Source organism: Polyodon spathula, chromosome 3 (assembly GCF_017654505.1).
Source record: "Polyodon spathula isolate WHYD16114869_AA chromosome 3, ASM1765450v1, whole genome shotgun sequence".
Taxonomy (NCBI): domain Eukaryota; kingdom Metazoa; phylum Chordata; class Actinopteri; order Acipenseriformes; family Polyodontidae; genus Polyodon; species Polyodon spathula.
In genome coordinates this window covers 40,510,584-40,798,941 of record NC_054536.1, presented here as the reverse complement: position 1 = coordinate 40,798,941, position 288,358 = coordinate 40,510,584, and the positions used below count along the sequence as shown (strand labels likewise).

At 37.8% G+C, this 288,358-nt stretch overlaps 3 protein-coding genes across 7 annotated transcripts; all 3 read left to right on the top strand.

Moving 5' to 3' along the window:
- Positions 1-71,316: 71,316 nt before the first annotated feature.
- Positions 71,317-165,284, top strand: LOC121313090 (collagen alpha-1(XV) chain-like). 4 transcript variants are annotated; one of them, XM_041245247.1, is made up of 43 exons: positions 71,317-71,623; positions 71,710-71,786; positions 117,773-118,320; positions 121,017-121,091; positions 122,366-122,464; positions 123,933-124,077; positions 125,914-125,993; positions 126,259-126,420; positions 127,433-127,459; positions 128,285-128,347; positions 129,088-129,156; positions 129,261-129,323; positions 129,719-129,877; positions 135,347-135,409; positions 139,476-139,502; positions 139,797-139,931; positions 140,046-140,105; positions 140,451-140,486; positions 141,052-141,096; positions 141,377-141,439; positions 144,623-144,658; positions 144,745-144,828; positions 145,093-145,149; positions 145,956-145,991; positions 147,038-147,091; positions 147,606-147,695; positions 147,791-147,826; positions 148,219-148,272; positions 149,428-149,484; positions 152,290-152,349; positions 152,481-152,522; positions 153,839-153,884; positions 156,508-156,588; positions 157,390-157,415; positions 157,531-157,629; positions 158,859-158,994; positions 159,152-159,216; positions 159,625-159,753; positions 159,997-160,056; positions 160,365-160,427; positions 160,512-160,709; positions 160,923-161,038; positions 163,900-165,284. In XM_041245247.1, exons 1-43 carry the CDS (start codon positions 71,613-71,615, stop codon positions 164,114-164,116), a joined length of 3,849 nt encoding a protein of 1,282 aa, XP_041101181.1. In that variant the 5' UTR covers positions 71,317-71,612; the 3' UTR covers positions 164,117-165,284. The 4 variants fall into 4 exon arrangements, with proteins under 4 accessions (XP_041101181.1, XP_041101178.1, XP_041101179.1 ...); XM_041245244.1 differs by lacking the exons at positions 71,317-71,623; positions 71,710-71,786 and adding an exon at positions 112,821-113,360; XM_041245245.1 differs by lacking the exons at positions 71,317-71,623; positions 71,710-71,786; positions 145,956-145,991 and adding an exon at positions 112,821-113,360.
- Positions 165,285-176,329: 11,045 nt separating this feature from the next.
- Positions 176,330-238,408, top strand: reck (reversion-inducing-cysteine-rich protein with kazal motifs). Of its 2 annotated transcripts, none has more exons than XM_041245243.1 (21): positions 176,330-176,524; positions 194,367-194,425; positions 196,220-196,294; positions 196,833-196,869; positions 202,762-202,847; positions 202,971-203,018; positions 203,152-203,185; positions 203,942-204,139; positions 204,301-204,553; positions 205,594-205,773; positions 208,199-208,411; positions 212,204-212,340; positions 212,858-212,998; positions 216,241-216,429; positions 219,828-219,950; positions 220,585-220,756; positions 221,101-221,296; positions 227,247-227,457; positions 228,253-228,326; positions 229,465-229,620; positions 237,130-238,408. In XM_041245243.1, exons 1-21 carry the CDS (start codon positions 176,455-176,457, stop codon positions 237,325-237,327), a joined length of 2,850 nt encoding a protein of 949 aa, XP_041101177.1. In that variant the 5' UTR covers positions 176,330-176,454; the 3' UTR covers positions 237,328-238,408. The 2 variants fall into 2 exon arrangements, with proteins under 2 accessions (XP_041101177.1, XP_041101176.1); XM_041245242.1 differs by having other exon boundaries at positions 219,813-219,950.
- An 11,181-nt stretch (positions 238,409-249,589) lies between these two features.
- Positions 249,590-277,485, top strand: LOC121313088 (TGF-beta receptor type-1-like). The gene is made up of 9 exons (XM_041245241.1): positions 249,590-249,713; positions 256,522-256,773; positions 262,022-262,264; positions 263,440-263,670; positions 264,532-264,699; positions 265,315-265,471; positions 267,528-267,652; positions 268,404-268,534; positions 274,989-277,485. Exons 1-9 carry the CDS (start codon positions 249,644-249,646, stop codon positions 275,112-275,114), a joined length of 1,503 nt encoding a protein of 500 aa, XP_041101175.1. The 5' UTR covers positions 249,590-249,643; the 3' UTR covers positions 275,115-277,485.
- Positions 277,486-288,358: the final 10,873 nt, after the last annotated feature.

The following is a 288,358-nucleotide window of genomic DNA, read 5'->3' as shown; positions in this document are numbered from 1 at the left end:
CTACCACAAAGTCTGACTCCACCAGCGTCTCTGGGCCTGAAGATGATGATCCTTATTCAATGTACTCACAGTGGGCGAGCCATAAACATTCCAATTCCTGGCTCAGAAAGACTCTTTTGCTTTCGTAAAAAAAAAAAAAAATGTTAAAAGGTCAGGTTCTGTTTCTTTAATCCTGTCCTGTTGGCAGGAGTGCTGAAGGGAGGGGGTTGGGGGATAATGTAAGGTAATGTGAATGCTTGTTGCAGTTTCAATGTTATATTCCGTCTGCTGGCTAACCAATAAAAAGGCTGCTCTGCCGGACCTGACAAACAGGTTAGAACAAATGATTGTTGTGTTAGTTAGTTGGTTGCTTGCCTGCTCATGGTACAGACGTCCAGCTGATGTTCTGTGCTGGAGCTAAAGCATCACGTTGTGAGTTCTGCAAATGAGAAAACATTCAGTTAATAATAAAAACAGCCTCTGCCTACCTTTCAGTGTGTTCCGACATTGTGTACCTTGCATTGATAGGCATGAAATGTTTTGAAATTGTTATAAACTCTTGTCATCTAGACCATTTAACTCACACTGCATAAAAGAACACGCACCACAATATTGTGTGACATAGATATTATATTTTGAGAAATTATTATACTATTAATATAACGTGTTTCTTTAACCTAACGATTTGTTAGGTTGATATCATATGTTATATATAAAACATTGCTTGGAAAAATAACCACCTATGATTGGTTAAACAGCATCACATGACCGTGCGTCTATATAGTGTATACCATGGCTTGAATACTAATGAGCCGCTTCACACTAAATAAACGCACCACTACATTCTAAATTCCATGACAAACTGCCATTTTATTTGTTATTAGTTACAAACCACTGCCAAAAATGAGTGGAATTTAACTTATTTCCTATATATTTGGGGATGAAAATCCACATAACTGGTACAACATCAACTTTGAGTGAAGACAGAAGTCCATCTGAAAAATAAATAAATAAATAAAATAAGTGACCCAGCAAGAACAGACACAACAGTTGATGAGGAACATATAAATGAAATTGAAGAAAACAAAGCTTAAAGAAAAATAATAAAATACAGCATGGGCTGGTTAATGTACTTAAAGAAAAAAAAATATGGACATTCATTTTATGGAAATAAATCCAAATAAATTTCAACAACATTAGGGAATTTTATGCCAGTGCAAGAAGTTAAACTAAGGACCAGTATTCAATCTCCAGTGTTATAATGTTGAGCTGGATTAAAAACATATTTTAACAGTAAAAGTTTTAACATCTCTGCTGACAGCGAGTTTAAAACTAGCAGTTATGTATTCCTGTCAGTCAGGAAAACTCTTAGAAAAGCAGGTAGCGACAAGGCCAGACATGACCTGCCGAATTAATGGCCTTGATTTTAAACATCTGAGGAAACTGTGGTACTGTCCCCTGACACCGCGATCGGATTGGTGCGTAAAGTCTGGTTCGATCGTCATCTGGCACGACTTGGACGCAAGGGTGTCTGACAAATAACAAAAACATATTTTGAGGTCTGAAAGAATGAAAATGTACTAGATTATGTGTAAACTTTATATTAAATGCTTGCATATAACGAGTTAACAAACTCACTTCAAGATCCGGCTTCAGTCTCTCTCTATCAGCTGCTTAACCCCCAGATCATCACTGATCCTCCACCACATTTCACAGTGGGTGGGAGACACTGTGGCTTGTAGGCCTCTCCAGGTCACCGTCTAACCATTAGATGACCAGGTGTTGGGCAAACCTGAAAATTGGACTCATCTGGGGGTGCTTCAGCAAGGCTGGAATCGGGCAGAATTGTCTTTGTGAAGGGCGCATGAATCAAGTCAAGTACAAGGTTGTCCTGGAAGAAAACTTGCTTCCTTCTGCTCTGACAATGTTCCCCAATTGGTTTTTCTAGCAGGACAATGCTCCATGCCACACAGCCAGGTCAATCAAGGTGTGGATGGAGGACCACCAGATCAACACCCTTTCATGGCCAGCCCAATCTCCAGCCCTGAACCCCACTGAAAACCTATGGAATGTGATCAAGAGGAATATTAATGGTCACAAGCCATCAAACAAAGCCAAGTTGCTTGAATTTTTGCACCAGGAGTGGCATAAAGTCACCCAACATCAATGTGAAAGACTGGTGGAGAGCATGCCAAGACGCATGAAAGCTGTGCTTGAAAATTTTAATTTAATTTTATTCCACCAAATATTGATCTCTTCCTAAGTTAAAACGTTAGTATTTTGTTGTTTAAAAATGAATCTGAACTTATTTTCTTTGCATTATTCAAGGTCTGACAACACTGCATCTTTTTTGTTATTTTGACCAGTTGTCATGCTCTAAATGGCAATATTTTTATTTGGAATTTGGGAGAAATGTTGTCAGTAGTTTAAGAATAAAACAAAAATGTTAATTTTACCCAAACACATACCTATAAATAGTAAAACCAGAGAAACTGATAATTTTGCAGTGGTCTCTTAATTTTTTTCCAGAGCTGTATATATATATATATATATATATATATAATATATATATATATATATATATTATATATATATATATATATATATATATATATATATATATATATATATATATATATGTTTTGAGGTTGATGATTACTGGGATAATCTTAAATCGATTTCAAAACTGCTCAACTGACAATACACACATGCTGTCCTTCTCATAGGGGATGAACCCGATCACATTCTGTTCTCCCATCCTTATCAGGTGCTTTTAAGATTGCGTAACATTGAACTGGTCGACTGAAACTATTCAGGAAATCTAAAAAGCATAGATTCTTATTTCAAGAAAATGTCCACCAATGAGGCAATTGTATTTTAAACATGTCTCTAATATTTGATGTTTTATGAAGTCTTTACCATTAGCTGGAAGTTGAACACTCCACTAACCTTGCGTATACTGTAGCTTTAGAATAATATGCAATGATATGTTTCAAAATAATCAACCTGTCGTTGATCTGTTTGTTCTTGAGTGACTTCCAGTACAGTGTGTCGTTCTGCCAGCCTCTGGTATTTACCCTGTATACTACTATACCATATTATCAAAATACCTAAAATAAATGTATAAGACAGCACACTATCTTTTGAGAATTAGGAAAGTTAAAACAACAAAGCACTTAGGAAAACATCACTGCTAAGCAACAATCTCCGTTTTTATTTGTGGTGTTCATAGGATTGTCGCATGATCATGTTTATTCAAATTGTTATGGGGGGCTTCATTATTTATTTTACAATCATTAGTAGGGCAGTGGGCAAAACACAGATTTACATTACCATGACCTGGATCAGATGAACTAGAGGAGTTCAGTGGTTTTCAAAAAGGAAATTCCAGATGGTGTGCGCAATCGTTTTAGACTAAACCATGTCTAAACAAAGCAAACACAAAATATTTGTGACCTGTATTTGTGAAAAATGTTGACCTTATTCTAGAAATACACATTTTGCTGGCATCCTATCTTACAGTTATTTTATACTGAGGATACTTGAAAACAAACAAAACCATTTTTACACGATTTAAGCAATAGTGCCCGTCGATGAAGGCTCTACCATGTGGCAGTAGACCGCAACTGGAGTTATGCATCCCAAGCCGAAAGTGAGGATGCTAACAAAAGTCAAAGTCAATAACAACACCGTACAGCCTGCATCGAGAGTGCACTGTCACTATTAGAAAAACATTTCCTTGAATTTGTAATGATTTGTCGGGTACTCTTACGTTGAGAAATGTTTATGGAAAATAGTCCTGAAAATGTTAAAGAAGGATCACATCATAATTAGAGAAAAAAACAAAACAAAAAACTTTATTAAACCAATTACTTTTTACTTGTCAGAGTTGCTTATAGTTTGTCTGGACAGTGCCAGATATCTGAATGGAGCAATATTACTGAACTGTCCATGTTTCGGGTTTGTTGCTATTGAAAGATGCTGAGCTCCAGTTGAGCTGACAGGCTGTGATTGGCTGATTCAGCAGTTGCTGGTACAGGACTGGTTTCTTTTGTCAGTGCAAAGTATTGATTGGCTGGTTTTTGGTGGATAATAAAACTAATTTGGACCAATTATGTCTTTCATTTGCTTTCATTTGATGTGAACTGGGCTTTCATTACGACAATTCAAAACTTAAAAGAACGGATTGATTTTAATTTTGATTTACAGTTGATATGGTGACGTTCCCGCGGGCAAGCTACTGTCTTGTAGAAGCTCGTGAGAGTTGGGAGATGATTGGTTGAATGTACTGAATCATTTTCTAAATAAGGTATATGTAAGCAATAATACACAGTACAGTATTAGGACAGCCTTTGTTGCGCTTTTAAAATGTCTCATTTTGTATATGGGTGTGGCAGGCTGGCGAGTGGAAAGAGGCCCAGAGACAGACTGCAGTTCAAAAAAAATAACTATTTTATTATAAATAAACGCAAAAATGAAAGGGCACAAGGGCCAAAACAAAGCAATTTCAACACAAAGAAAGACAAAAAGCAAAACTTACAAAAATAACAATTTCCAGGCTGGGCAATGCCTTCACTGGATTCAAACTTTCCAAGCAACCAAAAAAAACCCCAACCTGCTTCCTCAGCTCCCTCTCCCCAAATGAGAAGCAGAGGTCTCCTTTTATATCAGGTGGCTGGGCGCTGATTGATCGTTAATTAACCTAATCAACCCCAGCCACCTGAACATAGTAAACCCAGGCAGGTAGGGGAAGTTAACCCCATACCTGCCAATTTAAAGGGCAGAGCTTTGCTCTGCCACAATGGGAATGAAATGAGATCCAAACCATTGGTTGTACTCTTTTAATTGTATGGGATTGGTATTTCAGCCCATCATGAAGCCATTTATTTTTTCTTTTCACTTGCATTGGAAGAAAAGGTGACAAAAACTAAATGTTACAAGAGAAGCATGTATCAGACAGATGGAGATGACATCACATTAAAATGAGATATGCTATTTAATTATTCTTATTTAACTGTATTATAAAATAAATATAGTCTAGGCTGCTGTATAAGATGCAAGCTGGTTTTCACACACGCAATGTCAGAGTAGCAAGTACTTCCACTCTTGGCATAGCCACTCTTGAGCGGCTGCCCTGGTCTCTCATGGAGGCACTGAAATTAGAACGGTTGTGAGCCATTTAGCATTTTCGTAACACATCGGTGAAGATTCTTTAATTATGTAAAGTTTTTTTTTTTTTTGCAACCATAACAAAGTTTCTCTGTTGTTGTTTCTTTGCTGTCCTGTATTGTGTCTCTTGTTTCTGTGTTGTTGTTTCTTCTCTTAATTTTTCTCTTCTTTTTCAGTTTGAAGCTGTTGTTCTGATGTTCTTCTATATCTATTTTAATTATAAAATAGATATATTTTGTTTTTGTTTGCCACCCTCCTAAATGCAAAAGCACCAGTAGCATCTCCAACACCCCTTCATCGTTTTATCCTTCGTCTGTTTCTTCTTGTAAAATCTTGTAACCCATCCAAACCCCTTTCCCCTTTCACCGGCCGGCTGTTAGAACATAAGATCTTAAGAACATAAGAAAGTTTACAAACAAGAGGATGCCATTGAGCCTATCTTGTTTGTTTGTTTGTTAGTAGCTTATTGATCCCGGAATCTCATCAATAAGCTTCTTGAAGGATCCCAGGGTGTCAGTTTCAATAACATTACCGGGGAGTTGGCTCCAGACCCTCACAATTCTGTGTAAAAAAGTGCCTCCTGTTTTCTGTTTTGAGTGCCCCGTTGTCTATAATCCATTTGTGACCCCTGGTCTTTGTTTCTTTTTTCAGTTCGAAAAAGTCCCTTGGATCAACATTGTCAGTACCTTTTAGAGTATTGAAAGCTTGAATCAGGTTGCTGCGTAGTCTTCTTTGTTCAAGACTTAATAGATTAAATTATTTTAGCCTGTCTGCATATGACATGCCTTTTAAACCTGGAATAATTCTGGTTGCTCTTCTTTGCACTCTTTCTAGAGAAGCAATAGCCTTTTTGTAGCGAGGTGACCAGAACTGAAAACAATATTCAAGATGAGGTCTTACTGATGTATTGTACAGTGTTAACATTACTTCCCTTGATTTAAATTCAACACTTTTCACAATATATACAAGCATCTTGTTGGCCTTTTCTATAGCTTCCCCACATTGTTTAGATGAAGACATCAACAAAAACTCCTAGGTCTTTTTCATAGATTCATTCTTCAATTTCAGTATCTCCCATATGATATTTATAATGCACATTTTTATTTCCTGCGTTTAGTACCGTACACTTTTCTCTATTGAATGTCATTTGCCATGTGTCTGCACAGTTCTGAATCTTGTCTAGATCATTTTGAATGACCTTTGCTGCTGCAACAGTGTTTGCCATTTCTCCTATTTTTGTGTCGTCTGCAAAATTAACAAGTTTGCTTACTATACCAGAATATAAATCATTAATGTATATTAGGAATAGCAGAGGACCAAATACTGATCCCTGTGGTACACCACTGGTTACCACACTCCATTCTGAGGTTTTTCCTCTAATCAGTACTTTCTGTTTTCTACATGTTAACCACTCCCTAATCCATGTACATGTGTGTGGCAGGCTGGCAAGTGGATAGAGGCCCAGAGACAGTCTGTAGTTCAAAAAAATAATTATTTTATTATAAATACACAAAAATAAAAGGGCACAAGGGCCAAAACAAAGCGATTTAAACAAAAAGAAAGACAAAAAGCAAAACTAACAAAAATAACAATTTCCAGGCTGAGCAATGCCTTCACTGGATTCAAAAACCACCAACCTGCTTCCTCAGCTCCCTCCTCCCAGATGAGAAGCAGAGGCCTCCTTTTATGTCAGGTGGCTGGGCGCTGATTGATCGTTAATGGTTGATCTGGCTCTGGGAGCGGCGGCAGCTCCTCCTCCCTCTCTGGCTCTGGGAGCGGCGGCAGCTCCTCCTCCCTCTCTGGCTCTGGGAGCGGCGGCAGCTCCTCCTCCCTCTCTGGCTCTGGGAGCGACGGCAGCTCCTCCTCCCTCTCTGGCTCTGGGAGCGACGGCAGCTCCTCACCCCTCTCTGGCTCTGGGAGCGGCGGCAGCTCCTCACCCCTCTCTGGCTCTGGGAGCGGCGGCAGCTCCTCACCCCTCTCTGGCTCTGGGAGCAGCGGCAGCTCCTCACCCCTCTCTGGCTCTGGGAGCGACGGCAGCTCCTCACCCCTCTCTGGCTCTGGGAGCGACGGCAGCTCCTCACCCCTCTCTGGCTCTGGGAGCGACGGCAGCGCCTCCTCCCTCTCTAGCTCTGGGCACGGCAGCTCCTCCTCCCTCTCTGGCTCTGGGGACGGCAGCTCCTCCTCCCTCTCTGGCTCTCGGGAAGGCGGCTCACCCCTCTCTGGCTCTCGGCAAGGCGGCTCACCCCTCTTTATTGGAGTGACCGGGGCATCTCCCATGTCTACCGCCAGGTAATTAACCACCATGAGGGCAACCTCTGGGAAGGACGCTGGGTGGTGTTGTTCCTCCCACTGTTCCCACCTCTCCCGATCTCAATGCCACAGCATGTTTAACTATGGAGAGATCGTGGACGAGGTCTGCCTCAGGGTGCATCAACCAGTCCCAGATCTCCTGGGACGGTGGTGAAGGTGGTGGTGCTGGAGGTAGTGGGGTGGCCCCTGATGCCCGGGGTGAATACTGCACCTCTTCCTGGCCCTGGTTGTAATGGCATCCTGCCCAGTTGTGGCCGTCCTCCTCACACCGGCCACACCAGTTTGCCAGTGGCACATCTGGGCAGGACTGCCCAAAAAATAAAAAATATCCCAAAAATTCCAAAAAAAAAAATATATACTGCTCTAAGCCTCTAGGTGGCGCTATCCCGCTTCTGACACCAAATGTGGCAGGCTGGCAAGTGGATAAAGGCCCAGAGACAGTCTGTAGTTCAAAAAAAAAATTATTTTATTATAAATACACAAAAATAAAAGGGCACAAGGGCTAAAACAAAGCAATTTAAACACAAAAAGAAAGACAAAAAGCAAAACTAACAAAAATAACAATTTCCAGGCTGGGCAATGCCTTCACTGGATTTATCAAAATTCAAAAATCACACACCAAAAACCACCAACCTGCTTCCTCAGCTCCCTCCTCCCAAATGAGAAGCAGAGGCCTCCTTTTATGTCAGGTGGCTGGGCGCTGATTGATCGTTAATTAACCTAATCAACTAATCAATCCCTGCCACCTGAACATAATAATCCCAGGCAGGTAGGGGAAATGAACCCCATCCTTGCCAATTTAAAAAGGGCAGAGCTTTGCTCTGCCACAATGTGTTTCCTTGAATCGCTACTGTGTTCAGTTTGAGAATTAATCTTTTATATGGTACTTTGTTAAAAGCTTTCTGGAAATTTAAATAAACCATGTTGTATGCTTTGCAATTATCCATCATCAATGTTGCATCCCCAAAAAAATCGAGTAGGTTAGTTAGACACGATCTCCCTTTCCTAAAACCATGTTGACTGTCTCCCGGGATACTGTTACCTTATAGGCAATTTTCCATTCTGGATCTTATTATAGCTTCCATAAGTTTGCATATAATAGAAGTCAGGCTTGCTGGTCTGTAGTTACCTGGTTAGGTTTTGTTTCCCTTTTTGTGGATCGGTATTACATTTGCAATTTTCCAGTCTGTTGGTACAACCCTTGTATCAAGAGACTGTTGCATGATCTTGGTTAGCGGTTTGTAAATAACGTCTTTCATTTTTTTGAGTATTATTGGGAGGATCTCATCCAGCCCAGGGGATTTGTTTATTTTTAGAGTTCCTAGTCCCTTTAACACTTCTGCCTCAGTTATAATAAAGTTATTTAAAACTGGATAGGAACAGGTTGACATGTGGGGCATTTTGTCTGTACCCTCCTTTGTAAAAACTTGTAAAAAGTAATCATTTAATATATTTGCTTTTTTTCTTCATCTATGATTTTGCCATTTGTATCTCTTAGACATTTAACCTCCTCTTTGAATGTTCTCTTGCTGTTGTAATATTGGAAAAACATTGTGGAATTGGTTTTAGCCCCCTTAGCAATGTTCATTTCTATCTCTCTCTTGGCCTTTCTAACTTCCCTTTGGACTTTCATTTGAGTCCTGTTTCTGTGTATATTGTTTTTGGTCCCTTTTTCAATTATTTTATTTTTTTTAATTGATCTATTAAACCATTTTGGCAATTTAGTTTTACATTTTGATTTGTCTGCTTTTGGGATGTAATTGTTTTGCACCTCTAGAACTACATCTTTTAAAAACAGGCATCCTTTTTCTGTGGGTGTTTTCTCTATTTTACTCCAATCTACTGTTCTGTTTCATACCTTCATGGTTTGCCTTTCTAAAATTGTAACCCTTAGCCTTAGTCATTACTTTTTGGATTTTAAAAAGCACTTCAAATGAGATCATGTTGTGGTCTGAGTTTGCCAGTGAATTTCTGACCACTGTTTTAGTTATTCTGTCTTTGTTATTGGAAAAGATTAAATCAAGGCATGCCTCCCCTCTAGTCGGTGCCAAAAAGCCACTAGGGAACATAAGAACAATATGGGTCAGAATAACGGTCAAAAATTCAAAGGGCATAATAATAGGAGCATTCTATAGACCGCCAGATTCAGACGACGAGCAAAATAATCTGTTATACAATGACATTAGAAATGTGTGTAGCAAAGGGGAAGCGATACTAATGGGGGATTTCAACTTCCCCCATATAAAATGGGAAAACCTGGTGGGTTGCACAACAGACAAAATTGAAATCGTGGAAATGAAAAATGACTGCTTCCTAATGCAATTTGTCAATTTGTCAGGGGTGAGAACCAGGAAGGAATGAACACAAAGACAGGACAGTGAAGTGAAATGATGATGGCACCTGCTTGCGCCAGTTTATTGCAAAATAAAAGGGTTGAACAAACAGAAACAGGACACGGCACTCTACACCAAAATAAATATATGCACAAAACGGACTATACAGACAGACACGGTGCACGGACAGACACACTAACAAACACGGTAAGCAGATAAATAAACAAGTATTGTGCTGGTCCCACCAGCACGCAATAGCAATTGATATTTAATTCTAATTCTCCTCCTCTCTCTCCCATTCTCCACTCACCGAAGACCCAACCCCGAGTGGGTGAAAACATGCTGCTTTTATGCAGTTGTAACAAGACTTGATTGCTCATCAATCATTCAATTGGCGTCTCGGTACAATTGCACACGAATTAATAAAGTGCAATTCCCCGTGCTGACATATTACTTTTTACTTGGACGTAAAGTGCTGTGCAATCCTCGTGCCTAAATACAAATATACATTTTAAACACTCGTGTTACACAGACCCGTTTATATCCCGTGAACCAATGACTATACATCAACATTTAACACATCACACGCAACATATAACAGAAAATACACACAGGGGCGGACACTTCGTCACACTATCCCCCACCCCCCCCCCCCCCCCCCCCCCCCGTGCAAAGCACACATGGCCTCAATGGCCACCTCCCCCCTTAAAAGCCCAAAAGTCCCACACAAAGTCCTGGGCCAGGACCGGAGGCTTCAAGGGGCCCATAGGTCTTAAGACAATCAGCAGCAATGCTGCCAGTGGGGTGGCATATTCCTGCCAGGATAGTCCTGGCAGCGGAAAGGCTGCTTGGGGGGTGGTCTCCTGACCTCCCCCCTTCTTTGGAGCCAGCAGCTCCCCTTGGTGGGGCTCTGACCACAGTACTTCCGGCAGCAAAGAAACTGCAGTGGGAGCAGGTCTCCTGACCTCCCCCACGATCTCCGGCAGCGAAACTGCTGCTGGGGTTGGTGGTCTCCAGACCTACTCCCCCTTCTTCGTGGCTGGCAGCTCCCCTTGGTGGGGTTCCGGCCACAGTACTTCCTGCTGCGATGAGGAGCAACAGGCAACCCAGGCGATGCGGAGCGGCGGGCAACCCCAGGCGAAGCAGTTCCGGCGACCCCAGGCGATGTGGAGCGGCGGGCAACCCCAGGCGATGCTGAGCGGCAGGCAATCCCAGGCGATGCTGAGCGGTGGGCAACCCCAGGCGATGCTGAGCGGCGGGCAACCCCAGACGATGCTGAGCAGCTGGCAACCCTAGGTGATGCTGAGCAGCTGGCAACCCCAGGCGATGCGGAGCGGCTGGCAACCCCAGGCGATACTGAGCGACTGGCAACCCCAGGCGATGCGCAGGCATCCTTGGGCGAAGCGTGGCAGGCATCCTTGGACGAAGCGAGGTAGGGAGTCAGGACAAGCTTGGCCCTCGTCTCGGCCACTGGGGCCGGGCGGTCCTTCCCAGTGCTTCCCTCAGCAGCCTATACAAGGGCTGCTGAGGACCGCCAGCATCTAGTCCTGGTCCTTCTGGTGCAGGGAGAGGCAGCTCCTGCTCCTCTCCCCCTGATGGAGGCAGAGGCAGCTCCAGCTCCTTTCCTCGTGATGGTGGAGGAAGTGATACCAGCAGGCATTCATCCTCTGCTGGTGGGGAAAGTGATATCAGCAGGCATTCATCCTCTGCTGGTGGGGGAAGGGATACCAGCAGGTATTCACCCTCTGCTGGTGGAAAGGGACCCAGCAGGCATTCACCCTCTGCTGGTGGACAGGGACCCAGCAGGCATTCACCCTCTGCTGGTGGAGGAGGCAGAGGTAGCTCCTGCTGCTCTGCTCCTGCCGATGGAGGTGGCGAAGGCAGAGGCAGCTCCTGCTGCTCTGTTCCTGCCGATGGAGATGGCGGAGGCATGTAGTCTCCTGCCGGCGGAGGTGGGAGCAGCGGAGGTGGGAGCGGCGTGTAGTCTCTTGGCGGCGGAGGTGGGAACGACGTGTAGTCTACCCTTATTACAGGGGACTGGTGCGGCTCTGCCTCTCTAGCAGGGGTCTGGTGCAGCTCTGCCTCTCTAGCAGGGGTCTGGTGCAGCTCTGCCTCTCTTGTAGGGGACTGGTGTGGCTCTGCCTTTCTTGTAAGGGACTGGTGTGGCTCTGGAGACAACGGTGGGACCTCTCCCTCTGGTGCTGGAGACGGCTCCTCTCCCTCTGGAGGCAACACCAGCAGGCATTCTTCCCCTGCTGGTGGAGACTGGGGCGATGGACACTCTGCCTTCCTCTTCCCCTTTCCCCTTCTCTGCCTCCTCCTCACCTTCCTCTCCTGGGCCTCTAGGCGCTCTGGCTCTGGCTGCTGGCGTGGAGACTGCCCCCCTTCTGTATCTGGGAGAGGGCAGTCAGCCACTCCATGCCCGTAGCGCTTGCACAGGAGGCACCACCCCCCCTGGCTCTCCCAAGCCTCCACAAACGCGTCCAGGTCCTTGTCCCGCATTTCCCTGGACGCAGTCATCTCAAACCAGAGCACCTGCTCTGGCTGCTGGGGAGGTTGCTGCTTTCTCTGGCCACTTTTCCCCATGTTTGTATTTTTTTTTTTCCCCCACAAAACACCTCTCCTGGTCTGACGCTTGGAGGCGCTGTTATCCCACCTCAAACACCACGTGTCACAAAGACGGTCGAGTAGGCGACGTCAGAACCAGGAAGGAATGAACACAAAGACAGGACAGTGAAGTGAAATGATGATTGTGCCTGCTTGCGCCAGTTTATTGCAAAATAAAAGGGTTGAACAAACAGAAACAGGACAGAACACTCTACGTCAAAATAAATAGATACACAAAACGGACTATACAAACAAACACAGTGCACGGACAGACACACTAACAAACACGGTGAGCAGATAAATAAACAATGATCGTTCTGGTCCCACCAGTACGCAATAGCAATTGATATCACTGTGTAACAAATTTTTTTTGGGGGGGTTCCTGGGTAGTAAGTGATATTTCCTAATTGCTTATGCCTCAAAAGTATAGAAAATGGCTATTATTCCCCACAAACTTTGCTTTTGTGACCAGAACAGTGATATTTTGAAATTTACCTATTTTCCAGAACATTCCAGATAGATTCAGTGCTGAGTAAACTTGAAGTAACTTCTAGAACTTTCCAGTAATATAAATAGTAGTATAAATACAGGGGCCTTAAGCCCACCAGTTCAGTTAAGTTCCAGCTGCCTAAGTGGATACATATCTGCATTTTTCTGAGATGGCATCAAGATGCTGCAAGCATCCGGCAGACTCATTTTGCTATGTCTGCTGCCAATGTATCAAGACAAGAGTGAAAAAGTGCTCCATGGAAGCATCTGCTAAGATGTGTGAGGCCTACAAGGCATATTTCGGCATGCCTGTCGGGGATCAAGACAAACCCTGGGCACCTCATTTAACCTGCGAGCACTGCAAAAAAACTCTGGAAGGTAAGATGGACAATTGTTGCTCAGAATTTTATGTTATAAAATTTGTTAAAATTTTTTAAATTGTAAAAGTTTTTAATTTTAAAATGTTTTACAATTTTCAATGTTATTGAAAAAATATATTATATATGAAAAATGTTGCGAGAATCTCTTACACTTTAGTCATGGGTGAAATAAATGTATTTTTGTAGGATGGTACTGAGGGGAAAAGAAAGCCATGAAGTTCGCTATCCCAAGAACTTGGCGGGAACCCACTGACCACTCAAGCAACTGCTACTTCTGCATGGTGGACCCTTCCAAACGTCGGACTGGCAAGAATGCACCTGCTATCACGTATCCGGACCTTCCTTCATCCATCGCCCCGGTGCCACACTGCCATGAGCTCCCCGTACCCACTCCTCCGGAGAGAGAGCAGCCGTCTTTAGAAGAGAGCAGCAAGTCAGAGAGCGAGGAAGACGTTGTAGATCCAGATGACAATTTCAGAGGTGGAGCTGAGGAGAGAAACCCATACTACCCCAACCAAAAAGACCTCAACGACTTGATTAGAGATCTTGGTCTCACCAAGTCCAATGCCGAGCTTTTGACGTCTAGGCTCAAGCAGTGGAACTTGTTGGATGAAAGTGTGCAAGTCGCAGATCAGAGGAAGCGTCACCAACCTTTTTCCAGCTTCTTCACCCGTCAAGATGGGCTCTGCTTCTGCCACAATGTGACCAGTCTGTTCGAGGCAATCGGAATCGCCTGTAACCAGAATGAGTGGCGCCTCTTCATTGACAGCTCATCCAGGAGCCTCAAAGCCGTGCTGCTCCATAATGGTAACAAGTACCCGTCTCTTCCCCTGGCTCACTCGGTGCACCTCAAAGAGGATTACAACAGCATCAAACCTTGCTGGACACCTTGAAGTATGATGAGTACAGCTGGGAGGTCATAGGAGACTTCAAAATGGTATCATTCCTGATGAGTCTCCAAGGCGGTTTTACCAAGTTTCCCTGCTATCTTTGCCTTTGGGACAGCAGGGACACCAAGGCGCACTACCACAGGCGGGACTGGCCACAGCGGACCGAGTTCTCTGTGGGGAGGAACAACATCAAGTGGGAGCCACTGGTGGACCCCCAGAAGGTGCTGATGCCACCACTGCACATCAAATTGGGCCTTATGAAACAATTTGTCAGAGCTCTAGATAAGGAGTCGGCAGCCTTCAAGTACCTTCAAGACTTCTTCCTTAAGCTGTCTGAGGCAAAGGTCAAAGCCAGTGTCTTCGTCGGACCACAGATAAAGTAGGTTCTGGAGTGCAATGAATTCCCCAAGAATCTCACTAGTAAGGAGAAAGTGGCTTGGAACAGCTTTGTCGCAGTGGTTCGGGGCTTCCTGGGCAATCACAAGGCCGAAAACTATGTGGAGCTGGTTGAGACTCTGGTGAAGAACTACGGCACAATGGGCTGTAGGATGTCCCTCAAAGTCCATATCCTTGATGCTCATCTTGATAAATTCAAGGAGAACATGGGAGCGTACTCGGAGGAGCAAGGTGAGCGCTTCCACCAGGATATACTGGACTTTGAACGCCGCTACCAAGGATAGTATAACAAGAACATGATGGGAGACTACATTTGGGGGCTGATTCGTGAAAGTGATTTACAGTATAATTGTAAATCTCGAAAAACTACTCACTTCTAAATTTTTTGTAGTCATTTTTGTATTACTTTAGTATAAATACATGTTAATTTGGATTCATATGTTGTTTTTTTCTGACTTTATGTGAACGAAAAAGACACACATTCGCCCGTTTTCTCATTGGAAATAGGTGAATTTCAAAATATCACTGTCCTGGTCACAAAAGCAAAGTTTGTGGGGGATAATAGCCATTTTCTATACTTTTGAGGCATAAGCAATTAGGAAATAACACTTACTACCCAGGAACAAAAATTGTGTTACATAGTGTATTTAATTTTAATTCTCCTCCTCTCTCTCCCGTTCTCCACTCACCAAACACCCAACCTCGAGTGGGTGAAAACATGTTGCTTTTATGCAGCTATACCAAGACTCGATTGCTAATCAATCATTCAATTGGAGTCTCGGTACAACTGCACGTGAGTTAATAAAGTGCAATTCCCCCTGCTCACATATTACTTTTTATTTGCATGTGAAGTGCTGTGCAATCCTCGTGCCTAAATACAAATATACATTTTAAACACTCGTGTTACACAGACCCATTTATATCCCATGTACCAATGACTATACACCAACATTTAACACATCACATGCAACATATAACAGAAATTACACACAGGGGCGGGCACTTCGTCAGAGCAGTATTAAAAATCTGTATTTTCGAATTAATGTCCCTTTTGTGTTTAAATATTTAAATGCAAAGCAGGTAGAAATAGACTCGCTCTCTGCAACGCTGGAATAAAAACAAAATCCAGAAAGCCATTAATTCAAAAACATGAAAGTTACTTTTACATCGAATGTTCAGGACAAGTTAAAATGCAGTTAAAAGTGCAAAGTGCAAATAAGCATATGACAATAGTCAAGTAGACAATAATTTTATTTTGAGTATTGTATTTCTGATGTGTCTTAACCTTGTGTTAATGTTATTGTTTTACAGTTATATAAATTTAATGCATGTAATTATGCCTTCCTCTCCCAGTCATATTTAAGAATAAATATACTTCCTTTTTTCAGATTTACGACTGCAAAGACATAGCTAAGTGTAGTAAACTGTAGTTAAAACATTATATGCAAATATAACAAAAGCATGGCTTAGTACACTAGAGGAAAATATACAATATAGCATGGTATATGTGAAAACATTACAGCTGTAAAGCATTTAAACCCTGTGTATTACAGGACCCTTCATTACACTTTAAGAGGACATATTTTACAAGCCATGCTAAAAAGAGAAAAAAATCTTAAATGTGGAACAGTTCAATGTAGAATGTCCAATTTTATTCTCCTAGCTGTCAGTTGACTTTTTTATTTTTATTTCCTAGAGGTGGTATCCAGTACAAATTAACAATTTCACAGACCCATTGTTCTTTTATTATTTTTTGCTTTATCTTGTTCACATAACCAATATATACTTTATGTTTCCAAACTATTCAGTCTGATATGATGTAGCCCCTTGATCAGTGGACTTCAACCTGTGATATGTGTACTAGTACTGGTACGTGACAGGCTTGCAACTGGTACGCACTGGCAGTTCTTTATGAAGATATGATTCCTCAACCACAATACTCCCTCAGTCTCACTATCCTAATGTATCAATCTTTTTGTACTACTGAATCACAGATAAATGAGAAATGATGATGCAGGGCTCCAGATGGTTGCAAATACGACAACAAGTTTTGACTTTTTGGGGGGGGGGGTTTAAACACAAAAATGCTGCCTCTCCCTTTAAAAGCATGCGTCGATATTTATGAATGCGACATGAAGTCGGTGAATATATTAAAACATGCGTTATGATTTTTTTTTTTTAAATATAATCATCAGTGCAAGAAGGACAGTAACAAATTGATCGAATATAAATGCTTGTAAACACAGAGCAGTACTGTATTAACATCAGCAGTTTTTTTTTCTCAACAGCTCAACAGTACGCGACCTAATTACAGTGTTTCTGTGCGTTCTGCTTTCATGTACTCATAAGAGCTGTCTGTGTTACATGCTGTCAGATCAGGACTTCGCTAACACTGAACGTGGGAGCTGCAACATGCAGTTTCCACATTGCAGTTAGACACAATTAAAGTTGTGGTCACCAATTCCATACACAACACTTGCAAACTATTTAAAATATAAACATGCTGAGTTCATTGCAGTCATCATCTAATATTAACCACTCAGCAGAATGAGTCAACAGACAAGTGAGTACAGAAACAATAAATCTGGTTGTAATGGAATAGGTCTGTTTTACAACAGCTGTTTAAAATTGCAAATAGTTACTGGGACACCTGGTGATCCCTGCTGGAAACACTGGTACTTGAGTTGAAAAGGTGGAAAACCACTGCCTTAGATTATCCAGCGGGGATGGTTCACAAAAACTCCCATTTACATTGTCACACTCATAAATTGCTGTTGTTTGGTTTCAACATTTTCTCATACTTTAGCAGCTCAGTGTTTTTTTATCTATTCAAATCATATATTTAAAATCTACAGGTATCATTATAGTGTCATAGTCAGTACACAGTAAAAGGTTTAGCTGGATGTTAACAGAAGATCATTTATTTTCTTTACCATAGTCGCCATGTTGATGACTTAGCATTTACAGGATGTACAACAGAACATCTGTTCTGTAATAAAGGCTTTCTGCTGAAATCATGCAACCAATTACAAAAGCCATCAAGAAACAAAAAAAGATTTTCAGTGGATGTATATGCCAAACCATAGGCCCTCTGTGCTGACCATTATTAAGAAAATGAAATCTCCATGTTTCAGTTATAGAAGGGTTTATTAGATCTTTGGGTTGACAGGGCCCTTTTCATAATTTTAAATAGCCATGGTTTATTAGTGCATCACAAGTACATCACATCAGAGAAGCTCTCAGTTAAAGGCTACCCTTTCAACTTCATTACAGGAAAAGGGCCATTAATAAATGTCAGAACTATTTAACAAAGACAGAAACATAAATTGCCTAGCCATTTGTCTCAAACAGGTCACAAGGTGGAAGCATGGAACTGAGTTATTGGGGTTTACTGCCTTCTGTCTGCAAAATTCAAGATGTTTCCAGCCTTTCAAAGTACACCTCAGGGAATACACTTCACCATTTCATTCTGCAAATGGGGTACATAGGGTTTAAGTGTATGAAATGAAGGCCTTGTCTTACAACTGTGAATAAACGGAACATAAAAGGCAGTGTTGTGTGCACTAATAAGGCATGATTTTGTGAGCAGAAATTCAATCTGATTTGCTCTCACAATTCAAAGCAAACAGCCCATTTGATGTTAGTACAGGAATTCAGACCATAACTAATGTGAATACACGGATGCTTTCATAGATCCCTTTGACTATCTAATTTTTTACTGCACCTCAGGTAAGGTACTCCAGGATTAATGCTAGTCAGGTTCTGTGAAACCAGGCAATAGTGTAACATAATTATTAAACTGTCTTAATACTGTGCCTATGAGGCTTCATTGTTATATATGGAACTTTGATGTTATTCAGAGGTTTCCTGCATAAGTAGGTTCAAGCTGGGGGCGTGACTGCGTTCCATAAGCCATTAATTCATATTTAAACACTGCATTTTTATGTTGTATAACAACAGCAATGCAATAGAATAGTACTTTTTTCCATGAAGTGGTTGGACATGTTTTACAATTTTAGGCATCTGAAGACAAACTAGTTGGAGGAACTTTATAGCAGTCTTTGGAGGTTTATGGTAACTATGCAAAAGTTTTGTAGTAATTATTATTTTTTTATATACAATGGCTATGGCGTTTACAGTTTTTTAACAATAGCTTGCTTTATGTTTTAGGAATAACACTACAGCTTTCGGACAGAAAACCTTAGTTGTTTATGATAAATCTAAACTTGCTCTGGTAGGCTTGTGGGCTTTTTAAGAACTGTCAAATAACATTCTACAGAGGTGCAGTATTCACAAATCCATCCAACACAGCAATGCTTAGAACAATACACCTGTTGTAAAATGACCTGATGGTGTGGTTTTGATTTATAAGTAGCTACGTTTGTATTTAAAACACAGCTGCCACAGCCATTGGAATGAGGTCATTGAGAGGAAAGATTTCACTAAGCTTCTGAGAAGTGTACCTGTCACGTTATTCCAAAGCCATTCTAATGGAGCCATCTGATCTCAGCCTGTAACTGTGGCAGATAATGCACATGGGGCATCCTGTTATATTACCATCTTTCTGTTGGTGTTTCTCTTCCTGTGCTTTTGTCTGTACCGTTATAGGTGTAACAAACAGTTGTTTCCCTGCACATCTTCATAGTTGCCAAAACAGAAACTTTGAATCTCATTGCTGTGGCAGAAAAAAATCTTTGGCCAAGAACTTCTACCCATGCTCACACCTGTTTGTAACTAATACAGTATATACAGACCGTAACTGTGTTTCATTAAGGATTTCATTTGGCCTATATAGAGACAGGAGGCTGTGTATATATTTCCTGTAACTAAATTGCAAATATGCCTTGAGTAGGTTTTCTGGACTCGTCATCCTCAGGTGATGTGTTATATTTTCCATTTATTAATCATGAAAAGGTACTTAAACATGTTTATTTTTGTTTTCATTCCAGACATGAAAAGAAAAAGGAAAAGTGGTTATTTTGTTTGTAGCTTTGTCGTGAAATTTTGAATATAATGCAGTCAGGTCAACTAAGGACACAGTTTTTCTTGAATGAATTAACCTGTTCCCATTTTAGACAATGTATTCAAGTAACTATTGCATTTTATTATACCGAATTAAATAAAACCAAAAATGCACACCATACAAATGTCTCAGTCATTGTCTTGAAGTCCATTGGAAAACTATACAATGTATCAGTAAAAATGATTTGTAAAATAGTTCAAATATATATTTTGATTGATCCTTCAATTAATTCCCATAGATGCCTTCTGTGGTTTCAAGAGCAACTTGGTATGGGTATGAAATCACAGTTTTATAAACTAAGATATTCTTCTTGTTTAGATTCACTGTGTATCATTTTTTGTTTCAATCCTGGTAACCCCGTTGCTTGAAAATACAGCTCTGACATCTCTAATCTCCAACAGCTGGAACACCAGAGTGTAACCATTAACCAGCCCGTTTTTGTTGTAGTGAGACACTGATAGTGCACTGTCTTTTTAGAACTTGACCAGAGAGTTTCTTAAGGACAGGTATGTTCTTGATAGGTCATGGTCACAAAAACAAAAAATGGTATACATTATCACTTCTGTTTCTCTCTGTAGTTGGTTATGCTTCAGACACCACAACCTCAAAATTGACTGATGCAAGCTATTTATCTCAATGTTTTTCCTTCTTTATGCAAGTCAAGGTTGTTATAATAGTAGAAAACACTAGTGGAGGCTTTGTGTAAATTGTTGATGCTCATAAGTGGAGTATTTACGTAGAGTAACAATTTACATGTCTAAGATTCTTTGTGACTTGTCAGTCACAAAATATATATATATATATTATATATATATATATATATATATATATATATCACCGTCACATGCGTAAAAGTGGCAGTGTACGCCGCCCCTGTGTGTATTTAGTGTTATATGTTGCATGTGGTGTGTTAATGTAGGTGTTTAGACGTTGGTGCATGGTACATAAAGTGGTCTGTGTAGCACGAGTGATTTAAAATATATAATTGTATTTAAACAGGAGAATGGCACAATCACTTCACGAGCAGATTAAAAGTGGTATTTGTATGTGATCACGGGGAAGTGCATAAATTAAGAAAAATAAAGTAAAATAATAATTAACAATCGCTATTTTGTGCTGGAAGGAGCAGCACAATGTTTTGACTATCAGTGTTGTTTGTCCGTTGGTCCACTGTTTGTTTAAGTGTTAGCCCGTTTTGTTTGTTTGTTTTGGCCTCAAGTGCCGTGTGCATGTTTTATTTGGTTCGTGCAATAAAACACTTAAGCACAGCCATTGCGTCTCAGTTTCAACCCCAGTACTGCCTGCCAAATAAAATAAACTACAAAATGATATTGCAAAAGTCTACCGGAAAACATAACAGTAGTACAGGATTTCATGCTACATTTTGAAATGTCACTTTTTCGTTACATATTTGGAAAACTACAAAGTGGTATATAATTCAATATGTTAACATAACATTATTCAGAAGGTTTCATTTGACTTTATGAAGCAAAATTATTTAATTCTTCTATAGGGTGATGCTAAATTTCAAGCTATTACCGTGACAATATAATATCATTATTCATTGTTATATTTATCCAAAAAAAAAATTCTTACTAATTACAAAACTGTTAATATATTAATATGCTGATATTATAAACAATATTAGCTCATGCTTCTGTTGACAATTTTCACATGGCACATTATGCAGTTGTATTTTTACCCTCCCCACCTTTTTTGCATGTTAATTATACCAGTCTTTCTAATTCAGAATATTTGAGCAACGCTTCTAATAAAGTGATTGCACTGGCAAAATATTGAGGGTGGTGTACATTTAAACACGATGATCTAGTGTTAAGAAGGCATCTATCAGGACAAAATTACAATGTTTATAGAAGCGAATACATTTTGTTTTCTAATTTGATGTTTCATACGAGATGGAGACAGAAAGCCAAGGGTGTTCAAGAAAAAAATATGTTTATTCATTGGAGCACAGTATTTATCAGCCTTATCTATGTATAGATATGCATATTTTTGTAACCTTGCCTTTCTGTCTCCACCTTACAAACAAAATAGAATTCAAATTTTAAAAAAAGAAATGCAAAATATAAACTTGGATACAAAAATGCAGCATCTGTGCCATTTTACAGTATGAAGAGGAGTCAAAAAGTTATTCTTGTGACAGGGAACTGGCTTCCCGTAATACATAAATAGTGGTTGTAGACTAGAAGCCTATAACTGAAAGCTTTACTTGAGCAGTATGATTTACACTGAGCACTATACACTTTTCCCATGCTTTACAGTCTCTCATGATACAGATGTTCCGTCCTAAATGGTTCAATGAATTGAGACATCCGTGTGGATTTATTTTCTAATATCAATGTGCAAAGGGGGTGCTCCTGACCCACATTACACAGTTAACACTTCTTAAACAGTTATACACCACTTAGGACTACCCCAGCTCACATGACTGTTCATCAATGTCAAATGTCAGAACCAAATAGTATTAGTTTGGCACGCTTTGTCACTTTGATTGTTATTCCTTCAGTGGGCAAGTGTTCATTTTGGTGTTAAACACAGAGCAAACAGGAAAGCAGTTGAAACTGTCTTTGACTACAAGAGTTTGTCATATTCACAGCCTTTTAAGCTAATGTATGGGGTTGGTTTGCAGTAGTTTGTTTGTGGTGTAATGTTATAAGTATAATGATACCCTTTTATTTTAAATATTTATATTATGAACAGAAAAATGCAGGCTGTTCTGAAAGGCAGAATTAGCATAATGCCTGTCGTATTCAGGTTTCCAGTGTCAGGGAGGGTCCTTTACAGTTGTGGAGTGCAGGTATTCCAATAAGATACTATTGTATTTTTCTCAGACTTTCCTCTTGGTATTTGTAAAGCTGCAGGCTCTCACCCAGTTACCATTTTGTGTTTGGATTGGATTTGTTTCCAGGAAGCTTATTAATTCCTGATCTTATCTTGTTTACATATTTGTGGTTAAATAAATACAAAATAAAAAGTTGTAATAGACCCCTTGGAAACAACAGTAAAACCTAAAGAAATAAAAATAACAACTGAACTAAATAATTAAGAGCCATCCAGACATGTGTTTTATATAAATGTAATTAACACTATGTAACACAATTTTTGTTCCTGGGTAGTAAGTGTTATTTCCTAATTGCTTATGCCTCAAAAGTATAGAAAATGGCTATTATTCCCCACAAACTTTGCTTTTGTGACCAGGACTGTGATATTTCAAAATATCACTATTTCCAATGGGAAAATGGGCAAATGTGTGTTTTTTCGTTCACATAGTCAGAAAAAAACAACATATGTAAATTTATAGTATAATCATAAATCTCGAAAAACTACTCACTTCTAAATCTTTTGTAGTCATTTTTGTATTACTTTAGTATAAATACATGTTAATTTGGATTCATATGTTGTTTTTTTCTGACTTTATGTGAACGAAAAGACACACATTTGCCCGTTTTCCCATTGGAAATAGTGATATTTTGAAATCTCACTGTCCTGGTCACAAAAGCAAAGTTTGTGGGGAGTAATAGCCATTTTCTATACTTTTGAGGCATAAGCAATTAGGAAATAACACTTACTACCCAGGAACAAAAAAAATTAAAAATAAATTGTTACACAGTGTAATAAAAAAAAAAAAAAAAACACAGCCTTGTGTTGTATTTATAAAAAGAATGAGGTTGCTCACCACTCCCTAAAATGTTACAGTAGAGCTATAATGAGTGTTAAGAATCCAGTCAGTGTCTAAGGATTATATTCTTATCAGCCGGTTCTGTAATTTAAGAATTGCAGTGTGTCAGGAGTGGGTTTCAGGGGAAAAATTGTTGGCATGAAGTGTAAATGAGGTATTGCTCATAAGGCAACATTTGAGCTGTACAACTACTCGTCTTTACTTGATTGGCTTTTATGTAGTATTACGTACTTGCAAGAATTACGCACTGAGGTCATACCCCAGTCTCGTCTTGTCCATTGAATTGCCTTGGCTATAGATCTCAGGCCTGTGTTTGGACAACTTTAGTGCAGTATATTTTCTCATTGTTCTGACTCAGTGTCTATGAGAAAATCAGATACTAGCCTCTCTCTGTGGTTGTGATGGGGTGGGGGTATATGCAGGGCCGTGTTAAGCCAATGGGCTACATGGGCTGAAGCCCAGGGCCCTGCCTCCTAGGGGGTCCCTGCCGTCACTGTAAAGTCAAACTGATAAGGGTTGGCTAATAAAAAAGCATGGACTAAACTAAACAATTTGTGTCCTATTGGCATGCCGTAGTTATTTGACGCAATAAAAAAATCTTATGCTAGCTATACCCACTGGCGTTCAACTAAAATAAGCTAAGACGGGACGTTGAAAAGAATTGTGGGATATGTGGGATCGAGTCAAAGGTATATTTCAAGGTTTTAAAATGACATTTCCCATAATTCTTTTCAACATCCACAATTTCAAACTGTACAGATACACACGGAACATGCAGCTTATTTGTTTTTAAGCTACTGACTGTCTCTGTTGAACCGAGTACTGTTTTGTTTTCAGATGTATTTTTATTTTCATCGGCAGACGCCCTCTGGATGCAAGTACAGTGCTGACATGTCATTTCCTAAAATTATATTAAGCAAAGTTTTGGGTAAATATAGAAAGAAAAAAGGCAGTGTACATTTTAGCACTACTAGAAGACCATGTACTGACTTAAAACGAATGGACAAAATAATAGTAATTGTTTTGTTAATAAGATTATCCATAAACTAATGTTCACAGAAAGTTAATACAAAAAGAGAATTTCGACAAAAGCTGCTGCGAAGCTCTGTCGCTGCTGATTGGTTGTTTCTACACACTTTGCAAAGGGAGTCTCATCCACGGTTGCCAGATTTCTGCAGAGTTTATAACCCAAACTCACTTAAAAATAGCCCAAAAATAGCCCAATTATTTGTTTTAACTGAAAGCAAGCTTATTAACACGCAGCCCTTTTGTCTAATGTCATATGCCACCCTGTCTGATAACATAGTCCCACCGACTACTAGCATTGCTTTAATTCGAAACGATGCAGTCAGTAATGAGAATGTCTGGTAGTGCCAACTACTGTGCTATTAAAAAACTACACAAAGAGGGGCTGACAGTGGTTCAAATCCAGACCGCAGATAAAATATATATATATATATATTCTTCCAGGACAACCTTGTACTTGGCTTGATTCATGCCAAATCTGCCCGATTCCAGCCTTGCTGAAGCACCCCCAGATCATCACCGATCCTCCACCACATTTCACAGTGGGTGCGAGACACTGTGGCTTGCAAGCCTCTCTAGGTCTCTGTCTAACCATTAGATGACCAGGTGTTGGGCAAAGCTGAAAATTGGACTCATCTGGGGGTGCTTCAGCAAGGCTGGAATCGGGCAGCTTTGGCATGAATCAAGCCAAGTACAAGGTTGTCCTGGAAGAAAACTTGCTTCCTTCTGCTCTGACAATGTTTCCCAACTCTGAGGATTGGTTTTTCCAGCAGGACAATGCTCCATGCCACACAGACAGGTCAATCAAGGTGTGGATGCAGGACTACCAGATCAAGACCCTGTCATGGCCAGCCCAGTCTCCAGACCTGAACCCCATTGAAAACCTCTGGAATGTGATCAGAAGGAAGATGGATGGTCACAGGCCATCAAACAAAGCCGAGCTGCTTGAATTTTTGCGCCAGGAGTGGCATAAAGTCACCCAACATCAATGTGAAAGACTGGTGGAAAGCACGTCAAGATGCATGAAAGCTGTGCTTGAAAATCAGGGTTATTCCACCAAATATTGATTTCTGAACTCTTCCTAAGTTAAAACATTAGTATTGTGTTGTTTAAAAATGAATCTGAACTTATTATCTTTGCATTATTCGAGGTCTGACAACACTGCATCTTTTTTGTTATTTTGACCAGTTGTCATTTACATAAATCTCGTCGGCCATGTTTATTGCGATAAATTCCAAAATGTCTGCCCTTTTTGTTTTTAATTTCTAGTGTATGGATATCTGTCAGTGATTTGCCCATTTTTGAAAAAAAGTGCCGACCCATGGTGATATACTATAATATCAACACCCTCATGTGACCTATTTTGACCAATCAGGATAAAGTATTTAAAATACCCATTTTATAAGTCCAATTAGCATGCACTTTACTGTGCTTTACCAAAGTGTAATGACACTTAAGTCGCACGCTTTTTTTGCCGTCCACTTTTGGAACGAGCATAATCATGCATCATTTGTGCGTGGCACGTCATGAATGCACTATAGTAGCGCGATTAAAACTTGCATGTAAACCACGCCACTGATTCTGACTTTCATCCAGACACCAGTGCTACCCAGGACAATCTTCTGGTTGTTTTGAACTACAGTGCGTGGGTAAACCTCTGCGCAGTGTCTAAGCCTCTTTGTGATTCCCTGTGTTGTTCTTACATATGAATGGAAAATGTGATGAGGGTGCCAGTTTCTCCTTTGACCAGCCACCACTTGTCATCTCCCACCACATCAAAGGCCCTGGGGGAAATTCTGAAAAACACATGCAGAACAGACGGTTGCCTTCTGCTTCTTCAATCAGATGTTAAAGACTTGTTTACACCTCTGTCCATTTAGAATTGCATCTGCGTGATCCTGTTCAGCCTTGGCTCATACATTTTTAAGTTTGATGTTAACAAAGATTATACTAACGTTTGAGGTAAGGCTTGAGGGCTTCCAGTTTCCGCAAGTGTACATGTTTAGTGGAGTTTGTTTGTAAATTATGTTACTATATTTTGCACCAGTTGAATGTTACTGTACCTTGTACAATATGTTGATATTATTCAAGATCTATGTGTGGTAGATATGGCAAATTTTATCCCGCAATAGCTTTAATCTTAAAACAAAACTAATTTTTCATGTTGTGTAAGGCCATATTTTCAATTAAGTGAGAAGAATTGTAAACAATTTAATAGAAATGTTAGAATAACATGATTCAGAAAGCAATGAAATGTTTCTGGTTGGGTGCAAACTGTGGGTGTTGTGATCCATCAAGTTATTTTCATGGCATGATGTGAAATAAAAAATACATTGTTTAAAACTGATTTTTAAAAGAATAACATTTATAAAAACACTGTGGTTATGCTGAAAAGGATATTGTAGGAATATGTTAAAACAAAGCAGACAGCAATGGTAATTAAACGTTAGGTTATAAACATACAATCTGTTCAGCAGCATTTTAAGAGACACATATAACTTTATGGAGAATAGTGAATTACATGCAATGCATTCATGTAATTTAATTGCATTTTCCAGTAACTTGTAAGCTGTAATGGTTCTTTTTTCAGACAAATAATAAGATATGAAAATGTATTACATTGTTTGTGAAACAATAAGATAGTTACTTTTAGTTACATTTAAAAAAAAAATGATTCCCTTTCAATTCGAAAACGACCACCACCACTACATTAGGTATGGGATATTCCTGCCCTTCAGGTAGGTATTGCTGAGCTCTCTATACCAGAGCTGCCGACAGGCCCCTTCCTGGGATGACGCACTCGGTCACGCCCACTGAGGGAATAAAACCATCACCCAAAGGAAGTTCTTCCTCTTTTTCTCTCTCAAGACAGTCAGGCACCTCTGTGGTGAGCTGAGCGTATTGATAGAAAAGAGCTTCTCGAGTCGAATAGAGTCAGTTGTATTTCTCTTGCATTCGTGCTGAAAGATGGCTTACCGCCTTCCCGGAATCAACGACTTGAAAAAGACCAAGCCTTTTTTGCCTTTCTGTCTTTCAGTGGCCTCTCCGCTTGCGTGGCAGGCCGCTCTTTATATCTGTCTGTCGTATGTGAGAGATTGCCTGTGCAGTCATCCTCGAGTGATTGTCTATTCTTCCTGAGAGTACACAGTTCTTCCACGGGGTTAGGCTTTGCCATACCCCTGCTGTCGAGTGATTCTTCCAGCCACGCTCTCCTCCACGGGGCTAGGCCAGGCCACATTCCCACTGTCGAGTAGACCCTGCCAGCTGCGTAGGCCCACCCACCTCCCTTACGATGGATCCCCTTACGATGCAAGCCTACCTGTCAGATGAAAGAGTAGCTGCCACTCACAACTGTCTGGCCCTGTTCAACGGGTTCACAGTACAATTGGTGTTGTGTTAAAAACTATTGGGTCTGATGACCGCGGCTTCATCACCCACCCAACTAGGATTACTCCATATGCGCCCAATCCAAGTGTGGCTCAGTGCCTTCGGCTGCAACCCAAGGGCAACAGACACCATCGGCTGACCATGTCTCGCCTATGCTGGGAAGCTCTACGCTGGTGGAAGCAAGCCTCTCACCCGAGTGAAGGCGCAAGGATAGAAGTGATACACAACCATCAATTGGTGATGACAGACACACCCAACTCAGGTTGGGGGTGGGGCAGTCTGGGCAGGTATAGGAGTTTGCGGACCCTGATCGGATCGCTGGACATCTCTGCACATAAATGCGCTGGAGCTGAGAGCAGCCCACGAGTGGCCCAAAGCGTTTTTGTATGCTGTCCCGCCTGTACTGTTGCTCCTGGCTTTTCTTGAAAAAGTCTGGTTAGAGAAAGCATCAGTTCTCCTAGTGGCCCAGGAGAGTATGGTTTTCGACCTTGTGCCAGCTGTTTCACGGCCAGCCCTGGGAGATTCCACTTCGCTTGGATCTCCTCAATCAGACAAAAGGCTCTTTTTGGCACACGGAACCGGGCAGGTTCCGACTATGGGTCTGGCCCCTGAAAGGGACTGCTGGCTAGCCCTAGGGCTATCGAATGCGGTTCTGGGTATGCTGCAGAGCGCTAGGGCAGACTCCACTAGGTCTTTATTTATCTGTAAGTGCAGAGTTCCAGTCATTTCGCAGTTTCTCGGCGATTACGCCCTCCTAGGAGGACTTTTCTCTCTGAATGGAGCCTTAATAATGTACTGAAGGCTATCACGAAGGCCCCGTTTGAGCCCATACACTCCATAGAGCTGAAGCTTTTGTCTATGAAGACAGCTTTCCTCTTGGCTATCACCTGCTAAGGGAGTCAGTGAGCTGCAGGCACTGTATGTGCACAGCTCCTGCATGTGTATTTGGGAGATTGGCAGCAGGGTGTGCACCAACCCTGTTTTCCTCCCCAAGGTGATTGCAGCCTTCTACATTAATCAGTCTGTAGAATCGGAGTCCTTCCATCGACCTCCGTTTGCTTCAACAGAGGATGAGAGATTGAATTTCCTCTGTCCACTGTGAGCATTGAGATGCTACATGCATAGGACAAGAGCTCTGCGTCAATCTGACCAGCTCTTCGTCTGTCACGGGACACGGACCCTAGGACAACCCCTATCTAAGCAATGTCTGTCACATTGGATTGTGGGCACAATCTCGACTGCGTATAATGGTGCTGGCTTACCCCCACCTGGTAGGGTAGCCACACAGTCCACTAGAGGGTTGGCTACGTCTTGGGCCCTTTTCAAAGGTGCCTCGATGTCTGGTATTTGTATTGCTACGCCGCATACTTTCTCCAGGTTCTACCATCTTAATGTGGTAGACCCTGCCTGACCTTCTATAGGCACAAGGGTCCTTGAGGGTGTAAGTTCACATTGCTAACTGAAGGGCAGGAATATCCCATACCTAATGTCGTGGTGGTCGTCTTCTCTTGGGGGGAACCAGGGTTACGGTAAGTAACCTAATGTTATGCTTAATGCATAACAATGAAATCATTAAGCACACTCAAACCTTAAACAGCACATGAATACGCTTTTCATATCGTCTTGCTAGAAAATGGCATCAGCGAAGGGAATGAGAGCGCTTGATAGCCATCATGCCATGTGTCAATATTGTAGGCTAGTAGTGGTGGTGTGATGGTGTGGGGTGTGTTTTCATGGCACACGTTGGGCCCCTTGATAAAAGTGGAGTAACGTTTGAATGCCACAAGATATCTGAACATCATTGCCAATCGGGTGCATCCCTTCATGGCAGCAGTGTATCCATCTGCTAATGGATTTTTTCAGCAGGATAATGCCCCATGCCACAAGGCTAGGATTGTCCAGGAATGGTTCCACGAACATGACAGTGAATTTAGCTTACTGCAGTGACCTGCCCAGTCACCAGATCTCAATCCAATTGAGTATCTGTGGGATGAGATGGAACAAGCTATTCGGAGTAGAGATCTACTACCAGCCAACTTGACACAATTATGGGAAGAATTGCAGTCAACATGGGCCAGCATCCCTGCGGAATGCTTTCAACACCTTGTAGAGTCAATGCCCGGATGAATTGAGGCAGAAAGGGGAGTGCAAGTCAATATTAGGAAGGTGTTCCTAATGTCTTGTGCACTCAGTGTATAACAGTAATAGAATACTTTTTAAAAACTTCCCCAACAGTGCTTATTTGCCTGGTTCTGTAAAACTATCATATTAGTAGGAGCTACATGCTTTCAAAATATGCTGTTATGTTTCAATTATCTTAAAAAGATTAAGGAATTTCATTCTAATTAATCTGTCTGTAACAGACGTTGCAACGACATTCCACACTGTTATGCAATAAAAAATGTACATAAGTTGTTAGTTTCTAGGTCTTGTGACATACACAACTCAATTAGGACCCTTACTAAATGACACACTTTTACATTACTGTGTGCTCCCTTCTGGTCCATTTGCATCTCAAGTCTTGAGATGCTTAAAGTCCCCAAGATGCATTATAATTATCTGCCAATATAATTGCAAGATTGAAATCAAATCCCACCTGATATATCACTAATCATGGCTCTGTTGTTTTTTAAATGGTAAAAGATACGTTTTTTATTTTTTTTATTTTTAATTGAAGTTACTTGTACTCCTACAAGAACATTAATTAAGGTGGATATACTTTATTTTTTGTATTTTTTTTTATAAACCATCATTACTGCATTAGAGCAGCCTAACACCACATTCTCCAACAAGAAAGATAGGAAGGTATGCATTATTTTGTGTAACATTGTTTTTTTATGGTTTAAACAATGACAGTGGTCTGTTTTTGAATGAGACCTGTCCCATTAATATCTGCTGGTCTGTCTGGTAGTCATGGGAGAAGTGACTTTACATTTTAGGGTGGGATGACTTTTCAAAAGAAAATATTCTTTAGAAAAACTAATTGCCCAAGAATATAATGTTTATTTGAATAAAATGATTATTTTTTAAAACAATCAAATGCGCTATCAAAGCAAAAACAAGGCATTTGATCTTTTTTTGCACTGTATATAATATAAACACCAGTACAGCTGAACACCATGCTCAATGGTAAACAATGCATGGTTGCTGTTATTGTTTAACTGAGTGAAAAAGACTTCTAGTCGACACATTTGTCATTAAATGTATTAAGCTTATTTTAGTATTTTTTAATTCCTCAATATTGTGAGTTTAATTTGCATGGTGTTTGTTATCATAAAATCATTTGAAAACATTAACAACTACGGGTAGATTAATGTGAAATTATTCTGGATGTGTTTTCTTGTTCTTTTTGTTTCTTGTGCTTCACGCAGGGTGGTCATGTTTGATGTGGTTAACTGTACTGTATACCATGTGATAATTACTCTGCAACCACACGCTTAGCTGCTGAGCTGTTCTGGCAGCCTCTTTAGCTGCCCTGTGACTTCGTCAACTTAACTCCAAAAACATTCTGTTCTGGAAGAATACACCATGTGCGGAAAAAAAATGTCTACAGGTTAGTCATCTGATCTATAAAACAAACCTTGGTTAACACTAATCTTAGATTTAAGCTACCTTATGTAGGGCAAGCATACTGTTGTGTAATGAAAACAGGAACCATGGCATTGTATAGGACATGTACAGTATTCTTTCATTGGGAGGCATCATATTTATATCAATTTCAGATTTTATAACAACTGCTGTAAGGTTTCAAATTTTAGCAAAATTGAATATAATTGTATAAATGAACTTGTTGTGCCTTTCCATTTGTTCTGTTCCACATACATTTGTATGTATTTTAGGTTCTTCCCAATTACCCCTCTAAGTAAAACTGTCTTGGAACTAATAAACTATATAAATCATTCCTATTATGGCTTATTGAGCAAGTGATCTCTAAATGTGAACACATAAGCATGTCTTGGTATATGAACAAAGTTCTGCAGTTTAGGGATTGCAACTCATATAATTCAGCCATTATTTGGTCATACAGCTTTGATTTAGAGAGTTGTTGTTTTGCCATGTTTTAGTTAGATTTGAAATAATGTATTAAAGATGTTTGGTTTGTGTTAGAGTGATGCTATAGGAAGCATCAAATAACTTAGTTTAGTTCAGTGGTATGTAAAAAAAATCCTTTAATTATTTACTGTAATTAGCCACTAAGATTATCTTTGGCCTTACAGACAGAAAAGTAGAGAGGGGGGGTCTTGGGGCAAACTCAGAACTGGGCACAAAAATGTAAGGGATCTATTCATATAGCAGCCATGTTAGAGCTTAACAATGGCAGTGTTTTTAAATGTATTCAAAATTATAAAATGCATTTTTAGATTGAAAATGATACTTAACATATTCATGTGTGCTGTAAGATTCATACAACCCCCCTTGGAGGGTTACAGATTTGGTTACATGTTTTATTTTGCCATTCACAGAATGGCAAACATGAATCAAGGACAGTGATTTCTTCTATGTAACGAAGCAAACATGTAAATATATTGAGCCAGGCTAGTCTTTAGTTATCATTTGCAAGCAGACATGCATCGTGGCTCTTCAATTCTCAGTTTACAATTGAAATGAACCTACGACAAAGATTGGACTTTGCAATAATATGATAATATGAACAAGGGTTTGAATATGACTGGTTGAGTTTTATTTTGAATTAATTATTATGTCATTGGAAATATGTGGCAATTGCAGGAATTGTTATGTTATTTTTATACTTATAGTTCATACCACAGACATCAAATAACAATAACAATATGATACAAATTATATATCTGGGGATTAAAATGTAGCTTTTTTAGTTTAATACAAAGTGCTATGCAATGGGAAAACTGAAGGATCTGAGCTTAAAGTAAATAAAACTCAGATTCAGTAAGTTGCTTTAAAAACACAGGGAAAAATTGAAAAAAAAATAATGAAAAATAAAAGTAGAAAATAAAGTACAGTAGATCATTTTCTGAACTATAATGACAATATTGTTACTACTGTATCAGATTAGAGATCAAAAGATCCCCAACCATCATGAATATGTTTCTACACGCTTTCCATTGGGACTTTCATAAAACAAGTTGCTAGTGAATTTAAAACACATGTATCAGGATAAAACAGCCACCATGTTTCTCCTGCTCATCGTGGTCCCCATTAGCGCACACAATACAGCAAAATTAGAAAAATGATTTTTGTCCTCTTGCATAGTAGCAAACGCGTTGCATTTATGCAGCCTTCAGAACCTTTGGTATAGACAAGAGCAGTAAAAATGGTCCCCTGACTTGCTTGTCACTATAGTATTTCAATCACAAGCCCTAAAATCAAACAATACCGGGAGGTCCTAGGGGGTGGCGCACATTTGGACGAGCGCCGCCCGGGGGGAGGGAGGGCTATGTCGGCCAGGATGTCCTCGGCTCACCACGCACCAGCAACTCCTGTGGTCTGGCTGGGTGCCTGTGGGCTTGCCTGTAAGCTGCCCAGAGCTGCGTTGTCCTCCGACGCTGTAGCATGGTTGCATGGTGAGTCTGCAGTGTGTAGAGATGTGGCCAGCTAATGGGACACACTTTGAAGGACAGCGTGTGTTCGTCTTTGCCCCTCCCGAGTCAGGGGTGGTAGCCGTGAGCTGAGCCATAAAAATAATTGAACACGACTAAGTTGGGCAGAAAATAATACTAATAAATGGCGACAACTAATTTAAAAAGCACATCACAGGTAGGAGCAATGGGCCTCTGAAGTGCAACCCATATTCTCAGCTGGGTTTTAGGGATGTGTACAATAAACACACATACAATGAGGTCATAATGAGGGGGAAATGTAAGTTTAAAGTTGATAGATCAATGCATAAGCCATGCCTTAGAGTTTGAATCACTTCTTAGTTCAGCATTGGGTTACATGTCCAAGCAGATAGTGAATACTTAGTGACTTTTTTAAGGTGAGTTTAACAGCATGTAAGATAAATCCAAACTTTATAAATCCACCTGGTCTATGGTTTTCATTTTGGCATCACTTCATTTCACTTTGACTACACCAAAATTGTATTCCAGAGATCAACATATTTATTTCTGAAGAGTGAAGGCATCTTGGTTTTGTTTGCAAAGGACATAATATGACAGTATCACAACTGAATTCAAGACTAACTGTAATAATGAATTAATGTTGTTGACACTCTGTGAGGCCCGAGGAGGATGAAAACATTTCTCCGTATGTGAAGGCCTCGCTCTTGGCAGACTTTACTCCTGACTGCGTTTGGAAGCTGCAGGCTGGAACAGTTACAGAGCGCCGATGTGGCATCAGTGAGACAGTATAATTCTTCAACTTCCTTTAGAAACTACTTACCCTTAATTAGACCCAGAAAAAGAAATATATATAATATATATATATATATATATATATATATATATATATATATATATATATATATATATACACACACACACACACACACACACACACACACAAATAAACCAATTTTACTCCTCCCATTCTTTTCCTTATTGTAGGAATATGATTGCATCTGCAGTTGCTTAATCACAGTGTATATGACACCTTTATTTATTTATTTTTTTTAATGTGGTTCTTCTCAAGTGTAACTGCACTGTCCATCTAACAAGTATTGTTTGTCATTAGCTTTACAATGATTGCATGAGGCTATTGTATGTTATTCTCATTGCAGTGGTCCGTGATAACACCCAGGGCATCACCAAGCCCGCTGTCCACCATCTGTCGTCTTGTGGAGGGATGCCATCACCTACACTGAGCATGCCAAGAGAAAGCCCTTCACCACTATGGATGTAGTGTATGCTCTGAAGTGCCAGGGTCGCACTCTGTATGGATGTGGAGGTTAAAAATTTGGACACAAGAGCACTCTATGTTATTCTAGCATCAAAGGAATGGAACTCTGCTAATGTTATAATAATGGCAACTTGACATCTTAGGTTGTTGAGGGATGTTTTCATTATTATATGGGAACATGTGTTGAGCACATTGTGTGCTATTAAAAAAAAGTGTTGTTAAATTTATCAATGGCAAGTTAAACGCTCTGAGACCAATGCTTTTAAAATAAAGTTTATTATTATTATTATTATTATTATTATTAAGTCCTGTGTCTAAAATACTACATTACTGCAGCATATCTTTGCTGCTGTTTTACAAACCTAGTAAAAAGCTATTTAGGGGTACATTCAATTAAATTAACATTTTGAGTGTATTTTATTATTCAATTTTCACCACAGAAAATTTTAATTTATGTGTCCCCATGTCTCTGAATAAACAGTAGTTTTACCGGTCAGTCCATTTGTATGGGAGAACCTGCATATGTTTGCAAAAGGCCTTTGACAGTCAGTCGCTACTTTGTAAAGCATGTACGCGATACCCCCTGTCAAATTTGGGTCAACTCTTATTTTATAAGGAATCCCACAGGGTTCCTTTTTTCCTTATTTTCAGCACAGACTTGGTACCATTGCCAAGTTATATGATCAGCCTGATGCTTAAAATCAGATGAATGCAAGTCCACAGAAACTCGATCAGACCTGATGTATAAAGGAAGGATACTGCTATGCTTAGCTCAGATAAATCACCACCTGGCTGAGGCCCAGTGAAAAGCCTCATCGTTATTTATTATTATTTAAAGAAAATGGGGTGTCCTCCAAAAAATACCAAATGAAAATCTGAAAATGCTTGAACTAATGTGGGAAATCTAAATTAGTATCAGGATGATGTGTTCTTATTACTTACTGTAAATACCTATATTGCAAGGTGATTAAATGACTTAACCTCAGTAGTTGTAAATTTATGTATTACTATTATTCCTGAGAAAAAAAAAACATTGCCAAACAATGTGGGTTTACAGGGATGGAGAGCCAAATGTTAAAAAAAAAAACCACAAATATTTTACCAGCTGTTTTTTACCGGATTTAATTTAAATCACATACTCTCTCCTACACTTATGCATCATCTTCCCTCACCTCACTTGCGACATGCTCTTGAATAAACTGTCGAATTGTATCTATAACTGTATTAACTGTTGTTTTAGAGAGCAAAGTTATTAACAATCCTCTGCTCTTTCCTCCAGAGGAATGCAATGTCTTGTTTTTTTCTATGCAATCATTTATGTAGTAAGAAGTAGAACAAACTCCAAAAAAATGTCATGATCTACAGAACTGTCCTCTAAAGCAGTTCCCAACCTTTCTATTACTGCAGACAGCAAACAGACTTAAAGAACTTTCGCGGACCGGGTATTATTCAATATATATTTATTTTAAAATATCCCCATTCTGACTACCGCTTATTAACAGCATCATTGTTCAATGGTCAATATGCATACATAAGCTATTATTTACAGCTATTTTACTATACAGTAAAATATTTAGGAAGAACAATAATAACACTATGTAACACAATTTTTGGAATCTTTGCAGTTCTTCTCTTAACTCATATACTCTGGTTGGAACTTTACCTCTCGATAACCAGAAAACTTCTATATGCAGGAGAAGCTGCCTGTGATTGGCACCAATTTCATCACACAGCGATTCAAACAGACGAGAATTCAGTGCATTGACTTTTATGTGATTGACAAAAAGCACCACAACACTCAAAGTATCGTTAAGCTCAGGTGATAATTTTCTACCTGCTAGCATTTTACGGTGGATAATACAGTGGGTAGATTTGCATTCTGGTGCTACTGCTTCAATTCTCGTTGTGAGGCCAGATAGTCTTCCAGTCATGACAGCCGCTCTATCGATACAGACTCCCACACAAACCTTCCAGTTGAGCTTGCTTGAAACATACTAGTCCAAAACTCTGAATATTTCAGCTCCCGTAGTGTTTTTAGGCAGTGACAGCACACACAATACATCTTCATGCAGGTCCTCATCATACACATAACGTACTTAGACTAAAACCATTGCCAACATCTGTTGATTCATCAACCTGAAGAGCAAACCAAGGAGATCCTTTTATTCTTTCTAATAGCTGGTCTTCGATGTCTTCAGCAATGTCATCAATCCTCCTGGCAACTGTGTTTTCAGAGAGGGGAACTAGGCCGACCTTACTAGCTGCTGCTTCTCCCAACATCTCACTGCAGATATCCTTAGAGGCAGGGAGAATAAGCTCTTCATCAATCGTATAAGGTTTTTTAGCCTTTGAAATTCGGTAAGACACGTTTTGGCATGTGCTGGTGCAAAGTAAATGTCTTTGGCCTTCAAACTCACTTCTTTTTCTTTCAAAAAAATTGTCAGATTTTCCTTTTAGAGCTGGATTTTTTTTCTCTAGGTGCCTAAGAAGTTTTGAAGGTTTCATTGCCTCATTGCTAAGAATTTTTGCACATACAACGCATGGGGGCTTTGGCGCGTCTGAATCACCAGACGGGATGGATCCATATTTAATATACGACGAATCATACTTGCGATTGAAGCTGGATTTTATTTTTTCTTTCCACTTTGCATTTCTTCAGTTTCACGATTATCTTAGTTTTCCTCTTCTTTGTCATCTGGAATTTCATGGTCCCGTTTTCCAGAAGCATTTTTTACAAAAAAACAATCCATAGAAACTTGTTTAGACATGTGTCAGTGTCACTGTACATTAACAATACAGGAACAATATTTTTTTTTAGTTTCCGTTTCTGACTCAGTGATGTGACAAAACACGTGCCCACAACAGCACATTCTAAGAGGTAATTTGTATTATTTCCCCATGAACACATACACTTATGATTAGCTTTACAGTATTGTACACCATGGCTTTATATTACTTGACAACTTTCTCTTAACATTCTATCAAGGCTTGTCTGTAATAGTGAAGCCTGAGCCACGGACCGGCAGCAGCTCCTCTGGGGACCGGCAGTGGCCCGCGGCTGGGAACCACTGCTCTAAAGTGTACGCAGTCTCTGATTTGTTTCCCCTATAGCTGAGTCCGTGCTTGCCTATCACTTTCACAATGTCTATTACCCGCTCCAGTACTTACTGTCTCTTTCGCATTTGTTTTCGGTGGACAGACATTTGGTTATGAAGCAGTAAACTGTTGATATCTGTGCTGCTGGCCTTCAAAAAGTACATTTCTGCACATTCTCTGTGCATTACACTTTTTCATGCTCTTCTATTCTCTGATGGACATGTCTCCAGTCTGTCATTCCTTCATTGAACGGATTTGATACAGAACTCTTAGAAAATGCCAGGCAAACAGCAAAATATACATTTTGTTCCTCGCAGTATGTCAGCCACTTGCGGTTTGTTCCATCCTTACGATTGACAGCTTTCTTTATTACAAGATCACTGATGTTTTGATTTGGGTTGTAATTAAAAAACAAAGTGAGTTGACTTGCATTAGGATGAGCAAAGTAGTTGAATGTAGTAATAGAAACTACACAAGACAGAGAGCTGGTTTCATTTAAATCCTGTGTTATTTTACCCCCCTGTTCTGGCAAGCTTCCCTCAACAATAATGCTCACATCTTGCCTAGGCTCTGGATCACCTGTTAACTCTGCCGATTTTCGCTCAGGTAACTCTTTCGCTTACGTGACCAATTTATATTTCAGTGTCATTTTCTTGAGCTGATGTTTTCTCTTCACTAGGGCCCAGGAATATTCCAATTAGGTGGACCATGAGGACAACAGAACAAATCAATTTTTTTACATTTTTCGGCATTGGCTTCTAGAATCTTTTGTTTTTTGTTTCTCAGCTCCCCCTTTTCGTTTTTTGTGGAGTTTATTCTCCATATTTGTGACAGTGTTCAAAGTTACAGGTGAGTTGTGTTTATTAGCCTACAAGGCACATTTGTTTATAATGGAAATCGACAGATGAAGGCTCGTTTGAAAGATGTCACAGGCTGACAAATCAGAAAGAGAACACAACGCAGGCAGTAGAGTGGCAACTGAGTGAGTAAATAACATACAAAACAGAGCGAATACAAATAATAATAAAAAAAAAACTAAAACAAGAAGCGGAGAGTGTGTGTGTTATTTTGACATTGATTACATTTGCTTTTATTTATTCATTATATATAGATTTTTTTTTTTTCTCACGAGGACAGGCCCACCGGCCCTTGAGTGCATCGGCCCCTGTGGCATCTGAGTGTTTCTGACCAGTCTGGGCCTGGTCAGAAACACTCTTGACACACTGATGTAGAGTTTGCTGTCAATCCTTCAGTGGCAGTGAGGATGGGAGTGTAATTAATATTTACAGTTCTATTTTTAGTGAAATCAGATCACAACATCACAGTGCAAATGATCACAACAACAAGCAAAGTGCAAACAATGGCTGGTCCTTTTGTGAAGTGTTCTATGCAGACGTGCTGGTCGTGCTTTAGCGCTGATAAAAGTATTCTATTAGCCCAGAATCTTTTGCAGCACCGACCTTGTATCTCCCCTCAGAAAGGTTACGAAATGATAAAGCAAAACACAACATTATTACAGCACAAACAAACAACCGAACCACACCACCCTCCACCCTTCTCCTTCTCCTTCTCCTTCTTCTCCTTCTCCTTCTCCATCCCAACCTGTGTAAGACAGAGTTCTTCCCTATTTATGTCTAGATCGCCGCCCCTGTAATCACTGAACACCAATGGCAAAATGCCCCATGTTGAAAGTTCTCCATACACAAATCACTGTCTGTCACTACCTAAGATGGCCGACTTCCAGTACTACTGAATCAATCCCTCTTCATCCATCCCAAATAGTGTCACAGTCAGAGCCCTCTAGCATCAGGAGGTCGCCCAGACCCTTCTCTGTCCATCACAGGGAATCTAACAATTAGTGAAAACATACAGCACTGTGCAAAAGTTTTAAGCAGGTGCGAAAAAATGCTGTAAAGTAAGAATGCTTTAAAAAATAAACATGTTAATAGTTTATATTTATCAATTAACAAAATGCAAAGTGAGTTAACAGAAGAAAAATCTACATCAAATCAATATTTGGTGTGACCATCCTTTGCCTTCAAAACAGCATCAATTCTTCTAGGTACACTTGCACACAGTTTTTTAAGGAACTCAGCAGGTAGGTTGGCCCAAACATCTTGGAGAACTAACCACAGTTCTTCTGTGTTTTTATGCAGCCTCAGTTGCTTCTCTCTCTTCATGTAATCCCATACAGATTCGATGATGTTGAGATCAGGGCTCTGTGGGGGCCATACCATCACTTCCAGGACTCCTTGTTCTTCTTTATGCTGAAGATAGTTCTTAATGACTTTTGCTGTATGTTTGGGGTCGTTGTCATGCTGCAGAATAAATTTGGGGCCAATCAGATGCCTCCCTGATGGAATTGCATGATGAATGAGTATCTGTCTGTACTTCTCAGCATTGAAGAGACCATTAATTCTGACCAAATCCCCAACTCCATTTGCAGAAATGCAGCCCTAAACTTGCAAGGAACCTCCACCATGTTTCACTGTTGCCTGCAGACATTCATTCGTATACCGCTCTCCAGTCCTTCGGCGAACAAACTGCCTTCTGCTACAGCCAAATATTTCAAATTTTGACTCATCAGTCCAGAGCACCTGCTGCCATTCTTCTGTACCCCATTTCCTGTGTTTTCGTGCATAGTTGAGTCGCTTGGCCTTGTTTCCATGTCGGAGGTATGGCTTTTTGGCCGCAAGTCTTCCATGAAGGCCACTTCTGACCAGATTTCACCGGACAGTAGATGGGTGTACCAGGGCCCCACTGTTTTCTGCCAATTCTGAGCTGATGACATTGCTAGATATCTTCCGATTGTGAAGGGAAGTAAGCATGATGTGTTTTTCATCTGCTGCAGTAAGTTTCCTTGGCCGACCACTGCGTCTACGGTCCTCAACATTGCCCGTTTCTTTGTGCTTTTTCAAAAGAGCTTGGACAGCACATCTGGAAACCGCTGTCTGCCTTGAAATTTCTGCCTGGGAGAGACCTTGCTGATGCAGTATAACTACCTTGTGTCTTGTTGCTGTGCGCAGTCTTGCCATGGTGTATGACTTTTGACAGTAAACTGTCTTCAGCAACCTCACCTTGTTAGCTGAGTTTGGCTGTTCCTCACCCAGTTTTATTCCTCCTACACAGCTGTTTCTGTTTCAATTAATGATTGTGTTTCAACCTACATATTGAATTGATGATCATTAGCACCTGTTTGGTATAATTGTTTAATAATACACCTGACTATATGCCTACAAAATCCCTGAATTTGTGCAAGTGTACCTAGAAGAATTGATGCTGTTTTGAAGGCAAAGGGTGGTCACACCAAATATGGATTTGATGTAGATTTTTCTTCTGTTCACTCACTTTGCATTTAGTTAATTGATAAATATAATCTATTAACATGTCTATTTTTGAAAGCATTCTTACTTTACAGCATTTTTTCACACCTGCCTAAAACTTTTGCACAGTATTGTACATGGAACTTAAATCTTTATTTTATCTAACATTCAGCTAACAGATAAATCTGAAATACATGATCTTTTAACAATTTTAAGTATGTAAAGTCTTTGTCGTTAGCAACGAAATCAGAAAAAATAAATCTGGGAAAACAAATCTGTTTGCAAGCTAAATCTGAAGCTAGCATGCAAATGCTGCCAATTGGTCGGCTTTTCATTCTGTTTTGCTGTAGAGTATGATGGCAGGCACGTCGTCTGATTTTGAACGGTTTTAGCAAAACGCTTTCTTTTTTAAAATATTATTTTACATAAAGAAACAGTGTTTTCTCAAACAATAAAGGATATCTGCCACAGCAACACATCGAATCAGAGTCAGAGTAAGATGTACACAGACACAGACAACCTCCCCTGCTTAAATGGGCGGGGCCTCATTTGCATGTTAGCTTCAGATTTAGTTTCCAAAATAAATATTTATTTTGCAAAAAACATTTATTTTTCCAGATCTGTTTTTCCAGATTTAATTGCTGAGGACACAGATTTAATTTACTTTAAAATGCAGAAAGCTCCTGTAGTGTAAAATAAATGTTGGGTGCCATGTACAAAATAAAGACTTAAGTTCTGTATTTTTTCTTAACTTAATTTTTTCACTGATTTATTTGTTAAGTCCGCCACACACAGCCTGACTCAAGCCATCCCAACTCATCTCATCTCAACTGGCCGTACACAATCTGGATGAATCATAGCAGTGTGCGTGCCCTTAAAACCAAGATTATTCAGATTTCAGTCGGGGTGTCTTCAGATCTGAAGATTGAACATGTTTTGTGTGCGGCGGTTGCTGACCAAGACTGAGTGAGACCGATTAGTCATAAGGGTGTCAATTAATGGTGAAGCAGGTTTAAGTGACGTGGCTTGTCATGTGACTTGTCATATAAGATGGCGTCATATAAGATGAGCTCATCCAAATGTGGACCAACAGTCTTTGTTTGTACGATTGCAGTGCTAAAGTGTACTCCGATCGTAATTCCAGAACCTATGTGACAACAGAAACTCCAAAAGCATGTGGAACTACAAGTGAGTTTAGGTGGTATTTAGTAATATCACCTAAGTAGTAGCCAATATTTTCACTGCCCCACAGTGTCTAAAACAATAAGTCAGTACAATCACTAAGCTCCAAGATTTATTCTTGTTTTATTACGTTGTTTCTCTTAATATTTGGACCTGACAGCTTTAGTTCCACAAGTAAAAATACATTAGTAACCTGATCTGAATGTCCCGAATTCAAAAATACCAAATATGTGCACATTTGAATAGTTTTTTAAGCATTTACTAATGAAAGGAAAATTATTAATTTACCTTTTTGTTATCAATCTACTGGCAGCCTATGTTTTCTTGCTGCACTAAAACAGAGGTAACCGGTGTGTCGATCTTTAATAGGTCATAGATCCCAAGCTCTGAGATCCACATGCTGAGAAAAAAAAAAACACCAGTGTCAGATAAAAATCAAAAGTGTAGTAGACAAACGTTTGCATGGTGTAAATGGTCAATAGCTAAATTAACAGGCTAAGCGTTTCTTTTTGATTGCCTCACGGTGTCTCTGCCGTCTAATCAGCATACGATGCCATGCAGATTGTGAGGGCTGTTATGTTGGGCTAAGTTAATACAAAAATGTGTACAGGGCAGTATTAATTAAATTTGCATACATAGTAAATCACCAGGCGCTAGTCTAATTCAGTTTTAGCATTATGCGACACCCAGTCAGGAAAACACAATTGTGACGTCAAGTTTTAAAAAAAAGATTTAAAGCATATTTTTCCAAATGTAATTCTCATATTGACTTTAAGCAAATATGCGCGCAACCTCTTCCACTCAGACAAAAGTGACAGCATAAGTTAACCGTGTGGTACCGCACGAAATCGAGATTTAGAAGTCGGATCTGGTGGGTTAACTCACAATAGCGTATCATGTGCCAATCAAAGTACAGTGTGGGGAGAATAAGGTTACAACCAATAAGGATTCAACATTCCCTTTAAGCCTTTAAGAGCACCTGTGCATCTGTGATAGCGAACCGAGGGCATTGTTAAATCAAACAAAAAAGAAGGAAACAGAAGTGCAAAGAAATTAAAAATATCCAACAGCCCAAATGAAATTTAAAAAGTAATGTATAAGGCTTTGTCTGGCCTGCCTGGCACTTGCAGCATCTGCAACCTCCACCACTGGGGCTTCAAGTTCAGCATCTGCTTCCCTCAAACCCTGTAATCTTTCCTCTGCAAGTTCAACATCACATCCATTACAGAGAGCTATGTTAGTAAAACACATCAAGCCAGTATGATATTGCTAACCTTCTGAGGAGTGTACTGTAGTGTTCCCCCAGAGACATCCAAATATCAGTCAATTACAGTATGAGCACATTTAACAGTACGGTTATACCTCTGCTCGGCAGGGTTCTTGGGGTTGAGCAGCAGTATCAGTAGCCATCGCTTCAGTGGATACCCGTTGTCTCTTATCAACCAGCCTCTCCGACTCATCCCGCTGAAATACAGCTGCCAAGGGCAAGAATAAAAGAGTCACGAGCAGAGCCAGGATGGTTTGCATACACATTTCTGAGCTATTGGCCTCACACACTTCTTGCACGTTGACAGAATAGGTCCCCTTACAATTTATGTAAAGGTGCCTATTCTGTGTTGTTCATGTAGCTGCACACGTGTGCAATCGATGGTTCTCAGGACACCAGGAAACTCATACCTCCCAAGAAAACCCTGCTTTGTATTTTGCTGCAGCTCGTGAGAGACAGGGAAATGGATTAATTCTCCTGCCCGCTTTACTAAAGCTGCAGGTACATCTAGCACGGCACATGATACAGCCGACTGGCTCATACCTGCAGTATACTGTAAAGCCATAAATATTTGCAAGCCTTTTATTATGCTTTTTTTGCACATGACAACAAAAAAAATGCAAACATTTTTGGTATGAAATCAAATTCCACTAACAATACATACTTCGTATATTGCAACAGGTAGCCAACATTTCTTGAGCAAAATAGGTTTTATGGGTGTGATTCGCCAAATATTTTTGTCGTAAGTATTTATGGCTTTACAGTAACCCACAGTATGTTGGAACGAGCCAGTGACATAAAATGTTAGTGCAGCGGGTACCCTTAGTGCTATAGACAAACACTGTGCTCTCTACATGTCTCCTTCCAGGTCAGCCTGAAGCAGTTGATTGTTTGTCTGTTGAGGCAAAATTGCTGCGTACACTGTGTGTCAGACAGGCTCAGAAAAGACAGATGACTTCTAAATATTTAGAGACGTCTCCTTCTCCTCTCTTTGTCTGGCCATGTAAAAATCCAGTGCCACGCTATATTTCTTTTATTTCTCTTTTCTTTACCTGCTTCCCTGGTAGTTTCAGCAGTATTTAGAGTCGGCCATGTGACTTGCGCACTGTTTAGACCTGGTTTTCATATGTCAATTGAAATTGTTAAATAGGGCCCTAAATGTTGAATTTGTGATACGCATTTTCAATATTTATAAATTATATCTGAAAGTAGTTCAAAACTTTTAAGCAGTTTTTGTTAACATTTATGTATTAAGCAAAATCTGGAAAAACATTATTTTTCTTTTGGTTAAATCTCAGAACAATTACATGATGTAAGTTAAATCCGGAAAACCACCTGGTAAAATATTTGTATTTTTTTTACACTTACAACAAACGTCTAAGTGATGTGCCAGTGGGTGATGTAGAAGTGTAGGACTAGTGCTTGTTTATATGTATATAAGATGCCACCCCCCCCACCTCACACATTGACATATGGACATCTTTTTCTAAATAGTTTGGGAACCGGACCAATGACAGATACCTCATGAAATGCACATCATTAGGAAATATATTCCACTATAAACTACAGACCACGTTTGCAGTAAAATAGAAATAGCTCTGATACCACTTGCTAGCAGACTAATGCCTGGCTACCCAACTCGAACCCAACGGGACCCTACTATATGTGTCTGGTTTGCGTCGGGTCGGGCTTTTCCCACGTGAGGGTGCAGTGATAGGCGTCTCGGCGTTCTCGTAAAAAAAAAAAAAAAAAAAAAAAAAAAAAAAAAAGATACAGCCAAAAAGTGATTCTACATTATAAAGTATGGAGGCTGTTGATATAAAAAGAAAGCTGTCTACTGGTGAATGCTTAGATTTATCATAAGCTGCACGAGAAACTGGAACATCGTAGAGAAAACTACAGGCTGGAAAACATCGCCCCAGATGTGTTGCAGTTTTTGGTTGATTTCCTTTGACCATTTTACGAAGCTCAGAGAGAACTTGAGGGATACCAGTATCCTGCATTGAACCTGGAAATTCCATGGTTTGAGAAACTTAAACAACATTCTAGGCCACTTTCTTCAGATACTCCAATGCAATCAATTGTCAGGCAACGACACAATGAGTGGCTTCTGAAAAAAGTGGAAGTGATCTGCACAAGGCAGCAACGTTTCTCTGACCTAAATTTAATCAGCTCCGACTCTTGTCCAACCATGATAGGGAAGAAGTTTATTCTGAAGTTTATTTGATTGCAATGGAAAACGAGCAGGATCTGTTGGGCTGGTGGAAGGAACATAGTGGTGTGTACTGTAAATTGGCAAGGCTGGCTAGAAGTATACTTTGCATTCCGGCTAGCAGTAGCAGCGGAGAGAGGAACTTCAGCGTAGCTCGGAGGACTATTGACCAGCGGAGGACTGTCCTTAAGCCTTCCACAGTTGACTCTATGCTTTTATTACAACAATTTATAAGACTTTTTTTTTTTGAGGGATTTTATAATATACCTGCTAATATCCTGGAACACTTAAAAAGAAGCATGACCACCGATTTAGGCTGAAGCTATTGTTAAAATATTTAAAACACATAGTTCTGGTATGCTATTTGATGTTGAACATTAACTTTGCTGTTTAGCTAGGTTTATCCTAATATGATGCTACATGTCTGTATCTGAGACTATCAAGTAAAATGTTCTTCTAACTGAGAGTATTTGTTTTCTTTTTAATTTGTGTTTTGACTCAAAATATGCTTTCTGTATTTCAATAACACGTTTGATATTATTTATGGCGATATTCGGGTCGGGTCGTGCCGGGTATGAAAAAATGAAAAGGTCTCGGGTTCAGGTCAGGTTCGGATTGCCCGTGGTTGGGTCGAGTTCGGGTCGGGTTTATTTTTATACCAGAGCATGCCTATACAGCAGACTAATAAACTGTGAATGCTCATATTTACTGTTTATAAAGGGTATCTGTTTGTATTTCTTTTTCAGAATAAGACACATATTTAAATAGCTAATTCTAATGCTGTTTTTTTGTAATTTCTGATGCTCATAATTGTATCCAATGCTGGCCCATTTCCATCATATCTGATTTATTTAGTGATAGGTTTGGGACAGGTATCACTAAATCACTGCTGGAGAACAGGATTCATATAAAGTTGAACGGCAGAGAATATCCATCACTGTTGATAACATTAATAACGTTGATAACATTGGTGATGTGATGTGATTTAACATTTTACTAAACTTGGACTTGATGCTACTTGGAGGTTTCTTCAGATATTTAGGACTCCGAGCCCCAGAACAATACAACCTTTAACTAGCTTTAGAATACCCTCTGAGCTCTATGGACAGAACATCTGTAAAGCTACTTGGAGAATAAATGTACAATATTTGGCTGCTGGTGCTTTCCAGCTGTGACTCACATTCCATTTCCTCAGAAATCCCAGGAAGAAAAAGTCTTTGGCATCATTTATTTTTTCCAGGATAACTCATTTTAATAAATAAATAAATCTACCAGCTGAAACAAATAGCAACTGAATGGTCTGGTTCCCCAGCTCCTATAAAATGTAGTTTATGTCTATTTAGTCGTTTCTCTTTACAGATTGCTTTCCACAAGGCTTTCAACAAACATAACACAGTAAACACATTAGATAACAATTACAACAGAGTCACTTGCAATACCCAATAATTATAAAGTACTAAATACTTCAACCATTACAAAAGATTTAGAACATACCATTGGGATACCATTATAATCCCAGTCAATTACTACCTCAGCCCATTGAATTCAATGAAAACACAGCGGCTGGATGCAAACCGCAAACCATATGGTTTGTAGACAAATGTCATACCATTCAGTAAAGAGCCAGCTCTGTAGTCAAGGGGTAAATACGTGTCTTATGCTGAAGTCAGTATTATTAACTTATCAGCCACAAGGAGGATATCCATTAAAATGGGCTGCTGTATTGTTTATAAATTATGTTATCTAACTGAAAAATACAGTGTGACAGAGCAGTGAGTGATGCGATAATTCAGCTGTACGTGTAGCTACGCACTTCCACCAAGAGGGCCGACTTCCAGTTTCTGCCTTCTGTCGAGTTGACCTGTCTATGGGGAAGCATACCGCCAACCTTACACAGCGCCCTTTCTGGTCTGGAGGGAGACTTACAGCTTAAATTCTTTCTCTTTCACATATGCCGAAGGAACACTCGGCCAATTGTAAGTCCCCTAATTGACCACCCTTCCTAGAAAGAAAATCTGCATTTTGATGCTCCTTACCCGCACAATGTTTCACTATATAGTGGAAGGGCTGCCATGCCAGCTACCATCGAGTTATAAGTGTTATTGTCCTTCATCGTGTGTAACCACCTTAAAGGAGCATGATCAGTGATAAGAGAGAAAGAAAGCCCCAACAAGTAATAGCGAAGAGCGTGAGTAGCCCATTTGATGCCTAACACTCCTTCTCAAGGACGGAGTAGTTAATCTCCCTAGGAGCCATAATTTTGCTCATGTAAATGATAGGGTGTTCTATTCTGTCCACTTGTTGGGACAGAACCGCCCCAGACAGGTCTGGGAGACATCGGTCTGGAGGATGAACTCCTTGCTGAAGTCTGGTGAAATAAGAGTGGAGGCCTGGCAGAGTCTTTTCTTGAGCATATCAAATGCCCCCTGATACTGCTCTGTTCATTTAACTAGTTTTAGTGGCACACAGGGATAAAACGGTGATAATACCCAGTTGTGATCTCACCTGAGACTTGGTTTTCGGGATCGCTCTCTCCACTAAAGCCTGGACGTTTGAGGCGATTGGCTTTACCCGTCAGCCCCCCCTCTCTTAGAGATTATAGGATTGCAGAAAGTCTAATAATATGCTCTTTCCAGGTAGAGCTAAAAATCACTGTGGCAGCATACTGACGATGGAGAGCCAGGACCTGGTCATTCAGTCTTTGAAACGTTCTTACATCAAATGTGAAAAAAAAAAAACATAAATACCTCTTATACACAATGAGCTAGAAGTCGACAAACTAAGCTAAAATTCTTCTTCTTCATCCTCCCGTTTACTTTTTTAAGAGTGTGTCGTGACTTTTCAAATAGAAAAGCTAAATAACTGGACATCTACCAATCATGAGATTCTACATGTTGGTCAACGTCAAACTAAACCAGGGATCGCAAGCAGTTTGACATCCACATTTATATTAAACAGTTTATTTATATTTAAAAACAGCACGTATCGCAGAAAAAAAAGACCGTTGTTTGAACTTGCAATAAGACGTCCTTGAAGAACACATGGCCTTAGCCCAATGCACCACTGTGCAGTTGTTGAAATGCATAAATTTTTTACATCCATGCCTGACCAGCTTTTGCCGAAAACCTGGAGGTTCTGCTTGATTCTAGAAATGCTCTATTTTCTGTTTGAAAATAGCTAGTTCCCTGTTAGTAGATACCATAGAATGGAATTGTACACAAGAGTGGCATGTAGTTTCTTTGTCTAAATCTCTGATCTCTGATAAATTGTAGTTCCGCATTTAAGTAAAAATAAAAAAAGGAATAATTTATTAGGTAGAAATAAATACATGATTTAAAAAATGCTTAGAGGAATAAATATAAATGTATAAATAAATTAATAAATAGCAAACCAGAAAAATGTCATATTAATTGATTGCTTTTATCCAGAGCAACTGACATCTGTGTACCTATATACAAAAAGTTATTTTCATGTAAAAAAAAAAAAAAAAAAAAAGTTATACAACAAGTCATTAGTGCTTCTTTATTTGTAGCATATGTGGAGTAATGGTTAGAGCACTGTGCTATTGACTAGATAGTCTCAAGTTCTATCCAAGATAGGGGACACACTGCTGCTTTACCTAGATTGGACCATTTTCAGGCCTGGTTTGTACTTGGATGGGAGACTGCTTGGCAATAACAGGTAATTTAAACTTTTTTTTTTTTAATGTGCATTGTCAATTTTTTTTTGTTGCAGGTATGACTTTTGAGCTGATAAGAGAATAGTCACAATCCCCTTGAAGTTGTACAAAGAGCATTTCCATGTAAAGTGGATAGATCAAAAAAATAAACCATGTTAGAAGCAACAATTGTGTGAATGTTGGGCCCCAGCACCTTTCCAATTGTGCCTATTTGCTTGATGTTTGACAAGGTTGCCCCAGTTGCTTCTCCTAACTTGGGCTTTTGTGTTTTGATATCATCACTTTAAATGGCTGTTGTGTTTTTCTATGTTTTTTACGTTGACAATGTTATATATACTCTATACAGTAAATGCCCAGCAATAATGGGATATGTAAGAGGCCGAATGCCTTCTACCTCCTTCCTTCAATGGACCGATGCTACCCCCAGATGTGGGCTAGTGTGGGGCCATTTTTATGTTCCCAGGTTGACATCTCTGTCCCAGAATTTCGGGATATTGGGTGGGTCTATTGTAGTTTCAGCACTAGGGGGCTCAGTAACCTTCCCCCGCAGGTCACACTGAGTCCCAATCCCCTTTCCTTTGCATTTGTTAGACCTTCGCTCTCTTTTTTTTCTTTGGGCGGAACCAGGAGAGAAACAAATCAGTGTGCAGCCGGCAAATCTTTTCAAAGGCTTCTCCTACAATGGTCTTACCGGAGGCTGGTTTTAACAATTTTTGTAATAGATGTGTCAAAATGAGGCCAGTATTGAACCTAAAAAAACAGGATACAGCAACCTTTTTGCTAAAGCCACAATTATGCAGTCTGTCTGACGCCCAACTGTCACATCTATTTTGGTGACAGGATATGACCTGCTATCCACATGCATAAAGGAGATGACAATAGAGCCCCATGACAATCAGGGTACCCCCACCAAGAGAGCTTCCTCAATTAAGGTCTGTCCACATCCTTAGTTCACTAATGCGTGGGTGCTCACATTACCAACTCGTGCATCAACAATACAAGGTCCCTCCCAATCATTACCGCTGGACTTAACTGGTGCCGGTGGAAAGTAATGTGAGGCTGAACCACACTCTATGGTTGCTGGGCAATTCCGAGCAAGATGGCCGACCTCATGGCAGTGGTAACATGTCAGGGGAAAGGGCACCCATGGAGCCTGTATGTCAGGGACGGGGGCCCTGATCTTGCCAATCGGACCACTGCATCCAGCATGGTGGGACGATGTCTGCTGACCCAGTTTTGGGTGTCTTGCCCCAGCATTTGCGCCAACTGCTCAATGGTGATTAGTTTGGTTACTTCTTCAGCCGTGCGGGTGCCAAGACAGAGCCACCAGGTCATCTGATCCACCAGGGTCTGATTCCTCTCTGGCGCTGATACTCCCGGAACCAACAACGGTGCGTATCCAGCCTGCTTCACGCGGTTGTGTGTTAAGGCATGGTAGGCCGCTTGGGTCTCTCAGATCAGATTGGGGCCCAACTTGGTGGCCCACCAATCCTGAGGCCATTTTGTTGCAGTTGCCTGCCTCTCAATTGCCACTAAATAAGCCTTGGGTTCATCCTCCAGCAACATCTTCACCACCTTTGGTTTGGGCAGACACACTGTATCCTTTCCAAAAACATCTGTATTTAATAAAATAATGCACAAAACGATCCAAACACGGCAGGTTGCAGTCCCAAACAAAACAACTCTCCTTTAACCTCGATCCTCTGTGCACAAAACTGTGCTCTGGGATTCTGATGAAAGCAGGGCGAGTGTCAATGCTGTGCTGTGCAGGGGTGACGTCAGAACCAGGAACAGAAACCAAAACTCGCTTGCTGGCGGTGAAAACTGATCCGTGGCGCTCAATTTATTTATTAAATAATAATGCAAACAAAAGATGTGAGCAAACAAAAGACACACAAAACAAAGGGTGCGTTAGCCAAACAAACAGACAGACAAAACGGACGTGGACGAACCCAACAAACAAGTATTGTGCTGGCACTTCCAGCCCGCTGTAGCAATTGTTATTTTTATCTCTCCTTCTCTCTCCTGTTCTCCACTCACGAACACGTAACCCTTAGTGAGTGAAAACATGCTGTTTTTATGCAGCTATACCGAGTCTCGATTGCTAATCAATCATTCAGTTGGAGTTTCGGTACAACTGCACGTGAATTTACTTAGTGCAATTCCCCATGCTCACATATTACATTTTACCTGCATGTGAAGTGTTGTGCAATCCTCTTGCAGAAATACAAATATACATTTTAAACACTTGTGGTCGTAACCCATATTTATATCCCGTGTATTTTACACATAAACACCAACATTAACACACTACATCCAACATAAAACACTAATAAACATAAAGGGGCGGGACACTCCGCCACAGGCTGTTATCCGTGTAGTGAACTGGCTCCGTGGCTGCAGCTCACAATCTCCTCTTTACTCCTCTGCAATATACAAACACAGACAAAGACAAAACAAAGACAGTCCAGCTGGTCAAACGTCTCGGCGCAGGCCCACGTATGTAGCTGCAACTCCTCCCTGCAATCAGCCCGGCTCCCTGGTTTCTCCAATCGCTACCTGCCCTGTAGCTGATCACAAGCTTCTGTCAAAATGGCTGACTTCAGGTTTGTGCCTACCGTCTAGTCGACCTCTCTATGGAGAAGCATACCGCCAGTCATAGTTAAAAATGTAATCCATGCTGCAGGGCAAGTATGGTGCATAGCTGATAGCAAGTTACAGCAATACCTTTTTGACTCTTGTCACAGATTTCGTACCATTCCCTGCAATCCTTAATGCTTTGCTACATAAACTACATAAACTATAATAGCAGAATAATCAAAAATATCATCCTCAGTTTTCCAATATATTAAACACAGTTCTGCCATATACAATATGCTGCTAGAAGACCATTCAGTAAGAGCTTCAACTCGCTTACAACTATTGCTTGTTACAGGCATGGTGTCCTCAGATATTATGATTGTCATGGGGTTCCAGCCAGCAACCAGGCAATCCTTTAACAATTTGAAGCAAACATAGTAAATGCCCAGAATTCAAAATAAGATTTACTAATTACAAGTGTTAGCTTTTAGTCCTAAATGTTTCTTGTGTGTTGTTGTTTGTAAGTGATTTTACTTATGCACATTTGGATTGAGAATAACTGGTATGTCATGGCAAGCCACAGATTGTTTGCTTTACATTAATTTATTTTGAATATAAGGCAATTTAAAAATATATATATATATATATATATATATATATATATATATATATATATATATATACCTATATAATATATATAGTCAAATGTCAAAATAAAAATAATATATTAGGATCCTCAGAATTGTCAAGGAAGATTCTGCTTTTAAGAACTCTAACAATTTGGATATAGACTTTGTTCATGGAAGGAACAGCCAAACGTAACAGTTGTTGACTGTTGTGTTTGTACTTAGTTAAAGGAGTGTTGACATAGTGATTCTTTGTGATTAGACACAAATATGCATTGAAAATGCCTCTGATGTGTTTCTTTGGCTTGAGTAAGACAAAGCTCTATTCTAAGCCCCCCCCCCCCCGGTTCTTTCTCACTGTCTCTCACCACAGAGCAATGTTTACTCTTCAGGAGCTGCTGGTATTTGTGACTACATGGTGTGATAATTACATGGCTAACCTTTAAAATACAATTATATGGGCCTTGGATAGGAAACTGGGATCAAAGGTTAGATGCCATTTCCCTCTTTGATGCATTTTTTATTTAGTTTTTTAAACCAGAACTCATTCATTATTGCATTAACTTAAGCTGGTGTCCAGTACATAGTAAAAGATTACCTCTCTGTCCATAGTAAAAACATATTTTTTTTTGGAAGTAGTGATTTAAGAAAATTTAAAAGAAAGCAAGTGTATGCTTTGATAGCACATTATTATTTACTGTAAGTGAGTTCTGAAGATAAAAAAAGGCTAACAAAATGCTAAATAAATAATTTTTGGCAGTGTTTTTCCTCACAGAGGCCGTAAACAGCGTTTAGAGCAGGGGTGTAAAACTCTAGTCCTCGAGGGGTGCAGGGTCTTTCATTCTAACATGCTCTAAATTAACTTCATTGATCACAGTATTTGTTCAATTGGACGTATTTAATATTTTTTTCAAGGTCTTTTTTGGTTGATTTTAATAATGCACTTGTTTCAAGGTGCACTACTTAAAACATTTTGAGGCCCGGAGAGAAATGTTAAATGTGTTCAAATAATCACATAATTAGACCATTTAAGTAACGGAGAGCTCAGGTGGAATGAAAGCCAGAAGACACTGCGGCCCTCCAGGAACTGAGTTTGACACCCCTGGTTAGCACAATCATAGCATAGTTAAATCATAGTTAAACATAGCACAATCTGCATTTTCATTGCAACACTAAAACTGGAAATATTGTCGTATGTACCAAAAGAAAATATGTTAATGAAGACTGCAGCAATATACTAGTCTTCTTAGAGAGATCTCTAGCATTATACATTGTACGTTATACAAGTTGAGTTGTGGTGTACTGCAGCAGAGGGTGCCCGAAGGATAACATCTATGCATGCAAGGGTGCAAAAATCTAAATAACACTCTTTTTATTAAATGTAAACGTCATCTGTGCAATGCATTCTGTTCTGTCTTCATTTGACCTATTTTAATACTGTTATATATACCGGTACTGTATATATAAAAATAAAAGGCAGTTTAATCCCATCCAAATCTAAGTGGGGCCCCCACCTTCACCCCCAAATAAAAAAATGTGTTTCTATCAAAAAGCTTTTCATAAGCATACAGTAGCCCCTTGCTAAACTAGATGTTTGTTGGATATTAGGAGGTGTCAGGTTTAATATAAGATAAGGTATCAGGTTTAATTCATACATTTATAGTGCTCAATGTATTTTAAATGTACAAATCATCGCGCTAAAAAAACACTAATGTGTTTTGGGTAGGCAACACATTACATTATGAAAAAAATACAGTATACATTGCAGTAGTAAAATCAAATGAACGCCTAGCACACTTTCTTTTTACTTTAGCCTGTAAACTACCTATATAGTAACACAAAATAAATCATGCTGCTGCATTGCACACATTGGTGTACAATGCAAATGAAAAATTATTTTAAATTGAAACTAAATTATTAAAGCATGTATTATTATTATTATTATTATTATTATTATTATTATTATTATTATTATTATTATTATTATTATTAACTTGGCAGCCTATGCAATTAACACAAAATAAATCATGTTGCTGCATTGACAAGTGCTACACAAAGGACTCTATGTAATTTACTAAATGCATTTAGATCGCCTGCCGTTTATAGCAACTGAATTTACACCATTGTCTTTACATGCCAGGTTACTATGGTAATAATTTGTGTATCTTTATGACTGGATGTAAATATCATATTTTAAAGAAACTGGAAAGCAGCTGTATTTAGTTAAAATAATAAACATTTCCATGGCATGGTATAATAAATAACTTTTTTATTGTACTTGACTGACCATTATTTAGATATGCATTTGCTTACGTTTTTTTATGATAAAAAAAAAAAAAAAATACAGTATGACGATGATTTACTCAAGACAAGACAGCTTCCATCATGATGACTGTCTGAGTCTGACAGACTCTGATCTAGTGCAAATTATTGATGTTATTGATATACAATATTCATTGGCAGTATTCATTGAGGAATGGGCATGTTTTACAGGAGGGGATCCAGTGCATGGGAGTGGGGAGTTGGGGGCAGTTAACAGACTAATCAGGCACAGTTTAAACTAGGGACTTGGGGGCAGGGAGTCTAGCCCCAAAGGGAGTTACACTACAAACTGCACAACAGCACATAAACTAATAAAAAAAAACAGGACTGGAAACGATGTAGATGGGAACAGGAATAAAACAAACAAGTGCAAACAAATTGTTGCTGATGTTCTCAAATTTAAATGCCTATATTTAAATGCAAGAAGCATTAGAAATACATTTGTAGAATTAGAAGCCATAGTTAATGTGGATAACTGTGACATTAGAAGAATAACAGTATCCTGGTTCACTCCAAACAATGGAGACAAGTTTAACATGGAAGGATAATATTATATATATATATATATATATATAATATATAGAATGATATATAATATATATTATATCGCACAATATAGGTTACAGATATATTATACTATAAATATATGTTTTACTAATTACAAAATGAATGCAATAATCCAACAATATTCCATACATTCATACATTTACAAAACCACAAATTATACATTCTATTAACAGTTTTCCTCCATTAACTCACCCCATGTATATTTACAAACAGTCTCTCCATAAATCCCCTCTCCCATCTTAATCAGATTTGTTTCCCAATTCCTATCGACCCATACATTTCGACAAACTATTTAAGACAAATTATACATATTTATACCAAAGAGAATTATGTCAGCATTCTCATGGAAGGATATAGGTTAGTTAGGAAGGATAGACCTGATAAAAGAGGGGTAGAGGTCTCAATATACATAAAAAATGACATAGAATGTGAAAGACTGCAAAGTAATGACAACAACAATGAATCACTATGGATTAAATTAACTAAAAACATATCTAAAGGTTTAACAGTGGGAGTCTGTTCTAGGCCCCCAAGTTTTGATGAACCATTAAATGAAAACTTATATGCAAGCATCAAGAAAATAAGTCAGGAAGGGACACCTTAATTATGGGAGACTTCAACTTCCCAGATATAAACTGGAACGACATAAACTTAGACAACAGCTCAGACGTGAAAATGAGTTAGTGCAAGGTTGTTTCTTACCACAACCAGAGAATGCCCCGACTAGGTACAATTCAGATTTGTCTAGATTTGGTATTAACAAACAAAGCAAGGATACACAATTTACAGGTAATCAAGCCTTTAGGAATAAATAACTATAATATGATAGAGTTTGTGGCAAATAAATCAAGGGCAGTACATAAGTAAAAGACAATGGTTTACAGTTTCAGGGGAGCAGATTATAAAGGAATGCAACTTCTATACATAGACTGGGATAGAATAATGAAGTTGAAAACAATTAGATTAGATTTAGGGATATGATGTTAGAAATGCAGGATACATTTATCTCAAAAATGAGAAAAGGTAAACTTAAGAAAAAAAACACAATGGTAAATCGATCTATTAACCCGGGTATTAAAAATAAAATAAAATGATATCTTTCTATTAAATCAAAGGGAACAGCGTCACACATAAAGTACAGAGAGGCCTGTAAAGACCTAAAAAAAAAACAGACTAGATAGCGAAAGGGGAATTAGAGAGACAAGTAGAGACTAAAAGAGAAAGTCAGTAGTCTATGTGACAGCAGTGGTAATTCAATATTTCATACTACAGTATCTACAGTACAAGTAAGATTTGTACAATATACCAAAGTTAACAGAGTGTACACAAACATTACTAAAGTTTGTTATAAAAGATAATTAAGTGTTACGGGAGATAGGGCCTGATAGAATATTTCCAGGAGTCCTCAGGTAAACTAGACAACAGATTTTTAAACCAATATGTAATATATTCAACAAATTTATAAATAAAGGAGCTATCCCAAAATTGGCAATGTTGGTCCTATAAAAAGGGAGATAAATTTGAACTTGGGAACTATAAGTAGTGCATCAATCATATGTAAAATCATGGAAACCATAATAAGGAGGAATGTGGAGGAATATTTATATAGTAACAACATTATAGGAAGTTTTAGAAAGGGTAGATCTTGTTTAACTAAGTTATTCGATTTTTTTTCAGGACTACCAGAGTCATCAAGAATAGTGCGTATGATATAATCTACTTAGATTTTAAAAAGTATTTGACAAAGTACAACACGGAAGACTATACCTGATTAAATTGGTAGGAATAAATAGTAAAATAGCAGCCTGGATGTACAACAGCTTACAAGATAGAAAGCAGAGAGTTATAATTAGAGGCCATGCAGAAAACTGCTGTAACGTAGCAAGTGGTGTACCACAGGCATCAGTATTAAGACCATTGTTATTCCTAATCTATATAAATGACCTCCCTGCTGAAATACATGTGGGAATGTGGCTGGGTCCTTAATTGAATGATTGATAGTTAATTAGGCTCCAGTCATATGGGATATAAAGGAGAGAAAGTACTTTATTGGGTACTGTGGAAGGAGATTGGCCAGTGAAGGCACAGCTCAGCCTGGTCTGTGTAAGTTTGTGTTCTATATGTATATTCCTGTTGTGTTTTGTTAAATTCTTTATTTTGGCCACTGTGTCCTGTTTGTTTGTTCCTGTTTAATTGTTGTTATTCTGGTTCTATTTTGAGGATAATAAATGTGTGCTACAGCTCTTAAATAGCCATCTTCCTGCCTGTAACAGCTTGGAATGTGATGCTACGCTGTCACAGTAACATAATATCATTTCTTTGAAAAGTCTGCATAAAAGAAAACTAAAATAATATCAAGAAAAATGTTTAATAACTTAAAACGAATGGCCTAATGCAAGATATAATTTGTATAGATCTATTAATAAGCAGTGAGTTTCATGTTTTGGGAACATTCTTTCATACAACAAACTGTAACTGAATCCAGGTCCCTAGTGAACTCTAGGTGAAAACTGAAAACAAACAAATTGAGGTTTTCAGTCATTTTTCAATAGTCCATTCATGCAGTATGCCCAAAGAAGAGCTTACCTTATCTTAAATGAGCAGACAGCAAGATCGATCTAAATACGGCTGCTGTTTAGTTAATTAAAATAGGACTCTGCCTGGTATTTTAGTGGTACATTATTTTACTGGCAAAAAAATATACCATGGAATCTTAAATTTACCTTGGTTACCTACACTCTGACTCATTTGTTAGTGTAAAATAATATTATAAACCAAATTAGGTTCCAAGTACAGTGGTCATAATCCTACGGTAGATGCCATCTAAAAGTTATTGGCAATTTAATATCCTGATACTTGATTTAAAGAGCAACATCAATTTCAAGCAACTTAAACCTGCCCTTATGAACTAAACAACATTTGACGGTTTCTAATAGCATTAAAATTCTCTTCAGCGGTCTGTGGCAGGGTGAAGTTTGCGCAGGGGAGTGAAGACTGGCCTCCAGACCATAAGGATATCTTCATTGCAGCGGCACAGGTGCTCCTCCAAGAGTGAGGATAGTGGCACAGGAGCTTCTCCAAGTGTGCGGATAGCGGCACAGGTGTTCCAGGTTTCACCTCATTAAGAACCACCGCTTAGCAGTAGTCCAATCAATTAAATGATTGGCTACTGCAGGATTGATGGGGCGGATCCTGGAGCATATAAGGAACTGTGTTCAATCAGGGAGGTTGAGCTACTAGGGGAAAAACACAGGAGGGATCAGGACAGACCTTTTACCTAAACTTGCATATTACCAAGGAGGAGATCTGTAAGGACGGGACAGTGGACAAAGACGATTCCAGCTCATACCAGTCTGGCCTGTGGCCCTTACCTGTGACCGAGGAAGCTGTTTTCCCCATTGTGCCTCCCATTTTTTGTTTTGTTTTCCCCCTGCAAATATCAAAGGGTAAGTTATGGAGCTGTGGTTGTGTGATATATACAGCTGGATTCACAGACACTGATTAGCACTAAATTTGAACTACTGTACCTAAAGAAATATTAGGTAGTGTAACAGAAATACAATGAGTTCTGGGTATAAATCTCCCTCTCGACCTGTGAGGGTGCTAAATAGCGAAAAGTATCTGGACAGGCTGGCCTGACAGCTTGTTTCCAAGGTCGGGAAGTTGGTCATCCTGGATGGAAGCGAGACTCTGTTGCAGGAACGTATTGACCCGGAAGGTAAACGAGGGTAGCATAAAAGGTTTAACAAACTGCCGTGACGCCATCACTGAATAGAGAAATATTTATCTGTTTGTTTTTTTTGACAACACTGTTTGTAACTGTCTGTGTTTATTACAGACACAGAATACTGTGGTCCTATGACTCGGAACTCTCCAAGGGTGTTCCGGTCACCTCAAAGTGGTGTTTCAAGCCTTCCGCTTCGGTCGAAGCTCAGTCGCGGGCCCCTCCAAGACTGTTGCCTTGCCAAAGGTCACGATCCGGTGACTTGCCCGATTGAGACAATATTAGCCTTTTTACAAGACCTGTTTGATGCAGGGAAATCAGCATCCACTTTGAAGGTATACCTGGCAGCAATATCAGTGTGTCATGACAAAATTGACTCGGTGTCCCCTGGGGCACATTTCCTGGCAGTGCAATTTCTTAAAAGGGCTCACAGGCTTCATCCTCCCATGAAAAGTATGGTCCCCAAGTGGGATCTAGAACTGGTACTGCGGGCCCTTATGGGTCCCCCATTTGAGTCCATGGCGTCAGCAGAACTGCACCCTGCTTCATTGAAAGTGGCATTTTTAATAGCCATTATGTCTGCCAGACAAGTAAGTGAGCTTCATGCGTTGTCCATCGATGACACATGTATGGCTTTCACTGGAAGTGACTCGCGGGTAAAATTAACAACAAATCCATCCTTTTTGCCAAAGGTGGTATCCTCATTCCATATTAACCATTCAGTGGTTTTGGAAACTTTCAGACCTCTCCCGCACGAGTCAGAGGAGGACCATAGACAACACACACTATGCCCAGTTCAGGCTCTGCGCTGTTATTTGGATTGGATGGCATCCTGGAGTCAGTCCAACCAGCTGTTTGTCTGCTATGGGTCCAGCTCTGGCTGTCAGGCCCTATCGAAGCAATATCTAGCTCACTGGGTGACAGATGCGATACGCTTGGTGTATGAACAGACGGACTCCCCGTTACCGGGGGACATTACGGCCCATTCTATCAGGGGCCAGACAACTTCGTGGGCTTTCCTTCATAGCGCCTCCTTGGATGAGTTATGCAATGCTGCTACATGGACAGGTAGTGAAACATTTGTGCGTTTTTACCACCTTGATGTGACAAACCAAACGAGACCCTCTCTGGGCTCTAGAGCTTTGCATGCGGCATGCCCTTAGGCATCATGTGGGCTCTGTTGCTATCACCATGGGGCTGTACTGTCGGTAATCCCCAACACTTCGGTACAGCTTTCTTATTTGGTAATGGTTGTCATTCAAATTGAAAGGGAACGTTAGGTTATTACCATAACCCTGGTTCCCTGAAAAGAGAATGACAAACATTACCCTTTGAGGTCGTGTCCCCAATAAAAAATGGCAATGTGCTACTGTGAGGACGTCCCTCTTCAGAAGGAATTAGGCGGGAATTTCCCCGTCACAGCAGGGCCGTGATAGGGCAGCTTTTGTATATTTGCTGAGAGTTTGATGGTCATAGAGGCTCTTCGCATTCGGTAATGGTTGTCATTCTCTTTTCAGGGAACCAGGGTTTACCATTTGTATTGAACCAAAAAAAAAAAAAAAACTTTTTTTGTAAAATTATGGGTTATATATTATATATATATATATATATATATATATATAGTATATATATATATATATATATATATATATATATATATATTGAATTTAATTTTACATTATATATATATATATGCATAATTTTAATATATACCATTCTTTAGTTCAGCAAGACTAAAAAGGAACAGAAGCTGGTTGAGTTGAAAGTGTTAGCGTACATATTTTGTTTGGATTCAGGCTGCCTGAGCCATGGTAGAAAATTATCTGCAATACGCTTCTAAAAAAAAAAAAAAAATGTTCTGATAAGATATCAGTCAATTAATATTCGCCTGCCACTGGTTATTTAAGTTTGCTTTTAATAATGAACAGCTGTATAACTCACATTAAAGAAAATGCTGCTCTTATGTGGTTTAACACAAAGGATTATAATAGTTATTTGAAGTTCAATGTTCAGTCTTATGTTAAGCCCACTTTAATGGTTCTAGATGACGGTTGGTCCCAAAAGCAACAACCCACATATCTCCTATCAAAGCAGCTTTGATTTCCTTTAGTTTTCAAACTATGCTGGCATCCCTCCGAACTCCAAGAGAGTCCAACAACTCAGTAGACATAACATCCTGACACAGGGCATCTATTCATTTACACCACTAAACTTTGGTAGAACTATCTGGAGAAAGAAAAAATACTTTTTATTGTAAATACCGCATATGCTGGGCAATTTAAAAGTAGCCCACATTTGTTGGTGCAGTTCAGTTGCACATGGGAGACACAGTTTTAAAATAAAACCAGTTTGAGAGCCATCAAATTTGGACCAGAGGGGGAGTGGTCCAGAGTGGTCCAGAGGTCCAGTGTCCTGCCCGCTGGCTATAACTGTCTTCTTTCCAGCTCAAATTTAACAATACTGCCTGTACCAGAATTGTTAAATATTAGAATGCCATATTACAAAAAATTAATTCTGTAGTCGTTACTAAAATAACGGTGGCAGATGAGCCCTCATTGTATATGGGACTTTTTCTTTTGTGCGCCTCAGAGTATCGTTCCATCTTTTCTTAATCTCCTCCATCATTGCCACTGTAGGGAGACCTTTGTAGGTGCTTTTAAGAACCTTTTTTACAAGGATTCTGTATTCTGTATTTGCAGACTTTCAGACTATTTGCAGACATGTATTCAAAATTGGAGTTTGCAAAACAATACGGCACCGGTATTATAAACTATAATTTACAAACTGACTTGATCAGAAGGGTTAAAAAAGAGCTCTTTGCAAAATGTTATTAAATATTTCTTTGTCTTTAAAAACAATGTCTCCTTCTTGCTGCAGACAAGTCTCCCACATCACCTTACCTTTTATATAGCCTACTATCTGACTGTGGCAAATTAACGGCTGCTTTTCAGAGTTCTTAATATAATCAAGCAAATACAAGGCCTTCAATTACCGGCATCTTTAATAAATTAGACGGAATATTTAATAGACTATTAAATTAGATGGAATATTTAATAGAAACACACCAGAATTACATATGCATATAGAGAATTACATATGCATCAAGGGCTAAAACGCACAGAGACATTGCCCTTGCAAATCATGTGTTAATTGCGTGTTTATGGCATTGCATGTGTTTTATAAATCCCATCCAACAATTCAGAACCTTAAGCACCTGTTTTACGGTCGTAAAACATGTGCAATCCTTTTATAAATCTGTCTTAGTTGTGGCTTAGTCTATCCTTGTCTTTGTCTTCAGTTATTCTTCAAGCTTCCAAAAATTACAGTAGAATTCCATCTGGTGATGTCCATGGGAAATAAATTATTTGTTTGTCTCTCTTTTCTCAAGGGGTTGTCCAATTCATTCTAAGACAGAAGGTACTGTTCTGTACATTTCAATAATTTGTTTTAAATCAATCTGTGTCTGATCATGTCAAATTAAGCCTTTTAAAAATGTCAAAATGAATAAATCCAAAGCTTTTTACTGATGATCCAAAGATTTGCGTTTCCATAATATCTAATTTTAAGCCTTTAACTTGCTAAGAATTCTAGTGGTAATTTCTAAATGCATCACAGAGGTTTTGCAATATCTCAATGCTTAACGTGATTGTTTTGGTGAGGCAAATTGATTTAAAATAGGTGGCCAAGTCTTCTCAAGTACATTGTGCTTTTTGATAATCTAATCGTTTGGCCAGTACTGAGTTTTAAATTTATGTTAATGAGTTCTACAATTGTAAATGAGCTTTAATTGCAACACATTTTTTGTTTTTTCTTTGAACGTGTAGAGGGGGATAAACTGGAGTTCAGTAGAAGTGCTTAGAGCTGTGTTAAGGGAAGCCAATAAGCTGACCCTGGTTGTTTTCATTTGGCTGGTGGGCCCAAGTTTTCTTATATTTCTAAAAGTGTTTTTAATTTTTTTGATTTTCAGCCAATCCAGACTTAAACAAAAAATGTGTAAAAGAGATTAAAACACATCTATTTTGGTACAGTGTGGTCTCTGTCTGCACCTATGACTGAGCCCTGTTTCACAAGTGCCAGCAAACTAGATGTAGACATTAATGATAGGGGGTTCCCAGAAGTGTGGCATACATTGAATGTAATTACTGCTTCAGTACTAACTATATGTTATTCTTGATCAAGTAAGACATTTAGCTTTTTTTATAGCATATTAAGCAGGTGGGGCCAACCGAGTTCAAAGGTGATTTCACATGATTTTTCTGGTACCAGGAAACATGAATGGCATTCACAATTTAGGTGACTGTGTATACCCTCAAATTATTGTTTAGCAGATGCGTTTAGTCAAAGCGACTGACAGAGACCAGGGGTAAGTTATGCATCACAGCTGCTGCTGCAGAGTCATTTACAATAGGACCTCAGTTTTACATCCCATCCGAAAGATTGAGCGCAAGGAAGTTAAGTGACCTTGCTCAACGTCACACACCTCCTGATAACAAGCCCCTTTCTTTAACCACTGGATCATGAGTTGTTGTAAGTTTTTCTTTCCATACTGCATTGGTGCTGCACCTTTCATGATGCCCATCTACTGCTTGTGGTCTAAGTTTTATAACAGCCAACTCCTAGATTTTGTTAAGCTACCCCTCAATATTTTCCTCAGTCAAAACAAGCAGTGCTGTTTCCTCGGCAACTTTTTCTGTTGATTTGAATGCATCTGACCTGGTTTAAAAAAAAAAAAAATCCTGAATCCCTACCTAACATTTAGTTTTCTTCCTACATGATCACAGGCCCAGACTTCCAGATATTTGTATGACATGATTCTAGCAGGCAACAAAAAGTTGTACTGGCATAGCTACCCCATGTGCTGTCTCAAAGACAATGGTGCTTTTATTTATTTCACAGACATACATAATTATATGTAAAAAAAAATTGAAACTGCTGGGTTGTCTTCAAAGTCAGAATAAATGAGAGCTCAAATGGGAAATATAAGAGACTCCCCAGTTAAAAGCTGTGTACGGAGACAACAGTGGATCTTTATTACTACAATTATCCCATTCTATAAATAGTGACTTTCTTGACGAGGCAAAAGCATTGGAAGTTCTATGGTGATATTTACTAATTCAGGACTGTGGTACAGTAGTTAAGCTCATACAAATACCAAAGCATTGCAAATAAAACACTTGCAAGTGTTCTAGATTACTCATGTATTATATGTGTTTATTGTGATACAATTCCTGGTCTAAAATTAGGCATCTGTGTTCAATTGTCTATAAACTATCATACCAATTATAAACTGTTTGGTGAGAAAGTTATATTATTGGATACCGCTAAATTGGGGGCTATTGAGCAATTAAATATCAACCAGGATCTATTAACATAACTACAGATATTCTCTCTAGGTTACCCAAAGAAAGGACGGGCCAGCCTGCGTTGGTGGATCCTCTCCCAGCACCAGTGAGACTCACCATGGAGGAGTATGGGGAGAGACAAGAAGGAGAGGCTCATTGCCTGGAGTGGCAAATCTATTCTATGAGAGGTCAAGGCTTGCCTGGAGGAAGGAACTATTCCTCATTGGGATTTCCAATGAGGGACCCCAAGACCAGTTAAGTGCCTGTTCCAGGAATGGAATCATTTGATCCTACGAGAAGGCCTTGTCTTTCAATGATATCAAGACATCCAGTCAGGTGAGATATACTCACAGATTCTTGTCCCTTGGAAAAGATATCATCAAGCAGTAGGCCATCTGAGCTGGGAGAAGGTGAGCTTGGTAATGGGGAGGTGTTTCTTTTTGCCCCAGATGAGAATGGATTCTCGGACCTGGACAGCAGTGTCCCTGCTCCATCTTGAGTAAAGCCAGGCCGGATGTGAGTCCCTTTTATGTCAATTCACAGTTCCGCTCTTATTTTTTGCTAGGTCGTCCTGCAGATACTCATCAGAATATCTTGGTTATGGTCAATGTTCTCTCGGTGCACATGAGCTGTCCCCAAAGATTAATCGGCACAGAGGACTGCTAAAGCACTGTGATGCACTCTGATCCAGCCGTTTGGGTGCCCTGAATGGATTCATTTTAATAGGGGTACTGGGTTTGAGTCTGCCACGATACAGCAACTCTGTACTAAGTCGGACCACTCCGGATCACCCCCAAGGGAATGGGGCATGTGAGAGATGTAACCAGACATTGTTGTCATTATTGAGTACACTAGGGGAACAGGGAAACTGTTGGTGGGAAGAACATATTCTCTATATGCTGCATGCTTATAACAACATGGTACATAGTAGGACTGGGTTTACCCCGTTCTTAATAAAGTTTGGTCGACACCCTCGGCTTCCTGTAGATCTGGTGATGGGGGCACTCCATCAGACTAGAGAGTATGATATGGACCATTGGATCCGCCACCACCACCAGATACTTGTCAACACTTATTAGAAAGTGGGGAGGCAAACTAGAATCCACAAAGAAATTGATAAACAGCATTATGATAAGTGAGCTAAAGCAGCTGACCTGTTACCAGGGGAATGAGTATTGGTGGACATTGTATTTGATTAAATACTGCTGCTCTCTTGAACAGCACAGTACCTGTGGAGGCCCGCCAGAGGATTGGAAGAGAATGAGGGAGAGAATGTATTGCCAAGGAAATAAGGCTAACCCTCTCTGGTCTGAGTTAAACACTGTTATTCCTGTGGGAGCTTAACAATTTGTTATACCACTTTACCAGAGTTGGGGTGAAGGGGGTGGAGGTGTTGCAAGGATGTAGCCTTGCAGTTGGTTGGTGGCTAAGCGGCTGTGTTTTCTCTCTCGTTCTCTCTCCCTCTAGCAGCTGGAAGCGTGCCAGCGTGGCAACCAAGGCGGAGCCAGCCCAGAGGGCACTGTGAGTCAAGGGAGACGTGCATACACCCTGTGGGATTTCTGTTCACTTTCTGAACCAACGGGATTGTGATACTGAATACAGGAAGCTACAACTGAGCAAGACTTTGGTTAACAGTAGAACTACCAGACATACATATATACCTAGAACTACTGAAGCTGCCTTTTTAACCGTTATATTATAATACATATAAACATGCTAGAAAACTGTTCTGTGTTATTGTTTGTTTCCCTATTATGTTTGTGACATTGTTTTTGCAGCCTGCTTGGTACACATGAGGGACACTTGTTACAGCACAAGACTTGGGGGTGGTGTTGAAAGGGGAGTTATGACTGTTGCATTTTTATACACATGCTGGGCTATAAAATGGGGTGGTCAGAGCCGACTTTGGGATGCAGCGGGAGTTTACAACACTCTGTGGAGCTGTAGAGAATTACAGTGCCGGAGATTTATTTGTTTGACTGTTTTATTTTATACAAGTGTTTTCTGTTTATCCATTTATTTTGTGCCTTCAGTTCAACTCTGTTGGCTATCCAACAGTAATTTCCATCTCCAATCTTGTAATAGCTGGTTTCCTATACTATTCCATAACTTTATTTTTGTTTTTAAATATACACATGCACAATATGACTACATTAAAAAAGTGGTTTTAGTTTAAATACAAAAATAAGTGGTTTATTAGCATGTTCAAAAGCTGAAAGGATGGAACTTACTCTTCAAAGGATGAAACTTGCAACTAGGCAAAACATGGATTGTTCAACTGATCAAAAGATGGAATGCATAACTTAAAAATCTGGATTATTCAAATATTTAAAAGATGGAATGTACAACTGTTCAAAATGTGGAATTTAAAAATAATATAAAAAACTTGTGTAGCCTAGTTTGTGCAATCAACACAGACTTGCCACTTCTATACATATGCAGTGCACTTGCCACAACTGTGGTTGTGTTTATCTCTGTCCCAAAATTTCTGCAACTTTGCTATCACTTTGACTGTCACTATCCCAAACCTCATTGTGATCACAGTAAGTTTCATCATTGTCTTGATCTGGCGCATTTTCGTGTACTGATTGTTCTTCCAATAACTCCTGAAAGTACTGCAAGACTTGTTGTGACGTCCTACGTTGTGTTTGTCTACTCATTTTCAATAGACAATAAGTATTTTTACAGTTGTTGATAAATAAACCATGTCTGAAAAAATCTCTTTTTCTAGCTATTCAAAATAAACCCAAAGTGATTGATCTCACGTGCACTAAGTCAAACCCACTGTTTTTACAATAATAGTAGTTCTATAATGTACTACATCTCCATAAATTTCTGCAATCCTGGGTCAACTGATGATTTCAGATGTTTAATACATATATTTAGGGCATCTGTTTTTTGGTGTTTATTCATTTTATTTTTTCTGTGCTTATTTTGAGCTATTTTTGAGTTTTCTATAAATCGTTTCTTTTTTCAGGGCTTTTGTTTTTGATGTACTGTATGAAATTAATGTTTTCAGTTACTTTCCAAAATGCTTGAGTGTTAAAATATGTATAGTACATAGTATATGTAAACTAGACTACTTGCACACTTAAGTTGTACCTTCTTTCTTTTGCTCTCTTCCACAATGAAATCCTTATGGTCACGGGTACAATCTTCTGGGGTTTTTGTGTGTAGGCATTTTTTTACATTTCACCAAAATTTGCGATTCTGTTTTAAATCATCTGTATCTTAACTGTAATGCAGCTTTAAGTCCTGCTATTCCTAATTGCAATCTCATTTTAAATCTCACAAGCAGTCTGAAATAGAAATGTAGGACTGTGATGTCACTCAGTAGTTGGGGCGGGTTTAAAGTATTTAGAACAAATCAATGATAGATACAGGGCAGGAAAGTGTGGCATTGCCCAGCTGCATTGGAAATGTGTTTTTTTATTTGTAGTAGGTTTTATTTTTTAATGGGAAAGGGGTGAAGTCAACATGAATTGATTAACTATTTCCACTATTTTATTTTTTAAAAATAGCATAATAGAGGAAGATGTGTTAAAGGAACTCTTAAACAAATCCCCTGTGCTGGATAAGATCCTCCTAATAGTACTCAAAGAAATGAAAGAAGTTATTTACAAACCGCTATGCAGTAGTCTCTTGACCACAACGGTTGTACCAACAGACTGGAGAATTGCAAACGTAATACCGATCCACAAAAATTGAGACAAATCCAAACCATGTAACTACAGACCAATAAGTCTGACTTCTATTATATGTAAACTTATGGAAACTATAATAAGATCCAAAATGGAAAATGACCTTTCTGGTAACAGTATCCTGGGAGACAGCCAGCGTGGTTTTAGGAAAGGGAGATCATGTCTAACTAACCTGCTTAATTTTTTTCAAGGATGTAACATCGACAATAGATAATTGCAAAGCATATGACATGGTTTATTTAGATTTCCAGAAAGCTTTTGACAAAGTCTCGCATAAAAGATTAATTCTCAAACTGAACGCAGTAGGGATTCAAGGAAATGCATGCATATGGATTAGGGACTGGTTAACATGTAAAAAGGAGAAAGTACTGATTAGAGGAGAAACCTCAAAATTGAATGAGGTAACCAGTGGAGTACCACAGGGATCAGTATTAGGTCCTCTGCTCTTCCTAATTTACATTAATGATTTAGATTCTGGTATAGTAAGCAAACTTGTTAAATTTGCAGACAACACAAAAATAGGAGGATTGGCAAACACTGTTGCAGCTGCAAAGGTCATTCAATATGATCTAGACAGCATTCAGAACTGGGCAGACACATGGCAAATCACACTTAACACAGAAAAGTGTAAGGTACTGCACGCAGGCAATAAAAATGTGCATTATAAATACCATATGGGAGATAATGAAATTGAAGAAGGATTCTATGAAAAAGACCTAGGAGTTCTTCATGTAGACAATATGAGGGGAAGCTATAAAAAAGGCCAAGAAAATGCTCAGATATATAATAAAAAGTGCTGAATTTAAATCAAGGGAAGTCGTGTCAAAACTTTACAATGCATTAGTAAGACCTCATCTAGAATACTGAGTTCTGGTCACCTCGTTACAAAAAGGATATTGCTGCTCTAGAAAGAGTGCAAAGAAGAGCGACCAGAATTATTTCGGGTTTAAAAGGCATGTTGAATGCAGACAGGCTAAAATAATTGAATCTATTCAATCTTGAACAAAGAAGACTATGCTGTGATCTGATTCAAGTATTCAAAATTCTAAAAGGTATTGACAATGTCGACCCAAGGGACTTTTTCGGCCTGAAAAAAGAAACAGGGACCAGGGGTCATAGATGGAGATTAGATAAAGGGGCATTTAGAACAGAGAATAGGAGGGACTTTTTTACACAGAGAATTGTGGGAGTCTGGAACCAACTCCCCAGTAATGTTGTTGAAACTGACACCCTGGGATCCTTCAAGAAGCTGCTTGATGAGATTCTGGGATCAACAAGCCATAACAAACAAAAGAGCAAGATGGGCCAAATAGAAGGTCAGGTTAACATGAGGTGTGAGTAAGGGGTGTAAAAGAGTGATCCATGAGAAAGATTATTGTGAAAGAGTGCAATCCATTGCCGTGCAGAGGGGGAAATAAAAACAGCAGTCCTGTTTGAACTGTAACGTGTTGTCCGTCCCTCCCTTCACCACTGGAGCCCACACATAGCCGACCACTTCAATGTTTTAGGCCATTCCAGGTCTGCTATTCATGTCAGTTCTTGTCTGTAAATGTTTAAGTACACATCTAGCAATACCATAATAGTTTTGATTACATAGCATCTGCAAAGTCATATGTGTGGTTTAAAAGACCTAGTCAAGCCTGTGTCACTAAAATATACAGGTCCCCTTTTAGTAACATGTATATAGATCACTAAGACTATATTTAAATATTTTTAGGCCAGACAAAAATGTAATCTATAACACACAAACAGGCTGACAAAGATCACATTTACAGTGGCACATTGTTTGTTGGACTGGAATTCAAATTTAAAATTATGTTGGATCACATTTCTAGTTCTGACTGCACTCAAATCATCCAGTCGAAACATATCAGGTACATTTAAACAGTTAATACTTATAATTCTAATACAACGTGACAGGTTATGTTAATGTACTTTATTGAAATAATGGGGTCATTCCACTGATCTGAGCAGTGTTACACCAGTCCCATTTAAATTACTTAAACAAAGGCAGCTTAGATCCACAAATTTTCATATCCATAGATCCTGATGTGTTAGGGATTAGAAAAAAAAAAATAATAAATTCAACAATACTACATGGGTCTGTATTTTTTTAAAACAGAGAAAATATTTCTTAATTTTGAGAATCTCAAACCAAACAATTTTAATTAAATTGATCCTGAACACTGAGAATAAATCAAGAATGCTGGAATTAAAGTTTGCATGTCTACGTATGGTAAATATGTTAAACTTTTGGATTACTTTTTGCATTTTCTTCCTGTTGACATTTGACAAAGAAACCTCAAAAAACGTAACAGTTAGAATGCAGAAGGTAGAAGAGATTCTGGAACTAAATGTATACTCCCCCATCGAAAAAAACAACAACAACAACAAAAAAAACAAAAAAAAAAAAAAACGTTTTGTCTGGAATTCTTATTTTAAGATCCAGTGACACTACGTGTTGAGTCAGTTCTGCAGTTCACTCTGGTTTATTCTATACCGCACCCCGTTGTGGTGAAGGGGAGTTACATGGTTAGTGCTATAGATATGTAAATTGTATTGTACTCGACTGTAAATACATGCCACATTCACTTTTTCAGAAAGCCAAAGCATCATAACACAGCTGTCGCACCACCAGAAAACAAATAGACTCACTATAAAAACCGCTTTTTATGTGACACTCAAGGTTAATGCTGGTATTTTTTAAGCCTTAACAATATCCTGCAATAAAAAGTACTGTATACAGTAAAATAATATAATGCAATGTACTGGTATCATTACAATTTAAGAAGGCTGTATTAAATTAGTGAAGTTCACGCATGTTAGTTATTGAATGTGCGTGGGGCATACAAAGTATAATTACAATTATTCATCTTTCGGTTCAGACGCAAATACGCGGTCTTACTGTAAGTGACTGCAGACTATAAATTGTGCCAATGCTTCCCTCCTATATAGCTTATCGAAAACAATTCTATATGCTGTAAAAAAAAAAAAAAAAAAAAAAAAAAAGTTACTGTTTTACTACACTGTATTCCTTGACTCTAAATATATGGCATAACTATATACATTATAGCAGTATTCATGTGGGAGTTTCAGAAGTGACATGATGGTTGTGAGAGTGCAGCATATTTTTTTCACGTGAGTTTGACATTTCTGTACTGCTCTTCAACTTGCAAGTCGCACAGTGGGTTAAGATAGCGCAAATGGGGTTGGGGCGATCGGGATCGTTGCTGTAGCTAGGTGGGAGCGCAGGCTAGTTTAAGAAGTTTAAGGCGGTGGTCTGTTGGAGGAATAGAGGAGTCAGGTTTCAGTGTTTGGGCACTGGTTTAGTCACTAAAGGACTAAGAGCTGCCTTTGTTTAATTTTGAGAGAGAGAGAGAGAGAGAGAGAGAGAGAGAGAGAGAGAGAGAGAGAGAGAGAGAGGGCTCCAACTCTCACCACAAGCACAAGACAACTTTTTATTTAAGCTTTTACAATCAGTAATTTAAAATGACTTTGGGGTAAGTAACATATAATTTATTTTACAACACTTCCACGACTTTCCCTGCTTTATAGGGCACTGTTACATCTTCTCTTTCTCCCCCAGGCTCTGTCGGTGGCCTCTGGGTTTGCTGATCTTGCTCTGCCACTGCCATCTTTCCGCAGCCGCTCAGGTTATGGAAGGTATGACCTGATCATTTTCTGTATTCTCAAACAAACCCTTTCATGACAGCTTTGTACGGGAAAAAAATTTCAATTTGCTAATTACCAGATAGCAAAAAGAAAATATAGAATGGTTGGGGTATAGTCATTGGCTGCAGCTTAATGTCAAATGACGTGGTTAATAATGAAAGAATGTTGATGACAAATATAATAAATATCTGTGTTTGGTTGCAAAGAAACAAAGCAAGCTATAAATGCTTCTACCAGTTGCACGCGGAGATACTCGAAAATATCCAGTCTTTGGAAATCAATTAAAAAAAAAAAAGTTTATTTTTGTTTACTGATTGTTAATTTTGCTTTAATTTGCTAGTGCAGGATATTTCTTAAAATAATTGGAAATGGAGATGTCGTTGGCTCAATGCTGATAATATATAAAAGATTGATAATATACATCTGTGGAAAATATTATAGAAGTATGACCCATGTTTTTTTTCCTTGTAATGTCTGTCATTTAAAAATAAAATGAAGTATTCGAAATAGTTACAGTACACACTTCAGCAACACAAGTCTATTTTTGGGAATCTGTAGAAATGACTAAAGCATCGCGCAGTTACCTTTTACCCTCTCCCTCTGGAGATTTGGAGTTGTTTTTGAAAGCGCTTGAAAATGGCAATTTATAAGCTAGTTATATTTCTTAGCACCCCTATAACCAGATCAAAAGGACACATTCTTGTAGTAGAAGTAATGTGTCTATGTTTAAACTAGGTAATCTTTAACCCTAATCGATCACTTGCTTAGGTGCAGTGGAAACTGGTCAAACAAACGAATGAACCCTACTATGGCTAATACGTGTTGTAATGGTTTTCCATAACGACTCTGAAAAGAAGAACATTCCGTCATCGAAAGTGTAATTAATTAAAATACATGTAATTAACGCCTACCGGTAAGGTATAACGACATTGGACATTGTCAGTAAACTGGCACTCTGGTAGACAGCACAGTCTGGCAGACTTCTCCGTTTTCTTTATTTGTCAACTGTAAGAATCAGAATTAACCATTAAAAAAAACAAACAAAAAAACAGCAAAACAAAACACAAAAACTAAACACAACAAACCACATATATAAAAGACTTAAATGAAGTACTGTAGACATGTTCTTGTGACCAGACCTGCTTCAGGGCTTTTTTTCCTCTTAATTGTGTTAGTTTTCAAAGCTCTTGTATGATAGATTTAGGTTGTTAGACAAGGGGTTTTTGGTACAGGACAGATCATATCCACCCTCATCATATGACATTTTGAAATCATGAGCAGTGTTTCATATTTCTTTTCTATGTGTGAAGATCTGTAGTTCTAGGGAAGGTTGTCAAAAGCACTCCAGAGGGAAGTTCACCTGAGGATACATTGTCCTCTGTTAGTGACCAATACTACTGATGTACTTTCAAGAGCTCAAGGGGTCAGTCATCATGACCCCCCCAACCTCGTTTACTACTAAGGTCAGTTCTTGTCATGCTGACACCAGCAATGGACTAACATTCAAGTCAATGACAACAGTTTTCATTTTTATTAGCTGTCATCAGTGTATGATATGGGACTGACCATAATATCATCACCTGGCTTCTTAAAAAAGTGCTTCTGATTTTTGTCTGATGTGTGAAGACATCAGATTTAATTTTGAATTAGTCATCATCAGAAATGCAAAGAGCTGATCTAGCTTTAAATCCAAGCTGAATGACTTCAAAAGAATCTAAAGTAAAATAATTACATGTTGAGTGAAAAGGTTATGAAAGAGCAAAACCTCACTTGATTAGTACTACAAAGAAATGATTCAATGATGAAAGGGTTATTTATTTAGTTATTTTTGTTTGTTTTTTATACTATTATATTAGAAAAACATGTACATTATAGCATTTTATATTTGGGGGTTTCAAGCCTTGTCACATCTTAACAGATTTACTCATTTACTCTCATCATTTTGCTTGGTTTGTATAATAAACATGCAAGACAATGGTTTACTTATAGAACTACTAATCTGACCATCCAGTATTATAAATCATTTTGCCACAATGTCAAACACAATGTCAGCTACTTTAAAAATGCAATTTTGTCATTTCCCTGAGATATCTGTCTCCTTTTTTCAGGGTGGTCACTTTATAATAGAGTATGTCTTCAGGACAGTGCATTTTCTCACAGAGATAAGTATAGCCATTCTTCTGTGTGATGGAAAAAATATGGAGCCAAAGTCTACACAAGTAAATATTTGCTCTCTGTATACATCAGACTCTTAGTAGGATGTTGACATAAACTTTACTCTATTGAGCTGAACCTGCTCAAGCAACCCCCGGCACTAATTTTGTTTAGCTCTATTCGAGCCTAAAATATTTTGTGGCACTCAGTGTCATTATTTAACCCACTTAAGAATGTAATTAAACAGTAGCTGTAGTTCATTTAATACTTTATAAATAGGCTTGCTACTTTTTGATATTAATTCCCCAAACATATGAGTTGGACTGAAATAAATTTATATAGGGTAAAACCACTCGCTATTTTTAAAAAATGTTCTTACCAAAAATAAACATTTAGAAATCATCTTTAGTTTGTGTAGTTTTTATGCTTCCTGGCTGTCCCGTCTCCGTTCCGCTCTGAATGGCTGGGGGTCGCTGTCAGTCATCTCAGTGGTCTGTTAGTAATATAGTTTCACCGTTGCTATCACTTTCACCCTGTTCTGACATCATTGACTGAAGCAGCGCTAGAATGCTCTCATTCATTTTAAATGACTGTCAATCATCAACCCCTCACCGACTGTGTACTTTCATTTGCCAGCTACAGCGCCTGCCATTCAAAGTACCTGCTTTGAAATTAGCGGGTTAAGGTGTAAGTAAGCTTTTTCTATTATAGGTATATAGAGTGACAATTACTACACTACACCCTGACTGACAGTTGAAGTCTCTGTGGCAGGACTAAGTGGGCCGTCTGCCTTCCAGTGACTCTGAGTCTGGCCGAATAATAAGGGAAACTTAGTTCTGTTAAACTATCTATTTTATTCTGTGCATATTTTTACTCATACATTTATAAAAGTCTGTGTATGCTGTGTTTTCTACAGTTTATTTGAGGACTTTTTAAATTTGTGTAGGATCTTTATTTTTACAAGGTATAGCTCCGGTGTAACCAAACATTACTTCAATTAGAATGTTGGTAACCATGGTTTTCATGTTGAATATGATAAACAAGTTTTGCTAAATGAGACATTTCTCAATGGCATAAAAGGTCTGTGTTTTTTTAAAGCATAAAGGTTGATTTCACCCATTCTCTGCTTGAATTGAAAAATAAAGATCCCAAAAAAAGCGTGGTAATTTCTTTCTAAAATAAACATCAATATTAATCGTCCATTTGGCAAAAAAATTTAAATACAATAGTAGCAAGCCTATTTATAAAACACGATTTGTCATAAAGTGTATGTGTCACATAGCCACAATGTCATACATTGCAACATCCTTTGGTTAAATTAAATTGTAATGTATACATTTTAACCAATTGTGCCCCTTAGTAGTTTAACAGTAAAAATGTTATAGGTACTGAATACAATGGTATTCAGTGTTTCTTGCATTTTGAAGTGTTGCTTTAGAATTGGCATGTGAGACCCCAACAATCAGTTGCATTATGAAGACTAACGTGATTGTACATAGGTGCATTTTAAGTGACATAGTCTTTAAAAAAGGGGGTTATGAAAAGCAGTGGTTCAATTTATTCACAACCCTAGGGACACTTTGAAAGAAAAAAACAGCTTTATGAGTTCTACTTCTTTTAGTCCAGCACCTCCTGGACTCAGACTAGAGCAAGTACTGCAGGTGTTTTATTTATTTTAATACTTTTTGGAGGGAAGATAAAGATGGAAAGGAGGAAGCAGCAACAGCGACCAGAGCTCATCAGGGGCTGCTGGGACGACCACTTCCACCTGGTGGAGGCCTTGAGCTACAGGTTCTCAGCCTTGATCTCACCGACATAGGCCTTCTCAGCTGCCCTGGAGAGGAGGAGGGATGATTAGAGGGCAGCTGGGAGGCCTACCTCGTGAGATCAAGGCTGATAATCTGTTCCCTGCCTGCAGGGAATGGGAACCCAGTCGACGGGGGGGGAGGTCCCTCCAGAGGGAGGAGAGGGAGCCCCCCTGCTCCTCCTCCTGGCCCTCGTGGTACAGACCAGCCCGGCGGGAGGATTTATGGCCATCTGCATCCTCATAGGGCTGGAGGAGGAACTAGAGCCCAGAAGGAGGAGCCCGTGCATCCAGTGCTCAAACTGGGGGAGCCTGTGCGTAAAGCGCCCCGAAGGGGGGAGCCCGTGCGTCCAGCGCCCAAACTGGGGGAGCCCGTGCGTCCAGTGCCCAGAAGGGGGGAGCCTGCCTGCCTCATTGGGTGGGATGTTTTCACTGGGAGATTGGAGTTGATAGTTCCTTACCATTTACTGAAGTGTGAGTTTAGCTTGACTACTGCATAATTAGTGATTAAAAAATAATAAAAAAAACCTCAGAGACAAAGGATATTTTTCTTGTATGGATGTGCTCCATATTTCCCCTGTTTAGTGGTGATGCATTGATAAATAGTTTTACAAATTCAGTTATGATATGAAGTATAGCATCTCTCCTTTTACTGTTATTATCTTGTTTGTTATAAATTGCTTAAGTTGTTTGATTTCAATTTACTTGTAGGATATGTTGCTCCAAGAGTCAATTTGGATTACTCAGTAAACACATAAGATAACATCTGTGGATCAAAAAAACTTTTTCCTTTCAATTTTTTCCTTTCAATTTTTTTAACTCCATATACCATTCTTACTTCTCTCTCAAAGATTAGAGTTGATGCTATCAATTTTTATTGTATTTTAGGCTAATTTATGTCAAGGACCTGCATCAGAAAACCCAGAATAAAAACCTACATGTTGGGCTGCACATTTGAGCAAATGAGAAAAGTGGGAGTGAGTTTAATCAATCGAGAAGCTACAGAGATTAAATACACAGATACAAAAGGATAAATTGAACTGAACAGTAAATAAGATATGAGTGAAAATTATAATTTGACTAATTATAGACAGAAAAAGTTTTCACAACGTTACATTAACTGTGTTGGCTTAAACTCATTCAGGGACTGCAGACATGTCAGTAACTGGTATACAGTTTTTTAGCTTAAGTCCTTTTTTCTCCAAGAAATCCAACAGTAAAAAAAATTATAAACTGACTAACATCCTTGGAATCTGAGAGTTGTAGTTTGAAAGCACTGACATTTGAACTTAATGGTAAATATGAGCTGTGTTCATCTTATTCTGCAGCATAGCTTAGAGGTTTTAGACAGCTTTTAAAGTAATTTGATCAGGGGATTGCAGCAAGCTTCTGGCAGAAACTGAGAACAGTCAGCATGCTGTCTCCTTAATTGGGAAAAATTATATTTCTGGTTTATACAGCACTTTATTTAGAAGGATACAAAGTGACTGTTAGTATGGTGTTGCTTCTAGCAATGTAATAACATTGCAGTGTCCTGTTGAGCTAGGTTTGCGCAGTACATGTGTGATACCTAATGTGCAGTGTAACAGAATGGATAACTCAGTGGCACTATGGAGACCATCAGAGAGGGGTATTACTGCGGAATGCAGACAGCGTAGCTCACACAGGCCGCGCACACAGGGTAGTGCTGAGTGAGCAACTCGTAATAGACGTCATCATTGTATGCTACAGCCTGATCACTTGATAAGGGTGGTGAATTTAGGTACTAAAACTAAGTTTATTTCATAACAATAACCTGACCCTAAAGTTGGTGGGCTATTAGCTGTGAATCACCAATTAATTCTCACGGGGTAAGCACTATGTTCAGTGCTCTACCCCTCCCACGACCTGTTTATGGTCACGTGGTAGAGGTGTTGAGGGCGAATGAAGCACAGCGTAAATTACAAGTTGCGCACGCAGCACTACCCTGTGTGAGCTCCCTGCAAGAGCTACGCTGTGCAAGTTTTCGTTCTGTAGCGATTTACTCTTGGCTGCATTGCCTAATTGAAAGGGAGGCCTTTTCATGGCTATTTATTAGTTTTTTCTGTCTTAAAAAACAATGAGTTAATGAAAGCATCCCAAATTCAACTGTAACAAATTAACGGGGGAATTAATTACATCCTTTTGTCTGGATAGTACTTTGTATTCTAGTAAGTATATTATAGTCACACTGATCAATATAACTGTGCTGAAAATAAGAACCAGAGAACTATACCGGTACTTATTTTAAGCCGGTAAAGACAGTTTGGGAATTTTACACATTTACGCTTCTAACAAAATGAGCTACTCAAAATAAATTAAAAAAGTGTTCTGCTAGAATTAGTTTACATCAGCTGAGTAAACAAAAGAAAACAGAAAGAGATTTACAGATTAGACAAACAAAAGCCCATCTTTTTAAGGTGAAAAACCAAAATTCTGAGACATGAATGAAAAGAATTTCTTTTGTGTGGAAAGAATGGGTCCTCTTGCAATTGAAATAAGGCATTTGGTGTCTTTCTTTCATCTGTTCCTTATCCCTTTGACATGTCTTGCTCAGATTAGACTTTAATGGGTAGTGTTTAGCTTCACCGTGAATCACAAAACCCTTGATAGAAGTGTTTCTTTTTAAAAAAAAAAACCAAAAAACCACATGAAATCAGAGGCAATGAAGAATTTCATTTTTTATTAAAAAGACAATAATGACTTGTTGTATTTTTTGTCAGTATATACTTGATATCATTTATTTAATACTGACCTCAAATATTTTAAATTAATAATGACTCCAAAGGGGGGGGGGTCTCCGAGTGGCTCCCCTGGTAAAAGCGCAGCCATGTGGTGTGCAGGGTGAATCATACAGTGCAGGTTCACATCCTAGCTGGGCGAAGTGGCCAGCCTTCACTGGGGATTCTGAAGGGAGCATCACATTGGCTCTGGCTCTCCTGTGGGCTTGGGAGGCAAAACCATCAGGGACTGTTTCTCTTCATTGTGCAACAGCAAATCCTACTGACCAGGCACCCAGTGAGCTCAAGGGTGGACACCTGCAAGGCTGTTATTTGTCCTCTAGAGGTAGTAGCTCGATGAGATCTGCTCTTGAGTTCCTGGGTGTAAAGAGGAAGCTGGCTCAGTCATGGGATCAGAAGACGCCCACTGAACCTTCATTGCTGCAGTGAGCAGAAAAATGATTGGGCATTTCAAATCAGGGGTACGATAATTGGGCATACTAAATAAAATACAAATTTAAATTTAAAACAATTGGCACAAAGCTTTTGGGGGGTTCAGACTCATATCTGCTTTACTGTTCTTTTGACACCCAGACGCTTTTGAGCTGACAACAGCAAACAGTGCATTATAGCCCATCGACATCAAATACAATTTATTAAAAGCTTTGCAGACAATTGGTGCCTATTTTTCTGGTTTGGGAAACTCATATCATACAGTGGCTTGCGAAAGTATTGACCCCCCTTGGCATTTTTCCTATTTTGTTGCCTTACAACCTGGAATTAAAATGGATTTTTTGGGGGTTTGTATCATTTGATTTACACAACATGCCTACCGCTTTGAAGATGCAAAATATTTTTTATTGTGAAACAAACAAAAAATAAGACAAAAAAACAGAAAACTTGAGCGTGCATAAGTATTCACCCCCACAAAGTCAGTACTTTGTAGAGCCACCTTTTGCAGCAATTACAGCTGCAATTCTCCTGGGGTATGTATCTATAAGCTTGGCACATCTAGCCACTGGGATTTTTGCCCATTCTTCAAGGCAAAACTGCTCCAGCTTTTTCAAGTTGGATGGGTTCCGCTGGTGTACAGCAATCTTTAAGTCATACCACAGATTCTCAATTGGATTGAGGTCTGGGCTTTGACTAGGCCATTCCAGGACATTTAAATGTTTCCCCTTAAACCACTCGAGTGTTGCTTTAGCAGTATGCTTAGGGTCATTGTCCTGCTGGAAGGTGAACCTCCGTCCCAGTCTCAAATCTCTGGAAGACTGAAACAGGTTTCCCTCAAGAATTTCCCTGTATTTAGTGCCATCCATCATTCCTTCAATTCTGACCAGTTTCCCAGTCCCTGCCGATGAAAAACATCCCCACAGCATGATGCTGCCACCACCATGCTTCACTGTGGGGATGATGCTCTCGGGGTGATGAGAGGTGTTGGGTTTGCGCCAGACACAGCGTTTTCCTTGATGGCCAAAAAGCTCAATTTTAGTCTCATCTGACCAGAGTACCTTCTTCCGTATGTTTGGGAAGTCTCCCACATGCCTTTTGGTGAACACCAAACGCGTTTGCTTATTTTTTTCTTTAATGGCTTTTTTCTGGCCACTCTTCCGTAAAGCCCAGCTCTGTGGAGTGTACGGCTTAAAGTGGTCCTATGGACAGATACTCCAATCTCTGCTGTGGAGCTTTGCAGCTCCTTCAGGGTTATCTTTGGTCTCTTTGTTGCCTCTCTGATTAATGCCCTCCTTGCCTGGTCCGTGAGTTTTAGTGGGCGGCCCTCTCTTGCCAGGTTTGTTGTGGTGCCATATTCTTTCCATTTTTTAATAATGGCTTTAATGGTGCTCCGTGGGATGTTCAAAGTTTTGGATATTTTTTTATAACCCAACCCTGATCTGTACTTCTCCACAACTTTGTCCCTGACCTGTTTAGAGAGCTCCTTGGTCTTCATGGTGCCGCTTGCTTGGTGGTGCCCCTTGCTTAGTGGTGTTGCAGACTTTGGGGCCTTTCAGAACAGGTGTATATATACTGAGATCATGTGACAGATCATATGACACTTAGATTGCACACAGGTGGACTTTATTTAACTAATTATGTGACTTCTGAAGGTAATTGGTTGCACCAGATCTTATTTAGAGGCTTATAGCAAAGGGGGTGAATACATATGCTCGCACCACTTTTCCGTTATTTATTTTTTAGAATTTTTTGAAACAAGTTATTTTTTTCATTTCACTTCACCAATTTGGACTATTTTGTTTATGTCCATTACATGAAATCCAAATAAAAATCCATTTTAATTCCAGGTTGTAAGGCAACAAAATAGGAAAAATGCCAAGGGGGGTCAATACTTTCGCAAGCCACTGTACCTCTTGGGATCAGTTCAAATTCCAGTGTTTTTTTAAAGGTGGCATTCCTCGAGCATGTCACCAAAAAGCAAAGAGTTACACATAGAGATAGGCTTAGCTGATGCAAGATATTACCATATAGTGTTGTAGAGCTTTAGCTACAGATGAGAAAATGGATCTGGGGAATCACAGGATAGTGACATTTGAGTTAGGATTAGATATAAGATGCTGAGATTCAGTTCAGGAGTTCTTTCTCAACATAGAAGACAGATGTGACCCAGGCAGATTCTGAGGCTCAAAAAAAAAACAGATTGGCCCAAAATAAACTATACCTGCTTGCAGCTTACTCTTCTTCTTTGGAAACATCAGACAAAGTGCACTTGACCTTTTCCTTTCATTCTCCACATTTGTTATTTTCAGTTCCATTTTGTCGTTGTTGCAATTTTTATAACTTTTCCCGCTGTGTGTGTATTAATCACTGATGCAGGATTTTTTACTTACTATTCTGCTACTTAAATGCTTTTAAGTTATAACTTAAAAATGTATACTTTCTTAATTTACACCACTTTAAGTTATTTGTAAGGAGGTTGCTTCAGCTTATTCTTGTACTTTGATCCAGCTGTATTTAATCATGGTCACCTGTGGAATCTGTGCTTTTTCTCAAGTGGATTGAAATGGGTCTAAAAACAGCCGTCTCTGGTTCAGCTGGAACTTCACTGATGAATGAGAATTCCGGATGTGTTTTGCAGCACAGGCTTGTTAAAGCTCTCCTGCTTCCCAGATTATTGCTGATGGCAATCCAGTGCCATTTAAATGTAATCTATTTCTATTTAAAACTTAAGCGAAAAAGAAAATATATCTGCAAATGCTATGGAAAACGGTTTAAGTTGACTTTTAAGAAGTTTTTTTTCGCATGACGAACTCGCTTACTAGAGGTGGTTTTATTTTTTACTCGCAGCGACATTTTGTCGACACTTGCATGGATAAACATAACAAGCGTATTTCTGGTCCTAGCTCTCTTCTTCTCCATTAAAATATCATAAAGTATTTGTAATTTTGCACAGAGGACACATACACTAAGAAGAGAGGCAGGCAGCAAGTCTCAATCGAGCGCACATCTGTAAACAATCATTTGATCAAACATAAACACTCCAAAAAGCACACAAAGCAAACCCGTTTCCACATATAAATTACACCAACATTAATTTTCCCTGTGCAGGGCAATCACCCTGCTACAGCTATGTTTAAAAGAAAGATGAAGATGACGGACAGGTAACGATTGCATTCGTCATGCATGATTTGTACTACAATAGGTCATCTTTGAATTAGCATTGTCTTTGAATTATTCAACCATGGTCTTTGTTTTCACTGCGAGAATAACACACTCGACACTGGAGAAAGTTCAGTGTTAGTCAGTACTGAGATCGTTGTATCTGGTTCGATCCAATACGTAAACGTTCTAATAAGGCTAATTTGCATTGAAAAAGTCGGTTCTTGCTGTTGGGGTCATTAAAAATGGGTGTTCGTTATAAGAAGAGTTCCTTATAGTGAAATTAGCCTGTATTTATAATAATTTTCTTTTTTTTTCTTTCTGCTTATGCAGTTTAGTAGTATGCATCCTAGTACACTGTGCTACACAAAATTGGAGGACTTTTAACAAGAGAGCACAAATAGAGTAAGCAACCTTTAACCTAGTGGGAAAAATATGTGAAAACAATGTTGCAGGTTTTATACCATTACCTTTACAGGCACACTTATTTACATCATTTTTTTTAACACTCCTTGCAGATTCAGTTTTCCCATACAGGATGTACATTCTATTGGTTTTGTGAACTGCATATGTGGTAACAAGGTCAAGGTTGATTGATATTTTTTTTTTTTAAAGAGCTTAACTCGATAAAATGTATACTCGCTAGACTAGCCAGTGAGTAAAAAAAATAAATAAATATGGAAAATCATCTTGTGGGCATATTTCTTGCGAATAACCTGAAAATGTAGCGACACATTCAAATTAGGCTATAACATCACGAAGCATCACAGGGAATTCCATTTGACTCACTAGAATTTGTACCATTTTTTCGCCCTTATGCCTCTACTATTTTTGTTGCAATTTTACAGAGTAACTTATAAACTCGCTCGATAAATGGATGGAAAGTGCACGAATGTCTGCTGTAGAAAACCTTTTCCTAGCCATATGAAGGAGACCATCCTTCAGGTGCTGCGTGCTATTTGTTTTAACTCAATGATGGAGGACCTGTAGTGGTACAGTACACCCTTAAAATAACAAACCTGTTGGGTTCCAAGCCTTTTGTTTGTTATATCGAGGGGTTCGTTATAGCGAAAGGACAATCAAAATGAAAGACAATCTGTTGGAGTAAGTTAATGAGGTGATATTGTGAATAAAAGTAGAATTACATGTACCTGTTCATTTCATATATGCAGTATTCTGCCTTTGCTTTACCCGATTCGTAATAAAATGCAGTACAAAAAAAACCAAAAACATATTGAAGCTAAACATTTATTCAAAATCAATGATATGAATCATTTCAAAGTGCACCAAATCTAAACATGCAAGAATCCCACACTGATTTTTTATTCCAAGTCAAACCGACATGAAAAGTTAATGAGATCCTTAAGTTTTTTTTGTTATTTTTTTCTTTAATCAATTTTGCTTTGCTACATGGTTGCCGAACAAGTGCTTTTTGACAACTTGTATTCATGAGAGATATGCCTACATTACTCCTTTTTTTTTCAAAAGGATAGTTTCCAGCTTTGTTGCAACATAAAATATTTTTATTTTGAAGGCAGTTGCACAAAAGATTTGACTTCACTGTAGACGTGGCATCCCGTGTTTACAGACGGAGATGATGACAGTGTTTGTTTATATTATCTTTTTTGGTTTTATTAATTTGGGATCCAGAGGCCAGGTTCCTTACAGCTGATGGTTAATTATAATGAAGGGCAAGGGTGCACTGTAGTTGTATAATCATCATTGGATGCCTCCACCTTTCAAGTTTCGCCTCAGTAAATGTGTTTCAACAACAGCAGTGGAAAAATGGCAGAGTGGTTTTAGAACCATCCTGTACAGTTACAGACTCTGTTAACAAATACCCTTTTTAGTCCTGTTTGTTTTGATCAGACTTTTCTCAGCAGTTTTTACTGTGTTTTCGTTCTACTGTTTCAAAATTCGAAAGAATGTTTAAAATAACTTACAAAACCTATTGTGCGAGTTAAAGATTTGTCCATTACCATCAACCATGGTTTGTTCATGGCTCCAATATACGCAACAGTCAAAATGTTTCTACTTATAAGTTGGCTTAATGTTTGTGTTACGGCACTCCTTGCGGATAGCTATAAATGGTGGTTTTGATGAAGACCACTGTCTATGCATCAGTCAGTCATAAAACCAGCCAAAGAAACAACTGTCCACTCAGAGTTGGGCAAACTCACTGGACTGCTTCAAATGAGTTCTGTGTCCTATGCAAGAATCTTGTCAATGCACCTAAATGATTTAAATACTGTTTAATAATTTTGCCAATTATCCCCATTTCCTCTTTGGCAGACTAAAGAAATGTGCCCTTGAGCTAAGCTAACAGCAAACTATGCGATTCTTGTTATGTTAGTAACTTTTCAACAAGAAAAGTAAATAAAACTAGCCTTAATCTTAGAGTATACAGTACCTTTACAGTTTGCTGGTGGGCTGCTTGTCAAATGGAAAATGAAGAACTGCTTTCTGATCAAAAATGCCTGTAAACAAATAATGTTACATTTTGTATTTTATTCCAAAAACATGGCTTCATTAAATAACTAAATCTTTTGCATGATCATGTGATCAATCCACTAAATACACTATTTTAATATGTTGGGTTTGCAGCTGATACCTGCAGGGAGAAAGATAGAACTGAAGTCTGGAGCAATTGCAGTTTAATGCGTAATTATACCTGCCTGTATAGTTTATTTACTACACTCCTTAAACAACCTATTAATGGCAATGTGTAATTACACCATGATTGTTACAGATCTTTTGACCCTTTAAAATTATTTATGCTTGACAAAATGTCTTAATGATTAAAATGATTGTTTAAAATGATAATTTTTTTAGTGTGTTGACTTTGCAGAGCTGGTACTCAAACATTGATCACATTTTCCACTCTTACTTGATTGGTAATTGGACAGTGAAGTGCCATTAAATTGTGACATTTTTTGCCGACCATGTTACTCCACACAAAATAATCATTAAAGTGCCAAAAGACTCAGTTTCTCTTAAACAAACACACACATAGGTGGTCTAAGATTGTCTCTCTTTCAAATAAGATTTCATACAGATCCTTGTATAGCATTAAAGCATAACAGGGGCTGGGTTGACATGATGTAACCACGACACGAAGCGGAGTGCCTTTAACCTTTAAGTATTATTTCATGTCAATCCATTCCCTGAGTGCCTTAATCCTATTTTAAAACGATTTTAAAATTATTAGATTTCTTTACTTTTTAAATTTACACAGGCAATTAAAAAAAAAAATCTTTCCAATAACAGTAAATGTCACTATGCACAAGAAAGTAGTTCCAGAGAAAGGTAAACAACATTTGTTTAAAAGTGTTTAACACATTTACATCAGTTTATTCTTAAATATAATAAATATTTATTACAATGTGTATTAAGTAAATAATTGCTTATACTAATATTACGTGGAAATGTACTATATCATTAATGGACATACATATTTAAACTTAGTAAATTACATAAATAAATCTGATAAAACTTTGATTAACTTTAATTACAGATCAGTAACTTTGGAAAAAATTTTCACTTGAAAATCGCCAGATAATGTGCAGTTTAAAAAACTGCCAGAAGGGGAGCTGCAGGTGAAAGCAGTGGCGTCTATGATAATGCTCGCTTTGTGCCTTTTTTATGGAACTTTTTTTTCCTTAGGTTCTCCAGCTCTGCTGGGGTTACTGGAAGGTACTTGTCTTTTCCACTTTGTCTTAGTTTTTTTTAATTGCTGTTAAGAATATGTTGTTAGCATTATTACATTCTGCGTCTTTCTTTAAATTCACTCTTTTGCTGCACGGTGGGTCATTCAAAAAGCGATTGATACCAGCTCGCAGATTTATAAATCTTGATATGCTGTACTGCACTCCATTTTTATTCCTCACAAAAGCGACATAAAATTCCCAGAGGAGAAAGTATATTTAATATAAGTCTACCTTTTTTCTTGGAGTCAGTTTTGTAGGATATTCACAGCCCATTTAGAAGCCTTTATTGTCTTTTTTTGTTTTGGTCAAGTTTGAGTTGATTCAGTTCTGCAGCCTGTTTCACAAAAGCGATTTGCGTCAACTAAAAAGTCATTTAAGTAAGGACAAGGCTGAAACTTAAGGAAATTCATTGCAAAAACTGTGTTAAAGTAATGTTAAGGTTACTCACGCAAAACCCTCAAAAGTGACACAGCCTTAACTCTGCACTATTATGCGTATGTATGACATCGGCAATGACATCACTGATGACATATCTAATCACATGACAAATGCTCCCCAAAGGACATAGCAATGGGAAATTGTTCACCGTAACTTGGTCCCAAAGCATCTGGTAGTTGATTAGTGTAATACAGATGGAGAAAAGTGGCCTTCCACATCAGTAATAGTGATGAAGATCACTAGTGTCCGTGGAGTTATCACATTATTATGGATGAAAGATGAAAGAAAGAGAAAAATAAGTGTCAACTGTAAAACATGATTTTAAAGTAGACGTTACAAAGTTACTAAATCCATAAACAAATCAGCAAATGGTATGATCTCAACAAATGTATTTATATAATTAGCATACCAAATCTACTGCCATTACTGTTCCACCAATTACTACTGGACATAAAAGAAACAACGTCCCAGTGAATGGAATTATAGCAAAACATTTTCAAACTTTTAACTTTGAAAATACACATTATTTTTAAAGATTAGCAAAGATTTATAAAATAGATTAAGAAGAACATTAAAACAGAAAAAAAAAAACATTTAAATTAAATAAACACACAAACTACTTTTCTTATATGAAGATATAGATATATATATATATATATATATATATATATATATATATATATATATATATATATATATATATATAAACACACACACACACACACAAACATGCTGGAACTGATATAGTTTAGCCATACAAACATATACTGCACTTGTACAAACAAACAAAGAAGATATTTGATATAACAGGCTTTTTAATGTAAATTTTGTAAATAAAAAATGATAAATACAATGATATATGTGACGAAGTGCCCGCCCCTGTGTGTATTTTCTATTATATGTTGCGTGTGGTGTGTTAAATGTTGGTGTGTAGTTATTGGTACACGGGATATAAACAGGTCTGTAACACGAGTGTTTAAAATGTATATTTGTATTTAGGCACGGGATTGTACATCACTTCACGTACATTTAAAGTAGTTAATATGTGAGCACGAGGTTGCACATAATTAATTCACATGCTGGGATTCAAGTGAATAATTATGTGCAACATTGTACCTTCTGTTACCTACGGGAGACTGAAAATATATATTAAATGTCTGTACATTGTATTTCAAACATGGTGATATTTCTTCACTGAGTAATAGCACAAATGTGACATTTTTATTTTTTATGAACATGGATTTTAGCAGACTCAGCCAGGTTATGTTCCTATGGCCAGTCTTCAGGCAGCATTTGTCATGTGATTAGTTATGTCATCATTGATGTCGTTGATGTCATATGTGATTTCATACATACGCATAATGACACAGAGTTAAGGTTGCATCACTTTCTAGGGTTTTGCTTGAGTAAGTGTTACATTACCTTAACACAGTTTTTGCTATGAATTTCCTTAGCTTTTTTTTTTTTTTTTTTTTTTTTGTTAAAATAAGAATAAGAAGAATAGAATAAATAAATACATTTTAAAAAGTCAATTTAAGGAATAAATTTACTGTCCCACTTATGTTAAAGGACAGGGTGAAACCTAACGTTCACGGTTCTGACCGACGGGGGTTCACAAAAACATTTAACTTGCCCCCAGTGTTTTTGTGTAAATGAACGTGAAAGTTATGTTATGCATAGAATAATAAGATATATGGGATATATATATTATAGATATGCGTAGATACTATTGGATATGTCTAACATTGTGTAGATACAGATTGGATATAGGCACTATAACAGCTGTATGATCTGCTTTAGTCGGATTTAGTTGGATTCACGCCATACCTGTACCTGTAAAGGTTACAGCAGCCCTTCATGTTGATGCAACAGGTGCCATCCAGACAACAGCTAGGGCAGATCAGACATCTGCCAGTCGTCTGTGTCAGAGATACTGACTGATGTCACAGATGCATTTTTCAATCGGGCAAGGGAGTATGTACTCTTTCCAATTGGGGATGTGGAACAAAATAGAACGAAACACAAATGTTATCAGTTGTCTGGCTTCCCAAGCATGCTGCATGTAAGATTGCACACAAGTTGCAATATCCCCAGATTCAAGGAAAGAAAAAAAATCATCATTCTTTAACTACAAGGTTTATGTGATGCTCTATGTATTATCACATGTAGTTGCTGAGTACCCTGAGAACAGTGCCTTGTTCAGACTATTCAAACAGGGGCTTATAAGTGGAGGCTGTCTAATTTTAGAATGTATGAAATACATAATTAACATATGACCATTTGAAAACATATCTAACAAACGCTTATTAATGTTTAACATTTTTATTATGATTTTTCAGAAACATAAACATTCAGATATTGCATGAAAATAATATGAATATTGCATCAGAGAATACATTGGACATTGAAATAAATTAAGGATTGTTTTTTTCTTTCTATAGACATGCTGTATTATTATTAATATTATTATTTAGTCTTTAGCAGACAATTTTATCCAAAGTGACTTACAGAGACTAGGTGGTGCATCACAACTTTAGGTCCCACAGTCTTTTTTGGACTTCTTTATTTGACCTTTTTATGGAAGAGATTTTTTCGGTTATATCTTTTCATATTTTAAATTTAGCAGTGGCTCCGGACCTTTGCCGAATAGGACAGTTTCATGTGCTAAAATATCATTGAGCAAAAACTCAATTTGGGTGGCTAAGAATGTATTTTTCCTTTCTTTTTGTCCCACCATTGCGACGCAGCTTTGTTGTTTTACAGTTAGTGGAAGTCCAGACAATTGAAATGTGAATAACTGGCTTGTTAAGGAACTGGAAAATCAATTGCCATTTCAGTTGAATCAGCCATACGCTGAAGTCGCAAAAGGCTTTGCAAATATTAGAAATGAACCTGCCCATGTTGAAAATAAAGACGAATAATTAGGTGGCAAAAAAACCTAGCAGTGAAAATGCATGATTTTTAGAAGCAGGTTTGTAAGTGTGCATATACGTCGAGATGAAGTCCAGTGCCTTCAGACCCTGAGAAGTCAGTATATTCAATGTGTACGGATGTCCTGCAGGGCCTTATTGCATTTATAATCCAGATCAAATAGCAAAAAAAGCATAAGTCATGTTTCTAGGGCAAATAGAAAAATAGTTTTTGTATTAAGTAGCCTTACACCAATAAAGTACTCCCAACTTTTAACTAGACACTAAGTTTAGTTGAGTAAATTAATTTGTATTTTTGATATTGTGGACATTGCCATTGAAAAGATACACCAAGGGGTAGAGTTATTTTTTTCCCTGTCACTGACAGTGCAGACACACTGAGCAGAACAGACAGGAGGAATACAAATAAATACAACGACATCTCGGATTTCCAGGTCTGAGAGTGGTGGATAATGTGCAGAAGGGTCTTTTTGTGTTTTTCTGTAGCGTTTACAAACCGCTAAAAATACATTATTAAAAGAGCTATTTTTTGTTCTTGCTTGCTATCTTCCACTTCATTTAATTGTTCTTCATCCAAATCGGCATGTCTACTTACTACTTTGGAATTTTTTGCAGGTAATTGGTCACTCATACCCCTTTCACACAGATGAGTTATGACAGCTCAGAAACAGCACTGATGCTGCATTTTGGTCTGTGAATTGCCTTTCAACTCCTGTGTGAAGTGCTATGCCGGCACTGAAGCTCTGTAGTGGGCATGGATTGAAAGTCAACATCCCACATGACTGTATACCAGATGTCTTGGCTATTTTTGTCGTCGTTGTTACATGATTTCATTTTTTTCAAATACAATGGCTGATCAAGAACATGCTAGTAATTAGAGACCGGAAAAAGTTAAGGCATTGTTAACTTTACAATTGTAGGTGTGGTGGCTACTAAACAGATGTGTATATACAGCTCTGGAAAAAATTAAGAGACCACTGCAAAATTATCAGTTTCTCTGGTTTTACTATTTATAGGTATGTGTTTGGGTAAAATGAACATTTTTGTTTTATTCTATAAACTGCTGACAACATTTCTCCCAAATTCCAAATAAAAATATTGTCATTTAGAGCATTTATTTGCAGAAAATGACAACTGGTCAAAATAACAAAAAAGATGCAGTGTTGTCAGACCTCGAATAATGCAAAGAAAATAAGTTCATATTCATTTTTAAACAACACAATACTAATGTTTTAACTTAGGAAGAGTTCAGAAATCAATATTTGGTGGAATAACCCTGATTTTCAAGCACAGCTTTCATGCGTCTTGGCATGGTCTCCACCAGTCTTTCACATTGATGTTGGGTGACTTTATGCCACTCCTGGCGCAAAAATTCAAGCAGCTCGGCTTTGTTTGATGGCTAATGACCATCCATCTTCCTCTTGATCACATTCCAGAGGTTTTCAATGGGGTTCAGGTCTTGAGATTGGGCTGGCCATGACAGGGTCTTGATCTGGTGGTCCTCCATCCACACCTTGATTGACCTGGCTGTGTGGCATGGAGCATTGTCCTACTGGAAAAACCAATCCTCAGAGTTGGGGAACATTGTCAGAGCAGAAGGAAGCAAGTTTTCTTCCAGGACAACCTTGTACTTGGCTTGATTCATGCCAAAGCTGCCCGATTCCAGCCTTGCTGAAGCACCCCCAGACTATCACCAATCCTCCACCACATTTCACAGTGGGTGCGAGACACTGTGGCTTGTAGGCCTCTCCAGGTCTCCGTCTAACCATTAGACGACCAGGTGTTGGGCAAAGCTGAAAACTGGACTCATCTGAGGGTGCTTCAGCAAGGCTGGAATCGGGCAGATTTGTCTTTGTGAAGGACGCATGAATCAAGCCAAGTACAAGGTTGTCCTGGAAGAAAACTTGCTTCCTTCTGCTCTGACAGAAATTTTATTTTTAAACACTGAAACTCTGAATCAATTATTGTAAGGTGACATTGGTTTTATGTTGGGAAATAAGAAAAATAAAAAACTGAAATATCTTGCTTGCATAAGTATTCAACCCCTGTGCTGTGGAAGCTCCTAGTTTGCACCGATGAAAGAAATTGCCCTAACGAGGACACAGTTACCTTCCCATTGGCCTCCACCTGTGAACCACTAAAGTTCCTGTCACATTTTCTGGATAAAAAACCCTCTGTTGAAGGATCATTGGTAAGGCTGTGAATCTGAAGGAAAATGAAGACCAAAGAGCATTCTACAGAAGTTAGAGATAAAGTAATACAAATGCATAGATTAGGGAAAGGGTACAAAATAATATCCAAGTGTTTGGATATCCCAGTGAGCACAGTTGGATCAATAATCAGGAATTGGAAGCTGCCCAGGCACTACAAAGAAAAGGCCGTCCCTCAAAACTCAGCGCTCAAACAAGAAGGAGACTTGTGAGATAAGCCACAGAGAGGCCAACAATCATTTTGAAGGAGCTACAGAGTTCAGTGGCTGGGAGTGGAGTAATGGTGCACCAGTCAACCGTATCAAGAGCTCTGCATAACACTGGCCTGTATGGGAGGGTGGCAAGAAAGAAGCCGTTACTCAAAAAGTACCATCTGAAAGCACGTCTGGAGTTTGCCAGAAAGCATGAGAGTGACCCAGCTACGATGTGGGAAAAGGTTTTGTGGTCAGATGAGATCAAGATAGAGCTTTTTGACCAAAACTCAAAGCGCTATGTGTTGCGCAAACCTAACACTGCCCATGCCTCAAGACACACCATCCCTACAGTGAAGTATGGTGGTGGCAGCATCATGCTGTGGGAACGCTTCTCATCAGCAGGGACTGGGCATCTTGTTACAATTGAAGGAAGAATGGATGGAGCAAAATACAGGAAAATACTACAAGAGAATCTGCTTCAGTCCGCTAAAAAACTGAAGCTTGGGAGAAAATTCACCTTTCAGAAGGACAATGATCCCAAGCACAAGGCCAAAGCAACATTGGCGTGACTTAAGAACAAAAAGGTGAATGTCCTACAGTGGCCCAGTCAAAGTCCTGATCTCAATCCCATTGAGAATACATGGCACTATTTGATTATTGCGGTCCACAAGCGTCGTCCAACCAACCTGAACAACCTGGAGCAAATCTGCGAAGAATGGGCCAAAATCACTCCGACACTGTGTGCAAAGCTGGTACATACTTACCCCAAAAGACTTAAAACTGTTATTGCAGCGAAAGGTGGCTCTACCAAATATTAATGTGTGGGGGTTGAATACTTATGCAAGCAAGATATTTCAGTTTTTTTATTTTTCTTAAAAATATTTCCCAACATAAAACCAATGTCACCTTACAATAATTGATTTTGAGTTTAAGTGTTTTAAAATAAAATATCGAACAGAATGAAATTTCAATGTACCATTTGTAATTCAGTAATATGAGAGAATTGGTCAGGGGTCTGAATACTATGCAACGTACATAGATATATATATATATATATATAGATATATATATATAATATATATATATATATATCATATCCTACATAATTCCTCGAAGGAGCTTACCCACACTATTCTGTTTATTTGTTTGTTTTGTTTCCGTTGCCATGAAAATGATCTGTTGACTGTCAGGTTTGAAAGTTGTACACACATGATCTCTTTGGCTGTGTGAAAGGGTTATGACTGTATTATATCGGCATAGATTGCGCAATTTCGTGCTGTGTGAAATGGGTAATTTAAAGAATTTATGAAAGGTTTGAGACGGCTCAGTAGCGGTATTTCTGTGTGAAAATAGTGTCAGTTTCATCGTTACGGCTGTACATCTGTAAAAGTAAAAGCAAGATGTCTACCGCTGATACTTTAAATGCTATGAGGCGGCGCTGGAACCTTTCTCGACCAATCATATTGCTTGTTTCACGTTCCATTGCCTGTCCTGGATTATAATAGTTATTATGAACCTGGTTGAAAAAGACCAGCTCTCTGATTGGTTAGCTATGTTCTATCAACCATACGTTAATCCCACCACCTTTCAACAGACCTTTGATCAAATTCCTCCGCCACTTACCTGTCTGACGTAAATGTAGTGTCGTCCTCTGACACGAACCTGAGCTGCTCTTCAATGTCAGCCATTTTTAATAGATCTTGGAGTTTGAGTAAAGATTGCTTAACCAGATGTATTTTCGAGTCTGTCACAAATAAACTACTGGTAGAATTGAAAGCTGGTAGCTTTGCATGGTAGCTAACAGAATTAAAGGAAGAATTCCACAGTGTGATGACTGGTTCAGGTGGAAGCGGAAGCGAAACATTTAAATTTTCACTTTGATTTGGAACCGATTCCTTGTATCGCAACTTGCAATTTGCGGAAATCCTGAACACTTTTTTGAAGCAAGAAACAAGCATATCCACATCATTCCTCACAACACATCAGAGAAGCCCTGGACATGTAGACTGCATTGTCACAAAGAAAAGCTGTGTTAAACTCTAAGCCATAGTTTACAACAGCCTTGACAATTGGTTGAGCTACTGTAGAAAAATGGACAGAATCAAGTTGCACAGGTTCTGTAAGAAAAACCGACAGTTCATCGTCTTTCCATGTCCCAGGTACAAACAAAATGAGTCGCGTTGCGAGAGTGTAGATTTTGTAGACTCCACATGCGATGTGATTACTTTAGGTAGATATCTGCCGAAGTTTGTTTGCACACGGGAAACTACCAGCATTTAGAACATGCCTTTTAAAATATTCTCATGGTCTAGGATTATCCATTTTTTCCAGCGGTATATTGGCAGCAGGCAAAGCCTCAGTTCCATTGTTGCAGCTCTCCTTACTACACTATTTTCAGTGGTTCTTTTAAATACTGAAGTTACTGTTGTTTGTTTTACATTCTGCTTAGCAGCCCCTGTAGTAGCCTTTCGTTTAATGTGTGATTCCGAAGCTAAATGATGATTGATCGTATTTTTTCTGAAACAATCCAGTCACATTACAAGATGTACAAAACAATTTACCTCCATCTGCATGGAAGATTTCTTTAGGGAATTGCTTGGCACAGTCCTCAGCCGAAATATACTTCACTTTTTTGATTTCTTGTCCTTTTCTGGTATTTTACTTCCAATGCTGAATATTAGAGTAGGCCTAACCTAAATCAAAATGACAATGCAACGCTGTCTTTGTCCCGCCTCGTACTGTACAGTACAGACACACTGATAGGCTGATTTAAACATTGTTTTCACAGTGAACAAGAAAGTTAACTGCTTTGGAGTATTTTCTATTTTATTTTAATGCATAAGCGAATGCGAAGGGATAAAAAGAAAAATAAAAGCCTACAGAATTAAGAAACGTAGTTTGTGGTGTGCATCAGTTAATTTAAATCAATAGTTCTGTATGCATTGGCACCTACATAGATGAACTTCATGGTGACTCCTCAATGTTCTCAATTTTCGTGAAATCCACGAAATTGCAAATTAGGTAGATCCCTATTTTTCTCGAGCTAGTATTAATCACTTTTTGAATGACCCACCCACCATACAGCATCGGGAGTGGGGGGGGGAGGGGGGAGATTTCCATTGGACTTTTTATAAGCAGATCAGTCGTATGCTTAATCATCTGACAATACAAAGCATTATACTGTATAATAATTTTTAGACAGACAGTTTCAAACTGTTTTTTAATGTTTCCCCTGTAGAGTGTGGTGTGTGGCAGACTTAGCCTTCTTTATCAAGGCATCACTGGGCTTCCACTCAAAACAAGAGCAGTGAGATCACACTTTGGTTGGCAAAAGTCCCTTCAGCACCGCATTACTAAGTTCGCTGTGAGCCTCAGTCCATACGTTGTAGGTAGTTTTTACTTATGAGTTAAAATGCCAATCAACCGAGGCAGCGTTGGCACACATGTATTATGGGCGATCTCAAGCAGAGAGAACATAAGAACATAAGAAAGTTTACAAATGAGAGGACGCCATTCAGCCCATCTTGCTTGTTTGGTTGTTAGTAGCTTATTGATCCCAGAATCTCATCAAGCAGCTTCGTGAAGGATCCCAGAGTATCAGCTTCAACAACATTACTGGGGAGTTGATTCCAGACCCTCACGATTCTCTTTGTAAAAAAGTGCCTCCTATTTTCTGTTCTGAATGCCCCTTTGTCTGATCTCCATTTGTGACCCCTGGTCCTAGTTTCTTTTTTCAGGTCGAAAAAGTCCTTTGGGTCGACATTGTCAATACCATTTAGAATTTTGAATGCTTGAATTAGGTCACCGCGTAGTCTTCTTTCTTCAAGACTGAGTAGATTCAATTCTTTTAGCCTGTCTGCAGATGACATGCCTTCTAAACCCGGAATAATTCTGGTCGCTCTTCTTTGCTTTCCAGAGCAGCAATATCCTTTTTGTAGAACTGTGCCAGAACTGAACACAATATTCAAGATATACATGACTTCTTACTAATGCATTATACAGTTTTAACATTACTTCCCTTGATTTAAATTCAACACTTTTCACAATGTAGGAGAAAGAAAGCCTGGTAGCAATAAAGAACTGTGTGTATATATATATATATATATATATATATATATATATATATATATATATATATATATAGTGAAAGTCATTATAACATTGGTTTCAATACCATAAAAATGTTTTCTATTTGAACATTGTAATCTTATTGTCTAGAGTGGGTGTGAAATACCCCCTCCAGTCCTCTGAAGAGGGAGTTAACGACTTAAAATTACGCCACTGGTGTATTACCAGGGAGTAATACCATCGTGAGGTTCTGGGGACAGTGGAACCTTGAGAGGGAACTTGAAAAGCTTGGGAAAAAAAAAGTTTGCCAATGATTGTTGCAATAATCTTAACATTGTCCAAGGGGTGTGGGAAATGAGAAATGCTGTGAATGCTGAACTGAATTTTTAAAAGTTTTTTTGATCAGCGCTGGCACTTTGGTTTGTTTACTCAGACTCCAAGTCTGAGTAGATGGCGTACTTGCGTTTCATTGGTAGAGACTAATAGAGACTGCCTTATGTTAATTGAAACGTCTCCAAAGAAGTGGCAATGGGAACTGAAGCCGTCTTGTTTTTTAAATTGAAAGATAAAGTTATAATTCTGTCGAGCTGTGTGGCGGGTATGGTTTCTATTGCACGTGACTCACCAATTTTTGACAGCTTGGACTGCAGTAGACAAAAGTTTTCTTTATGGTGTTGGTATTCTCTTGCTTTTTGAGAAACTCCAGTCTTTCTTCGCTGTACTGTTTTCCTTTGAGAGAGCCATTACTTCACTTTGTTGGTTTTACTCGAGCAGCGAGTCGGTTTTTGGGGTCTGGGCTGCGGTTAGACTGAAAGCCGGCTCCGCTCTGCACGAGCCACACGCTCTGATGAAAAAAAGCCACATGACTAAGCAGATGGAGGAATTGACACTTGATATAGAAAAGGCTGAAGAAAAAAGTTGCATACTGGAAACAAACTGTTAAATAAAAGACAATTTGAGCCACACTAACATTTCCGCTACACTTTGTTTACAGCACAGCACACAGCTGTTTAAACACAGGGGTCTGTGTATAAAATATATAAGTTAATATATCAGGATTAAAGAGAGTGCTTTTTTAAAGAAATCAAAGCGGTGCATTGTTAATGCTCCAGATGGTTAAATATTGTTCTTACTGTTACATCAAGATCATGTTTAAACATTGATCTATTTTGAATCAATGGTAGAAGTTGAACCTCAGCCTCAAGGTAGCCTTTCATTACCGTAAAATGCATTTATTCCTGGTACTGGGTCCAGTTTCAGAATGCTATTGTTTGAATTCCAAGTGATACCACACACAAAGTATTTATTCAGCCTAAAATACCCTGAAGCTTCTAATATAGAACAGTATGTGAACAGTTCATTTATTCTTTCAAAAATGTTGGATTTTAAGTGGGGTCAACTTTCCAGTTATCTTGGCTGCCCTTTGCAGCCCAGCCCAGTGAAAATCCAGGGGAAAAGTGTCTTGATAGCAGTGGTTAAGTAATAGACGAAACAGCTATTACATTCCAGAGCATGAAGAGTCATATCATTCTGTCTTTATTCTGATGTAATTGCAGGCCCCTCATTCAGCTAGGTCAAATATGTGCACAATTGACAAAAGAAGTCTTAGAAGTTGTAAATTACACTTGTAAAGGAAACCTCTGCCATCTGTCCCAATGACCAACTACACAAAGCTATTCAGCATTCACTTTCAAATGAATTATCTATAGCCCGTATATTTTCCAGTGTAAAATATACATCAGTTGTGTCACAATTTCCAAGATGCATACATTTGTGATGCATATTATAAAGATAGCCATATGCTATTAGGTGCTTATTATGGTAAATGTCTGTGAAAATGTAATTTTCCTTAGTTTTAAAAGCACATTTTTTCCCTCAACTTTAACATGGATTTTATCATCCTTTGCTATAGTTTGTCTTTTGCCATTATTGTCTGATTTGTTGAATCCAAATACATTAGATCCAGAACTACACTGGGAATTTCTCTCCATCTAAAGCATGCCGTGTCAGCTCGCAAGTCCTCATTAATTAAACAAAGCAATGTTAGATGAATACCACCCTCTCTACACGGTCCGTTTGTTTAGAATGCAATGTTTGACGTGTGTCTTTGTTTTTTTTTGTTTCTAGATTTACGTTTCAGTGCTTCACATCTAGTTACACTTCAGAAAGATGTATTTTGATATATTTTTTTTTTTTTTTGCACTGGGGAGTTATGCTTGGTCTTTGATGATTAGAACAGAGCTGTCATGCTAAAGATTCATTACAACTTAATTTTATTTTTACACAAAGCATAGACAGCTCTATTAAAGGCTACATATAACGATGCCAGTCCATGTGGTGAGAAAATCTGGAGGTCACTTGTCAATAAGAGGTTGTCTTAGGTTGTGTTATCTGGTCCCGGATTAGAAAAATACCTCAGCCTGCCAAGGTTAGGCACAGTTTAACATATATCAGATACCACATTCCTGAATTCTGCACATATAGAACAATATAGATCCTGTCATGTGTATTGTTATCAAAACACAGATTGACACACTAGAAAGAATGGATTTAAATGGCACCAATGCCTTCTTAGATTAATGTCTATTGAGAAAGTAGCTTGAAAAGTCTGGTCCATTTATTTAAGGTGATCCAGAAAACAAGTCTTCCCATTATGTTTCGTCATTCTGTGTGTGAGCTCTCAACTTTGATGCAGTCATATGGCTTTTCTTGTACCAATAAGTAAGGCAGCAGCTGTTTAGTATAATGGCCAGTATGCTCTGTCAACAGTGCAGCATGCTGTCTTTAAAAGAGCTTGCATTGCTTGTGCCTTCTCCACTGTCCAGATCTGCAACAGTTAGACCAAGCGACAAATGATGGGTCCGCTGAGGATTTTCTTATTCCCAGCTGGGATGCAGCAGTAATATAGTAGAGTAGGCGATACTTAATGTTTATACATCCTACAGTTTTACACATTGAGAGAATCTCAAGTGTGGAATCCCAGGGAGCCCTGCCTCAGAGACAGCTGATTTTCTTCTTAATTGTAGCACATAAAAGTGAAAAACGTTTCTGTAACAGTGTATTGTATGTTGGTAACACAGTTGTCATGGATCTTGAACAATAGCTGTAGTGAGGGGATTCTTTTATACTATACAGAGTTAATCCAAGTGTAACAGGGTGATGCTGCACACGTGGGACTTCACTGAGTAATACTGAATCAGATACGGAGCATTGGGTGTTGATAAACTGCACAGGCACATGCACTGATGCTAGGGTACAAACAATGGTAATCCTAGCACCGGATTTAGTAGAAAATAAAACAAAACAGCTAAAAATAAAAGTTTGCCATACAAAGTAAGCGCTAAAAGGAACATCCCGCTCCAGGAACCTACTGCAATACTCAAACCCTCTCTATACTGTTTGGGATCAAAATCCCATAAACTGACCTACTTCTGTCTTGGAGTGGAAGGGTTTCGTATAGTAGTTCTCTCCATGGAGCGGATGCTGTCCTCCTTGATGTCAAAAAGCAAACTTTTGCTCAGCGCCTGTCTATATGGCTGTGGCCATGCAGTAGCCTTGAGCCGAGCTCCGTGCAGCCTCCCTGGGCACACCCCCAGGCAAATCTGTACCTCCCAATCAGCTCATCGTTGGACGAGCCTACCTGCTCAATTAGTTGCCTAGTAACATGTCTCCTGTTCCATGACCTAGCTGCTCTTCCTGTCACATCAAGTTTTTAATTGGCCTGTTTTGTATATAGTTAATATTGAAATGCCAGAATGCTTACACAATCTGTGACCTGTAGAACAGTGCAGAGAAAGAGAATTCACCACTGACCTAAATATTAGACATTCTTATAAAATAACTACATTCGAAAATGCATTGCTTTTCAGGCACAGTTTAATGAGTCCAATATTTCATAGGAAACAGAGCAGCTGCTCTTCACAGATTATAAACAAGAAATGTGTTAACAATGTAAACAGCAAAAACATGGTGTATCGTCTGTTTATGTCACATACACAGATTAGACGAAGATGAGAAATATAGAACATCTATAACAGTCTGTAATATGTTGAAAAGGCATATGATTTGATAAAGTGTGTTAACAAAATAGAGTATTGCATTTTTCCGTTTTATTGATTTAATTGTGTCCAGGGCACTTACCTTTATTTGATGTCATTGTGGCAGAGCAGAGCTCTGCCCTTTATAGATTGGCAGGGATGGGGTTGAATTCCCCTACCTACCTGGGTTTATTGTGTTCAGGTGGCTTGGGTTGATTGGAGTAATTAACGATCAATCAGCACCCAGCCACCTGACATAAAAGAAGGCCTCAGCTTCCCATTAGGAAACCTTTATTTTGTAAGTTTTGCTTGGTGTTTTCTGTTTCTGTGTATAAATACCTTTGTTTTGGCCCTTATGCCCTTTTATTTTGTGTTTACTTGTTAATAAAAGCATTATTTTTGAACTGCAGTCTGTCTCTGGGCCTCTATCCACTCGCCAGCCTGTCACTCATACAGTAACAATTTAGAAGAATAATGAAGAAAATAATAAGTTCCAATACAATAAAAAATAATTTTCGTAGACTGCTCTTCTGATTCATTCAGTCACTTTACCCATCTGAACTTACAAATTGGCAAATACTGTATTCACATAAACTGCATGTATTACAGTAAGCCAGTTTAATGTGTTCATGTTTTTACCAGCTGCAGCTGCTGTTTGTTGTAGAAATGCGTTATTAATTATCTTTAATAATGTCAGCAGAAAATTTTAAAATGGCTGATGCATAGAAAACTGATTTTCTAAAGAGAATATATGGCTAGCAGCTGTTTTCCTTTATCCTATTGCTAAAACTGCTTTAAAAAATGTGGTCTTTGATGAGCGTCATGGATACTTTACTAATTAACTTCCTCAGTGTACATTAATGAGCATTAAATCAGTGAAAATGTGGTAAATGCTTCTGTGTTCTAAAAACAGAATTGTTTCCCAGGTTATAATCTAAGGTACTAAAGACTGCAGATCATTAATGAGTATTGCTTTTTACTAAGCCTTGTTCTTTACTTCACAAAAACTTCAACAGTACCAAGATCTCTGTAAACACTGTAAGCAAATAAAGCTGTTGGTCTGTACACATTCACCAAACAGACTGGTAGACTTTCACATGGGTTTGCAATCTCAGTAGAAAGTGAATTCTGGCTTATTCCCTGTTCCAGTGTAGCTCAGGCGTGATGTATACAGCTGCATGTTGTCTGAACTTTAAATAGCTATTGGACCTAGTTTGAAGTTATCCCTGTTTAACCTTATTAAAAAAGATGAAAAAAGACCAATTTATCCAGATAAGGTTGAACACTAATTACCCAGGTTTCCGTGGGAATTTCAGGAATGTCCTGATCAGCTATTTAAGTTGATGAACTGTTGCTGCTTATGTTTTCTTCTCATTTCCCTGGGCTATGTAGAGAAACGTATTTAAGGTGATCTACAGGAACACTGTGTATATAATGTTTGAAACTCTCAAGGCATTTTCCAGCAACCGTGCAAAAAGGAGCAATGGAAATTTCAATAAAGTATTAGCTTGGCATTTTTACAGGAGCCTAAGTCTGCCAAATACTGTATCTGCCTGCTTTTATAAAGTGCAATATTTTAATTGCATGCACTAAGTGCCACATGGAAAAGTTAGCATTTTACATTAACTATGTAGTTCATTCCCTTGGTGTGCAACCATGTGTGTAGGAGTATGGCAGACCCAAGCATTTAATAACCTACTCCTTTCCCACCAGCATAAAATAAGTGGTCTGTGAGTCATTGGAAGCTGTTCGTTGCTGATTCAATACTCACCCCCCCATAGCAAATTCACTCCTTTTGCTCCCAGGAGACAAGCTTTTGATGTGAGCAGAAGAGCACGTGTTTTTTTTTTCTTATCATGTGGTTCCCTGATACAACTTGGAATGTAGCTTGTGGTTCCCTCATACCACAGAATAAACAAAAATGTCTCTTGAAAAGGGACTTTGACAAAGCTGAAACCCCTGATCATCCTACATGCATGGTAACAAGTCATGCACTATATTATGAAATTATTAGGAACAACAAATCCTATTTGATTATGCAGGGAAATAATGTTTTCTGGCTGCAGGCATTGGATTTAAAGGCAACATTTACTTTCTTGGATAGTGTGTGAAAATGTTATTCTTAATTGAACTTGTGCAGAATATATTAATTTGAATTTTTTTTTGTTAAAATGGTAAATGGAGTAAAAATATTTAGTTTCAAGTTTCAAATAAAATAATTTTTACATCATTTTTCTATTTACATCATGAACAGTAAATACTCTTCGGTAGCTGGTGAGAACATGTATTGGAAGTAGTTCAGATGAGACCACTTCATAGGTTCTAGTTTCATTTGTGGTTTAAGAGCCCATACATGAAGAATGCACTCAATGCTAGTAGCAACAGTTTTGTTTCAGTTTATAGGTTGAGGAAAATCCATGAATGTACATGGAGTTCAGTTGTGAATGAGATTCCAAAATGTTAGGTAAAATAAATACCTCTTCAGGAAAAAAAAAAAAAAAATCCTTATGTTTTCAACTCTCCCAAGTAATTTAACATATCTGGAACACAACCAAATTGAAATACTGGCATAAATATTGACTCCATGTAAGGCGAGGACAAGAACTGGCAATTTATGTGACATCTCTTAATATCATAAATGCCAGGAGGCTGCAGGAATGTCTGCTGAGTAGTCTGGAGTGGAAGCACAAAGGGCATTCCAATGTATAGTAGACCTTTTTAGTTTATGCTGTCGATCATCAAGAGTAGTTCCTCACTAGATACATATAATTACTAACATTGTATTATTTCACTTCCAGCTATTTCTTCACCCATTAGACAGTTGGTATTTATTAACACCAGTAGTGTTATATTTAAGAATAAACGATAGCGTATAGGTTTTTGCAATGCTACAGTAATATACTTTTTCATGGTACTGACTTTGTAATGTGCCATTAAAGGGGCCAATGTATGATATAGGTACCTTGTTTGGATATTTTTTTTTTTTTTAAATGACATTTCATTATGTACAGATTTAATTATGTCATCCAGACATGCTTAAAATAACCTTTTTTTAATATTAAACCTAAGGGTAACTTTATTTGTGACTATTTATTAATTTAAAAATATTTAGGGGCTTATTGGGAGCAGTAAATATTTTGACTTAACCCACATTTTTTCATTTAACATTTAACAATTCTAATAGTATCTAGACTAGTACAAAATGTAAGTGGGTGGGATTTTACATAGAACACATGCCACCCAATGGCTGAATTCTGTAATTGCTGTTTCAGTTTGCATTGATCTTAAAGGGAAGGGCAAACGGAAATATCCCAGTCCTGGTCCCGGAGAGCCACAATCCAGCAGGTTTATAGGTAACCCTTAATCATAAATTTCTAAACTTGGAACTATTTCAATTTAACTAGTTAATAGGGATGTGCTTTTGGTAAATTTTTATGAACGTTTAAACACGTTTTAGTGTCAGCGTTTAAACGTTTAAACCATATCTACATACACACACTCACTCACTCACACACACACACACACACACCCATGCTCTTCATATTACAGTGTGATACTATCAGCCCTGGTTGGTATTTTCTAAGCAAATAAACCCTAAATAAGCAAATAATGTTTTAACATAGCAAAGACTTAACTACAAAGTAAAAAAATAATAAAAAAAACAACCCACAAACACATCAAAATATATATTTATGGTTGTAATTAAAGTTGCTAGTGAAGATATAACTATGCACTATATACATATTGAACACATTTTTAGATAGTATAATGTTTTTAGACTAGAGTGTTTCTTAAAGGTTCAATTAACAAAACAAACAAAAAAAAAAACAGGAACCTATATCAATTTTTTGTTATAGTTTTTTTTTTTTATAAGTAACTTTGGCCCAAATTATATGGTTTTAAAAAAAAAAATTAAAAAAGAGACGGAAATCACCCACTATACAGCGATAATGTAAAATGGCTGCAGGAAAGCGAAAGCGAGTTGTGCTTACAATTGAGAAATAATTGGAAATACTTTCACTTCTGGAAAAGGTAATTACCAGGGCTAAAATAGCACAATATTTTGGGATTGTAGAGCACCGTGACTGATATTAAAAAGCCTCAGAAATTTAAAAGTTTGCTCTATTTGATAGTAGCGGTGGGATTTTTTAGATCTATTGTTGCTCGAGACGAGTACTTGAGCATTACAATTTCCGATTACTTGCATCAAACGCCACTCTCCTCTACATACTGTACCAGTGGACCTAAACCTCTCAAACATTGCCCTATTTTAAATGCCAAACTAACATATATATCGTTTATATATACATATATCGTTTTTAATTTAGTAGTTGGCATTTCGTTTTTCGTTGTTTTCTCCCCAATTTAGTAGTGTCCAATTATTTTGTTTTAGCTCAGTTCACCGTTACCAACCCTGCGCTGACTCGGGAGGAGTGAAGATGAACACGCAATCCTCCAAAACGTGTGCCATTAGCCGCCCGGTTTTTTACACTGCAGACTCACCATGAGCCACCTAGAGCTACGGCGTCAGAGGACAGGGCAGCCCTGGCAGCTGCTTTTCTACAGTTTTAAAATGTCTTCAATGATTAGTTACTGTAATATTTTTTGAATACTACAATCTAGGTTTTAATGCCAATATTCCAAACTGTTTTATGAAACCAAAGCTACATTCTTTGTTTGACAATGCTTAACACAGGTTCTGACCCTGCCTTTCCCTTTACAGTAACGTTTGATATAATGCAAGCCCTCTTTAGCCAAGAAAGTGATACTATTCTTGCAAAAATGTATGTGTATGTATTCCTAAAAAATGGTGTTTGTCATGTAAATTTAGGAAAGTTTCAACAAAGAATATCAATTTCTGAATAAACAGGTATTTTGATTTTGAAGTTGCTACTTGCATCAAACAACCAGTTGTAATTATTTAGGAGTTTACTTTTACAGATGCTTGTTTCTTAGTTCTTATTATGCTTTGCCAAGTAATGCTAGATCAAGTATATACTGTACTTTGAACTGCAGCAAATTAGTTTCAGAATATTTTGCTGTTTAATCTGAAGTCTCTAATCACACTGTTAACTACCACATGTTCTCTGTGATTCAGCAGCTGTAGCATGGCTTTATTTGGAAACAAAGTGATAGTGATTGGTTCATGTGATGAATCATGTCGTCCTGGTTAGTTTATCTCAATAGGAAGGCCATGCAAAATAATGGATGATTAACAGGGCATAGTGCCAGACTATGAGCACAGTAGGTTAGTCAGGTGGGGGTTTAAAAGTGGAAGTGGATGATTTAGGTGAACCAGACAGCACATTAGTGAATGGCTGGTAAACAGATCTGTGAAGTGAACTAGGACCTTTCATTTGTGATTGTAGAGTGTTGAATAGCTTTAAGTGTAATCAGTCACTGCAGATATACACGTGATATGTGTGAAAGCTAAAAAACGAGCAGCTAAAATGAGTTATTGTTCATAATCCTTCTCTTAATTCTTCATGGTGCTTTACCTTCTGTCACATCGTGTATCTTCCAATTGTCTGATGCTAATCCCCAGCCACCTGATCTTTACATTAGTTAGGCTAATACCAGTCTGTAAAACAGTGCCAAACTGGGGATGATGCTGTCTACAAGGTAATCTGCCACCAGATGTTACACAAAGGTAAAACATTTTGTCTATGTATCGATTTTCGTATAATTTCCATTTATAAATTAATTCACCAGCCTCCACTATTTCCTTGAGCGTATAAACTAATTCACACCATCAGTGCATTTCACATTGGACTCACAGTCAGTAACTTCCTCCATGAGAGCGACTGGGCCAGAGCGAGCTCTCAGAAAATCTCTCTTGAGTTGAAACACTAACTGAACTATGTTGAACACCTAATGCCTCACAATATTACCAAGCATATATATATATATATATATATATATATATATATATATATATATATATATATATATATATACACACACACACACACACACACACAGTGGCTTGCAAAAGTATTCAGACCCTGACCACTTCTCTCATATTACCGAATTACAAACGGTACATTGAAATTTCGTTCTGTTTGATATTTTATTTTTAAACACTGAAACTCAGAATCCATTATTGTAAGGTAACATTTTATGTTGGGAAATATTTTTAAGAAAAATAAAAAACTGAAATATCTTGCTTGCATAAATATTCAACCCCTGTGCTGTGGAAGCTCCCAGTTTGCACCGATGAAAGAAATTGCCCTTACCATTGGCCTCCACCTGTGAACCATTAAAGTTGCTGTCACATTTTCTGGATAAAAACCCCACTGTTGAAGGATGATCAGTAAGGCTGTGAATCTGAAGGAAAATGAAGACCAAAGAGCATTCTACAGAAGTTAGAGATAAAGTAATACAAATGCATAGATTAGGGAAAGGGTACAAAATAATATCCAAGTGTTTGGATATCCCAGTGAGCACAGTTGGATTAATAATCAGGAAGTGGAAGCTGCATCACACCACCCAGGCACTGCCAAGAAAAGGCTGTCCCTCAAAACTCAGCGCTCAAACGAGACTTGTGAGAGAAGCCACAGAGAGGCCAACAATCACTTTGAAGGAGCTACAGAGTTCAGTGGCTGGGAGTGGAGTAATGGTGCACCAGTCAACCATATCAAGAGCTCTGCATAACACTGGCCTGTATGGGAGGGTGGCAAGAAAGAAGCCGTTACTCAAAAAGTACCATCTGAAAGCACGTCTGGAGTTTGCCAGAAAGCATGAGAGTGACCCAGCTGCGATGTGGGAAAAGGTTTTGTGGTCAGGTGAGACCAAGATAGAGCTTTTTGGCCAAAACTCAAAGCGCTATGTGTTGCGCAAACCTAACACTGCCCATGCCTCAAGACACACCATCCCTACAGTGAAGTATGGTGATGGCAGCATTATGCTGTGGGGATGCTTCTTATCAGCAGGTACTGGGCATCTTGTTACAATTGAAGGAATAATGGATGGGTCAAAATACAGGAAAATACTGCAAGAGAATCTGCTTCAGTCCGCTAAAAAAGTGAAGCTTGGGAGGAAATTTACCAAATATTAATGTGTGGGGGGTGAATACTTATGCAAGCAAGACATTTCAGTTTTTTATTTTTCTTAAAAATATTTCCCAACATAAAACCAATGTCACCTTACAATAATTGATTTTGAGTTTAAGTGTTTTAAAATAAAATATTTGGAACAGAACGAAATTTCAGTGTACCATTTGTAATTCAGTAATATGAGAGAATTGGTCAGGGTTCTGAATAGACACACATATGGCAAACTGAGATGCAAATGCCTTGTTCAGATACTTCCTAATACATTGATATATCACTATTGTGATTAGGTTTTATATTGCAGTAGACAGTGCTGCAGATAAGGTTTCGGGTCATTGAGTAATTTACTCTCTAATTTAGACACCATGTGAGTACTTTCCATAAATGCTGTACATACTTTATTGCTAACTTATGGAGTATGCATTATAGCCTTACATTTGAACTACTGCACAAAAACTTGGGCTTAGAATAAAAACAAAAACAACAATTATTCTTATTTGCTTTATTGACAACAAACAGTATGGCTGTGAAGCAAATAAACACAGAAACCAAACTATTTTTTTTATTCCAAAGCTACAGATGGAATATACTTAACAAAAGGTCTGCATGCTCAAACTAATATTTCTAATATTTAAAAAAAAAAAAAAAAACTGTACTAATACTGCAGTAATGTAAATAAGTAATCAATAATATTGTATTAATTATTGATCACTTCTGATTTTTGTTTTTTATTAATTTAATTTTTCAAGCTTTATGGGGGCTTTTCGCTGTATGAAATGATTGTTTTCGGTTACTTTCCAAAATGTTTGGGCAGTTTTTTCCTGTCACAATAGTAGTAACTCGACAGTACTTGCACACTTAGTTGTTCTTTCTTTCCTTTGCTGTCTTCCACAACAAAATGCTCATGGTCACGGGCACATTCTTCTGGGGTTTTTGTGTGTCTAGACATTTTTTTAACATTTCACCACAATTTGCAATTCTGTTTTAAATTGTCACTGTCTAACTGTAATATAGCTTTAAGTCGCACAAACAAGCCTGGTAATTGTAATCTTGTTTTAAATCTCGTTTTATGTCTCCAGATTGAAATGTAGACTTACACTCAGTAGTTGGGGTGGGTTTAAAGTATTCAGAACAAATCATTCATATGTACAAGTCAGGAAGGAGGGACATTGCCCAGCTGTATGTAAATGTAGTTTGTTTTAGTTTTTTGAAGTAGGTTTTTATTTTTGAATGGGAAAAGGTTGAAGTCAGCGTGAACTGAGTAACCATTTCCAGTGTTTCCGGTGTTTATTTGCTAAACACCGATTTCATTTATTTTGTATTGGGGGTGTTTTATCGGTTTTTATACATTTTATGCATTTCGAATCTGATAATTGTGATCAATATTAGTTTTGTGCCCCATTACCGCCCATGTATCTGCGCACTGTAATGTTGGGGTTCGGATATGGTGAAGAAATAACTCATATCAGTGATTCAGCTGGATGCAGACATATTACCATCTTAAAGTTTTACTGCAGCTCACAAGTTGTACAGATTGTTTTCTCAACTCACTTCCTGGTTTATCAATAAAGCTTATTCAATACAATACACTTAAATCACTTTATTTAAACATTTTACTACTTAAAACTAGGAAAACACTACAGTTCTATTGCAGCAAACTTGTAGATTTAGTACAGAGCTGCGTACTAAGTTGCATCCCAGATAGTACGGTACTATCTCGGGATCATCCCCAGCTGCTTACAACTTATTACCAATTACAACGAAAAAAGAAGCGGAACAAAGTTGGGGACTAGCCGATCCCCAGCTTTACTACAGAGCTCAGGATTAAGCTCTTTATTGTAGTGTGCTACCAAACAGGAACTGAAATGGGTGGGGCTCAAAATCTTAGCGATTGTTTCCAGCAAATTATATTTTAAGAGTGTTATTTTTTGTTACAAGATCGAAATCTTATTGTTTTTTAATGTTTTTAAGAAACCTAACATCTTAACATTGAAAAGCCTATTGTTGTTGGTAAGATTATTATTATTATCATTCTTTCCACCAGCAAGACCTTAAAAGTTGCATAGCATGTTAACTCTTGAAATTTCACAGAGCCGCCAATGGGAACTAATGTCCACAGCTGAATGAACACGATTGGTGACATGGTTTGGCAGCCATATTGGATTTTACAATAAATTTTGGACAATTTACAAACATCTTCTTGTCAGAAACTGCTTGTCGCATAATTCTGAATCTTGGTATACATGATTAGGGATTGTCCAAGATGCACGGTGCTCGAAATGAAGCTGATTGGTTCAGTATATGATAGCCACGTTGGATAACCTAATTAACACACAAGTGTCTTCTTCTCCAAAACCACTAATCTGATAGAAGCAAAACATAATCCAAGTATGGTTTTCTTTAAATTTTGCCCATTTGAAGTTGCTACTGTAAAAATCATGGCTGTCGTGGGCCAATCAAATTTCGTCATTTCTCTAGTTGCATATATTCTGCATAAAATGAACACGTTGAATAAAAACTCTTGAAACGCCACAGAGTAGTGGAGGCCTATGGTAGTGAATGTATGCTCTATTAAAAAAAATACCTTGATATTGACCTTTGACCTCTGCTTTAGGTCAAATGTAAAACTGTTAACCCTTTGCAGTCCTATGTCGGACCAGGTCTGACATTACAATTTTTCCTTTCCAGTCCAGTCTGACATCATCAAAAAGATGTAAAGCACAGGTCTCTAGTTGTTTTTTCTCTGGAAAAAGCTGAGAAAACCTTTCAATGGTGGAGTGAGACCGATAGGAGCCGAATGAAACCGAAAAAGGGCGTATCTCATAGCCCCATCGAGTGTGACCTTTGACCTCTCCTTAAGGCAAAACAACCGCTAATAAAACAAACAAAATAAACCTCGCTCTCAGCTGGAGCACTAACTAACAGTACTTTGTGTGGAACAAACACTAGATCTGTTACTCAAGTTTTGGTTTCTTTTTGTTACTTCTGCTTCTTTATGCCTCTATACCCCATCGCAAAGCTAAAGCTAAGCCATTTCTATCAAGGTGTCATTAACTTTAACAAGCAGTTAACCAACTGACTGTTATCCATAATTCATTAAGGAAAACAGTTGTGGATTTGGAATGCAAACATGCGGGAACTCATGACATCTAGTGGTCAACACGTTACACTGCAGCCAGGGAACAAGCTCTTATCAATCTCAAACTAAGTTTGATTCTGCACCACAGTAATCATATCGGTCCGCTTTTAAGAATCATCCGCTTATAAGAATCAAAACACCCGGGACAGATGTGATTCTTATAAACGGACTACACTGTATTTGTTTTTTCATTTTAAAGGCCTTGAAAAGATTTGCAGCTGAAGGTCTTTAAAGGTCTTAAATATATTTTTTCTATTTAATACTTTGGATGCCAGTGGTGCAAATTGGTAGCTGTACGTTTTAATAAATAGACAATGATGACTAAAACAACAAGAAACTTCACCACAATAAGGAGCACAACTGCTGCTTTTGATTGGTCTATTATTGAATATATGCTGTCATATCTGTCAGTTTTTTTTTTTTAGCAAATCACATTTGAAAGTGAAGTTGATGACAGCCAAACAAAACAGTGAAGGAGGCGCTGCTTGCGCTGTGAAGTGATATGGCTGGTTTTCTGTGCAGTCCGTTAGTATCTCTCTCAAGCGTTAAGAATTGAGGTTAGTTTGTGATATTTAATTAAATCTAAAATTATTTTTTATAAACAACTTCTGTCAGTAAGATAGTATTGCTGGATAACCGATCAAGAATAATGTAGTAAGTTTTCAATGACTGTGTGAAAGCAGCTTGTCAGAAGAGAGCCATGGGAAACTTACAGGTGCGTAACAAACTCCCTCCTCAGACTCGGAGAGACATGGGTTGTACTGCTTTTTCTGTGATAACTTTTTACAAATAAAATTGCCATAGAACAACAAAACAGTTCAGAAAGTTTGGTGAAAATGCTGAAAATAATTTCCGTTGAAGAAAATAAGATCGCCCTAGCTGTGTATTTCCCTGTGTATTTATTTCTTACACAATGTCACTCAATTACATCCTTCCATCTTTGAAATATATTACCTATATGTCACTCAATTACAAGATCCGAATGGCCTCCTCTCTTTGTAAACTTTCTTATGTTCTTACCTATATTGTCTGATTCTTTACCCATTTTTTAAATAATAAAATCAGATAATAAAAAAGAATATATTATCCCTTTGTACTTTTGATGTATCATTTGCAGTTTTTAGATATTCAGGGATATATAAAAACACTTACTAAACTATGTGGAATGTTGGTGAAAGACACATTCTACTGGAAAACAACATTAGATAAGCAGCGTGTGCTGGAAAGACTTGTCAGAACATGGTCAAGTGAGAGTGCAGTGGTGCTGTTTATTTCTTTTTAAAATTTCCTGTCTTTTTCAGCTTTGACAGCTCTTAATTTCATTTAAAATGTCATAAATATATAATTGCGTTATGTTTGTTGGTCAGCTGATGAAAGAAAGATTGAACAATAATTCCCTTGTCATCAACTATTATTATCCCTGCATTGGTACTGTACGTATTGTTCAAGCATCAAAAGGTTTGATTCTTTTACAATTTGTAAAGCTTGAATAAATAATTGTTAGATGGCATTTGAGCTAGTCACAATTTTAGTATTTATATTTGGTATATTTGCTGTAAATTTTCTAAAGATTGGTCTTAAAAAGTCTTAAATGACTTAAATTTGCTCAGCTGATAGCTGCAGGAACCATGCCCCAGTTAGTGCGCTCCTTTTTAGTTGGTGCAATTGACACTACATGACTGCTGCAAAGCAATCTTAAAGTTAACAGGAGAGTTTAACCAATTGACTTATTAGACTTTTAACAGTACTTTTTATTTATTATAATTATTATTGTATTAATCGTAATACTGATGCTGTATTATTAATGTTTTATATTTTACACCAGTTATTCATTTTGTAAATGTAAATGTTAACTTTTTTATCAGAACACTCCAGTCACAAGTCACTGGAACGAGTATTCTATTACAAGTCCACTGTCTGCCTTCTGAAAGACATTTTCTTTATGTAGAAAGAGTAGTGAATGATTGTCATAATTACAAATATATTGCCGAAGCCCAGGTTGTGGGAGCTGTAAATACTATAAATCCAAATGTCAGACACACCTTCCGTCAGGTCTGGCTGTCCATGACATATCATTATGGATTGCAGAGTGTAGCTGCCATTCCATGACACTGAAGGCTTAAAGTGTAGTGTCTGCCTTTTTTAAAAAAAACTAAAATAATCTTGATGTTCAGTTTGTAAATGTCACACTAACTAAAGCATTTTCCTTTTTGTATCTAAGAAAAAATCAACAAAATCAAATTTTTGTAGCTAACAAAAATCACCTTTCTTTACTCACCACCTTAACTGTAATATTCCAAGAATGATAACTTGTGAAAAGAGGGCAGTTGAGAGATGATCCTCCACACATTCAGATTCTGAGGATTTTATCAATGCGATTAAGAGTTATTGGTTACACTTTAAAATGATGGCTGCAAATTCGCTCCAAAATAATTATTTTCTTTTAAACCTTTGTTAATAAAAATCCTTCATAAAGGTTAAAAATAAAACAGATTTATTTTCCAAAAGCGTTTCAATATGGCTGGTTTATGCACTGCAGGTGTAAGATAAAAGTTACAAATATGAACCAATCCAAGGCTTGCAGTGTTAGTTAAATGACTGTGACCAATTGCTTTGCTTTACTGTGAAATAATTTGCGGAAATCCTATCTACGACATCCTCTCCTTAGTGGAAATCCAAAATATGCAAATTAAATGTCTCATTTACTTGTAAACAAGCCATTTTATGTGCACATAATATATCTCTATTGAGGAGAGGAAATGGTGCAGAGGACAGCAAGTCATGTCAGAAGTTTGTATTGTTATACATTCTTTTAGTTTCTTGAGACAGCCTTTTTCTTGAGCAAATTTTGTGGTTGGTCTAAACAAGGCAACTCCTTCTGATGGTGCCTAAGCTGCCTTTAATTTCCATCATAAAGGGGCTAGCAGTTAACAGCACATTTACTTAACAAAACCATTTCACTGGAAACTCTTGTGATGTGAGCCAGCTATTTAGCTGCCCTTTTAAGTACCTAAATCCGCATGATGCTGAAAATCTGGTAATACAGTTCAACTTAATATATGTCAAAGAAAGAATATTACCCCAGACGACGCTGAAAAACGTGGAGCATAAGAAGAAAACAGGCTTTTTGATGAAACTACAGTATTTTCTTGTTGCATGAACTTGTTACCATAGTCCTAAACATAAGATGGAGCAAAGGATTTTTTGCTTGTATACCTTGCTGATAGTGGTTAGTCCAGTGTGTGGACAGTGGTGGTGGTCTCGATATTGGGGCACACCTGAAACAACATCGGCCCCTCCAGGCATTACTGACACGGTAACCACCAGAACGGAAGAAGACGTATCTTATGGCATGACTGAAACAAGGAGACTTGCGTCTCAGTTAATGATCCAAAAGGAAGTGTCTCCTGTTTCTGTGGAAACAAAATTTTCAGCTAATAAATCAAAGAATGTTAAACGTCTTCTAAAAAGGATAAAGTTTGGTAAGTTGCTTATGTGTTTCAAATAACAGATTTGTGTGAGTCAAATGAGTAATGTACTGTACAGCAGGACACATTCATGTCACTGCTTTAGTTTTGTTAAATAAATATTTATGAAAACCTATATTTACTGTTCTTGAAGATAAGTTGGTGTTCAAAGCACTAACATTTGAAATACAATGTGAGTTAAAGGTTAAAGCTCTTTCAGGGCACATTCACACCTTGTTCACTTGCAAGTGATTCGAATTCAAATGTGTTTGTCTGGTTCATTTGCAGCTTCACCAGACCACAGTTCTATTGGTTTCACATTGCACTTTTCCAAAGGCACTCGGCTCCCGTGCTGATTACTAGAGAGGAAGTTCTGTCTGGAGAAACTCATGGAAAATATTTTTCGTGCTGTGCTGTTGTCCGTGCTCTTTTGGTTTATTTGGTGTATATCTTACATTTTACCAGTAAATGTCAACATTTACTAAGTAAGGTGATAGATGTCAGAAATTATTGAGAAATAAATAGCTTTTCGGACATTTACCGATTAAATCTTATGATTTTCTGATGCGTATTGTTATATGCAGGTATATCATCGAAGAATGTATTTATTCCTGAATATAAATTGTCAATTAACAAAATAATCATTAATGTCAAACAATATATTTATTTCTGCATACACATTTTCCATTAGAATTTAATCATTAATGAGTTTGTGAGCCACTTATGTAAAACAACCAATATTTGCGTATAAAACAATTCATAATGGTGTTGAAGGATATTGTACTCCAAATACATAGGTTTGATGAAAAATAACATTCTGTTAGATTAAATCATTTAGGACCTTCATTTTTTCAACAGAAAATCACACTTTGGTTATGACACAAAACTTGACAAATGCAGGCAGTGAATAGATATATTTGCTTACTTATTGCCGTACGGTACTATTGTGACACTGGACTGTAGTCTTACAATGCGCAAAAGCGAGACATTCGGTCATTAGACAAAGGCACTTAGTTATTCTTGATATTTACCTGTAAATGTCTGGAATAAAATGTTATCGTTATTTTGGACATTTACCGTTTTGCTTGATAAATGTCGACATTTACTAGTAAATCTAAAGATCTGCCAATATTCAGACTTTTACCATAACACAACATCAAATCACTGCCGAAGAAATGGAACATGTCGAAAGAGTGTCATGTATTTCTTTTTGAGAAAATCACGAACAACATCTGGTGTTGAAGACATTTCAAGTGAAGCCAACATGCCTTATTGACCATGTGTCTTTCTACCAGAGACAATCATCCCTTACAAAGTGTTTATGAACAAGATTGACATATTGTACATTCAACAATTATTATTGATAATAATGACAGTAGTACTAATAGCTTATTGTGAATGTTGTACGCGTGACAGTGTGGTGAGATACAGCTACAACATAAGAGCTGGTTTACTAAACTCAGGTGAAGATGCAGAAATGCAACACTGTCTGTTCCGTTTTGTCATGGCACAATGTTTTCCCTACAAGTCCAGACCCTAAATAATTTCAATTGTCATTATATTTTTCCTATAACTTTTCTTTGCCTTGTGACAGTTTTGCTGTTATGCTTAAAGAGCATGCATGCTGCAATAGTAAATCTCAAACACTCGTATTAGTGTCATTGAATAGCCTCAGGTTGTGCCAGTTAGAAAATCAGCCCCATAGTATTGTTGTGATGTGCTGTTATGTACATGTGACATTATGGTGTTCTTGTCTGATGTGTATGTGTCATTGTATTGTGTGTGTGTTTGTGTAGTTTTTTACATCAGTTATTGTAAAACTGTGTAATGTGCCTCAGTTTTGGCAGTACCCCAGTCATTCCTTGTGAAGACATGTTTTTGACAAGCCCTGCGTTGCGTATGTGCGACAGTGGCAAGCCACTTTCCTTGGTGCTTGCTGAAGTAACTGCTTCGCTGTTTGGAGCGGTTCATTTCCAAGTGAACTGGAGTATGTTTGGTTTCATATTGCAAAAAGTTGAAAAGGAGTAAAGAGGCAAGAGTCCATTTCAAAGCGAACCGAGACAACAATTACAAGTGATCTCGGTTCACTTGTTTGATGCACATCCTGGTACGATTACGTGGTTCTTGTAGGTTTCACATATTCATTCAGGCAAACCGATCTGCACTTCAATACGCATCAAACGGTCAAACAAAATGAAGCTGTTGAAAACAAAGTTAGGGTTGTTGTGAAATCCCTCCATTTCATTTGAAAAGAAACTGAAGTTTTAGAAAATGTAAAAAGAATATGGTATTGAATAAATGAAACGCAGTTAGAGGCCATAAAAAAACAGATACAAGATACAGATACACCTTTCTGAAGGGTATTTCAATGGTCTAGGGTGGAAATCTGAAGCTAAGTAACCCTCATTCTTGTGCTCGACCTAGATAAGAGTAAAAATAAGTTTCCTTTTTTTTTTTTTTATTATCCATCCCCTGTTGGTTCGGTGGCCAATTTAATAATCCCCCAGCAGTTTTCTTTGCGGTAAAATATAGTATGTTCTTGGCTTTTTAATAATTTATTTCATTGTTTGAAACTTCTGAATGCAGTATAATGTATTCACAATTCATTAAACTAGTGGCCCCAACAACTTCTATTAAAAGAAAAGCTGTATCACATGATGTTTGAGCTCACTGGTAATAGGCTTAGTAGATGGCCTTACTAGGGTGGTCGAGGTAATACCAGCAAATGAGATCTCAGCATGAACAGTGTTTTAGAATCCCAAGCTGATCCTTGTTTAACACGATAGCTGCAGTCTGGCTGAAAGTTGAACTGTCTGTGAAGCTACATGTTTGATATTTTCTAATAAGCAGTGGAGTTATGAATTCTATACTGATTACACTAGAAGCAGTTGCTTCCACAATATGAACTGCAGTGCTGTCCTCTTTGCATTCTAGCTGGCAGCTGTGCACACCACTCTAAGAATTTATAATATGAAAAGTATCAGTGATTGAAAGATTGGAATATGTTGCCTAATTTAGTTAAACCAACAGAACAAAAAGACAGGCATGTATAAAATTAGCTTAGAAAGAACTCTAAAAATCTAGCTTTGCTGTTTTGCCAGCAGAACTTAATAGTGACTCAGTACCTAGACTAGAGATGTTGTAGGCTGGTTCTTGTAGCCATTGACAGTGTGTGTTAAGAAGGCAGCAAGTCATTTGGCTGTGGACATTTCAAAATTTCTAGCTATGTGGTTCAGCACGAAAAACTTAAAGCGCAATATACATTTAGTTGAAATACCATGATCACATCCAATTACTGTTTGTAGTTCTTCATCTTGAAAAACTATGCATTGTTTCTTTTCTAGTTTGATATTGGTTGATATTGTTTCAACCTGTTTCAGTGAAAGAATCCTTAGTGTTTCTGACTCAAAATACTAGAGTATCATTTCTGTGGGGTCAGAGGATATACAGTAGGCACAATTTGGCCAACCCAAACCAAGTACGGTTTCATCTATCCTGCAAGGAGAAACAAAGTTAATGTTATGAAACTAGCAAGGACCATATACTATATCCTGGTCCCATACCAGCACCTACAAAAAACCTGTTTGTTTTTATAAAACAGAACAAAAATTGGTCCTAATAAGGTTCCTCTGAAGGGGCTTCTGGGCAATGTGAAGGTTAGCACAGCTCTCTCTTGTCTTGAAATGCAGCCAGTCTATTCCAATAAGAGTCAGGGGAAGCAAGAATGCACCGTGACTGAATCTAGAGCTTGTTATTCATTGTGCTGCTGTCACACAGCAAATTGTGCCCTGGGAGAAGCCTGTCTTTAACAAACAGCAACGTGATTAATGATGTCTGAGGGGGCCTCTTCACTTTCATGTGTTCCTTTAGGATCTACGTTCACATGGTTAGCTTATCAAACATAAGAAGTGTACTGCAGTCATTGACTAGCTCATAATGGCAAATACAGTATTTGAACGTGCTCTTCAACCCATTTTGTACACAAAAAGCCAAGGAAGACTTGTTTGGTAGGTGTTTTCCTTATAAATACTGTATACGTGATAGATCATTAGGAGAGTTTTGGACCTTGAGGTGTACCATCTTCATACAATATATGCAAAATGCAATCTCAGGATAAGAGGGGAGTTGATGTCAAAACCATGGCAGTGCAAACAGGAAAACCATAGTGCTATCCAGATGTGGTATAGGAAAACCAATGACAGCACATAATTCAGGTACAGAAACAATCAACTGTATATCACATTACCCACAGTGTAACCATATATCGAATCCAAAATTCTCTAAATGGCGGATTAGTTGTTATTACCATTATATTTAGTAGACATTAGCTTTACAATGTACAGAACATTTTCTGTAGTTTTCCTGATGAAATGCTATCTGAGCATGTACAAAACCTTTTTTTTTTTTTTTTTTTTTTTTTTTTACAGAGCGAGGCTCCAAGGGGCTTCTTGATCTCACGGAGCTAATAGGAGTCCCACTTCCTCCATCGGTTTCCTTTATCACTGGATTTGAAGGGTTTCCAGCCTACAGTTTTGGACCAGATGCTAACATAGGCCGGCTGACTAAAACACTGATAACGGAGCCTTTCTACAGGGATTTTGCTGTCATAATAACCATAAAACCAACCACTAACCGAGGTGGCGTGCTCTTCGCCATTACGGATGCCTTCCAGAAAGTTATTTATCTGGGACTTGCATTGACTCCAGTTGAGGATGACACCCAGAGGATTATAATGTATTACACAGAACCGGGTTCTTCAAGATCTCAGCAGGTGGCTTCTTTCAAGGTGGCTGGGATGACAAATAAATGGAATCGTTTTACACTAGGCGTGCAAGACAATGAGATCACTTTGTATATGGACTGTGAGGAATACCACCGGACAACTTTCCAGCGTGCGTCTCGCCCCCTGAAGTTCGAATCAAGTTCAGGAATCTTTGTCGGAAATGCAGGAGGAACTGGATTAGAAAAATTTGTTGTGAGTATACTAATAAGTGTTTCCAAGTGTTTAAAAAAATATATATATATCAAAACAGATGTAAAATAACTTTATGGTAAATTAGGAGACACATTAAAAGTAAGGCCATTTTATGTAGAATTTCATGGACATTTCTTTATACAATTATGATGAAATGTATTCAAGAATAGGTTTTGACAGAACTTCAGAATATGATGGTAGATTTTTTAATATATGGTGATTGTTTAATGCAGCGGGTTCTAATTAAAAGAAAACGCTAAACATTTTGTGGCTGGCAGTTAAACCAATGGTTGCATTCCAAAGCTGACGTTAAAATACTTGAAAGAACACGTTTTACGTGTCCAGCTGATTTGCTGTAATTCTTTCATTATTATTTCTTGTTTCTATAGTATCAAATAAACAATAGCTGTTTCGTAACTATTCAGAAAATGGGCTATATGACATTTCTCAAATGAACAAACCAGTTAGTCAGTATTTTATGATGTTTTTACTTTTAGTAAGTGCTAACAGTGCAGCAGATTTGTATCAGATACAGTATCCTAGAAGAGCAAACATGGCCTTTAAATATTAGTAAGCACAATGCCACCAAACCTATTACTGCTAATATCTCATGAACTATTTAAGATGGTGACATCAAATGTTCAGTGTTATGGAAACTCTTCTGGAAAATAATGGCACCTTTCAGTTCGACTTGTGACCTAAGATAGATGGTCACGTTTTTTTTTTCACTGCCACATTGCAAACCTCTGGCTATATGAGTGGTACAGACCACATGCATTGAAATAGGGTCTTTGTAGCTAGTACACCATTCTAGTCTATGATTCTCTCAATAAAGTTCCATTACAGGTGGTGTCCAGTGAAAATTAACTGTTTTGGTGCCACATTTTTTAGCAAACCATTCAGTCTGATATGACATTATGCTGTGCTACAGCTGGTGCTTTGTTTTCATTCTCAGAAACTTCCATTTCTGGTGTTTCTTCATTTACGAACAATTAGAGTGAGTGACACTGAGATGAGGCTTCACTACCCTTGGTATGTTGTGGGGGAGACTCTCTTTTCAATTGAATTACTGCAGCAACTTGTGCCTAAAAGCTGTCTGGTGTTGTAGGGGCTTTAGTCAGCTGTCTTGGTTAGAACCACCTCTTGATTTAATATCTGTTTTTTGTAAATCTCTAGCCAACTGTACAGTGTTTGGAATGCATCTTCATTATGTCTATGTAACTGGCTTGATTCCGATCTGATTTGTTGTCTCCCAATGTTTTGAGACATTTCATCTTCAGTTTCTGGTAGCATTTTTTTTCTATGAATACAGAATTAAGTACTAATATATTATCAACTATTTCATTGCCCAAGTCAAAGTCTATAAGGACTTCATAATGATCTTTACCCACAACTGCAGGTCTGTGAATTTCATTATTACAGTATGTCAAAACTTGGAGCTGTATGGAGGCTACATTATATAACTGGCACAGCATTGTTCCACTAGAGGTTTTTCTTTGACCGGGGTTCTATACACAAAGAAATGTGGACACATTTCATGGTTGCCACACAGTAGGGTATGTAAGTGGATTGCCAGAAGTGTAAGCCATGTTACTTGGCATGAAAAAAGTTGGGCTGCCCTGCTGCCAAGCAGTGCTGGACTAGCAAAGCAAACAGCAGGCAGCTGGGGCACCTTAACCCATTTTGTGTATATGTGCCAAGAGCTGAAAAGTTGGTTGAAAAGCGCTGTTGAGGTGTTATGAGCTCATCTGTGTACTGCAAGAGCAAGCTTTCACAGTCACATAGGAATGAGCTGATCAGAGGTTAGGGACATCTCCATAAAATACATACCAAGCTTTCACAGTCACATAGGAATGAGCTGATCAGAAGCTAGGGACAGCTCCATAAAATACATACCAAGCTTTCACAGTCACATAGGAATGAGAGCTGATCAGAAGCTAGGGACATCTCCATAAAATAGATACCAAGCTTTCACAGTCGCATAGGAATGAGCTGATCAGAGGCTGGGGACATCTCCATAAAATACATACCAAGCTTTCACAGTCACATAGGAATGAACTGATAAGAGTCTAGGGACATCTCCATAAAATAAATTCAGGTTAAACTCTATTGACAAATACAGCTGTGGCCAAATGTTTTGCATCACCTAGAGTTTTAGAGACATAATTTATAAAAAACAAAACAACTATATAAATATAATTTAGGTCTTTTATTTAACATCAGCCAATCAAAGAAACAGCAAAATGATATTGCAAAAGTCTACTGAAGGTGTAATAGTTAGGCATAATATAGTATTTCATGTTAGATTTCAAAATGTCACATTTTTCAATTTTTGTCAGTTTTATGTTTTAAGTATATTGGAAAACTACAAAGCGGTATATCATTCAATATGTTAACGTAACATTATTGAGCAGGTTGGCCATAGCTGTACATCTTGGAAGTACTGAAAGCAGTCTCCAGATTGTTTGTGTCATTCGGTTGTATTGGTATTCATCTGTATACTGTATACCGAGTGAGATTCCAGGCAAGTAGTTTGACTTTTATATTGCACAGACAGAGCAATAGGAATGCTAATGGTTCTGTGGCATATCTCTGTTTAACAGTAATGGAAAGGGGGTGTGCAGGAAGGTTTATTTCTGTAATGGGTATGCACTGTAGTCAGTAAAATTAAACATTGTCATTTTGTTTCTTTTTAGGGGTCAATACAACAGTTGTTAATAAAACCTGATCCAAGGGCTGCAGAAGAGCAATGTGAAGATGATGACCCTTATGTAAGTAAAGACGTACTAAAATGAAAGTGTCTCCTGTCTGTTTTTATACAAATAAATGGGCTGTTCTGGAGAGGCTGTGATTGTGAGAGGACTATCTGGAAACAATGTGCAATTGCTCCCTCTAGTGGTAAAAGAGTGCTGCACTGTAATTTCTTTTATGATTGCATTTGTATTGCCAACTTGATCCCTTTTTACAGATCTTTAGAGGAACTGGATTTTGTAGTGAAGAAAATATTGATGTTCATTTTAATTTACATTTTCAGTCATTCCAGCCTTTTACAGTTTGTTTTTAATTTGAATTACAAAGCAACTGTCATTTCTTACATACTCAGGGCCAACCAATGTCTTTACTGTGAAGAGCAATTTGCACCGTTCTTTGTCACTGGACAATGTCGTTGTTAATTTAAAAGTTTATTAGGTGTTTATTGTGTTTGCTACTAGTTTTCCAACTATTCCTTTCATTACTGAAATGGTGCAAATTGCAGACCAAATAAATTCATCATCTTTATTATAAGTTCAGCGTTTGTCAAATTGAATGAAGTCATGTCAGCCCTGGCAAAACCTGCATGCATCTTCTGTAACAGTTTTTACGATTCCCACTCAAGTGAGGGACTGAGCTGGAACAAGTAGCATCTACGTAGTACTGCTTAATCTAAAGCATATGCAGTGCACTGTGTGTTGGAACTGTAATGAGAATGGCATATTTAAGTAAACAGTATATTGTAAACCTGGTCAGACCAAACTCATTTCTGTCTTGTTCAGTCCATAGGGATGGGGTGTACAATACTGTATACTGTAGGGTCATGCCAAAACATCTTTGCAGTACCTAAACAAAGACTGATTTAACTGTTTCTGGGAAGAGCAGATCCCAACTCCCCTTTCAAAATTAATCTTTTCTTGGCTAAATAGCTCTCAGACACTTTAATACACACTGAAACATATCAAATGAAAACAATATATTTGTGGGACTTTGAACCTTGCACAGTGCTTTGTTTTACTTGAAATCATCTATAAATAAAAAGGCAAACAGTAAAATCAGCTTCCTTGAATTGTACAGAATATTTGTATTGCTTGCAGAATAATAGGTTTAATTGAGTAAAAGCAAAAATGCAACCATAAATTGATTTTAAATCTTAATATATGTGTGTACTGTATAATCTTTTATTTTTGCTTTTTAGTCTGTGTTAATAATTGGTCGTCATGGTTAGTTTAAAAAAAAGGCTACAGTAAGTGTTGGTAGTAAATAAAAATACATTGGCTGTGTTTCAATTCAGGCATCTGGAGCTGGAAGTGGGGACAATACCCACGAAGAACAGGACACTGTGGATGAAGCCAAAAAGCGTGTTGAACAAGTTGAATATGATCCATCCCTAGTAAGTAGAAAACAAATGACCATTATACTTCAACAGGTTACCTGAGCGTGTCTATATCACTGTATGAACAGCATCTCTCCAGGTATGTACAAGAAAGAAAATCAGGCATGTTATGTGTTCGAAGGGCCTCCATTGCCTGCTATTTTGGTATAGTTAAATATCAGACTCGTTGAAATTCTATGAAACATTTATTTTGGTTGCTAGGTTGCCTAATAAATTAAAGGTTGAGAAAATTGAATAGAGAAGCTTGTAAATGCTTTACCGTAGCCTACCTTATTTGCATTCTACTCAACTACGAAAGAAAGTCACAACCTTTTTTTTTTTCTTTTTACCCATTACTTGTTTGCAAAAGCATTAGATTCAGGATTTTTGTCCCAAGTTCCCACAACCCACTTTTAGTTGGATACAAAGGGACATTGTAATCATTTCTTGGATGCAGCAGCATGTTCTCAATTGTTTTATGCTAAACCTAGCATCAACACAACATGCAATACCTTACATAACTATCGGTGTGAATTTCATTGAAAGGAAATCTGCCCAGTTCCAATGCAAACAGGAGCTCTTATAAAAAACAAATTTCCAGACAGTAAAGAAAAAAAAGTCATTTATAATTAGTTTGCATTAATAGATTTTACGTTTATTATCAGTCAACTAGAAACAATAACAATGTATACCTCATGTGCTCCCTTTAGTTTAAAAGGAAAGGTGTGTTTTCTATCACTTTTACTGTATTTAGTATAATCTTTTTAAAAGCATAATCACACACACATGTGCCAGTTTATTAGAAGCCACCGACCCCCAGAACTCCCCTGTTGGATGGTGTGGTCTGACATATGAAATCATAGTAAAACACAGAGGCATGGTAAACATGGTAACAAGCAAGGTCAATCATGGTAAACTATAGTATATAAGTGTCTATCTGCGGAGCACACAAGGCTGCTGCATAGGCCTCTTTATATCCATGTCTTTCATCATTCTGGGAGTTCCACTAGCTAGAACTAACACAATCACAGCCAAAGAACAGTCTGTGAAGTCATGGAGCAGGGTGTATGTTGAGTGAAACTTAGGAACATCAGATGGGTTGAACCCTCTGACTTCCTGGAACCCCCTTAGCAAGCAACAAAAACATAAAAAAAAGGCTAATGTTTTTTTATTTAAAGCTGGTTTGTGTATAACTATATCGTATGTTTTGAAACAACATCTTACAGATTTTTTAAAATATTTCCCTTTATAAAAGTTTACTACATGTATGTTTACAGATTTATTATTGCAGTTTTGTCATGCTTTTCCCATGGTTATACTTTATAGTTACCATAGTTTATTCTGTTTTGTTAATATGCTTTACAATGCTTACTTATGCTTTACTATACTTCCACTGTGCTTTATTACACTTTACTATGCTTTTACAAGGGGAAATGTTTATACAGGTTGTTTTATTAATTGATTTTATGTATGGTAATACTCACAGCCTGGTGAAAGCTTCAGCAGGCCAGTCCAAGCTCCTCCAACAGAAGCAGCATACACTGAAGAAACAGAAGACTTCTCAGGGCACCGACCTTCAACCCCCCCTCTAGAGCAACACAGCGAGGACATTACATTTATTGAAGAAAGGGGTAATTCTATTGCATTTTACTTCAATGCTGTCAATAGGATGTACAGGTGTAACTGCAGGAAGGGTACATTGAGATTGTTAGGAATTATTCTGATAAATGCTTTGACATTGGAAAAGAAACAGAAATTAGATTAGCTGCACTTTAAGCAACAATGTAAATGCAGGGAAATGTATGAGCAGATAACTAGACTCTTTTACAGTGCATTTAAATGGCATTATTGTGTAGTTTACTGTTCTTTCACCACAATTTACTACAGCTGTTTTTAGTACTGACTGGAAATGTGTTGAAATCCTTATTACATTAAAATGACCACTTAGCAAAACATAAACCAAAAGTCAGATATTAATCTGAATTGTATTTATAAGGGGTGATTTCTGGGTCTGTGGGGAGGAAGCTGGATGACAGCTGTAACAAATGTGTTTTCTTTGCTAATCTGTAACTATTTCCATGTTGTTCAGAGATTAACAACTTTCCGAACAGTGTTATGCACAGTACAATTGCATACATCTCTGATATACAGATGGTCCATATGCAAAAGGCATGGAATAGTCATGGGGAATTACATTACTAGGCAATCTCCAGTGGAATGTGAGTTCCCAAATTGAGAGAGTCACAAGCCAACACATGTGAAGCAGAACTTGTGCCAGAGAATGATTCAGAAAAAAAGAACACTCTCAAGAGCATCTGACTGATGGGAGACTTTCTCAATTGTGTCTGTTGTCCACAGTGTCCTTTGTGGCACTACATTTTTGAATGTTGACAAACTTCATATGGACTAAACAGGTTTTTGAAATAAACTTCTACGGGCATCTACAGAATAATTAAACTAAAATCAAACTTGGAAACTCCTGGGTCCCAGAACCAGCTATTTTATTTTTTGGAGAGGTGAAGGCCCCACAGGTGTTGAGAACTTTACTACGAAACTGAATCATGTACAAGAACATCTTGCTTTTGGAAATGTCTTGGATTAACTGCTTGTTTTAGAATGGTCAAACATTTTGCACTGAAGAAGCACAGAGTTGTAGTATTTTACCTTGTACAAGCTTGAGTTATTATTCATGCGGCTGTCCATGCCAGTAAGGAGTGCTACCCAGAGCAATATCTAAAACCAAGGATCCATAGCATGCAAGTACCCAGTCAATTGTGTATTTCCCGAGGACATAATTGCAAATGAATGGGACTCCTGATTGGCACATCCGGTAAAGGTGTTCCACGTGGAGCACAGGTTGTGCCCTAAAGTCCAGAGGTCACCGTTTCAAGTCCAGGCTATTTCACTGCTGACCATAAACAATATATATATATATATATTTATATTTTTGCAAAGGAATGGGGCAGACTGGCTGTGGCATTGTGCCAGAAATGATTGCTGCCACAGGGTTTGTTTCAAGATAAAATAGGACATCCACACTACAAAGTGTATACATCTGTGGTGTGCATCAAGGAAGCAAACAAATGCATGGTGAATATGTTGGAGAAACATTTATAAAACAAGTTATGGATCAGAATATGGAGACATTTTTATATGTGCTGTGGATGTAGGTCATGGTGATTTACTTTTTCATGATACTGATAGATCTCTATAAATGTGGAGGGATATGTTTTTTTTATATTACTGACATGCAGAACTTATTCAGGGTATGCCGCCACTAGGTGGCATAATACTATTGTTGCATCGTTGTAAAGAAATTGTAACTGTTTAAAGAAATGTCACGGCCTTTCAAATCAATTGTCAGTTGCTATGTCATTTTCTATGTTCAAATTGTATATTTATTAAATTAAACATCTTGCACTTTTTTTAAATTAATGTATTAATGTGTCTTGTCTATCCCGCATCAGTTAGTCTAAGAAATGAACAAGTCCAAAGAGGGGACAGAGGATATGGTTCAGAAGCTGTTCAAAATGAAAGAGTGGGAAGTGTAAGCATTTTCTTTTATTGATTCGTCGTGTATCTGCATGTTGGAAATGTACAGATCTGATACATACTGCAACAAGTAATTCTAAAACAATGGGTCACATAAATACACTGAAAACTGAGCTACGTAGAACACGTTATTTAACACAACGGTAACAGTAGTTTCTACAATTAAACAACCATTACAATAATGAAAGCTCCAGCATTTGTCTTAAATGTAAGTAGTTTTACTTGTTACTTTACTTAATGACAGTGTAATTATTTTTAAGGGTTCTTCTGGGTTTGGTCCAAAAGGTGAAAAGGGGGAACAAGGTCCCCCAGGGCCACCAGGTCCCCCTGGCCCACTTAAAGTGTCGACCGCTCTGCCAGGAGCTGCTGGACCCGAGGGGCCTCCAGGACAACCAGGACCACCTGGGAAAGATGGCAAAACTGTATGTGCTTTGTATTTTACTGTTAATCTTTTTACTCCATTTCGTTCAGCAATAGATATGAATCTACATTTAACATTTGTGTCTGCTATAAAATACTTTGGTGTGTCACCTGCCATTCGCAACCTTTGTCAATGGTATGCAACATAGATCATTCACATATTCAATTAAAACTTTAACCAATAGCCTGTGTAGAATTGGAAAGGCCAAGTGAGAAGAACAGCAGAATGTTTAAATGATGCAAATGCTGAAATGCCTTTTGAGAACTTACATGACTAGTACATTTTGCCATCTATGTTTGAATTTCTGCTAATTGTGTAATTTCCCCCAAGCTGTAAATCACCAGAATTGTGTGCAGGGGTAGAGCTGCATTATAAAAGTGCAAATAAAGCATTTATACAAGCTGTGGATTTGCAAACAAATAAATGAATCCACAGTAATCCATCATTCATTTTCCTGTCCGAGAGTCACTTGCATTGTTAATACTGGCATGGTTTCATTGCTATGAAGGTGTACAGACCATGGCATTTTGGCATTTAGTACTTGCATTGGGAATGACTGAATATCTGATTAGTCCGAATTGTTTTATTTGAGATAAACACCTACCAGTGTTTTGCTGTATTATAGTTTATTTTCCAAACTTTAATTATCAACACTATTAATGTCTGCGTATCTTAAGAAATACATGTAAAAATAGTTGAAGTGGCTGTCCTTCCGATTCAGCTTGTATCTGAGTATGTGCAGCTGCTCTAAACAGGGGAAGTTCTAAATACTGTTTTCAACATTAATAAGTCACCTAAAGCTGTAACAATTATACTAACATCCAATAGCTCATATTAGTCTTTTTATCTTATTTACGCCTGTTAAAATATTGTAACTACTGTATTTAAATTATGCCAGTATTTATCTCTGAATGGTTTAGATCAATTGGATATACCGCATTGCTATTTATCCCTTATGTACCATTCTATCTGTTCCATTACTAATTTACTGAACATTGCTGTTTGCATTGCAGGGTGCTACTGGTAAAGATGGATTGCCGGTAAGTTCTTATCGGTTAGATCTGTTGCTGTAGGTTTAAATAAGTATTTCCAAATAATTTATTAGCAGTGAACATTAAAAGACAATGTTGTAATACTATTGCATACAAGTTGTAAACCTTTACAATGCTGACAAATGTTTGTAGTCGATTTAAAACAGAATAGAAACTAGGATGTAATAGGCCTGTGGCCAGTGTATGTTTGTGTGGAACATATTTTTATTTTTTAAAAGGTTTGCCATTGTTTTTTTTTGTTTTGTTTTGTTTTTTGTTTTTTTTAGTTTTTTAATGTATTTAGTTCACCATACTTTTGTACATATTGTTGCTACCGCCTGTGGCTCAGCTGACTTAAACAAGTTCACATATGGGAAAAGAAATCAGGCAGCAACATAAATTTAAAAAGAACATTTTTTGGCAACCGCATTATTGCAAATTAAATAAAATGCTACTGTTAGATTCAAATCTTTTTCAGCTGTTAAAATGCTCCCACATATTAATACCTTGCTGCTCGCTGGAGAACAAACTAAATGCACACTGTTGTCAATCCAATGTATCATTAATATTTTTTTCTTTTTATTTCAAATTTTACAGTATAAGTACATATAATGATGGCTCCATGCAAAACAATTCAGCATGTTGATTTTCCAAATGCTACATTTGTTGTTGTTTCTTGCGTGTTTGTCTATCCCATTTCCAAAGATATGTTCTAGTTACTTGGTTATTATTTGAGCTGTTATTGCAATATGTTAGGATTGATATTTTATCCAAAATGTAGCACTTGTTATATATATTCTTGTTTGTTGTCATGAATGCCATTTTTACTATTAGGGTGAAATGGGACCCCAGGGCTTTCCAGGATTGCCGGGAGATAATGGTGTTAAGGGAGAAAAGGTATGTAAACCTTGAGATAAAATAAGTGGAAATCAGAGAACTACCGTAGGTGGCAGAGCAGGCTACTGAAATAGTCTTTCCTCCAGAAATGCAGGTTGTTGGAAGCAGAGTCATCAATGGTTCAGTGTACAGTGCAGTTAATTTCATTAAACCACCACACTCTGTCAATTAAGTACCATTGGCAGTGTCAATTATTTAAATATGAGAACTTTTTTAAACAGTGCTGCTCTTAGTTCACAAGAGGATGTAAGGGAAGTGGTAAGGATGCTAGCTACTGTAAGCCATAAGATTGCGGAGCAAGATCTAGCGATATAACGATGATTAATTATGTATCAGTGAATTGGGATACGTCCTCTACATGACCTATTGTATCTCATTTAAATGCTGTCTTTAAAACAACACAAATGATCATTTGGTCTTTTTACACTAAATGCAAAGTGTCCCATCAGCTCCATAACATGTATAGTGGTACATATGATATCATGACATGCATATCAGGAAAGTGTCATTTCACCCATGCTAGGATCCGAAATCGGGCACTAACACAGTGACTAGGGGATCTTGGGCAGGTCGCTTTAACTGAGTTTGCTTTACTTCACCTACAGACTACTGTGGAGTATCTATAACTGCACTTTCACTACAGATTAATACAACACTTGCTATTATTTAAATACGCTTCCATTGCTTCCACTAGCAAAGTAGTGTCACTTGTAAATGAGTATTGTTTGTTTTTGCTGCAGGGTGATCCTGGAGTCGGGCTCCCTGGACCTCCTGGGCCCCCCGGCCCGCCTGCGCCCTCACGATACCCGGTGTGTTGCAGTTTATATACAAAAAAGAAAAATTATCTTGAAGATGTTTTAATGATTTGTAATGTCGCCATGTCAACATAAACCAACGTATTATTCTTTTTCAGAATTTGCTTGATGCTTATGGGTCAGGCTTTGGGGACTTTGACAGTGACGCAGAACTAATTAGGGTAAGTAGCCACAACCAAAAATGCTCCTTTACAATATTGTGGTTAAAGCTATCTTCATTTTACCAGTCTTAATTCAAATTGGACTTCCCAGTAAAGTTTTTTGGCCACCAGCATTTTGCTGTCATAATTATGTTAAAAAACAACTATTACAGCATTTGACCACAAGGTGGCATTTTATGCTTTTGTAAGAAACATTTTCAAAGACAAAACCATTACATCACCAGGCCACTAGGTGGCCCTGTTTGCTTTGTAACAGACCTATTACAGAGGCACAGGTTTCAGTTATAGCATTCTGATGTTTTGCACTTACACTTACTGGAATTATTTGCAATTTAAGTTGTTTCCCCTTTTTGAAATCATTGTGCACCCTGCATTGACCGTAACTGTCTTTATAGGGTCCCCCTGGGCCCCCAGGTCCTGCAGGACAGCCAGGGCCTCCTGGACCGAGTGGCCCCCTCACTGCATCAGAGCGACTTATCCCAGGACCACCTGGCCCTACTGGCCTGCCTGGAAAGGATGGCAAGGACGGAGGATCTGGAGATCCAGGATTGCCTGTGAGTATCCTAATAGGATTATCAGTCCAGTTTTGAGACAAATAGTCAGTACAAAACATTTCTCATTAATGCAAGTGCCATCAAGCTAATAAATTTCTACCAATTAAAATATTGCTTGAATATGTTTAGTATAGTTACGAGGTAAATGGTCCTTTGGGTTAATGCACAAGCCTTCGGAATCTGATTTAGGACAAAGATTAGATTTTGGTGGGCTCCATTAAGAACCGTCACACAGAAAGGTTGACCTTTGTCGGTAGTTTTATAAAGAGGACAACGATGGGATGGACATAGAGGCTAAAGTGATCCCTCAAAGTCTGCTGTCTCTCCGGGGCAGGTATGCGTGCAGAGAAATGTTGCTCTATACAAGAATAGAAAGGATTCTAGCTGCGAATCCAGCATTAAGTAAATTTACAACAATGACATCTTCTTAACTAGTTTAATGCCCTTGGCAATGACATCAATAGGCCACGTTACATGAGTATTTGACTTTTCTCAAGACATCGGTTTCTCGTGAAATAAACGTGGACATGTTGCCTTTTTGTGTTTACATGTGAAGCCTCTCATTTCCCTTTGGAACGCCTACTTGTCCCCGAACACTATGCAAATGAAGGCGAGGGGGGTCAGTTTTAAGTTAGCCATCCTCACGACCCACTTAGATTCTCGTGCTGTTAACTGTGAAAGTTCCCAAAATAATCCATGTGCCATCATGTGTGATGTAACTGGTTATTAAAGATCTGATTCCTGCTGGATCATGTCTGCTTTTTTAAGGTGTTAGGTGTTTTAAGGTGAGGTGTTCAGGCAAACGGAGGAACAACTGCTTCAGCCTCCAGCAAGAATTGCACAACAGCAATATTTGAAGAGGATCCTGCTATTAGAGAGGCACGGCTGTCTTTATTTTTGTAACCCGACGGTGTACTTTTATTTTGTATCACATTTTTGTTTCATTAGCTTATTTTGTATCATTTTATACCAGCTATATCATCCTCATTTGCGCTGTACTTGTATGACTGCTTCTGCTTAATAAAGAATTGGAGTATTGAGTAGTATTGCTGATTCCCAAGAAATAAATCGTGAAAATTCCACACCACATTTTATTTTGAGAGTGGGTTAAACAATGTTCGTGTTGCGCATTGTATCAAGCTGCCTCATCATATCCTCTTCCCTTATGGATATTAACACCCAAGTCTCTTCATCGCTAAACCGGACATAAGTGGAGGATAGATACGGGTTTTGCTCAGACGTAAGTAACTAGGTATAATTGCATTGGAGTATAGTTACACACATTTAAACACAGTACTTAGTAGTACTTTACAATAAAGACTTTTTGACAGTTGTTTGGAAAACTATTTGAAAGTGTATTCTGAAGTACTGTACAGTAGCTGTAACCACCTAAATATACAAACCCAGGATGCAGTTTATCAGGGTGTGACTAGCATTATGTAAAGTTCTAGGGTAGACAGAAAAAGTGGAATTATCAACAACATCAATCTGAGAAAGGAAATACTGCAAACAAATACTGCCATCTTTGGATGATGGTAACTTACGTATTCCCATGTGACTTCTATAGCAGCTTTAGGAAAGGAGTTGAATAAGCTAGTTAACATTTTCATGAGAAACTCATGTTTACATGTGTAAGTGTTCGTTGATTTCACGAGCACTTGATTTACTGAGACCGTATTTTGGGACATTTTCACAAGCTTTCCCTGCAACGTTTCACACGCATTGGTCATTCACGTGAAACAAACCAACATGTAAACTGGCCTAATGCCATCTTAACTAGTTTACTGCCCTTGGCAATGAAGTCAGTGACATTTGCTCTTTCCTTTTTATGATATTTGCAGCCATTCTGGGTGGTTCATGTTGCAGTTGTTTCAAATACTTTTTTTTTTTTTTTTTAATGAAAAGGTGAAATGTGCTTTCAAAGGAGTCTGTAAGCTGCTCTTCAATTTTACCTGCCATTAATATTTTGTAACATAGGCTAGATCAGCCAAAAGTCTTATGAAGTAAGTAAGGAAGTATGATCTTGGCTTTCTTTTTTATGCTGATGATACACCAACCTATGAACTGTTTCCAGAGCAGGCAGACATGGCACTAGATTACAAAGCGCTTAACTGAGATCAGATCATGGATGCTTAGAAACTGGTTGGAAATAAACCCAGATAAAAACTGAGGTTCTGTTAATTGGCTCTAAACTGGGCTAGCAAAGTGTGATCCAATCAGTATTACTTTTGATGACAATTCTTCTACTAGAGTGAAAAGCCTGGGTGTTATCTTGGACCCTGAGCTTTCCTTTGATTTTCATCTTAATCCTGTTATCAGAGTAGCATTCTATAATTTGATAAATGTTTCCAAATTGAAGTCTGTGCTGGATACAAGGGATACAGAGGTGCTGATACATGCATTCCTAACCTCTGTTGGTTATTGCAATTCCTTGTTTGTTGGTATACCTGTCACTAAACTTAGAAGGATTCAGCTTGTCCAGACTGCTTTCTCAAACTCGTCTTTCTCAACATATTACTCCAGTGCTTATTCCCTTACATGGGTTACCAGTGAGTTACCAAATAGATTTTAAAGTTGCCGTGATAACTTATAAGGTCCTTGATGGATTAGGGCCATCCTGTCTCCAAGAACTACTAACTGTATATTGCTATTTGGTCCTTGAGATCAGAAAATTTAGAAGATTTATTTGTTGCAAAAATTGTCTCAACTGGAGCCAGAGCCTTGTGCTGTTATGCCACTTGTTTGTGGAACTCTCTTATGTATGACATTAGGCAGGTTAAAAAATGTGATTCTTTTAAGTCTAAATTACAAACATACTTTTTTGAATGGGCTTTTATATAATTGGTTGTAGCTGGAGTGTATTGTACATATGAGCTCTCTTGTTTTGTTTTTAATTTTGTACAGCACTCTGGGATGCCATGGCGTGACAGGTGCTATACAAAAATAAATGTGTATTATACTGTATTGTCTCTAGTGATCAGCTAAGTTTCCTTTAGTTTTGCTGGCTTTACACTACTAAGCTCTGTATGATGCAAGTGCTAACTGATATAACGACACTTTGGCTAAGCTAGCCTACATTGCACATGTCTATGGCAGGCAACTGGTACTGAAGAGCAGCACCTGAACTCCCTTGTCAAATCACTGTAACACAATAAGAACTACTAAGAACTGTCTTAACCCATAGGGCCTTATTTCAAATCTTAGTAACATACTGTAAAAACCTTTGTATAAGTCTATTTTCTAGGTATTTTTAAGGGGTCCTAAAAAGGGGGACGAACTTATATTCTGGTGTGACCTATAGGCTTTTTCCTGAAACTGTTGTCTCAAAAAGGGGGGGTCGACTTATACACTGGTTTTTACAGTAGGTGAAGTAAATCTCCATAAATATAGTTCGAAAACAAGTTTTGAAAATTAGGTCAGTAAAGTTTTAAAATGTTAATTGGAGTAATTGCAGTAAATATACAATGGTATAATTCATTGTTTATTAAAATTGACGTGCTTTGACTTGACCTTTTACAGGTGTTTGATGTGGGAATTAGTGGTTCTGGCGAGGTATTGCACTGGTTCGTTCAGGACACTACCATGGTCTTACGAGTAGGCTGTAAAAGGCAGTATTTTTCCTCCAACAAATAAAGCTACCATGTTTCTAATTACAAGGCCTCATTTATAGTTCACAATTCTATATAAATGCACAGTTTCTGTGGATTTTACTGTAAACTGTTTAATGATGGTTAACATTTGAATGGAAACCTGTTACCCTGTGTGTAAATGGGCCTTGTAATGGGTTCTTGCAAAGGATTTGTCAAACATTTTGGAAAGTTAACCATGCTACATATTAACAACATTAACTACGGTTATGAGGCATAGAGCCATATGTTCAAAGAGTTTGCCAAGCAATAATTGTTTTTGTTTGTTTCTCAGTTTTGTTACATTAATAATAATCTGTATTCCTTCAAAACACAGGGACTAACTAAAGACCAGCGTAAATGCTTGGGCAATAAGCCAATGTATTGTATTTCTGCCTGTAGAAACAAAAATATATCTATTATGGATTCAGGTAATCTCAGTTAGATTTCAGATGTGGATAATTTTAGTTTTAGCAAAAAAACTAATGCACTACTTTGTGGGTGCCATGTGTGCCACTTAAAGCACTGATAATAATTGGTAATTAAAGTACACTTCATTGACAGATCTCAAGAATGTTTGCTTTTGCTTTTGATTTGTTTTAAACTGTTTGCTGTGGCATTGACAGCACACAAGCAGATTCTTTCTATTAAAAAATACATTATTTCAACAGAGTTTATTATATCCTGCAGAAACAATTACTTCATAGAAACAATGGTATATTATTTCATATACCATATTTGTGGTCTTCAGTAGCCCATACAGCTAGAAGGACTGGATTCTGTATGTTTACATTTGCAGATAATAATAACATTAATACCTCATTATTGAGAGTTTCAGAAGTCAGACCTTGGAATTGGCTTGGAGTATCCACCATGGTTTGATGTCAGTTCAGTGCCTGAACTGTCTGTTTCAAGCAAACATTTCTGAATTATTTTTGAGTGTGATGAATTTCGATTTGCTGTGTGGTCTAAACACCGTAAACAGCATGGATAAAAAAAACGATGTAGTAATTAAACAGAGAATAGCCCTTCAGGGAATAAAAGGACTGAATATTTCTGTTTAATTATCCTGAACTTAGGCAACTATTTTAAAAATGAGCTTCATGCTGAGGGGAAAATCGGTTATTAGTGATTAAATGAGCACACACAGCCAGAGCTGCATTACTAATTCAATTGGAATGGATTGAAAAGACAGGGTTTGACTGCAGCAGCTTTGTTAAATACCTACTGCAATGGAACCAAATAACAAACAACTTGTTGGACTTGGATTTCTGGCAATATCAGGTTAACTGTAGGCTAAAAGCTTTTGTTTTTTTAAAACATGGTAAATGCATTGTTGGATAGAATCTGCCTTTTTTGAGTATGGGAAATGGCTTCTACTAACTGCATCAATGCATAACTGGCATTTTGCCTCTTTGTATCAATCTGTATTGTTTATATAGATATAGTATTATGTGTTTACAGCCATCACAGTATTTCACTTCATTTGAAAATGTTCTTCAATCTATGACACAACACTAAATAGCCCCTCACTTCTACACCTTACCAGTTACCTTTTTAAAAATACTTTATTAATTGTAGCTTGTGGAGCATGGATGTCAGTATTGGGTATAAGTGTTAAGTAAACAGTATCTCCATTTGACGTGACCTGCTGCCTCTGTGTTTTAGCTCTAAAAACACCAAATATACAACTGAATCTGTACTCCCTGTCCGTGGTTAGAGACGAGGAGTAGCACCCCTGTAGCTTGCACATCATAATTGAGGTCCGCTTTCATGTGAAAACAATGAGGTAATCTAAACAGTATCATTAGAGAAGTATTTTATGTATTCTTAATACTTTCAGGGTCCTCAAGGTCCACCAGGGATTGGCGGGGCTGCTGGGCCACAGGGACAGAAAGGCGAGAAGGTAAGTTCAGGCAAACTTCCTGAAGAAATGAATGGCACAGACAGCTCCTGCAATGAATCCTGCTGGTTCCTTGGTAACCAGTGTGGTGGATATTTATAACTTAATATTGATTATACAGGGTAAAGCAAGTTAAACACAGATGTTAGTACAGTGCTGCCTCGCTACAAAGCTCTCGGTTATAACGCGCCTCGGATGTAACACTCCTACAGCATGTCCCCCAGTTCTCTATACTAGTGATTCATGCGATATTTCTACAGTAGATACAGTACTGGTGTTGTTCAAACTGTAAACAACTTCTCAGTCTAACTTCCGTTTCTGTCTCTCCCTTTTGATACAGTATCTGAAGTGAAGAAAAGCTGCACTGGCCCTTTATAACACAGACATCTTATTCAGCATTCATTTTATAACTAAATAAATATTAGGCCTATTACGTGGTTATCTTTCCTAATGTAATTACTTTTTTGCTGCAAGGTGTGCTGCGACTTTCTCCAGGAGACAAGACGCTTCAGCTTCGCTTCAGCCCCGCTCCATAAGACCAATCTACCTTTGGTTTGCTTGTCTGTCGCTTTGAACTGAACTCCTGACTGCCGTTTAGCCAGGCTATTTATAATTTAAAAACTGCAAATGAAAATGATCCACAAGTGGGAATGTTACCTTTTTTTTTGTTTTATAATATAGCGTTGATTACATGGTGCTTTACGCATGGTTAATTCACAGAAAGTTACATTTTTGCTTCACTATATGTGCATTATAGAGAGGGAGTTATTTTATTTTGTATTTTAGTCAGATGCGTATTGTTATGTGCCCCCCGCCCCCGTTTATAATGCTCTTCGGTTATAATGCTCATATTGTGTGCCCCCTGCAACCCACGTTACAGTGAGGGAGCACTGTATCTAAATTAATTATAGTACAGGTATCTTCAAAGAAAGTAGTATCTAACTTTTACCAGTTAATGTAAATAAATGCAATTAAAATACCAAGATAAATGTAATTATTTAATATATCCTTTTCTTATGTTCATGTATACAGCTAATATAATATTTTAAACAATATTCCCCATTGGCTTAATAGATGTTATTTATAACAGTGCTTAATTAACATTCAAAAATAACATCTGACCAGTCAGTTTAAAAGTAGAATTACTTGTTTATTCAAAGGTTACAAAATTAGGATAAGGTTGGAAGTAATGACATTCTAAATTCTGGTCCATGATTGGGCAGTTTAGTAAAAATAGAGTGGGTAGTTTTTTTTTTGATCCATACCTCTTCCAATTCCCTGAAGAAAGCATTTCACTGCTTCATCATCCTTCATCCACCAGAGGTCACTGTTGCTCTATTTGACTGGCAAAAGTCTCCAGTACACATCTGTTTTGAAAGCCAGTGTTGACAGACACCAAGGGCCTCATTTACTAAATTTAGAGTAAAATAGTGAGCCTAACATGCCAGTAAATCTAAATTTACTGCCCCTTTTAGGAACAGAGAACGCATTTGTTTGTGTGCACATTATTTGGCTCATTTACCTGCCATAGTGCACACACTACATTTACTGCAAACCATAATATAATGCACATGATAATGTCTTAGACTACACCTGACCGCCTTCAGATAAAAAGCCCTAGCAGTAAGTAGCTTATTGTGAAGGTGGCTTACATTGACTGGAAATGAGCGATCAACAGACACAGCACTCAGCACAGGACAGGCAGAGGCAACGTAAAGTGAAACTACACTGCTTACCTTTTCATTTTAACATGTATTCCTTGTCTGATGTAAATATTCGAAATTCAGTTTACCACATCAGTGCGTGGTGCGTTGATGTGGTAAACTTACTTTCTAATCACCCTAAACAATACAAGTGAGGTTGTGCAATGGCATATTTTTCTTTTTGTTCTGCTTACTCGAGAAATATTGATTGATAAGACATAGCCTCAATTCTCTTCCTTGTCTGTATTGTCACCCTGCAGAGCAGGCTTCATGGATCGGGGTGACAGTGCTATTTGAGTACAATCAATAGCACCCATCACATTGGGGAAGCCAGAAACTAGGGTGGAAGCCCACTTTCGCATCCTGTAAACCTGTCCTCTGTGTGGGAAATTTAATACAAAATCCCTGTGAGCTTTAGCAGGGCATGTTGTATTATGCACATGGGTAGCTACAGCTTTTAATGGCAGGGAGCGTGTAAATCCAATTAAGCATAGGCTGGGAGAAGTCCCAGTGTACTGGACAAATGTGACACTGTTCTGATTTTACTTAGTAAAAAGACTGAAGGGACACAAACCTAAAAAAAACACACACATACAGAAGATATGAATACAAGGTAATTAGAAATGTATCAGAACCCTGGAAGTCTTGCTTGCTCCCACGACAGACACATACAAAAATAACTTTAAGTAGTTAATTGCAACTGGCAGAATGAATAACACATATTATTACTGTATGTGTAATCATCTCTATAATCCTGTATAAAAAGGAAATTAAGAACTCAACTATTCTTCATTTCATAGCTGTTCTTTTTATTTTTGTTATTAAATAGGTTGCAGGTAAAGCTGAATGACATAGTTTAAAATAAATAGTTAATACTCTAAAGTTTTCTCCTTAATGATTTCTACTAAAATGCCGCATTCTTTATTTTATTTTAACTGGATACCATTTCATGTGTAAGCACAACTGCCCAGACAATCAATTATCATTTCTGGACTGTTTCCATTCAAACTAATTCTTCGTAACCAAGTTATTCAGCAAGATGTGTTTATTTCTTGTTAGTGAATCAGTGAATCAAATGAACAAATCTGTTGAATAGCTTCACTAAACTGAATGAATCAAACAAATTCAGTCAGTAAAAAGAATCTGACTGCACATCACTAGTTTTCAGCCCACAAAAAGAGTTTAAATAGTGTGCCTATCAGTGGTTAAAACATGGTTTCCATATTCACTAATGTGAATACAGCTCATTTTGTTGTTCTGAGCTGTATGCTCATTTTAATACATTACCATACCATATGCATTACCAAAAAATCTCATATTCATTCTGATTACCATAAATTTAGTGCACTCCATAATATGCCCAAGGATCGCATGCGATAATGAATACAATTGTAAATGGTAGTGTTATTCGGGGGGCATGAACAAGGGCTCCTCCCCCTACTTCCTTCCTACCAGTAACATCTGCTAATCCTCTATGTAAACTCCAAGCCTTGAGTTTTTGCTCTCTGTCTTGCGTTTTTTGTTTTCCACCACCCTCCCACAATACGCTTCCTCTTCTATTCGGCTGTTCCACCTCCTCAACTGCGCCATCCACTGCCATGGTCCCCCTTGGGGGTGAATGAAGCTCTCTTCCCAACCGTAGAAGCCCAGACACCACTGGATTCGTCCTCCGTGAGTCAAGGGGGACCCCCGGCCAACTTAACTATCACTGTCATCCCATTCTCTCCTCTAGATCCCCCTAGGGGGAAGTAACATTTGCTTCCCAGCCTTGGAGACCGAACGTTTTGGTCTTACCTCCGTGAGGGTGGCTTTCTGCGAGCCAAGATGAATCCTCTTACTCTTCTAAGTTATAAGCACATATCTTTGATCAGATCCTGAGGTCTGGCTTGCTCTCACAGCTGGAAGTCAAAGATTTTGTTTTGAAAAATCGCAGTTATATTTACTTAAATCTTTGCGTAATCTATACAATATATTTAAACATGTATACAATGTAGACTTTTTACTTCACCAGCAATAGATGGTAATTGCAGCACACAACTACCAGTAACGTCAAAGATCTGTTGTTGCGCATGTTGTGGTTTTCGGTCCTAGTGATATGCCTGTGGTTTAACTGATATCCTTTGTGGGTGAATGTTGTACAGTATATGTTCAATAGCTAAGGAGCCTTTGGAAAATGAGTTCTGGTGGTCTTACTCCAATTACCAGCATATTTGCTGTTCATATAACCACCATCCCAGTCTCAGACTCCAAGTATGGTTTGAATGGGCATAAAGGGTAAAATAGAACCCCCCCCCCCCCCGCCCATTATTGTAATTACAGTGATTGAGTAATCAAGTACATTGATAGTCTCTTATTCTTAATTACAGGGTGACCAAGGATCTCCTGGGCTGAAGGTATGCTTTAGACTAACAATCAACATTACTAAAAACATACCAGCATGATTGAATTTTACTTGTATTTCCTAACGTATACATTAGAATATATGATTGTTCTATATACCGTCGCTATACTGATAGAACCCTTTATTCCAGTGAGATCACATAGGAAAATTAGCAATCGTTATTCATAATACAGTTCAAGTTATTCAGCTTCTTATTACTGCTACTCACCCTTACTCACCATTAGTGATTCTAGCACTGCAATTTGCTTAAACCAAAAAAAAAATCTGACCGTTTATTTTGTTGCAGGGTGATGCCGGAGACCCTGGGCCAGTTGGACCCTCTGGTACTGTAGGTTCTGATGGCCAGCCTGGAATACCCGGATCACCAGGGCCTCCAGGCCCCCCAGGGCCTCCAGGGAAAGGCTTCAGCTCTGGACTTGTGGTAAGTTGTTTTTTATTTTTATTTTAGTGCAGTATTGTAGTATTACAGTTATTTAAACCAATAACAGCAGTTCTGAACCCGAGGATTGACAATATATGTCTTTATTTTTTTCAGGATATGGAAGGATCTGGAGGAATTGGGGCATTTGGTAAACCTGGGCCTAGAGGACCTCCAGTGAGTACATTTAGTTACAACCTGAAGAACCGAGTCATATTCTGTTCATTGTCATTGGATTTGCTGTAACTGATTTCATAGTGAGAAGTTTGAGCTTCATAAGTGTAATATAAGTATTTACTGTTATTTTGCATTACATATGTGTTTCTTTTGAATAATTGTATACATAAATTCAATTCAGTGTTTATTTAGTTTGTGCGAATAGTCATTCACACAAACTGTTTTTTTATCATATTTGTTCTGCAAAAATAGGTATGATAAATACTCATCAATATATAAAATAACTTACAGTATAATACATAATTGGATGAATTGTAAACACATACTAACTTAACTGTTGTGTAGGGAGCTGTGGGAAAACCTGGACCAATGGGACCCAAGGTAAAACATTGTTTATCTCACAAAAAACTAACCGCTAATATATCAGCTAACGAGGAGTGTATTCTTGCTGCAGTAATTATCAAGTAATCTTTGATAAATCGGTAAAGATAGATAATGATTTTGCATGTGCAAAGTGCATTACTGTAATGTCAGTAGTATTGGATAGAGAAATCCTTTTTCTGACAGCAGTAAGTACAATTAGGGAGCCTGACGTTAGATCCAAGTTTGTTTTTCTTTTTTCAGCTTTTGAAAAACGAACAACAAACCATTTTGTTTTTTTTTGTTGTTCCTTGTTCCTTGTTTGTTGTTTGTTTTTCATTATTCAAAAGCTGAAAAAAAACATGCCAGTTATTATTTTGTTATTCAAAAAACAAACAACGAACAACGAGTTGGATCTAACTTCAGCACACTGTAAAATGAAAGAGTTGGGTAATTACATTAGTGCAAATTGGAAAGAAGAACTGTTTCTTTTTTGTTTGGTCTTTAAGCTAAAATCAGTAAAAACACATTTAATTTTGACATTTTTCAGTATGATTGTCATTTTTTGTTGTTGTTGTTGTTGCAGGGTGATAATGGTACTATTGGCCTTCCAGGTATAGTGGGCGAAAAGGTAAGTCTTTACCCTTATACGACTTAAACATAAATGTCAAATGAAATACAGGCTACATGGTTTATGTCTTATTTGTGACCAGAGCAACGCTCTAAGAAGTGTTAAGATTGTTTTTTCAGATCTATTAAGTGCATCAAAAAAGTGGCAGATTTAAATCTCAACATCTTAGTGAATGAGTGTCAGAGGTCTTCTAAGTAATGCAATAGAGAGGAACATTTCTGTTCATTCACTCAGAAGGTTGTTGAATCCCAGTCTTAATCATCCCTTCTCCTTCCCTCAGGGTGATGCAGGATTGCCTGGAAATCCAGGGCAACCGGGAGTGGCTGGACTTCCAGGGCAAAGGGTCAGTTGTGTTTCTTCATTTTAGTTGGTTGGCTGTTTTCTGCTTGTGAAACTGTAGACACTGTTCACATTTCTATCCAGAATCCTGTTGTTATTCACCAGTGACAATGATATTGAGATGTTTCAGTTGTTGCTGTCATTGCAGATCATCTAAATGGTATGCAGTAACAGCAGCAGTTGGTATTGCTATCTAAATGCTATCTAAATGAAAGTAAACACATCCCCTTCAAAAGAAAGACTGTGATTCTCTTTAAGAATGTATAAAATGCAATGACGAGATTCAGTCACAAGATGGGAGTATGTACTAAGCAGGGTTGCAGCGATATAAGATCATGATAGAAGCTGAACAGAAAATTATGATGTCCCCATATTATCACCATAAATGTGGATCTAAAAATGATCAATATAGAATATCATTTCAAAGAAAACTATATATATTATATATATAGATATATATATTATATATATATATAGTGACTTAATATATATATAGTATAGTATATATCACTGAATTGTATTTTTGTAAACTTCTAAAAGCAGTACAGTTAATGGACTACTACACTAAATACACTTTAATTTCAGCGAATGATGTTGAATTTAGAAAGAATAAGAAGAGAACATTGCCTGCAATCAGGACTCAGTTATACTGACAGCAGATAAAGATATAGATACTGAATGATATACTGACAAGAAGGACCAATATTCTCAGTATTGAATTTAATTGTCACCATTTGGATATTTTTAAAGCAAAGAACATTTGTACTTATGTTCATGACATATAAACCATAAAAGATACATTTTAATATGTCATTGAAATATGAACTCACTAAAGCAGTTATACACAATAACACTGCTAGTCCTGCACACATTTTGGGCTAGGTGTAAGTATAGGTGCAGTGCAAATAATTGCGGATGCAAAGTTCAGATTGTATTGCGGCAAAGCAATTATTTTGCACTACGCTCTATGTAAGCTTAAGAGCAATTCAAATTACTCAAGTCGCACAAATGATCCGCAGTTATGATAACGAGGCTCTTCATGAGCGTATTGGTCTATTTAGCGCCCGAACCTGCACAGAGGTGAAGGAGTTAGGAGTACAGACAGCAGTAGGCACTGTGTGATATTTCCTCAGCACTGAAAAGAAAAGAAAAAGTTTTCTGAGACGGAGCTGAGTCTTACAGCTGAGGTCCTCAGCAGGATACTGAGTTGTTTGGAAAAGACTCAGACAACATCACTTACATCACGTATGCTTAGGAAATTATATGTATTGGCCTGCCCTTTTCAGCATGACATCCAGAAATTTGCCTAGCACTCTGGAAAAGGTGGATTGGGCTATCCCTCCAGACATTCCAATCGTGATCTCCAAGGAACCAGAGGCTAAGTAGTGCAGAGAACACAACACTTTCACATGTGCAGGGATAGCTGTCCCAAGATTGACGCGGTGGTCTAGCTCGTCTCAGTTCAGCTATTGGCTCTAGGATGCCCTGCGGAGTGAGACGATAATGCTTTAGCACCACATCCTCCGGCATCCCAAACCAAGTGACCGTGCGATTGAATATGTGGGGTGTTCTTGCCCTTCTCCCCAACAAGAGCCAAGTGTCGCCGTATCAGAAAGTTACCATAGCAGCCATCCTGAAGCCAATGACAGGTCTCTGCAGGTGTGTGCTTTTATACAGCTCTTAATTACTCACTTCTACAATGGTTAGCACCTTGTAAGAAGAGGTGTAAAGTTTTTGGAGAATCCTTACATCACATTATAATGTCTGCGCCCGCTTACTATCCAGATCCCGTCCAATTCCATGCTCTTTTCTTCATTTGAATGCATTTCAATATAATTTTAATGGCTTAATGATGGCAAAATTTGATAGCAGGTGCAGAACGCCAGATGAAGACCATTCTTTACATACACCACTAAAATCAGATTTTATAGCTGCTAAACTTATCCTTACATCTGCCCCTTTATGTAGTACTGTTACGTGAAAACATCTGAACCACTACTTTACAAGATAAAACACAGCTTTGTATTTAAAATCAATGTTAAATCTGCATCATTTTGAACTGTATAAGTTTATGGGACTGCTTTCTATTAGTTATTTATACACCCCTCATGGGTAACAAATAGATTAAGAAAATGTATTTATTTATTTATTGCATTTATGTAGAGCTTTTTATACAAAAGTATCGCAAAGCACTGTACAGTACATAGCAGAAAAAAAGAACAAACCACAATACATTTGTATACCATGTCACACATACAACTGCCACAGTCACACCATTTAAATAATAGTATACACATAATACAAAAGCAGCAATTTTAAAGTTACATTAAAACCCACTAAGAAAGCCATTTTATAAAAGTGTGTTTTTAGTCTTGACTTGAAATCTGTAACGGTCCCAGCTTCCCTGACAATGAAAGCAGAGCATTCCATAATTTAGGAGCGCTACAAGAAAAAGCACTACCTCGCATGTTACTTTTGTTGACCCTAGGAATAACCAGCAGCCCCGCACCCTTTGATCTCAGAGTGCGGTTTGGAAGATACAGGGTACACCTATAACGTTAAATTTGTTTCCGAGCTGTTTTCAAAATGGCTGCTCTAGTCCACTGATAGTGTATGGATTGTTGCCCGCATTAACAAACAGGCAACACAGCAGTAACGATCCATGATGTGGTACGGAACAGAAAAGCTGGAGCACTTGTTGTTATGTTTTGCTTTTTTTTTTTTAAATTGATCTTCCTGCAGTGATTTAGAGGAAAGATCTCAAACCCCAGTGCACTAAAGCAACCTTTTTAAAAAGTGTAAAAATTTGTCAGGATGTTAACAATGAAAAGAAAAATTCCAGGTACATTATTTAAACAGTTGTGGCAACACGTGGGGCTGTATAATGCTATGTTTTTCAGAAGCCCACTACTTACTCTTTAAGTTGGGGGGGGGGGGCATAATAAATCGTTGGCATCACAGCAGTCCTTCGGTTGAAACACATCACAAAATGGAAACTAGACTCTGTAAGCATTTCACATTGTTTAACTGACAAGTAAGGAGGGTTTTCAAGTGTGGTGTATGGTGGCTAATGAAGTGCACAAAAAGTTATTGACTTACAAGTTAAAATGTTTTGGCTTTGGCAACAGAAGTGATTGGTGTCCCCACCTGTGCTGTCTACCAAACTGTGTTTTTGTTCTATACACAGGGAGATAAAGGAGAAAGAGGAGATACAGGGCCAAAGGTATGATTTTGTTTACATTTTTCATTGCGTTGGTTAAAATACTTTGAGGGGATATTTGAACAACATCCACTACTTTTGTTATGCAGGGTGAACCTGGGCAGGATGGAAAGAGTATAATAGGCCCACCCGGCCTACCTGGACCTCCAGGACAAATAATATCCCTGCAAGATGTAAGCAACTCTTTTATAAAAAAAAAAAACGTAGCAAGCTTCTTCTGTCCCATTTGCTTTTTGTTAATGGAATCTACATTGCCGTACCTGATATAATGTTACTCCACTGGTCTCTTTCTAGGTGTAACTAAACTAAAGATCAGTTGTGAGTGTCATACACAAGTGTACATTGGGTACTCGTAATAGACTAAAATTACAACACTTTGGTTCAGAAACTATCTGGAAAGTTATTCAAAAGTAACTTTTTTTTTTTTTTTTTCCCAGCTTATGCTCAATGATACTGAAGGAATATTTAACTTTACTGACATCCGAGGACCACCTGTGAGTACCCAGCTGTGTAAAGTAGCCTTAAAAGCAGATTGTGTTAACGAGTGCTGGCATGTTTGTCGCACAATTTTTTTTTTCATTTTAATGTGACTGCATGCCTTCCAAAAACATCAATGTATTGCCCATTTGCACAGCTTGCCATTGGCTCTGTATTAAAGGTGTGATCATTCTTTTTCTTCACAAACGTATTTACGTTTTTTCAAGTTAAGCCACAAACTAGCAGCATGTTACTTTAAATATGGATATATACCATTCTGCAGCAAAGAACAAGTCATTTTAGTTTGATTATATAATTGCAAGTATAACCCCTGTAATCTGATTGGCTGTCATTCATGTATCTCTACGACAGTTTTTTAACATATGTCAAGTCCCTTTTCTGGACATACATGCAATTTTGTATACAGTATATTAAGCAAGTATTGTAAAAACCTTTGTATAAGTCAGTTTTCTAGTTTTTTGAGGGGGTCCTAAAAATGGGGAGTGACTTATGCACCTATGTGACCTGTAGGCTTTTTCCTGAAATTCTTGTCTCAAAGGGGGGGGGGGGGGGGGGGGGGGGGGGGATTCTGACATATACATATCACGGTAATTAAAAAAATAAGAAACTTGTTTTTTAGTGTGATCACAAAGTCAATGGTGAGCTTGCCATGGCGTTATCTGTACATTGGAACTTCATAGAGACAGTGCTGTGGATGGACCCTATATGCATGTAAAGGTCATTTGTTCAAATAATAGTAAACACATTTTAACATAACCATTTGCCTGTTCTATTTGCTTCTCTTATCTTCTGCATGTCACAGGGTCCTGAAGGCATGCCTGGTCACGCAGGATTTCCTGTAAGCTTGTTTGAAATGTTTTATCACAAAACTTTATAAAACGTTATAGTACCGAGTATCTAAATAGCAGGCAAACACAGAAAATGAATAATCAAATTCAAAAAACGCCCTTCGTATTATATATGAAATTTGTCTTTACATTCAGGCTTCAAACCTTACACAAACGCAAAGTTCAAAGATCAACCACAAAATGGTTTAAGTTGGTGTGGTTTCATTAATGTTTGTCCCTTTTAATTTTTCTTTAAGAGGGTACAGTATACACTCTTAATTCCCAATACTTTCTGGAGTGTGGTGTACAGTGGCCACTTTATTAGGACCTGTCTTCCCGATTGGATTTGGCATCTCCCTGGAAGGTCCATTGAATACCATAAGCTGTCCAGGTCCTAATAAAGTGGCCAGCAGGATACAATATTTCTATGAACCTCAGAATAATGTCATGCGTTGCGTCCAGATAATTGGTACTGTACTCTGCAATGCTATACTGACACTATTTCTTATACATCATTTATTTCTTGTTTTTCTATTAACCAAAAGTTGAGTTATGAAAATAGTAAATTCCTATCCACAGCTCCAACCACAAGACTTTTAAAAACATAGAAAATAAAGAGCATTTTATGTTTGTAATTTAGTATAATGGACATCTTAACTAGGCTCAAAACCTTCTCAAAACCATTTGGATAGCATTTGAGTATATTACAATAAAATGTTGGTTGATTTTATACATGTGTGTAGATACACTGATTTTGCAAAGGCCAGTAGCTTCCTGAAATCCACTCTCAAGTTCCTGAGTGTAAAAGAGGAAATTGGCTTGATTGGAGGATACCAACTGAACCTTCAGTTCTCCTGAGCTGTGTGGGGAATTGCTGCTGGGAGGGAACATAATTGGCCATTCTAAATTGGGGAGAAAATCAGGGTAAAATAATTGGCCATACTTAGTTCAGGAAAAAAAAAAACAGCAATTGGCAGCCATTTGATTTTGGTAAATGTGTTCATTCTCTCTGAAATTCAATAATGATTTCATAATATAAACAAACTTTTCTGTGTAGGGACCAAGGGGACCAAAAGGTGCTACAGGTTTTCCAGGCGTACAAGGACAGAAGGTAAACGATCAGCATTGACCAAACCTTCCCAAAGACAAACATTTCAAACCTTAGATAGATAGATAGATAGATAGATAGATAGATAGATAGAGTAGCTGTTATTAAAATAGTGAGTTTTCAGTTTATCAATTATTTTATCTTGTGTGAACCTTATTAAAAAAAAATCCTATGAAGAGTACAAAAACAAGTAGCCTATAAGTATCTCCACTATTTGTTTTCAAGCACACTTTCCTTGTCAAAGGAGTGTTAAACATACTGAAATGTTAGGATATATATATATATATATATATATATATATATATATATATATATATATATATATATATATATATATATATATATATATGGCCATATATCTCCTTCCTAAAAACTTTCTGATACACGTGGCACCCTTGTGATTAGTCAATCAATGAGTGATTCATTGGGGCTCTCAAAATAAAAGCCATGGTGATAAATAATTGATTAATTGTTGCAGCTTTAGTATTTATTTCTCAATAGTATTGCTTTTTTACAGGGTGAAAAGGGTGAAGCAGGGTCTATCATTGCAGCCGATGGATCTCTGATGGCAGGATTAACCGGACCAAAGGGACCAAAAGGAATTCAGGTGACTATAAATGAGAATCCCTCTGCCCTTTATCCCCAAAGTCCTCCAGTTTGGGTGATGTCTATTCTAAACTTGTATTATGTCTGTCTCCCTAGGGCGAGCCAGGCCTAACCGGACCTCGAGGACCAATGGTATATAGCTTTTACATATACTTTACTTGAGAACAATGTATTATGAGCCAGATGTAAGAAATTTCCTCTAGGTAAATAATTAAATTAAACTGTTCATTCTTAGTGTGATTTTTAAAGTGTATAATTAATATATAAATATTAAATAATTTGTTCACTTCCTTGTGAACATTTTCATGATTTACTTTCAAACACTTGTAAACTAATCATCCGTATTGTGCTGTCCTTAAGGTATATGTGATTTGAAGATGTTTTTGCACAAAAGGCAAAGACTTTTAGACTATCATTTTTTCTGTATTACGATAAAAATGAAACAGCCAATAGCAACATACAATGACAACTCAGAGCAGACACCCACTAGATCCTAAAGTAAATGTTTTATTTATTTTTTCCAGGGGCCAAAAGGACCACTTGGACCAAAAGGAGAATTTGGTTTTCCTGGACGCCCTGTAAGTACAAAATGTGTTTTTTTTTTGTTGTTGTTTTTTTGCAGCAGCAGAAATTGTGGCCTGTGATTGGCTAAAACCTCATCATAGGAGGAATCACTGTCAGTCCCGCCCCTTTTCAAAGGAACGCCCTCCACCTCCACTCCTAACAACAAGATAAAATGGGTGAATGAAAAAACAGCTGAACGGCAATTCTGCAATTACAGAACATACTGCAAAAGAAAGAACTGTATGAACGTCAAAAACATTTTCTGTTATTTATTTATTTTATTTAGGTATTAATTATGACGTATCAGCTATATTGAAACTAAATACTGTAAAGCCATAAATATTTGCAACCAAAATATTTGACGAATCCCACTCATAAAACCTATTTTGCTCCAGAAATGTTGGCAACATATTACTTCATTATATGTACAGCTCTAAGATATTCATGCCAAAAATGTTTACTTTTTTTCACATGCAAAAAAATAAAAGGCTTGCAAATATGTATGGCTTTACAGTATTTAAAGTCTTATTTACTATCCAACCTCGCATCTCTTATTATTTTGACTGACTCATATATTAAATATGTACTGCAAACTCAGCTAATAGTGGAAAATTATAGCCCCTTGTCGGTAACAATAGTCTTCCACTATAGCGCTCCTCCCCAGTCCATATTTACTGTATGTACATTACATATTTGAACCTTTGAGTCAGAAGTTTAAATTGGGCTGATTCCATGTTTGGCCACTAAGTGTCCCATTTTCTCCACATAATGAAGCAGCTAAGCAACTACAGCAAGTAAAAAAGCATTAATAACAAAAAATAGTTTCAGTCATAAAAATGTGCTAATGTGCCCTCTATTAGTGTACAGTAATGTAAAAAACATATTTTTAAATGTAAGGGGGTTTTATAATGTTATAGAATCAATTTTGCAGTAATAATTTGATTATTCAACCACTTGATTTTATGAACACCTCCTGGATCTAATTAGATTGGATAGTAGTGGTGTTACTGTAGTGCTGTAGACATTTGAGATGTATACAAAGTCCTAAGAGTAAGAAACAAGGGTTTTTTTCCCCCCACATTTTAGAAACATGCATGTTCCAGCGTCCAGACTTTCTGAAATGTATTAAAAAAATTTCAATCAATTATGATTTTTTTTCTTGTTCATAGGGTCGTCCAGGAATGACTGGAAAGAAGGGTGAGAAAGGAGAAGTTGTGATGCTACCAGTAAGTAGTGAGCTATACAGGCACAAGTTTGAATTTCACATCTTAATGAATAGTGTCTTTTTGGATGCGTAGCTTGTGTGTCTGGGCTTGCACTAAAATTAATTATAAAATAGCCATTGAAATTGCTATTGGAATTGGCTAAACTACAGCCACTTGTGCCTTTTTAAACGTTGCTTTTATTTTTGCTTTGAGAGAACGGATATGGACTTGCCAGGGACTGTGTTGCATAAGTCATTACTCAAACTGTATAGAAATGTAAAACTAAAAGCTTACCTTGAAGCAAGTGCAAAGGCTTTTTTTTTTTGGAAAGGGTACAAATGTTTCAGGAATAAACATCATCACATACCTTAACATTCCCACATGTATTATTTATTAGCAGTTTTTGAAACTTTTTCATTTTATTTCGTCCCGCTCTCCCTCAGGGGTGAAATCCTCGATATAGTGGAGGCAGTTGAACGTACATACATACGTATCTGAAATAAGGCTTGAAAACTGCTTTTAAAATGATTTAGCAGAAGTTGTCTGGAATACCAGATTGTGGAGATATAGAGAGGTGTCTGTCTGTGCATTCTGGGGTCTATTTCACACTTACATTTTTACATGTGTCTTGAAAAAACTAAGTTATTCCAAATACTGTAAATTAGTCATTTTAATATACTTTATATGATACCAACTCCTCATTTGCTTACCTGATTACACCAAGGTCTTAAATACCACCTTACACAACGATTCACTGGCGTTTTTGTTCTATACTATTCTGAACATACTGCTGATGGATGACATGTCCGCTTGTTCTTTATAGCGATAGCCTTAGATTAGAATTTCTTTATACCGACGGCTTTAATTTAGAATTCAGATGTGTGATGTGTGTTACTGACAGGCTTTCATTTGATGCATTTTTTACTTTAATTTGATATATGTCTATGAGAATTTGCATTTGTCTTCGAATTGAAGATGCCCTCAATTTAAGATGCCCCCCCAAATGTCCCACCTTCAATTTGAGGAAAAAATGAAACATCAAATAAAAATGGATTTACAAAAATACAACCTCATTTATGCATATGGAGGCAGTTTGAGGCCGTGTGCTGTCACACAGAGCATTACAGTTATACGCTGCTTCTCATTTCCAGTCCTGATTACTAAAACCTGTTTTTCTCCCTTTTTGTGAACTGTGGTATTGCTTGGCATGTCATAAAATACAGGGGTCTGATCAGCATTTCTGATCTTTCCAAGCTGGTTCGGTTTGTTAGAACGGAGCCTAATAACGAAACTCTGACATTTTAAAAGCTTCTCTTTGAATTCCTCAGCAAGCTAATGAGGCTTATTTGAACATGGCTGCTTGTATGTCATGGATGATTCAAGATCGGGCAGTGACGTGTTGTCTTTTCTCGGCAGCCAACCAGTCACATCTTTTGTTGCTGATTTTAATACATGCATCACTATACTGTACTCGAATTTAAGATGCAGGAAGAGAAGAAAAAATGGTTTAAAAAGTATGTCTAAATTCAAAGGAATACAGTATGTAATCTATTTGACCTTGATTTCAGCACTTTGTAATTAGGTTTAAGGAAAAGCATATAACTCAAATTTAAGTCACTGTATTTTGTTTCTCAAGCTATTGCTGTCTCAGTGTTGGAACAAGTGTATTCCATATATTACATTTATAGAACTGTAGTCACATGTGAAAATATTGGGGTCAGTAGTGGAGCCAGCAAGGGGGATGCAGGGTGTGCGGTTGCACCCCCTGGCCCCGAAAATGAAGGTTAGTGGGCCCCTCTCGATTGCCCGAACACACACTTGGAAAAATACACCTCCACACACGCGTTTGAATACTGTTGCTGTCATCTGTTTAACTCTATAACTCGCACAGAATGATCTAATCGGCCTAAGTGTTGCTTTTGGTATGTCTGGGTCTATCTGCGCACACCACAAAAATAGGAGTGGCAAACACTGTTGCAGCAGCAGAGGTCATTCAAAATGATCTGGACAAGATTCAGAACTGGGCAAACACATGGCAAATGACATTTAATAGAGACAAGTGTAAGGTACTGCACGCAGGAAATAAAAATGTGCATTATAAATATCATATGGGAGATACTGAAATTGGAGAAAGAATCTGTGAAAAAGACCTAGGAGTTTTTGTTGACTCAGAAATGTCTTCATCTAGACAATGTGGGGAAGCTATAAAAAAAGGCCAACAAGACGCTCGAATATTATTCCGGGTTTAAAAGGCATGTCATATGCAGACAGGCTAAAAGAATTGAATCTGTTCAGTCTTGAACAAAGACGACTACGCGACGACCTAATTCAAGCATTCAAAATTCTAAAAGGTATTGACAATGTCGGCCCAAGGAACTTTTTCGACCTGAAAAAAGAAACAAGGACCAGGTGTCACAAATGGAGATTAGACAAACGGGCATTCAAAACAGAAAATAGGAGGCACTTTTTTACACAGAGAATCGTGTGGGTCTGGAATCAACTCCCCAGTAATGTTAATGAAGCTGACACCCCGGGATCCTTCAAGAAGCTGCTTGATGAGATTCTGGGATGAATAAGCTACTAACAACCAAACGAGCAAGATGGGCCGAATGGTCTCCTCTCGTTTGTAAACTTTCTTATGTTCTTATGTTCTTGCTACGTATCCTTCGATATACGATCAAGACACCAGTAAATTATAAGACATCTGTTTTAACAGTGGGACCCTAGAGTATTAGAGTTATAGAAATATGTTATGAACAAGTACATACAGCATTGTATCACTGTTTTTAATAATGTGATTCGCTTTCCATTTCTTTCCATTTCTAGGGACCTCCAGGTCTGCCTGGCCCACCTGGACCTCCAGGTCCATCCATCACCATTAAAGGAGTAAGTTCTATGTTCCTCGTTGACTGTGGCTGCTATCTTTGTCTTCAACCTTTTATTTCTTCAGAGCCAATTGTTTGTGTTCTATTTTTGATTCACCTTTTATTCACCAATCATTTTCCTCAATTTTAAAGACAGTTTTTCCAGTCCCTCCCAGACCTCACTGCAAAACTCCAGTAAGTGAAAGTGAACCCTTTCAAGTCTTAAGAGGTGCTGTGTTCTATCAAAATTAAGTTTGCAAGTGCATTATTTTCAAGAAAAGCTCTTATGTCTCTGTGCCTGTGTGTCTCTTTGCTTTGCTCTTTCTCTCTTTTCATCTTTTAAATGTAGGAGGCACAATTATGTTCGGGCAGATAACAGATGCTAAGGGAAAATTTCTCAAATGTACAAAAACATATTTTTCAAATGATGTGTTTTAATGTATAATTTATTTATAAACAAATGCAATTATCTGGATTAAAAAAAAAAAAAAAACGTTGATAAGATTCATCCAGATCCTCTCATGTATCTGCATTGTAAATATTGTCCTGCTGTATCAAGATGGATGATGAGAAAGTGCAGCTTGTCTGTTTAAAAGAGCTAGGGTACTGCACACATACTTGCAGTTGTCTCAAGTGCCCGGCCTCTCCAGTTTATTGAAAACAGGTGCCATTCACAATTTTGGATACAATTAAAATCTGTTATCTGAACATTCAGACTTGCTCCTTCCAGTGGATAAGTAAAGAATGGAAAGATATGTTTGTTGCTTTATTTGATCTTAAACCAAACAAGGCATGACTTAGCACATTTTATAAGCATGACGCATGATGTATATATATATATATATATATATATATATATATATATATATATATATATATATATATATATATATAGTATGTACTTTAAAACAATCTAAACATTCAGTAAATATGTAAGCAATATAATTATTGTGGACATTTAAATCTGTTTGTTTTTCCTAATAAAACTATTTGGATGTACTAAATTTAGCAAATCAGTTGCAACATCATTCATAGTCATATCTTCCTCCCCCTTATATTATTGTGATATCTTTCACTGATATCATTGGGTGTGATAATTTCAGATAAATGAATAAAGGAACTTTTGAGAAATTAAATTGAAACTTTTCTGTCATGGTACACATATTGCACTAGACACAGGAAAACACAACTGTTTGACATTTTATCCAGGGGTTCTATAAACAAAAATCTTACTTTAGGCAAATTATAGACCAACATAACGCTCCCTTTTATAAACGGTATAGACTATACAGAATCATATTGTAGAAATGATTTGTAACATGAATCAAATGCAGCGCATTTGTTGCTTATTATAAAATATAATTGCATGACAAAAATTGAATATGAGTTCAACACTAGATATGAATTCTATGTTGGGTTTTCAGATTTTATAAAAATACCTTTCATAGTGACATACTGACATCTGTATTTGGATATTGTTGTTATTTATTTATGATTATGTATTTTGTTAGGTAAATGGAAATAAAGAAACGGAACATGAATCCACATTTACCCATGGTGAGTAATGTATAATCACTTTCTATTTGTTTCTCTACTTTTGTTTGTCAAACTCATGAATGTTGGTGATTCCTGAAACTCCAAGCTAATAGCTTGAACAGTTCAGCTGGCTTGTGTCAGGTTCTTCTGGGAAGGCATGTCAGAAGGTTGTGACTGAATACACTGTGTAACAATTATTATTTTTTTTGGTTCCTGGGTAGTAAGTGTTATTTTCTAATTGCTTATGCCTCAAAAGTATAGAAAATGGCTATTATTCCCCACAAACTTTGCTTTTGTGACCAGGACAGTGATATTTCAAAATATCACTATTTCCAATGGGAAACCGGGCAAATGTGTGTCTTTTCGTTCACACAAAGTCAGAAAAAAACAACATATGAATCCCAATTAACATGTATTTATACTAAAGTAATTTTCCCATTGGAAATAGTGATATTTTGAAATATCACTGTCTTGGTCACAAAAGCAAAGTTTGTGGGGAATAATAGCCATTTTCTATACTTTTGAGGCATAAGCAATTAGGAAATAACACTTACTACCCAGGAACAAAAATTGTGTTACATAGTGATATCAAACACAGTCTTCAGGTTGACACAGGTGGCTTTATATTAATCATCTTACAGAGTGACTGCAGAATTCATAACAGTAGGATGAATTATACGTAAGCAATAAGGCACAACAGGTTGTGCAGTATACTCTAATGTCACCATGCCCCGGGTGCGTTGCAAGTCACACACACAGGTGACAGTGGTGTTTTTTTTTTTGTTTTTTTTTTAATTGTTCTTTGTTATGGAGGTATCCGTACCAGATTTACAGTGAAGAGAAAGACATTATTTGCATTATGGAATACCTGTACTTCTCAAACTGACTGTAGTTTACGGCTAGACAACGTGGAGAACTACTGGGCGTGTTTTAAGAATCAATTTAAAACAATGCAGGGCACAGCGGAAGACCATCGTACATGTACACATTTATTTGGAGAGAACGGTACGGCAGGAATTGTCGAGAAGCATTTATAAATGTTCTGCATCAGATGCACAGCTGCTCAGGGAGTAGGACCGGACAGCTGGCAGCAGGAGATCCAACCAACCAGAGGGGAAGAACGTACATAGACCACAGGCAGCGGCAACAAAACATCCATTTAATCACCAGTCTCTTAAGAGTGAACCAAATCTATTTTTAAAAAAGCTGAAAGTTTTAAGATATATTTTTTAAAGTGTTTATTTTCAGAATGGGATAGGGAAACGCTGTAGTTCAGTTTTTAATTAATTTGAAGACTTACGTTTGCGTTTTTTACTTTAATTAATCGTTGATGTCTGATCAGACTAATTCAATAGCTCATGTACACTTCGGTTTCCTAAAAGGTCAACGTTTGTCAGTCATGTTTATTGTGATAAATTCCAGTATGTCTAGTGGTGTATGGATATCCACTAGTGATTTACCCCTCTTTGAAAATAAATGCTGACCCATGGGGATATACAGTAATAACACTCCCTTGTGACCTGTTTTGACCAATCAGGATAGAGTATTTAAAATACCCATTTTATAATATATTTGATCACAAACATCAACAATAACAAAAAAAAAAAAAATGTAAAAAAAAGAAACTGGAAATTGGTAAATAACCAATTCATTAGGAAAATGATACCCAACCTTTTTTCCTCACCTGTTAACCATGTAATTAAAAATTATTCTGAAAAAAATGTACTGAGGAAACAATGTAATAATAATAACTAGAGTTGCCAGCAACTTTACTGCTTCCAGTACCAGTACTAGTACCAAACACTTTAGCAAATAGTTCAGAATGCACACATGGGTTACTATATGTATTCCATAGTAACTATGACCCTATCTGCACTCTCTCAGGAGTTATAAACCAGTTTTGTAAGTTCATGATGTCATCCATCGTGGCCGCCATTTTTTAATTTTTTTTATTGTAACTTCCCTTAACCAAATCTTAAAGACAACCATACTAGCATCATGTGTGCCAATTTATGTTTCAATTGGACTAGTGGTTTGGGAGAAGAAGATCTTTTTTTGTTTGTGACCATGCCACACAACCTATCATCTTCTTACGAGCATCAGTTAATCTTGGACTATCCCTCAACAAGTTTACCAACTTCCAGCACTCTGCAATAAGTCGTTTTCGAAAGATTAATTTTTACATTTAGGCAAAATTGTTTTTTTTTTCAATCCAATATGGTGGCCAGACCATGTGACTTACGACATATGTTCAGTTAACATTTACCAACTTCCCAAAAGCATTTACCATCCTACCGAATTTCGATTCAACTTTTGGTGGAAAGAAGAAGGCTCTCTTGTGCCTCACAGCATGAGGTCCCAGATTTGCATCCCACCTGTGAGAAGCCCCTGCTTGTGGCAAAACAAGGTCTGCCACAATAATAAACATTCCCAGAAGCATTGTTTTACATTTGTTACATTTAAAATTCAAAATAAGATCCTATGTAACATGCATATGAGTACACTAGTAATAATTGGCTATTCATGCCCTGCCCTTATGGTCACTGAGATCATACAAAAACTACATTGTTTTTATTAACATGTTTTTTATTTTTATGATTTATTTTTTTTTATTTTTTATTTTTTTACTTTCTTACTTACATAGGACCGAAGGGACAAAAAGGATTGTTTGGCTCCAAAGGTGAAAAGGGGGACAATGGCTTGTCTGGAATACCTGGACCAAAAGGTAATGTGTAGTGGTGTTTGTGTATGTCTTTGCTTAATAGATGAAGCTTGTTTGAAAGCCACTGCAATCTATTTTAATGATCTAAACATGATCATAATGTTACCGCCCTGAAATCAGATCCCTCATTTCATTGTATTATGCAGTATTGTTCTAGTTCTGGTTGCTTTGCCATACTAACCCTCTTGTTCCATCATCCATCACGTTTCATCATGCGTCATGCTTATAAAATGTGCTATGTCATGCCTTGTTTGGTTTAAGATCAAATAAAGCAACAAACATATCTTTCTTATTTAATGCTAAAACAGAAGCATGTAAACTACTTAACTTACTGTAACATTGCTGTTCACAATACTTTGTTACACTACTCCCTCTACTGTGACTTAAGTTCTACATTTTTAACAGTTATTCATGTCAGGGATTTTAAAGGCCTGGCCTTTTATAGCCCAGTGTCTTAATGTTGGGTGCACAGCTGTGTTCTATACTTTTCTCAGTCAAGTTTCATTACCAGGGCTGGCCAGTAACACTTCCATATAGTTTCACTACCACAGGTTTTAACCTCTGGCCATATGAATGATGCAGATCTTTTTCACAGAGCTATTTCATTTATGTTTACAAACCAATTGGTCTCATATGCCATTCCCCTTACATTATCCCCCAAAAACTCACATTTTATTTACTGTCTGCTATTAGATTCTGATATTGATGGCATGAACTGGCAAAACCTTTTTTTCATTAGCATTGGACAGATATATACATTTTTATTAAAAGCATATAAAAAAAATGTGTTTCATCCTTTCACAGGCTGGTGGAATCCTGACGAGTTTAAGGTATTTTGCATTCTTTATGGAATGTTTGTCTTTCCTGCTTATATAGTACTACTATTTATATACTGCTACTGTAGTGTATATACCTGTTTTGCAACTGACAACTGACAACTTGCAGGGAGAGAAGGGAGATTCTGGATATAAGGGTGATAAAGGGGAGAAAGGTGAAGCAGGTGTTTCTGGACCTCCTGGCCTTCCTGGAAGATCTGGACTGGTTGTAAGTCTTTTTTTTCTTGCAGGAGATGCTGAAATCAGCATTACCTTAAAATAAATGTATAGTTGGGGCCATAACTTAAAGCATTTGCAAAAACAGAACCTACTCAAAACAATATTTTAACAGAAATCAAGTTATTTCTTGCTAGTCCGCCATTACGGTTGTTTTATCCCTCAGATCAGTCTTAGTCTACTGTTGTTTGGCCCACCTGGTTTGTTGTTTTCCATGTGTGCATATGACATGTTTTTTTCTTCTGTGCTTTCTAACTGTGGCGGCAAAAATGCATCTTATACAGTCCTATACATGCTTCCCCATCTTTTCAGCTGCATTTTTGCTAAACTTGTTTTTAAACATGATTAAATAATGATCTAAGAAAACTAAAAAAACAGTGTATTACACACTTATAGGGCACATCAGCACTACATGAAAAATAAAACATAAACTGTCTCACCTTGTTGTTCCAAATGTATTTGGTCATTGTATACTAATCCGTATGCGCCCAAACATCTGCATAATGCCACACTGCTGTGTCCAAAAGCACCGTTCAATATACGTCCCCAAAGTCTTTATAGCTCTAGCTGATTTGGAATGTTTGCAGAATGGAACGTTTTTTTAGTTTGTTTTTGGAATGTTTGCAGAATGGAACGTTTTTTTAGTTTGTTTTTTTATTGAATGCAACAGTAATCATAATAATACAACATGCAAAGGAAACATGTACAATGTGAAAGATGTCTACTGCACAAAACGAAAGCAGGTACAAGTTCCTTCCTTATGGAAAATTAGACAGACCATGTATGTCACACAGTCTAGTGTTTTCCCACGTGGAGGTAATATAGCTTACACAACGCTTCATTGGGCATGCGCCAGTACATTTGGAAGCCACGTTTTTTGGCCCAAAAGAGATGCTCGAGTACAGTGATTTTGGACATACCAGTTTGGCATTATGGAAATGTTTGGGTGCATACGGGTTGTTATACAATGACCAAATACATTTGGACCAGCCAGTTGGGATAGTTTGTTTTATTTTTCATGTAATGCTGATGTATCCTTTAACAGGATAAGAAAAACAGGAAATAAATGAAATATTTGGAAAATGCAGAATATCTCTATAGTGGGTGTTTTAGTTGTACTACAATCATCTTTCACTTTTTGTAGCATTATTTGTATTGGTGGCTTTACAGCTGTAGAGCATGCTCTTCTGTGCTTGTATAATGACATTTTATTCCTCACAGGGGCCCAAAGGTGAATCTATTATTGGCCCCAGAGGGCCTCCAGGAATGCCAGGTGTGCCGGGGCAACCAGGGTTTGGAAGACCAGGACCAGCGGGCCCCCCAGGACCACCAGGACCACCCCCCATATTTGGTTCAGGTGAGCACCAGCCTTCATTTAGGAGCGGACATTATAACCATGTTATCAGTGCATACTGTCTGAGGTGTATATTTTAATGTGTTTATTTTGAAGTGAATTAGACCTGATCTTGTACTGTGGTATGTAAATCACACTGTGTTGATGTTTCTGTTGTCAGCTGTTGCAATCCCAGGACCTCCGGGACCTCCTGGACAGCCAGGACCTACTGGAGTTGGTAATCCTGTAAGTGAAAAAACAAAACAAACCAGCAAACAAAATTTGGACTAAGTTTTAGCTAATGGGTTATTTTAAGTTATGCTGATAAACATGAAACTGTTCAAACCATCAAAAAAAAAAACAACAGCCTAGAACAGTTTAAATGGAAAGAAAACAAACTTGTATTATTATTGAAAACAGTCTTGGGAGTTCAAACTTTGTGAACAGAATCCTGTGTTCCTATTGTTTTCTGAGGATTGTTATGTCTTTGAAAAATATTTGTGTTTTGTGGACATCTGTCAATTGCAGTTTTGGGTTATTTTGTTTTTGTTGTCTGTGTTACCTGTCTAATTCTCAACCAATGCCCAAACTGGCAAAAGTTTGTTTGTGTTTTCTCACTTTATTTATAAGTAATTTCTCCTTACCCCTAAACAGACATCCACTTACAGAAACATTGAAGCTCTGCAGAAGGAAACCTATCGCACAGCAGAGGGCACCATGGTGTATGTCACAGACAAGAGTGAAGTCTACATCCGAGTGCGACAAGGCTGGAGAAAAGTCCTGGTAACTATATTTTATTATGTTTACACAAAACATTTACACTGCCAAAAATGTGCTGTACTGAATACATCAGTATATGCAAAAATTATATTTTCATATTTTATATACTGCTGGAAAATGCTTAAATTCCCATGCAAACTGGGAAATATTGGAAAGATCATGAATTTTTCTAAATGAAGAACAAACTAGGTTCAAGTGTTTGATTTGTGTTTGATAATGCTTTTTAAACCCGATTTCTGTTTTTAGCTAGGTGAACTAATTCCTTTCCCAAGTGAAATCCCACCACCGCCAGCTGCTTCAGGCTTTGTAAGTTAAACTGAACATTTTAAACATATTCTATTACCAGACTCTGGTAAAAGTTTGTGTGCCTATGCAAGTAATGGAGTTTACTAGATACCGACTGGTATAATTTGTATTGAAGAGTTGTGAATGCTTGTTAATTTGTCATCTTAAATTGCCTGCTATAATAGAAACATACAGTACATATATACATTAACACGTTTCATAATTTAGCGCTATACTTTATTTTTTTTACATAAGTTTGTTGTTATTTTGTATTGTGGTATAATTATGAAGTAAAATAAAATGCTAATCCTTTTTTTTTTTTTTCCCAGGAGATGCAGAGTTTCCTTCCTGGATACAATCTTCTTCCACACACAGTTCATACACAACCTGGAGTAAGTAAACAATTGACTACAAATCTGCAGCTATTACACATGTGTTACCATGCTTGAAATTGTGGATGCTTCTGCCGTTTCCAGCTCCATCTAGTTGCGCTGAATGCACCCTTTTCCGGGGACATGCGAGGAATACGTGGAGCTGATTTCCAGTGCTTCCAGCAAGCACGGGCCATGGGGCTAACGGCAACATACAGGGCCTTCCTTTCTTCTCACCTTCAGGATTTAGCCACAGTCGTGAAGAAAGGCGATAGATTCAACATGCCTATTGTCAATCTTAAGGTAATTAAATTCCATACCTAAACTACCTAATGATGCATATGAATTCACTGCACTGGCAGCTTACTGGCTGAGCTATAAGGCAGTTAATTGGGAAGTACTTGAAAAACAGTCAGTGACGGATTCTAATGAAGGCACTAACCAAAACGTTTGTCTGATTTTAAAATTAAAAGTTTGTGCTATACTTGCTCAACCAGGCTGTTTTGTTTCTTATAGAGAGAAGTGCTCTTCAACAACTGGATGGCAATATTTTCTGGCAATGGAGGCCAGTTTGACCCCCAGATACCCATCTACTCATTTGATGGTAGAAATGTCATGACAGATCCTTCATGGTAGGTGTTTAATAGACCAAATGTACTACCCTTACATTGGATGCCTTAAATTCAAATATGGGAATATTATCGAAGTCCAAGTTAAGTAAGTTCTGAGGTCTGGTTGGCTGAAAATTATTAGTTATTATGCCAAAAAGATATTTTTAAAATATGGAAAAATGCATGTATACTGATACGCAACACTCGGGTCTAATGGATTTAATCAAATATTCTGAACATAGATATCAAACAAAATCACAGAAAATGTGAACAAAAATACAGATCAAAGAATCATGATAAGTATTCAGTATGAAACGTGACACACTGTCAACATGAAAACATTACAAATTTATTATTGGCTATGACCTCCCTGAGCATTAACACAATCCTGGCAGCGTTGACGCATAGACCTGAGCATTCTCTAGATAGACTGCTGTGGGATGTTCCGCCACTCTTCCTCTGCAGCTGCAGCCAGCTGGCGAAGGTTGTGGTTTTCTCCTGTGATTGACACTGGTGATTTGGTCCCACAGATGTTCTGTTGGACTCAGAAGAAAAAGCTGGCCATGGCAAGACCTCAAAATTGTTTTCTTGAAGTCGTGCAATTGTAATCCTAGAACTAGTCTTGCATGGTCCTGCTGGAAATTCTATTGGCTTGCAGGAATGGAAAAACTGTTGCCTTAGATAATGTTTGCTCTCAGTCTGCACCAAAGGCGTTCTTGTGTTAAAGGAGATTCCTCCCCACATCATCACACTTCCACTGTCCCACCACGACGTCTCCACACATGCTGTCTTCTGTCAGGTCTGTCAAGGGCAAAACAGTGAATAAAACACTCCACCACTCTCCCTCTGCCGTCACCTCCAATGTTCTCTGGCCCACAGAAGACGGCGATTTTGTCTCTCAGCTGTCAACATGTTACCCCTGAACAGCCACCGAGCATGCAAATCATTTTCATGCAGATGGTGAGCTACAGTCATTCTGCTGATGTGTGAGTTATTTCTTCTACTGGAATTTCTCATTTTGTAGCCACTGCAGTCTGAAAATGATTACACAGATGGATCAGTCGGATGTGACGGTCCTGGGCCGGTGTGGTGACCCTCGCCTTCCAGGACTTGGCCTGTCCCTCACAGAACCAGAACATCTCATTCTCCGGGCAACTTCTCTCACAGACAGTCCGCCTTCAATCATTCCGATAGCAACCAGGCGATCTTCATCACTCAAGCAGGGCATTAAAATCAATTTTAACTCAAATTCCAATCACTGAGCACGTGACGTTTTAAGGAAATCACATGTCTTGAGCTCAGTATTTTGTTATCCCAAGGAACAATACTACTGAAACAATCAACAAACCTATCTGCTCACTATTTAAAATGTAAATAACATTATGTATGTGCCCAATGAGCTATTGATGTAAAACTTAAACTGATGCGTTTTCATTGTGCATCTGTATATATAACATTTGTTATGCTAGTCACAGTAGAAGTCAGTTTAGCTGCTTAGCTGGATCTAATTGTGCAGTATTTCAGCTACAGAAGTAGTTGCTTAAACACTGGACAAAAATATTTATCATTTTCTTTAAACATTTTAAGCATGATCTAACTGAGTAACTGAGTCAATTTGAGAATGGTACTGTAGATTAGCCTGTACAATCACACACATTCTCATATGCCTTCTTAACAAAATTGTAAGTAGTAACACATAACAGGGTGCGTGGCATTTGTTGAAGGATGATTGACATTAATAAATGGCTACTACAAAATACAATAAAAAAATATTCAATACAACCTCACCTTTATAAAAGTTTACCACAGTATTTTTCCATAGTTATACTGTGCATTTATCAGCGCTCCAGATACGGTTTGGGGTCACTGAGTAATGTACTTTCCAATTTAGACACTGTGTTAGTAACCTGTATTTTGGGTGAATATAATGCAACATTACCTTAGTCATGAGTTCTATAAATACTGTACATACTTTAATGCTAACTAATGGGGTATGCGTTAACTACAGTCTTACATTTTTACTGTAACATTATTTTGTGATTAAAAAAAATCTTGGTCTTAGTATAAAAAGAAAAACAACAATTGTTTTTATTTGCATTATTGACCACAAACAATATGGCTGTGAAGCAAATAAACACTGCAGATGGAATGTATTTAACAAAAGGCTTGCAATCACATACAATATATTTATAATATTTAAAAAATAACATATGCCCGTACTGCACTAATATTGTATTCCTTATTGATCGCCTGATAATATAAAGTATTCTGACTCTCTCCAAACACAGACTATTGTATAGATTTACCTTCCAAAAATGTGGTTGACAAGCAAATTGGTAGATTAGGTTGAGGGGGATTAAGATAACATCAAAGAATCCAGTCGCTACCTATCACAAACAAGAATTGCAAGTGAATGGATTCAGAAAAAAAAAATTGGTCATGTTTTACTGATAGTTCCCATATCCATTCTCTAGCTACAGCATGGAGTATATTCACAATGGACCACTGAGACGTCAGGAACCAACAAAGTATATGATGCTTGATACACATTGTATGCACATTCTTTACTCATTCAATTTAAATATAAAATGTAATTTATATTTTCAGTGAGTAAAACACCCATTATGCAGCTGATGTGGAGCACTGGCATCTACCATAGTTTACCCTGCCAAGATTGCCAAGATTATTAATATACTTTACCGTACCTTTGCTGTTCTTTACAATGCTCACATATACTTTACCATACTTTCACTAGGCTTTATTACACTTTGCAATGTTTTACTATGGTAAACTTTTATTAGGGAAGTACTAAGCAAATAATGGTATTAAAATAAAATTATTATAAAATACAATGATTAAAATGTTTTCTTTCTCTTTTTTAGGCCTCAAAAAATGATCTGGCATGGTTCGAATAGGAATGGAATTCGACAGACCTCCAATTACTGTGAAGCGTGGCGAGCAGGAGACATGGCAGTGACAGGGCAGGCCTCCCTGCTGCAGAGCGGGAGACTTTTAGATCAACACACACGCAGCTGCTCCAACAACTTCATTGTTTTATGTATTGAGAACAGTTACATGCATGACCATAGGAGAAAATAACTCAAGAATTTGCTTACAAACACTAGGCACACAGTATCATCAGAAGAAAAAGTTGACATGAATAATTATTTTAAAGTGCAACTTTTTGAAAGATGTAAATATTGCTTATTGATGGTATTGTTCCACCCACATACAATTAGCCGAAAAGACTCCAAAGAAAAGATACCTCAGCAAACAACCCTTGAGTCTCATATGAAGGAAACAAACCAGCAAAATGTGCTTTTTGTTGGTATGGTAACGGCACTGCACAATAGAGCTCATGAACTGTAACCCTTATAATCTGACAAACCGCAGCTGTGGGGTTTAGAGGGATAGTCTTGTCATTTCCTTTCATATTTAAAACAAAAATATCTGCGGGTGCTTGGGAGTTACATGTATGCTGTTTGTTTACTTCTCCTGTTATAATTGTATGTTTTTCCCATATAAAGACAAAATAATATATTATGGGAAATTACAGGTACCATGACTGACCTAGAACTAAGCTAACGGCATATACTGTAAGGAGTGTTCTCTGGTAAGAGAAATTCATCATAGTATCCTCTTCATGGCTCCAGTCAATTTATGTACACTGCATTCACTATTATATATTTTGAGAGTCTACCTGACCCACAGGACTTAATTTGGATAATTGTGAAAGTGTTCTATTTCAGTGGGTTGTGTTGCAAACACAAGGGTGGTCTGTGAAGGTCTAATTACATGGAAGATGGCTTTTATTTATACATTATCAGCACATATTCTAATGAAAACAAACAGCACATAGTTTAATAAATGTAACATTTGTCATGGTGTAAGATTATGGGAATTACTTTTAAAGGAACAGTATTACCCTGTATAAAAACACATATTTATTGCCTTTCTATTCTAAAATGTGTGTTTTATAAGGCAACTATTTTGGAAAATACAGATTAACAAAGCATTGCCGTGATTTTTTAAAGAGGTTACAAGATCCTTTTTTTTTTTTTTTTAAACCTGTACTTTTTTTATTTTTTTTATTTTAATAAAAGAACAAAAATGTAATGGGAATCAAGTCTTCCTACTAACAGTCAGAAAAGTCACTGTCTGCCTTTTAAAGAAATCTAAATAAAATTGTACTGTAACAATAATTTGGAGGTAAACTTTGTTTGTATGCTGTTATGTGCTCATTGAATAAATGTTTTTTTTTTTTACAGACATGACTGTATGTTAATGTACTGCATAAGTGCTGAGGTGAGTTGATTTTCCTAGTCTAGTTAATAGTCCAGCAGTAAAACATGGTAACCACATGTATGCATATTTCAGTAAGGATTACAGGACACTTCAGATGTGGGGCTTTTTGTCACAGTACATCATTTTAAATGTTGTGTTTCACTATTACTGATAGTAAGCATACATATGCATCAAATTTCCTCTAGATTCTACAATATCTTATCTATGACATAGGATGGAGATTACATTGATATGTGATTACAGGATATGGCCAGGATCGTTAGCTATTTGTAGATTTACTCCTGCATATCGTCCTACCAAATTTAAAAACAGATCTGCTAAAGGGTGCAAAAATATTAAATATCACCTTATAGTTTTGTAACTATTTAAAAATACCAACCATTAATTGTGAAATGCACCCAAATACATACCATAACGTACTTGCCAGCATTTAGAAACTGGTCAGCAGGATACCAGTCAATTTCCTCACATTCCATTGGCTCTCACATTTTACTCTAAATCATACACATAAATATAGCAGCAGCAGAGAGGAAACAATACGCTCTCCCATATGACTGGAGATGGCAGTGCAGTAAAGAATTTTCAATAAATACTGAGATTTTCTTCCTATACATTGGGACGCGGGACATTTGCCCGAAAATCGGGATTGTACCGACCATATAGGGACTGTTAGCATGTATGCCATAACAATTTGGACATTGTTGTACATGGAGCTTAAAAAAATACAAAATTGGTCAACCCTTTTAGGAATTTTCATTTGGTTAAGGGGAGATAGATTTTTTCAGAAAGAAAAATTATCTTGAATTTAACGGTCAATAATCACAAAATGCAGGCACAGGAATTCCAGCAATATAAGTGTTCATGGCTGATCCCCATAAATATAATTGGATTGTCACAGTATTCCTCCACTATTGTCGAGAGCTACAAATGATGTTAACAACACATCCTATAGTTGGTTTCTGTCCCATATGTTCTGTAAGGGCTGTCAAAGGAATGACAAAGTGAATGAGGAATTGAAATTCTGCTACACAAAGTGCCATTATATAGGCCTCACTTCATTTCTAGCAGAATGAAATGCATCATGCAATGACCATTAGAATTAGAATTGGCAATGGGTGGGCAAGAATTAGTCAATGAGACCATTGTTCACTAGCAAAGCTACAGTCCAAGCTTGCTGTTGGAAAAAATTATAATTAAACGATCATAAATCGGCTCAATATGTTGGTGATCAAAACATGCATTGTTTGTAGTAAAATCTGACTTACTGTAACTTTTTAAAACATGCTATCAACTGCCAGCCGTCTCCCAGTTAACTGGGAAACGATTAACAAAAAAACACTGGATTTATTGTTTTACATTACTGAAATGTGTTATTCTTACAACAATGTATTTGTTTGGATAAATAAGTAGAACATCTTAAAGTATCTATGTAAACCACATATTTTCAACCCATAGGCACTGCAGCTAAACACAACACTTAAGTTGTTTATGCCACTTTTTATGACATAGTCCTTTGTTCCCCTTTGATGATGCATCTCTTTTTATTTTTAAAGAGCACTTCCTGTAGGTTTTAATTAGCCAAACACTGTAGATCTGCTGAGGGACTACTGATTGCTATTGGATGGTGTAACGCACTGCTGGCATGTGGGTGAGTGCATTCACTGTTGAGTGACAGGCAGGAGCTCGAGACGGAGGTTGAAGTTGACACCCCACAAACACGTAGGTTTATTTACAGACTCGCAGTGAACAGCTCACGTGACACTACCAACAATGGTAGCGCACTGAGGACATACAGGGGAATGTACGCAAAACAAAAACTACAAAATCTAAAAGGGTGCAGTGCAAACTGCGTTTGCTACTCCCTAATGCATGGAGGTCCCGTCTGCACAACTTGCTATACTTCATGAGGATCTATCATCCCCAAACTAATGTTACAAACCCAGACTCCGGCTACACATCTGGCCGTCACCTGTTTTGGCTTCTCCTTTTGGCTCCAATCCTGGTTCACCATCACAGCGTTAGGAGGATTTCAACAAGGTATGTTCGGGTAGCATGGATGATCTTCAGCCATACCTTGGCTTTGCAGCAGCCCTGAGGTGAATAAACAGGACCTCTTTATACCTGACACCTTGCTAGAATACACCTACCTGCTGATTATCCATGGCTGGCAATCACACACAGCAAGCAGGCTCTTCCAGGAGCGTCAGGTACTTAATTAATTATTTGCAACATTTTTACATAATACTATTTACAATATATCTCCACACAAAAACCCATCTTCATGTGCAGGGCTTCTGTCCTGCTACATATGGTAATGTGTAGTGGATTGGTTATACCCTGATGCACATGCTGTATACAGAGAGAAGACCTGTTTGACAGCCTGTGACAGAGATCAAATGATTCTTGGTGTTAGATCTCCCTCCAGACCCATGAGGGCGCTGTGTAAAGGGAACAGAGTACCCTGGACTAAATGGCACGACAGTTTGTTCCCAGGGTTAGGTGGAAGTCGGCCATCTAGAAAGGGGGCAGAGCTACGGTACACAAGCTCAATGACAAGGAAGGGAAACAGCGTGGCATCCACGAATTGGAGGAGCAGATGCACTCATTAACCAAGGGATCATGGGTGATGTTATAAAATGGGGACGTAGTGATGTGATCTGTTCCTTTGTGAATGATTATCAATCAATCAATCAATCAATCAATCTTTATTGTATATAACGCCTTTCATAGTGGAACACCATCACAAAGCAGAAAATCCATAATACTTCAAATACAGAGAAATGCATAATACATTGTATACAGTGGAAAGTACATAATACATGATAGTAGCATAATACATGAAATAGTACACTAAATACAGTGGAAAGTGCAGAATACATGAAATAGTACATTAAATACAGTGGAAAGTGCAGATCACATGATAATAACAATACGTCAAATAGTAGCAGCAGCTAATAACAGATATCAGGCTTAAGGAGCATGGAAAGCAAGAGAGAACAGGTGGATCTTGAGAGTTGATTTAAAGCAAGCTACAGTAGGAGCATCACACACCAAGGCTGGGAGAGAGATCCAAAGAGTCGGAGCCATGAAGTTAAATGAGCGTTGTCCAAGTGTGGTGCGCTTTCGCCTGGGGATAACAAGCAGGCCAGAGTCAGAGGACCTCAGTTTGTGGGCAGGGACATAGCTTCTCAGCAGGTTGAGGAGGTACTCGGGACCTGTGTGATGAAGGGCATTGTAGGTGAGCAGGAGAGTTTTGAACATAATCCTGAACTTTACAGGTAGCCAGTGCAGACTGGGGGTGATGTGATCACATTTTTACATCTGGTAAGGATCCTGGCAGCAGCACTCTGAACTAGCTGCAGTTGGTTTATGGTGCGTGCCGGGAAACCACCATATAGAGAGTTGTAGTAGTCGAGTCGAGAGGAGACAAATGTATGATAAAGTATCTCCGCATCCTGGAGGGAAAGGTAGGGAAGGACTTTGGATGTTTGGAAGATAGTAGAAAGAAGATTTGACCACGGAGAAGATTTGGGCATCAAAGGAGAGGTTGCTGTCAAGAAGTACACCAAGACTTCGTACTGTGGGGGAAGGCAGCAGCAGACAGTTTCCGAGGTTCAGGGCAGCTATGTTGAGATTCTTTAGTTAAGTTTTTGTTCCTACTAGAAGGAGTTCAGATTTGTTAGTGTTCAGTTGAAGAAAATTGGCAGACATCCAGGCCTCGATGTCTTGAATGCAGGCAGAGAGCTGGACCATAGCAGAGGGACTACCAGGGTCGAGATTTAAGTAGAGCTGGGTGAATATGAGGTTGTGTTGGTGGATGAGGTGACCCAAGAGAAGCATGGAGATATTGAAGAGAAGAGGCCCAAGAACAGATCCTTGGGAGACACCATAAGTAACTGGGTTTGTAACACCACTGCGTCCAGCATAAAAAACAGACTGCTTGCGTCCGGATAGGTAAGAGCACATCCAGGAGAGACAGGTTCCAGAGATTCCAGCATACTTTGGAAGGCGGTCAGGAAGAATGGCGTCAAAAGCAGCTGTTAGGTCAAGGAGGACAAGCACAGAGGAAACACCTGCATCAGCATTGAACAGGAGATCATTCACTATCTGGAGCAGAGCAGTTTCGGTACTGCGATGCGTCCGGAAACCAGACTGTAGAGATTCAAGCAGATTGTTGTCCGTGAGATGTAAGAGGTTATATTAAATGACCAGAAGGAGAACTTGTGCTATGAAATGTAAGTATTTTGTTTGTTTTTGTTTGTCGTTAATAATACTGTTTGTAATTATTTGGACGGCTAACCCTAACCGGAGCTGTCACCAAAGGCCAGCACTAAACCTGGATCAAAAACACTGCACTTTTGTTTAACACTAAAGAACTGTATTCACCACTAGCACTAGAGCCCGCACTGTGGACTGGTGTTTGTGTTTGTGTATGTGTTACATATGGGTGAACTAAAAACTGGACTCTTCATTGTTTCTGGGCCAACCTGCGGATTACAAATAAGCAATACACGCCGCTGTATTGCTTCATTACCATTGTAATTATTTACTGTGTTTTGCCATTAGGCCATTGGATTTAAAAACCATTAACAACATTGCACCTGGATTATCATTTTCTGTCTATTTATTAATCACTCCTGCATTACCTTCACCTGCACACAGTTTGCCACATAGCCCTATAAAGACCAGTATAGTAGTGTTTGTAATTACTGAAAAAAGAAATGATATACAAAGTGATTCTAAACAAAAAGAAGAATCTATTAGCTAATATAACTGTGCTATTTCAGATTGCACCAAGTTGCTCCTGAATCTCCCATCGGTTATTTTGTGAAGATCAGAATCTAGGACTTGTTTTTCATGAGGTCTGGCCTGTGATAGATGCTATGTGCATTATCATAAGCAGAATAACCACAGAACCACAGCTAGAATGTTCTTCAATTCCCAGATATTCTCCCAGAAGTGACTTGCCTTAAAATAGTTTGTCACTGTATTTTTCCATAGTATTTTTGCAGTTTTACCATGCCTTCCCATAGTTATACTATACCATAGCTTACCCTGGTTTGCTTGTTTATTACTATGCTTTACCATACCTCACTGTTCCATGCATTGCTTATCTATGCCTTACCATGCTTTCACTATGCTTTGTTATACTGTGTTATGCTTATACTACATTACACTGTTATAAGGATTCAGTCTTCACTCCCACATCTGAATTGTTCTGAAAACATAACTGATTCTGAGATCTAGTGCTACTTCCTTTCAATTGAGTACACCCAGAACTGATAGACATCCTTCCTCCTATCACCAGCATTCCATTTACAGTTTCCTGTTAGGACTGGGTCTTTGTTAATAAATGTGCTTATTTAGAAAGGTTTCTCTAGGAAAATGTAGGCTAGGCAAAAAAAGTGCTACATTGCCACTGGTTGTTTGATATTGTTTAATAAATCATTAATATATTAATATATGATTGTGACATGGCAGAAGCACTGTTTGTGTGTGTGTGTGTGTGTGTGTGTGTGTATATTGTAAATAAAGCTACATTATTTGAGTCAAACAGGAAGCAGCCACTGCCGTTGCCAGAACCAAAGGGGGAGTCACCGCTGCCTACTCCAGAGCCAGAGGGGAGGAGCCGCCAGACTCGAGTCATCTCGGGTTATCTGACAAAGTAATTGAGATGCTTCAGAATGCCAGAGAAGAATCTACACACTCCCAGTATGGCTATAAATAGGGTGGATTTCTGATGTGGTGTCAGTCACGTGATCTGGACCTCACGACTTGCCCCATGGCAGATATACTGCAAGTTTTGCAGGGTCTTTTTGATGAAGGGAAATCTCCCTCCATACTTAAGGTCTACCTTACAGCTATCTCAGCTTTCCATATTAAAATTGACTCAGTCTCCCTGTCACAAAGACGGCTGTAGTGGGTGATGTCAGACTAGAAACAGAGAATAGACAGACGTGGAGTTTGGTGAAGCTGAGCGTTTGCTTGCGCTCAACTTTTAATAAACGAACAAACAGAAAATAAAAGGTTGAACAAAAACAGCACATGGCACTTAAGGCCAAAATAAATAGACAAACAAAACAAATTAACACTAAACGAAACAGACACTAACAAACAGCAAACGAACAGACAAATAAGGTGAGTTTAATTATTTTCTTTTACTTCTCTTTCTGTTTTCTCCTTCTCCCCACCCATTCTCCACTCACCAAACACACAACCCTGAGTGAGTGACAATATGCTGCTTTTATGCAGTTGTACTGAGACTCGATTGCTAATCAATCATTCAATTGGAGTCTCGGTACAACTGCACATTAATTTATTTAGTGCAATTCCCCGAGCTCACATATTATTACATTTTGCCTGCACGTGAAGTGCTGTGCAATCCTCGTGTCTAAATACAAATATACATTTTTAATCATTCGTGTTACACAGACCCATTTATATCCCGTGCACCGATTACAATACACCAACATTAACACACAATATACAACATATAACACAAAAATATGCACAAGGGCAGGGCACACTGCCACACTCCCCCATCAACAAGTTAGTGGAATTGGAGGCATGCAGCATGTACACTGCATGAGGGTTCTTCCACACTGTACTGTGAAATATAGGACATGGATCCTCATTGGTCCACGGCCAGTATACCAAAGGCAGTTACCTTCGTTTTTAGCACATATGCCGGTGTTGCAAGTCCTTCACAGGCCTGAAATGACAATGATGCTGAGCCTTATGTGTCATTCGTATTTACTTCCTGGGGGTGGAGACGAGTCTGACGCGTACAGGGCTCTAGAGGATTCGGACTATAAGGGTAATGGGTACATTTCTATTTCTGGGAACCAGGGTTATGATAATGTACAATATTGTACATTAGCATCCAGTCTATGCTTGAAGGATCTGAGAGTCTCTGCTTCAGCCTGTTCCAATGGTTCACCACCCCTTCGTGAAACAGCTCCTTCTCCCCTCAGTTCTGAATATGCCCTTCTTCAGCTTCCACCCATGGCCCCTTGTTTTCTGTGACCTGTGAAAAATAATTCTCAGCAGTTACTTTGTTAAACCCCTTGATAAAATTTAAACACCTCTATTAAGTAAATCTTGAATCTTGTCTAAATCTCTTTGCATTATTAAAGTTGCTGATTGTGAGTTGGCTTCCCCTCCCAGTTTTATGTCATCTGCAAATTTGTATAGTTTACTGATTATGTCTTGGTCCAGGTCATTTATATAGTTTAGGAATTACAATGGTCCCAATACTGATCCCTGTGGTAGCTCACTTGTTACGTTACTCCAGTTTCATGCCTGGCCTCTAGTTATAACTCTCTGCTTTCTATCTTGTAAACAGTTATGAATCCAGGCTGCTATTTTATTGTTTATTCCTACTGATTTATTTTTTAGGTATAGTTTTTCGTGCTGTATTTTGTCAAAAACTTTTTGAAATTCTAAGTTGATTATATCATATGCACTATCCTTGTCGACTCTAGTTGTCACCTCCTGAAAGCAATCTAGTAAATTAGTTAAACAAGATCTACCCTTCTTAAAGCCATGCAGGCTTTCTATAATGTTGTTACTATATAAATACTCTCCATTTTGTGCCTCATTACAGTTTCCATGATTTTACATATGATTTATGTTAAACATATAGGTCCAAATTGATCTCCCTTTTTAAATATAGGAACAATATTGCCAATGTTCCAGTCCAATAGAATTGCTCCTTTATTTATAGATTTCTTGAATATATAACATATTGGTTTAAAAATCTGTTCTCTAGTTTCCCTGAGGACTCCTGGGTAGATTCCTTCATGCCCTGGGGATCTCTTTATTGCAAATGCTGCTAGCTCCCTTAGTACTTCATTCTCTTTTATAAAAATTCTGCTAACGCATGCCAAAAATGTTAGTGGGACATACCAATGGATGATGTACTGACAGATTTTCAATAACTAAATAATGTTAATACCAAGTTTCATGACAATTGCATAAGCAGTTCTCCAGATCTATGCAAACATATAATTGTGACATACGTCCGCCTCCACTATATCACCTTCACAGCAGGGCATTGTAAACCCAAATTAACAGAGATCCCCATAAAGCATAATAAAGCATATAAAGTTTCTCATTATAGAAAGCATTATACTGAACATGTTTATCTAGTGATTCCATTGGCTCTACTCAAATCTCCATTGACTACACGATAAAATCCCAGGCAGCCATTTATTGACAATAAAGCTGTTCTAACAGTCATGTGCCATCTGCTTTTTTATTCAGGTGTGGCTCAGATGTATTGCTTACATTGTAACTGCCAAGTCCTTCCTCTTCCTTATGCCCTACCCCAGCTCCAAGCTGACACAAATCACTTTTTTTCTTGGTAAACATATTTTTTAAATCTTAGTAAAAAAAAAACAAACAAAAAAAAAAAACTTCCTTGCAGACTAATGATTCAACTTCAAAAGAAAGAGGCTTGAAAAAGTCACAATAAAGTGTTTTCACTAAAGTGTATATGTGCACTATGTACTGTATGTAAAAGATGAGCTTTAAACCATGCACTTAACACAATTACAGTTGTTATAGTCACAATTTATAGGAGGCTGTGTGGTCCAGTGGTTAAAGAAATGTTCCTGTAACCAGGAGGTACTTGGTTCAAATCCTGACTTGTTGTGTGACCCTGAGCAAGTCGCTTAACCTCCTTGTGCTCCATCTTTTGGGTGAGACGTTCTTGTAAGTGACTTTGCAGCTGATGCATAGATCACACACCCTAATCTTGTAAAGCACTTTGTGATGGTGGTCCACTATGAAAGGCGCTATATAAAGATTATTATTAGAGAGTTTTTTTTTTTTTTTTTAAACACACATGTGTTTCTGTGAATGATAACAGTATTGCATCCCCTCTCTGTAGTTGACCTTGCTTTGGATACCTCAGTTTTAAAATTCTTTACTTATGTAGTTTCTAATACGTGGCTTCTGTTCTTTTGCTTTTCTGCCGTTGCATGTGTTTCTTTTCTTTTAGGATTGCTTCTATGTGCAACACAGACCTTAGTATTCAGCTATACACTTTATATGTAATAAGTTCCAAAAGATGTTGTGAAGCACGTTGCATTGATGTGGCTCCTGCTCTATAGTGCTGCACCTTTAGAGATTAAGAAAATCAGTAAAGGGAACTGTGACCCGGATGGCTTGTGGTGACGTCAGACCAGGAAGAAACAAACACACAGAGTACTGGGGTATGGAAGCGATGAAGCGCACTTTTAATAATAAAATAAAAGATTTAAACAAACAAAAACACTTTACAAAACAAAAGGGCACGCTGGCCAAAACAGACAGACAATAACACCTACTGTGAATAAACAAGTATTGTGCTGGGTTTAAAGCAGCATGAGTGGCAATTGTTGCTGTATATCTCTAGTTCTCTTTACCTTACGTTCGACCTCTGAATAACCCAACCTTGTTCAGCCAAAGCTGCAGGTTTTTATACATGTGACCATCTCCAGATAAGTAATAAATTGATCAAACTGGAGACGGTCACATTCTGCACAAGTTTAGCATGTGTGGGGAATTTTAACCCTGTCAGTGCTGCAAAATAATTAATAAAACATTGTGTTTTTTACACACTAAGCCATACATTTTAAGTAATAATAATACAAAACATACACAGGGCACGGTGTACCCTGTCACAGGAACGTTGAAAAATGTTCTGACTGAAACTTTAAGGATGTATAGTATCCATTTAACAACTCAATTTTTGAGTTGTGTAAGCTCACAAATATGTTGACATTTTGAATACAAAAAGCAGAAATATAGCTTCAAATACATTTTTCTATTTTTTACTCATCCTTTCTTTTTCATGATTAATACAGCAATCAAACACATACAGGAAATGTTTTTAAAAGGAAATTAATTAGAGTAATTTATCTTTCAGTGTCTTCGTATTTGAGGGCACAGTGTCATTTATTGTAGTTCTCTAATTTACAGAGTTCATAACACCAAAGGTCAGAAAAGTCATGTGAACCATTTGAGCTCAATATAATACCAAGAGGGCTGCCCAACTGAGTTGTATTTAAACAATACAAAGTATGCGTAAATATACAGTGAAGTTCAGTATAGAAGAGCTGAATTGTGCTTTCACCCTATGCAGTAAGACATTACTAATGCGCTAATCTGGGACCAACATAAGGACCATGTCTTTCTTTTTCTGGCAGCATGCATTACAAATGCCTATTCGGAGAGAGAGACTACCTGCAATTTAATTTTATATATATATATATATATAGAGAGATAGAGAGAGAGAGAGAGAGAGAGAGAGAGAGAGAGAGAGAGAGAGAGAGAGAGAGAGAGAGAGAGAGAGAGAGATTTGTGGTAATAAGCTCCGTTAGTGGGTATTTAGTACAACAGTCAATAAGCGAGGGTCTTCCCTGCAGAAAATTTAAGGGTGGTAAATTTTCAGCCAGCTGAGACTAGAGTTGGGATTTGGAACGCAGTGCTTAAAAAGGCACCAGGAAATGTTCCTGTCAGGACAACTGAGGAAGTCAGTACCTTCGCTCACTTTCCTGATAGGAAAATTTCGAGTTACCTTTTTAAGGTCAGCATTTGGAACACATATTTCCTGGCCTCTACTGGTCAGGCAAGGTTCACAGCAAACAATACAGGTTAGGAGAGTATAAAACAAACAGGTGGCTAAAACTTTGAAAACAAATGCAGCAATATTGTCCTAATATCTTAGTGAAAAGTTCGGTGCTGTCAGTCATCTCCAGTTTCTATTCAAGAGGCTACATTTCAATCTAAATAAACATTGCATAGTAGTGTCATATTTTTTTTTTTCTAGTTATTGAAGACGTTCACTTCAAAATAAACGTTTTATATTTATGAGCTGCGAGCCTTTCATCTCGCCTCACATCCAATCGTCTCTGCCCAATGAGTGATTTTTTTTTTTTTTTTTTTTTTTTTCTTGCACATGCTCAGTGACGGCTCTGACCACAGGCCAGCTCTCCATCTGCAGTCCTGGTCGTGTTGGTGCACAGCAGTAGAGGCGCAGTGAGAACCAGAGATACATACAGTAAGCGATGTTCTAATGGAGCTCGTTAGTGTCGCTGAGTTTTATTTATGTTTCTGTCCACAATGTACTGTAAGATTTTAATAAGATGTTTGCGTATTTTGAGATTGTCTTTTTTTTCCTCGCCTTAAACATCTACGATTTCGTCCAGGCTCAGGGTAAGCTATTTGATTTGTTGTTTATCTATTTAAAGTCATGCCAGGCCTTTTAGTACATGTTGAATTTTTTTTTTTTTTTTTTTTAATGTTATGTGTTTTTTGTCGGTTTTTTTTTAATTTGGTTGAGTGTTGCTTATAATTACCAGGGTCGCTAAATTGTTCAAGTACTGTACGAGCACCGTTTCTCGAAGTTATGAACGAATTGCGCTGATAATTTGTACTAGACGTGAATATTGTACTGTACTGTAAAACTGAATACCACCTAAAAATATACGAATAACACCCGGTTGGAAGAAACACATTTGAATATATTAGTTACATTTAATCTTGCATTGAATTTGAAACAATATGACCATTGCATAAATTACATTATATAACTAAACTTCATGCAACAATATAAACACATTGTTAAGAATGTGTCTGAGTTGGCACTTCTCCATTTCTGCGGAATATGCAGTTGTCAGTCAGTCACTTTACTGTAACAGTATCACTAGCAACATACATTTTATGATTCTTGTTTGACAAGTGGGTTTGTTTTTTTTAGCAGTGAATTCTCTTGCGTGTATGGTTCTTTTTATAAAATGAAATAAGATTTGTTTATGTACAGTAGGCTACATTATCCCTGAAGACACATGCACTCTTATTGTGCTGTGGTTCCTAGATACGTGTATATTTATTTGTCAAAACTTTTAAAAACGCTTCATGAACAATAAAGATCCGATGATAAACATTGTATTAAGCCATGCACCGCAAAACGAGAGTAAATAATTGTATTTTTTAAAAATAAGTTAGGAGAAGTACTGTTTCAGTATTGCTTTAATAGAAGTACAATAATGCAATGTGAGAACTGTATATCAAGATTTTATCAAAAAAAATATCCACGCGTTTTGGTCAGTCACACAATATTTTGCTGTTGCATATGTAAAATTAGACAACGTATATATTGTGTATATATTCTATAAAACGCCATAATTATTTAGTGGAAACAAGCGTTTATAGCAATGTGGTTGGTTTGACTGCGTTTTAGGCGTTAAAGAGTTAACTGCAGAAATAAACACATACATTTAATAAATCAGATTAAACATGGAAGTTGCATTGGTATTATGTTTGTCGTACCGTACAATGTAACAAGAGTGCTTAAAAATACGTTCTTATAGCTCGCTGCGCTGTTGTTGCTGTATTGCGTTTGCCGGTGGGGGTGGGGTGAACGCGCATCTGGAGCTACTTTGAAGTCCTGAAATGTGCTATTTGTCCACATGCTGTCAGGATGTGGATTTAACGCGGTAAATTACGTTCTAGAGTTACCATCTTGAGACATCTGTCACAGTATGGAGTATACATAAAAGTCGGTCCAGTTTTTAGAACTTCACCCTAAGTAGGGCGTCCAAGTTTGTTGTGGAGCATGCAGAGTGAAAGAGGTACATTTAGGGAGAGAAGAAATATTACTCATAAGGAAGGAGAGTACCACCTGACTTGTCCATATTTTAAAAGTAAGTTGGTCTGTTCGACACCTGGCTACAGCCAGATTCAACCTGAGTGCTAATGGTCTAACAATATCATAACTTCCCTGTCCTGCTGCAGTATATTGCATGTCTTAAATGACTGTCCCTCCACCACCACCACTGGTTTCAAAATGTATTCTAAGAAGGTAACCACATCCCATTCCACCCCATCCCCCAGTTCCTGCAGTGCTTCCTAGGTTGGTCACCCTGCTTTGGAAACAACACATCTGCTACCAATTTTCTCCCCTTTTAAGCAAGACTCAGTAACATTAAAAAAAGAAAAAGGCAACCCTGCCCCAAGTTTGACATAGCAATTTTGTGCCCTCAGTTTGTTTTTATATACAGTATGTATTGATGTTTGTTCTTTTTTGTATTTTTTGTTTTCTACTGTCATCTTTATGCCTTTTAACCCTTTCAGTGGTTTGGGCACATAATATTTTCCATAACACACTGCCTCTTTAGCTTCATATGAGGCTACCATGTATTTGTGTCTATCTTGTGTCTCTATATAAAGGCTAGAAGTGGTTTTTATGCGTCCCCATATGAGGTCGCTGTTCATGAAAGGGTTTAAAGCCACATATCCATGAAAAGATAAATAAAAAATGCATTTTGTATTGGAGCTACTGAACATTTATATTCATTTATGTATGTGTTTACTCCAAGACCAATATTGCAATATTGTCTTCTACAAGGAAAACGCTAAAGATGGTAACACTCCCACAGTACCTGTATATAAAATCCCACCTGTATATAGAATGTAGTTGTTTCTCGCTAGTTCTGGTACATAATTCTTATTCAAACATGTTATATTTGCTGAGCTCATAGCTATAACTTTCCACAAAGAAGAATGTGTGCTGTATGTGAGAGAGAAGGGTTGCTGTTGAAGCCCAGGGTTCACACAGTATCGGTACTATTGAATGGTTACATTACTGTGGTGTTCATCTCCACCTGCTTACTCTTCACATTATTAACAACTTTTAATTTGAGTGGCTACCAACCTATTTCCATTCGGCATATGGCACAATCTGATGGTAGCTACAAACCAGCTGCAGTGTAAGCATCTGGCAGATATGAATTCTGTGAACGGTGTGCTGTTTTGAACATGTTAATAGCTGTTTATTCTGCATGGTTCGCAAGAACATAAAACTTAAAACAAGACCGCAAGCTGAACTCTGTATTAAGTGCAGTTGTAATGTGATGGAGTGGAACATTTTCTTTCTAATGTTGTGCCAAAAGGATTATCATTTTTTCCACAATACCTGAACATGAAGAGATCCAGATTTGTGTTTTTTTTTTTTTTTTTTTTTAAAACAGAAACACTTTTTAACATGTAAAGATTAGTTTGGTTGCTGCCATCTTGTCATAGTAAATAGGAATGTGGTTATGCTTATATTCTGCATTTATACATGTAGAACTTCGAATAAACACTTTTAAATATAGATGTATAATTTACAAATAGACATGGCAGAATATGTGCTATAACAAATCACAACTCATTGGTTGTTCTTAAATACAACACAGTATGTCGTTTAGGATTGGTATAAGAAGGGACTGAACAAGCACAAAGACTTAACTGTTCACTTGCCTTGCCTCTCAAGACTACTATAGTTTTTGGGGGAGCTCATATTGGCATTGGTTGGGCCAGTAGATGACTTCAGTCTTCTGTACAACGTGTTGCATGAGCAACACATTTAAAACTCCAGAAAATAAAATTCAAAAAAGGGACTTTATTCTTCAAAACAGATATTTGAAAAATCTGGAACATTAACAACTTAGATTGAAGGTAGCATTGGGACTGGAAATGTGCAAAAATTCTTTAAAATACCCATTCACGTAGCACGAAATTGTGCAACTTATTCCGGTATAATACCGTCAAAACCCTTTCACACAACCAAAGGGATCATGTGAATACAACTTTCGAACCTGTCAGTCAACAGATTTTTTTATGGCAATGCCGATTCACCCATAAATTACAACATCACACACCGTCCCTTCTGTTTGTGAATTCACCTCATCAGCCCGTAAAATTAACAATTTCTTAACTTATTCTAGGCTGCAATTGCTAACTCGTTCTTGATTAGCCATTGTATTTGAAAAAAAATTAAGCGTGTGACACTAATGACAAAAATACCCAATACATCCAGTATAATGCAGTCATGTGGGATGTTGACTTTCAATCCACAGCCACTATAGTGCTTCAGTGCCAGCATAGCATTTCACACAGGAGTTCAGTGTAGTATCTGAATCACCTCACAATTCACACCGACCAAAATGCCATATCAGTGCCGGTTCTGAGCTGTCATAACTCGTCTGTGTGAAAGGGGTACCAGTTAGACTGTGTGAGGTGTTGCTATGGTGATACACAGTGCAGTTTATCATGCCAGGTGGCTTGTATGTACTCGTAAAATCAAGTATACCGACTAGGCTTTACCATCAGTTAAATATACACACATACAAAGAGAATGTGAAAATGTAAGTATTAAAAAAAAATAACTCGCCTGCGTGATTTTGCCATCCTGTGGATGTCATTTACAGGAAGACTGTGTGTATAAAAAAGAAAAAGCCATTGTGGGTTTAGGAGAAAATCGGGGGAACAATTATAATTGTACACACTAAATTAAAAATAAACAAACAAATAAATAAATAAATCTAAACATAAAGAGCTATTAATCGCCAAACTCTCAAACTCAATCAGGTGTACAGAACCTACATGCTAGTATACAGAAATGTGGAAGTAAGACGTGCAAAGAATTTACCTTTATAAATTTAGGCGATTAAAGAGGAAAGGAGGAAAGTTCTATAGGAACTACAATATATAGTATAATGAGAATACCTAGGAGTTGTGTGTATCAGAAAAGCTAATTGAAAGATAAAATCTGGTTGAAAGGAAGGCTTTGTCTGTTGCATTCCAAAATGGCTCTTTAAAGTGTGTTTTGTGCCTGTGGAGGATAATTTGACCTGTATGAGGTGAATTTAAACAAGTACAAGACTGCAGCAGCATATTCTTCCTATAATGCCGTATGCATTAGATTAGTTTCTGTTACACTTGTTTTTTGCATTGGTTGTTGTTCTTCAATAGAAACATGGTTCAGGAACTGGTGGATGTGAATGATCTTACATTTTCAAGCAGTCTTAGTAAAGTATACTATATTATTTGCTATTTATACTCCTATTTCCATTATGTTGCTTTTCATTATTTAATTAAACAGGCTTCAGTACAACCATATGCACTGTCTCATACGGTTATCTGATTTTCTTTCCGATAACATACACACAAATGTTGGCAAAGGCAGGGGTGGTACATATAATATGTTGCAAATCAAAGCAAAACCAAGTCATTGTAGTCTGTGTGAAACACCTGTTTGATCTCATAGGTATCTCTAAACTTCAAAAAATGTTTGGCTCATTGAAACGTAGGGGCTGAAAAGTGGCAATGCAATCTCAGTTGTCCTGTATGTTTATTCTTTCTTTTATTTTAAAACTCAACTTAATTTCACATTTTGTTTATTTGCTTGGTTTTTAGTTATTGTTACTCTTAATAAATTAGCTATGCCTGGAGTATGAGGAGCACTGTTTTAGCAAGGTAGAGCTGAAATCTCGCACCTTCCGAATGTTAGTTTTATTTTTATTGTGTTAATTTGGATTCTGTCTGCATTTCAGTGCCAGTAGTGTACGCGTTTAAAACAAGTATAAATGTAAAAGCCCTATGTTAACTTCATGGATACAAAAAAAAGGCTACATTTTTATTTTCTTTTTTAGTATTTCTGTATTTCTTAAGTGTTTAAAGTAGGGGTTTTAATCAATTAAAGATTAATCGATTAATAATTCCTGTGGGTGTTGATCGATTAAAAAATCATTGATCGATAAGCTCGAGAGATCACTAGGGGGCCACATATGGAGTAGAGGTATAAAGCAGGAGTTCCCTATTCTTTTGAAATAATCTTTAGCAATCATTCACAATCCTTCCTGTAAAATGTCAATTTTTGTTTGTTTCACTAAATTAAACTTTAATTCTATTATTTTATTTGATATTGTCACTGTTGTCAGATATACTTATGTTGCAATGCCACCTAAACCGTCAAGCAAAAAAAGCATGGCCGCTATTGGTCCGACTACACCTGCTCCTGAGTCGAATAGCAATGCAGAAGAGAGCAGGGGGCCCAGTAGCAGCTCCACGACTCTAAAGGATTTCTGTAGGATTATCAAGGAGGTTATCCTGGACGAGATTGCTATGCTTCGGTTCGAAATTCTTCTTGCTTTGCTCCCATTAAGGCCACGTTGTCTAAGTGCAGTGAAAACGTTCGAGAGGTAGAGGGCTCCATGAATGCTTTTGACACCCGTCTTGCTGTGGTTGAATCAGCCTGCAATTTGGTTTCTTCTGAAAATAACAAGCTTTGTGCGAAGATTGATGACCTGGAGAACTGGAGTAGGAGAAACAACCTGCGCGTTGTCGGAATTCCGGAGGGGATGGAGGAAGGCAGACCTGCGGAGTTCATGTCAAGTTTCTTTCAAGAAATGGTTGGGCAGGACAGCCTTGTACTCCCCCCCAGTATTGAATCGGGCACATCGTTCTTCGGCTACAAGACCACGAGAAGACGCGGGCCCAAGGCCTTTCATTTTAAGGGTACACCAGTTTCAAGTTAAAGAGCGGCTTCTGCGCTTGTCAAGGGAGAACGATCAGTTCACTTTCCATGGATAAAGGGTCTGTATTTTCCCTGATTTCAGTGCTGACCTGGTAAAGTGCAGAGCTGCTTATAATGAAATGCAGTCTCTGCTCTGTGTTGCGAAGGTGAGATATGGCCTATTACACCCAGCCCATCTCCGTGGAACTGATAAGATTCTCGATACTCCACAAGCAGCAAAGGACTTTTATTCAGGAGAGATTCTCGTGAAGCTAAGTGGCATAGACTAAGTAAACTACAGTAATTTCTGACTTCTATATATAACGTTATACACAGTATATCTTTTTTTTTTTTTTTTTTTTGCTGTGTTTCTTTTTTGTTTTTCCTTCCCTCTGTAAAATGAATGTATACCTACAGTTAATGTACTGCTCATATTACTCGATCTGAGGTTGGGGTGACTTTTTAAAAAAATTATTTATTTATTTATTTTTTAGTGTCTTTTACTGTGGTTATGTGTGCGCGCACCACACTTTCAGGCCACTGGTGCGTCAACACTTATGTCAGGGCAGTGCATCCTGGAAAATGTAGTTTAGGGACTGCTAAAAAAAAAAAAGCAATGCAGATCAGATGAGGGGCTTTGCTTGTATAGAGGTAGCATCGTTGGGCAGGCTAGTTTAACTACGCTTAACTGCCTTTAATAGTTTGTGTGTACAGTCTTAACACTGCTGAAAATGTTTGTTTCTCTGACTGATACAGTTTGATGTGTTTACTTACTACTGAGTATGCTTTATTCTGAATAATTGAAATGTTATTGCAGTATTATAGTATATGTCTCTGTATAAGCATTATATTTCTATTACTACCTTTTTTTCTGTATTTTCATAAACTTGGTACAGTACATTTCTTATAGTTATCTGTTTTCAAGGATTGCTTAGCTCACATTTACATTGTTTAGTTGTGGGACTAGTGCTGTAAGGTGTAAGGTTAGGTTAAAAGTTAACCTATGCTTGGGGAATGCTACCACCAAGTCTTAGTAGGTAGTATTGTCTTTTTTTTCTCTCCTCTTTTTTCACTTTCACTGGACAAAGGGATGAGGTCTGAGATTAAGATTAATTTTGGTATGTCATCCAACATTTCTTATTTATATCCCTAAAACTTGATGGATGTTGCGGTTGGTACTGACACTGGGTCTAATGGGTGATAGGTTAATTTTATAAGCTTTGTCTAGTTTATTTCTTCCCAGATAGGCCTCTTTCTGGACACCAACTCAACTCTGGGAATGTCCTCAGCCACTTTATGGGAAACCCTAAAGGCATATTTATGTGGACAAGAAATTTTGTACAGTGCTCAACTCAACAGGCTTCGAACAGGACGGCTTTCATAACTAACTGACCTCATTTTGCAGTTAGAGCAGCAACATGATAACTCTCCCACTCCAGAACTCTATAAACAATGTTTGTCCCTACAAACTGAATTCGATCTTCTCTCTACTAAACAGACATTTAATGATTAGATCACGGCATGCACTATATGAGCATGGCGACGAGGCAAGCACAATTTTAGCCCATCAACTGCGTCTGTCTGCTGCATTACATTTGATCCCACAACTTCATACTCAATGAGGTCTACCTACAACCGACCAGCATGAGATTAATGATCAGTTTAAAACATTTTATTCTTCTTTTTACAAATCCTTTTTTGAGAGCCTTTCTGTTCTTGTTTTGTATCCTGACTCTAAGGCCCACCTGGAGGAGCCTTTTATCACTGATGAAGTAATTCTTAGGTCAATGCAGAGCAGTAAATCTCCTTGCCTGGATGGGTTTCCCATAGAGTTTTATAAGAAATTTAGCCTTAGCTTATCTCCCTTATCGAGTGCTGAATCTTTTACATCTCTATCACTACCGCCTACGTTGTGCCAAGCCTATATCTCAGTGCTATTAAAAAAGAATAAGGGCCCTCTCGATTGTGGATCTTACCGCCCCATATCGCTTCTAAATGCAGACTTTAAAATTCTTGCTAAGACCCTAGCACTCCATCTTAAATCGGTTCTCCCCTCCATAGTCTCGTCCGATCAGACAGGGTTTGTGCAGGACAGGCACTCTTATTTTAATCTGTGTCGGCTGTTCAATATCACATATACTCACTCTTCTCCCCTGCCTGAGGTTATTCTTTCACTAGATGCAGAGAAAGCTTTTGATCATGTTGAGTGGGACTACCTGTTTGCTACTTTACATAAATTTGGCTTTGGTCACAATTTTCTTTCATGGATCCAGCTATTATATACCTCCCCTATAGCCTCTGTTCGCACAAATAATATGCAATCCAATTACTTCCCTCTCCACAGGGGTACACAACAAGGTTGCCCTCTCTCTCCCCTTCTTTATGCAATTGCCACTGAACCTCTTGCAATATCTCTGCATGGAAGCCAGGAGGTAAAAGGAGTAGTTAGTGGGAATCAAGAGCAAAAGGTATCACTCTACTCTGATGACCTTCTTTTATATATTTCTATCTCCTTCCTCCCCCATACTTTAGCCATATTAGAGCAGTTTAGTAGGTTCTGTGGATATAAACTACACAAGAGTGAAATGTTTCTTATCAATTTGGCGACACTTCACTGTACCCTTGATAATGTCCCTTTCAAAATTGCATCTGAAAGTTTCACCTACCTGGAGGTCTGTGTTACATGCTCATACAACAAACTCTTTAAATTTAACTTTACTCCCCTACTAGAGCGTATTAAAAAAGACTTTCTTCGTTGGTCGATTCTACCTCTTGATGGCCGGTCGCTTCAACACTGTCAAGATGAACATACTCCCCAAGTTTCTCTACCTGTTTCAATGTGTCCCTGTTTTTATTACCAAAAGGTTTTTCAATACTCTTGAGCCTCCCAGAATCCACAGAGATTTCCTCCAATGAATTAAAACAATGAAGGGTATGGCCTTGCCCAGCTTTCAATGTTATTGTTGGTCGGCTAATATCCGAAATGTTTTGCATTGGTCACGTTTTCACCCCCGGCTGGACGAGCCGGCGTGGTTGGTTATGAAGTCAGCCTCTTGTCGATTTACTTCCCTTCCTGCCCTGCTATGCTCTTCTCTTCCCCTCTCGACTTCTCAGTTTAGTGTTATTCCATTGGTGTGTCACTCCCTCCGGATAGGGTCTCAATTTAGGGGGCAATCTGCTTTCAGTTTATAGTATACAAGTGGTATTAAATCTTTTAAAGATTTATACATTGACAATAGTTTTGCATCATTTGGCCAGCTCTCCCAAAAATGGAACCTACCTCACACACTTTTTCATTACTTGCAAATTTGTAACTTTGTGCAAAATAAACAGGCTCAGTTTCCTCTGCTGCCTCCCAAATCCACTACTGATTCAATTCTAGAATTCAACCCTGACTGTAGGGGTGTTATATCTAAAATATATAACATTATACTGTCTCTGCATTGCCCTTCACTGCACATTTAAACCCTGTGGGAACAGGATATAGAACTCCAGCTAACTGATGGCATTTGAGACTCAATCCTTGCTCGCGTGCATTCCTCTTCAATTTGTGCTCGACATGGGCTTATTCATTTCAAAGTTTTACACCGCCTACATTTGTCAAAGGTCAAGTTGGCCAGAATGTACACTGAATTGGATCCAACTTTTGACAAATTCAAACTTTTCTGCTTTTCTTATTGACATTTTCTTGTCCTGTCCCGGGTTGGCTCCATTCTGGACCCACTCGCAATCCTTGCAAGCACCTATTGACCCCACTCCACTCATTGCAATTTTTGGTGTGGTACCGAACAATGTTCCCCAAACAGGGCTTGCAGTCACACACTGTGGCCTTTGAAACGCGTACCTGCTAGACACCGGAAACTTTGGTTGGAAATCTGCGGACCCCAACCAACCTGTTCATCCGACGGGGTGGGAGGGTACAAGTGTACTAAATCCCTTAAAGTACATGACAAATTTAATCTTTTTTTTAGTTAAATGTCAATCCCCTAGGTATAACGCAAGGGCAAAATATTTTCTCCCGTTGGGGTAAGACAGGCTCAACTGTCCGAGTCTAACGGGCTCTCTCTCTCTCTCTCTCTCTCTCTCTCTCTCTCTCTCTCTCTCTCTCTCTCTCTCTCTCTCTCTCTCTCTCTCTCTCTCTCTCTCTCTCTCTCTCTCATGTCCTTTTCTTCTTTCTGTTTTTATAACAATTCCTGGTATTTTAATCAGTATGATTTCATTTCAAATCTGTTAAATTGTGCTTTAGTTTACTTGTTGTTTAATCTGTATAAACCAATAAACAAAGTTAAAAAAAATAAATAAATAATTGATCAGTTAATCTAGTCTGTAGCTATCAGGTTGTTTCAACTAGAATGGAACCATACAGGAGGCCTCTTTTTTGATATTTGCAAAAAGCAGTCCGTTAATGGGTAGGAACCTTTTACCCATATTAAAATATTGTGGTCATGACGTCCAGGAATCTTCTATAGAAAGATCAAGTGGCTTAACCCTCTAGTGATGTTTAGTTACGCCTATTATCGTAAATGGGGTTGTAAAGGGCTGTAAAATCCATTACACAGCAATGCAAACCTCAAACGCTGGATAACGGCACAGAGAAGAGGTGCCACAAAAAATGAGTATCTGTGTGACATTGTACCAGGGATTAGAGTTAGAGGATATTGGGAAATGGTTATGAACCCAGTTTTTTGGGTTGAAAAACAATTAGACTTGACCACTTGTTCAGTGTTTTACTACAGATAAGAACTTAGTCAACCTTTCTAATTTTTGGTATGTTCTGTGCTAAGCTTTTTAAAATCTTATTCACAATTAATTAGGGGTGTTGTACAGTCAGCACTTATCTGTTACCCAGATACATGTCAGTCGCATTTTACCAGCCTTGTATTAAGAATAAAATCAGTCCCCATTCTATATCCATCCATCCATCCATCCATTATCTGTAACCACTTAATCCTATAGAGGTTTGTGGTGAGCCAGAGCCCAACCTGGCAGACATGGGGGTGCAAGGCGGGACTAATGGGATGCCAGTTCATTGCAGGGCAACTAAGGGATAATTTAGAGAGGCCAATCCACCTAGCCAACATGTCTTTGGACTGTGGAAGGAAACTGGAGTACCTGGAGAAAGCCATGTGAACATGGGGAAAACTTGCAATCCACACAGACTGACCCCTGTGGCTGGATTGGAACCCAGGACCCTGGAGCTGTGAGGCAGCAGCGATAATCCATTAGTGATAATCACCATGCCCCCGTGCTGCCCCCCCCCCATATATATATATATATATATATATATATATATATATATATATATATATATATATATATATATATATATATATATATATATATATATATATATATATATATATATATATATATATATATATATATATATATATACACACAAACTAATGCACTTACCTGTCACGCAATTTCCAGGTTTCTGATATAAAGCCCATCTCTTCAGTGTTACAGTACAGTTGTTTATCTGTCGGAGCCCGCATTTTTGTTTTCGCTCGCTTGCCAAATCAGTTTGTCTTTATTGTGCTTACACAGGCGCTTCCTCCAATTTCACATGATGAAAATGCAGCAAAAACAAAGCGAACAAGACAAGCTATGGTATTGTAAACAGTTAATAATTAAACAGTTTTAGATACTTTGATGTATTTAATCTGTGATCTTTAGTTGTTGTGCATTTTCATTTGCAAGTGAACTGTGATATTAGGGCCTTATTACAGTCCACATGTCATCTCTTCTGGCAAGTGATATTTTCAAAATCATATCGTTATGAATTAAAATACTACATCTGTTGAAAATATAGTACTGTACCAACAAAACCAACTACAGTACATCTAAATGGAAGCTTTATTTTAAAACACAGACCTTTTAGATATGTATTTTTGACATTCTATCTTTTTTGTGTTCCTGAAAAAACGGACAAGGGTTGGAACGGGCCAAAATGAAATAATCAGATATGCGTCACACGCGTTTAACCGTCACTGAAGTCAAAATTTTATAGGGTCAGATATGCAAGTACTGACTAGTAAGAATAAGGTGAGACAATTTTTTTAGGAATTAAATAGGCTTATCTTGGCGTATGTAACAGGGTCTTGCTTCTGGGTGTGTGCATTCGCTGCTGAGTGACAGGCAGGAGATCAAGACAGGGGTTGAAGTTGAAACACTGGCACAGGCGCGCAGGATTTATTAACAAACAGCAAGTGAAAGTAAATAAAAATAGTCACGTGACGTTACCAACGATGGTAACACACAGAGGACTACTACAGCAAGCTGTACAAAAAAAAGTGCAAAATAAAACACAGCACAAAAAACTATCAACATAAAGGTGCCGTAACAACGGCACGCGCTACTCCCCAAGGCATGGAGGTCCCGCTCTATACACCTCGCTCTCTATACATTAGTGGGATTTACAATCCCTGAACTAATCTTCTTTGTTCAATCCCAACCAAACCCCAACTCCAACTACTAGCAGGACTGTCGGAGGTTTCGCTTCTGATCCCGGGTTACTCTCACGGCAATCAGGACTACGCAGCCAGGTCTCCATGTCTGGGTACCGTAGACGATCTTTAGCCCGTTGTCCGTGGCTTTGCAGCAGCCCCGAGGTGAACAAACAGGACCTCTTTATACCTGACGCCGTGCTGGAACACAACTACCTGCTGATTATCCACAGCTGGCAATCACACACTTCATTACATGTACTTCATTAAATTAATTACAATATATACACATAAAACCCACTCTTCACGTGCAGGGCTCCTGCTCTGCTACAGCGTAATATTATGCAAAGCCGCTGAACCATGTGGCATTCTGAATGACAGACTATGCAGAAAATAAGACCTGCAGAAGTAGCTGGTAGTTAGCCTTAGCCATTAATGTGTCGAAGCAAAGATTTATCAGAATATGAAAGGAGACTTGACTACTGGGATCTCCCTCACGGACTGCAACTGGGAAATCAAGCACCACTCGTGTCTTAAATTAAGACAAATACTAAATGAGTTGTTCACTAAACAAGTCACTTTACTATATGCTTTCAGGTCCATTATCACCCAGTAATGGACTCGGAGTTGTCCATTTGATCAGAGGATTGGAGGTTTTGAAGTACACTGTGTAATGGGTCTTGTCTTATACCGCGTTTCCTTGTTAATTTAGCCAGCCTGCTTTGGCTGCCGATCTGAGCTGCCCCTGATTTTTTTTTTTTTTTTTTTTTTTTTTTTACTGACCCTGTCCCAAAGTGGCCCACACTGACTAGTCAAGTGATAAGTGGGCATAAACATGCAATTCACATCCAGGGTGAGTTTGTGCTTTAATATTCTCGTATGTGTTTTTTTTTTTTATTAAAAAAAAAAAAAAAAAAAGCTCCAAAAAATTGTTGGGATTATCGGAAGCAAAGCAATAGCTTCCACCCTTTCGGTTTGTAAACAAATGAATGCGACCTGAGCCGTAAGTCTTACTGGAAAATAAGCGCCAAGACCCCGGAGACCCTGGATCAGCGCGGACTGGCAGTCAATCCGTGCTCATGGAAATGAGGTAACAGAGTCTGGCTCTTACTGTGTACAGTTTTTTTTTCATTTGTTAATTTTTTTTTCTCCAGAACAGTTTTCTGTGTTAAATGTAAGTTCTGGAGCCCACTGAATGACTAGCGGTGTCTGGTTTCATTTCATGTTTGATCCGTTTCGCCTTGCTGTCAAATACTCCCCTTTTAAGTTTGTTTAATTCCTGCCAGACTGAAGTTTGGACATCAAATATCTGGTTTAAAGAATTTTGCACATGAAGTTGCTTGGTTGTGTTCCTTGCTGAAAACAAGTTTCTATTTAAAGCAGAGGAGAGGGTGGTCCCTGGGGACAAGACTGGATGGGCAAATAACTGAGAATTCCTTTGATGTGGGCAGTGTGTGGCATTCTTTTTTATTTCTTTGAAAACATGGACACAGTAGCAACCCTAAAAACGTAATGCTCTCTGTGTACCAACAGTGTGACTAGTGTATCCTAGCATACAGTGTAGTGTTTACTGTCAAGGGAAAACAGACTCGTACAGCTCGCCAGATGTTCAACTGGCTCTTGTGGGTTCATTTCTAATTTATATTTATTTATTAATTACTTTTGGAAAGCTGTACTTTGCGGTAACGTAATTATTTCAAACTCTAAAACAATGAATACGAATTTACAATTTTCACGTGTTAACAGACTGAAGTCTTTGGTGGTCCGTATTTGTCATAATGGAAGTATCTCTCTCTCTCTCTCTCTCTCTCTCTCTCTCACTCTCTCTCTCTCTCTATATATATATATATATATATATATATAAATATTTTTTGACATGTATTCAGATATAAAAATCAGATGTTTATAGTCGCTATAAATGACAAAAATGCCTTGTGCTTAATTACTGTCTTGCCAGAATTTACGAGACAGTTTAAAAAAATGGCAAATGGAAAAGAGTTCTGTGTGATATGTGAGATTAAGATTTCTCTATTTAAAAGTTTTAGACAGCAAAAAGTAAACAAACCAGATTATGCACACACACACATGCATAGAGATCTATATGGAAAGCCATCTGGGACAAAAATGTGTGTGCTGCTTTAGAGCGAGCTAGAATCTCGTGGGACAGAAAAAAGGGAAGCACGTCAGTACAATGCTTCGCTTAAACAATACCTAACTTCCTGAAACTGTATAAATTTTATATAGACTGTATATATTATATTTGTTTTGTTGATACCTTCTGTTATGTGGAATGTAATACAACACCATTTCTACGTTTGTTTTGTTTGAAGTGTTTAAATTTACATTTCAGATTGTTTGCTTGTTCAGCTACAAAAAGGCACAAGTAAACCTCATGCTATTCATGGAAATGTGTCGATGGCCACTGTTTACTGTGAAGAAACAGCAATGGCAGGGAATGGGAAAAAAGAAAAAAGAAGTAAACTGCATTGTCAACTTTTTGTACTATTTATTTCGGGAACAACAAAACAGCTTTTAACTTGAACTGCTATTTGGCATCCTTTGTTTTGTAGTTAATTCACTGGGGTAAAGTAAGCTGTACACAACTTATTCTTTACTCCTCGGGTATTCTTCTATTTTAACATGTTGCATACTGTAAGGTCTTGCTGTAAAATAAAGGCACACACACAGGGGCCACGCCCCCTGCTGCTATGCTGTCTCTGCCTGCGTTCAGAGCAATATAACGGCTTTTAATACTTTTTGAAAAACTAATGACTATCCATACAAATATTTAAATTAAATAAATTTCAATAATCCGAACATTAAATTCCTGTGTTCGTCCCAGCACTAATAATATATATATATATATATATATATATATATATATATATATATATATATATTAGGGATATTGATGATTACTCAATTAATCACATCTGTGGGCTTTGATTGATTAATTATTGATTGATTAATCTTGTCTACCTGAGTGTGGAATCAAAAACCAATGAACGAAAAAGAAATATTGTAACATGGTGGAGGGCACTTAGTGGAAGGTATGCACAGTATCTCAGAATAAAGAAAAAAAGACTCATCGGTGCTTTTCTTTCACGGCAGTACTACAAGTTTATCGTATCAGCTTAGTCGCATGTAAGTTGATTTTACTTTGTGTTCAACTTATTTCTTCAAAGAGTATCAGAAAATGTATAATGTTGAAAACCTTTTGGCATAGTGATTTAACTACAGTGTATATAGTTTGAGTTTGCTGCTAGGAGCATTAAATCCTTAGATGAGAAGTTAAATTTCTATTGCTGGACATGTTTTTTGTTATACTCCGTCAAAAAACACAATGAATCAGTCGTTAAAAACCTGCATACAAGAGTGAATCAAATAAACAAATACATCTTGACACAGCACCATTGATTTTTTTATTTCTCTGCCTCCCCTTCCAATGAAACGTTCAAATTAAAAAGAGCGAGTTGTGAGCCCTCCCAACCCATAAAACACCACAAACAGCAATTAAAAAGCAAACAGGTGTGATTAATCGATCAGTAGAAAATGTCAAGATTGCAACCCCTAATAAAAAAGTAAATATAAATATACACAGGACTACACCTCCCAGAAGGACACTGGCTAAAAAGCTCTAATTTGATTATTGTTTAATGACATTTGTTAATTGTGTCATTAGTAATTATCCCCTGCACCTGGCTATCATTGTAGATTAGAGGGTATTTAAAGAGAGCAACCAGTCTGTTCTGGGCTGCTGGTGTGTGTACAGCCGTAATTATGGAAGAAGGGTAGTGTGAAACATTTTTGAGGTGTGCTGCTGCAGCTGCAAAAAAAGGTTTTGCTACCAGTAAACGAGCTTACCTGTCCTGTTATTAGAGAAGGTTCCAGCCTGTGTTAGATAGTGCTCGAAAAAGAGCTAGGTGTTTGTTTTGTTTTTGTTATTGTTTATTAAAAATAGCGCATAAGTGCTTTGAAAAATCACGTTTTGTGTGTGGCTGGGTCATTTAAAGAGCTGAAAAAGAACCTGAAGGAAAGTCCTTACCTTTAGAATAGAATATATATATATATTATATATATAATATATATATATTATTATATATATATATATATATATATATATATATATAAAAAATCAGTAAAACATCATTGAGTTTGTCCAGCAGTAGTCTAGCGGTTATTAGCTCCCTTCCTGGACCTGTACCTGCTTGGTTTATCCAGAGCTCACTTTCCTTTTTAAACTACAAAAGATATTTGCAGACAACCCTTGATTTGATAAATTAAAAAACATCTTCCTTCTTTAAATGAGTCACCACCAGAAATATGCAGATGTAGGATATAGGACGGACATGTACTGTAAGCATTGTTATCTAAACTTGAAGCATAGGTTTGTTTTGATTATGTTTTCTTGTTTTCTGATAGGAAAACATTTTACTGGAGCTTTTATAGAGTCAGGCTGATACAATTTCAGAAATGGGAACAGAGATATACTTTGGAGCAAGCAGTTCTTCACGCAAGCTGCTAGAAGAGAAAAGCATCAGCATTGTCTGATGTAGGCATGCTGTTGATTACCCATGAAATGCAAATCACTAATGCTGCCATGTCCCAGTCATTTTTCACTTTGTACTATAACATGGCTGCCTGGGGCTAAAGCAGTTAGCTATTCAAGACAATCTGTGATCTGAGAGTTAATGGACAGTTTAATAACAAACAGGTTATTTATGAAGAAAAAGTGGTTTGCATGCTTCATGTAGAAATCATTTAAACTACAAGTGTAAAGCTTGGGCAATTTAAGTGTAAGTTTATGTTTGCTAGACCAATTTGTATGAATTTTTTTTTCTGGTTTGCTCCAAAAAGTTTGTCAATAGATATTGAGACTGAGTCTACAGGGTTGTCGGGGAACCCGTTATGTAAATTACCTACTGTTTTCAGCAAGTTCTGTGGATTTATTATTGACTGTGACAAAGTAATACAGGATTGCAGCAGTATTGATTTATTGTCCCTGTGGTAAATTGCACTGTTTCATTGACTGTCCTTATTACATAAATGTGTCTGGGAATATCCTGCAGCTATGTAAAGCCTGAAGTAGCTTACAATAATGACTGTTGCGAAGTGAGAGAAATGTTGATCACCCATATTTCTTCCTTGGTAGGGCTCTGTTTTGTGTGTGTCATCTTATGTCTAGAAGTTTGGTGGACTGTGGAAATAAAACTATGCCAAAAACTGTTTTGTATCAAAATTTAATTAATTTTTTTCCTTTTTTAACAAGATTCGCCATGCTGTCTTCATGCAAAGGATTACTCACCATGTAGGGAAGCATGTGATCAGGTAAGTTTTGTGATAAATAACTTTCTATTTACTTCTATACATTTTCAGTATGTATGCCATAAATCGGATTCTGATTATTTGCTGAATGGTCTTGCTACACCTTTAGGTCCCATCGTTTATAGTTTCCAAACAATGTCCTGCTAACCCAAGTAGATATGTAGCTATCCCAGATTAGTCTGTTAAAATCCTTTTTGGCTGTCATTTCTGCTGTTTTTTTTTTTCGAATTACATTTTATAGTACTGTATATTAATTTATGCTTTCTGTCTTTTGAATGTCTGTTTATAAGGCCTTATACACCACAGTACATTATGTTCACACGTCTCAGTAGAATGTGTAGTACTGCTGCTGTCACTTCATATTGATTTTTGGTTGAAACTACCTGGTCTTATTATTGATCTTCCACAAGTGCAAATAAATGAACCATGGTATACCGTCATTATGATAGTCATGGGATATTTAGGTCGGTGCCAGTGCTGTAATGTACCTTAACCGTGATACACCAGTGTACCGTCCAGCCCCTAATCACATCCTTGTTACTGAAAGTTAGAAGTTGAAAACGTCCCTGTTGCCTCAAATGATCACTTAGAAACATCTTGTATTACCAGGATGTGACACTGAAACAAGATTTACTAAGAACATTAATCTAAAGAACAGGAATGCATGAACTCATAGCTAAAACTAATATTCCATACCCATACCAAGTTGTTTTTCTAAGTAGTACTGTGCCCTACTAAATCCAGATTCCTAGTGTCAGGTTAGTTATTGGGGAAAAATACTGTGATCTGATGAATAATCTCTATACTGTTGAAAGATCATCTACAATATCTATCTCTGTTTCGTAAGGCCATCTATAAGCAAACCTCATAATCAGGTTTGACTTACTGGAAGGGAATTATGTTTTCAAAATGGAAATTCATTTTGGTGAACTTAGTTCACTTTTTAAGTATTTTTTTACTATTTTTAAATATTTTTTTCTTTGCTACCACACCCCTCCTGCCCGCCTGCAAAGACCTTATGTTGAGTCAGCCTTGGTAAGTTTGAAATGTGGTTACTCCCAGATTGTGTTCAGTAAAACCTTTTATGTTTTCAGTTTACAAAAAAAAAATCCAAACCTTTTAATAATACCGTTTTCTCCTCAAAAACACAAAACAATCTGTCCTGGTATTGTCAGATTTGCGTGGTATATAACAAAAGAATCCAGTTGGAGGACTTTTTGTGGAAACTTGTAGCTCCTGTTCTTGTTCAGTCAGGACATAAAAGAAATAACCGAAAGGCCATTTTCTGCAGAAAATGTTGAACCCGCAGAACTCTATTGACCCTGCCCACATTGGGGTAATTTAGAGATCTGAGCTTTGTAACTATCAAAGTGAGTCATTGACAAACGTCTAGTATTCCCATCCAATGTGAAGCTGCGCAGAAGAGCCTCCTGTTCCTTACTGCAGCTGCCAGAAGGAAATGTATAGACAGAAACTGGAAGATAATACAGGTTTTGTTATCGTGGCAAAGCTGTCAGTGTTAGGAATATAAGTTGCAGACAATCTGGGGGTTTATATCACAGTAAAATCAACCAGATGTGAGGCTGTATGTCTCGCAGAGTAACTAATTACAGGCACAGAGTCTGGTCCAGTATCTCAACATAATGTACCTTTCAAGTTTTGTTACTTGCATAAAAGGCTGTGTTGCCTGCAGATTTCTTCTTGTCTGTTTCACCTTGAATAAGAAACTCAAGTAGACAACAAACACTCAACAGTTGAACTTGAAAGAATGCCTTTTTTTGTTTTGTTTTGAAACAGCTTGCTACCACAAAAAGTGAATCTCGGTTAAAACACCTGCTCCAGCGACTGCCGAGTTATTGTCCAGAATCTATGGTAAGCAAAATTCTTTTTTTTTTTAGTCTTTTTTCATTTTTTTTCAGTCACATCCCCCACAAAAATGTTATTGTAAAAATTAACCCCAGTGATAATGAAGAGAACTGGAAGTGTGGATGGTAAAGCATAGCTACTTTAAACTGAAATTTTAAAGAGAGGGAGTTTAAAATTATATCTTCATTTTTGTTTTACTGTTCCCTTTCCTTTATGATGTTAGCAACCATTATGAATGTTTCTTTACTCAAATAATGTGGGTTTTGTTGCCTTTTATCCAAGTTCTGGAGTTTCTCTTCTATTTCTTTGCCTGCAGCACATAAAGCAAACATACATTTCTGTACACAGATTTAATCACCTTTTTAAAAACTGAAAATGTCAAATAATAATTAAAACAAAGCACAATGTTTGAATAATTTAAACTAGAACCATTCAGATTGATTGCTAATCTCATAAAAATGGAGCACTAAAAATGAATGCTTACTGTTAAATTGGTATAAGTCGTGTGCATTCAAATTTCCCAATTTGCTTTGTTCTGTTGTAGGGTGAGCTTTGGGTCTGCATCAATGCCTCCTTACCTGGTAAGTCTGTACTACAGCATATGAAATTGTCTATATGCAACAACATCATGACTGAACTGTTCAATATTTTGCTGTATTTAGTAATGCCAGAAATATGTATACAAGGCACATTTGTACTCGGTCAGTAACCCCAGTGTATTGTTTTTGGCACCAATCTAAAGCAAGTTGTACAGCATGGAGCCTGGAGGAGATGCATAGTGTTTGGATACCACTGTTGGGCCAAAGTAGTGATTTATCTCTGTAATGATTTTTAAAAATTTCCCTGGGACTTCCAAATGTTTTTTGTAGAATATGTTAAATACCAAACAGTATAAAGTAGAACAGCTGAAATTTGCACAGCAGACCCAATTCACACTAGCTAAGTCATTTTAGTTAATATGCAAGATATCAAGCAGACAGATCTTTTAAAAATACATACTTTAGGTAAGGTGTTTTAGATAATGTGTGTACTGACTAAAATGCATTTGCTAAAGTAACAGGTATAACTAGGGCTTCTGTTTCTCGGGTTTTATTAATTGTATTTTTCTGTGCTTATTTTTAGCTATTTTCGAGTTTTATGTAAATTGTTTTTTTCGGGGCTTTCGTTTTTGATTTACTGTATGAAATTAGTGTTTTTGGTTACTTTCCAAAATTCTTGAGAGTTTTTTTTTTTTTTTTTTTTTTTTCTGTCAAAATATGTATAGTATTAACACACAGTACTTGCAGCACTTGTTATACCTTCTTTCCTTTGCTGTCTTCCACAACGAAATCCCTATGGTCACGGGCACATTCTTCTGGGGTTTTTGTGTGTAGGCATTTTTGTACATTTCACCACAATTCTGTTTTAAATCCTCCTTGTCTTAACTGTAATACAGCTTTAAATCCCGCTAACAAGCCTCCATCCTGATTGTAATCTCGTTTTAAATTTCGCAAGCAGAGTCTCCAATAGAAATGTAGGAATGAGCCATCACTCAGTAGTTGGGGTGAGTTTAAAGAAGTAGTTTTTATTTTTTAATGGGAAAAGGTTAAAGTCAGCGTGAATTGATTAACCATTTCCACAGTTTTTCTGGTGTTTATTAGCGATTTAGTGATTTAATTCTCGGTTAAAACCGAAAATCAAAAGCCCTAGGTATAAAAAATGAAGATTTATACATAACTGTACACAAACACGTTTGTGTACTGCATACTGTTCTGAGGAGATGAACACTGCAAAGATTCTTCTTTCAATGCACTTTTATTTTGCAAGCAAAGGTGGTATCAGTCTTTACCCTGCTGCTTCTCACAGCTATCTATTCTGTTTAGTAATTTCTTCAAATAGTAAAACTACATTGTTGTTGCCACCAACAATATCTTATTGTCTACCTTTGTCTAAAGAAAAATGCTAAATGTAAAAAAGTTAATTCTGAAACGTTTCTTGTGTTCTTTTTTTGTGACACAATGTAAAAATAAATCACGATTATGTATTTATTGCATTTTTTTCTATACCAAAATATTTGACGAATCACACCCATAAAATCTGTTTTGCTCCAGAAATGTTGGCGGCCTGTTGCAACGGTTTTTTTTTCATATGCAAAAAAAACACATAATAAAAGGCTGGCAAACATTTATGGCTTTACAGTATTTGTTTGCATAATACATTACATAGGCTACAAAAGGTTGTTGATAAACAAAATTATCAAGTAACGATTAAAACGAGGTGTTTTTACGTAACAGGATGTTCTGTATTTTTTATTTATTTATTTTTAACTATAATTTGAAATATAACAATTTCTACTAATGCAGGAGGACCTGCAAGATACTTGTTTTGGTTCGTCCACTGGTTTTCAGCTCTGAGCAGCCAGCAGTGGATTGCCAAAAACGCTGTGATCTGCTCATCCGGGCGCGGGGGACGTTGTGGCATCCCGACCCATTGAGCCTTTGGCTCTGGGTCTGGCCGCTGAACGGCAATATTTGAGCTGTTGAGGTTATCTAATAAGGTAATTGACACCTTGTAGAATGCTGGAGCAGGGTCCAAGCGTTCCCAGTATGGGTACAAGTGGGGTGTTTTTTAGACGTGGTGCCTGCCTAAGGGTTTTGACCCCATGACCTGTCCCATGGCAGTTATGCTGCAGTTTTTGCAGGACCTGTTTGATGAGGGGAAATCATCCTTTACATTAAAGGTCTATTTAGCAGCCATTTCAGCTTGCCATATCAAAATTGATTTTTCCCAGGAGCTCATTTTCAGGTGGGGCAGTTTTTAAAAGGAGCTCACTGGCTTTGGCCACTTATGAAGGACATTGTCCCTCATTGGAAGGTTAATGTGGTGCTTTAAGCACTTGTGAAGCCCCCTTTTGGGCCCTTTCTTGCTTGCAATCACATCTGCTAAGTGGGTGAGTGAAATGCAGGCATTTTCGATTGCGAAAGCCTGCTTACTTTTTGCAGAAGCCAGGACAAAGGTTACACTTCGTACCAATCCTGCTTTTTTGCCGAAAACAATTTTGGTATTCCACATCAACTAGACTATGGAATTGGAGGCTTTCCATCTGCTCTTTTCCAGTCTGACAAGGAGCGACAGCTCCATACGCTTTGCCCGGTGTGGGCACTAGCGTATAATGTGGACAGAAATAGACATTCTGAACAATTTTTTGTCTGTTGTGGGGCGAAGTCCCATAGTAAAGCTCTGTCTAAGCTGAGGCTATATTAATGGATTACGGACACAGTCAAGACTGTGTGTGAGCAATCCAACTTGCCTTCTCCAGAAAAGCTCACTGCCCGTTCTACCAGGGGCATGGCAAATTTGTGGGCTTTGTTCCAGGGTGCATCTGTCAGAGACATACGCGATGCTGTGGTGTGGGGCACTCCCCATAAAGCAAAACCACAAAACCCTGGCTTTGGAACAAGAGTGTTAAGGGCGGCTTCAGGGTCGACCCTTGCAACATAAACATAGAGGTCAGTTGTCCCTCAGTTTTTCAGTCCTAGTTACTTGTACTGGGGTTTATAATGCTAACGCACAAGGTAGCCTTGCTTAACCTTGTGGCATTCCAGTTGGTTTGCAATATTGCCTTGCGACAGCTTTCGTATTTTAATGGTTACTTTTTGTACTTGATAGGGAATGTTAGGTTCTTATCATAACCCTGGTTCCCTGAAATAGAAATGTAACCATTAACCTTCAAGATCACTCTGTCCATGATTGCAGAAGTCTTGAAGGAAAAATGATGATGATGTCTGTGTCTGCAGTCCAGTCATACCCTCGGGGGCGGGCACGACTGCGTCACAGGCTCTGACGTGCAGCTTTGATATATGTTATTCAGGTTATTAGGCTTTTTAGAATAAATACAAATATGGTAATGGTTACATTTCTATTTCAAGGAACCAAGGTTATGATAATAACTAGGGGCCTACCTAAATCGCGATTTTGTGGAAATCATGAAATTGAGGGGTCACCGCGAAATTCACCTCTTTTAGGGGCCAATGCGTACCGAACAAATACAGAGAGGAAAAAAATAAACATTCTTTAAATGAAGTACTGCACAACGCATGCATTGCACTTAAGAAAGAAAAAACAAACAAACAAAAAATGTTCACAAATAACATTCTCCAAAGCAGTTAATGTTCTTTTTTACTATTCACTATTCAAGTGACAACAAAGCCTAACCCTTTTAATCAGCCTATCAGTGTGTCTGTACTGCTTTTCTGTGACCTGTACTGTGCAGAAGGGGGTGGGACAAAGTTTGTGCTGTATTATTATTGTTAAATAGTAGAAATGGACGACAAAGCAAACAAAGCAAAGTGTATTTCTGTGATTGATCGTGTCAAGATATTTCCCAAAGATACTGTACATGTGTCACAAAGACGGCTGGAGTGGGGGACAAAATAAAGAGACAAACAAAACGGACTACCACTAAACAAACACGGTGAGCTGATATTTTTAACTATTATTACTATTATTATTATTATTACCTCCGTCTCCAATCCCGTTCTCCACTCATCGAACACACAACCCTGAGTGAGTGAAAACATGCTGCTTTTATGCAGCTGCACCGAGACTCAATTGCTAATCAGTCATTCAGTTGGAGTCACGATACAACTGCACGTGAATTAATAAAGTGCAATTGCCCGTGCTCACATATTATTACATTTTACTTTACTTTAATCGTCGTGCCTAAATACACATATACATTTTAAACACTCGTGTTACACAGACCCGTTTATATCCCGTGTACCAGTGACTATACACCAACATTAAACACACAACATACAACACAAAATACACACAGGGGCGGGCACTTTGCCACAACATGCAAATGGAGATAATTGTTTAGCATATCTTAATGTGTCTGGAGAAAATACGATCGATCGCCATTTAGCTTCAGAATCACACATTAAACAAAAGGCTACTACAGAGGCTGCTGAACAGAATGTAAAAGAAACAGCTTTCAGAAATCAAACTGGAAAGTCAGTCCAGACAAAAAATATTCCTATCTTGTGTAAGTTATATCAGTACTACAACGATCTAGCACAGCCACCTCACTTCAACCTGCTGCTTACTTTTTTGCAGTTGGAATTTTAGACCCGAATAGTCACGTTTTCTTTGTTTTGACTCAGTACTAATAAAATTAATTATTGGATGGGATAAGTGACATAACGAGCGTTTTTCATATATTGCCTTTATTAAAGTATGCCAGATGTACTTGGGTAAACAATTTTTTGGGCTGTTTCTAATCGATTTCCACATCTGTATAACCTGGCAAAGCTTTGCCTTACACTTCATACCAGTTCGGTGGATGCAGGGGGATGCTGCATTTGCCTTTAACAAATGACAGCACTCTGTTTTAGTAAGGAAGCAATTACCACTATTTTTAGGTGTCATAGTGTTCTGAAATAATGTCTACTTAGGTTTATTTAATGTTTAAACAGGTCAGCGGAATGTCTGCGAAATCCTAATTTTATTCTGCAACCTACCTGTGAAAAATACGTAAATTTAACCTAACTCTCTGAAGCAGCATCTGTGACTTTAGGTAGAGATCACCATGCGAGTGCATCCTAATCTGTCTGTGTACTTTTTGTTGTTTTAAAACTTTTAAATAAAGGGTTAAGAGCTGCTGTGTAGATCCTCCTTTTTTTTTTTTTTATTTATCATTGATCCCACACATCAAGCGGAGCTCTCTTTCACGTGCTGTTTTAGAAACTGTTGTGCAAATTCTGGCAAAGTGATACTGGTGCAAGGCAAAACACACTGTTATACAATATGTTCTTTAATTGTGTTATTTCTGGCGGACACAGACAATTTTTGCCTTCGAGTAAATGTCAAGAAGTGTTTGTTCAAATATTCAGATATTTGTCCCAGCACTACTCATGCTCTGCATAATAGGGCTTAAAGAGTAAGTAGCAGGGTTCCGAAAAATATAGCATTATACATCCCCACGTGTTGCTATAGCTGTTTAAAAAAAATGTACCTGTAATTTATCTTGTCATTGTTAACATCCTGACAACTTTTTACACTTATAACTTTAAAGTCTGTTTCAGAGTTCTTTTTAAAATGGCCGCTCTAGCACCAGTGTTTAAGATTTGTCCTCTAAATCACTATGAAGAGTAATTAAAAAATTAAATAAAACTAAAAAGAACTGCTCTGGCTTTTCTGTTCTGTACCACATCTTGGATCGTTATTGCTGTGTTAACTGTTTGACAATGTGGGCAATAATCCTTACATTATCAGTGCATTAGAGTGGTCATTTTGAAAAGAGCTTTGAAACAGACTTTAAAGTTAGAAGTGTAAAAAGTTGTTAGGCTGTTGACAATGAAAAGAAAAATTACAGGTACGTAAGCAGTTGTAGCAACACGTGTGGTGTGCTTTTTTGGAACCCCGCTACTTACTCTTTACACAGATCATTAATCATAGTACACAAATAAATGGATCTTGTTTTTTATATGCAGGTGCGCCCAAAAAATCAGAGAGTTGGGTTGGACTTGGATGTTGTGAACTCACCATTGCTGTTGAATGTCGGCGTGAATGCAAATTGGTAAGCTGTAGTGCCGTACGACGATGTATGACTTTAAACTTACCTGCGCTCCTAGCCTTTTGTACCACACGTTCCTGACTGTTTTTTGTTTTTTTTTTACATTTTTTTTTTGATTACTCATAGGCATCCTCCAGGAATGATATTTCAAAAGTATGCAGAAAGGACCGCGAGGTATGTGATGTTGTGCTTTGTATTGATCTTTCTGAACTCTCTAAGCTGTTGTCAATCTTACACCTGATTTGAAAATCCTGGTGTGTTGAATGTTATCATTATCATATAATATTTATACATTTGGTTTCCGCAGACTGCTCTTTACAGCTGTATCAACAGAAATGAGAGTGAGTATATATTTTTTTTATTTCATTGAATGTTTTATTTTTTTTTTTTTTTTTTTTTAAATGTCATAGCTGTAATACTTTTATAAAAAAAAAGTGTACAGTTGCATATTTATTTCTAAAGTTTGGAGAAGCATGCTCATAAACACATCTCAAAGATTTTCACCCTGTTGTTACTACAGTACTAGAAACTTTTTTTCTAAAATTCATTGGTCTTTTATAGGGATGAGTGTTCAGATTGGTCTACAATTCCCATCCTGTGTAAATATGGTTAGATTGAAATGTTTATTATGCCTTAATGCCTTAAAGTTCTAGTTGCCCAGAATACTCCATCTGCAACAACTGTTTTATTGAACAGATTTTCATTTTTGTATTCAGACTAGATATTTCTAAAAATAAATGCTGTGTAACCTTTATTGAATGTACACTGATTGTCCAAAACAAATTGAGAATGCAAATTAAAAGCCGTTACGCATGCTTTATCTTTTTTCTTTCTGGAAGGAAACTACAAAGAGACACACACCACACCCTTTGTTACCCACATGTTCTGCAATGTGGCATATTTAAGGACCAGTAGCTTTGTTTACATGCCTGAGGGGCAAGGTTGTGACCGCTGCTTAACTGAAATGGCCACAGCTGTCATAGAACTCGAGAATGAATTAAATCATTATTTTCTTTTTCTAATTCGCAAAAAGGCAGCCAAACTCTACACACTCTTTGTACCCATGTAATATTTAGATTTGTTTCCTTTCATTCCAGTGGGCTCAGTCTGCTGCAGTTATGCGGGGCGGCACACAAACTGCAGAGAGTACTGCCAAGCTATTTTTCGGACAGACTCTTCTCCTACCCCTTCACAGATTAAAGCAGTTGAAAATTACTGCGAATCCATCAGCCCTGAGTTAATTCGCTGTGTTGACAACTACACACGGTCTTACCCCATGAGAAATCCCATCGATAGTAAGTGACAGCTGTATTGTGACTTCAGCTTTTCCTTACTGCTAAAAAATAATGTCCAGCTTCATTTTATGTAAAATGTGTAGCCTTTTATCTTTTATAGATGTACTTACCTGTCCCCTCCAATGTAATGCGACTAATGGTCATTTCTGACGATTTTGCAGGTTTGTATTGTTGTGACAGAGCAGAGGACACGTCCTGCCAAACAGCTTGCAAAACAATTCTGAGGACCATGACGACGGAGAACGAAATCGTTGATGGCCTTATTGAGGGCTGTAAGAAGCAGCCTCTGCCACAAGATCCGCTGTGGCAGTGTTTTCTGGAGAGTTCAAGATCCCCTTTCCCTGTAACTACTGTGGACACACCCCCCTCGCCCAAATTGCTTTGCTGTTCTAAAGCGAATACAACTGTCTGTAGGTTAGTTAAAAAACAAACAAAAAAAAAAAAACAGCAACAATGTTGGTGACATGAAAGGTGGCCATATTTAATATCTATTGTGACTGTCCATTCAGCACTTTCAAGTTTGCCATCTTGCGTTTACATTTTGTATTTAAAAGCTAATGATTTGGTATGTTTGATATGGGTGCCAACAGTGCCCCTATGAGGATTTTGTTTTTGATACACCCAAACGACTTTATGCCAGACCTCTATATTCAGATTGTTTGTTTTAAACTCCCATCCTAAATGATCAAAGTCATTGCTGCAAATAGGTACCGAATAATTCAGACCATATTATATTAGGAGTTGTGCTGCTTGCACTAAAAGACAGTACAGAACACAGGCATGTCCATAGAACTTTGATAAAGACCTAGGTGTAGCTAAAAGTAAGTATCTGAAACACATACTTAAAAGCTAGAACAACATCTGAGTCAGTAAACACTATATTTGTTCCACTACAAACTCTCTTTATGCTTATACACCAGTTGTAAGACTACCCTTATAAAAGTTTACCATAGTAAGGCGTAATAAAGTGTAGTGAGGTATGGAAAAGCATATTAATATACGTGGTAAACCAGGGTAAATTATGGTTAAAACATGGTATTACCATTGAAAAAGCAGGGTAAAAGTGCAAAAATACCATGGTAAACTTGTGTAAGGGTAAAAATAACATAAAACTTTTGTTTGGATTGTAGAATGTAACCTGCAAAAAACCCAAATAACAGATCTGACCAAGAATAAAATAGGTGATACCCTAAACGGTTGTGCTGTTTGTCCTTATATTAAATGAATAAGCTTTACAGCTTTTACCCTTTTGTAAAGGAGGTTAAGCTACCTGATAGACAAAGATTTGACATGCATTTGTAAGGCCAGCTATTGTTCAGTTTACAAGCTCATTGCTACTGCTGTAAACAGTCTGTTTGTACCACAAAAGGATTCCAGTTATCTTTAGAGTAATTATTGTTTTTGTGATTCTATTTGTGTTTTAAGGCTAATTACCTGTAATTATGTTTTGGCAGAGATTTGTGTAGCAAAATTTATAGTACCAGCTGGGGCAGTACACAGAGTTGGCAGGAGTTTGAAAGCCTCTGTGAATATAAACCTGTTGAAGTCTCAATGCTAACCTGTCTGGCTGATGTACAGGAGCCATGCCAGTTGGGCTGTAAAGATCTCTCTTACTGCACCAACTTTAACAACAGGTAAAATGATGCATACTTATTTCTATGATAGTTTAATTACCATCAAAACAACAAAGCTTTGCGGTTATTTTGATTGGGGTACTTAATTTAATAATCGTGATATGGTTTTGTTATCCATTGTTGTTTATCTTCATACCAGAACAGATTTTTTTATATTATACCGTCATCGTACTATACTTGGTTTTGGTAATGCGCGTTCAGTAACATTGTTCCATGGGTCAAAATGCGCTATTCCAGGGACAAATTGAAGAATCATCATCCTTATCTCCTGTGATTCTGTTGCAGCTTGTGGTAAGAAATGCTTATAGCACAACAAATAACACAAAGGCCAGTGAAACTTGTTATTCAAAATATATGCCAACCAGGTTAAGGGCACAGAACTACATCAGTGCTTCCCCCGATTGTCAAAAGTACATTCTCAAAACTTTCACAACTGACTGTAAGTAATCTCAAAGAGGTTATTCTGTTTATACTGTAAACTTTTTTGTATACAGATAATTTACAAATGCAGCATAAAGTCAATATACACAACCTCCAAACTATGACTGATAATCTCAGCAGCAAACTGAACTCTCTTTATTGCTTAATCAGTAAAGCCATAGCTTGCGGTCCTGAGATCCTAGCATTGAGTCAAACTGTTGGAAAGTATTTTAACACAAAGGTTTCGTTTCAACTTGAAATTCATTGTACAGTTAAGCTATTAATACTGGTACTCACATTGCTGAATGAAGAGAGGTAACCACATAAAACACACATTAATAGTATGTTGTTCAACAACAACTTCTAAGGAATTAGTAATAGCGTTAGCATATTGGCAAAACTTTTGCACAGTGGATTAAAACATCTTATTTGTGCTACAAGGCAATCTTAAGGGCAACACTTAACAGATAATTACAATTATTACATTAACAATTCTAGAAAGAAAAAAATAAGGATGACAAGTAGAACAATAATTCAATCTTTATTTTATATAGTGCCTTTCATAGGGGACCACCGTTACAAAGCGCTTTACAAGACACAGTAACAACAAGATCGATAATATTTTAAGAACAGAGAAATGCAAAATACATGATACAGTTTTAAAAAAAAAAGCATAATACATTAAATACAGTGGAAAGTGCATAACACATGATAGTAGCATAATACATGAAATAGTACGTTAAATACAGTGGAAAGTGCATAATACATGATAGTAGCATAATACATGAAATAGTATGTTAAATACAGTGGAAAGTTCATAATACATGATAATAATGTAATACATGAGCTAATAGCAGGTGTAAGGCTTGAAGAGCATGGAAAGCAAGAGAGAACAGGTCGGTCTTGAGATTTGATTTAAACAAGCCTCTTTTATCAGTCGAAAACTGGGGGCCACGATTAGGTTATTAAAACAGGAACATTTCTGTAATCCTTCTAAAATTTCAGTTTAATTCATATTGCTTATTAGGTATGACATCAGAAATTATAGCATAAACCCTCCTTAATCACCATAAAATGACAACCACTGGTGTGGCACTTTGAAGTTTGTTGTTAACCCATGCTAAAATAAAAAGGTCAGTGTAGGTGGGTATTTTTTCAGTAATAATAGCGTTACTACCATAGTGTGCTACCTCTATTTTTGTAAACATATACATTTTATCTTAACCTAAGAATCTTTCGACGTTTATTTCTGTGTACATAATCTGTGTAGTCATAGTAGTCAATGCATTTCAAAGAAATGCAAATATTTGGTGAATTCATATTTATTTTATAATGTTGTACAGTCATTGCTATTTAGAAAATGCAGCTCCTGCTGCTTGAACATATAATATAATTTCCTTTCCAGATTTCTTTACGTTATTATCGTAACACTGCAGTTTTTTTTTTTTTTTTTTTAAATTAAGGTTTCTGCATGGCTATGCAGTAGACCTGTCACTCAGAGTCTCTGTTCAAATAAACTTCACCAGCCCTACAATAAGAACAATATTGCTGTGAACCTGAGCCTAATGAAAACCAAATACATTGCTAGCTAGTATGATGATTACCAGAGTTGACACAAAATCCAGATTTAGAATATAACTACTGCGGTACATGACAAGAAATACTGTGGTTCATTTTGACTTGGTTACAGCAGCATAGTTATTTTCATCCCAAAAAAATGCATTATTACAATAGAAGAACAAAAAGTTGCTCCTTTTTAAGATATCAAGCTTTGCCTTTCAAAAATAATCTCCAAATTGTTGCAAAATTCATTGGTACAATACACTTAAAAATATTTTTATTGCGCTGCCAATTTCATGGAAATACTGTAACTGATTAGACCTTTTAAAATTATAGTTAATGATATGGTATAACTTGCTTGCTTTTTAAAGTTGGTTGGTGTCAGTGTGTCAGTCTTTAATTCAGCTATAAATCGTATTCCTTGATCTCTCTTACTCGTTTGAAGACCGACAGACCTGTTCCGGAGCTGCAATGCCCAGTCAGACCAGGGAGCCATGGACGATATGAAACTCTGGGAAAAGGGAAGCATCAAGATGCCCTTCATGAACATTCCTGTCTTGGACATCAGAAAATGTCGCCCGGAAATGTGGAAGGCTGTAGCTTGCTCTCTTCAAATCAAACCCTGTCACAGCAAGTCTCGGGGAAGCGTTATCTGCAAGTACGTTTGCAACGATTAAGCACGTGTCAAAATTATTCAGCATAAGCTTTTTTAGGATTGAGATTATTTGCCAATATTACTTAGTATTAAATGATAGGTAAACTGATTAAACTGTCATACACGTTTTTGATTTAATACTGGCTGCATTCACAACGACATCTGGCACCCACAATAAAATGTTATTTTTCTAGATTTGTGATGTCATCATACCGTCATTGTACTATAATTTTCTAGATTTTGGAAATGTGCATTGAAATCATGGAACACCTGGAGGGGATAGGCATGTGCCAGGTTTGTGCCATGGGTCAAAATGTGTCAAATTACAGAGGCATATTGAAAAATCATCATCTTATTGACACAGAAGTACACTGCCTTATCTCCTGTTGCAAATCTTGTGTTAAGAAATACTTCTAGCCAACTTAATCACAAGTAATACCAGGATCATTTTTTAATACACATAAATTCTAAATGCAGTATACAAGTTGATACACATACAGTATCTCCAGACTGTCACTGATAAGTCACTGAACTCTCAACAATGAGCTCTCCATTTAGGTCAATCAGTAAATCCTTTGCTTATGTTCCCTGAATTTCCATCAAATCCTGCTGTTAAAAAACTATTTTAATACAAAAATACCCCTCATAATGATTATAGTAGTTCTAGGCTTTCTTTGAAAAAATGTATTGATTTGAAGTTAAGAATCACACATGTTGTAACCAAAAAAATAAACTTAATTTAATTAGCCATAGCGTGAGCATGACAGCAGAGCTTTAGCATAGCACAGTAAGAAGTCCCTTTTGTGCTATGAAAGAATCTTAATAGAAACATTTAACAAATAATTACATTTAACCACGATTTAAAAAAACAAAAACAAAAAAAAACCAGATGGTCCAGTTACCTCTGCTATAAACTGGGATGGGCATGATTAGGTAAGTAAAATTGGAATGTTTCAAAGTTGTGTAAACATCCTTTTTAATGAAATGCACATTTAATTATTGGTACATTCTTATTAATATAGCCCCTCCTTAGTTACCAGAAAATGACCCACTGGCATGACACGTTTGTTGTAAACCCTTGTCAAAACAAAAAAGAATAGGGTCAAGTGGATTCTTTTTTTGGAACAATAGCACGACAATGATAGCGTTGTAAACGCAGCCACGTAGAGCCATTTATATTTTACTATTTATTCATCTGTACTTGCATATTCTCAAGAGAAGCATTTAGTTTCAAGGTAGAGGGCCAGTAGTTGGCTTGGCAAACTTGGCAAAACATGTTGTTGCTGTCCTCATTAAAAGTCGTGTTTCTGCAACCATTCGTGTTGAAAATGGCACTTGCATTTATCACAGTACAGTAATCCATTGCTTGTCCGACTGCAATGGGATCAGAGTAAAGGCGGATATGTAAAATGGTAGATAAATTAGTCCTGTTTGAAATACCATTATACACAACTGTCACAATTACTATATTCACATAATTATTGTTTTGAGATTCAACTTTTATTAGGGAGCTCCCCTATATTCCTTGTTTAGAAAGATACAGGGTATTAATGCTTGTGATAGAGTAGCCGTCTGCCGTGTGGATGCTTGCATTTGCTGCTGAGTGACAGGCAGGAGATCGAGACGGATTTTGAAGTTGATACGCCCCGCAGGCAAACAGGATTTATTTACATATCAACACACTGAACAGCTCACGTGACACTACCAGCAATGGTAGCACACAGAGTACAAACAACACTGCTGTATTGGTCTCAGGCATGACTGATGCTGAGGCATGGTCTGCAAGATATGTGGAATGCCATTTATCTCAGTCGTCATCATTGCAAGCATGACTCCCTAAAGCATCCTGGTATCTTCAGCACTGTTGCAGACCTATATGTGGCTGTGAAGCACTGTTAGCTAGAGGCATTCAACTTCGCTTAATGATCCAGTCTCCTAGTTAATACTACTAGTAGTTACATGTCCAAGATGGAAAATCACACTTGATTATTATGTAATATTTCAGGGATGGAAATAAGACTCCCATTGCATAGCAGTTTGAGCTGTTACACCTGAGCTTGTTAATAACACACTGCGACTAATCAAGCTTGTATTAAAACCTGGAATGGTTAAACTGCTATGCAATAGGAGTCTTATTTCCATCCCTGTAGTTGCTTGCTGTGATCTTTGTACTGAAGGCTAACCCCGTTCTGTTTTACTGTAATTTTCTTGAACTCACTAGATGCACGTCTTGGCTAATTCTTCAGACATGGCCATAAATCACATTCTTATTTTTCTACTGGCTATTCAATTATTTTTACTTGTTTCTTTCCATTCAGGTTTTATTCACGTTCAGTGGTTGTGCTCAAAGCACATTGACATTGAGATATTGAAACTTTTGACCTCGCTCTCATTAGTCAGAATTCTGCCTCACCCAGTTCTTTTTAAACTTACAGCAGCATGTTTTAGATGCTTAACTTTGCATTTGTGTCATTTGCTTGATTTCACAATCTAGTCACTTGTTTCTGAACACAAAAACAAATAAATAATACCTTTATGTATGATTAAAGGATGTATGCCATAACAATTGATATTGCTTTTTAGTAAGAATTGTTTTAAATACTACAAAAATAAGTCTATTTATCTTAATAATATAAGCAGTCAGATCCCAATTAACGACAAGGACAACATTTATTCAGATGTATTTAAATAGATATTGTTTATGTATTACTATCTCAAATATCACCTTTGTTGGTTCACAGTATGATTTAGATTCTCAAAGATCTTTAATCCAAACTGTTGTTAGAATGTTTGAGAAAAAAGCACCATAAACCAGAAATACACAGCTCAATTTAATTTAAGGGCTGTTAAGTGATTGTATTGTACGATAATAATTGGTGGTTTTTTTCTTCTAGAATTTTTTTTTTTTTTTTGGGGGGGTTTCCTTTGGCCCCTTGTGCTTACACAGATCCGTTTAAGTCGTGGGTGTTTATACAGTAAAATAACACTGTATATGCATTTCACTCACCAAAACTATATTATAACAATGCACCTGGGACACAAACTTTCACATGCAGCTTTTCACAATGGTATTCTTAGGTCAAACTAAAGTACAATTATTAGTACAACTATAAAAAAAAAAAAAAAGGCAATGAAATGAGGTCTTCCATAAAACATGGGGGCTCCCGAGTGGTGCATCCAGTAGAGGCATTCCGCGTGGAGTGCAGGATGCTCCCTATAGCCTGGAGATCGTTGGTTCGGGTCCAGGCTATTCCATTTCCAGCCATGGATGGGAGTTCCCAGGGGGCGGCGCACAATTGGGTGAGCACCGCTCGAGGGTGGGGAGGGCTTAGGTTGGCCACCACGCAACAGCGACCCCTGTAGACTGGCTGGGTGCCTGCGGGCCTGCCTGCGGGCCTGCCTGCAAGCGGCCCAGATCTGCGTGGTCCTCTGACACTGTAGCTCTGAAGGTAGCTGCATGGAGGACCTGCAGACTGAAAAGAAGTGGACGGCTGACAGCACATGTTTTGGAGGACACTTGTGCTTGTCTTTGTCGCTTACAAGCCAGCGCGGAGATTGCAGTGGTGAGCCAGGCGTAAGAAATTGGGTATTTCAAATTGGGGAGAAAATTGGGTAAAAAACAATTGGCGATTTCCAAATTTTATTTAAAAAAAAAAAAAAAAAAAAAACATACTAGCCCAGAGGATACGATTGCTGTGAACGTGCATTCCTGAAATTGAAGTGTTGTTGTGCTGCATTTTCTCAAAGATAGGGGGCACACAGTGTAATGCAGTACCACTCGTTGTGTTTTTACAGATCAGACTGCGTTGACATACTCAAACATTGCGGAGACCAGAGTAAATTTCCAGAGGGAACAAGTCCTGAAACCATTTGTGACTTCCTGTCCCCTACAGATGATGCTGAGTACTGTATTCCTTTGGAAAGATACCTCAGTAAGTAAGAGTAGAGACTGCTGTCTTTAAACACACTGGTGACTCAGGAGACACAGTTGGCTGTGTTGACACAAGTGAGCGTCTTCTGTGGCAGCAGAAACCTCCAGAGGATGTTTGTGCTTATTGAGAAGTTTAGAAGGCTGTCCGACTTTAATGTGTAGAGAAAATGATGTGTACTTATACCAAGAAAAAGGTTGTGATGCAAGTTTTAGTGGTTAGACAGCACTGTATAATAAATAACAACAGGAAAAAAACTTTTCATGAACATTGTAATAGATCTTTGCAAGGGTTGTCTTCTACATGGCAAACAAATCAAACAAACAAATCTTAAAAAAAAATGTATGGGGAAAATTTAAAAACAAAAAAAAATAAAAAACTGATATGGTGACCCCCATTTTTCAAAAATTCTCTCTTGGGTGACAGAATTGCTCAGGTGGAGCTTGAGGGTCCTTTTGCTATTCAGTAAGGCTGTCTTGTTTGTTTATCATTAAGATGATTACAATAATGATTTTTACAGGCCCAAGTTCACTGGGAGACATTTTGGAGGAGGTGATTCACCCTTGTAATCCCAACCCCTGTCCAAGTAATCAGCTGTGTGAAGTGAACAGGAAAGGGTGCCAAACTGGTCAGGACTGCCTCACGTTCATCTGTGTGCAAGGTAACATGTTGGGACAGTATTGTTTTATTTAATGTTTTTAATTGAAGCTTTGGTAGGGTGCACAGTTTTATCTGAGCCAGAACTTAACCAGTTACCCAACATGATGTTAGGAGCTAGTTTACTGTAGGAGAGGTCTTCATTTTGATAATGCATTGTAAGTTACGGGCCCCATGCTATTAGCAGCAACTGTGCTTATAATGTCACTGAGAGTCAATGACAAAGCATTCTAAACATTTAAACCACAACAGATTTTATAGAAACATAAAATAAGTTAATATCAGGTTTTTGTATTTTTTTAAATTTATATGTAATGTCTTATGTGTATAGTGTTCGGGGACTACCGCCATTAAAGTTGAAAGTGTACCTTCTCTTGCACACTTTGTATGGCAGACCCAACTATGTTTGCAAGCCTGACACAGCAAAGAGTGCACAAGAAATGCACTCTCAACTTGATTAGAGGTAGCCACCAAACACTTATAAACATACACTAAACCAAGGTCCTGAAGAAGACTCTTTTGAAGATGTGGAGTTATAGAACTCTGGTCCCTGGTCAAATTGCAGTACAGGTCAAAATTCTGGCCAAGCTAATTCCCAAACTAGACCAATACATAGGAACTGAAAATCTCTGTTTTGATATCTTTAAATGTCAATAATTAAAATGTTACTGTAGTTTTTCATACATTTCAGTAATTTCTGTTAAAAACGCTATTCAAAAATCTTCATTCAAAAACAGATAAAGAAATAACATGGCACATACAGCGCTAAAAGATTTTACAATAAATCTAAATATTCCGGTATCTTGATAAATATTATCTGGAACTGATGTAAGAGAAAATATTATATCTACAGATCTCATTGCACTCAACAAATAATAGTTATACAGACTTATACCAAAACAATAACAATATGTTGTAATATCCTTGAATATACTAACCTAAAATCTAAAACTCGAGCTATTAATTGGTCTTGACTGGAGGCTGTTTCAATAGTGTGCCACAATGCATGGTTAGCTTTACAAAATGCTGTGCTTATTATAGTCCGTAGCGGTTGTCGTGGCTCAGTTACTAACAAAAGAATGTATATTCTCCTAAAGCCTGGTCCAGAATGAATTACTTATTGGCTATTTTAATATCTATACGCCACCAGCCATAAACAGAAAAAAACACAATGTGTTGTGGTCTGAATCCGTGCTCAAGTTTGTCAGTATGTGTCGCGTAATCATGTAACCCACTATTTAAGCTAAAAATGGCAAGACATTTAAAAATGAACTAATTTCGACACACTTAACAAAGTTGGTGCCAGTGCTGCAAACTTGAGGGGAATACCAGTGTCTCACACGCTTAGGGCTTGTTTGAATGAAGCTGGAAACAAATAAATGCATTTCAAGCCGATGTATCATCCTCGCCGCTTGCGATGCTCAACTACATCTACAAGGGAAATTTGTTGGACCTGTATCCTAACCACACTATTGCCTTGCGTCTGCTTTTGACTGTGCCGTAGCATCAGGGGAGAGAATCTTTTCTTGCCTGAACATGAAATTAATCAAAAACTATTTACTTTCTACAATGTCGCATGAGCGTTTGACTGGACTAGGGCAGGTATCGATTGTGCATCAGATTTGAAGAAAACTGAATTATTCAGTGACCACTGCAGACTTTGCCGCTCAGAAAGTATGAAAGGTTCTTTTCTAACTCTCTGAGTGTGTTGTTTTTTTTTTTTTTCTGCGATCGCTGTAGTAAAGTGCAATACAATAGTTTTGTTGTTGCCCTGTTTGAAAGTCATGGTATGGTAACGTGGTATCACTGGTAAGAACAGGGAATTTCGGTCCCGGAATCGAGCTCTGCATGAGGCCACTGCAGTACAAGCGCCACTGATTACAGGAACAAGTCACAATTTTCAACATTAATTTAAGTGTGCATAGTGTACCCATGGGTAAAATGCTGCAGAAAATGTGAGGTCCTGTTTAAATTATGTCTTACACGACCATTAATAACACTGTGTAACAATTTTTTTTTTTTTTTTGTTCCTGGGTAGTAAGTGTTATTTCCTAATTGCTTATGCCTCAGAAGTATAGAAAATGGCTGTTATTCCCCACAAACTTTGCTTTTGTGACCAGGACAGGTAAATTTCAAAATATCACTATTTCCAATGAGAAAATGGGCGATTTTGTGTCTTTTCGTTGACATAAAGTCAGAAAAAAACAACATATGAATCCAAATTAACATGTATTTATACTAAAGTAATACAAAAATGACTACAAAAGATTTAGAAATGAGTAGTTTTTTGAGATTTTGAAATTTACCTGTCCTAGTCACAAAAGCAAAGTTTGTGGGGAATAATAACCATTTTCTATACTTTTGAGGCATAAGCAATTAGGAAATAACACTTACTACCCAGGAACAAAAATTGTGTTACATAGTGTAATAATTCATAATCTTAATACTGTATATTCTGACCTATAGGTTGTTTCAGATTTTGTTGTGTTTGGATCTTGAAAAGGCTCTATATCCATTACCACTTTCCTTTGAGAGGTGCTAGTTTAGGTGAAACTATACCCATAATAGAGGGCACTATATTATACTACATCAGCTTGCCCTCTACTTACAAGAAATACTTTCATGATGATAAATTCCAAAAATCCTACAATACAAACAATATAAAATCTGTGTCATGATATTGTCTAATCAGTGTATCATTGCAACCCAAACATGGTCTACCGTGGTTCACATTAGAAACATTTTTGTATTGTTCCGTCTCATAATTGTATATAGTATACTAATCTCGGTTTGGACCAAAACATTTGTGATAGTCCTCATATTACAACTGACCACAAGAAAGCTGCCCGTCCCCCAGACCCAAAATTAGATCTAGTGTGGCTATGGGAGTGTGGTGTTCAACATGAATAAATAAAGTAAACTTATAGAGTAAAGCAAACAACAATTTTAGGACTGTTTTGCCATTTATGGGTTTATTTTCTGAACGTGAGAAAAGTAGCAACCAGAATTGCTTGAAGTACTGTACTTATTTATCGTAATCATTGCATGTGAATAATGTACACGCAGTATAAGAATATCTTTTAAATTGGACAAAATGGAGGAACTGGCATTACATTGCAAATGCCAGGTATGTAGGATTTCAAATTAATGGAAGTGGAAACATACAAATCCTCTCAAATGCACATTTTAGATTGAGCAATTGTTTATGTCTGACATTCATTCTTTCTTTCTTTTTTAATTGTGTAGGTTGTAAAATGGGAGAAGCCTCAGAATTCCTTGTCCACCAAGAAGCCCTTATTCAGGTTCCTTTATCTAAAGGGGAGGTTGGCTGTTATAAAGTTTGCACTTGTGGTCAGAGTGGTCGTCTAGAAAACTGCGTTGAAATGCCTTGTGTTGACATGCAGAAATCGTGCATTGTCGGAGGCCAAAGAAAAGGTATTCCCTAATATCAGAGAGAATTGTGACTGCTTGCTATTATTAATCATGTATTTGTGAATCAGTGCGACAGCTTGGAGTGATGAGAGCACAATGCTGACTGCAATTAACCAAAACTTTAGGACATTCTGCCATCAGTAACGGAGACTTTATTTTGAATGCACTGAAAATCAGCTTTACATTCTGTAGGACCCAGTGCAAATCCACCATCTTTATTGAATTCATAATTTTTTGGCACATGGCACAAAAATGTGTAGCAAAACCATTATAAACGTATTTTAACCCTAAGATGTATGTTACTGAATGTATATCTACAGTTCACAGGACATTGCACCAGTAAAATTCCAATGCTGATACAGATGATGATGATTACACAGCTAGAGTTTGTAAAAAAAAAAAAAAATTTTAAAATCACTTAGCTAAAACTTTTTGAAACTTGTTGAAACAAAACCACTATAATAGGCTATCGCACTGCTGAAAAAAAAAAATAAAGGCATTGAAACTTGTGCTGCAGGTATTGGAATGTGTATTCTTGAAAACACTCTTGACTGTATTACTATTTAGTTGAACTAAGAATAAGATGATAAAACATTGTTTTACTATAGCCAGCGTACTGGGTGTTTTACTTGGTAATTTGAATTACGCATTATATTTAAGTGTAATGCGCACTGCTTGAGTTCGTATGTTATCAGGCTTCTTGTACGTCATTGGTTCCCTTTCAAGTACGAAATGTAACCATTAACAAATGGGTATATACCTCCTAAAGACCTGAATCCTGAAAATTGGATACCAAAGCTGCTCTTTGAGCCTGTGACGCAGTCGTGGCCCCGCCCCAAAGGGCACAAAATGGATCTCAGCACCATTTTTCTTTTCAAGATTGACCTGATTGGAGAGTCTTGTTCAGATAAGTACATTGTTGCTTCTGTCTGTATATACAGTGCTCCCTCACTGTAACGCGGGTCTCGGAGAACACACAATATGAGCGTTATAACCGAAAAGCATTTATTTTCACACACGCTGTTTATTTTACACGCGCTGTGTAAAAGTTTGTTTTTTTTCACAGTAAAACAGGTTTAAAAGGCACTGCATATCAAAAGGACACTCAGTACTGTATCTCCAGCCAAGCCCCACCCCTGGGATTGTAGATCCTCAAAATCTTAGTTTTGGAATGAATGTTAAGGGCGGCTTCCCAATCGACCCTTACAACACAGGTATAAAGGTGAAACTCTCTGTTTTTTCACCCTAGCTACTTGTTACTAGGGTTCCGAATGATAACGCATGAGGCAGCCTTTGGCTTAGCCTGTGTTATTCCGGTCATTCCACCATCTTGCCCTTGCAATGGCTTTGATACACTTACTCATACGGCAATGGTTACATTTCGTACTTGAAAGGGAACGTTAGGTTATTATCATAACCCTGGTTCCCTGAAATAGAAATGTAATCATTGTAGGCACAATTGCCTGGAATTAATAACTTTTTTTTTTTTTAATATAAGTACATATTTGAACTAATCTCTTGGATTCATTCTTGAGCACACAGTATGCAGAGTAGCATGTGAATTATTGATGGATCAACTTCCAAACACCCAGCACAAAGGAGTGGGCAGTGAGCCTTTGACCAGTAGAGTTTAACAGAACCCGATACAAAGAGGATCTACAGGATCATAAATAGATTGGAGCATCCGATCAGAATTTATGGAGGAAACGAAAGCTGGAGACAGCCAAAGGAAGTCTTAATTAAATCATGTGTTCATCCCATGCAGGGTGGGGCAACCCGTTGTCCAACACAATGAAAGACAGTTATGGGGGTAACGTATAGGTCTTTATGTGAAAGTCCTGTAAGAACTGGCCACTTGCAGCAATTTGGTTCCCAGATTGGTTTCTGAGTCTACATGGCTCCATAAGAGAAGATAGCATTAAGCTTTATACCTCTTGACTGCAGAATTTTGTACCCTGCAATAAATGAACGTCAAAGAAAGCTCTGTTTTCAGGACTCCTGCTGATAGGAAACTGCGAGTCAGTTTAACAACGCGTCAAAAAGAACCATTTCCAGCTAGGACACAAACGTCTGTTTCCAGTCATAACCACAGCATAATGAGACTGTGCCTTTGAGGTGAAGCATTCAAGGAAAGAAGAAAACAGGCTGTGTGTGAAACCCCCACTTGGGTTTTGAAGATAAAGGAACACGTGGGAAGTGTGCGAATACCACAGCTTGGCTTTTGAAGATAAAGGAGCCCCAACTTGGGTTTGAAGATTTGTTGCAACAAAGTGAAAATGTAACTACAATGGACGATTTATTCTACAGACTTTTGGGTCGTCTGGAACCGTTGAGTTTAATTACCTTTCCCTTGTGGAACTAGAGTAATTAATTGTAATTACAACAATTAATTGGGTTAGAATGAAATGTGGAACCTATACTGTTTGTTAGGAAAGCAATATGATTCCACTTGTACTGTAGTTAAATGCATTATTGAGAAACAACATATATAGAAGACTATACATTCAAGGGATAAGTGTTTACTTGTGCTGCATTGGTGTGTATGTAAACTGTTACCTCAAAATGATTTTCTAAGTTTCTTTCTGTACCTTTAGTATTATTATCTAATAAACTGCTGCAATATTTTAACCTACCTTGTTGTGGTTGAGGATGTTTTGTGTGTTCATTGTAACTCCTTATTCATTGTAAAATGATGATGATGAGGTTTTAATTAACGTATACGAATATTCAGATTATTTAACATAACTAATAGACTGTGTTTAGTCGGTGATCTAATATGGTAATGGAATTCATTCAAGTTGATTAACGCACATTCATTTGAACTGTTGTAATTATTCAAATTTAATTAATTGTTTAAATTAATTATTAAACAAACTAACGTAATTAGCCCCACACCATTAACCTTCAAGGTTGTGAGTCCATGATTGCAACAGACTTGAAGGAAAAATGATGCTGAGATCTGTGAGCGCAGTCCTTTTGTGCAGCTTTGGTATACAGTTTGCATGATTGAGGTGAATACTCTTTCAGTAATGGTTACATTTTTATTTCAGGGAACCAAGGTTATGATAATAACAGTAACATTCCCAACTGTCAATTATGAATATACAGCATGCCTTAGCTAGGCAATGAATCGTAGAAATACTGGGGCAGCTATTGGTAATTGTAAGCTGCCTGGGAATTGCCAGAAACATGTGCCAATAGAAAAAAAAAAAAAAAAAAAAATGTGGATAGAAAACAATTGGAAGATAAGCCCACCTAGTGAGCACTGCCTAGCCTGGAAATGATGCATTATGCTTGTAGTAATGATTTATTTTACAGCAGTCACAACTGCAGTTGATTGATATGAAACTGTGTTTTGTCTTGACATGGCCATCCTATTAATCAAGGATTTGGTGCTTCAGGTCATGGGATGTCCTTTCAAGTCGACTGTAATGTTTGCTCGTGTTTCGCGGGCAAGCTAATCTGCTCAAGCCGACAGTGCCTGAATGAACACAGCTCCGATGAAGACAGGCGGATGTTTACAGGTATAGGGAATTGCTCGTTTGTTTTCAGTTTGGCTTTTAGTGTATTGTTTTCTAATATTCTTTACATGTTTAAGAAGGATGCTTCAAAATATGGTCCCCTTTTTAAGTGTCTTTTTAAGCTCTCTAACAGAGCTTGCAGGTAAAACATATCTTTCACCGTTAGTAGCAAGTAAATGTTTGTTTTGCTCATAGAGAGTTATAGGGATAGATTCTCAAAGCTATTTACTCCAAATTGTCATTAGTACAATTTTTTTCTGAACAAAAACGCCAAAACGAAAAAAGAAACCAAACCTGATTAAAAATCTTACTTGTTTTTTTTTTTTTTTTCTGGTTTGGTAACTGGTATAACTTGCTATAATTGTATCAAATCTATTTTAACAAGATTGCTTTCTGAAGAAAACGGAATGCCAGAAAAGATGAACCAATACTTTAATTCATAAGCATATAATTTTTTTAATTTATTTTTTCCTTCTAAAATAAGGTTTTGGAGGCAGGTATTCAGATTGTTAATACATAACTTCAAACACTCAAATACATTTTGACCGGTACAGAGGGATGAATTGTTTTCTTCCTGTACTGCCGGTAAGCTAAACCACATGATTGTAGTTTGTTTTTTTTTTCTTGTTTTTTTTAGGTCTGCCGTGTAACTGTGCTGACCAGTTTGTGCCAGTGTGTGCACAGAATGGCCGCACTTACCCAAGTGCCTGCATTGCTCGTTGCGTTGGACTCCATGACAATCAGTTTGAATTTGGATCCTGTCTGTCAAAGGATCCCTGCTACCCCAACAGCTGTCCAAAAGGTCAAAGGTAACAAGTGTGCTGATCTATTCGTTAATGATCCTTTCCCAGTTGTATCATGGTAGGCTTTCTTGTACTTCCATGGTTTAATAGCTGATGGATGTTCCAGCTGTAACATTCATATATATTTGAAATAAATATATATAGATATATATATATATATATATATATAGATATATATATATATATATATATATATATATATATATATATATTAAATTATATATATATATATATTATAATTTAATTTGCCAAAAGGAATAGCTGTTTACTATTAAAAGAAAGTTTAACTTCCCCATTCCCATGTACAAACAAATGCATCAATGACACCTTGTTTTTATTTTGGTTTTCAGATGTCTACCAAAACAGAAAGTTTGCCTTACAAGTATTGACGATTACACATGCAACCAGTATGAATGTGTACCCAAGCCTGCAAACTGTGAAAAGGTTGCAGAGGATCCTGTCTGTGACACTGACAATGTTGAGCACCCCAATCTCTGTGAGCTTTACCAAAGAGGGAAATGGCTTGCATACAATGGACAGTGCCAGGTAGGGATAGATGCATTATATGGTATAATAAATATCATAAAGGGATCATGGCAAAATAGTACTGTATGATTATTAATCTTTTTAAATGATTTCTTCAGAGCTTTTGACAACATTAATATGAGCTTTATTCCCTGTCAAGTACGAAATGTAACCATTACCTAATGGGTATTTATCCTATTACCCTGATAATCTCAATATGACATACCAAAGCAGCATGTCAGAGACACACTTGTGCCTGCCAGAGCCCGAGAGACTACGAACAGCAAAGTGTCAAGTTACTTAGATTTGCTTATTTGTAATTACACTAATTAATGTGATTTATTGTTACGTGCTTATAGTAATTACTGTATTGTACACTCAGCCGTGGTTTTCGTGGTGTCCTGCAGCGGCCTTGTGCCCCGCGCGAAGCCCCTTCCCTGGGATTGAACAACCTTAAGTCAGCTACTTGTGTTCTGTCTCAGGCTGCTTACTTCGTTTGAAGTTTAAAAATTTTATTTAGTTTTTTGTTATGAAAATTATATAAAATTAGCGGTAATCAAGTTGTTACTGTTTTTTCACAGAAATACGGATGCAGCTGCTGGGCTCAGCAGTCCTGCATTTGACCGAGACACGCTAAACTGCTTGCAGTTTCTCCCATGGTGTCTCATTCCTACGTTAGTTGTGCTTGCAAAATTATTGTGAAGACTGTTGGGGCTGTAACATTAGGCTTTCCTCAGTTTTCGGACTGTTTTGGTTAGCAAAAAGTACTATAGGTGTGTGGAAGGGGTGTGGGTAATTCACTGACCAGGAGACAGACAGGTGTATTTGGGAAACACCACACAGGTGCCCAGTTTTATTTTAGACCGGCTCTTTTTTTCTCTTGTATTTTTCTCTCCGGTAGAGGGCACTGTTGACCGTGGGCTGCCTATCAACGATGATAGACAGCACCACGGAAATACCACAGCTGGTACACGAACTGCAAATGCACTCGCAGGTGCTCAAAGAAATAATAATGAAAACAGAAGGCGAAAAGAACAAGGGAAAATAAAACAGTAATAAAACTACAAATAAAAGGTGCTGCACTCGGCAGCGTTATCCCGGTCGCCGCTACCCGCTCGACCCGGATCACCGTCCTACTCTCTCGGCTATCTCGCCTGCTCTTTCACAATACACCGGGGTCTGCCCAAGGGTTCCCCGCTCTCTCTCTCTGTCTCGCTGATTCCCGGTCCCGAATCAAAGTGTCCGCACCCTTAGCGCGTCTAAGTGGGCAGACCTGAGGAAACAACAGAGCGTTATTTTATAGGACCGACAATCACCCAAGACCCGCCTCTCGGCCATTCAGAGAGGGGGAAAGTCCACACTCACACTTTCCCACCTCCCCGTGTCACTGCCATGACTCACAGGCGGTTGTTGGGTGACTGCCGCCCTCTTCCTGCAGCCCGTGAACACGCCAGCAGAGTCAGCACAGATCTCTCCCTGTTACAAGGTGGTATACTGTACTATACTGTAGGTCCAGACCTGCTCCCGTTCCCGCCGGTACTCTGTACATCGAACAAAGTTACCAGTCAAATTCACTGTGCAGTTGCTGGGCTTCGCTCTGCGTTGGGTCTGACTGCTTGCAGTCCTTCCCACAGTGTTTTGTTGCCACCTTGGTACCTGCTTGCATTACCATTGTGAAGGTTGTCTCTGACAGCAGGCTTCCCCCAGTCTTAGGGCTGTGTTGGTTTGCCTGAAGCTGTATAGGTGGTAATATTCTGTGGTAACTGGGTCACAGACCTACCCTGTTTCCAACTCGGTACACATAATGAACAGCGAACGAGGTTACCGCACCAGGGTACCACTGAGCTGTACCAAGTGTTACACCAGGTCTATGGGGACTTTGTATAGCATCCATGACACACGAAAACTCTGCTTGGCTGAGTTTCCTCCAGTGGCCATCGTTTCTTTGGTGCAGGCGCCCAAGTTAGCATTCCCTAATAAGGATGCTACCCCTAACAATTTGCTGCTACAGGTCCAGGGCCCTTTTTCAGGGAGTCGTCTGGAGTATTGGTGCCAATGCATCATAGACAACTGGGTGCGCACTACTGTACAGACCGGCTATTCTCTGCAATTCAAACATGATCCCCCTTCCTTTCGGGGCGTGACTACTTAGTCATGGACCCACGAGATGCAGTGATGTTGTCTCAGGAGGTGACAGCACTGCTACAAAAGCGGGCTATTTGCACAGGTACACCCTCTTCACCTAGAATGGGGGTTCTACTCTAGGTACTTCCTGGTGCCCAAGCAGGATGGTGGCCTCAGACAGATCCTCAACCTCAGACAGGACAACCTGTATCTGTGTTGACCGAGGTTCAAGATGTTGACCATGCAACAGCTGTTGCAATCAATAAGGCCAGGCCACTGGTTCACCACTGTGGACTTGAAATATACTTATTTGCCTAGCCCTATAAGAGCAGGGCACAGGAATTACCTGCGGTTTGCTTTCCAAGGGACAGCGTATGAGGTCCGGGTACTGTCATACAGCATCTATCTAGCTCCCCATGCCTTTTCAAACTGCACGGAGGCTATTCTGGCCCCATTGAGATGCGGAGGCATCAGAGTACTCAGTTACCTGGACGACAGGCTCGTTTGTCTTCAGTGCAGGCAGAGACCCACACGGAACTTGTCACCGACCACCTTCATCGGTTGGGCATGTCGGTGAATCCTGCAAAGAGCCAGCTCACACCCTCATGGACAGCCGCCTATTTGGGAGTGCACCTGGATTCCAGGTCCATGCTGTGCACTCTGTCGGACTACGGGATGCAAAGAATAGCTGCTTGTCTGAAACCTTTTTTTTTCAGCTCAACAAAAAGCTCACAATAGTGACATTCCAGAGGCTTCTGGGCTTGGCAGCAGCTTCCCATATGTGACCGCCTTGTGACAGTGTCTCGTCACTGTCTGAAGGGGCTTTCTTGGTGGGGAGCGCAAGAGGTATGGAATCCCCTGTGGCATGGTCTCCATTTCAAACTCAAAGGGGGGTCAGTCATGAAAGAACCGCACAATATTCGTGACACAGTCACCTCAGGCATAGTGGTTCTCCATAACATAGCAGGGACCCGCTGGCAATAGATGCCTTGGCACACCAGTGGCCGAGGCAGCTGCTGTATGCCTTTCCACCGCTCGCCATAGAAATGTAACCATTAACCTTCAAGGTTGCTGCGTCCCTGGTTGCAGCAGTCTTGAAAGAAAAATGATGACGATGTCTGTGTCTGCAGTCCAGTCATACCCTCGGGGGCGGGCACGACTGCGTCACAGGCTCTGACGTGCAGCTTTGATATATCTTACTCAGGTTATCAGGGTCTTTAGGATTAGGTCATTCTTACATATCTATTTCAGGGAACCAGGGTTGATAATAACGTTACGTTTGCTTTTGTTTTGTCTACACTTTCAGGATAGATAAAATTTTACTCTTGCCCAGTTTTCTTTGGAGTACCATTTTTTAAATTTATAGATTGTCAACCCCTATAAAAAAAGTGATTTAATTTATTCTTCAAATGCAATATTTACTACAAATTCATAATTAATTTTAAACTGATGAACAACATTTGTATTAGTAAGTTTAGCTAATAAAGAGGAAAAAAGTCTGAAATTGCATAGCAGATACCAGCTAACACAGCTCTTCACAAAACCAGTTTTATTTAGAGAGCTATTACAATAACTAGGTTGTACATGGCTATCTGGGATTCCTATGATATGTATTTCAGAAAGAAAAAAAACGTAAGGCTTGTTATTGCACTGCTATTGTGTGTTTATTTTAATGATAATATTTTAAAGGAAACACAAATGTACCTTATTTTGTTAACAGACTAATGAACTACAAATATATAAACATTTAAGTATAAAACCGTGGGACACCACATTATAATTGAAAAACTGTTTTGCTTCCTCATGTTTGTTTAACAAAGAGGAAAAGTATTTCCAAGACTGCATCTCTGAAAATCTGACTCTCTACAGACACAAAGGGGGGGTCAGCCATAAAATGAACCCCACACAATTCAGTCTCACAGTCACCTCAGGCAAAGTGGAGGCATTGAAGCAGAACTGTTTATAAAGAGACCATCCCTGAAACATGTAGGAACAACCAGACAGATGAATCAACCAATGCTGAATTTTTTTTGTGAGACGAGTCAGGAACTAATGAAATGTTTCTGATTTGAGCAGGTTGAATTCAGTCAGGCGATGTTTGAAATTCAGAAGACATTTTGACAGGAAGAGGCGATGCATAACTGATGTAAAACAAAAATAACTACTCAAAACTGATGTACAACCAGGGATATAATCATGAAAAACAAAAAAAAAAAAAAAAAGTCACGGTTATGTTGTAAAAGATATTGCATATGTACAACAAAGCAGTAAACTAGGGACAGTGTTGTGTTTTAAACCCAACAGTCTGTTCAGTAACATTTATGTATAATTAATGCAGTTTGGTGCATATTTGTTATTTTAACTATGGTATTCAAACAAGTTTCTGTTTTGTTTTTTTAAGGGGGGGGGGGACCAAACTAGTCTCCCGTTACTCTCTGTCTTAAATGTTGAGGTAGTTTGGCGGGATACCATTTGGAAATTCACCTCGCCGTTGGCACACTTAAAAATAGATAAATAATAATAATAATAATAATAATTCTTAAATATAATATTATAATATTATTATAATATAATAATAATATAATTATTTCGCTATATATCTAGCTACAAATTCTGGTGAATCACCACAGTACATGTATCTTTCTATTGCCCATCTAAACATCATTTGAATGAGATTCAGAAATTAAAATATTATTAAAAGTCAATACCTATTTTCTTGGATTGGAGTCAGCGTTGTATTGCATATGCTTTTTCAGTACAACAAAATATGTAGTTTCATGAGGCGAAAACCTTCTTTCCCGTAGGCCCAAGTGTTGAAAATTGAGATTTTTGACAAACACGTACATTATATTATTGCAGCAGCTAAGCAAAATTACATAAGTATCAACCCCTTAATAGACATGCTTGGGGTTACTTTCTGGTCTACAGCTTGCATTTACTGCTGTTTAATCCATTCTGTTTTTCTCTTCTTGCATTTCTCTCTGCCTCTTTCTATCTCTCTGTCTGTCCTCTGCAGTAGATGCCTAAATATCTTTGTCTTTCTTTCAGTTCTTGTAATTGTCTTTCTAATCTTCCAAATCTCTGAATGGAGCTTCCTCATTCTGCACTCTCATAACAGTGGACAGAGACTTGAACATTGTAGGTATCCCTCTACTGGCCCTCTGGATTTCATACAAATGAAATTATCCTCAAACATGTTTGTCTTGATTGTTACTGCAGGCAGTTGTTTAACTCTGACAGATAACTATCCCCAAATGTGATTAGCTCGTGAAATGTGAATGTAATTGAGGGCTGATTAATTTCTATCGGGCTAGGTTGTGCTGTACTGTGAATTTTAGAGAATGATGTTTTATTCCTTCTAAGCTCCACTACATTTTGTTCTGTTGTTTCTGGGGACACCCACAAAAAAAGAGTCTATTCTGGTGGGATTGTGTTTTAATTGTTACTAGTGATTTATTTCCAGCAACATAATTACCTTTTTTTTGTCTGTCAGTGCATACGTACTGTTTGTAAACTGTACAGTTTTCACAAATTATTGTAGAATATTTGTTAGGGGTGTGCAAAAATTGATTACATTTTCCCTGTGAAAAATAGACATTGAAATGCCCTAACAATAATTGACAAATCCAGGATTCTTCCACTGGGTGCCACTAGGTGATAAAAGCAAAAAAGTATGCTAATCAGTTATACAGTAGCATCGTACAGATGATAAACCTATTTTGCATATCCACAATACTGTATTGCTAAGTGTTGCATTGCACGTTATACAAGTTAAAGGGAATGAAAAGTACTTTTTGATATTTAAAACAGAACCCTAAGTGTTTTGTTGATTTGCTCTCATTTTAAGGACATGTGTAAATCAGACAAGCCTGTCTGCGGCCACAACGGGGAGACCTACAGTTCTGTGTGTGCTGCCTACTCGGACCGAGTTGCTGTGGACTACCTTGGTCATTGTCATGCTGTGGGAGTGGTGTCTGACTCAGCCACTCATACTGCATGTGCCGCCATTACATGCCCACCCCTCTCGGCAAGTGGATGCATACCAGTAATACCACCTGGTAATTCTCAGTTTTATTAAAATAATATGAAGTGCAAGAGAACTATTAAAATGAAACCCTGTACCCCACCAAATTTACATTACGTTGTAATAGGTTATAGGGAGGCTGTTTTAAACAGTATAGTGCAGAGCCATGTTAGAAGTAAATGGACATCCATAACACAGATGTGTGTGTGAAATGTTTGTCCTACCAAAACGAAGCAACTAAGGGCACAATGACTGGTACTTTATTATACCTTAGATTGTTCTCTAAATAAACCCAGTACGGCATCCCTTGAATGAGAGTGGCAACATTCTCCTGGGGTATGTTCGCTGATTCAAGAAGCGCATCTTTCAGAGCTGGAACAATGCTGGACTCTGGCGAATATTTCTGAAGGATGACATTCACACTGGCACCCCTTCCCGGGTTCTGGCTACCGGAGTCACAATCTTGCATAGTGTGAAACCACATACCTGGGTCGTACCCGGGATAAAGGATGTGGGTTGACACATTTTGACCCGAGTCAAGTGAGACAACATGCATGACAAACAGCCTCGCCTGCAGGAAGGTTTCCTTTCCGCAAGGAGTGTTTCTGTTTATTCTGTATTTTTATAAATGATTATTTGATCTTTTTGTTATGTTGATGTATACCAATTGCATTTGATACTTTGGCAAACATGACATTGGTTGTTTTAACACAATATCTGTTCCGATTATTTTTCCTAGCATTCAGAAAAAAGTGTGCTTAGATCAGTGTTGTTGGGTATCTATATATTTTAGAGAATCCAATCTAATGGCCTCCCTTGTGTCTGTTAGGAGCCTGCTGTCCCTTGTGTGCTGGAATGCTGAGAGTTCTGTGGAACAAAGATCAGCTCAATATTTTTGCCAAGGTAACCACACAGTTTATGTAAACTGAAATAATACATCCATGAATTATCACAGCTTAATACAGTGCTACCCCGTTATAATGCTGTTGTCGGGGTCCATAGTTAGAAGACTGTTATCTATGTTTTGCCTTATAGCGAAAATTGGCGTATTTTTGTCCTAAAATGATTTACAATGCTCACAAGCCAAATTCATATTGTAGCGTACGGTGGAAAATGAAAGAAGGAGACACACACAATTTGCAGGTACTCAAATCCACTTTTTGTTGGGACGATTATTCCCAAGGCCACACCAAAAACAACAAGCACTCTCACAGCAGCTTGTCCCTCTCGGATCTGCCCGCGCTGATGTGGTCACCCCCTATATGCTTTCCTGTCCCCACATCCCCGGAAGTCACCCACCAAGCAGGGGTCTCCAACCCTGGTCCTGGAGAGCTACTGGAGCTTCACGTTTTCATTTCAATCAATCACTGTTACTTAATTGAACCAATTATTGGCTTAATTAGTCAAGATTAACAGGTGTTCCAGATCTTTAGCCACTGATGGTGTAAAGACACCTATAAAACCTGCTGGATAGGGGCTCTCCAGGACCAGGGTTGGAGACCCCTGACGTCAAGTAATGTATCACCCAACATTTGCGAGTAAAATGCATTATGGGGGAAATGGGAGCCATGACCTTACTGTGCTATAACTGATTCTGCACAATATAACAGGTCGCGTTATAACGGGGTAGCACTGTACATAAAAAATACATTGTTCAATGTACCTGCTTTCCATAGCAAAAAGTAATTTGGGGCATTTTTATATTGTGTTTAATCTGTTTTTTGTGATTTCTAAATGTAGTAAGGTAATTTAATTTAGTTGTGCTGAAAGAAGTGTTTCGCTATTGATAACTCGTGTAAGAATGGATGAAAAAAGAATGCAGTGCAGTATTACTGCTTAACTCTGTATTAGCATCAAGATGCCACAAGAGGGCAGCAGACACAAGCTAATGCTTTGCTGATTTTTTAAAAAAAAAATTTTACTTTTTTGGTCAGCTGACTATGATGACAGCAGAAACATTGTAGATGATTAAAAGAACAGTAAATAACTAATGAAGTTACGTGGCGTTGAAACACTGTTGAACATTGTGTTATTTTCTCAGATAAACAATAAACAGCCAGTGACGGTACACAACATCCTTCGGAGTTTACGGCTGCATATCTCTGTGCCGCAGTGTGATATATTTGGATACCTGAGTATAGAATCTGAAATTGTGATTCTCATTGTGCCAGTTGACCAGCAACCTACATCACTGCAGGTAAGTTTAAAAGCAGATTTAAAGAACAATTGGGAGCAGAAAATAAAATCAATAGTAGATGTGCAATTACCCAGGAATAAAATGCATACTAAGGGAAAAAGGGAATGTAGTTATTATTATTTATTTATTTAGCAGATGCCTTTATTCAAGGCAACTTACAGAGACTTGGGTGTGTGAACTATGCATCAGTTGTAGAGTCACTTACAACAACGGCTCACCCAAAAGACAACACAAGGAGGTTAAGTGACTTGTTCAGGGTCACACAATGAGTCAGTGGCTCAGTTGTGATTTGAACCGGGGACCTCCTAGGTACTAGCCCTTTTCTTTAACCACTGGACCACAAGGCCTCCTCTCAGATTTTGGCTTGACCTTCTGTACCCCAGTGGGATAAACCACAGCTCGATTTCTTGGACCTTTTTAACAGAACTGGTAAATCACCCTGGATTAAGTGTGGTTTTGAAAGAAACACATGATTGAGTATAAGCAATAACTCAGAAAGTCATTTTTAAACTAGCAGCATAGACAGACTAACGCAAAGTACAATAATAAGGTGCACCATAATGAATCTCAATTACTGTAAATAAAGCATAAGAATTCAATAAATAACGAAAATATGCATAATTTACATTATATTGATTGACTGTATAACATGCACAGCTGGAGTAAGACTTTGTCATGTTTTATAAATTGGATTAGAAACTATAAGGATATTTGAGTTCTAAACACTACCATTTCATACCCTATTGTTGTTGTATGTCATATGGACAGGATATACAGTTGTACTTCTACACCAAAATAATTACGCCAACAAACCAGGAGAAACAAAATTGGTACATAATAAAGCATTTATATTAGTCAACTTAATTATACATTCTTGTTTAAACAAAGATAGAAATAATTATTGATTAATGCATAGACAACTTACCACTCAGTAACGAGCATTAACATTTTGCCGCTGTTCAGTTTGTTGTATATTGAAGGAGATTCAGTCGTTCTTGGCTGATACACAGTGATACATGTTATTTCTTAGTCATATAGCCCGGCACCTATGCACACACACAACAATGTAGAAAACTATTTTGTTAGCTACAATTACTTTAAATAACACTTACTCTTTGCCATTTCATATCCTATGTTGTTCCTGTGTGTCATCATACTGATGGCTTTCATTTTGAATTTACAGCCATTGTGAGGAGATTTATTTTACTGACACATCTTGTAACAGTAATCATTCTGCACAGAACCTAAACTGACATATCGCATAACAATAAAAAACCCTGCACACAATCTGCTCTTATTTACCAATATTTACCAATACCGATATGTTGATATGATATGGATATCGAACGAGATCGATAATAATTTCCATATCACGATATTGTGGGATTAAAAAGACCAATCGGGTATGATGCAAAAAATACAAACTAAATATTATCAAGTTTATTTTATATTAAGATACAACAAACCCTTTACATACCAATCACTGTCAGTCTTGCAGCTTAAACATCACACATTACAGTACTATTTGACCATTTTATTCCATTGATTGGCATTTAGGCACCAAACGCTATTTGCTTACTGTATTAAGTGCTGTTGGCCATCTGTTTTGCATTATTTTGAGATACACGAATGCGGTTAATAGCATTTTGTCCGTGTGATTACTTGCGCTATTATTAATGTATTTTTAAAATGTTAACTTTTGGTATTATAAATGAGATTTACTTTTAAAACATCAAAAGACATCTGAAAATAATACAAAATACGGCATGACACTATACTTAATACTTTTAGAGGTGTCGCAAGTCAGCATTTACACGCAGCAGCCAAAGTTTCAATTACTTCAGGATTGGCTAGAAAATGAACAACCCCCCGAAGTCTGTGTGCAGTAAAGTATAGAACTATTACAGTTCTGTGGTGGCTGATGATGGAATAGTAAAACAATATAACAAGACCTTGTTTTACTCCTTGTATATTGTGAAGCAAAACACAGCTAATTTAAAGTAAATTATTGCTTTTCATATGTAAATATCTGTTAACGTCTACCTATGAAACAAGTCTTTTAAATACTCTATCCTGATTGGTCAAAACCGGTCACATAAGGGGTGCTGATATTACAGTTTATAATCCAGGACTCGTAATGGAACGTGAAACAAGCAATGTGATTGGTCGAGCAAGGTTCCAGGTGTCTGTATAGTGGATGGATACGGACAGTTGGAGCCTTGTCACATATTCTAAATAACTGCTGCCTCACAGAATTTAAACTAAGTATCGGTAGCTGTCTTGCTTACACTAACTTATAGATGTGCAGCTGTAACTATGAAACTGAGTGACCAATTACCTGCAAAAAATCCCAAAGTAGTAAGTAGACATGCCGATTTTGATGAAGAATGAACCGGAAGATAGCAAAACAGAAAAAAATACAAAAAAAAACCCAATCGCTGTCTTTGTGCTCACTCCCACTTCAAATGTATTTTTAGCGGTTTGTAAATGCTAAAGAAAAACACAAAAAGACACTATGCGTTGTGCACATTATTCACCCTTCTCTGACACAGATCTTGAACAAATTACTGAAATCCATTGAATTTATTTTTGTTTCTTTTGCTCAGTGTGTCTGCACTGACATGAAGACTCCGCCCCCTGATGTATTTTTTCAGTGGCAATGTGCACACTATCAAAAAATGATTAACTTTCTTTTGCATGTTTTAACCCTTTGCAGTCTATTTATTCAGAGCTTGTCATGCGCGTCAGGTCCAATTTATTTTCACATGGCCTGTTTATTTTACATGCGCTGTTTAATTTTTTTTTAATCACATTGAATCACAAAAGGACACTCAGTACTGTATCTCCAGCCAAGCCCCACCCCTTGTTCGCTGTATTTTTCACATATCTCTTTATAGACATGCATACTGATAAATCCTCTCCTGATCACTCGTTTTATCCCCAAACTCCTCAATAATGTGATCCAAGTCATTATTTTATTACTATAGCACCAAATAAAAACTCTGCAAATGTCAGTGATATTCTTTGAGCGCTGGATGCACAAACAGCTATCTCCTTTTTTATGTCAGTGTTATCTCTGTAATGCATGGGGCTATGAGATACGCCCCTTTTTTTCTGTTTCTGACCTGGTCCGACATAGGACTGCAAATGGTTAATGCACTCGTGAAGCCTCCATTTGAGCCCCTGCATTCAGCTGAGCTGAAATTTGTATAATTTAAAGTGGCTTTCGGGTAAGTGAGATGCAGGCATTCTCTATAGCGAAAGCCTGCTTAAGGCCAGGTCAAAGGTCACGCTCTGTACCAATCCTGCCTTTTTGCCGAACATTGTCTGAGCATTCTATATCAATAGTCTATGGAATTGGAGGGTTTCCATCCACCTCTTTTCCAGTCTTGACAGAGAGCGACAGCGACACAGGACTGCAAAGGGTTAATTGAATTCATTTACTCATCTCAACTTAGTGTGTAGTTCAAAGTTATACATGGGACTACTTTATTTAGTGTAAGGATATTTAATAAAAAAAAAGACTAATAATTTTGTGCCTTAAACATGATTTTTTTCTTCAAATCCACTGTTTTACCTGGAATATAAATGCAATAAGGCCCTTTAGGGCATCCATATACGTAGAATATATAGACTTCTCAGGGTTGAAGACACTCGACTTCCTCACGTACCTCAACACCCGAGGCGTCCATATAGTCGACGTATACAGTCGCCCAGCCGGGCCTCTTTGCATAATATAACCATGGGTCGGCCCTTTTTTTCAAAAAGGGGCATATCACTGGTATTATTATTATAATTATTATTAGGTTTCCAAGCTGGCTTGGGAAGCCTATTGTTATTGTAAAGTTTTTAGTTTTTTTATTATTGTCTTTTTTCCTCCCAAAACTTTAAATGGCTCCTGTTCGCACACGGTGTAACAGCATGAAACTTGGCAGGTATCATCCTGTGTAGATTACAGTTCAGCTGCAAAAAAAACGGTGCTCTTGCATCAACCAAGATAGCGCCCTGACGCATTTTTTGGAAAAACTTTTCAAAATCTTCTTCTTGTGAACCGGTGAACTGATTGATCTGAAACAGCGCATATGTCATCAACAGCCAAACCCGCTTCAAGTTTGCGAAGCAGAAGTTGTTGCGATAAATTTTACAATAAAAATGACTGCCACCAAATTTGACAAAACACGCCTGTGGAAGGGTGGTGGGTAATTCACTGACTCAGGAGACAGACAGGTGAACTTGACAACACCGCACAGGTGTCCAGTTTTATTTCAGGGGTGCTTTGGGTTTCTTTAGCCCGCAGAGGGCGCTGTTGGTCCGTGGTCTGCTTACCAACTATGGTAAACAGAACCACGGGAATACAAAGCAATGGTAAACAGTCCAGGCGCACTCACAGGTGCTTCAAAACAATAATGCAAAAATCAAAGGTACAAAGAAACAGGGAAAATAAAACGGTAACAAAACTACGAAGAAAAGGTGCTGCACTTTGCAGCGATATCCCGGTTGCCGCTGTCCGTGCGACCCGGATCACCGACCTAAGCTGCCGGCTAACTAGCCTGCTCGGATACAATATTCCGGGGTCTGCCCAAGGGTTCCCCGCCCTCACTGTCTCGCTCTGAAACACTCAGTTTTGTTCTCTCCCGACTGGTTCTCGGTCCTGGACCAGCGCTTCCGCACTCTCGGCGCGTTTAAAAGGGCAGACCTGAGGAAACAGCAGAGCATTATCTTATAGGGCTAACAATCTCCCAGGACTCGCCTCTCAGCCATTCAGAGAGGAGGAAAGTCTACACACCCACTTTCCCACCTCCCCGTGTCACTGCCATGACTCACAGGCGGTTGTTGGACGACTGCCGCCCTCTTCCTGCAGCACTGTGAACACGCCAGCAGAGTCAGCACAGATCTCCCCCTGCTACAGCGCCCCAAACATTAAACTACTTCTGTTTGCAAACTGTTTAACCAACTAACACTTTTCTTGGTAGGCATCATCCTGGGGACAACGGAATTCAAGTATGGCAAAGTGGTGTTCTTTTATAAAACAAGATAGCTGCCAGACCTATATTTCGTTCTTAAATTTAAATCCGCTTCAGTTGAACACGGTTTAGTTGATTAACTCCAAAGTTGAGAAGCATCATCCCTGTGTCCAATAAAATTAACTTTTTTAAAAATGGTGTTTGTGCGTAAACCAATATGGTCACCTGACACATTTCTTTGAAAACCTTTCAAAATCTTCAATCAAATGTAAAACTATATTCTAACACTTAAAACGTGCAGATAGGTTAATGGTTACTATGGAACACATATAGGAAACCATAAGTGCTGTATCCAAAAAAAAAAATATCTTACTTTCAGCTTTAAAAAAAAAAAAAAAAAAAAGATTTGGGTAGCTCTTAAAAGAGCCTGTTTTATTAAAATTGATGTTTTGTTGCCACTGCTCCAGGTCTACTGTATGTCTGTACTCCTCCTTTGGTCGTTTGCATATCCTGCCCCGCCTGCACAGCTATGTGATCTGTGATGCAAAGTATTTATAAAAAAGCATCTTGACAATTCTTCCCATACCTTTCTCTCCACATAAATTCATCCAGGTACGATGGTGTTATCTCTTCTGCTGTGCCCTGCATTGTTTTTAAATTGTTTCTTAACACAGTAGTTCTCCACGTTGTCCAGGCTAGCCATAAACCACAAAGTCAGTATTATAAGTGACCGGATATTCCATAATGGAAACATCTTTCTCGTCACTGTGAAGAGTTAGAGCTAAGATTAAAGATAAAGATTAAAGATTAAAAAAATAAATAAAAAGACCCTTCTTCAGGTCTTGTGAAGAAGGGTCTGTGTGATTAAAGGTAGACTCATTTGTGTTGTGTCATGATGAAAATGAGCAGTAATTAGGCTTCCAAGCCAAAGGCTGGGAAGCCTGTTATTGTTATAGTTTTTTTTTTTTCTTCCCAAAATTTTAAACTGCTACTAAAACCTTTCAAAATCATCTTGGGAACCGGTGAAGCGATTGATCTGATACTTGTCATATATCATCTGCATCCAAACCCGCATCAAGTTTACGAAGCAAAAGTTTCTGCGATAAAATTTAATATCAAAATGGCTGCCACAAATCTTATTGAAACGCGTCGCTAACAACAAACTGCTGCTGTTTGAAAACCGTTTCTCCAACAAACTCCAAACTTGGTAGTTATCGTACCAGTAACAATGGGATACAAATATGTGAAAATGGTGATGTTTTATAAAACAAGGTGGCCGCCATTTATACGCTTACATTTGAAATTTAAACCTTCATCAGTTGAACTTCACAAGCATCTTCCCTGATACTGTATCAATACAACTGACTTTTAAAAAATTGTGTTAACTGGAAATGAAAATGGCCGTTTGATGCATTTTTTTAGAAACCTTTCGAAATCTCTTTCTTGGGAACCGGTGAAATGATTAATCTGGCACTTGGCATATATCATCAGCATCCAAACCCGCATCAAGTTTGCAAAGCAAAAGTTTCTGCGATAAAATTTAATGTCAAAATGGCTGCCACAAGTCTTATCGAAATGCACCCTTAACAGCAAACTGCTGCTATTTGAACACCGTTTGACCAATAAACTCCAAACATGTTATTGTCCCAGTAGCAATGGAATACAAATATGTCAAAATGGTAATGGTATAATGGTATAATGGTTTATAAAACAAGATGGCCGCCAGGTGTATGTTTACATCTGAAATTTAAAACTGCCTGAGTTGACAAATGGTTTAGTTGACTAACTCGAAACTTCACAAGCATCAACCTTGACACTGTAGCAATACAACTGACTGTTAAGAAACTCACATTAAACAAGATGGGTGCCTGACACATTTTTGAAAAAAAGAACTTTCAAAATCTTCTTCTGTGGAACAGTTGAAGTTGCTGATTTTAAAGTTGGCACATTGAGAACTAAACCTAGATGGTTAGTTAGCTTAGATGGTTACTGATACTGGAGCTTGGGAGCCGTAAAACTGCCTGGCAGTTCTAGTATTTTACTTTCAAGTTTAATGTACAATACAAGAAGTATAACGAATCAAATAAAGAAAAACTGCACTTTCAATGCTAAATTCAACATCTATAAACCTTTTTTTTTTTTTTTTTTATTAATGCATTTTTGGTTTTATTTTTTAAAGATGTTGCTGTATATGGAACTATTTTTTACTTAGCTGAGTTTTAGGTGAAAGGCTATTTAATAAAAAAATAACTTTTTTGTTAATTTAAAAAATGTTTTTTCTTTTTTTTTCAATTTAGTTAGTTAACTCATTTTATAAGGGACTTTAGGGTGTGTGATCTACTCTAATATCGCTACGCCTGAGTGGTTGAAGGGGGGTGTCATGCCTCATTGGTTACATATGTATATATGTTTGATATTGCAATTATGTTATTATATTTTTCTGTGTTTTGGAGACATTAATATTATCGATTATCGAAATACATGCACGATATCGATATACAAGTTTCATATCATTGCCCACCACTAATTATTTGTATTATTACAGATTGAAGCATGCAATAAAGAAGCTGAGAAGATTGATTCATTGATAAACTACGGAAGCCCAGCCCTGGTATCCCACGTGCCCCTGTCTGCACTCACTGCATCCCAAGTGCAGGTCTCTGGGAAGACTTCTTCTGGGTGTACCAACAAAATGTCTTTATATTTTGCACTTTTACTAAGCCTTTTATCGGTAAACTGTTAAATGCTTCTTGGTGAATATAAGAACACAATGAGAAATCGTTTGCAGTTTGCTTCTTAAGTGCAGACATCCAACCTCCTGACTTGACAAAATGAATATAATGAAAAGGAAGGGATTTTTCTTCGGTGGAGAAAAAAAATTGCTGTGATAATCAAGTGTGAATTTTAAGTTGTGTTCATCTTTAACCATTTGGGACCCAGCCCAAAATCGTGCGTTGACGTACAATGTAATCCACTGAACAGCATTTTAACACTGTCAGAAACTGGTCTTTCTGGCGATCTGTAGGTTAAGTGTCCTGTAGGATGTCTGTAAGATGTTATACAGACATACAGCCTCATCATTTTAAACTTGCTAGGTCCCAAAGGATTGATATATCCAATATGACTTACAGTAGTCTGTAATCATAACTGCTAGCGAATATATAAATAAGCTGAAAACATGTACATGGTAAACCTGAAAAAGGGATTCATTTTGTTCTTATGTAAAATCAAATAAATAAATGCTAATGAAGACTAGCCTTGTTTGTGATAATGACAATCATTGATATCCATAATTTGACAATATGGCTTGCTTAAAATATTTACAGAGATATAAAGTAAAATGCAATATTTGTAATAACCTTTTGAAAATCAAAAATAATGTTTTCCTTGAATAGAACTATTTTATTTTTTAAGGAATATAAAGGAACGAGTTTTAAATGTGCCATTCAAAATGTTATTGTACTTGCATGCTGACGAATAATGAAGTGTTTTATTACAGAATGTATGATATGACTTTTTATATAATGCGTGTGGGGTTTTTTGTTTTTTTTGTCTGTGCGCCTAAGCCTACCTTTCACATGAAGTCATTTCTTGTTTCAGTATTATTGTGCTAGGCAACTTTTTAGTATTAAGCAGTTTTTGTTTGTTTTTTGTTTAAATAAATGTGATATTATTGCCAAAATGTAGAACTTATATAAATGTAGGCATTTAACAGTAAACCTTAATGTATTGAATAAATACGTATAATAGCTAAATTGCCAGTACTTGTTAAAATGCCAACAATGCATATTTTATTAAGTATAAAATTCAACTTTGTCAATTGACCGTATTCTGTCGTGTTTGTTATTCCATTTTCCCTGCTCAGACAGATGATACTTTTAGTTTGCGATGAATCTCAAGATGCAGAAAGGACAAACTACAGACTCTCAAAGTGTAGAATAAAAAAAGGTTCTAGGGGTCTGTGAAATTACCAATAAGGATTATTGCACATGTGAAACAGGTAACACAGCAATAACGATCCATGATGTGGTATGGGACAGAAAAGCCAGAGCACTTGCTATGGTTTTTTTGAGGGTTTTTTTGTAATCGCTCTTCCTGCAGTGATTTAGAGGAAAGATCTCAAACCCCAATGCACTACAGTGGCCATTCTGAAAATAGCTTGGAAACAGACTTTAAGTGTAAAAATGTGTTAGGATGTTAAAAATGAAAACAAATTACAGGCACAGTACATTATTTAAACAGTTGTAACAACACATGGGGACGTATAACACTTTATTTTTGGAAACCTGCTACTTACTCTAAGGTAGAGCTCATTAGCTTTCATTAAAGGTATTTTGTGTGTGTGTGTGTCGTATTTTTAGTCTTTTCCCCTATTCAGGAAGCCACATCTAAGTGCAAATGGTTTCATTCACACCAATAAGCACTAACAGACGTGAACTTGAACTGGCCAGGATGTCATTAACTTATTACAAAGCAGGAATGCAGTTCAGATGTCTGTTGTGTGTGGAACTGCCCTAACACAACATGTGTCAGGTCCAGAACGGGCCTTTGCATAATAATAAATTTTGTCTTGAATTCCATAGCAAATAAAACCGTGCATATGGGTTTTCATCTCATATGTGACATTTCCTGTTGACAGTTCAACAACTTACACCAACTTGATTGTTGAAGGGGGAAGCCCTTGCCCACAAAAAGACACAAACATTTTTTTTTTTTAAATGTTCCTAAGAATCAAAAACAAATAACATTTACTGACTAGATGCTTTGAGCTGTTACGAGAGATTGCATCATCAACAAAAAGAATAGTACCCATTACAGTATGTTGTACAGCCTGGGACAATAGCCATTATGTATTCTGTGCATGTTTTCAGTCACATGCAGTTTTGTTAAAACAAAGCACACAGGCTTCACCAAAATTAGCTGGTTTTATTACACTGAAATACACTGTCCTGCCAGTCCTGGCCAAATATAGGGCAGGCAATGTAGTATGAATTATTTTAAATATTGGGGAAGTTGTAATCTACAGTAGACAGTGTAGTTTAAGTCACTTTCGTAAGATCACCGTAGGGTGTACTTGGGGCAATCAGCACCAAGAACAAAGGTCTGTAAAATGGGATTTTTGCTGACAAGTGATGGACAAAAATGAAATATTTATTAGAGTTGTTATATTTATTAAGTTTCACTGTTAATTGACCTACCACAGAGTATTTTGCAGAAATTAACTTTTTGCAAACATATATATTGCAGTATTTTCATGTGTATTGAATCTTATTTCGTCCCATGTGTGAAATTGTGATAATTTTAAGGTAATTTCCCCCCTACTTTGCATTAATTCTTTAATTGTGCGTATTACATTTATCTGTAATTTGAAAAACTTGAGGTGAAACGTTTGCCCAAACCTCAAGTTTGCCGTTTGGCTAGGAGGCTGTTTCTTGGCCAATAAGCCAGACAACAGAACCCTCCCCCCATTTTGTCTGATGAATGAGTTCACCCCAATGGTGGCTGCCAGGGCAGTTGGATTCAAATAGTCATTAAACTTAGTCAGAAAACGTAAACACGTCGGTTGTATTTATAGCTTACTGGTTACTGGTTCCAAATGGTTTTCTTATTTCAAATATTGCTATAGAACTACCCGTTACTATGTGAAACCTTCCATTTGATTAATGATCTTCTCAAGGTTACCACAGTGGAACAGTTACAGCCTAACCTTGTCTGTTTTATTACTGTTTTGTTCTGCTAACCCAGTCTATTAGCTTATCACAGGGAAGCATATGCACAGGGCAGCATTAACAGAGTAAAAAGCTTATGATAAATTGCGTTCCAAAAACTACAATAGAGGAGCATTCCATAGACAACAGAATGTGTTAAAGCTGCAGGGGTCTGTTCAATTGATCAGCAGCAGATCGAAATACAGCCAAGGCCATGAAAATCAAACATCCAACAGTACAGTACTTGTAAGTCTCTTTAGTGTATTTTATCCTTTAAAAACATCTAAAAAACCAGGAAGTCTTATTTTAGTGATTTAAACAACAGTGGGGTTTAGATGCCGCTTGGAGAAATTGAATAGAATTGCTGCCTGTTGTATTACTGCTGCAGGATGGATTATAATTGTGTGCCCTTCTATACATTTTGGGAAAGGCTGGTCATTTTTAAGTATGTCTGCATTGCAGCTTAAACTCAGTTCTTTGCCCATATCTGTCTACATGGATGCCTGCTCTTGTGGCACACTTACACAGCCTAACCCATTTACAAACATTAGGAAATGGCAACACGTAGGCCCCAAGGAAAATGAGATGTACAGCATCATCTTTGTGACGATGCCAATCGTCAGTGGATTGATGGAGGACAGGTGCTGATGCAGCATATCCTAACGTCATTTATTGTATGCAACACCATTTTTTAGTGTCATTATGGACCAAATCCAAGACCAATTACAAGCCATCCTTTGTACAGTATTTTAGCAGTATTCCCATGCTTATACTAGTACCCTTCTTTACTACACTGGTGTACCATGCTTGCCTGTGCTTTTTACCTTTAGCAGTAAACTTTTATGAGGCTGTAGATGGATTTTCTAACATCGCAGCTACTACAGGTTATGAGGATGTATATTCACAGTTGGTTAGACCAGTCCTATCCCTGTTAATTGATTATGTTGACTCATTTCCAGTTGGTAGGGAAAAGTGTTGTAGGGATTAGCAGGTCAAACAAATCAGTAAGGGGATGGAAGATAATGGGACCAGCCACCCATCTGGCTTCAACCCAGTAGCTCTTGCTTATTTGTTTATGCTCAGGGAATGCAGTTCATTAGCAACTAGACAAATGAAAACAAGGTAAGATTAAACACGCAGGGTACCAAACTGATTGCTTTTGAACAAACGGTTTTCCTGCAATGTGCACACAATATTAGCATCAGCAATGGACAGTCACCAGTCTTCAGTTTCCTTAAGTTATTTGGGGTGGGGTGGGGTTTGATCAACAACTATTTGTGTCTATTTTGAAATTACGAGCCAAGAACAAATTACAATCAATGCAGTTTAAATCCTATTGACTGATGTATTTTCAAATGTGTACACACAATTTTTGTTTTTTTTACACCCAAAGTTTTACACTGACACTACCTCTGTATGCAGGGCTTGCTAATTCCCTAGAGTGAAGGCAAATAGCAGTGAGTGCATTCTCACTCCTGTTTTAATAAAGTGTGATAAGGGGATTGAGAACATTGATTATTAACCTGAACAATGTGACTCTCAATCAATTTACTGTACAATCGATCTTTATATTATTTACTGTAGCGCCTTTCATAGTGGACCACCATCACAAAGCGCTTTACAAGATGTAATAAATACAAGAAAATCCATAATACTTCAAATACAGAGAAATGCATAATACATGATATACAGTAGAAAACAATGCGTAATATATTAAATACAGTGGAAAGTACACAATACATGAAATAGTACATTAAATACAGTGGAAAGTGCATCATTTATGATAGTAACATAATTCGTGAAATAGTAGTAGCAGCTAATAACAGATATCAGGCTTAAGGAGCATGGAAAGCAAAAGAGAACAGGTGGGTCTTGAGAGGTGATTTAAAGCTAGCGACGGTAGGAGCATCACGCACCAAAGCTGGGTGAGCGTTCCAAAGAGTCAGAGCCATGAAGCTAAACGAGCATTGTCCAAGTGTGGTGCACTTTTGCTTGGGGATAACAAGCAGTCAGAGGACCTCAACTTGCAGGCAGGGACATAGCAAGCCAGCAGGTTGAGGAGGTATTCGGAACTTGTGTGATGAAAGGCATTATAGCTGAGCAGGAGAGTTTTGAACATAATCCTGAACTTTACAGAGCCAGTGCAGCTGGGCAAGATGGGGGGTGATGTGATCATGTTTTTTACACCAGGTAAGGACCCTGGCAGCAGCATTCTGAACTAGCTGCAGTCTATTTGTGGTGCATGCCAGGAGACCACCAAATAAAGAGTTGTAGCAGTCGAGTCAAGAGGAGACAAATGCATGACAAAGTATCTCCCCATCTGGGAGGGAAAGGTAAGGACGGACTTTGGAGATGTTTCGAATATGGTAGAAGGAAGATTTGACCACGGAGGAGATGTGGGAATCAAAGCAGAGGTTGCTGTCAAGAAGTACACCGGCTTTGTACTGTGGGGGAAGGCAGCAAAAGACAGTTTTCGAGGTTCAGGGCAGCTATATTGAGATTCTTAAGTTGAGTTTTAGATACTAATAGAAGGAGTTCAGATTTGTTAGTGTTCAGTTGAAGAAAATTGGCAGACATCCAGCCCTCGATGTCTTGAATGCAGGCAGAAAGACGGGCCAAAGCAGAGGGGCTAACCGGGTCGAGTTTTAAGTAGAGCTGGGTGTCGTCAGCATGGGAGTGAAACATGAGGTTGTGTTGGCGGATGAGGTGACCCAAGAAAAGCATGTAGATATTGAAGAGAAGGCGCCCAAGAACAGATCCTTGGGGGACACCACAAGTGACTGGGTTTGCAACACCACTGCGTCCAGCATAAAAAATAGACTGCATTTGTCTGGATAAGTAAGAGGACATCCAGGTAAGACAGGTTCCAGAGATTCCAACATACTTCTGAAGGCAGTCATGAAAAATGCCATGATCTATGGTGTCAAAAGCAGCTGTTATGTCAAGAAGAACAAGCAGAGGGAGCACCAGCATCAGCATTGTACAGGAGATCATACACAATCCGGAGCAGGGCAGTTTCAGAACTGTAATGTGACCGGGAACTAGACTGTAGTCTGTGAGATGTTTCATCAGCTGACTGGCTACAGCCCTTTTGAGAGTTTTTGAGAGAAAAGAGAGATGAGATGGGATGGAAATTAAATAAGTCAGCCAGGTCAAGGGAGGCTTTTTTGAGTACCGGAGTAACTCTGGCAAGCTTGAGGGCAGCAGGAACTGAGGGACAGGTTGAGAGTGTGCATAATAGAGGGAGCAAGATCAGAAGCACAGAGACAGACAAGGTTAGTCGGCCAGGGGTCCAGGAGGCACATGGCAATAGTTGATTTCAACAGTAAGCCGGAAACATCAGCAATAGAGAGCAGGGAGAAGGAGGAGAGAGCAGGAGGGACAACTGGAGGAGCGTCAAGGTAGTCAAGTAGTAAACTGAGTTTGTGCGAGCGTAAAATAGATGTTTAGAAATCGAAAATCAAAAAAGAGAAATCATGACAGATAAGAGAGGAGGATGGACAGGAGTTGGATCTGTCGGTGGCTGCATGTAGGATTTGGTCAATGGTCTTAAAGAGAACATTGGGTTTTCCATGTTCCATAAATTGTACAAGTACGAATCAGTGCATACAGTACTTTATTGCAGTTCTGTGAAGTTCAATTCCATCTACACCATGTGGCCGCTATTTTAGAACCTGTCTGTCTGACTGGATTTAACATTGCCCTGGGGCAATATAGTTGCGTCTATTTGCACCTCAGTGGAGATACCTGAGATAAAGAGGTGTCTCTAATAATTTGCCTTTGCCTTTAACTGGTCAATGAAAAATAACAATGGACCCCAGGATGAGTCCCTGAGGACACCCCCAGCTGTTAGGCTCATCTTGTTACTTTCAGCAGCTTCCAGTCACAATGAAGCCTACCTACTGCAGCTAATACTGAAGGTTAAAATGCAGTTATTCTCAGGTCCCTTTGTTCACCCTTTGTTTTATTAAAAGCAACAAAATCAGGAATATCTTCTACTGGCTATTAGTGCATTTTACCTGTATCAGTACAGTGCATTAAATAGACACCCTTTTATTGCACTAAACCCAACTATTGACAAAAATGTATCTAACCATTATAAAGTTGTGGATTTATGTAGGTATAAAGTATTTTCACATGCTTGGGCCAAATCGTGTGTTAAAATCAACAAAAACTATAAGAACGAGCCTTGGTTATTCTGTAGTTTTGGATGTTTGGATTTAAAGTAGTATTTTTCTAAAAGCATCTCTGATTATAAGCATTTTAAGTAACACTCTGAGTGGTTTCTTGTTGGTTTTCTAACACATTGATGGAAACAAAATCAACCTACTGTCTTCACAACAACATTGTAGATTGGACAATTACTGACTTTTGACAAAATCCTTACTGTAAATAAATTCAAGACTCAAATCATTTGTGATATCGTTGCATAGAGTTTCAATTGAACATCATGAAAAAAAGCGCATGAAAAAATAATGTTATGCAATAGAAAGGCAGCTATTCATGCAAAAAAGATGAATCCACAGGTAGGGATCATGGGTAATAGTGTTATTAGTAATTCCTGTACCAGGTAATTGGAATTTCCCCTCCAGTGGTGCTAGCCTTCATCTGATATCTTCAGCTTGTCTCCATCCACAACTTACTAATTCAAGCAGAACATGTACCATTAACTGATTGTGATCAATGTCCTGTTTGATATTACAGAACAAAGTCTCAAATGCCTAAATATAGAATAAGAATATGATGTATAATACAGTGCTTACTTAAAAATGCCACAATATCACAAAATGACAACAATTGAAAGACTATCCTTTTTTCTTGCAGTAAAAAAAAAAATGTTCATACATATGGTGCACATGGCCTTAACTAGCTATGACGATACCAAGGCTGTGTCCTCAGTTGTTTTTATGCATCATCAATGCTGATGTAAATGCAAAAGTTCTGGTAAAGTCCAAAATTACTCCTTAATCTTCTCTGTTGGTTTGCCATGTAACATAGATTTGGAGGTTGAATAGTAAGTACGAAGCAGTCATATAAATACTGCCAGCACTGACTGTGCGTAGTTTCCTGTATCAAGGAAACAGTTCTCAGATAAATTCTCTCTACTTTCTTTAGACAGACATGTAAGGTTCTCCATTATTATTTTTGTAATAATATCGTTAATAGAACTTGTTTAAAATATAAAGAAACACAAAATTGATATCTAATCAAAAGATACCACATGAACAAAAATCTACAATTAGAAGGGATGAGTTGTGTAAAGGTGTCTTATCAAGAAGAACCAGTTGGTTCCATATGATGACACACTATCAGGGATAACTAGATCCCAACTGCCACTGTGGTGTTTATGTCGAACAATAGCCCCTGAAAAACTTGTTCACTGTATCACATGACCATTTTCAATGTGCACATAGCCTTTACCTTTCCACAGCTGCCAAGTTTGTGTTAATGAATTAAATGGGTTGGAGTTCTGTTTGCTTACTATTTTGATTTTTAATTCACATCTTTATCAAAGCCCTTTATTGTAATCTGGTAGTTTTTTTTTTTTTTTTAACATAGAGAACATATTTCATCCATATTGTGCTTAAATAGGCACAGTGCCATTTTTTTGTTTGACCTACCTAACTTTTTTCATCTTAAAAGGTGCTGTGACCCTGCTTTGGATTCAAACACAAGACAGACACTTTGATTATGCAAAGTAATCACATTTGTATTAGTGATAACACTTAGCTAAGACACCTGTGTACTGTGTACTCTGCTATTAATTGCAATTATAACTCTGCTTGGAAAAATCCTGCTTTCTGATTGGTTAGCTGCGTTCTCTCAGCCATATGTTAATCCCACACAATGTCTCAACGCAGACAGATAACCAAAAGCTTTGAATTTATATTCATACGCCATTATTCTATAATGTTTAATATCTGTAAATTATCATTAATTTAAAAAAAAAATGAATGACCCACAATCACATTTTAATGGTAGAACTTTTGATGAGTGGTTTGAAGATCAATGTCCCCGAATCTGACGAAGTACCAGTGTCCTGGGGAAGTAGAATTTAAAGGGGAGGTTCCATTGTTTCTAAGGTTTACGCCTACTTGTTCTACATCTAGGGAAATAGTAGATTGAGCCCAGTGATTGGATGTATTAACTAAAAATAAATCATTTAAAATGAACTTTGTAAGTGTTATTTATATGTCTGTTTGGATTAGCGACTGACCTGCTTGGATTGTGTTTAACTGTTTGCAGTAGACATGCAGAAAATAACGATTTTGGTAAGGACAATTGAATCCTTGTTGCTGATACAACTACATTATCTGGTTTGAAGGAATTCATTTTCTAAAGTATTTAGAGCTGTGGCTGACTGAAGAGTATTTAGATAGCATGGAAATTGGACCAGCTCTAGCCCTGCAGGACAGTATGAATTGACAATCAGTGTCTCAGAACGGCAGCTGTTCTAAGCACCAGACGTCGAAGGGCCACACGTCCAAGAGCAGTCTGAGCTGTAGCAGTTTGAGCAAGGACAGGTAGATCAAGGACTTTTTCCAAATCTCTCCCTGTGGCTTCTAGAGATCTCATTCCAACTCTTGACATTAGCTATATTTAAGTAACATTATTAAAGTGGTGTTTTAATTAGGTGTTGTGAGTGTGGTTAAATTAAGAGGTTGCTTTGCAATTTGATTGGTTTTCACACAGCTTTTTGTAGTTGTGTGATTCCATTGATGCTCATTGAAACTATTGTATTGCTGAAGTATTGTCTTTAGCACAGTATAGCAGCTGTTAACCAGTTCCCTTGTAAAGTGAGGATGCGAGAAGAGGCTGTACCCTCCCCTCACTGCTCCTGCTCCCACTATTACTGTACCTATCTGTCTCACCTGTCCTGCTATGACTGTCTCTCACATCCGTTATTCTGTCCTCTCACTTCCGTCCTGTCCTCTCTCCCTTGCTGTTCCTCTAACCCCTCTAACCTCATTCCTATGCCCCCCCTTCACTCTCTCCCCTCCCGCACTCTTCCTGGTGCCCTCTGGAACTGTCACTCTTCTACTAACAAAGCTGATTTCATCTCTGCCTTTGCCTCCCATCTCTCTCTCGAATTTCCTTGCTCTCGCTGAAACCTGGCTCTCTCCTGATAACACTGTAACTCCTGCTGCCCTGTCCTCTCTCTTACTTCCTGTCCCATACGCCACGTTTCATTGGATGGGCAGGTGGGACTGGTCTAACCCTCTCTCCCTCCTTACTCTTTTCTGTCCCCTCTGACCTCTCCTCACTCTTTGTTAACACCTTTGAATTTCACGCAGTCCAACTAACCTCTCCCTGTCAACTCTTGCTAATTGTACTGTACTGTCCCACCAGACCGCTCGCTCACTTTCTCGATGAACTCAACTAACTCCTCTCCTCCTTCCCCTCTCTGTCTACCCCAACTCTCTTGTTGGGTGATTTCAATATCCATCTCATCAAACCCCACCCAGTTTGTCAGATTCCTTCCTCTCCTTCACACCTTCAACTTCTCTCTCTCCATTCCATCCTACCAACAAACATGACTGTCAACTGAACTTCACCTTCTTCAGGACCTGCTGCCCCTCCACCATCTCTTTTTCTCTCTCTCCCCCTCTATCCTTTCCTCCACCGCTCTATCTCACCTATCGACTCCTTCTCCCAACTCTATATAGACTCTGCTATCTCCATCCTCTTCTCCTCCCTCACTTCCTCCCTCAACTCCCTCTGTACCTTCACCTCCCATCTCCATCCCTGGCTCTCATCTGTGCTCCACTCAGCAAGAACCAAACTGCACTCTACTGAAAAGAAATAGAAGAGAATCAAACTCCCTGCTGCCCTAGACATCTATTGCTTCCTCCTCTCCTCCTTCTCCTCTACTCTCTCCTCTGCTAAACACTCCTAGTTCCAATCTATTATCCCATCCTCCACTAACAACCCTCGGAAAGTATTCTCTACATTCTCCTTCCTCCTCCCACCTCTGACGACTTTTCCTCTTTCTTCTCCTCTAAAATCTCTGATATCCGCAAACTCTTTAACACCCCCCCCCCCCCCCAACCCCAACACCCTCTGTCTCCCGTACTAACTCACCCTCCTTCTCCTCCTTCTCTCCGCTCTCAGACTCTGACCTCTCCTCCCTCCTCCAGGGCCACAAACCCATCACATGCACCCTGGACCCCCTCCACACTCACCTCTTTCAAGCTGCTGCAGTAGTGGAATGACCTTCCTACAGATGTCAGAACTGCCCAGTCCCTGACCACCTTTCGGCACCTTCTCAAGACACACCTCTTCAGATAACACCTGTAAAACTCAACTCTTCCCATCTGGACAATATAGCACTCTGCCTTTAATGCACTTTAACTGCTCCCTAGTTTACCGTATTTAATCTTGATGCACTTGTGGTATTATTATTATTATTATTATTATTATTATTATTATTATTATTATTATTATTATTATTATTATTTATTTTTACAGACAGCACTCATCAACACTCATTTTTATTTTACAACATAGGTACATAGGCTACATGACAAGATTCCTGTTCCTATATATATATATATATATATATATATATATATATATATATATAAAGAAACGTGTTTACTAATTTTGCTAGCGTGTTTGATGTGCTTTTTTTTTTTTTTTTTTTTTAACTAGGTTGTTAACAATTTTGTCTTTGTAAACTGTGATAGTTAATGTTAGGACTACTGACAAAATAATAATAAACCTTGCAACTCTACAATTGCATTAGAATGATTAAAAATTGACAAAATTTGTGCTTGTAAAACCTTTTAATATAGGTTAATATAGTAATTTTAAATTTGATTTACCCGAGTCGGGCCTTATAATGCCATAAGTGTGCGGTTATCTCATGTTATATACCAATGGCTATGCCTCAGTCTGTGATGTACCAACCGCATCACAAAGAAAAATAAAAAAGGGTTATGCAGAGAAAAAGTCAGTAATGTGTTTTATAGAGCCCAACTGTTCACTTGCAGTTTCTGGAATTTTAAACAAAGTTTCAAAACTTTACAGTAAATCTGGCTGCATTCATCTTTAGTGGTTTATGTGTATTTGCGCAGCTATTTACAGTAAAATGGTGGTGAGAGTGCAAAACGGAAATCGCAGAGACTTCTCAGAATTATTGTATTTCCCAAAGGCTCGGCCTCAAGAATCTACCACCATCACCCACACGACTGCCGGATTGTGTTTTCCCTAAGGCATGGCGTGAGCGTGTTGTTCAGTCCGGGGCGGGGTGTGGCGACTGCCAACCAATCAGACCGTTTTCCTTTTGCAGGCAAAGACAAGAAGTTGTGTGTGACTCAGACAGACAGTCTGGAGTAAGTCTAAATCACAATGGATGCAGTAAGGTGCTGTTTAACGGCAATAATCCTGCTTTTCGGGACAGGGTTATCGGAAACTGAAGGTAAGTAAAACCGAACAAATATGATTCTCTTTTACAAGTGTGAAAAGCAGTTTCTCTTTGTTAAGAACCGTTTGCTCAGTGACTCTTTTCAAAGATGGCGCAGGTCAGAGCGAGTCGCGCTGTCAGGAATGTTTATTGTTAGGGGAATGTTCATGTAAATAAGAGCAACCCATACCTAACGGGACCTGAATAAAGCTAGTAATCATACGAGGATTCACAGCGGTAGATTTTTCTGCAGCCGTCATGTTTGAGTTGTTGGTTAGTAATTTCCGTTGTGTAAATAATGACCTGGCAGGCAGTGCTGCTGTGTGTTGTCCGCCTATGTGGTTCGCTGGGGACACCACACAGTGCTAAGGGGGCTTCAGACATGCAGGACACTGACCGAGGTGAATCAGTCAGGCCCTGCACACTCTCCAGCATGAGGTGAAGCTATTCTTAGCCAAAACAGCCAAAACATTTTAAGTAGGGTATGGGGTGATGCGTGCAGTGTGAGAGATCTGAAGTTCTGATTTTATTGTCCATGTTTAGCAGAGATCTAGTTGAACCTCACTTATTTGGAATTTTATTTATGTAGCAAAGCCTGGATGACCCATCCAGATATGTAAACGTGCAAAGGTCATCTTTTCATTATGTAACCATAACGTCGTCACTTCATCGAAACAGTACTATTTACAGTATTGATGGAATGTATCTGTTAGATTATTATTATTATTATTATTATTATTAGATTTATTTTGATAGCTAATTTAGGTGAAATGCATCAGATGTACTTCTCGAATCTAAAGATCTTGACACTTTAACCATCTGCAGCAAGAGTGCCTTTGATGTGTAGCTAGATTATCGTGGTTCAGAGGAAAAATAAAGTTCAGATTTATCCCGGTATTTGTACAGATTTCTTAAGCTTGTCAGTAAGTGTTTGCACTGCATCACACAGGCTGCCTGTTATGGTGAGCATAATGTAAAGTTCTTGTTGGTGGTCGTGCTTTTTCACGTCGCAGATACCACAGTTTTTACTTGTCATTTTGCTTGAATGTATTTATTTTATTAACCTTTTTTTTTTTTTTTTTTTTTTTAATAATTATGTCACTTGTATATTTAGTCCGTATGTTCCTATGGAATATACATTTGAATCGAAAAAAAAATTCCATGCGCAGCAAAGCAATGTGATTTACATGACAAAGGTGCTGGTAATCAATACCTCAGATATCCAAGATGCAGAGACTATTGTGTGCTGACAAAGTATTGTGTAGCAACATGTAACACCACAGTTTATACTGTGTGCAACTCTGGGTGATTTTAGATCCGATTCTGGAATTGTTTATTTGTTTCAAGCTGTTATTGTGAAACAGATGTTTTTGCCATCTAAATTAACCTAACCCTGAAAACAGACTGAACATTAAACATGCATGATAATTGCAAGAGGTAGCCTATATTAGATTCCTTATCAGCAATATATTGCTAATGTAAACCAGGTAACACTGATACCACTGTCAACACACCTCCATTATCTAGGTTGTTTATTGTAAGGTGATATGGAAGGATGTACAAATATGACTTTCTACTGGGATTCACATTATAAGTTTATTAGTAATGTCGATTGGTTTTATCTAATCTGTATTGATTTGTCAGTGTCAAGGTGCAATGAATGATGCATGGATTCTGTAGTTGCATAGTAGGCAGTAGGGTTTACAGGCAAGCTTTTTACAGCTGACATTTTTCAAAAGCCTGTAAAATGCTATTTTTGTTTAAGACAACATTTTTACTTATACTGTACATTTGCGTGATCACTGGTTTTACAACTTTTGAAGTATTATCCCATCGAGGTTACCAGTTCCTAGAAGTATATTCTGTTGACATAAGCACAGTAAATACATGTTTGCTACAGTATTAAACAGCTCAGTGAATTTGAAGTTTAAACTGACCTTGGATATGGATTAACTAGTGATTAAAAACATTTTGCAATCTAACTTGGTACAGTCAGTGTCCATCCTCAGCACATTTTAAATAGATAGGTATATTCATGTAGAAATGGGTTTAAAACCATGTTTATGTGCAGAATCTTATTGAGAATTTTGACATCAACGGTAACTATGAACTGTAAACAGGCTGGCTGTTATTTGGGTTTGTGCCCCTTTAAAAATGTGACCCAGAAATAAAAACTTAGACTTTAAAGCGCTTTTGCGCACTTTTATTCAAATATAAATCAAAACAAAGACCCAAGTCCCTCGGAGCACTCACTAAACATATGCAGGTCCCTGAGTGACGTGCCGGACAGCTAAGCTGTTTACCTGACCATACTAGAGATGGGCTGTATCATTACAAAACAGGTCATGTTTTGATAAAAGGTTACCACCCTGATCTCCGGCAACTCCATTGTAAAATAAAGGTTGCCCTTGTAAAATCAGTAGATCATAGTTCTTGAACATCCATATATATCCAACAGTTTTATCGTTATTACTAGTAATTGTACAGTTATTTTATTTATTTATTTATTTATTCGTGGTACTAGTAGTAGTAGTCTGATTTTGAAGCCCGGTACATCTCCAGATGTCAGAAGACAGATGGACAATAGTAGTACAGTTGAACTGATATTTTCAACAAAAATATTTTATTGTTATACATTTTATATATACAACTTTACAAATTCCTTCTTTGATCCCTTTTGGTTATTAACTTTTAAGTATTTTAAAGTGTCATTTATTATTATTATTATTATTATTATTATTATTATTATTATTATTATTATTATTATTATTATTATTGCGTTTTTTTTGTTAAGCACTACATAATCACCATCTTCATTATTAGTATTATTTTTGTTATTGTTATTAAAATCTGTGTTATGCACAGGTCACCACTTACCTTGTATTATTATTTACTTTTTTATTTAGTTTTTCCATTTAAAACAGTCTGGTGAACTTGACAGAAAATGCTTTATAAATATGGTTCATAATCTTCAAAACTATGTATGAGCTTGATAATGTTGGGATGTGTTACAGAATACAAACACGTTGCTGGCTTTGTTTTACAACATATAGAAAAGCTGGACCTCGATAACATTTGTGTTTGTTTGGTGAATCTACACAAAACTTTGCTTTATGTGTATGTAAAGACCTTCTTGTCACGGATTTGTGCCACAGAACAATTTGGTGAACCAAACGTTATTTGTCATAAAAACACAAACCAAAAAAAGAAAAAAAAGTCCTAGCTTAAAATTAGGTCACATGTTCGTTGTGTGAATGTGGGATGTTTTTTTGTGTCATTTTTAACCCTTTCCGGTCTCTAGTCGTTTTTTCTCCGGAAGAAGATTAGAAAACCTTTCAGTGGCCAAGTGAGACCGATATGAGCGAATGAAACCGAAAAAAGGGTGTATCTTATAGCCTCATGCACTACAAAGATAACATGGACATAACCAAGGAAATAGCTGCCTCTGCATCCAGCACTCAAAAAATATCATGGACATTTGCAGAGCTTTTATTTGATGTTATAATAATAAAATAATGACTTGGATCACATTATTGATGAGTTTGGTGATAAACTGAGTGATCATGAGAGGATTTATCAGTATGCATATCTATAAAGAGGTATGTGAATAAATGGACTGCAGGTGTCCTTTTGTGATTTAGTGCCTTTTAAACTTGTTTTACTCTGGGGTGGGGGTGGGGAATTAAACTGCACATGTGAAATAAATTGGACCTGACATGTCTGACAAGCACTGAATAAATGGACTGCAAAGGGTTAAGGGCAGTTATTATAAAAAGGAAGGGGTTTGGCATTTGCTTCCAAGCAGTTTTTCTAATTGGTGCAACAGAAAGATTGACACTGGGGCTGGTTTTATTCTCAGTTGATCTGGTGCTTCATTGCTGCACTTTGGTTGTGTTCATGCTGTAGTAGGTGTGTTATCGTATCCAGTCCACAACAGTAAGAAAGTTAGTGACAAGTGTATTTTCTGACCTGTGACGACAAGTTTTACCATTCTACTTTGCCAGTCAGACAAGTACTTCATACAAATGAAAATAAAAAAAAAAAATGCGTAACTAAACCTCAAAGCAAAAATATATACAGAGTACACAAATGCACATATCCTTTTAATTCACAAACCCTCAGTCACACACAGTAACAAACATATTTTAATGAAAGCAACAATACTATTAAATTGCCTTTGTCTGCAGTAGGAAGCCAGTAAAGTTTGACCGCCAGCTCTAGGAAGAATATGTTTGTAAAGTTATAGACTAACTTAATTATTTTTAATACAGCTTTGAAATCACTCCATGGCATTGCACTCTTAATAAACTGCTACCTTCTCTGAATTCAGACTTGACTCTCCGCTGAGTACCCTCAGTCTCCCACTGAAACGCCCTTGGAATTGTATTCTGAGTACATTTCTCAAAATGGAGCACATGTTTTTGTAGCAGTAACCTGCATCATTAACTGTACTATTCTGTTACAGCACTTTAAAACCTATTGAAGAGATCCAACTGGGGGAAGATTTCATTAGTCATATAAATTCATTAGATCTAAAATGCATTTGCAATTGAAATTGATTACCAAGAGCTTTGACGTTGTACCTCTCCTTGGGATGTAGGGTTAGATTGAATTAAACTTCAAATCTTTTTATTACAATCTCTCATGATACAAATTGGTCAGTTAATGTACCCACATTACTGCTGCAATTGAATTTGAACCTACAGTGCTGGTTTTTCTGCACTTAGGTTGAAACACTTCAGAAAAGTATCTTCCCTGTGGAGGAAGCATATGCATAAGTCACACCAACACAACATTTACTGCACAAAAACACCTTTAATTAGAAATTAAATGCTTTAGGGAAAATGAGAATATAAATAACTGAGTTTTAGCTTTTTACTGGCATTACAGTAAGGATAAAATGGTTAACACTTTTATAAAAAATCATGTTGATTCATTGCTACACAGGTTCATTGCTCTCTATCACCCGGTTGTAATTTAAGTAGTGGCCCTATTAATGTATAGGGCTTGAATTTCAGCGTGGAATCGCGCATTTTCCAAGTTGCTCCCGCATAGCTGCAAGTTTCAGTGCGGGAAAATCCTGCAGAGATATTTAAGACACCAACCGTGAAAGGACCACTTCTTGTACATTTAAATACAGTATATGGGTTTTACCCCCTTGGACATCATTTAATGTCTGTTGCATAGGAAGTTTTAAATTGGAAAAATCCTCTCCTGATCACTCGTTTTATCACCAAACTCCTCAGTAATGCGATCCAAGTTTTATTACTATAACATCTCAAAGTTCTGCAAATGTCAGTGATATTCTTTGTTCGCTGGATGCGGAAGCAGCTATCTTGTTTTTGGTTATGTCCGTGTTAGGTCTGTTGTGCAGGGCCTCTGTGTATTTCTCAGGTCCGCACACTTTTTTTTTTCAGCTCCTATCGGTCTCACTCGGCCATTGAAAGGTTTTCTTTGCTTTTTCTGGAGGAAAAAACGACTACAGCCCTGGGCTTAACATCTTTTTGGATGATGTCGGACAGATTTAAAGTTATTCAACCTCATGTAGACATTTTCAAACATTGTTCTAAGTAGTTTGTGTCTTACTTTATTACTGCTGTACAGCTCTCTGTTTTGCTGACTAATTTCATAAACACTTGAGTCAGTCTGTTTTAGGCTGGATGTATATAGTTTTGATTTAGAAAACAGCTGATTTTACAGTAGTGTATGTGGTACAGCATGTGTGTTTTCATACATCAAGGGTATTATGATTTGCCAAATAGTCTTATAACATATAAAGACTGGTGGTTATTAATTCAGTTCATCTAGTCTATATGTTGTCAAATATATTATTTCATTGTAATAACCCTGGGTAGATGGTGCATCAGAAGTAGTGTAGATCAGGGGTCGGCAACCTCAGTGTCACCTGGGGCCGCTGTGACCATTATTATTTAAAAAAAATGGAAATCTTTGAACAAAGACATTACCGCTATACTGCTGCTATCGCCTTTTCAGTCAACAGTCTTAAACCACACAGAATTCACAATGTAAAACCACACAGAATTCAGACACTGCTTATCGCAACACGTCAACAGTTCAATTTATTTATAAATTTACCGAAAGTCAATGTACATGATCACGGGCAATGAAGACACTTTTTAAAGTTTTCTTTCTTTTTATTCTATGTTACTTTTTATTACACGTGTTTATCATAAAACTTCATTTTGAAGGCACCTGGATTAAATGCAGATTTAGTCTATTCCCATTTAACATTACATGTAGTTATTAAATTGTACATTTTGCTCCCATCAAGGGAAAAAAAAAAATTTCTCTTAAATTAAAACAAACAATTTATTTAATTTGGCCAACTTCACCTCTGTCGTTCCGCTGGCTCAGCGCTTCGCATACAGTTACTGCATAAGCATTGATTACGTACTTCCATGTGACGTTGGCTGCGTGCCTTGGAACTGTTGCCTAACAACCACTGACAGACTGGGTGCGGTGTGAGAAAATCACTCCAGCAACAGCAACACAGAAGCTGGCTGCGCAAGTGCCAAGGTGTGGGTCTAATTAATGTTTTTTTTTTTTTTTAAATGTAATACATTGATAAAGAAACTCAGAGGGGCCGACTCCTGGTATAGAGTAACTGAACAGAAACGGAATAGATGTTTGTTAAACTGATTTGCTTATTTGATGTTATGGTTACTGTATACTTCAAATTTAAGTCAAGTAGCTACTGTGAATGGATTGTTGCGGATGTTGATCTATTGTGCTGTTTTAAGACTAAAGTTGTTAGAGCTTTTAATTGTAATATGTCTAACCTCTCTTTCCATTTTCCTTTCAGCTTTGCTCTGTTTTTGTCATCATTGTACAAAAGACAACTTCACCTGTGAAACAGATGGACTGTGCTTTGTATCCGTCACCCAGACACCCACTAAGGTTACACAGAGAAGCATGTGTATGGCAGGGAATGAACTCTTTCCCCCGGATAGACCCTTTATTTGTATACCCTCTTCAAAAGGTTTAGCTAATACCTGGCCTCACTGCTGTAACACTGACTTCTGCAATAAAGACCCACCTCTTGTGCCACCTTCAGGTAAAGCCTCGTCCTTCACAATGTTCCCTACCAGGGTGCCCATAATTAACAGGCTCTAGGGCTCCAGACTGCACCATTGCCTCTCCCTTTTAAAACCATGTGTCAATATTTCTGAATGAGCTGTGACGTTGGTCTGTGAAGGAAAAAGACCAGCAGAATACGGTAACCCCAGGGTTATGTAGCAGTTGTGATGGTGACCAAATGTGTGAGTGTACTGTTGTGTACAAAATGTAGCTTAATGACAGTTGCATTCAGGAAATGTAGAACAAAAGCAACGAAAAATAAAAATGCATTTAAGTTTTGTGTGTTGCACACGTGCCATGAAAACTTAAAATAAAGAAAAGAATTATAATAAAGGGCTGAAACTCTGCGAAAAGGTCAGTAATGAAAAAAACAAACTGAAGTGAAAAGGTTACTGCATCAAGCTGAGAAGTTTTCTTTGTAAACCAGTGTTGTCTGTCGCTGCTCCAATCGTAGGGTGCCTAAACAAAAATAGACTTTTTATCATTTGTTGCTTCGTCTTAGCAACCGCATCCCAGATATATTCTATTACATTGTTTACTTTCAGGAGTCTGAGGATAATTTAATTGCACAGCAACTTGACTAGTTACATGACGAGCTGATAATATCTCTTCAGCCATTGAAGCAGGTGCAGTAATTGTGGGTTTTGTACTAAAGCAGGGTCATCTGCAGAGTTTATTTCTTAAATTGACCATTTTAAGAACGGAGAACGCACATAAATACTTGGGACTAGTTAGGAAGTGTGTTCCTGAGAGGGGAAAAAAAAACATTTAGGAAATTCAAAATGAAAAGTGCTTACTTGATTGCAGTAGAAAAACTGCCATTCACTAAATGTAGCTTATATATTGTGATAATGAAAGAATGGTTTGGAAATATTTAAAATATATGATATTGTGTTTACTGTGGTGTGTTTTCAACGCAGTAATAAAAACAGTTATTTGCCGCATTGATGTATATTTTTCATAAATATTTGTACTTTTATCCCGGACGCCCACAGAGAAATAAGAACACTGTATATTTGATGTACAGTAATTCTTAAATTAATGTTGAGCTCGCTTCAGCACAAAACACTGAAAGGCTATTTACCTTACGCCGACCGCTCAGTGCCTCATACTGCTTCAATGCAGAGCTACTGTTACAGTACTCACAAATCTGTCGTATTGGGTAATGGATGATGATAATATGATTTAATATAAAATTTTTCAACATCATAAAATAATCATGCAAAAATATTCAGTAATGTGATAATAGATTATTGTTCCAACACTAAACCTTCATTTTTGCTGCAGCACTGGTAGACTAGCACAGTTTCTCAAAAATGTGCTTCTATAAGGTATAGAAAACATTTTTGAGGAAGAGTTGTCAAACCACTTTTTCTAAAGGATTTTTGTATGTTGAAACTGAATATTTTGTTTTCCACACTATATTTTGAAGTTTTAGGTCCTACATCGCCATAAAACAAAATGGCTGCCATGTGAAACTTCAAACTCTCATAACTTTTGAACGTGGGTGATAAAGCCATGATCCTTGTCTAATACCATGCTTTGGTAGTGTGCTCGTTGTACATGAAATGGTAAGGCATACGTTTTTGGGGGCAGTACTTCTGGCGGTTTGGATTTGCAAATCAGATTAATACGGGCCTTATCACAAGTGCTTGCTTCTGGTACGCAGTACACCTTGCACACAAACTTCTCTGCATCCCTCATTATCAATGTTAGTTTTTCTTTCCCAGGGGCTTTAAGGAGGTGATTGTGTGTATTGAACACTTTCCATGCAGTCTTCTTGCTATGTCCAGAAAAGTAGGATACAGAATCACATCCTGTTATTGCATGGAAAGGGAGAAGAGCTTCAAAGACCGGCTCGGTAAAGGAAAGCTGGAATATGCTTTCGATGTTTGGCTGTGCTGGCCTTCATCCACATACTTTTGCATTTTATTTTGTGGAAATATGCTACTAGTAGCACCAACACATCAGTGTCACATGCTGATACCACAACACTCTCTTCACTGGTGTGCATACAATGCAGGACAAGCCTTGTATCTGCCTCCTCGTGATTGGCCTGTAGCTGGTGGATGTCCAAATCAGGGTTGGATGTTTGTACTTCGTGTTCTCTCTGGAATCCACCAGCAACTACTAATGTTTTGTCTGCAGGAGCTTTTGTAATCAGGTGATTCGAGAGGAAGCATGTGAGGTCTGCCTTGTTAGCAGGCACAGCTAGAAAGTCAGTCCAGTTACTGGGGACTTGCATAGAGCTATCTTCCACTAGCCATTTCTTGCTGGTATCAGCCTTGATTGAAGTTTCTCTATACCGATTAAAAGTAACATCAATCCTGTCAAAGGGTCTTCCCACAAGAAAGATCTGTTCAACAAATGCATCTGCCAGTTCAAAGTTTGTGACTCTTGTAGGTTTTCCAAGTTACATTGCTATGACTTGACCATCTATCTCCAGACAGGATGCTCCGTCAAGGGTAACCTCCTTGGTCATCCCCTTGGCTAAAAATGCTGTATTGCCACTCCTTAGACCTGCTATTTGTGTATGCAAGGGCAACTGGCACAGTCATCAGTCATGTTGTAATAGCTTCTGTAGATTCACATTTCTGCCAGCCTGGTAGGCAGTGATAAGGTGCTGAAGTATATTGACTGACTGCCTTCATGGTGGATTCTTTTCCCCTGGCTTCTGTTTTTACTTCATAGAGGGATGAGTGCCTTTGTCTTGTGTAGTGTGTCTCTGAACTTGACTTGTGTATGACCATCACCAGAGACGGAGTCTTTCCTTCACAAAAGTGTTAAGTCGTATGTGGCCCAGCTCCTGAGGATTCAGAAGAGATTCCTGTATATCACTAATTGCCAAATCCTTAGTAACAATATTCTGGCGAACTCTGGACATGTCTGGTGCAAACACGTTGAATCTCTGTAGAACTGTCACAATGCTTTTTTTCATCTTCATTGTTCCTTTTCATTCTAGCTGGAGTGGTTTCATAGTGAATCATTTGGTCCACATGCCCAACCATGAACAGTGCCCTCATTTTGGCTGTATGACAGAGCCCATCTGTTCAATGCTGATGTAGTTTTAGTAATTCCTATGATACCACCACCTTTTTTTCCTGTTGCATTTGTCACGCCTGTTTGTGGTCAGGGTCCACATGATTGAACCTTTGGTCTAATTCTTTCACAACAAAGTTGCTTTTGTAGAATTTGTCTTTGACTGCATCACGTAGCTGGTTCATCTCAGCCAAGTACACACAACCCTACCTGGCATAGTTAGTGTGATCATAGTGATGAAAGAATGGAAGCATTTGCCTAAAAGCAAAGAGGTGAAGCGCACAGAAACTATCCTGCTGGGCCCTGATGAACAGAAGCAGTATGCAGACCATGTTCATATACTGCCACCAATATTGTAAGTTTACGTCTTCCTCTTTGAGTATAAACTAACCGAATTGGGTAGATGCCAGTGTTTTTTAGTGTCACTAAAACATAATCTTGTGGACTATCCAATCGTACTGCATTCACTAAGTCTTCTTTCAGCCCATGGTCCTGCTCCTCTAGATATGACAGGAGTTGTGGAAGCAGTAGTTGCCACAGAGCTTGTAGTGTGAGCTTATGTGCATGTACTGCCTTTGCAAATGATTTTCCAGCCATTGCTTTTTCTGTTGAAATTGGTTCCAGAATTCCACACTCTAACTAGATGTCTTCCAATGTAGAGTCTTGAGTGTGTTGTCCCAAGATCTTCAGAAAGTTAATTAATGTATGGAGGCTTCCTAATCGGCGAATTGGAACATCCCTGCACTGTGGTATGGTCCATTTCACCTCCATCAGTGCAGGAAAGAGAGCTTGATCAACTGTAAGCACTGCATGCTTTTGCTGAAGAGAGACTGCTACATGTAGAACTCTTTGAACAGTTGTATTCAATGTTCCTATGTCATGTGCAGGGGCTTGAATAATTGGCATGTATCTCACTGTAGTCTTTTCTGGATGCATCTGACTCTGTTTTTGGTTGAAAGATGTCCAGCTGGGTTTTGGCTGATCATATGGGTGTATAAACTTGAAAGCCATATCTGTAGCTGTAGGGTAATCTTTGGATTTCTCAAACCATTCTGCTTTCACTTCCCTGAACTGTGGCTCAGTGGTACCTTCAGCAATGTTGACAGGGATGATAGCTTCCAAATTCTAAGACTACATAGGCATAAAAAACATGGTATTTTATGCAAAGATCATGGCTTTATCACCCACCATCCAAGCTTTTATCTCATTCCAGTTCCCGAGTCGTGCAAGGATATTGTCTCAGGTCTATGCACATCGCACAATTGTACCTGCAGGAAAGGGAAACTTACATGCACTGGCGCAAGTGTGCAGACAGTGGCTGCATTTGTAAAAACAAATTTGGCTGAAAAGATAATAAATATATATATTTGTTTTTGTATTTTGAATTGAATTGTTCTTCATAATAATTTCCAACATAATATATATGAATATAACCCTATTCTGATGTGTTTATTGTGTTGGTAGGCATCAAACACCCCCTGTTCAAACGTTGTGAGAGTTTGAAGTTTCACGTCGGCCATTTTCTTTTTTGGCTATTTCGGGCCTAAAACCTCAAAATACAATGTGGCAAACACGATATTTTCAGCATACAAGAGACCTTTAGAAAAAGTGGTTTGCCAACTTTTCCTCAAATGCCTCCTACATTCACATTTCCTGATTTATTGTATATCTACATTAATTTTTCCATACTGACGATGAAAGCAAGGAAACGTACCATACCAGTCATAAGTGAAAAATACTTTTTGCCATCTATGTAGTCCTGTAAATTGTTACAGTAATTTAGTACATGTTGCTTGAGAGGGCTTGTCCATTGATGCACATTTTTAGTATAATACAATTGTTTGTCATGCCTATTGTAATCACCAACACTTTAGTTTCAGAGTTATCTGGAGTGAATGACCAGTAAATGGCTAACACCTTGCCATAACTTTTGATATTGCTGTTGCTACTGAACGCCTCTCTGGCTGTATAGTGTAAAACCAGTTAGCCTTGAAGGCAATTGCAATTTACTAAAAACTCATTGAAACTTTTATCCAACCTTGTCTGCAGGTACTCTTCCTATTATAATAGTATAGCAGCAAAATTAGTTGAGTCTAAAGGTTTCTCCAGTGGAAAGTGATAATAACTTGAGTTTTACACAGAATTGTGAACTCTTTGTGTATGTGTGTTGTGTTTGTCTTTTCCAGAAATTGCAGACGAGTCCAGTGCTCCAAGCCTGGGACCTGTGGCCTTAGCAGCAGCAATAGCAGGGCCGGTGTGCCTTGTTTGTATTCTTCTGATGTTGACTATTTATATTTGTGTCAGTCGCTCTGTCATTCATCACCGTGTCCCAAATGAAGAAGATCCTTCATTAGATCGACCATTTATAACGCAGGGTACCACCTTAAAAAATTTGATTTATGACTTGACAACTTCTGGTTCTGGATCAGGTAAAAAGCTATTTTAATTGTAATTGCCTTTTTTATTTGTTTACACCGTTTAACTGGTAAACTAACGTTGTTCAAAGCTTGCTGTCTAATTTTCAGATTCATTATATTTTTAATTGGTGGGTTTAATTAGTTGAATATGATTAAATGGTTAGATTTGTGATGTTAAACAATGATATGAAAGATACCTACATTATACAAATGTTGTAATTTGGGTTTCAGATATGTTTGAGACAGCTGTTGTGTGTGTGTGTGTGTGTGTGTGTGTGTGTGTTTTTATTTGTAAATATATTGCTGTTTTTAAAAATATTCACCTGACCCTTCTAGCCATACACATATGTGCTATAATGAATAAGGTTAATTTAAAGAGAAGTGTGTTAGGTTGCTGTGATGTGAGATAATATAGTACTGTGCAGAATGTGGATCGCAAGTGTGTTTGCTAGATCATTTACACGACAGTGGGGTCTAATCTGACTGCTCCCACTAGATACACGATTTGTCTGTTTCTAGTGGCTTTGTAATTCCAGTGTTGTAAATGAAGATCATTCATCATGTCCTGTCATTGTTTGTGTGCAAGGAGAGGATCATTTGCTGCTGACCAGTAACTGATCACTGAGCCTTAGGGAGAGTCGGTTTCAGCTCACCTGGGTTTTGTTATGTACTACATTCCTCTTCATAATGAACCTGTCAGCATGGGACTGTGCTCAAAAATATAGTGGAAACTCCTAAGCAGCAACCTTAAATACAAATGGGGAGTTTTCCTGTCATTGGTTATAATAGTCATCAGGATTATATTAAGTCATATATCCACTTCCTCCCTAGTTGGTAGTTCTTGTGACTTTTTGGTTTTTTGATGAGAAAATGCTTTGAAGGCTCAGTTTTATTCTTGGTACTCTGAAATCTATGATTCTCTGTCAAGTTATATTGTTAGTATCATACAAGAAATATTGATCATTTTGTGACCATTAGAGACCATTACTGACTTCATATTTTCAGGGTTATATAAATCCTCTATCTACATGTTTTGATTACCATTAACTTTGACCTCTGACCTAATATGATTGTCAAATTGAGGTCATATATTATTTTTAACATATTTGTTTCCAGAAGGTAGTTGTCTTTATAGTACAGTGTTTGAAGAAAGGAACTCATAATAGGATTTTTTTTTTTTTTTTTAGGTCTACCTTTACTGGTACAAAGAACAATTGCCAGAACCATCGTTTTGCAAGAGAGCATTGGAAAGGGCCGCTTTGGAGAAGTCTGGCGGGGCAAGTGGAGAGGAGAAGAAGTTGCTGTCAAAATTTTCTCTTCTCGTGAAGAGCGCTCATGGTTCCGTGAAGCAGAAATTTACCAAACTGTCATGTTGCGTCATGAAAATATCCTTGGGTTCATCGCAGCAGACAACAAAGGTTAGATGTGTTTCTATGTAAACATCCAAACTATGCAACTGGCAGTCCTGACATCTTGCGACAAATTAAAGTTTGAATAAAAGCACACCCATAATAAATGAGCTTGGAGGAATATGTATTTATCAATTGATTTTATGTATTGCTGTATGGCAGGGTTGTAGGTTGCCACAAGTAGGCCTTAAAACATTTTTTTTTTTTTTTTTTATGCATTTATTTCCAAAAGCTAATGAATGCACAAATACAATTAAATAACTTCTTATGCATAGAACTACTTTTTTTAAAAAAATGTAACAAAACTAAATGCGCTTAACTGAATATGGGGCTATAAGGAGGAGCCTGTCCCTCTGTCTTTACATACCTGTTGCTCATTTGTACTTCTACAGACTAAGATTAAGATCTGCTTATCAAATTACAAGAGAATTAACCACAACAACTAGCTTCTGATGATTTTATTTTATTATAATTTGCAGCACAAAATAACCTTAGAATTAGTTGTGTACTCTTCTATTGTACCTTAGGAATGGCTGCATATTTTTTATGGTGTCTTTCCTAAACTAGTATACAGGTGTGCAGCATTAAATGGGTTAATACAAAATGTACTTGTAAATATAATCTTGTCATGTCTCTTATTCCAGTAGTATTAATGTAGTAAATATGTATCCCCTTTTTAAATTAATAAGCCAGTTGTTGTTTGACAACCATTACAATCAGCTGCATACTGCTGCTTTGAGTGCAAGCAGTTTGGATTTTGTTATAGGTATGGTACCCAATAATTTAGCCTTATTAGTCAGAAAACTGAGGGAATGGGGCAACTAAAACATGGTCTGTGACGTCTTTAGCAATGTTCTTTTTCTCTTCCAGATAATGGAACTTGGACTCAGTTGTGGCTCGTGTCAGATTACCATGAGCATGGATCACTTTTTGATTATTTAAATAGATATACAGTTACTGTAGAGGGCATGATTAAACTGTCCCTGTCCACTGCTAGTGGACTCGCCCATCTTCACATGGAGATTGTAGGAACTCAAGGTGCGTGGCTGCAAGTTGTTTTTACCTTTCCCATTTTTGAACTTCTCTAAAAAAAAAAAAAGATGTGTAATATAAAACCGCTTTCTAAAGGTAAAATGTAATTATGTTCAGAAAAGATAGCAAATGTAATATGTTAAGGAGACTGTGCACAGAGAGGCTTTCAGCATTTATTACTGTAATATTCCATTAAGAAGGATGAATACTCAAGTATGGTCATGCTTATGTCACCCTGCAAATAGAACTGCATAGTTAGTGCTTTGCAGAAATCTGCAGTGTTGCTGCTCATGTGTATTAATAATTTACAGGAGAGCTTGAACATGATGGTGGGGTGGAGTGCTAGAAATAATGAAACAATTTGTTTGCTAGGCTATGTAGCCGTGTCCAAGAAACTAGGCAATAAACTCCTATTGCATAGCATTAGGTGACATTTTTCATGTATTACAAGTATCACATACTGTACCAAAGGTGTGTATTGTATCTAAAGTCATGCTAGACTGGAGCAACTCTTGTTTTATCCTACATTCAAGAGTTTGTAGATAATATGCCTAATGATGTCAAGGATACAGTCTGATATATTATGATCTCATATTTCTGAATTCTGGTTTTCTTTTACAGGCAAACCGGCAATTGCTCACAGAGATCTAAAGTCGAAAAACATTTTAGTAAAAAAGAATGGGACATGCTGCATAGCGGATTTAGGTCTGGCAGTAAGACATGATTCAGCTACAGACACTATTGACATTGCTCCAAATCACAGAGTGGGAACAAAAAGGTAAAAAGACATGTCGTTGGAATTTACATGTATGCGGCTCTTTTTTCTGCTTGTCCTCTTGAATCATGTACATCTTAATGCAAAACTTCAACCATTTGAAAGCTGATTTAAGTTGCTGGAATTATGTTTGTGTTCTTATAATGTGGCAAACATGACAGTCATAAGTCTCCACTAAAGCACTATCATTTTATGAGTCAAAAGGCATTTGTTTTAAACGTTGAATAAATCGTGTCACCAAAAAAAAAAACTAAATGAAGAGGTCTCTAAGTACTGTATGCTTATTTTTTCCACCGCTGATTAGCAGTTTTCCCCCGACGTTGTTGATGTGATCAATGCAGATCTGAGGTGAAAAAATTGAGGGGTGTGTTCCCAGTGTTTTTTTTTTTTTTTTTATTCTTGTTTAAATTTTTTAAAGCTATTACACATTTTTGAAAGTTGGTGAGGTCTGCATTTTATTTTTGTATTTTACTTTTACATAAAATGAAAAAATAAGGCGCAATTTCGTGACAGCGGTTGTTTTTACATTATGTACCCCATTAGTGTTTGCAGAAGGCGGTCTTGGCAAGTTTCGTTGGTCTACAACAAGTATTGTTAATTAAACAGTTAGGGTACAGTGCTACAGTTCACATTGCAGGAAATGGCAAAAATATTAGAACTTGAGACAGAAATAAAAGAACAAGTTTAGGTGGGACTGGTTTGAAAGAAAAGTAACAGTGTTTATGGAAAGAAGTAAGAACAAGTAGAAACACCCACAGGATAATGTTTTTGAAAAATGATGTCCCAGGAAATGTGGTAATGCACATTGCAGATTTAAAACATTATGGATCAAGATTATACAAGACGTTGGAAAGCCATGTTCTCTGCAGAAAACATGTAGACAGAATAAATACTCGTCACAGTAACTACAGCCTGTCATCTGCATTTTCTTTGTGAACGGATGTTGATGGAGAAAAACATGGTGATCCAGCGAATTGTAAATATTGTTCCCATAGCATAGACAACGGGGTGAAATATTAAGAGATCATTTTAAACTTTTTTATTAACAGAACGTTAAGATTTTTTAAAAGTTGTACACGGACCCTTTAAGTTTAAAAAAAAAAAAAAAAAAAAAAAATTCAAATATGAAGTGGTTTAGTACTATAGATTTAACTCTAAACTAAATTTATATGTAACTATTTGACTTGATACGTGCATCAAGTTTCAAGACCCTATTTACCATCCTGACTTGTCTTAAAAAACAAAACAAAAAAAAAACAAAAACAAAAAAAAACACATTTGCCTTATTTTGCTTGGCAGGTGTTTTGTTCACTCAGGTATTGGCATCTCTGGGTTTGTGAAACCAGCAGTTAAAGTTCACTTATTATTTGGTATACCAATACATTCTAATTTCAGGTGTAACCTGAATCTTAACTTCATTCAATTGGGTTCAAGAGCAAAATATCCAACACTGCATTGGACCCCAGATTCCTGCCACTTTTGAGCTTTAATTTTACTTCTCACTTTCATCTTTATTTTGTCAGATTTCAGTAGTAAATGTAGTTACTTGGTATGGCCATTAGTTAAAGTATAAAGTTACGTCACAAACAGGATCTTCACTGCTTGAGTCTCATGAAAATACGGTATGGCTTTCAGACATGTTCTCATGGTCATTTTGTGCAGCTTTTTACCCATACTGTGTTTTGGCCGCACACTTCCTATAGCATGAGGTACGTGCATGCTGCGTCACATTCTTGCAATAATGAAGAGATAATTTGAGTGTTTCTAAACTGCATGGAAACCCTTCAAATGTTTACTAGTGTTTTGGATAGTAAGAGATCTCAGTTTGTAGTGGTATAGGTAGGTACTGCTACCAGGATGCAACATCAGCCTGCTTTAGGATGACCCTTAAACAGACTGAGAGAATTGCAAAACAGCCAACTTATCCTCCACATTTTAACAGTTGCTTCTAAAAACACTCTAAGTGCTTGATTGTCTGCATTTTCTAAAGCCTCATAGTTGCTTTACTGGGTGTAAAAATGTAACCACTCCAAAAACCTTCCTAACCTTTTTTCAACAGATATATGGCCCCAGAAGTCCTTGACGATTCCATAAATATGAAACATTTTGAGTCCTTTAAGAGGGCTGACATCTATGCTATGGGACTGGTGTTCTGGGAAATAGCACGGAGGTGCTCGATTGGTGGTAAGTAATATATTGATTCAACTCTGGAATCGGTAAAGATTTTGGTTGCACACTTGTTGCAGCTGCTCTTTCAACTAACAAATAATCCTGACCTTTTGAAATCTTTATGACTTTTGCTAAACCTGTGCTTCATTCTGAAACAGTAGCTCTAACAGTTATGGGTCTAGATCATGTCACTGATCATTTAAAGTTTGAGAAACAAGGTCATGAAAATCAAGTGCAAATGACTCTAGTGCCTTTATGTCAATAAAATATATGTACAATACCTGATAGGGCCCTATTTTGTGATTTAAAGGACAGTGGTATTTAGATCCAATATTTCGATCAATTAAACACATTTTGGAAAACCGTAACCTGTAATATCTATAGTCTGTTTTTAGTTTACCAGTGTGTGTGTGTGTGTGTGTGTTTAATTTTGAAGATCATGAATCATGAAGATTTACAGAACTGCAGATTTATAATTTAACTAGCTGCTACTTTGTAACTGATGCTTGAAGTACTTCTGTGTCTCTTTTTCTGTCTGCAACAAAACAGAAAAAAGAACTGGGGCTGGCAGTCTCCAAGATGCAGCATATTTAAAAAAATTGAACTGATGAACTAAAATATTCCAAAAGTTGTCCTCATAACCACCACCCCATCAAAATGGAGACTAAACACCATCTAATGTGTTATATTTAAAAAAAAAAAAAAAAAAAACACTGGACCCCCAAAGGCATACATGTATTGAATATGTTTTTATTTTTCAACCTAGGAATTCATGAAGACTATCAGCTTCCATATTATGACCTGGTTCCTTCAGATCCTTCTGTTGAGGAAATGAGGAAAGTGGTTTGTGAGCAGAAGCTCAGGCCAAACATTCCAAACCGGTGGCAGAGTTGTGAGGTACTGCTTTCATTTTCCTTGCTTGATAGGGATGCTTTAATCCAAATCAGTGTCACCACTTCTCAAGTTATAACAACCCAGTGAAATGGAATTAAAATTTGAGATTTATTTATCTATTTTTTAAAATCTAAGGGCCCTAATTATCGCATCTGTACACACAACACAAGTATGTGTATAAAACTGACAGCAACTGCCCATCTGCTCACTTGTGAACAAACCAGATTTATGGGTGTGTCACTGCAGGTCACACAGGCCCAGCATGCACTCAACCAATGAGTAGGCATTGGGAGTTACTGAGAGAGCTCTTTAAACTTTTCAGGACCAAGCATTTTTCAGTGGGATGCTCCACCAGGACCAGGTGTTTTTTGGCTGTATTTGGCTCCTTATAAAAATTCACATAAAAATATTGTTTTTTACAGTAGCATCTTGGAAATGGTGTCCTTTTTTCAGAACACTCTGGGGAACATTACAAAGTATGTCAGAAACCATAGAATTTTTTTTTCAACAATATACAGTACCAGTCAAAAGTTTGAGTACACCTGCTTGAAACCAGGTTTTTCATGATTATGTATGCTTTTAACTGTATAACCTTGTCTATAAACACTTAATATCATTATGTGATACATGTACTTATATAAGCTGATAATCATAAGTGAATTGCATTCAAAAATGTAATTTTTAAATGAAAATGTAAATCTTGTCAATTTCAGTGAAATGGTCACCCAAGCAATGGGATTTCAGTCTGAAGCCCAAGTCAGTTAAAAGTCTGAAATGTATATAACACGGTGTTAGAACAAAAATATAAGTGTCTTTGTTAGATGTTCTCTGAGTTAACTAGCATATTACCTAATTAACCTTTTATCACCAATTATTGTTAACAGGTGAGGGTCCATGATTACTATAAATATAGGTAGCATAGGCACAAGTTTGTCATTCCTGAATGTAAGGGAGCAAAAAATGACAAAATACGCTCAGTTAAGCAAAGAAAAAAGACAGTCTGTAATTACTTTAAGAAATGAAGGTCAATCTTTAAGACAAATTGCAATAACTTTGCAATTGTCTAACTGCTGTGGCCAAGACCATCAAACGATTTGAAGAAACTGGCACTCTTGAGGACCGAACAATGTCAGGCAGGCCAAGGTTGGGACCCCAGAATCGGAGAACAAGTTCGTTCGAGTCGCATGTCTGCGAAACCGGCGATTAACTGCCCCTGAAATACAAGCTCAGCTAAATGCTACTAGAAGTACAGATGTTTCAACATCAACTGTTCAGAGGAGACTGCATGAAGCTGGCCTAACTGGAAGAATTGCTGTAAAGAAACCATTGTTAAGAGTGCAGAATACAAGGAAGAGACTTGCCTGGGCTAAAAAACACAGAAACTGGACATTTGAGGAGTGGAAGTCGGTCTTATGGACCAATGAGTCAAAATTTGAAATATTTGGGTCCAACCACCGAGTATTTGTAAGACGCAGAGAGGGTGAGCACATGAGTTCTGCGTGTGTGGTTCGCACTGTCAAGCATGGAGGAGGCAGTGACATGGTCTGGGGTTGCTTTGCTGGTGTTAGAGTTGGTGATCTTTACCAAGTTCATGACAAGCTCAACCAGCATGGCTATCATAGCATATTTCAGAGGCATGCCATTCCATCAGGATTACGGCTAGTTGGGCAGTCCTTCATTCTTCAGCAAGATAATGACCGGAAACACACCTCAAAGTTGTGCAAGAACTATCTGGCAAAGAAGGAAAGTGAATTATAACTGAATCTAATGACCTGGCCTGCCCAGTCTCCAGACCTCAATCCCATAGAACTTGTATGGAACGAACTGGACGGAAGATTCAAAGCAAAGCTACCCACAAGTGCCCTACATCTCTGGGAATTGCTGCAGAAGAGCTGGGAAGACATGTCGGGTGATTTCCTGCTGAAACTTGTTAACCAAATGTCGTGTTTGTGAGGCTGTTATTAAGGCAAAGGGTGGCTATTTTGAGGAATCCAAGATTTTTTTTTAACATTGCTTTAATACTCCTTATGTTTTGTTTTGTATATTGTAACATGTGTTTTCATTTTCAAGTATTTACAGAAACGTATACGACGTGAAACATTGTCAGTTATGAAAAAAAAAGCCTAGTTTCCAGCAAGTGTACTCAAACTTTTGACTGGTACTGTATATACATTGTATATACTGTATATATGCTGTGCGTCGTAAATCGAAGTGTTTTAAGTCGAGGATCGTGTGTGTGTGTAAAAAACACGGCTTGGAGATATAACAACCTCTGATTGGTTAAACAGCATCACATGACCATGCGCATATATAGCGTATAGCATGGCTTGCATACTAATGAGCTGCTTCACACTGAATAAATCACTATCCACCACTGCATTCTAAATTCCATGACAAACTGCCATTTTATTTGTTACAAAACTACTGCCAAAAATGAGTGGCATTCAACCTATTTCCTTTAATATATTTTGGGGTGAAATTCCACATAACTGGTACAACACCAGCTTTCTGAGTGAAGACAGCAGTCCATCTGAAAACAATAAAATAAAAAAAAAGTAAGCGCACAACAAGAGTAGAAACATAGCAGTAGATGAGGAACAGCTAAATGAAATAGAAACAAACACACACACAAAAAAATACAGCATGGGCTGGTTAATGTACTTAAAGAAAAAAATATGGATATTCATTTTATGGAAGTATGTCCAAAAAATCTCAACAACATTAAGGGAATTTTATGCCAGTGCAAGAAGTTCAACTAGGGACCAGTATTCAGTCTCCAGTTTTATAGCACTGAGCTGAACTAAATACATATTTTAACAGTAGAAGTTTTAACATCTCTGCTGACAGCGAGTTTAAAACCAGCAATAATGTATTCCTGTCAGTTAGGAAAACTCTTAGAAAAGCAGGTAAAGACAAAGCCAGACACCAGCGCCCAAATTACCGGCGTGGATTTTAAGTGTCTGCGGGAAACTGAGCTGAGCTGAGGTACTGTCCCCTGACACTGCGGTCAGACTGGTGTGTAAAGATTGGTTCGATTGTCAACTTAATCTGGCACGACTTGGACGGGAGGGTGTCCGATAATTAACAAAAACATCTTTGCAGATCCAAAAGGATGAAAACGTACTAGAATATGTGTGCCTCGCATATAACGAGTTTACAAACTCACTTCAAGATCTGGCTTCAGTCTCCATTGCAGCTGCTCTCCTTACTTCCTTAGTGTCATTTGAAACTCCGCCCATCATCACGGCTTGTGGTCAGTTCTCAAGTTCCTCCTGAGATGGCACTTTGATGCAGAAATCCACAATAAACAAACATGTGCATTTTATTTTTAATAAGAAAACAATTAATGAAATTAAATTTATATACACTATATTACACTGCAGATCTATACACAATAAAAGTATATGGTTTTGTCTTAATTTAATTGTGTTAATTATTATAATTATTTTTCTTCCCACAAATGACAGGTAGCCATGTTATAAGCGGTATAAACCACGATGGGCCGTGCAGTTCCGATGATATAGACCACTTTTGGAGTGGTTATCGCCACCCCAGATGTGGTATATATCGTGGGGGCCATATTTTATTTATTTATTTGTATATGTAAAGTATTTATGTATTCTGCATAGAGTTCCATGTATAAAAATGTGTTAGTCTCTGACCGAGGGACCTTACTTCCTGAAAGCTTTGTTAAAAAATATCGATGTTTGGGCAGATTGTTTCACCTGAGTGATTGAAATGACACAACACACATGTATTCTCAGGGTCTTTACAAGCAGTAATGGACATTAATGTACATAGATCGATAAAAAAATATATATTTTTTTTATTTTCCTCAAAATAAATATTTATAAATACAATAATAGTTACTCATTTCATTATCAGTAATAAGGAAAAAAAACTTAACTGATACATATAATTCATGAAATAGTATATGCCTTGTGTGTGTGTATAGTAATATATGTATATATAATATATTATATATATATATAGATATATAATATATGTATAGCCTGTTTATATATATATATATATATATATATATATATGTATATATATATATATATATGTATTATATATGTATATATGTATGTATGTGTATATGTATATATGTATATATATATATATATATATATATATATATAGATATATATATATAGATAGATATACACATACACACACACGCCTTTTAGATGTCCCTCTCAGTGAAGGAGAAAAAAAAGCTATCAGGAAGTGATCGTCAGTCTCGCCCTATCCATTAGTATGTGTTTTCAAGCCTGTACTGCAAAGTATGGTGGCCCTGCAAGTCATCAAAACAAAGTGCTTTTTTTATCCGTATGGTTGTGTTAACATGATCCCAGTCCTTAAAGGGTTAAATTGCAGTTCCTGTGTCTGGGTCTGCAATTTCAAAGGGTATAGACCAGTCTTGCCCTGGAAGCTGCTGCACAAATTATATAGATATATAAAATCAAAAAGAAGGTGGTATTGTAGATAAACTATATAATAGTTTTTTTTTTTTTTAATATCAGTTCACCTTTTTGTGTACCTACATTACCTTTTTGATTTTGCACCTTATGGTACACAGCAGTTTTCCTTTTAAAATTTAGCTAGATAAATGAATGGATGGATGGATGGATATGGACTGGAGAGGATGGCTATAGTGGAAAGTTATTGCCCAGAGGGAAGACTATTGTTACCAACGGGGCTGTAATTCCCAAAACTGAGGCCATTGCTCCCTGGAGGTCACAATAGTCTTCCAGGGGGGCATTTAATTTTCTGCTATGAGTTGAGTCTGCCATATATATTTAATGTATGAATCAGTCAAGAAAATAAGTGAGGCAAGTTTGGATAGGATAAATCGACTGTGAGTTGCCTAATTTGTGAAACTGCCCACAAACATGTTTTCTATTAGATCTTTAACCACCCAGGTGCCCGTTTATTTTGGCAATTTCCATGTGTTAAATCCTGATTTTTTTTTTTTTTTTTTTTTTTTTTTTTTTGTCAGATTCTTAGCCCTCAAATAAGCAGTTTGGACAGTTTTCAAAACTATTTTTCTATTTTTTTTAGATCCACGCTTGTTTATTGTGACTATGAAAAATGGAAATACAGTATTTCAATAGAATTTAAAAAACAGTGTTTACAATTGTAGCATTATACTATAGAGCAGAACATAACATAATTTATTTTTCTCCAATGGCAGCATTATAGAAGTATAATAACATAATTTCTTACAATGGCAGCATTATAGAAGAATAAGAACATAATACTTGTGCAGGCAAATCATTTTTTAGAAATGTATTTTTCCTGTGATTAGATTTCAAAACAGACACACTTCAAACCCTCATCAATGCGAACGTCTTTATCTAGCACATATACATCACAAAACTTGCGTCGCAGTTTTTCAATCACGTCATGTGCTGTATCAAGGTACGGATTTATAGCACTCTTACATGCATTATTATCTGTGAAGTGTAGGTACAATAAATAGCTAGTTTTGACCTGTACCAATCCTGACACGGCTTCCTTACAACTTGTAACACCAACAAATAAATAAAGAAATTGCCTTATTTTATTCTTTGTAGGTACACAGCCACCCATTTCACTCTCAGCTGTGTCTATAAAGTTGACCTGGTCTGTCAAGCACATTTCTTAGGGACTGCTGCCATCTGCCAGTTAAAAAGAGAACTGCATACACTATTACAATTGTCTTTTTGTTTTTAAAAAGACATGCACACTATTCTCATGGGAGTGACAAATTTAGAGTTGTTTGCGCTCCATGTGGAAATCATGGGATAAGCAGCTGGGTGGTTTATATTGCTGTTTATTTGGTAAATGTAAAATGCATGTGGTCAGTACACACTGTGCCTTGGACTGAGTTAATTAATACAGTATGACTATTCCTGGTAGATGAAATGCTCCCTTATTAATGTTGGTGACAAATTATAGAAATGCTGCCTGCCTGGTTCTGTTGGTATAGGACCTCTTCCCTTCAACAATACTGATGGATCCTAGACCTACAGGAAATCAAGCATAATTAAAGAAACCTTAGATAACCAAAGCTTCTTTAGCTCTTTCAGCACTAAGTAACCCTGCAAAAAGACAGCCCTGCTGTAGCTAATTAAATAGTGCGTGTCATCTCTGTAAAAAATTACAAAAAGTCTGGGCCTGGTTAGCTAGTTTGCTGTGCTGAGTGGAGTTATTTTTCCTAGACCTCTATAGAGGTCACTATTATTGAAAGAGTTAAGTCAAAGTGAATTGAAGGAACTGAGATTTGTGGGACCGATGTACCAGATCTTGTATTGCACATGCATGACACATTTAGCTATGTGGGAAAGCAATAATTACAGGCTTTATATAGCAATGCAAGGAAATAGGTATTTAAAAGGTGTAGCTGATGAAAGAAGTATATACCCCTGTGGCAGTAAAGTAATTGTTTTTTTTTTGTTTTTGTTTGCAGGCCCTGCGTGTAATGGCAAAAATTATGCGTGAATGTTGGTATGCCAATGGAGCAGCTAGGCTGACAGCTCTGCGCATCAAGAAGACATTGTCTCAGCTCAGTCAGCAGGAAGGCATTAAAATGTAAACCCAGGCCTGCGACTTTTAAAAGCATTATATCTTTTTCTTTTTTCTTTTTTTTTTAAGAAGAAAAACGTTACTTTTGAAGGTATTCTTTTTTGTTTTTTGTATACAACTCCAGGGTTGCAGTATTTGGGTATTTGGAAGTGATATTTTGTTCTACCTCACCGAGGGAACAGAAAGATGGATCTCGCTGCCTTTAACATTAATAGGAACACTGCAAAAAAACCAGAGCTCTCACTGCAGGCACATTCGATGGAGCTGTGGGATACTTTCTGTGCACTACAAACACCTCATTTAGAGACTATGATGTAGATTAGCTTTATTTTTTATTAAAATTAAATTGATAAAAAAAAAAAAATGTGCAAGAGAAATTTTATAATTGCTGGTCTTAACGTATAGGTAACAGTGCTTTACGTTATTATACTTGCACTGGGGGCTGGGCTGGTCAAATCATACAGTGTTAAACAGGAAAGGATTTATTCATACTATTAGAATCAGGTACCTTTTTATATTGGCATTTGAATTTGTTTGGCTTTGAGAGATGGCAGTTTTGGGGGCCTGCATGCATTGTACCATTTAAAAAATAAATAAATACAAAAAAATTGAATCAACCATAGATCTACATAACGTTTGACATGATCTCAACCAGTCTTGGTAAACATGCTTTGACAAAATATATCCAAAATTATTGCTTTGTTACTAAAAAAATAAATAAAATTAAAACATGCCTTCTAAGCCAGGTGTTACCAGAAAGTGCCACTGCTTTTAGTAATACGATCCACACGTATCAGTGTGAAGTTCCAGTATACGATTGAATTAGATATATAGAAAACTATATTTCAAGACATCCACATGACATATTCAGTATAGGACCATGTGAAGTGTAGAGTAGGAATAAAGTCGCCTCCCCCTTCAACTTCATTTAGTCTTTTTTTTTAATCTGTCTTTTCTATAACTGCTTTGGTTCATTTTATAGTAAAGATTTTTAGCTTTTTTTTATATCATGCCTACTTTTTTTTTTTGGTGTGATATTTATGGCATTTATATCAGATTGAGATTCTTGAGCTGTATCCCTTTATAAGCAAAATATCAGAAAGAAGAATATCACTTTATAAGAAAGTATGTAAGATAAGGTCTAGCTAATATAGTAAGTCCACTAAGAGTGTGGCCATTTTATTACTTTTTTTGTATACATTCACTACTGTCTGTTTTTGTTTCAGTTTTTTGTGTCTGCACAAAAACTTTCTGTAATAAGAGTTCATTCTTTAAAGAAAAGGTACTTTATTTAAATAAAAGCAAGTGAGTGACCTTTACTAACCATAGATTTACAAAAATGTATAATTCTGGAAACTTTTACTGCAAGAAGATATTTAATGTACAGCTGTTAATTAGCAACTAAAGTCATTTCATCAAGCCTTGAGAGATCAAGGCTTGAGGTTACAGTTTTAAAACTCCTACTTGAGGTACTCAAATTCTGTAGCACCAGGTTTAACACTAATTTAATATCTCTTTACCATATTGTTCAAGGTGAAATTCATTGTTTTAGATTCTCTTTGTATTACAAATAATCGTGTGCTGCTAACCTAGTATTGTCTTTGGTTCTGTTTGTTTACAAGCAAAATTGGAAAAAAAATCTGGAAGCTTTAGTGATATATATATATTCAAAATACTTGTCAGCGTGAGTGCCATGATTTGTAAGATGACTTCAGCATCCTTGAAATATGCTGTGCCATTCAAATAATACAGGTATGTGAGATTGGTTAATGTTAAACACCAATTGAAATAGACTAAAACCTAGGTATTGAAATAAGGGCATTTAATGTTGTTGGTATGAGAATTGTTAATAAGTAATTGTTCTTCTACAGTAGAACAGAAAATAGGGAGGGGCAGTAAGCAAAATGAGAGAACCACTCCATTACAGAAAATGCAAAAAACTAAACTGAAAACAATTCTGTTTTGGGAAAATATCCAAACCTTTCGTGCAACTTTCCTGAACACAGTCACGGTTCCCCTTAACTACAGCAACATAAGACAAAGTCCCACTTTCTCTGTTTAGAAACCACTGTTACTGTATATGATGCATATCTTAATGATTTTCCTGAGCCAGTAACCCCCCCAGATCTCTGTTCTATCTTTACATATTACCATATTGTATCACCAGCAGTAGTGCATTTTAAATAAATAGTAAACAAAATACAGTTGGTGTTGCATGTCTAGGGTCAGGTTGGTCTCACCAGCAAATAACTAACCATGTTGTTAGTTTACCTTCTGTTGCGTTTTCTGTTGTTAGTTTACCTTCTGTTGCAGTTGGATGGACTTCATGTCTACTCCTTTAATATACATAAAATCTGTCTTTTAATAACACCATGTAACAATTTTTTTTTTTTTTTTTGTTCCTGGGTAGTAAGTGTTATTTCCTAATTGCTTATGCCTCAAAAGTATAGAAAATGGCTATTATTTCCCACAAACTTTGCTTTTGTGACCAGGACAGTGATATTTTAAAATATCACTATTTCCACTGGGAAAACGGGCAAATGTGTGTCTTTTGTACAGTGTGTGTCTGTAAATACGGTATAATCGTAAATCTCGAAAAACTACTCACTTCTAAATCTTTTGTAGTCATTTTTGTATTACTTTAGTATAAATACATATTAATTTGGATTCATATGTTGTTTTTTTCCAACCATGTGAACGAAAAGACACACATTTGCCCGTTTTCCCATTGGAAATAGTGATATTTTGAAATATCACTGTCCTGGTCACAAAAGCAAAGTTTGTGGGGAATAATAGCCATTTTCTATACTTTTGAGGCATAAGCAATTAGGAAATAACACTTACTACCCAGGAACAAAAATTGTGTTACATAGTGTCATTCAAGTTGTGTTGAACGGAGTGCGTTCATTCTTGTAGACTTGAACAAATATTATTTATAGTCTGGGTGGTTTTCCTTAAAGGCTGCTTTATAAGGAGGCCAAATGGTTGTTTAGGCAGGGGGAGGAGGTGGGAGTGTCTTATATGACATAAACCCAATTAAAACACCTGTGAGGATGCACTGCATGAAACTGAATTCCATGTCTGCATCAATTGCTTAAAAAAAAATGTTCGTCCTCTCCTCAAAGATCAAGGTGTATTTACCTCATTGTACATAAGTGTTTAATTTTGTTAATTGTTCTCCAGGTTTGCAATTATGTTTCTATAAATTCCAAAAAATGTACAATTTTCTAAATGCTACTAAAATTGTATTGTTGTATTGTGCCCAAATTGCAGCAATTATGTTTCTGTTTTTACCATATTCTGTAATTTTACTTTTTTCCAAGCTTGTTAATGCTTTAAGAATGTGTACCACCTGATTTTTTTTTCATTTTTTTGTTGCTGATCTGTGCAGAATAATGACTGTGTGTGTGTGTGTGTGTGTGTATGTATGTATGTATATAATTATTTTTTTCTCCTTAAGGTGGTCAGTACAAGGTTGATCATTTAAAAAAAAAAAAAACCTTCAAACCTAATACTGAAGTGTCACATTTTCCTCCCTCATTTAAACATTGTGTATTGGCTTTTGTAGTTTGTACAAAAGAAGGAATGATAATTCTAGGACAGTAGCTATGAGTGATGCTTATGTTAAGTGCTAACATAGTGCAGTAGAAAGATAAAAAAGTGAATAAAAAGTTAAGTTTACTTCCTTGTTATTTTTTGTATGCCTTCTAATTGACTACCAACTGAAGTTGTATACATGTCCGTTTGTTTTCCATGTATGTCTTTTACATTGATTGTAAGAACTTCTTTTTTTTCAAGGAGCTTATTACAGGAGTTTTATGCTGCAATGACCATTGAACAAAATATGGTTCCTGGTAATGTCCAAGATTCCTTTTTACCGTATTGAATTAAAGAGGAGCAAACATCAAACGTTGTTATTAGTTGTCTGGAAACTAAACATATTATTTTTCAAAAAATAAACCAATTGGTATTTAAAATGGACTAACGTGCAGTATCTTTCTACATAAAATAGATAATTACATTACTACAGTAATTGCTATATATGGAACCAGAACTGTGAACCTCATCTTTGAGTAGTGTATATTTATCTATTTCCTGCAATACTGTAGATTAGATGTTTTCCATTCCCATCTATATTTATATTGTGCCAAAGTTTGGATACAGCTTTGAATTCAGTATAAATTATTATGCTGAAACCAAGACTCGGAAATGGACAATTAGCAAGTCATGTAAAGAAACAGACCAGACAGTCTGGTTGGATTAGTGCTACCTAAGCAAAGACTGAAAGGATGAGTGAGGGACAAAACACTCTACCAATGTACTTCTGTTTTAAATACTTTTCGTAACTGCTTTTGATTCACCACTCTTCCACCCAACCCTTGCTTACATAGCGCTATTCGAACGTGGCGTTCTCTCGCTGTTCAATGTTCTGTTTGAGAGCCTTCAATTCATCATTACTTGCAGGTCCCTAACAGGAGTCATAAGTCAGTTTGCAACATTTTCTTGATATCCTGCTGACAGCACTTGCGAAATATTAAATGTTCTTGTGACTTTACAGGCTCCTTTTAGTGTCACCATTTATACTTGCGTTAACCTCAGTTTTGAAAGAAACAATTGTTTTATGAGAAAAATCTTTGATACTAAAATTCATAGGTGCCTACTGTATATGAAAAGATTAAATTCAGTCCCGCCTAGGCATTTCCTGATCATTCGCAAGTCTCAATTGGTAGAGGCACCTTTGGCAGCAATTACAGCCATGAGTCTATTTGGATAAGTCTCTTTACCAGCTTTGCACATCTGGACACTGCAATTTTTGCCCATTCTTCTTTGCAAAATTGCTCAAACTCTGTCAAGTTGGATGGCGACCTTTGGTGAACAGCAACTCTTTCCACATATTCTCAATTGGATTGAGGTTCGGCCTTTGACTGGGCCACACCAGTACATTGACCTTTTTGTTTTTAAGCCACTCCAGTGTGGCTTTGGCTGTATGTTTGGGGTCATTGTCCTGCTGGAAGATGAATCTTCTCCCGTCCCAGGTTTCTTGCAGACTTCAGGTTTTCCTCCAGGAATTCTCTATACTTTGCTGCATCCATTTTCCCCTCTATCTTCACAAGCTTTCCAGGCCCTGACGGAGAGAAGCATCCCCATAGGATGTGAGTTTTTTTCAACAATGGCTTTCTTTTTGTCACTCACATAAAGGCCAGTTTTGTAAAGCACCCAAGCTATTGTTGCTATATGCAGTGTCTCCCAGCTCAGCTGTGGAAGACTGTAACTCCTTTAGAGTTGCCATAGGTCTCTTGGTGGCCTCCCTGACTAGTGCCCTTCTCGCCCGGATACTCAGTTTTTGAGGACGGCCTGATCTAGACAGATTCATAGTTGTGCCATATTCTCTCCATTTCTTAATAATTAACTCTACTGTGCTCAGGGGGATATTCAATGCCTTGGAAATACTTGGCGAATACTTCTGAGAGCCACTGTATATATACAGTTCTGTGAAAAAGTATTTGCCCCATCTGAATTTTTGCATATTTTGACACTGAACGTTATCAGATCTTCAACCAAAATGTAATATTAGATAAAAGGGACCCTGAGTGAACAGATAACACAAAATTGATACTTATTTCATTTATTTATTAAAGAAAGTTATGCAATGCGCATTGCCTCCGTGTGAAAAAGTTATCGCCCCCTTAGACTCAATAACTGGTTACGCCACCTTTAGCAGCAATAACCTGAAACCAAACGCTTCCTCCTTCATGGAGAACTGCTTCAACTCGGTGACATTTGTGGGTTTTCATGCATAAACTGCTCAGTTCAGGTCCTGCCACAACATCTCAATGGGGTTTAGGTCTGAACTTTGACTAGGCCATTCCAAAACTTTAAATGTCTTGTTCTTCAACCATTCTCATGTAGACTTGGTTGTGTGTTTCGGATCATTGCCTTGCTGCATGACCCAGCTGCGCTTCAGCTTCAGCTCATGGATGGATGGCCTGACATTCTCCTGTAGAATTCTCTGATACAGAGCAGAATTCATGGTTCCTTCAATGATGGCAAGTCGTCCAGATCCTGATGCAGCAAAACATTCCCAAATCATGACACTACCACCACCATGCTTGACCACTGGTATGAGGTTCTTGCTGTGGAATGCAGTGTTTGGTTTTCGCCAGACATAACGGGGCCCATGTTGGCCAAAAAGTTCCACTTTTGACTTATTGTTCCAGAACTCTTGAGGATCATCCAGGTGCTTTTTGGCAAACTTGAGCAGAGCATTCATGTTCTTCTTAGTGAGCAGTGGTTTCCATCTTGCTACTCTGCCATGAATCCCATTTTTGCCCAGTGTCTTTCTGACGGTAGAGTTATGAACACTGACCTTAGCAGAGACGATAGAGGTCTGCAGATCACTGGATGTTGTTCTAAGGTTCTTTGTGACTTACAGGATGATTTTATGCCTTGCTCTTGGAGAGATTTTGGCAGGATGGCCACTCTAGGGAAGATTCACTAGTGTCCCAAACTTTCTCCATTTGGACAATATGGCTCCGACTGTGGTTTGGTGGAGCCCCAGAGCTTTAGAAATGGCTTTGTAACCCTTTCTAGACTGTAGAATGTATATATATATATATATATATATATATATATTATATATATATATATATATATATATATATATATATATATATATATATATATATACACACACAGCACCAGTCAAAAGTTTGAGTACACCTGCTTGAAACCAGGTTTTTCATGATTATCTATGCTTTTAACTGTATAACCTTGTCTATAAACACTTAATATTTAATTATATAATATGTGTACTTATATAAGCTGATAATCATAAATAAATTGCATTCAAAAATGTAACTTTTAAATAGATAATGTAAATCTTGTCAATTTCAATGAAATGGTCACCCAAAGCAAGGGGATTTCAGTCTGAAGCCCAAGTCAGTTAAAAGTCTGAAATGTATATAACACAGTGTTAGAACAAAAATATAAGTGTCTTTGTTAGATGTTCTCCGAGTTAACTGGAATATTACCTAATTAACCTTTTATCACCAATTGTTGTTAACAGGTGAGGGTCCATGATTACTATAAATATAGGTAGCATAGGCACAAGTTTGTCATTCCTGAATGTAAGGGAGCAGAAAATGACAAAATACGCTCAGTTAAGCAAAGAAAAAAGACAGTCTGTAATTACTTTATGAAATGAAGGTCAATCTTTAAGACAAATCGCAAGAACTTTGCAAGTGTCTGTAACTGCTGTGGCCAAAACCATCAAACGATTTGAAGAAACTGGCAGTCATGAGGACCGAACAATGTCAGGCAGGCCAAGGTTGGGACCTCAGAGTCAGTGAACAAGTTCATTCGAGTCACAAGTCTGCAAAACCGGCAATTAACTGCCCCTGAAATACAAGCTCAGCTAAATGCTACTAGAAGTACAGATGTTTCAATATCAACTGTTCAGAGGAGATATCATGAAGCTGGCCTAACTGGAAAAATTGCTGTAAAGAAATCATTCTTAAGAGTGCAGAATAAGAGGAAGAGACTTGCCTGGGCCAACACAGAAACGGGACATTTGAGGAGTGGAAGTCGGTCTTATGGACCGATAAATCAAAATTTGAAATATTTGGGTCCAACTGCCGAGTATTTGTAAGACGCAGAGAGGGTGAGCTCATGAGTTCTGCATGTGTGGTTCCCACTGTCAAGTATGGAGGAGGCAGTGACATGGTCTGGGGTTGCTTTGCTGGTGTCAGAGTTGGTGATCTTTACCAAGTCCATGGCAAGCTCAACCAGCATGGCTATCATAGCATATTTCAGAGGCCTGCCATTCCATCAGGATTTCGGTTAGTTTGGCAGTCCTCCATTCTTCAGCAAGATAATGAACCGAAACACACCTCAAAGTTGTGCAAGAACTATCTGGCAAAGAAGGAAAGTGAATTATAACTCAATCTAATGACCTGGCCTGCCCAGTCTCCAGACCTCAATCCCATAGAACTTGTATGGGACGAACTGGACGGAAGATTCAAAGCAAAGCTACCCACAAGTGCCCTACATCTCTGGGAATTGCTGCAGAAGAGCTGGGAAGACATGTAAGGTGATTTCCTGCTGAAACTTGTTAACCGAATGCCTCATGTTTGTGAGGCTTTTACTAAGGCAAAGGGTGGATATTTTGAGGAATCCAAGATATAGAAACATTTTTCAATTTTCTTGAACATTGCTTTGATACTCCGTATGTTTTATTTTGTATATTGTAACATGTGTTTTCATTTTCAAGTATTTACAAAAACGTATATGATGTAAAACAGTGTTAATTATGAAAGAAACCTAGTTTCCAGCAAGTGTACTCAAACTTTTGACTGGTACTTATATATACACACACACACACGCACTGAGTGTACAAAACATTAGGAACACCTGCTCTTTTCATGAAATAGACTGACAAGGTGAATCCAGGTGAAAGCTATGATCTCTTATTGATGTAATCTGTTAAATCCACTTCAATCAGTGTAGATGAAGGGGAGACAGGTTAAATAAGGATTTTTAAGCTTTGACACAATTGAGACATGGATTTTGTATGTGTGCCATTCAGAGGGTAAATGGGCAAAAGATTTAAGTGCCTTTGAACAGGGTATGGTAGTAGGTGCCAGGCGCGCCGATTTGAGTGTGTTAAGAACTGCAACGCTGCTGAGTATTTCACGCTCAACAGTTTCCCTTGTGTATCAAGGATGGTTCACCACCTAAATGACATCCAGCCAACTGCAGGCCAGTGGTCGAAAACGGCTCATTGATGAAAGAGGCCAAAGGAGGCTGACACGAATTGTGCAGAGCAACAGACGGGCTACAGTTAGTCAACTGACAGTCCAGTGCAACTTTGGTGCCGAAAGACCCATAAAAGAATGCACAACTCGTCGTACCTTGACGCGAATGGGGTATGGCAGCCAACAACCTAACAGAGTTCCACTTTTTTCAGCAAGACACCAGAAACTGCGATTGCAGTGGGCTAAGGAACAAAAACACTGGACACTGGAGGATTGGAAAAAAAACATTGCCTGGTCTGATGAATCCTGGTTCCTGCTGTTTCATGCTGATGGGAGGACTAGGGTATGGACAAAACCACATGACTATATGCATCCATGTGTCAACATTGCAGGCTGGTGGAGGCGGTGTGATGGTGTGGGGTGTGTTTTCATGGCACACATTGGGTCCCTTGATAAAAGTGGAGCAACGTTTGAATGCCACAGGATATCTGAACATCATTGCCAATCAGGTGCATCCCTTCATGGCAGCAGTGTATCCATCTGCTAATGGATTTTTTCAACAGGATAATGCCCCATGCCACAAGGCTAGGATTGTCCAGGAATGGTTCCACAAACATGACAGTAAATTCAACTTACTGCAGTGGCCTGCCCAATCACCAGATCTCAATCCAATTGAACATCTGTGGGATGAGATGGAACGAGCTATTCGGAGTAGAGATCCACTACCAGCCAACTTGACGCAACTGTGGGAAACATTGGAGTCAACATGGGCCAGCATCCTTGTGGAACGCTTTCGACACCTTGTAGAGTCCATGCCCTGACGAGTTGAGGCTGTTCTGAGGGCAAAAGGGGGTTAGTTTTCCTAATGTTTTGTACACTGTGTACAAAATTTTCTTTTCTTTCCTATAGAAAATCTACACCCCCTTTCAAAGTTTTCACCTTTTGATGCCTTATAGCCTGGAATCAAAATGCATTAATTTTTTTTTCATTTATTTACACATCCTACCCCACAACTTCCAAGTGAAAAAAATATTCTATAAATTTGTAGAAAATGTATTAAAAATAAAAACTGAAATGGCTTAGTTGGATAAGTGGGATAAGTGTCCACCGCTCTTGTAAAATCAATCCTAAATTAGCGAACGTGTAACCAATCGCCTTCAAAATCACACACCGAGTTAAGTGGCCTCCACCTGTGTTAAATTGTAGTGATTCACATCATAAAGACTCAACCATGAGCACCAAGGCGCTTTCAAAAGAACTCCGGGACAACATTGTTGAAAAGCACACGTCGGGATAGGTATAAAAAATTTCAAAGGCCTTGAATATCCCTTGGAGCATGGTCAGAACAATCATTATGTAGTGGAAGGTGTATGGGATCACCAAGACCCTGCCTAGATGAGGCCGTCCCTGCAAACTGGATGACTGAGCTAGGAAGAGACTGATCAGAGAGGGTACCAACAGTGCAATGGCAAATTTGTAAGAGCTACACGCTTTTATGACCAAGACTGGTCAAAGTGTGCATGTGACAACAATATCCCAAGCACTCCACAAATCTGGCATGTATGGTAGGATGGCAAGAAGGAAGCCATTACTCAAGAAAGCCCACCTTGAATCATAGTTGAAGTATGCAAAAAAAAAACCCAAAAAAACAGGAGACTCTATAGCCATGTGGCAAAAAGTTTTGTGGTCTGACAAATCTAAAATGGAACTTTTTGGCCTAAATAAAAAGCATTATTATTGGCACAAACCCAGCACAGTGCATCACCCAAAGAACACCATACGTACTGTGAAGCATGACGGTGGCAGCATCATGTTATGGGGATGTTTCTCATCGGCAGGGAAAGGGCACTTTTCAGGAAGAAGGGAAAATGAATGGAGCAAAATACAGAGCAGTCCTTGAGGAAAACCTGCTGCCCTCTTCAAGAAAGCTGAAACTGGGATGGAAGTTCACCTTTCAGCATGACAACGACCTAAAGCACACAGCCAAACCTACACTGGAGTGGCTAAGGAACAAAAAGGTAAATGTCCTTGAGTGGCCCAGTCAGAGCCCCAACCTAAATCCAATTGAAAATTTGTGGCATGACTTGAAGATTGCTGTCCACCAATGCTCCCCAAGGAACTTGACAGAGCTTGAACAGTTTTGTAAAGAACAATGGTCAAATATTGTCAAATCTAGGTGTGCAAAGTTGGTAGAGACCTATCCCAACAGACTCACAGCTGTAATTGCTGCCAAAGGTGCTTCCACCAAGTATTAACTCGGGGGTGGAGACTTATCCAATTATGATATTTCAGTTTTGTATTTTTAATATATAATTTTTTTCACCTTAAAAAAAAAAATGGTCCCCTTAAAAGTTTGGAGTATGGTGTGTAAATAAGTGGAAAAAAAATCCTCATTTAAATGCATGAAAATCTTAGGCACAGACACAACAAAATGTGAAAAAAATATAGTATATAAAAAACTGAAACAATCCATAAGATTGATTGTAATACTGTCTTCAGTTTGTCAGTGGAAAATGTGTTTGTTTTAACTTTTTAAATCTTTTTTCGCCACTTGTCCCTCAAAAAAATATATCTTCTCACAAAAAATAGTTTGTTCTGTCAAAAGTAAACGTCCTCTGGTGAAAAAAAGAATTTAGTATTTCATTTATTTTGTCAGACAGAGATCATCTTTCGTGAGGTTCTTTCGTTCTCCCGAAAAAAATTAATAATCTGATGATAAAAGAATTTGCTGTCGGTTCCTTGGCTGGCTAATAATAAGGGGTGGGCATGAAGCTGGTCTGTAGTGTAGAGGTTAGCATGTTTGCCTAGCATGCCAAAGATCAGTGGATCAAAAAGTGCCAAACTTTTTTCTTTTTTTCCTTAATCAATCAATCGATCTTTATTTTATATAGCACCTTTCATAGTGGAACACCATCACAAAGCACTTTACAAGATAGTGAGGAACAATGCATAATACATTACATACAGGAATACTACAATGCAAACACATTAACTACAGGCATATTACATTAAATACAGGGCTAGGATGTGAATTCTAAACACTGTGGATGTGTGTGTCATACAGAATCATAGGACTAGGATGTGAAATCTAAACACTGGATGCTTGTGTCATACAGAACCGTACGAATAAGATGGAGTGATATAGCAATTTATACAACAGCTAATAACAGATATCGGGTTTAAGAGCATTGAAAGCAAAAGAGAACAAGTGGGTCTTGAGAGTTGATTTGAAACGAGCGACTGTGGGAGCTGCACGCCCTAAAGCTGGGAGCAAGTTCCAGAGAGTCGGGGCCATGAAGCTAAAAGAGCGCTCTCCGAGTGTGGTGCTGTTTGGGTATAACAAACAGTTATAGGAAGCAATATTGAGATGAGTTGAGTTTTCGATCCTACTAGAAGTTCAGATTTGTTAGTGTTGAGCTGAAGAAAATTGGCAGACATCCAGGCCTCGATGTCTTGGATGCAAGCTGAGGTACATCCAGGGTCTAGTTTTAGGTAGAGCTGGGTGCCATCTGCATAGGAGTGAAACATGAGGCTATGTTTGTGGATGACATGATCCAAGGGAAGCATATAGATGTAAAGAAAAGAGGACAAAGAACAGACCCCTGAGGGACACCTCAAGTGACCAGGTTTGCGTGAGCACTGCCTCCATGAAAACAGACTGCATGCGTCCAGATAGGTAAGAGGACAGCCAGGAGAGACAGATTCCAGAGACCCCAGCATACTTCTGAAGGCGACCAAGAAGAATACTATGATTTATGGCATCAAAAGCAGCAGTTAAGTGAAAGAGGACAAAGACAGAGAGCAGCAGTATCACATTAAGCAAAAGATCGGAGAGAAAAGGAAGATTGGATATGGGATGGAAGTTAAATAAGACAGCCAGGTCAAGGGGGGGGGGGGGGTTTGAGGTTAGCAAGAACCAGGCCTGAAACCAGGGACAAGTTGAGAGTGTGTATAATGGAGGAGCAAGGTCAGAAGCACAGAGACGGATGAGATTTTTTGGCTAGGGGTTCAGGGGGCACATGGCAGTTGTTGATTTCAACAGTATGCTGGAGGCATCAGTAATGGAGAAAGAAGGAAGAGAATCATACTTTTTATACTAACATAATTTTAATTTTTGTTCATGAGTGTGAACATCCAAAATGCTAACAGTATATTACATTTTATATATTAAATAATTTAATGTTTATTGTAAAATTAAACGTCCTTGCTTGAAAACTGTTAAGTTTTAACTTTTTTTTTTTTTTTTTTTCTGAGTGATGGTACAGCTATGGCCACAACTTTTGCCTCCCTTTTTTTTTTTTGGATTGAGATGATAATATATACATAAAAAAATGTGTAATCAAAGAAACTACAGAATGGTATCACAGAAGTCTACCAGAAGCCACAGTAGTACAAAGCGGTATGTAATTCACTATTCAATATTCTGTATAGTGAGATGTTTTTATATATTGGACCCATAATATTAATGTTATAGTTTATTACATATGATGTAACTACTGCT

What these genes read in the sequence shown, in the direction of transcription:
- LOC121313090 (XM_041245244.1), top strand. Translation starts at nt 113,066, where the DNA reads ATGGAGCAAAGGATTTTTTGCTTGTATACCTTGCTGATAGTGGTTAGT. An exon ending in AAAATGAAAGAGTGGGAAGT is followed by an intron (nt 125,994 to 126,258) that starts GTAAGCATTTTC and finishes ATTATTTTTAAG; the next exon opens with GGTTCTTCTGGGTTTGGTCC. An exon ending in AAATAATATCCCTGCAAGAT is followed by an intron (nt 144,829 to 145,092) that starts GTAAGCAACTCT and finishes TTTTTTTCCCAG; the next exon opens with CTTATGCTCAATGATACTGA.
- reck (XM_041245242.1), top strand. Translation starts at nt 176,455, where the DNA reads ATGTTTGCGTATTTTGAGATTGTCTTTTTTTTCCTCGCCTTAAACATC. An exon ending in TGCACCAACTTTAACAACAG is followed by an intron (nt 205,774 to 208,198) that starts GTAAAATGATGC and finishes ACTCGTTTGAAG; the next exon opens with ACCGACAGACCTGTTCCGGA. An exon ending in AGCTGTCCAAAAGGTCAAAG is followed by an intron (nt 220,757 to 221,100) that starts GTAACAAGTGTG and finishes TTTGGTTTTCAG; the next exon opens with ATGTCTACCAAAACAGAAAG.
- LOC121313088 (XM_041245241.1), top strand. Translation starts at nt 249,644, where the DNA reads ATGGATGCAGTAAGGTGCTGTTTAACGGCAATAATCCTGCTTTTCGGG. An exon ending in AACTTCTGGTTCTGGATCAG is followed by an intron (nt 262,265 to 263,439) that starts GTAAAAAGCTAT and finishes TTTTTTTTTTAG; the next exon opens with GTCTACCTTTACTGGTACAA. An exon ending in ACGGAGGTGCTCGATTGGTG is followed by an intron (nt 267,653 to 268,403) that starts GTAAGTAATATA and finishes TTTTCAACCTAG; the next exon opens with GAATTCATGAAGACTATCAG.